General features: G+C 38.0%; 9 protein-coding genes across 23 annotated transcripts; 2 read left to right on the top strand and 7 right to left on the bottom strand.

The window, feature by feature from the left end:
- Window positions 1-1,618: 1,618 nt before the first annotated feature.
- Window positions 1,619-49,699, bottom strand: LOC124145216 (death-associated inhibitor of apoptosis 1-like). Of its 3 annotated transcripts, XM_048384026.1 has the most exons (7): window positions 30,356-32,142; window positions 29,708-29,850; window positions 4,787-6,047; window positions 3,994-4,169; window positions 3,743-3,848; window positions 3,349-3,579; window positions 1,619-3,030 (listed from the first exon to the last, which is right to left on the bottom strand). In XM_048384026.1, exons 1-7 carry the CDS (start codon window positions 30,381-30,383, stop codon window positions 2,813-2,815), a joined length of 2,163 nt encoding a protein of 720 aa, XP_048239983.1. In that variant the 5' UTR covers window positions 30,384-32,142; the 3' UTR covers window positions 1,619-2,812. The 3 variants fall into 3 exon arrangements, with proteins under 3 accessions (XP_048239983.1, XP_048239984.1, XP_046370874.2); XM_048384027.1 differs by lacking the exons at window positions 29,708-29,850; window positions 30,356-32,142 and adding an exon at window positions 47,068-49,699; XM_046514918.2 differs by lacking the exons at window positions 29,708-29,850; window positions 30,356-32,142 and adding an exon at window positions 15,918-16,460.
- Window positions 16,589-24,402, top strand: LOC124145219. The gene is made up of 7 exons (XM_048384023.1): window positions 16,589-17,573; window positions 18,894-19,039; window positions 19,455-19,998; window positions 20,553-21,023; window positions 21,577-22,047; window positions 22,602-23,072; window positions 23,626-24,402. The coding sequence occupies exons 1-7, from the start codon at window positions 16,763-16,765 to the stop codon at window positions 23,853-23,855; spliced, it is 3,144 nt and encodes a 1,047-aa protein (XP_048239980.1). The 5' UTR covers window positions 16,589-16,762; the 3' UTR covers window positions 23,856-24,402.
- On the top strand, window positions 34,538-42,003 carry LOC124145226 (baculoviral IAP repeat-containing protein 7-B-like). 2 transcript variants are annotated; one of them, XM_048384034.1, is made up of 3 exons: window positions 34,538-34,700; window positions 35,640-36,435; window positions 36,963-42,003. In XM_048384034.1, the coding sequence occupies exon 3, from the start codon at window positions 40,214-40,216 to the stop codon at window positions 41,471-41,473; it is 1,260 nt and encodes a 419-aa protein (XP_048239991.1). In that variant the 5' UTR covers window positions 34,538-34,700; window positions 35,640-36,435; window positions 36,963-40,213; the 3' UTR covers window positions 41,474-42,003. The 2 variants fall into 2 exon arrangements, with proteins under 2 accessions (XP_048239991.1, XP_046370902.2); XM_046514946.2 differs by having other exon boundaries at window positions 34,614-34,700; window positions 36,963-38,873.
- A 128-nt stretch (window positions 49,700-49,827) lies between the features above and the next one.
- LOC124145218 (baculoviral IAP repeat-containing protein 3-like) lies at window positions 49,828-70,450 on the bottom strand. Of its 8 annotated transcripts, none has more exons than XM_048384030.1 (7): window positions 70,333-70,444; window positions 66,990-67,107; window positions 57,104-57,932; window positions 56,649-56,821; window positions 54,472-54,520; window positions 52,916-53,005; window positions 49,828-52,196 (listed from the first exon to the last, which is right to left on the bottom strand). In XM_048384030.1, exons 3-7 carry the CDS (start codon window positions 57,561-57,563, stop codon window positions 51,952-51,954), a joined length of 1,017 nt encoding a protein of 338 aa, XP_048239987.1. In that variant the 5' UTR covers window positions 57,564-57,932; window positions 66,990-67,107; window positions 70,333-70,444; the 3' UTR covers window positions 49,828-51,951. The 8 variants fall into 8 exon arrangements, with proteins under 8 accessions (XP_048239987.1, XP_048239988.1, XP_048239989.1 ...); XM_048384031.1 differs by lacking the exons at window positions 66,990-67,107; window positions 70,333-70,444 and adding exons at window positions 58,223-58,468; window positions 59,082-61,011; XM_048384032.1 differs by lacking the exons at window positions 66,990-67,107; window positions 70,333-70,444 and adding exons at window positions 58,366-58,468; window positions 59,082-61,011.
- Window positions 70,451-70,832: 382 nt separating this feature from the next.
- Window positions 70,833-101,799, bottom strand: LOC124145179. Its single transcript, XM_048384223.1, has 14 exons — window positions 101,710-101,799; window positions 88,671-90,264; window positions 88,374-88,561; window positions 87,787-87,847; window positions 87,437-87,532; window positions 86,709-87,215; window positions 85,756-85,934; window positions 83,339-83,411; window positions 77,890-79,425; window positions 77,361-77,548; window positions 76,797-76,857; window positions 75,725-75,820; window positions 75,012-75,638; window positions 70,833-74,578 (listed from the first exon to the last, which is right to left on the bottom strand). The coding sequence occupies exons 2-14, from the start codon at window positions 90,217-90,219 to the stop codon at window positions 74,337-74,339; spliced, it is 5,403 nt and encodes a 1,800-aa protein (XP_048240180.1). The 5' UTR covers window positions 90,220-90,264; window positions 101,710-101,799; the 3' UTR covers window positions 70,833-74,336.
- A 4,101-nt stretch (window positions 101,800-105,900) lies between these two features.
- On the bottom strand, window positions 105,901-116,581 carry LOC125373049 (baculoviral IAP repeat-containing protein 3-like). The gene is made up of 7 exons (XM_048383860.1): window positions 116,468-116,581; window positions 109,980-111,573; window positions 109,683-109,870; window positions 109,096-109,156; window positions 108,746-108,841; window positions 108,018-108,524; window positions 105,901-107,221 (listed from the first exon to the last, which is right to left on the bottom strand). Exons 2-7 carry the CDS (start codon window positions 111,526-111,528, stop codon window positions 106,968-106,970), a joined length of 2,655 nt encoding a protein of 884 aa, XP_048239817.1. The 5' UTR covers window positions 111,529-111,573; window positions 116,468-116,581; the 3' UTR covers window positions 105,901-106,967.
- Window positions 116,582-121,322: 4,741 nt separating this feature from the next.
- On the bottom strand, window positions 121,323-134,041 carry LOC124145222 (baculoviral IAP repeat-containing protein 2-like). Its single transcript, XM_048383865.1, has 7 exons — window positions 129,838-134,041; window positions 128,232-128,377; window positions 126,385-127,287; window positions 125,308-125,477; window positions 124,772-124,820; window positions 124,514-124,603; window positions 121,323-123,532 (listed from the first exon to the last, which is right to left on the bottom strand). Exons 3-7 carry the CDS (start codon window positions 127,157-127,159, stop codon window positions 123,297-123,299), a joined length of 1,320 nt encoding a protein of 439 aa, XP_048239822.1. The 5' UTR covers window positions 127,160-127,287; window positions 128,232-128,377; window positions 129,838-134,041; the 3' UTR covers window positions 121,323-123,296.
- Window positions 134,042-134,839: 798 nt separating this feature from the next.
- On the bottom strand, window positions 134,840-150,074 carry LOC124145220. 5 transcript variants are annotated; one of them, XM_046514931.2, is made up of 3 exons: window positions 149,691-150,074; window positions 138,544-139,895; window positions 134,840-136,271 (listed from the first exon to the last, which is right to left on the bottom strand). In XM_046514931.2, the coding sequence occupies exons 2-3, from the start codon at window positions 139,796-139,798 to the stop codon at window positions 135,877-135,879; spliced, it is 1,650 nt and encodes a 549-aa protein (XP_046370887.2). In that variant the 5' UTR covers window positions 139,799-139,895; window positions 149,691-150,074; the 3' UTR covers window positions 134,840-135,876. The 5 variants fall into 5 exon arrangements, with proteins under 5 accessions (XP_046370887.2, XP_046370888.2, XP_046370886.2 ...); XM_046514932.2 differs by lacking the exon at window positions 149,691-150,074 and adding an exon at window positions 146,251-146,308; XM_046514930.2 differs by lacking the exon at window positions 149,691-150,074 and adding an exon at window positions 146,155-146,300.
- A 1,540-nt stretch (window positions 150,075-151,614) lies between these two features.
- LOC125373050 lies at window positions 151,615-160,917 on the bottom strand. Its single transcript, XM_048383861.1, has 7 exons — window positions 160,768-160,917; window positions 155,306-156,830; window positions 155,038-155,222; window positions 154,654-154,714; window positions 154,333-154,428; window positions 153,621-154,115; window positions 151,615-153,224 (listed from the first exon to the last, which is right to left on the bottom strand). The coding sequence occupies exons 2-7, from the start codon at window positions 156,783-156,785 to the stop codon at window positions 152,983-152,985; spliced, it is 2,559 nt and encodes an 852-aa protein (XP_048239818.1). The 5' UTR covers window positions 156,786-156,830; window positions 160,768-160,917; the 3' UTR covers window positions 151,615-152,982.
- Window positions 160,918-224,921: the final 64,004 nt, after the last annotated feature.

Below are 224,921 nucleotides of genomic sequence, written 5' to 3'. Positions count from 1 at the left end.
GATTGTCGTATTCTATCCTGAGACTGTGGACAGTCAGTACGATTGCCGTATTCTACTATGAAGCTGTTGACAGTCAATGGGGATTGCCGTATTCTACCCGGAAGCTGTGGACAGTCAGTACGATTGTCGTATTCTACACTGAAGCTATAGACAGTCAGAACGATTGTCGTATTCTACACTGAAGCTATAGACAGCCAGTACGATTGCCGCATTCTACACTGAAGCTATGGACAGTCAATGGGTTTGCCGTATTCTACACTGACGCTGTGGACAGTCAATAGGATTACCGTATTCTACACTGAAGCTATGAACAGTCAGTACGATTGCCGTATGCTACATTGAGACAATGGGCAGTCAGTGGGATTGCCGTATTCTACACTGAAACTGTTGACAGTCATTAGGATTGTCGTATGCTGTACCGTGATCGGATGTTATGATCAGGTACGTCATAAACAATATTTCAGTATAGCCGACTTAGATATATATTGACAGTAACACAAAACCTTTGGGAAATGTCAGAACCGTGACATCCTTAAAAACTTAAAACAATTCATCCAATCTTTAACAGTGGAAAAGAAACGGCTGATGAGTGCATGTAACGACACCTGGCTGGTGAATATACATCCGTTTTGATGCACCTCGACTGAAGGATCTAGCTATTTTGAGGTGGGTCAGTTCAGTGTAAGATGATATGAGTAGATATGCAAATCCACTATTGTTACTCTAAATGGCATCGTGTCTAACGATGATGTTTGATGAAGCCTCCCTTCAGCTGCTTCCATTTTGATGTTGTATGTTCTCATCTGAGAAGCAGGATGTGCTTCATATGTCTTTCAATATGATATGCATCAACTAAACGGCACATCCTTCAAAAGAGACAACTTATTAATATATTAAAATACTAATAAGTTCTATTCTGTCAATGATCAATCTTAAAACACATACAGTCAAGTCTCGTTAATCCGACTCTCGTTAATCTGGAAATCGGCTTTATCCGACACCCATGAAGGGAACCGGTTTAATCAGTGCTATTTAGACCCGTTTATGCGATAGTCTCGCAATCCGGGTTCGACACTTTAATTTCGTTTATCCGACATACTCGTTAATCCGACATAATCATATGCAACCATCCAGGTCGGATTAACGGGACCTGACGGAACATTGCTGCCGCTTAGGGGAGTCTTGGGAGGAATAGGTGCCAGGTATCCCTCACCTATCGTAAGAGCCCACTAACGGAAAATGTATAATGGGGATGTGAGACTTGACTGATTGCATGTCTTCGAGCCCCGACTGATTGACTTGTCCAGACATGACTATTTACAAGTCATCATCATACAATGGAATATTGCTAACCGGTGTTATATATATCAACGCCAGAGAATAACCGGTCTCGATTATCCGACGACACAGATTCCACTGTGCTGAAGGCAAAAGGCAAAATTAACACACCCACACTCACTAACTTGATGTCAGAGACAACATCATGAACTACGACGAATTACAAATCACATACTTTACCAACAAGTGAGATTGATATAGGTTGTGTTGATACTTGCTTACACAATATATAGAGATACAAAAACATACAAATCACAAACTTTCAAAGTTCCGTTTAAGTTTTTATTAGTCCAATGTCTAATATGTCTAGTAATAGGATAATGCCAATATGAGTCAGTTAGGAACCGCCTGAACAAACCAGTAACTATTGAACAGTGCTGATCATAGTGCATCTTAGTATCTCAGCACACAGGTGAGGTGAGGTGAAATGGGGTATAACGTCGCGTCCAACATTACTGCACTTATAGCGATTTGCATAGTGTGTGTGTGTAGCTGTTTGTACTCGTCCGGACTGATGCCGATTTATAGCGCTAGCCCACTGAGATACCATGCCACAGTTTAACATGAAATCCCCACTCAGACACAGTATACTGACTCCAAGCCGACCAGTCCTTGTTTTAGCCTCTTAATGCCGAGCGCCAGGCAGGGTAACAACAAGTATCATCTTTTAACGTCTTTTGTTAAGACGCGGCCGGGGATCGAACCCCGAACCTTCCGCTCTCCGGGCGCTCTACCACTAGACCACGGAGGCGGTCATCAGCACACAGGGGCGATAAGGTAGCCTTATGTTTAAAGTGTTCGCTCGTCGTGCTGCAGGCCAGGGGTCGATTGCCCACATAATACAATATGTGAAGCCCATTTCTGGTCTCCCCGGTCGTGATGTTGCTGGAAATTGCTAAAAGAGGTGTGAAACCATACTCAGTTCCTCACTCGCAACACACAGCGGGAAATAGCTGAAGTAGTAAAGAAGATAAAATTGTCTTTTGTCCATAATTTAAATATTGTGCGTAAACATATTCATAACTGTCAAAAGACGTATCCACATTACCTTACAATTGGAGAAGCCCATTACCCTATTTCAAACCCACAGCAATCCGAAAACCAACTTACGGGTCTATGACAAAGAGGGGTTCATATTAAGCTTTGTTTGGGATACCTAAAACACAACATAACAGCGCCACTCGCTTTAACAAAGAACTTCATTGGTATAAACGGTTCTACCTGAGTGTACTCTGGGTATCACCAACATACTACATTATATACAGGGATATCCGAATGCTATGTTAACACACATCTGGTCCATCTTACAAAAGGACCACAAGATAATGAAAAATTAAAACCTAAACTAAGCTCTTTTTCATTCCATTTAGAGTAATCCAATAATTTATCAATTATCCAGTTAAAGATCAGTTGGAATATCTATCCTCCTGATAACTAAAGAACATCAATGTGCAGCCTTAAGACGGCAATATTATTATGCTAGTGATGCCATGTCCGACAAATGGACGCGAACAGATCCCCGAATGTGGATCCTGCAGACTGGGCAACGTTCTAGAGCTGGTGTACACACGGCACATGCCACCAGATGTCCACAGGGGAGGAAGACGATATTAGCAGGGTCCTCCAGACAGATCTTACACATGCTCGACTCTTTCAGTTGCTGTGTCTCCTCTTTGACTCTGGCTCGTTTCTCTAAAAATAACAATTGTTGTAAGATGAGTACGCGTATTTATAACCAGACAGCCCAAGGACATACAGGCACATTGTGTTACGTCTCAGCGTAGGCCTCTATTATAGCGTCCCTTCAATGCACTTTTGACAGCAATACCAGTATCAGTAATACTAACTAATGTCTTTCCCGTTTTGATTCACATGCAAATATAAATTATCATTTTATCATTAATTATACCACGAGTGCAAAGTATCAAATCAGGGGGTTTAGAACTCACGCAGTAATATATATTACATTGCATCGACCATACTTTGAAATTAAAAGAATTCTGTTATCACCTGCTACTCCAGTTTCGCCATAACACCTGATTCTATCAGTCTGTCTGTTCCAACTCGCAGAAGATTTTGATTCTTCTGAACTTGAGTTGGCAGTTCTTGATCCTCCAGAATTGGCTTCGGCATACCTTGTTCCTCTTGCACTGGCATCGGCGTCGACCGTGAGTCCTTCTGACTCACTTTGCTGCTTCAACAAAACCTCCAGCAGTGCGGCAAGATCAGGAAATCTGCCCCCTGAAACCATTACATTATGTGTTAGATTTGTACATATTAATCAGCTACAAATTGCAAGTGACGTGACACCCATAAAAGTGTGACACAAATGTATGACAACCAGCTTTCACCTTGTGTTGTTAGACACATATTTAGACAGTGGGTGACATAAAATGCATTCTACCTTCATGAGTAGCTTTGACCTGGTGAAATGCCCTGGTAACTGTGTCCTCGCTGTATCCCATGCCCAGTGCACGCTGACAGACATCCATTGAAATGATATCTGTTGTCTGGAATTAGGAACAGACCTGTACACTACAACGTTAGTATAACGTAAGCTCTGTGATGAATACTACCACTATTTATGAAATAATTACTGCTTACAAATTAGAACGTGATCATGACACTGAATGATAGATACATAAGGGATTTTACATTTGTCTTCTGTCCCAGTGATCCCAGAGTCTGGAGGACAAACTGTTCTCCCCTGAATGCTAGTATGTAAGCACAAGATGACCTCCAGCGCACGTGCTCCACCCAGGGGTCATCCCCCTCCTCCCAGGTCTTCAGACCAACACCGCAGACAAAACAGCGCACACAGTCAGAGTAACCTGCAAAATAGATGGTTTGCTTCAATATAAAGACAAAACTAAATCTATAATTACTGTTCAGTTGTATAGCAACTTCTCTGCCAAATTATCTCCCCATGGCTGAGTGTGAATGAGTGAGTTGGGTTTAACACCGCTTTTTACATTATTGCAGTTATATCACCACGTGTCAGCATAATGAGGGAGGAAAGTCCGAAGTGATGCAGGTCTCAGACGTTTACCACTTTGGTGAAACCCACGAGCAGGGGTATGGTGCTGACAAACCTAGAAACATAATCGGGTCGAACCGGGATTCGAACCCACAACCGTAGGTTTCTGCCGTACCCAAGGGACGCAACTCTGCACAGCGAATCGCGGCGCCTTAGACGACTGAGCAACCCATGCCCCCTCCTTATAGCATAACGTGAAGGAGTGAGTTTGTGGGGTTTTACGTGACATTTTGTTCTATACCAGTCATAATATGGCGGTGGAAAACCAGAACTTGGATTCATACATTACAGCCACGTTAGGAATCGATTACGTGAGAGCCATCGCTTTTACCATCAGTCTACCCCACTGTCGACCATGATGTGAACAGACACGCAAACAATCATTTGCAAACTACACACATGTATACATACCTGCGAAGAAGAAGCCTACTTGAACAAGCACTTCCGGTTTCTTGCAGTGATTGGACGGCCAGGTCTTGAAGGTGCTTAGTCGTTTTACCCTATCATCATAGTGGGGGTAGACAGCGGTGGCAAATGTAAGAGTTGAAGATGCAGGTCCTGCATTTCCTGAAGCTACTTCCACCTCTGTCAGCTGTGAAGGGGCACACTGTTCCGGACAAAAGATGTGTTGACTTGATGGAATTATATCTGCTTCCCTGGAACTGCAGTTTACTTGCTGGATGCCTGCAGCCCTGACCTGGTCGTAGACTCCATTCTCTTCTTGAGATGCATGTTCTGTTGACGAAGTACCTATGTTCTCTGTGTTCAGGTCTTGATGATTGTTCAAGGTCTGGTCCCCGCCAGGAGTTGCTGTGGCCACTGATGCGGATATCGATACCCTGTCTGAGCCAGCAGTAATAGATATGGGTACGCTTCTGCTGTCACTCCCATTGATGTGTCTACAGGCAGGGGAGATCCGTCTGTGTATGTGTCTCGGGTCGTCAGTTGCTAGCCAATGTTTATACCTCATATCGCAGCTAAAGCATCTTGCCTCATCACCTAACCCAGTAGCGAAGAACCCTGATGATGCAAGGCGGAGGCAGGAGACAGAAACGCTGATTCCTTGAAATGATTTCAGGCGCAAGGCTTCATATCTCATATCATCGTCTTGCAGAGCTTCCCCTCTAACAATGCCCTCAAAGTATGTTTGAAGTGATAAAAAAGGTGAAACAATAATGTTGTTCATAAAGTTGTTTCTTGAACTATGATCGGAAGAATTCTTTACTATTCCTTTCAAGATACGTTCAATTTCAGTGGACTCTGTTGGTTTTACTTCCTCTCTGTCCTGTGATAAGGATCTCATATATTTCACTAAAACATCATTGCCTCTATAAAGATATGCATTTTTTGTAATAGAAAAACTAGGCTTTGCGGTTGAATGTACAACTGTACTGCAAGTATTTTCAACGTGACATGCATCCAATTTATCCCCCTTTTTCTCCATACAGTGGACAAGATAAGATATGTCTATTTTTGCTGGTATGTTTGGGACAAAGCTACAGTTGTAAGAAATATCTTTCGCGTTATCCGTGTTGTACTTGTGTTTTAAGGATAAAGTTTCTTTCTTCAATTTCCGGGTCATTGCTCGACTGGGATACGCTCCAGATGGCACGAACGCTGGACAATGATCTCTTGGCGGAACAGAGAACACCATTCTTCCTTGTTTGTTGAGCTGAATACAAACGATTAAAGCATCTTTGCAGTTAGACAATTGAAGATTTTATCATATTTGGTCGTTAAGTCATAGAATAATAAAAACAAATATATAAAAAGGTTTTCAACGGCCTTTGATATTTAACTGGGTCCACCGTAGGTGTAATATCTTTTTTCATGTATATAACTTGCACTCGACGATAAGTCTGTGACATTACTAACTGGCACAGCAAAAAAAATGCAGTTTCCGGTATCCGGATACCTGCCGGATACCACCGGACACTTACCCAAAACGCGTCCGGGTATCCGGTGGCAGATACCTTGCCGGATACCAGATCCGTGGTATCCGGCATGGACACCTCACCTGAAAGTATGCCACCTGGAATCCGGGTATCCGGCACCGGATACCTCACCGGATACCTCCATCTGGGTGTCCAAGGATCCGCACCGGATACCAAGAATCCGGCACCGGATACCTCATTCTGAGTTTCCAAAAACATGTCACAATTTGGGGGTGCATTTTGTTCAATTAAGTGTGAAACACCTAAATATATATTGGAAACTAACCATGAAAATTGAACATTGCTGAAGGTATCCGGATGCAATTTTTCGAGATGTCTTATTTCTGGTAAATAATGTTAGCCTGGGCATATTAGATAGCTGTAGTAATATTCTGTGTCATTTTAGTTGTAAATATCCCCTTAAAGTTGAGATCTATGGGCATGTACTTTTGGAGAAGACAATTTTTTTCAATTTCATCTATAATTCTTTTTAGATGTTAAGCTGTTTCATGAACAAACATCAGTTCTAATACATGTATGATGATATCCTTAAATTTCATGTTCAGACTTCCAGATTATTCTGAGTGAAAGTATAAACTCATCGACTGTGTGCTCACTTGGGCCTTTGGTCCTAGTGAGATGATAATATGATTATTTGTAAAGGTACAAGTACTTGTTATGAGCATACCAGCTTCATTTAAGTTTGAAACACAATATGCCTCACTCTGAGGGTGACATGTACCAGATTTCATCACACTACAGAGAGCTGTTCCTCAGTTACTGTGAACATTTTTACTGAAAGACATTGAAAGCTAATTTGACCTTCAATATCAGTTGCGACTATTTCAAAAACAATTGTAAAGTGCTTCATTCAGTGTAATATTGACAAACATATGACAATGATATACAACTATGTGTATAAGAGTTATTTAGACTTCTGCGGGAAAAGGCACATTAGAGAACAAGAGTCATCAGAAAGATGACATATCCCCCCGGCAGCTGTCTGTAAAGTAACCACTAGTCCATTTCTGTATGTAATGAGTCAACAGTTGAATGTTCTTTAAGAAGCATACATTGTTTACCCACAAAAGATCCACCATGGTCGCATCCATATGAATGCCAAGTTTCGATCAAATACATTGAATGTTTTTCGAATTCTGCCCCAGAAATGAACCTCATCCCCAATTGAGTCTATGTCCAACTTGATTCCATTAAAAAAAAATAAAAAATAAAAATTAGAAAAATCCCAAAAATTTGAAAGGCACCACTTCAGTATGTGCATGATAGCTTTGCCAAGTTTCGATCAAATACACTGAATGGTTTTCGAATTCTGCCCCGGAAACGAACCCCATCCCCAATTGAGTCTATGTCCAACTTCATTCCATAAAAATTTTAAAAAATAAAAATTAGAAAAATCCCAAAATATCAAAAGGCACCACTTCAGTATGTGCCTGATAAGAGTTGCCAAGTTTCGATCAAATACACTGAATGGTTTTCGAATTCTGCCCCGGAAACGAACCCCATCCCCAATTGAGTCTATGTCCAACTTCATTCCATAAAAATTTAAAAAAATAAAAATTAGAAAAATCCCAAAATATCAAAAGGCACCACTTCAGTATGTGCCTGATAAGAGTTGCCAAGTTTCGATCAAATACACTGAATGGTTTGGGAATCCTGCCCCGGAAAAGGAAATGATTACGGACGGACAGACGGACAGACAGGCTGATCACTATATCCCCCGTATTATATGCCGGGGGATAAAAAGTAAGTGTATGACCTGTTGCCAACTTCTATCCCTGCCCTAAGGAAGAGTTTGGCCATTAACAATTTTTTTGTCTGGCTGTGACATTGACCTTTGACATAGCAGATCAATGTGTTATTCCAAAGATGTCCAAGCAATGCATGGTTTTATACGATAACTGTGGCTATCAAACTGAGGCAAAATATTGGAAAATCCCCATTTACACAGCTGGCTAAAGAAACAAACAACAAACAAATTATCAATTTCTTTTATTTATATGCATATATCACACATTGAACAGTGTTCATATAATGGTTCCTGATGCAGTATGCACTTTCCTCCTATTCTTCAATACTCATAACAGAGCGGGATAACTGTTCGCTTGAAAGCATCAGCAGACCATGCTCACCAGTTCAGAGTTACTTGCCCTCAAACATCCTTTTCCTTCTATATTGCCATGGAAAAACAGGAACCAGGATGAGGGGAGGCCAGATGGGCTCTATCCCTGTTGCATTGTGTTAGTAGAATTGTGAACATTCTATTTGGTGTTTGGGTCCACATTTATAGACAAGTAGTCGCAAACATCATTCCTTTCAAGTGATTACCACATGGCCAAAGACAATAATTTCTTCAACGTCCTTGAAGGATCCCACTCCGACTTGGCATTGGTTGGTCTTCTCACATTTGCCTGACCACCCTTTGTGAGTGTGTCCCAGTGTCAATTGGCATATAACTTCTCGGTAGGCTCCCATTGAAATAACAGGACTCTCCTCATCGCTGTCTGCCAATCACTTCGGATATCTGGAAGGGTCCTTCCAGACTGTCAACCTGTCATCCGGGTATCTCAAGCTGGACTTCAGTTTCTGCAAAATTATGTATAAAGATTGTAGCAAAAGAAAAGAATTGTTGCAACATGTACTTACAGATAAAAGGCAGCAAATTCACTTAATTTATCATCTTTGAGTTTTGTTATATACCAAACATTTGAGATATATATTGTTCCATGCTGATGAGTTGAAACAATCATTAACTGACATCTCTTAAAAATGTTCCTAGCAACCTATGCTTGCCATACAAGCCAAAGTAATAGATGAGGTAGCAAGTGGGCTCATTGAAAGCTCGTAATCGTACCCAAGAACATGGGATGTTGTCCATAACAGTCATCATCGGTGCGTCTGGATCGAGCTCATAACATTAATCTCTGGTTTGTCTAGTTGAGATTTGAGATTTGATTAATTTATAATCCTTGTCATTTAGCCGAACTATCGCTGGATGTGGTGTTAAATGAGTGAATTGGGTTTAACGCCTCTTTGAACAGTATTCCAGTTATATCACGGCATGTAAGCTTGATGTGGGAAGAAAGCCCGAAGTGATGCAGGTCTTACATGTTTACCACTTTGATGAAACCCACAAGCAAGTGTATGATGCTACCCTCGATTCAAACCCACAACCATCGGTTTCTGTCAAGCCCAAGAGATGCAACTATGCACAGCAAGTTGTAGTGCCTTTGATAATTAGGCCATCCATGCAAACAGGTGATAAAGAACAAGCAAACTGAAGAAATATTTGCAGAATAGCTACATGAACATGATGAACCAAACAGAATAATTTCAAATATTTACCACTCACTGCTACTCTTCTCTTGTTCCTCATTGCTTCCCTTTTTCCATTGATGCTGTGCAGATGACTGACTCATTCATTCATCCAGACATTCTGCAAACATAAGTAGCATTCACATTAGAGAAATGTCCAAACTGTACATGCTGTACATTGAATTCAATTGAAAAGGCCACAGTTGAGTTTCCAACTTAGAACTGTCCTTATTAAAATATTTCATCCCAAACATTCAGAGATAAAACATAACCCCATATTTAACAACTGTCAAACAATTATTTGACAACAAAGCCAGGGTCATTCAACATACACTTTACATAAGGAATCACTTGTTGCAAAAAAGATCCTCGCCAAGGTCAGAGTCATTCCATGAAATATTGAATGATTAAGTTATGAAGCTTATACAAAACAAGGACATAACAGTGTAATTATAACAATATCCTAAGCGTAAAAAAAATAAAGTCTTTGGTGGCCATTATTGTAAATTATAATCTGTATTAGCATCCCACGAAAGTTAAGAGTTAATAATCGTTCCTAGATCTTGGTACTTTTCTTCATTATCTATAAAAAAGCGGATCTAATTTGAATCATCTTGTTTTGACCACAAATCCATTACGCCTCTTATGCTACCAAAAAAAGTTGACCATAATACTAAAAAAAGGACCCTTGGCGTTTACGGTAAAGTATGTAGAGCAGGAAAATATCTACATCAATCCGTTCCATAAGATCTCTGCACAGAAATCATAAGGCCTCGAAGCCCTGCTACGTACCTGGCAATGCCAATCGCCTTTCCAAATACTGTTGACTTTCGCGTTGTGGATGGCTGAGAGGAACTTCGGCCGGCATTTCCGTGGTGGAGGTGAATGAGAACAATGTATCGATACACGAGGTAAGCTTATCGTAATCAAGAATCACAGTGTATATCGATACACGAGGTTTGTTTACATCCATGTTCTAAAATGGCGCCCTGGACCGTAGGGGAATATGGGTAAAATGGCTTGTTCCGGGTTAACACTAAGCTGGGCCCCGTCTCTAATATCACATTATTGTTTGGCGCAAGTTGACGACGCGCATAGGGAGCCGGGAACCAGGTTAACCCGACATAAGCTGGTTCCCGGCTCTCTATGCGCGTCGTCAACTTGCGCCAAGTTATATTAGAGACGAGGCCCAGCTTATACACTGAACACGATCGGTCATTTCGTCAAAACTGGCCAAATATTGAGATTGCAGCTGAGGTCATGCTGGCAGCTGAAGTGACACATTAAGGTAAGGAATATGTGAATATTACAATGATCACGTATTAAAGTAATTTACCACATGTAAGCCTGTCACATGTGACACATTAACTTTTATAGCCAACATGTAAGTAAATGTATAATTATATTTTTATATGACAAGTAGCCTGTCTATCATATGTTAGTATTTGCTTATGTATATAATGTAGAAATATGTTTACTTTAACTGGATAATTTGTTTGCTAATGTGACTCACTGTCTTATTTCATATACTCCCTGTACTCTGTGAGAATGATTAATAGCCTCAACATATTTTTCCAGATGTGAAGAATCAAGAACAGCTTTAATAACAGGGAAGTTTTGCATCAGAGATCATCGTGAAGTGGAAGAAAAGACATTTTAAGGGTATGAACATTTTCACTTGAACAAGTTGAACAATAACCATGATGACAACTTTATCATGGGGGAATTTTTGGTGGTGGGGTAGCCTAGCGGTTGAAGCGTTCACTCTTCGTGCTGAAGACCCAGGTTTGATTCCTGCCACATAGCTGCGATATTGCTGAGTGTGGCGTTAAACATCAAACAAAGCTAACAGCCGCATACTTACTCACGTGGGGATTCCAGGTTGAAGTTAGTCCCCATCAACATGATCAACCTATGCTAGTTGTGAGAGATAACTTAATGGATCGGGTGATCAGGCTCCCTGACTTGGTTGATCCATGTCATTGTATCCCAATTGTGTGGATCGATGCTCATGATGTCAATCACTGGATAGACTGGTCCAGACTTGATTATTTACAGACCGCCGTCATATAGCTGGAATATGGCTGAGTGCAGAGTTAAACAACAAACACCAACATGATTCTACAACCTGCTCTTGTGGATACCATTTTGAAGATCCTACACATAACTTCTTTTCGGGTCTTAACTATTGCAATATGTTCTACTACATGTGTTTTAAACATATATTTTTTTTATAGTGAACTGGATTTGCAAACAAGCCGATGGCTTATCTAAATGATGCTGAAATACAAAATAAGTATTAATAAAATACTAATTCTATACTATTGCAAACTATCAGTTGAGCAATAATGTAATCATCTGATTATAAGTAGATAATGAAGGAGAAGTCCATATTGATTAAATCTACCAGATTCTGAGATAAATGCACGTATTGATTGATTTATTTCAATGTTTTCCTGTACATAATTTTCAACAATTCCATATAAAGCTTTCTTATATCATATCCATGCTGTATAATAATACCTATTATTTCTAATAATAGCATAATTTGGACACACAAATAAGTAATGAATGGTATTTTTATAACAGGTCCCACACATGCGGGATAGGTCATTTGACATGAATCAGTTTTATGTGAATTTAAATCACTACAAGCTGATCTGAGTCATGAAAGGATATGCCTTCGATTCTGTGAAAATGGAAATGCTAAAACATCTCCCAATATTAACCATGCAATTACAGAATCTGTTCACTTGTTTTTGTATGTAAAATATTTTTGAACGATTACATCCATCTAATGATTGTTTGTATGTGTGATATGCCAGTAGAGGTATATGTGTACAAGCATGTGCATACACATAAAAAAAATTATGTTTGTTTGGCTAGGTACCAGTATATGAATAGGTTGTTTAGTGCGACTTGTATATTAGCATCATCATAGCTTCAACAGACAGTTTATGTATATCAAATGTTAAATGTCTTTGTAGGGAGAATTGCATATCAAAACTGTCATTATTTTATTACTTATGAGTAGAACTTTTTAAGTATCTGGCATGATACATTTCCTTGGTCCACAGACACATGTTACCAGTAAACTGACTTGATAAGTAACATAACAGTCAGTGTGGTTGGAAACTAATTAAGCCGTCACTACTCAATTAAGTAATTAACAGACAATTGCAAGTGATAATACCCACCTGACACTTATTGCCCTGTTAATCCCTAATCCACCATGAGTTGACATTGAGCTCATCTTGCTAATGAGCTGTTGTGAGCGTAACGAGATGATAAACATCAAAGGTGGGGCAGGCTTTGATCAAGTGTTCTGTAGAAGAGATTATGTCACTTGTTTAATGTTTATTTAGGATTAGCTACATCCCTTGATGCGACCAAGACCATACTTGAGGTTATCAGACAGTTTGTCTGGATACAGCCTGATGTCTCAACTGTACTTATTGGATTCTGCCTTGTAGCAAACTATGTGTGTGACAAGGACTTTGACCACTCTGTGCAGATGCATAACAATGCATAATGAACTTGGGGTATGATTCAATTATGTCACACAAGTCAAAGATAGGTTCCACTGTATTTAGAAACAGACGATAGATGCAATACTGTGTAACTTTATAACAATCAAATGATTTACAATTACCCTTGAAAAGTTCCAAAACCAAATAGAACTACTTAAATTATGATTACACTTGACCAATATATTTGGCAGTTTTTGCCGTTATTGTTAATCTGAATTAAAGATAGGATAAATGATAAAAATATGATAATGCATATCACACACAAGTGTGTATTATACGCAAATAAATAAGTCTTGTATACATTGATTAATTGGAAAGGGTCCTAATTGGGATTGTTCACTAGCCAATATATTAGCAAATATTCCCATGGGCGCTTATTAGAGCGAGGCGCTTATTACGTCAAATACTTTAGTTCTGTTTTTATGTATAAGAACCTATTTTATGCAATTTGCATTGCCTTGTTTACCTTTCCTTATGTTTTGATGTAATGCAAACATTTGAGAAAAATTCAGGTGAGCCTGCCTTATGGCACTACAGGAATTGTTTTCAGAAGATCAATTACAATTTTGTATTTTCTGTACAATTTACTGTTTGCTATGGCTTTTTTACATTGGTTAACATGGTTTGGTTAACAGTTGCTTGATAAATTGTCATTACCTTACTCATTGAGAAATCAAATTTTTACCCTTTGTCAATATATGTGTGTTTCTTATATTTTTAATAACAAGCTTTTAAAGATGTTATATATTGTTTCAGGCACCTGGATTTCACAATGACACCAGATCAGACAAGTCATACAAAGGACTCTCCGGATGATGAATAATCCTCCCCAGAACAACTAACAGGTTCACCTCAGAAAGTGATGATTCTGAATGAATAATGCCACATCAGTGTGATTCTGTAGGTTGTTTTATTACGACATTAATCAAGTCTAAAGGAATCAATACCACAGCAGTGAGACTGTTTATGTGGTGTACACTGACGCTGACTATACAAATCTGAATGACTTTTGTGGTTTACTGCACAAACATAATTGACTTTAGATATTCTTCTACCTTGAAATTCTTCTGAGATTTGACTAATTTGTTTATTTAGAAAATGGCATTGAAGCATCTGTTTCTGTTTTTGAATGTTCTTGCAAACACCTCTGGTTACTGAACCAATGAAATGTCATAAAATCAATAAATATGATTTTTTATCTTAACAATTTTTTTGTTTTGCTTCTTTAAAGAAATATGATATTGATCATTCATAACATAGGTGCTAACATATATCAAATATACTAATGCCCTGAATGTTTTCCTACAATTAATACAGTTCACTGAACGAAGTTTTTAGTTCCATGTCAGTAGAAAAGTTACATTGATATTTTTATGTACCAGTACTTTATTGGGTGTTTTCTGTGGATGCCATTAGTCTTATGCACCCATTTGGGTTAATGATATTCTGTTTCGAACTTCAATGAAACTCGTCTGTCAAGATGTAACAAGTATTGATACAGTTCCAAAATAAACTTTTAATCTCACCAGGAACAAAGGCCCAAGTGAGCACATAGCCAATGACTTTCATTTTTTTGTCAGAGTGAGTATGGTGTTATGCCACTTTATGAGCAAAATTCAAACAATATTATGATGGGTGACACCAAGCAATGTACCCATGTGGTGAATCGAATGCTTCAACCACTAGGCTAAAACAAACTGGGAATATGAAGATGATATGTAAGGATACCATCATACCAGGACTGAATGCTTTTCATTTAATACGCTGAACATCTAAATTGAAATATATATGAACTTGAAAAATGTTTTCACCAAAAGTACATGCCCATAGATCTCAACTTCAAGGGGATATTTACAACTAAAATAGCACAGAATATTACTACAGCTATCTGCTATGCCCAGGCTAACATTATTTACTAGGAGAAAGACATCTCGAAAAATTGCTTCCGGATACCTGCCGGATACCTGCCGGATACCTTCAGCAATGTTCAATTTTCATGGTTAGTTTCCAATATATTTTTAGGTGTTTCACACTTAATTGAACAAAATGCACCCCCCAAATTGTGACATGTTTTTGGAAACTCAGAATGAGGTATCCGGTGCCGGATCCCTGGACACCCAGATTGAGGTATCCGGTGAGGTATCCGGTGCCGGATACCCGGATTCCAGGTGATATACTTTCCGGTGAGGTGTCCATGCCGGATACCACAGATCTGGTATCCGGCAAGGTATCTGCCACCGGATACCCGGACGTGTTTTGGGTAAGTGTCCGGTGGTATCCGGCAGGTATCCGGATACCGGAAACTGCATTTTTTTTGCTGTGTGGTGTCGTCGTGCCGATGGCGTGGAACGTTGCTTATTTTTTCATTCGTTCTATTATTTACATGCCATCGTGACTGACCTTGAATAGTGCTGAATGGCCTGAAACGACAGTTATACATTCCTTCACTCACTCACTCACTCACTCACTCACTCACTCACTCACTCACTCACTCACTCACTCACTTCAAGCAACCTATCATACGTTTGCAGCACCCTTAACTCATCAGCTCTTCGAACTAGATATCATCAGCACGGATAGTTGACTTGTCTCTTTAATATACATGTATATCATTAGTTTACACCATGTCTAGAACTAGAATCGCGGCGCCTTAGACGACTGGGCCACCCGTGTCCCCGTATTATGGTTTAGAAATAACTTGATTAATAATGTTACTACAGGTTAATCGCTAGTTTGTGTACTCACGAAGTTCTCTACGCACCCTCCGCTGTACAAGTCCAGACTTTATGTTGCTATCAACAACGCTCAATTATTCAGGGAAATACCCAGCTATAAATATCACACAAAGACAGGTGGCACTTGAACTCATCGGCCAATCAGAAAGAGGAAATAAAATCAGGCGTTATCTAATCCAGTTGATTGGCTTGTCATCAATTGAAAGCCATTTCGAGGTAAGGATATGAGTTACATGTGCTGGAAAAATCTAGCGTTGTTGCCGTAATGTATTGGTGGAGATTTACTAAATTTGGTTGAGAGATGGTGTTTGTGAACACAGATCGATTTTCGTAATGTATCAATTGAACGCACATTTATTTTCATGTACTTTTACATAAGCTTCTACTGACGGTGGACAGGTAACAGTGTATTGTCCTGGTTGTCAGCGAGTGGAGGTCACACGCTTTCTATGTTGCACATTCTATTTATATGTCCACCGTGTCGTTCCTTCAATTGCTAATACATTGTGGCGTCCTGTTTGCCTTTTGTGCAGATGGGGCGGTCGGGTAGCCTAGTGGTTAAAGCGTTCGCTCGTCACGTCGAAGACCAGGGTTCGATTCCCGACATGGGTACAATGTGTGAAGCCCATTTCTGGTGTCCCCGCCGTGACATTGCTGGAATATTACTAAAGGCGGCGGTAAATCTCACTCACTCACTCACTCACTCACTATTGTGCAGATATGTGTGACTGTTTCAAGTACGTCTGTTTGATGTTCCGACACTCGGATATAGGCGAGCAGATAGAGTTGTCATCCTAGCTTAACTTGTATTTGTGGTGTTAGGTGAGATCGCCCGGCGTGTGTTGCTAAATTCATATGTTTGAATTTGCAGTGCAGGAGATACGAAGGAACATTACCATGTGTGTACATACATTCATGCTATATTTCTTATCCGTAAGAATGAAGAAACGTCAAATTGTAATAATGTTGGTGTACAATGACAAGCTTTACATCTACGTTGTGTCATATGATAACGATCCTTCGCATGAAAATAAAATCCCACCAAACTGTTTCGTGCCACAGCTGCATACCCATATTCGTGTATACCCATCCATATCCTTGAGAGGGAATTTTGAAGACCTCATGACTCGGAATGGAGTGCCCCTGGAGTATGTTATGGTCTATGAAGCCTTGCGACTGAAATCATTCTTTGGTGTGGACATAGCTGTATCCCGCATACAGCTTGCAAAGGCAGGGTTCTATGCGACAGGAAATGGTGACGAGACAAGGTGCTTCAGCTGCGGCGTGCGATACAGGAACTGGCAACATGGGGAAAGACCTGCCAGTGTGCCTCATAAACATAACTGTCGACATAACCATGATTTACATCGCGGAAATGTGTCTTTTACCGAAAACCCACTGTCTTCAAGTATTGACTGTGCATTGACACGACTATGGTACCCAACTTCGGATTTCGATGTTCATGATCCATCTCCCGAGACCCAGCGACTCTCCATAACTCATCCAAACCGTCGTCCTACATCTGCAATTTCTCCACACCCAACGACGGGTACTAATCACCAAGCGCCTTGTTACAGCTCTGAAACCAATAGACTTGCATCGTTCCGAGGGTGGCCGAGTGAAAGTTCTTTGCGGGAACTTTCTGCAGCTGGTTTCTACTATACAGGTAATTTTCAATTAGTGTATGTCTCAGATTGCTCAAAATGACAAACCATAGAAAAATAATTTGCAATGTGACATATTCAAAATGCATATTTCTATTGTAACAGGGGGATATATCGTGTATAACAATGTATCCGCAACAGTGGTCTAAATACAGCATAGTTTCAACATAATATTCAACATATTCTTATTTTTACTGCATGTCACCGTATTTCTGCACCTGAAGAGTAATTCATGGATGCCAGTTTGTCACAGTAATTATTCCAAAAGAATAGTGGCTAAATTCTGTTTCCGACTGATATCATTGTCTCTTTTGACAGTAACAAAGAGGTTGTTAAAGAATAACAATTTATCAAAAGTGGATATAACCATCAAAGTATGTGTGTATTTGTACTGAAATATACATTCAATGATGAACACGTTTACTTATGCCAGATCGTATCATTTTCTTTCATTGTTCCATGTTTAAACTGTTTGACTTTTTTTACATATATCTTTTAATATTTAGGGAATTTCTTCAACGTTGGGCCTCTTGTTATTAATTTATCATATATGGATACATCTCAAGCAAGCTGGTATTATATGGTTAAGTAGTGTATTGCTTGCGTTGTATCCAAATGCTATTAAGCATACAGTGATTCATGGGTTGTCAATGGCGTGGTTATTCAGAAACTTTCCCACACTACTTTTACTACATTTTGTGTTCCAAATATGTGCAATACATCATCTTGTTCCTCTGCACAGAATGTACAAAAATCATTATGAATTAACTGCATCTAAAGCAATTCATTTCTAATGTAAATTATGTCATGTATACTATTAATTGTTTGAATGTGTGACAAAAAGAACTGGATGGCTTTCACCCTCCTTACACCATGTTTCCTATTTGCATTTCTCTTATTGCTTCATGTTTAATCTAATCCATTTCAGTTTGATATTTTGACTGTTCTGCAAGTTTAACCCCGCTAATATTTTGGAATTCATTTCTAATACCATCTTCTAAATCTCTGATTTTATTATATAACGTTTTTATGTCGGATGAATTAGAGATTTGTTCACCTCTCATTTTCATTAGTAAATAAGCAGTCACAAATGTTAAGGTTAAAGGTAAGATAAGTTTTAGTCATTATAGTCAACGGAGGAAAAGATGATAGATTCCCTACTATTTCTCGGATGAATTGACAACCCTGCGAACTGACTTGCATTGTCACTCAAAAGCATGATGCTGTTTGGAATTAACCATCACAAGCTACCACAATGTAATTAATGATGCCGATGTATAATTGTGTTGAGTATCTTGGCACATTGTCATCCCTTCTTACAGGCAACTCGGATAATGTTCGGTGCTTCCGGTGTGGACTTGCGCTCACAGCAGGGGATGACGAAGACGACCCGTGGCGGGTTCATGCTCGTTTGAGACCAAACTGCCCTTTCCTGGCAACAAGATGTCCCACAGATACAACGCCACAGGTAATACCGAGATTCTAGTTCAGGAATTACTGACCAAAAAACCTCTTTTACCAAGGCTGGATATGTGGTAAAAATAGCAAATGTGTTTTTAAAAATATATATTACAAACATCTAACAAATTATCTTTAGATTACTGAATCACGTTCCAACGGGATGCAACCTCAAAGAGCAGCTACGAAACGCGAAAATATATCCCTTGATATGACAGAGTGTTCAGCGCGTGTAAGTACCTCGGGATGAGAAGCGAGCATGGCCAGATTGTTTGGAGGTGACCACAATGAACCTTTTTGTAAGCACGTTTCCACTTAGGATTGAAAGAAGAATGAGAATTACATATTGTGAGATATGATAAGGAAAGAAATATACAATTTATATAAAATTTACAATTTTACAAACACCTTAAATTCATCTTAAGGTTGCAGAATCACGCTCCCATGAGATGCAACCTCAGAAAACAGATCCGAAACATAAAGAAGAAACCAAAGATTTGACAGAGTCGAATCTGTTGAAGGCCACAAAAGAAAACACAGAACAGCTGAGAGAGTCAAGTACATGTAAGGTCTGTCTGGAGAACCCTGCCAACATCGTCTTCCTTCCCTGTGGGCATCTGGTAGCCTGTGGCGTGTGCTCACCAGCTCTAGAACGTTGCCCAGTCTGCAGGAAACACATCCGGGGAACTGTCCGTGTCCATCTGGCACATATGGCGTCCCGAGAAGCAACAACGCAAAACACATCACATAATGTTGTAACTAGCTCACAGACAGCAGAGAGGGCGAATATGGGTTACAATAATCATCAGTCTGAACAAATATCAGGAAACATTTCTCCGAAGCAATCGACTTTGTCAGACAGTGAAAGAGGGAATAATGGAATCAATAACTCGAATGCTGCTGTCAATGCTTCCCTAAGTTTGCCAGTTACCAGTCAAAGTCGAAAAGCAGAGAGGAATCAAAAACATGGTAAACATATTGATTATCACGTATATTGTACAGAGCATCCCAGGGATTCTGGTGCAGAATATGATTCGTTATTTGGATAATGTATAACAAAACGCAAAAAAAGGTGAACTACCAAGAAAATCATCATTAAAGTGCTGACATTTTGATGAAATTGGATTTCGTTGCTCTACATCCCTAATTTGCTAGAGATCAATTGTTAATGTTGGGCTACAGGCATTTCTATCTGAACTTACGTCCAAGAGGTTCTTCCAAAGGTAGCCCGAATAGGCAAAAAGCTTTATTGCAACATTGATGAAACTTCTACATGTATATACATATCGATTGCTATGTACACCACTACAAAAACAATAAATTTGTTTAAATAGTACATGGAGTAACAAAGGTCAATTCATCAAAATGTCTGTATCTCTTTTAAAAGTCTATCCAGAACGACAAACAGTTTGTATTGTATGTTATTAATGTTTTATTTACTAAGAACAAGTTCACTTACTGGTCACGCTAAAGGTGGACTATGAACCTATATGATTCCTCATTTATGTTTTGGTCTGTGACAGATAAAACCAAGGACCAGTTAATGGCTACAAAAGAAGAGACACGGCAGCTGAGAGAGTCAAGTACATGTAAGGTCTGTCTGGAGAACCCTGCCAACATCGTCTTCCTTCCCTGTGGGCATCTGGTAGCCTGTGGCGTGTGCTCACCAGCTCTAGAACGTTGCCCAGTCTGCAGGAAACACATCCGGGGAACTGTCCGTGTCCATCTGGCACATATGGCGTCCCGAGAAGCAACAACGCAAAACACATCACATAATGTTGTAACTAGCTCACAGACAGCAGAGAGGGCGAATATGGGTTACAATAATCATCAGTCTGAACAAATATCAGGAAACATTTCTCCGAAGCAATCGACTTTGTCAGACAGTGAAAGAGGGAATAATGGAATCAATAACTCGAATGCTGCTGTCAATGCTTCCCTAAGTTTGCCAGTTACCAGTCAAAGTCGAAAAGCAGAGAGGAATCAAAAACATGGTAAACATATTGATTATCACGTATATTGTACAGAGCATCCCAGGGATTCTGGTGCAGAATATGATTCGTTATTTGGATAATGTATAACAAAACGCAAAAAAGGTGAACTACCAAGAAAATCATCATTAAAGTGCTGACATTTTGATGAAATTGGATTTCGTTGCTCTACATCCCTAATTTGCTAGAGATCAATTGTTAATGTTGGGCTACAGGCATTTCTATCTGAACTTACGTCCAAGAGGTTCTTCCAAAGGTAGCCCGAATAGGCAAAAAGCTTTATTGCAACATTGATGACATTTCTACATGTATATACATATCGATTGCTATGTACACCACTACAAAAACAATAAATATGTTTAAAAAGTACATGAAGTAACAAAGGTCAATTCATCAAAATGTCTGTATCTCTTTTAAAAGTCTATCCAGAACGACAAACAGTTTGTATTGTATGTTATTAATGTTTTATTTACTAAGAACAAGTTCACTTACTGGTCACGCTAAAGGTGGACTATGAACCTATATGATTCCTCATTTATGTTTTGGTCTGTGACAGATAAAACCAAGGACCAGTTAATGGCTACAAAAGAAGAGACACGGCAGCTGAGAGAGTCAAGTACATGTAAGGTCTGTCTGGAGAACCCTGCCAACATCGTCTTCCTTCCCTGTGGGCATCTGGTAGCCTGTGGCGTGTGCTCACCAGCTCTAGAACGTTGCCCAGTCTGCAGGAAACACATCCGGGGAACTGTCCGTGTCCATCTGGCACATATGGCGTCCCGAGAAGCAACAACGCAAAACACATCACATAATGTTGTAACTAGCTCACAGACAGCAGAGAGGGCGAATATGGGTTACAATAATCATCAGTCTGAACAAATATCAGGAAACATTTCTCCGAAGCAATCGACTTTGTCAGACAGTGAAAGAGGGAATAATGGAATCAATAACTCGAATGCTGCTGTCAATGCTTCCCTAAGTTTGCCAGTTACCAGTCAAAGTCGAAAAGCAGAGAGGAATCAAAAACATGGTAAACATATTGATTATCACGTATATTGTACAGAGCATCCCAGGGATTCTGGTGCAGAATATGATTCGTTATTTGGATAATGTATAACAAAACGCAAAAAAAGGTGAACTACCAAGAAAATCATCATTAAAGTGCTGACATTTTGATGAAATTGGATTTCGTTGCTCTACATCCCTAATTTGCTAGAGATCAATTGTTAATGTTGGGCTACAGGCATTTCTATCTGAACTTACGTCCAAGAGGTTCTTCCAAAGGTAGCCCGAATAGGCAAAAAGCTTTATTGCAACATTGATGAAACTTCTACATGTATATACATATCGATTGCTATGTACACCACTACAAAAACAATAAATTTGTTTAAATAGTACATGGAGTAACAAAGGTCAATTCATCAAAATGTCTCTATCTCTTTTAAAAGTCTATCCAGAACGACAAACAGTTTGTATTGTATGTTATTAATGTTTTATTTACTAAGAACAAGTTCACTAACTGGTCACGCTAAAGGTGGACTATGAACCTATATGATTCCTCATTTATGTTTTGGTCTGTGACAGATAAAACCAAGGACCAGTTAATGGCTACAAAAGAAGAGACACGGCAGCTGAGAGAGTCAAGTACATGTAAGGTCTGTCTGGAGAACCCTGCCAACATCGTCTTCCTTCCCTGTGGGCATCTGGTAGCCTGTGGCGTGTGCTCACCAGCTCTAGAACGTTGCCCAGTCTGCAGGAAACACATCCGGGGAACTGTCCGTGTCCATCTGGCACATATGGCGTCCCGAGAAGCAACAACGCAAAACACATCACATAATGTTGTAACTAGCTCACAGACAGCAGAGAGGGCGAATATGGGTTACAATAATCATCAGTCTGAACAAATATCAGGAAACATTTCTCCGAAGCAATCGACTTTGTCAGACAGTGAAAGAGGGAATAATGGAATCAATAACTCGAATGCTGCTGTCAATGCTTCCCTAAGTTTGCCAGTTACCAGTCAAAGTCGAAAAGCAGAGAGGAATCAAAAACATGGTAAACATATTGATTATCACGTATATTGTACAGAGCATCCCAGGGATTCTGGTGCAGAATATGATTCGTTATTTGGATAATGTATAACAAAACGCAAAAAAGGTGAACTACCAAGAAAATCATCATTAAAGTGCTGACATTTTGATGAAATTGGATTTCGTTGCTCTATATCCCTAATTTGCTAGAGATCAATTGTTAATGTTGGGCTACAGGCATTTCTATCTGAACTTACGTCCAAGAGGTTCTTCCAAAGGTAGCCCGAATAGGCAAAAAGCTTTATTGCAACATTGATGACATTTCTACATGTATATACATATCGATTGCTATGTACACCACTACAAAAACAATAAATATGTTTAAAAAGTACATGAAGTAACAAAGGTCAATTCATCAAAATGTCTCTATCTCTTTTAAAAGTCTATCCAGAACGACAAACAGTTTGTATTGTATGTTATTAATGTTTTATTTACTAAGAACAAGTTCACTAACTGGTCACGCTAAAGGTGGACTATGAACCTATATGATTCCTCATTTATGTTTTGGTCTGTGACAGATAAAACCAAGGACCAGTTAATGGCTACAAAAGAAGAGACACGGCAGCTGAGAGAGTCAAGTACATGTAAGGTCTGTCTAGAGAACCCTGCCAACATCATCTTCCTCCCTTGTGGGCATCTGGTGGCCTGTGGCGTGTGCTCACCAGCTCTAGAACGTTGCCCAGTCTGCAGGACACACATTAGGGGATCTGTTCGCGTCCATTTGTCGGACATGGCATCACTAGCATAATAATATGTGGCGTGTGCTCACCAGCTCTAGAACGTTGCCCAGTCTGCAGGGGGCACATCCGGGGAATTATTCGCGTCCGGTGAACTTTTAATTCGTATATTACATAACATTCCAGTCTCATGGCTGCACGTTGGTACCAGGACATATAGATATTTCTATTCATTACACATGTCTTTCAGAAGCAAAAGCAAAACTACAAAGGTTTAACTGGAATCATTTGAACATATTTTTTTTGAGTAAAAACGAACGCTACAACTAAGATTTTTCGTTTTATTATCTTATTATCTGTTTGTAAAATGAACACCAAATATACATTGCTTTGAAATTAACATACTGTTTGGATATCCTTGTATGTAATGCAATGCGTTGGTGATATCAAGGGTGCAGTTGTGACCAATGCAGTTTATTGCTAAGTGCGTGATGCTGTTATCTTTTGGAATGAATGAATGAGTTTAGTTTAACGCCGCTTTTAACAATATTCCAGTTATATCGCGGCGTGTCAGCTTAATGTGGGAGGAAAGCCCGAAGTGATACAGGTCTTAGACGTTTACCACTTCGGTGAAACCCACGAGCACGGGTATGGTGCTGACAAACCTAGAAACATAATCGGGGCGAACCGGGATTCGAACCCACAATCATAGGTTTTTGGCGTGCCCAAGGGACGCAACTCTGCACAGCGAATCGCGGCGCCTTAGACGACTGGGCCACCCGTGCCCCCATTATCTTTTGGAAATGTCATGAAAACACAATGTCAGTTTTTCATTACGCATCTTTCTTAAACCAACTAAAAACACGGAATTACGGATTGAACACTTTGTAAGTGTTAACGGTGTATGTTCGGCGACGGTGAATAGATAATCCGTAATATTCATAAAAATCTCCTTATCGCCACACTGAAGTCTCTGTAGTGATTTAAGGCATGACTTATTTACCTCCCGACTGAATGACTGAGTACAAAGATTAAAGGCAACAATTTTCAATATTTGTTGTCATTATAATTGTCATATAATTCTATCTTGTGAATATTTAAGGTGTAAATATTTGTGTACAAATTAACAAGTTGAATAGTGATGACATGCTGTCTCAGTGTCCTGGCGCAGAAATAGATTCTACTGATTTCACTAACAGAAATACACGAAAACAATACTATCAGTTTCATAGCATTAACAAGATCACACATGTGCACCTACTAGTAACCTTGATGTGACCCAGTCGTCTCTTCGTTTCTTTTAACAAAAAACCTATCGTCTTAGCGCTAAGATCACTTTGTGGAACAGGACCATGAGCTATAATTCTCCATATACTGGTGCTATTATATAGCTTTGACTAACATATGACTGTCTCTGAACTTTAGGATGCTTATGTATTGTTATTCAAGTACAGTTCTCCTTGTTTTTGTCTAGATATACTCTGAATCAACTAATAATAAAATGATATGTTATTGTTACATTGTGTTTGTCTGTTTGTTGTTTTACGGGATCGAATAGTCAGACTCGCTGACTTGGTTGATACACGCCATCGTGTCCCAATTGCGTAGATTGATGCTCATGATGTCAATCACTGGATTTTCTGGTCCAGACCCGATTATTTACCGACCGCCGTCATATAGCTGCAATATTGCTTCGTGAAGCGTAAAAAAAGAGGCACGACAGAAGACAAGAGAACACTCATTGCGTTTTATTTGCATGAATCTACATAATACGTGTGCAAGAGTACCGTGAACCTCAAATGGCAATCACTGACGAATAGGCTGTCAACTTCAAGTGTCGTTACCGAACAGATAGCACACAGCTCCTTAAACTTGTATCCTCACTCAACGTTGAATGGGATATATTGAGATTGAGATGAATCAATTACTTACTTTTGAGTAAACAAAACATACGTCCTCACCAGTATGGTTAAGTGGTGCTTAAACCTGTTTCTGTTGCCACCCTAATTAATTTCCTCATTCCCATATCCCATATCCCATGTGCTGAGGAGGCACGCGTTTGCATTGTTATATTAGGGCTATAATTTCATGTCTCATCGAAGTACTTATAGTTAGAGGGATTTAAAATTTCGTGTCACCCTGATTTTAGAGGGACTTGATTTCGAAAGATACACATATTTTCTGACACGAATTTCGTAAATTCAGCCCAAGAATGCAGTCATTGACATTCACATTTGATAATCAAATACAACGAAATTATCTGTATACATCTATATTTTAAAGACAACATGAAGTTAATGCAACAGTTTCAACACATAAACATGTGTAACCTTTGCCATTCCATATGTCATCAACAATTATGTCTACAGTACATAAACAATGATGCCTACATTACATCAACACTGCTGCAGAGCGTAAATCTTACACTCGTACTTTGTATGGCTTCTTTGAAAGTTGAAATATATACAACCAACTAAAAATAAGGGAACTGATGAAAAGATAGTGAAGGTGTGATGACGAAAAATGTCTGTAAAATTTATGTTGGTGGTGCAGATCAGTATTTGAGGTGTCCACCACGTTGGGCGATACATGCACGACACCTTGATGACAAACTGTTGATTAATTTGCATATGGTTGCCCTTGGTAAATTGCCCGCCCCAAGTCGGGCCACGTGGGCGGATGCTGGGTCTCTGGCGTACAATCTCCGACGAGGACATCCCACAGCTGCTTTATTGGGGACATGTCAGGGGACTTAGCGGGTCAGTCCAATGGCTGAATGCCATGTATACCTACAGGATACCTTGTGTGTATCTGACATATCTACGGAACACATTGTATGTACCTGGCTTCTCAACAGACCATAATGTCTATACTTGCCATCGCAAAAGAGCATACTGTTTAAACCTGGCATCTCACAAGAACACACTGCCTGTATGCGACATATTAACAGAGCATACTGCCAGTATCCGACATATCAACAGATCATACTGTTTGTATTTGACAAATCAATAGGGCATACTGTCAGCATATGGTATATCAAACTGTTTCTATCTTGCATATCAACAGAGCACACTGTTTCTATCTTGCATATCAGCAGAGCATACTGTTTGTATCTTACTTATCAACAAAGTACACTGTTTCTATCTAGCATATCAACAGAGCATACTGTCTGTATATGGCACATCAACATAGCACACTGTCTGTATCTGATCTATTAACAGAGCACACAGTCTGTGTCTGACCTATCAACAGAGCACACGGTCTTTATCTGACCTATCAACAGAGCACACTGTCTGTATCTGACTTATGAACAGATCACATGGTCTCTATCTGACATATCAACACATTACACTGTCTCTATCTTGCATATCAACAGAGCAAACAGTCTGTATCTGACTTATGAACAGATCACATGGTCTCTATCTGACATATCAACACATTACACTGTCTCTATCTTGCATATCAACAGAGCAACTAGTCTGTATCTGACTTATGAACAGTGCAGAGGGTCCATATCTGATATGTCAACAGAGCACACTGTATGTGTCTGACTTATCAACAGGGGATACTGTCTGTAACTGACATATCAACAGAGTATACTGTCTCTATCTGGCATATCAGCAGAGCATAAGGCCTGTATTTGACATATCAACAGAGTACACTGTCTCTATCTGGCATATCAACAGAGCACACTGTCTATCTGGCATTTCAATAGAGTATACTGTCTCTATTTGGCATTTCAACAGAGCATATGGCCTGTATCTGACATATCAACAAAGTACACTGTTTCTATCTGACCTATCAACAGAGAGTACTGTCTGTATCTGGCATGTCAACAGAGCACACTGTCTATCTGACATATCAACAGAGCACACGGTCTCTATCTGGCATATCAACAGAGCATAAGGCCTGCATCTGACATATCAACAGAGTACACTGTCTCTATCTGACATATCAACAGAGTACACTGTCTGTATCTGGCATATCAACAGAGCACACGGTCTGTGTCTGACATATCAACAGAGTACACTGTCTGTGTCTGGCATATCAACAGAGCACACGGTCTGTGTCTGACATATCAACAGAGCATAAGGCCTGCATCTGACATATCAACAGAGCAGACTGTCTCTATCTGACATATCAACAGAGTACACTGTCTCTATCTGTCACATCAACAGAGTACACTGTCTCTATCTGGCATATCAACAGAGTACACTGTCTGCATCTGACATATCAACAGAGTACACTGTCTGCATCTGACATATCAACAGAGTACACTGTCTGTATCTGGCATATCAACAGAGCACACGGTCTGTGTCTGACATATCAACAGAGCATAAGGCCTGCATCTGACATATCAACAGAGTACACGGTCTCTATCTGGCATATCAGCAGAGCATAAGGCCTGCATCTGACATATCAACAGAGTACACTGTCTCTATCTGACATATCAACAGAGTACACTGTCTGTATCTGGCATATCAACAGAGCACACGGTCTGTGTCTGACGTATCAACAGAGCATAAGGCCTGCATCTGACATATCAACAGAGCAGACTGTCTGTATCTGACATATCAACAGAGTATACTGTCTCTATCTGGCATATCAGCAGAGCATAAGGCCTGTATCTGACATATCAACAGAGTACACTGTCTCTATCTGGCATATCAACAGAGCAAACAGTCTGTATCTGACTTATGAACAGATCACACTGTCTCTATCTTGTCTATCAACAGAGCATAAGGCATGAATCTGAATTATCAACAGAGTACATTGTCTCTATCTGGCCTATCAACAGAGTACACTGCCTATCTGGCATTCCAATAAAGCATACTGTTTGTATCTGACTTATCAACAAAGTACACTGTCTCTATCTGGCATATCAACAGTGCACACTGTTTGTATCTGACATATCAACAGAGTACATTGTCTCTGTCTTGCATATCAACAGAGTAAACAGTCTGTATATTAGGAGGCAACTTAGCCATTGAACAAATTGTTGTATTTTAGATTGAAATAATAAGATTACGTTCTATCTACGAAACGTAAAAGATGCTGAACTAGGAATGTAGTTGGAGGGACTGACGAAGCTTGGTTAGCAGGCACTTTCAGAACTGTGGCGTTTACGCAAGGATGTCACTTCCTGAAACATAGACATGGTGCTTTACCTGCACTGTGCACAATCTAAAGTATTTTAAATGCCGAATAAAAATATGTTGTATTCTTTACAACTAAAATTACTTCTTACGTCTCTGAAATGAGTGGTGCTCATACAACGGAATCATAACAAAATCCACGCGCATCTTCAAGTGAATAGTGTCTAGATGAAATCTGACAATAGTCAACTGGAAAACGAAAAGACGTGAGTTATATCTCGTCAGAGAAACATTCATCTTCCTACAGTTAAGTTTTCAAGCACCACTGCTCATATCTTGCTTTATTGACTCAATTGACAGAAGACACAATTCTAACAAATCCTTTCGTGGCGGTTGACTTTATCTAAATGAGGCTACTCATCAGTCACAGCAAAGGCCAATATCGATCATGCTGCTACAGACTACATGTATAATATGTGTTGTTATTCTGAGTATGATACTTTTATTTTGTTCAGTAGTATTTTTTTTATAATATTTTCTCACGTTTGTACAGCTGTATTCCAATTCTAATAGTTTTTGTACTTAAACCTCGGTTATAAAAATTTTTATTCTTTCAGTTTATCTTTTGTGTTTCATGCCAGAGAGATCGATGTTATGGAAGGCCTATCAATCACGATTTGCAAAAGGTACTTCCGATACTCTATCGCCTTAGATTGATAAATGTAAATATATTGTCGACAACCGAATTTCACAAGTATTATTGATATGGGGTACTAGTTATTGCAGGATAATTAAAGGAGCAACAAGATAAAAGATCAGGGACTAACCCCGGCTTTGCCCAAGCTGCAACCTCTCGCCAGGAAAGGGCACTTGGAGTTTAGTTCAGCGTGCCTCTTCCAGGGACAGTCACCCACAACCCAGGAATGCAGAATGTTACCACAGTGGGCGCATAGTAGTGTGTTCCCCAGGCCTGCACAGACAATATAATAAACATTAATCCATTTCATGACAGGAGTGGCATATCAACTTTCATATTTGAACATTTCTACATTAATCGAGCATGTTCTTTCTACGAAGATTTCCAACAGCATCCTACGACTCTTGCCCAAAAGTGGTTTTATCGAGGTTACAATAGTCAAGGCCTGATATTAGTAAAGCTTTCAAAGTGTTGTATGGTATTCATGTTGAGATTGAACATTTCTAAATTTAATGCATTAGTGACAAAGATATTGTCCGATACAATTCCAAATTTTGACTTGTGTAATTGTTTCTTGTGTTTTTTAGGTTGGGCACTTGCCTTGCCTTTGCACGTGTTTGTGACGGGTGCCACCGGTGGAGCAGGAAACGTTCACCTTTTCATCATTATTTGACAGTGAGTTATAACCACATGATGATAGTGTGGTCTGAAACGGGCATCAGAATAGTACATTGCTTAAGCAGGGTTTTCTCACGATAATGAAAAGGGTTTTGTTTACCTGAGTAAAAGAATCCGGCCTTTGCCATGTCCTTTACCTGGGTCTACGAGACCCCTTGGAGCAGTGTGGTTGCTATATCCTTCAGGGTCTTCAGGCGTTGTTCGAAATTCCACATCCTTACAGGGTAACTGATGCGTTTATATGCAATGTGACTAACCTGTCCCCTACAGATAATAAATCAATTTCTAAATATTCATTCGCGAATAGTTGGCGTTATGTCTATATAAATACACACGCCACTGACACATCACTGCTAAATATATCTACCAATCACTGGTAGGTAATAATACATAGCGCGGGTGTGTCCGCCAACGTCTCTGTAAATATTACAGGGTCGTCAAACCAGCTTTCAATTTACAGCTAGTTTAGCTTCCCGATTGCTCGCCTGTGTTAACCGTCCTCGCCGAGATACGTCGATACAATAACTGTGCTGTCATTAGAAATAGCAAGGTGATAGAGCCGTTTACAATCCTGCTTGCAAATAGCTATCAAACGATAATGGGCCTTACACCTCAAGGCGCATAAGTCGTATAATGTATTTTATTTAAACACTTACTTGGAAAAATACTTCTTATTACCAAAGGTCGCAGATCTCCAATACAGTGAGTGAGGGAGACTTTCACGTGACAAACTTACGCTTTAACCCCAGCTACCACACTGACCCAAGTTACCTTGTATTTTTAAATAATAAAATATCGTCACTCGAGATGGAAACTATCAAGAGAAAGAAATAAAACATTTTAAATACGGACCACCAACAAGCTATAGATAGCCACTGAAGGCAAAATACATTCAGTTAAATTAACTGTTATAGTCCCTTGGGTTATCGACGTATATATTTTGTTTAACTTGTAATGTAAAGATTCGAGTCGTCTTGCAATATGCCTCTGTTTATCGAAAATTACTTCTCCATGTGAGCATTTTTAAATCAGTTGAATGAAGTCAACAATTTATTTGGTCGTTTTGCACTTCAACTCCAAGTTACCCGGGTATTTTCACAGGGTCCAACACACTTAACCTAATATTTCTGTTGTTAGGAAAGTAAACTTGTGCCCTATATATACATAGCACACGTATACAACAACGAGTTCTCATATAAACAATAACAGGCGAGACGTCCGTGACATACTGTAAACAAATATGACAGTGATCCGATTTCGGTTAGTGCAGAACGAAATCTACTATTATTTACATTGAAGTACAATCTAGTAGAAATGGTATTCCTCTCTCTCAGATATGATTCATTTTGTTACAGATTTTTAGATATGATTTAGTTTCAAAATCACAATAAGCCTATCTATTAATATAGCAAATTACTGGAGCATAATATTGCAAATTACTCTAGCAGTAATAAATCTTTAGGCATAGAAATATATTCTTTGTCAATGGTTTTCGTTCCACAAAATCTTTCAATTTGATTCATATAAGGTCCCTATTAAATCATTCATAGACTATTACATCATTTCTATGAAGAGACAGGACCCATGCAGTAATGAATTACCTGATCCTATTATGGTGAAATGGAATCATCCCTTCAAGGCTAGAAAGAAGAGGAAAATTTCGTGAGAAGGAAGTGAATTACTGAAATATTTTGACAGATTGAAATAAAAAAAATTAGTTGATATCAGAAAATTATTGGTTTAGAATTGTTTGCAACATAAGTTATTCACTGGTAGAATCTAGTGGAAGGTTCCTGATAAACATTTTAGTGAAACAATATAACTGTTAAAAACGATTATGATTGTCGAGGCATTTTAATTAATTTACTGGAAATAACATCAAGTTTTTTATGAGCTCAGAGTAACATGGTCAAGTAATGATATAAATATAATCTGATCAAGTTAATAATAATTATTCCAACCAGTTATTTCACTGATGCCGTATAAAAGTAAGATTAATATGATTTAATTGCGCTAACAAACACTAAATGTTTGATGGCACAACATCCACCTGGTATAAAACTTAACTTGTTGGCTCTTTCTATAGGAAAGAATATAATTTAAAAAAAGATAGATTTGAAAGTGATTACCAGTATCATAACGCATGATACTTATTTCAAGATACACAGAATTTGTAAAAACTAAGACACTATCTCTTTGTCGCACCCTGATCAGGATTTAACCAGAGTGCCTGATCAATTCTGATACAGAATACATTATATAATTCTTAATACATTTCATATATAACTGTGAATTTTGAAATGTATGTAACCCAAAATGTAATTCTTTACCTTGATCTGGGGAGATTGTCAATATTTGATAATTGAGCAAGAGCTGCATGTAGTGTTTATTAAGGATGTTGGTTATTTACATATTGTTCACGTTTTGGTTGGGATTGTGTTGAGAATGAGCTTTATATTTACTTCACAGTGATTTTGCTGGCTTCAGGACATTTTCACGTGTTTTCTAGAACAACTTTAGGACATTATTGATGACAGTCAATCAGTAAACTAGAAAAAGAACTGGTCTGAATCCCCGTTTGTGTGTATTTTTATTATTTAAGGAAACGCCATGTTCACTCCAGGTGTCCAGTTACCTGATATTTGCAATTAAATGTATGTTGTTTCATGCATAAGTAATACTTGTCACTTAACATGTGATTTGTAAAATGAAACATATATTGTTTAGTGTTATGTCCTATAGGCATGAGGTTTCTGGAACAATAAAAGAATTATTTCTTCTTACGTACAGTCATGATGTCATTTTGTTGATTAAAGCTTTGAACTTATGACATATTTAATTCTTTGGATGGCACTTAGAAGTGATACACATAAGGAAGAGAATTTAAGGATGGTGGTGTTCCTCATAATGAAGAAGTTGACATCCATATATTCTCTTCCTATGAGATATTTGTTGTACTTCATTTACATGTTTAGTTGTTAACAGTTATAATTCTTCATGACAAGTCTTTTGAATAAAAGATCATATATGAATTTTAATTTGTGTTTTATATTTTATCAATGCAATTTATTTGATGGGAAGTGAGTGAGTGAGTGAGCGTGTCAAGATTTAACGTCACATCGGCAGTATTTCAGCCATACCGTGACGAAATTGATGGGAAGTACTGCAGACCCTGTCATCAGATACTTTTACCATCGTAGGTTTCCTTTTTCTGGAACATAGATCCGATTGATTTGCCATAACTATGGCAGTTACAGGTGCTCATTTTATCTTGGATCCTGTCAATGTTTTCAACTGTTCTCACATCCAAGTACATAAATACTGGTAATTTATTAAGTCCAATATTCTGGAAGTGTAACCAGGGATTTTTATCTAAATTTAGAATTCCAAACTAAGTGCCCTTGACAAACAGATTAGGGAAAAAAACTAATACCATTTCCTTACATTCTGCATTATTTTAGGATGGCATAGATATGTAAAAACTTTTGAAGAGGGACAGTTTACTGACATCTGCTACAGATTTGGGGATGAATAGCAGCCTCTGAGCAGGCCTAGATTTATCCCTTGTGATATGCCCAACCCCATGTTCCAGATGCCCAAATATAATATATGTTATGATTCATTTATTATATAATAAAGACTAATGCAGCAGTGGGGGGAAATAATGTACTGCTTTGATTTTATCAATTCTTCTTTTATGTTGATTCATTAAAAAGACCAACTAACTCTATGCCTTTCAGGTTATATTGGTTTTACTTAGAGCAGACAAAAAATCCACATGATTTGTAACTTGTTCTTGTGTTTACGGTTTCCAGTACTTTCCATATACTTGTACTTAAATTACGATGGAAAGTAAAAAAACAAAATTTAGTTACCCCGCCCTTGGATGAATAATGTATTGACATGCTGTAAATTGACAACATTATATGCTCTGCCTGACATGAGTGCTTCGAAGTAATGCACGCTTCTAACTTTCAGCCATGGTGACTTCCTCATTAACCGATACACCATTACATCGGACATATGACTCATTCTCTGTTCCCATATGCAATTTGACAACTAAAATAGAACCCAAAACAGATCATATATAACTCTCTTTAGATATTTTTGACACACGACTGGTAACAAAGCATTCTAAGCCAAATTCAACGAGGACGGCAGCTTGTGGGCGGGGCTTATCGGTCGGGACTGGATCGGTGTATTGTGCAGAGCTGGTCACTGCAGTTGATAACCACAACAAGTGAACAAATATCAATTGATCTTTAAAATCCCCAGCCAAGGGTTTTCCCCTTCTTAATATAGACACTATCGGAAAACCCCTAGAAACACGTACAGGTACGCATGCGCATGCGCGACACGACACGACAGGGAGTACTTGTTGCACGACTGCGTCATTCTGGAGCTGACTTTGGAAGGAAAGGTTTCTCCATATGCCGGCTGGTCAGGTATGCCATTATGTATGGGTGCGCTGGATTGAACTGCATCTAAACAGACATTTATAGTACTTCAGTAAATACTTTTTTCTGGCGATCCGTTTACTGTTCATCTGAAACAGGATATAAACGCCCCGATTAAAGATTTTGAGTTCGATTTTGTAGGGAATAGTTCCTCCGTTTTGTCACACAAATATTCGTAAACATTTGTTGACTCATATATCAACACAGACGCCGAGGGAAGCTTGACTATTATATAGGGCTTCGCGACTGTGGATTGTTTACTGTTGTCTGTCCCTTTTTCGAACTTAGAAGATGAAACGAACCGTTTAAGATGTTTTGTGTTGCATTGTTGCTAAAACGTAACTGGGCCGTTTTGCTTGTACACTGGATGAAGGTTTTTGTTCTTTTAACTCTGACGACCTAAGATTTATTTTTGAGATTAATGATAGCTTTATTTACCATCTTCAGATAACATTACTGATAAAATCAATACTTTGCTACATTTACACATTCCCATTAGTATGTGTTTGATTTAACGAAAATACAATGACATAGTTTGGGCCCCGTTAATCTGAAACCCGCCATCCGGACAATTACTCCTGGAAATATAATATATGAACAAAAAGGTATTACTCCGAACGCATGCGTCGTTTATCAGGATCATTTCAAAGGGGAAAGTTACCGGATTAACAGGGTTTAACAATATATTACTCTCGGTAGGTAATAAATATTGAAACAGTTGTGGGAGAACTAATTTGTCCGCCATCCCACGAGAAAATGTTTTCTCCCTACACATGCCTATATCTTATGTGACGGTTTAGTTATTCTCAAGGGTAGTAAATTCTGGTGTTGACAATCTATATTTACAACATGACCATGAAGCTAAATTAAATTGTCGGCATTTACCTTCAAAAATTCTTGCTAAAAGAGTTAATTTTACTCTTGCAGGAACCCACGATGAGGAACATAATGTATAAATGGATATTGAATATTTATATCCGATACATAATAGCGCCAATAAGAAAATATTTCTTCAAGTTGAAATATGGAAATATTATCGTAAAGAAAGTCAGTGGTGGACGCTTGACTGACACTATTTTATATATCATGGCATTAAATGATCCGTCATGGTATTGTAATAAATCGCATAAAAATATGGCGCCGTCGAATTGGTACTATACACCAATGCTAAACGCGTTTCCCTATATCTGGGTATACCCATCAATATCCCTTAAAGGGAATTTCGAGGAACTAATGGCTAGACGTGGAGTACCTCTGGAGGAAATCATGGTCTATGAAGCGCTGAGATTGAAATCTTTCCATGCCGTAGACACAGCAAATGTATCCCCCATACAGCTGGCGGCTGCAGGGTTCTATGCTACAGATGGTGGTAGAGAGGTCAGATGCTTCAGCTGCGGCATTAGGCACGGGATGCACGCCACTCAACGTCATAAAACTGGGTGTCGACACAGGAATGGTTTACCTTGTGGAAATGTTACTTTTCGTGAGAGCCCTTTGCCTTCGGAGTGGAGTATTATAAGTATCCGTTCTAGATACCCACCTATAACTACAGATATCGATCTTCATTCTCCCGTGAGTCAGCCACGACTTTCTGATCCCGGTCCAACGGCCTATACTAACCATAGAGTAACTGATCACACTACGGAACCTGATAGACTGGCTTCGTTTGAACTGGCTTCGACGGAGAGACGTCAGGCTCCGCAACAGACCCCGAAAGCAGAAGGTACATATGTACATAATGATTACCTTGCTGTTATGCATCTCTGAATAAAACTGTAATTCTGTAATTCAACTCTTAAAGCCAACAAGTTACTTCATGATATGTACTTGGATATAAGTAATATATATATATATGCGAATTATCGATGGCGACATTGTCTGTGTGAGGGGCACAAACAGGAGAGTCGATTGTAACACGTGTATGATGTATGTATCCTTAAGCATTGGCGGTTGCATGCATAGAAAGGCTAATAATCATGCGTGCATCTATCCTGATGCAGGCTCCTCCGTCTGTGAGCTAATCTGGCTCGTACTCATCTTGCAACATTTGTTGTTTTCAGAAACGAGTCAGAGTCAACGAGAACATAGGCTTTTCGAATGTTTATGTATTAAACATATTTTATTGTCCAAAAAGACAAGTGCACCACTTATTACCGCCTTCGCACTTAATGTTTCTGTTTCTGGTAAATACCAAATTCATCTGATGAGACATGGCCTAACAGTGAGGTGATATATGCGTTCTTTTTGCAGAAAGCACTGTGGAAGAGATACAGCAGCTGAATGAGTCGGACTTGTGTAAGAAATGTCTGGAGGACCCCGCCAACATCGTCTTCCTACCCTGTGGACATCTGGTGGCCTGTTCCATGTGCGCCCCAGCTCTAGAACATTGCCCAGTCTGTAGGACACACGTCCGGGGAACAGTCCGGAGAAAATGATGTAATTTAGAATTTAAATTATATATATATACATATATATATATATTGTGAATAACTAATAGCTTTCTATAAGCAACTAATTTTACGTTTCTCAAATTTACAAATTCATGAGTACGTTCTCGATTACGTGAGAGGTATTTTTATATGTAAACCTCATGATAATATATGTGCTGATGAAACCATCTTGGTTTTTGATAAGAAACATATATGCTAAATAGAAAATTATCACATTATGGATAATCTAATACTAAAAATTTAGATCAGTTTAGATTATTACTATAGTTAATATGTCATGCCATTTCGTATTACTATAGTTATTAATATATCATGGCAGGACACAGTAACTATAGTAATATGAAATAATCTGGTGTTTTTAACCTGTTTTTGAGGAGCATATGTGATACATACATAGAAAAATGTATGTTCCCGATAAGGATATTTGATATTTTAAATACCCGGCTAAAACTCCCATTGAAAATAAGTTCATCATTGGTAATGACTTTATTCGTAATGAATTTGTTTATTATGGTTTTGTGCCTCAAATACCACATGCCCTTAAACATCAACTGTGCATGTAAGATTACCACTGACTGCAACTTGGGTTTCACTCTCGTTTGCACTGGAGATGTTTAAGTCGACATCACACTAGATGCATTGATTTCCTTGTTTGTTTCGAAACTTTCGCATTTAATATAACAAGGAGGTTATATGTAGGCATGATAATGAATGAAACCTTTTCACTCTGCACAGATTAGGGTTAGAATTAAAAAGATTCGTAAGAGGCGACTGACGAGATCGTGTGGTCAGCCTCGGTGACTTGATTGATGCATGTATCATAGGCAGTTTGGCAGGGTATATAGGTTTTAACAGGGAGTCTATATGTTTTAACAAGGAGTGTATATACGTTTTATATATTCCCTTAATTAAGTAAGTTGATTATATCTATTTAAATAAACAGAGTGCTGCCAATACAAATTATAACAGCAGCTGGGGTATCATTACCATGGCCAGCAGCACAGAGTCATGTGCGTGTCAGCGGGTTGTAGTTAATGCCAGAGAATGGCCGGTTGGCCACTGAAGCTTAACTTTGTGGATGAGGTGCGGGATACTGCAGGCTGACCATGTATGTAACGTAACACGATACATTGCAGTCTGAAAGTGAGGGTTAAAGATAGTACGCTTTCTGTTAGTCGGGACTTGACCCTTGGACAGCGGCTAGGCAGGTTGGCTCTCTGACGCCTCTGATATGCTGCCTGGCCATGTCTGTCCCATTACCACAATCGTGATTATGCACATGCCGTAACTGTTATATCACAAATAAAGTGTTGTGGGCCCAATGATGGACTCCTGTGTTTGAAGGACAGATATCCCAAACCTAACAGCCCGGGATACATGGTGGAATCCAAGATCTCGGAACCTCTCTGCAACAACGTTCGTAAGCGAAATCTCCCCACAAGTCCGGTGATATCCATCCATCCTGGGTCCACATCACAACTCACGTCAAAACAGCAACTATCATCGTGAATTCGGAGAACAGTTGACCACACTGCCTTTCAACTGTGCCACGGAATCCACAATTGGGACGCTTTGCAGCTTTGTGAAAAGGTTTCCGTCACATCTTACAATAGTGACGTCTTTTTACGGCAAGTGGGAACAACAGCAAGAATTCTGTGAGTTCCTCACCATCCACGACTGCAAGCAACGAATGCACGTACAACGGCCCCTATACGTGAATCCTTTCGGAAACAAATAAAAACCAAGGACTCCATCAAGGCAAAGAATTTCAACTAACTCTGTTTCACCTTGTGTCAGTGACTTTGTGATTTTTCAGTGACTATAGTGATTGTTCTGTAATTTTTAGTTAATCTTTCCACTGGGTAAGTGTTTATACAATTTGGTCATTCTTGTTAAGTCTTTAAAGTTACGATGCCTCTGTTTTCATTCAAAACTACATGCTCTGATGATGAAACGCCTTCCAGTAAGCCGAGTTTTCTTTCGAGGATCCGCCGTAAACCTAAACAGGCAGATGCTAAGACAACCCCTCTTCGTTCCCTTTCTCCATCTTCTACTCATCAGCCAGCCACTTCTAAACCCCCTGATCCCCATTGCCGAATTATTAACCCCCATTCTGAGGGCCGTTGTTGTTCTCTCCCTCCGTGCCCCTCTCCACTCGCTGACCACCGCACTGTCCAGCCCCCATCTCGCGTCAGCTTCACGACCCTCCCCATGCCTTTGTTTGACGGACATGATGCCTTTGTTTGACGGACATGATCCCCGCTCTGCACCTTCATGCCTAGGTAGATTTCAGAAATTTACCTCAATTCAAAATTACACCAGTGAAGAAATTATTAACGTTTTCCCCCTATAGTTATCCAAAACTGCTTTAATTTGGTATGAAGGACTTCCATGTAAAGACAACATGACATGGCCTGAACTCAAACAATCATTTTTAAAATGGTATGGTCCAACGTCTACCTAGGATATATTGGTGGAGCTTCGATCCTCGGTACCTCAAACCCAATGCAACAAGATAAAGAAGTTTGTCAACACAAAGTGAATCGTTATTTCGTCTTGGGTCCACAACAATCACGACAACAACCAACAACCAGCATTCTGGTTCGTCTATCCTCAAGCTATTCTGTGCTCATCATTATTGTCATCATTGTTCTTACTCGGAGATATTGTTACCATCCTAAAAGGCCAACCCCTTAAGCCGTCCCGGGGACCAGCAACTTTTCCAGGATACAACAGAAAAAGAACCCAGGATTCCTTGTTTCGTCACACCCCTCCCTCAACCATCAAGAGGTGATTTCGAAGACTGACATTTTCATCGACGACCACTGTGTTAACAACATCAAGTTCCACTTAACCAAGACATTTGTTTCATTCCGGTAATTCCTGTGTGTTTGTGCCAGCCACTATCTCAAAAGAAACAGTCCTCAAAGGCATTGTGATTTGCAGTGAATATTTGTTGTAATTAATGTGCTACAGCCCTTCATATTTGTGACATTCGTAGGAACAGTTTTGGTAAGCATTATTTCATATATTGTATTACAATCAACAAGAATGACTTTTTACGCTCTGAAACCCCTCAATGCCCATGAACGTCTTCCCCTATCCTCCCCCGAAGTCTTGAGTCCTCCCATAGTATACCAGTCCTTACAGTCTAGAAATGGTTCAACCCAACAAGAAACTATTTTCACTCCCCGATGGGAAACCTTGTATGCAACCGGGTCACCACGACCTCGTTCACCACAGCCTCAACACCCCCAGGACCCCCAACAAACTCCCCTATCTTACTTGCCTCCTCCATCACAGTGTACCTCCCTCTCCTCACCACCCCCCTCCCAATCTGAAATACCTCAAACATGTCAGCTGACCAATCGCCCGAGACCCCACGCTGATAATCCTTCGTCCACTGATGATCGCACCTCTTTATTAAGACTCATTAACTGCTCCCGCCTCCCGCTCTCAATGTATGATGGCAAGGATTCCATTGCTGCTGTTTCATGGCTGAAACGCTTTGAAAACTTTGCTTCAGTACAAAAGTATTCTGAAGAAGACCAAACAAAAATATTCCCCCTTTATTTAACTGATCTCGCAGCTGAATGGTACGATGGTATCAACAATATTTCACTTATGTCTTGGTCTGAGTTGAGACAAGCCTTTTTACGGAGATATGCACCTTCCGCAGTAGGTCTTGTAACTCGACAAAATGATTTATTGGACAGAAAACAGAGGGAAGGTGAACCTTTCCGATCTTTCCTCCAGTCCATAAGACATGAGGCAGAGCTTCTACAAAGAAATGAAGACATGTACATCAAAGATCTTATTCTCCGTAATGCTCTTCCCAATATCCGCATGTTCATCCTGACACGCCCCCTCACCTCCTTAAAACAGGTCACAGATAGTGCGGAGATAGCCGAGGCCATGTCAGGGTGGACTGACTCCAGATCTGATGAAACCATGACCGCTATAAATGAACTCACAGTTAAAGTCAATACTCTCAACACCCATCATGTCAATGCAATAGGATCAGATACTGGGCCAAAGAAAGAGCATTCATGTCAGTCAGGATCTATTCCATCACCATATCCCCAAGCACAACATGTGAACCACGGGTCTCAGTCCCCAACTCATCAACCCTGGTCATCACAATACCGACCTTGCATGTATAATCAAGGACCCCATCTGTGCCCTTTAACGACTCCATGGGATTCCAATGTGAAGATAACGCTCGTTCTCTTGACCAGTTCATGTGGTATCATCAAAACCTCTTGCTACGATGTCTTAGTATTGCTCATATTTTCACCACCCTCATTTTGACCATGTACCCTTTTGTAAACCTGGTGCTAACGAAACTCAACCCATACCTATCAACAGTCTATTAACGCTCATAGGATTTAATGTTCTTCTATTAAAGTGTACCCTTGGTGCGAGTGTGTGACAATGATGTCTATTTGTTGAAGTTAATTACATCATTAAATAGTAACTGCTCTTACCCATTATAGGCCCTTTGCTAGCGGGGGTTGGAAATGAGTAGTTACGATTATCTGTCCCTATGTGATTCTTAATACATCATTGAAAATGAATGCATATATATTCCCTTTGTGAGCTGTTGTCTATTTATGAAAAATGTCAATCCTGTTTGAAGTATAAATGTGTGTTGAAAGTAGGTTTAGAATAGGCTTGTCTTATGTACTGTAAAGTGGAGAGAGAGAGAGAGAGATTGAAAGAGTAAGATAGCTGCTGATAGGATAAATGAACAAAGAGATGACAGAATACAAAAGAAAAACTGACATGTATGGTAGATAGGGTGGGTCCGAGAGAGAGAGAGAGAGAGAGAGAGAGAGAGAGAGAGAGGGAGGGGGGTGTAGTGTGGGTGCGAGAGAGAGAGAGAGGGAGGGAGAGAGAGAGAGAGAGGGAGGGAGAGAGAGAAAGGAAAGGAGAGAGAGAGAAACAGTGAGAGGGTATAGCGTGGGTGCGAAACAGAGACAGAGAGAGGTGAAGTGTAGGCGCGAGGGAAGAACAGATGTAGAATTGGGTGAATGAAGTGTTTGTCCACATGGGAATTATGAACTGACAAGAAAAATAGAATGAAAGAAAGTGAGTGAAGCAGAGCATAAGTGAAAGCGTTATTTGTGAGGAGTGGAAATAACGAGAAGATGGAATAAGAACAAGACAGAACAACCGCTGTTATATGTATCAATCTCCTTGTTCATTTTTTTTTTCATTGTACATATTCATGTATTGGTATATTTGTAACGTGTAACTTCCTTGTCTGTATGGATAGCAATGCATCGATGTAACCACTGTATTCATTGTACGTATGTAGTCATATTGTCGTTACTGGAAATATTTCTGTGTGAAATTGTATCCAGTTCGACAGCAGTGTTTGTAGATAAAAAAAATAATCGTGGTCCACACACAAAATGCTGTACATTACATCAAATTCTCAGTTTAAATTTTGTCCAGTTAAAAAAAGAAAGAAAATTGCTTTATGTACTTTTTGCTTGTTTATACATTTCATATTGTTTTAAATATGTGGTTAAATTGATTGATTGTCCACCGTACCTCATTCCCAATTCCTTATAAGGACGTGGGACACGTCCTTCTTTACAGAAATGGCATATATCATAGGCAGTTTGGCAGGGTATATAGGTTTTAACAGGGAGTCTATATGTTTTAACAAGGGGTGTATATACGTTTTATATATTCCCTTAATTAAGTAAGTTGATTATATCTATTTAAATAAACAGAGTGCTGCCAATACAAATTATAACAGCAGCTGGGGTATCATTACCATGGCCAGCAGCACAGAGTCATGTGCGGGTCAGCGGGTTGTAGTTAATGCCAGAGAATGGCCGGTTGGCCACTGAAGCTTAACTTTGTGGATGAGGTGCGGGATACTGCAGGCTGACCATGTATGTAACGTAACACGATACATTGCAGTCTGACAGTGAGGGTTAAAGATAGTACGCTTTCTGTTAGTCGGGACTTGACCCTCGGACAGCGGCTAGGCAGGTTGGCCCTCTTACGCCTCAGACATCCTGCTTGGCCATACTACTATGTAGTTATATAGACATATTAAGATCACGAATAAACGTTGTGGACCCACAGACGGACTTGTGTGTTGTCATAAGAGAAATATCCGGTAGAGCACCAACGTCTACCTAGGATACATGTTATCGTATCCCAATTGCGTTGAACGATACTAATGATGTCTATCATTGGATTTTATGTTCAAGACTCGATAATTTACAGACTGATGGAACACTGCTGAGTGCGGCGTTAAACAACAAACAAACAAAACGTACAAAACAAATACTTTGCACAGAATAATTGAATTTCTTCATTCTAATAGGTCGCGGGGTAGACGCCGAATACCCGCGTTCGATTTCTTAAACTGGTACAATGTGTAAGGCTCATTTCTGGTGTCGCCCGTGATATTGTCCGAATATAGCTAAAAGAGGCGTAAAACCATACTCACTCACTCATGCCAGTGAACATGTCCATTAAATAAAAATATGTATAATTAAAAGTAAAGATTTAGTTTTATTGACACTTAAACCGAGACTAGGGATAAAGATGCCTGTCAGCTCTCAATGATCCCCACATACATGCTTGTTTCGTGCACATGCATAATCTACTGTTTAAGGAAGTGTAATACAACTATTGTTTTCACATGTTGTAACAAACCTAGGTCACATGCCACACTCACCAGATTCGTAAGCTCACTCAAAAACGCATACATTTTCGATATGAAATCATAAAGCAATTGAACTGAACTTTGCATGACATCAACAACGGGATCCCGATTTGGCAACTATAGCAATCATATTGAAAATGAAATTTACTAAATTTTCCCATTTTCTTAGTGTATGGTATGCAGAATAACATAGGATAGATATGGGAATATTGATTTTTTGCATTGCTGTGGTCTATGTTAATGAAATCTGTTTTTTTTGTTAATCTGTTTATTTTGTTTTTGTTTATTCTTCTTTGTCCATGTATTAAAATCGTCAATAAATATAGAATACAGAAAACATTCCAGAAACATCAAGGGAGGCTAAAGCTCTATTTGCATTGTTCCCTGTGACTGTCGAATCCTTTTTATCGCATCGAGAACATGGGGCTGCCAGTAAACCAAGGCGCCTCGTTACTTAACCTCGAGTTGTCACTTTTCGAATCCTTGATTCAACCCAAATTGGAAGCTTGGTCTGTCGACACCAAAGCTCGGTTCTTGAATTTCCAACCTGTCCAATGTTTTACACTCCTCCCGAATTCTGGTGATCATACAACGCCGGGATATAATAAATACTGTTAAAAGGCGTTAAACTTATTTATCAACCGTTTTTCACCCACAATTGAAATCAGTTACTCCCATCTCTTTAAAGCCCAAATAGGACAAGAGTGTACTCGTCGCCGATTTCCTTTTACTGAATTTAATCTCATATGTGCGCAAGGCTTAACTGGTTGTGGGTTCGAAACCGGGCCATATTCGCCCTGATTTTGATTTTGGTTTGTCAGTATCAAACGCGTACTGGTTTCACCAATATGGCAAACATCAACGACCCCCATAAAACTGAAACGCCGCGGTGTTACTGAAAAATAACCCATTTTAAAAGCATTGCTAGAAATTGTCTTGATTATTAGAGCGCTTCCCGCCCTTGCCCCCAACTTCAATTTTTCGTCTCAATTGTATATAAACTATTTTTTTGTTATTAATTTTATAACAATAACATGTAGATTACTGAGTGTGCATAAAATAACTTCACGTCTTCACGTGAATGGTAACGTTTAAGAACTTAATTTAATTTGCACCCTTGACTTCTTTTTTGGAACTTGCTCAGTGACCTGCGTTATTATCCGAACTGCATTAGAGACATAAAAGTAAATGACACGTGGGAATCTTATGGTGTGTATGCAGTCGTTCTTCTTTTCTTACCTTTCCTCCAATATAGTTTATTCTTGATTTTGCAGAATAGTAATAGTTACATTTGAATAAAAATCATTACATTGTATTATCACATGCACAATATGAAAACTTTCAAGAAAAAATAATTGTACTTGATGTTGTACAGAAATTTATTATGTTACAGGATGTATTTCTCAGTTGATGTGATTACACTACTAGATTTGTTCGAATGATCATACTTGACAATTGTCATATTTGACAATTACCATATATAATTAGAGTTAGAACATCATTGTGACTCCAAGTGTCTTCGTTTAAAATATGTAACTTATCCTAGTTGTTTCGTTAGTCTACTTGGTGATCTTGGCCCTGATAACAAGTGTTTTGGAATAGCCATGAAATAAACGTGCTGTAGTTTCCTTTCCTCTTTTGACAGAACGTGCATAAATCTCTACACGAGTGTTACATATTGAATAGAATACAGTTATACAACATTTTGCATCGCAAAGTTAATTTTACTGAAATATTTCCAGTGACTTATCGGGTATTTAAAATTAAGTATTTAATATGATTATGGAAATGGTTTTGTCCCTTTTTGTAAATAACTCTGCGTCTAACTGCAATCACTTGATTTAATCATTATCGAAAACACATCCGACTTATTATTTATATTAAAGGAAATAATGGCACGTCCAACTTTGTTTTCAATTAAATTACACTATGTTGCAATGATGTTTTATTTACCTGTTTGCTTTCATATTCAAGAATAATAGTTTATCATAATTCTTCTAAACGGCAATTTGCCAGTTGAATTTTCATCACAGTGTGAATAGTGAGTAGTTTTTGCACCATTTTTTATAATTTTGCAATGTTGGTTATGACAATAAATTTATCATTCACAACACGTTTACCATTTATGTGTTTTTGAAGGGTAATTAGGTTTGTTGTGAGGAATTTTTGTAATTTTGTACTCTAGAAGAATGTGAAGCGTGAAATTCGCTGCACATAAAAACGGTTGTAGAACTTATATTATTACACGACATTGATTTGCTGGCTGTTCTGCAAAGAGAGATTACATGTTATTTTCACTCCGGTTCATCGTCAATACTCCACGACATTGCACATGCTACATGTATGTGCCTACATCACCCGTGAATACATTTTGACCAAGCGATGTTATTTTCAAAAACATATTTTATTGACAGAAATTATCAATGGGGTTGGGCGAAAGTTATCGTCTCTCGACTACGTTGATTTCCACAAAAAACATCACATTGCAAAGTAACAAGGAGATATGTATTTACACGAAAAACATAAACATTTATGAAACATATGTTTGGAAGAAGAACATAAAGATACATAAATGCATATATGAACATAAAAATGTATATGATGTTATATACATAATAAAGAGTTACCCAAATCAACTAGTCGACAATATATATTTTAATCAACACATGGTCTGGATCCAGCGAGAGTCATCATTTCACGTACAACATTTGCCATAGACCTACCGCAGTCTGTTTTGCACATTAATAATAATAATAATAATAATAATAATAATAATAATAATAATTAAAATAATAATAATAATATAGTTTATTAATATGTCATGTGTACATAATACACCTGGTCATTACTGGCCTAAAAGACACCTTAAATTATACAATCAATAAAATACATAAATAAAACATTATAACTAATAATATCTTCATATAATTACAGCACCCCCCCCCCCCCCCCCCCCCCCCTACCCCCCATCGCTCCACTCCACAGAGACACGGACATATACTCTCACGCAAGTTCAACCAAGTCACCAGTTCACACACCTTAGCACCCCCCCTTCCCCCACATACGTGTCACACATTGCGGTGCAGGGCCTGTTCGAATTCCTTGAGTCATACTCGGCTTCATTTCATTGGCTGCTAACCAGACAAAGGTCGTTACGCCACAACACGCAATACGTACAAACCCCTGAATTATTGACGACGACCCTGCCTACCTTGGAGGAAGAATCCACTGAGCCGTATCGATCCCCGTGTGCAACGCGGCTGCGGTATCCTTCCTGGTCTCCGGGTATGTTTCGTTACGCCACATCCGGGTGTGACACATTGGTATGTTCTCGGAATTCGTCTCTAGACAAACCACTTTCAAGAGTTTGTAATGATAGCATCTGGCAATCTCTTAGAAACGACATTGAGGAAGGTCAACATGTTATGTTCAAGGGCACACTGTTGATATGTTAAAATGTAAACATATTCTGTATATTAGTCAGAAACACCCAATGGAAAACACTGTACGATGACTACATTTCATGACTACGGGATTTATCCTCTTAGGCGAGCACAGCTGAAATGTGTCGCAAACAGATAACGCAGTTCGGGGTAAGAGATCCACGTCAGTCGACATCGTGAGTTGGCGTCAGGTATAGATTTCACATACAAGTCAATGTCCACACACTAACCAATCAACGGTGGGATATGAATCGTGTGATGGGCGTGTATGTGAACTGTGAACTTTCAGCGTACCTTTTAACTGGCTAAATCGGATAAAGTGTTTGCCACACGTTGTCCTCAACAAGTACAGGTCGATCACTGTGGCATTATAAATAGAACGCCCTCGCTTTAAATTAGGTTTTCCAACAGCTATTGGTCGATCAAAACTTGTCTATAATTCATTTGGCCGACCATACTTAACACTAACAAGTAGGTCCAACACCACATGCACCCATTCAAAGGTCGTAGATCCCATTATTGTCCCATATATGGTATTATGCCTCTGTGTACAACCTTAAATCCAGCCTATCGTTAGTGTGGGCCGAAACGTATGTAAATCATTGAAAAATCCACTCCTGTCGCTCGAAAATGCCGACATTGAACGGTTCTGATCATGAAGGAGATCCTGTCCCTTAACAACTTTGATTTAATGTACCTCTTCTTGTTGTTATGTTTTGTGTTATCAAAAGTAAATTAATACCTTCTCAAAATATACAGTAACTAACGTTAACAAACTGTGAGTACCAATAAAAGCAATAATTTAAAATTCCTAATGTATACTATTTGTCACTCAGGTAAACACATACAAGACGGCAGCAAACCAGAGCTTTTAAAAGTTCAACTATATTAAGCTCTGCGCGAACCAGGTCTCACTTCTAATAAACACAAATACGCCCACACATTTAATACGTAATGAAAATAATATGATATAAAGCTTACATTACAACTACTTGGAAAATCGTCAACACAAAGCAGAATGCTAGTGGTATGTAGTATCACTAAAAAAGTTGAAAAACATGAGTGTAATAAGTTTGCGATATTTGAAAGATTTAAAACGCTGATTTGTCATCTGAAGCATTATGAAGAGTGTTTAAAATCAAACATGACGTCATTCATGTTCGGGACGTCACACATCGATGATACATCAGAATGACATCCCATAGATTCTTCATAAGGTTGACATGGCATACATTTCTAATCAAATTTAATTTATTTCTTGTATTAACTTAAAATTCAACTATAGGATGTAAAACACTTTACCCCATAAACCCAAACAGGTACCTATCTGGGCACATCTTCCCAGAGCTACCGCTCCAGGCCCAGATGTATTAATACGTATGAAGGATTTTAGAACGTGTATAGTTATATCCGTGTTGTTATACTTTCCTATGCGTATTATCCAGCATCAATAATTTCTTAAAACTCTCTTTAAAGTAAACACAATAAACATTTTGCCGAAATGCTTGTCTTTACATCGAGAGCGATGTCCATAACAGATGCATTTTCACAAAATGTCGTTACGTCATTCGTACTTTCGTTTTCCTTCTCCCAGGTCAGATTTTTCTTTCAGTGTTTCCATAGTGATTAACAAGTCACAGTGACCTGGTTGGCGGACTGCTTTGTCATATTTGAGTGAGTTGAACAATGTTAGATATCATGTCACGGTGACTTGCTGGTATCACTGGTTGACTAGTCGCATAGCAGGAGTGCCTCTGTGTCGTCTCGGGCAACAACTTTTTATGCAAATTGTGTGAGTGGTGGGTGCTACAAGTAGGGCAGGGCATGCCTACTGTTTTGTCACAACACCTGGTGTCATCACCGATTTTCAGGAATTCATTCATATAATTTTCACCGCTATTTTGCCTTTTACGCCTAATCGAATCTGTCTTAAATGATAAATAAACATTGGACTTTCTAGAGTAACCTGTAAGTGGTCATCAAAGAACACTGACCGAAATCGTTTTACGTTTTTATTCATCGTTGTGTACCCCGCCCATCCCATGCTACTGTCGACCCAACTAATGTGAAATGTCACTTTTTGCCACCAAACACCACATCGCACATTCAGCCACTAGATGCCGGGATCATAAAGAATTTCAAGCTTTATTATAAGAAACAGCAAATGAAATTAAACCTCGACAATGTTGATGCTGAAGAACCACAAGCCCTAGACGTCAAGCGAGCAGGGGACTTTGAGAATTAATGTGCCTATAAAATGTGAGAAACAGAAAAGACCGACAGACTATTTTAAGTAGATGAAGCAAGTTGTTAAGACAGTAGCACTTGCATTTACACGAGGAAACGTGTGTCGTTGATGTGATAAATTCAGTGAGTAATGTCTCTATTGTTATGTATAAATAGGAAAATTATTATTATTTTTGCAATGTCATTAATTATAAATTAAGGAATGAATGAATAAACAACATAACAATATAAATATTTCGTTTTTAATGATTTTATTACAAGGTACACACGGTTATAATCTATCGTGAAGACGTCCGATTTCCGATCACAAATCACTTAATTTCGTTAATCCGACATACTCGTTAATCCGACACAATCATGTGCAACTAACGATGTCGGATTAACGAGACTTGACTGTATATGTATGGCCATTATACTACTAAAAGGGGGTAATGCCGAAATCACGAATTGGTCAATTCCGATATGGATAATACAAGGCGTTTACAACAAAATATTGCCCAGTTTGTCAGCACGGGCTTATTTCAATAAAATAACACTATAATACACTATATACACTAACTGCATGTGATATATAGTGGCCTATATCAAACTTCAATTATAAACAACAACTACTTGTACATTTGTGTACTGATACACAATGAAAACGTATTATCAAAGTTAACTCGAAGGACAATAATACAATATTTGCTGGCATGACAAAGAATGATGACTATGACAAAATGACATTGTTGTGTATGATTATCGCATGTCTAAATACACTCAACTCAATTTGATTTTTGTGACCATTTTGTCAAACATTACCAAATATCGATTATACATTTTCAAAGTGTTTCTATACATAAAAAAGGAATTAGGCACTTGGACAAAGAAAAACAGATCATGTTACAAGTAGTTTTGGGATTATGATAACATTACAACAACCACAAACGCACGGCTGATATACGTTAATTAACATATAACTTCCTGAATGAGAGACGGTTAGCTTAGGCTATCTAATAGTGTGTGTGTTTTATCGCTTCTATATTCCTATCCCTCTACTCGCTGTTTCATTTCTCATCCCTCTAATGTTATCATGCTGCTAATATTAGACATCATCGCAAGACAATAACCAGTCTCGATTATCCGACGAAACAAGTTCCACTAGGAGTAAAAGTCATAATAGCGGTGACAATTACATGAATGGATCACTGAAAGCTGTTCGCTGCCCAACCTGTGGAGTAACACCAGTTATGATTTGCTGACAGAACTGCTTTCGAACATATCGATCGTCGATCGTCGTGTGTGTGTGTGTGTGTGTGTGTGTGTGTGTGTGTGTGGTACACTGTCAAAATATAAAGCAAGTGAAATTATTACATTGCCTGTCGTTACCATATCTACGGCCTGAATTTTTTATATCTGCAGCCTGCTCTTTTCCATAATTTACAGGAACATTATGATCAGATACGTTTATTAATTAAAAAAATGACATTGACATTTGAAGTGTTTCGACTTTGACGTGACCCCCAATTCGTAGACATCCATTTGAAATTAACTCTACGTTATGACCGGTATCTTATCTGAGATACGCAATCATCCTTGGTCAGAGGCAAACAAAACATACGAGCGTTGATTATCAGTAACGGAAGAATTGCGTAACGGTGACATATTTTGCAGTGGATATTACAAGATGTCATAAAAGTATATTAACAATATGAGCAATAATTGTTTCGCTGTGACGAGGCAGTAAATAAGCAGGGGGTCTATGAACTTGGGAAATGGATAAACAAGAAGTACGTGCAGTGATCAAATTCTGCAGAAAGAGGGCTGAACACCGAAAGACATCCATGAAGATATATGTAAAATACTAGAAAAGGACAGGAAACACCGGTGTGGTGACATATGTTCCTGTGCGTGTCATAAATCAGGTAAAGTTATCCAACATTAGTCGCTGAGTGTAGTTTGTTGGGTGACCGTGATCGGCAACTTGACTGTTAACAATCCAGTTCCTCCCAGGCAGCCTGTGCTGCTTGCTCCACAGTAAGCTGAGAACGAATATCAAATTCTGCAGAAAGAGGGCTGAACACCGAAAGACATCCATGAAGATATGAGTAAAATACTAGAAAAGGACAGGAAACACCGGTGTGGTGACATTGGTCCTGTGCGTGTCATAAATCAGGTAAAGTTATCCAACATTAGTCGCTGAGTGTAGTTTGTTGGGTGACCGTGATCGGCAACTTGACTGTTAACAATCCAGTTCCTCCAAGGCAGCCTGAGCGGTTTGCTCCACAGTAAGCTGAGAACGAATATCGGGTGCACATTGATCCATTGACCGGGTTAATAATGGTGTCAGCGCTTTGAGCTTTTTCTACCTGAGGCTCAAAAGTTATCAATCACTGTTCGTATCATAATTCATGTTTTAAACGGTTTTAAGGGCATATATAGTGTTGAACTCTCGAGCCACATGCTGTGAGGGGACACGCTCTTATGTTGCGGGCACACGGGTCGCATGATACGGCGTGACAACAGGGAAGAAAGATGGTACTGACAGTTTCATTGGAGCAAACTTGACATAATCCTTTGTCTGCGAAAAATGAAGCTGGGCCTCTCTCTTCCAACAGAGCAGGAAGTAGAAGCAGAGGAGACATCGTGCACGGGCCTCTTCCACAGTATCCTGTCAAATATCAGTGATCTACATGATGACATTGTGTGGATATTTACCAGTTTAAAAACATCGCGCTGCTAAAGGCCTTTCTCTTGGTGAAAATTTACATATTTGGTGTGAGTGAGTGAGTTGGATTTAATGCCGCCTTTAACATTATTCCAGTTATATCACGGCGTGTCAACTTAATGTGGGGGGAAAGCCCGAAGTGATGCAGGTCTCAGACGTTTACCACTTCGGTGAAACCCACGAGCACGGGTATGGTGCTGACAGACCTAGAAAGATAATCGGGGCGAACCGGGATTCGCACCCACAATCATAGGTTTCTGGCGTGCCCAAGGGACGCATCTCTGCACAGCGAATCGCGGCGCCTTAGACGACTGGGCCACCCGTGCCCCCTACATATTTGGAAGTATTGGGTGCGTTAGTGACATGGGCTTCACACCGCTTTGAACAGTATTTCATTTATATCACGGCAGGTAAACTGAATGTGGTAAGGAAGTGATGCGGGTCTCAAACGTTTACCACATTTGTGAAACCTGCATATACCGATACAGGATGCTGAGAAATGAGTCGAATCTTGGATTCAAACCAATCATAAGGTTTTGGCACGCTTAAGGGACCCAGCTCTGCACAACTAATTATGTGACTTTCGTGCACCTCTTGGCAGTCGTGATTTAGAAGAAGTTATTTTCATGAAAAGATTGATAGACTTTATATGATCACATTACCTCCTTGTTCAAGAACGTTTAAAGCCGCGCTTGATATTTCTTGTTGACTAAAGCCCATTTCAAGACATCTGTAGAACACATCGAGAAGCTCTGAAGAATATAAAAACGAGTAGTCATCAGCTACTTGAGTCTGTTGTCACCTTTCGAAAACACCTTGACGTCAAAGTTTTTCTTTACTTGCATATTAACGATATGGCACACACTGTTCTTTTTACATAACTAAACACTGATAACAACTTTGAGATATATGTGGTCTTCCAACCAAATAGCAGGTAAAAGCTTCATAACCCTTTCCACAGCCACAAGCCATCTCTGCTAAATAGTATATTGTACGATTCCAGCTGTATCATGAGTGATGATAACAAGGATTCGCGAATGGTTGATCGTATTCTGCCCCACCGGTGACACGCGCAACCGGCACATGCAAAAGTAAATCAATTATTCAATTAAAAAAAGGGAATTGCATCGGATATCATTTTTGGCACTTATGAGAAACTTTAGAAATGTCCGTCTCATGTCTACCATAAATTGTTTTGAAAGCTTTACTGGTGGAAGAGCATGAATGAGTCGTTTGGCGCTCTTCGTAGAAAGAGCATGTTCGATTGTACCTAAAAAAACTGACATGTAGATATATATAGGCTGGAGCTGCTGGAATATTGCTCGACATGAAGGGAAAAGACAATTGGAAAGTTGAATTCATCCCTCTTCACACAATCTTTTGGAGAGTGTTTTGACACTCTTAATTTGTTTGCATAGATCTAAGTATGATACAGATCTCCTGGTATCTTTTATTTTTAGTTCAGGTGAGTAAATCCGTTGAAAGGAATGGGCTATTTGATGGTTATTGAACGATATCAGATCATCAATATACCTAAAGCTCAACTTAAATTTCTTGACCAAATTACCTTGTATTGACTTTGCCAGTCCGAGCAGAAATTCCGATTCATATGCATAACCAGACTGATCAGCAAGACGAGCAGAACAGATCATGCCAATGGGGATGCCAACCTCTTGCCCAATGTCTTACCCAAATATTTTACATAGATGTTATCAATAAGGAAGTCCAGAATTTCACATACTGATTCTCAGCAAACTTCAGTTGGCATTTGCTTTCATTTTTTTTACAAATTGCCCTGCATCATTGATGATAGATATATGACTGTGATGTGGATCAAAGAATGAAGAATTTTGTGTACAAGTGGCAAAGCGGTGTACAAAGTTGAAAATCAAATGTTCTAACAGAATATAACGGCTTGTCAAGATAGTTCTGTTCCCCTTAAGTTGTTACTTGTGAGCTTTAGGGTAAAAACAAAATCCACTCCTCGAACCCTCTCTCATTTTGAACAGCTGTCATAATAGGACTCCAAAACAAGCATACATTTGTAAACCAGACATGCCAGGTAGCATGAGAATTAGTAAATGTTATGTTCCTGCATCGGTATTAATAACACAAGACATCGTGTCATTTTGTTTCTAACCAGAAATGCTGGACTGAATAGACAGTTGTTAATCATTAAAAGTTAAATGTATTCCAAAAGATTGCAAGCAATACTCACCAACGCCCCGTCTGTCTGTGAGAATACCATTTTGACGCTCATGGATTGTCTGTGAGAATGTAAAGAAGTGTTCTTATCAATGCATTATTGTTATGCTACATTGTCGTCGCGTTTCAAACAATCCTGTAAGTATTGTATTGTATATAATACACATGTTTCTGGCAACGTTGTTAAACGTCAGTCAACTTTGGCCATGAAATCATGAAACTTTCTATTACGCCCCACGCTCCATTTAGAAATTGTCACATTCTGGAAGTGTGGTCTTCCCAAAACTACTTTACATAAGATCCGGGGTAGAATAGGTCTTCAGCAACCCATGCTTGTCGTAAAAGGCGACTATGCTTGTCGTAAGAGGCGACTAATAAACGGGATCGGGTGGTCAGGATCGCTGACTTGGTTGATGCATGTCATCGGATCCCAATTGCGTGGATCGACTCTCATGATGTCAATCAATGGATTGTCTTGATTACAGACAGCCGTAATTCAACTGGAATATTGCTGAGTGCGGCGTTAAACAACAAACAAACAAACATTTCCTGGATATAGGCCTCACTCAGATCCTCCCCTGTTTCGTGAACACCTGGTGTTATTTTTGATGATATATGATGTTCCATAAGTCATATACCCCTGATGCATTTCATGTGAAATCGTTCAATCTCATTAAAATCAGATCTTAGTTCTCGCTATCGCTAAACAAAGATCTGAGGACATCCCATTAAGGGTCACGTCAGAACGACCTTTCATCCGACCAATCAGAGCGTCGCTTACCAAATCATGAAAGTGACAGTCGGAATGTGTTTTCTAATCATGCAGCCACGAAATATTTAACACGGGGTATTCCGAACGACAGTTACGGGTTTAACGACTGAATCCTTACAATGTAGATAAAATATGTTTCGAAGCGTAGCCGCCAGTTTGAAACTAGTGGCGTAAAGCTCGAGAAAGCTGCCTTCTGATTGGCTAATGTCGATTTCTTGTCAGTCATTTCATTGGTCAGTCAAAATTTGCGAAAGGTCGTTCTGACGTGACCCGTAATGGGATTTATCATATAATGGGTAGGTTTCTCGGCAGGATAAAGCCAACGGATAAAAACGATATCCGTTGGGGTCATATGCGGATAGAGATGCAAATTTCAAAGGTCAAGTAGGGACTACTTTCAGTGTTTATAAACAACATGGCGTCGCCCTCGTCATTCGGCGATCGAGTCAGAATTAACCATCAGGAATCTGGATAAACTACAGGGATAATTGCTATCATTATCAAAAGAACAGACTAATATACTGAAAATCAGTGTCTAACTGTGACGTAGCTAAGGCATTTTATAATTTTTGGCAACTTTGGAGATATAAATTTCGAAACAATTTTGCGAGGGCACGAGGCCTAGCCAAACGGGATCAGTAGCCATATCTGTGCTTGTAGACCTCTGCGGCTTGAAAACTTCTCCACAAATTAAAAAAGTTGGATTTGGTCGAAATATGTTTGAATTGTTACCTTGTTTCGTTTTGTCGCTGTGTGCACATCTGATTACACTTCTTAACGTTATGACAGGACAGACCGACTGTCAACAACGTCTGACCGTGGCCGTGACGTCTCACAGACTAGGGTTAGAGTAGCTTCCCTTTGACAAAGGGCAGTTACGCTAGCGGACAGACCGATGGATGGCCGCGAAAGGCAATTGAAAACAATTGTTGTTTTGCGTATATGTTGCTTCGCCACTGTATAAGAAACAGATTTCAGTTGGAACTATTATACTGGCTACTGTCAATGTCCGACTGACACATCACTTAAACTGTGACGTCATAAATATTAATGCGCGCAATCCAGGAAAACTCGCAATGTTTCGGTAATGTTTGTGAGAGAGGGAAAGCGATTTTGAAGCACAGAATTAAAGACTGACATTATATGATAAAGAGGTTCTCACGCTTGTGTGTTTGGGGATGGTAAATATCCTGTATTAGGAATAAACACTATGTATTTAGCTCGCCAAGGCTCGCTAAATACAATGTTTATTCCTAATGCAGGATATTTACCATCCCCAAACACACTCGCGTGATAACCTCTATGTCCTCAGATCTTTGTAGAGCGGTACCGAGAACTAAGATCTGATTTTAATGAGATTGGAAATCGTTAAGCGTAGAGGTTTTCTACGGCATCGAACTTTCCATGCAATGACTTACCTGAGAGGCGATTGTCGCAGTGATGTGTATGTAGTATCGTTGTCGTCGTCTCACAGATGTTACAAATTCACACCTTGGGCTCCATTGGACGTGTTCTTCCCAAGGGTTTTCCCCTGGCTCCCAGTCACTCAAGATAACCCCACATGCAAAACACCGGACTCTGTCAGATGTTCCTGAAAACAATACTATGGGTGAGAAACTTGACTCTAATAATACACATATACTCTTACTTCCGAATGCTTAATTCATGGACACTCCATTATACATAAAGGTAAACCAACAATACTTCTCCTTTTACAGACAAACGAAGATGTGTATACTGTTACTGTATAAAATACATTAAACCTCAAACAACAATGCTTGTGCCTTCTGGTATAATAATTCCTATAACCAGAGAATTTGAAGACACATTTGCATGTATAAATGGATTTCAAATTGTATATGTCATAATTTACCTAAACAATAGCATCCTGCATTGGCTAGTTCTTCAAGCAAAGGGTTTTGAATGTCATGATGACAGTTTAAGTGTTGATATGTTTGCAGCCTTTCCCTCGAATTGTGGTAACGATGGACATTTGTGTTAGTATGCTGACTCTCTGCAATGTTTTCCTGGCAAGATACAGATTGTGGTGGCGGATGAATATCATGGTCATGCGGAAAGGCAATCTGACTTTGAGACTGTATGTCAGATTCCGTCGGCAAAGCGTTTTCTTCAAAACGTATATTCCGAGCATTATGTCTGGAACAATCCTCGGCGTGGAAATCAGCAGGCTTGTCCCCTCTTCTCCAGTTCCTGTGCCTGATTCCGCAGCTAAAGCATCTTGTCTCGTCGTCATCTTTTGTAGCTAAGACAAGGGCTGATACTGCAACACTGACGCCATTAAAGGATTGTACACGCATTGACTCAAACCTCATGAATTCTTGGAGAGGTATGCCATTTCTCCGCACTAATGCACAGAAGTCTCCACGCAGAGGAATTGATGGAAATTAAGTCAGACGGGTGAAGGGAAACTCACAGTGCCAGAAGTTATCCTTCACAGATGGAATCGGGTGATTTTTGCTTCCTTTTAAATTACCAGCACCAATAGGAACACTGCTCCTGTAGACATGCGTCTGTCAATCTCCATCACTAGTATCATACCACACCATTTCCTACATTTGTGAAACTGCTTCATCTTCTCCATTTTTGAATGTTTGGACTGTTCCTGTATATGTCCTCTCTCTACTGTCTTTCGTCAGCATAGACAAGAACTGATTGCCTTGCGATTATGGATGAATCTCGATCTAGATATAAAAATATGTACGATGGGTCAAAAGACATGTATTCAATTATAAAATGTTGAATAACATGATAAATGATGCAATATGCCAACGGTTTCCATTTCGTATTGTTAAGTTATCATGGATCGAAATAGTGAAAGGAATTTAATCTTCTAATGATAATAACCACATTTGTATATCCATATCTGTAAACTGCAAAAAATTAAACCTGAAATTGCATAACCAATTACATTTAGGAATACACGCATGACGTTAAATTATTTAGTAGCTACAAATTAAAATCGTTACTGTACCTCCAATCTTAATGTTTTGCTGTACAATTTTGGAATATTCTTTCACCCGTCGATTCACCACAGAAAAAGAGCCAGTAAACAGAAACATTGGCAATCACTTGCCCAAAACGCAGTAAGCCATCATGCGAGTCGTTAACCCGCACCTGCAACGCTATCAGAGGGGTGTCCCCACACCCGCCAGGGTCGATACCCAGTAGACAGAGACCCCATGACAACCCATCCACGTCAACACCAGTAGTAGCCTATCTATGAAAGGCAGCAAGCAAATATGAGGCACATATAGAGGCGAGCAAATCTTACACAGACTTTATTCACAACGTTGAAAATGGGTATGAGGAACTATGCTTGCCTGCTTGTATATCCAGTATTAAGAATGCTGATAAGATACACGTATTTGAATGCTATTTAATTCTACCATGACATTGATGACTGCTTGATTCTGATTGGTTAAAAAGAGGTTTCCTTTTTGCTGATCGATTTGAACTGTAAAACGTATGTATATTTCCTCTAATACACGCTGGGTGTCTAATACCAGCCATTTCTCTAATACATTCCGAGTCAAGGGCTCTCGCGAAATTGAAAGACGGCACAGCGTTAATTAGAGGAAATACGGTAATTTGATATCGTATGTTTTGGGCGTTCTAGGCCGCAACCCTGACTGGTTCGATGATGACATTAAAAGATTTAACAAAGGCATATCTTTTGCATACAAATGAAATGTTTATGAAACTGTGAGGAAAATGTTCTATGGTGACCATGGCCAGAATCAGAACAATTTAAGCTATTTCCTCATTGAAACGATCGAAGTGAAAGTATTGTTTGAAAAAACTTTATTCATGACAAAATGTTGTTTACAAACCTTTTTGTGATCCATTTTTGTGAAAGTCCAATCGAAAAGCCATGAAAACAATGTCCCGACATCATTGAAGTCAAACTTGATGAAATTCATTTCAGAACACGCACACATTAAGAAAATCATACACGACCCACTATTTCTGGGCCACGAATGTCTCATTCCATTCACACTCTGACTTGGAATCAATGAAGATACTGAGATCTACCGCGTGTCAAAATGTGCGGCTCGTCTGCAGGCTAAAAGGCGGCTGTTGAGTCATACTCAGTTCCATCGGTAATCATATTGTACCAGCGTGCTCGATCATTCCCAGTAAATCTACAGGTTAAGGTTAAACCACATCATAGATCGGTGTTGACATCTTCCTTCATTTGACTACCAGCGGAGAATGTAAACACCAGATTGTCGGCCAATGACAAGGCTGCGAGGTGTGAGTAACCGTGATTTAGATCACGTTCTGCCACATCCAAGTTTGGGTTTGAGAGGCATTATATTGATGTTATCATTGTTTACTGGGGGTAATTGCTAACTAACTAATAACACTTACACATGTTAAACATGTATAACAGACTGTTAATTCAAAAAGTATGTTGTAGAAATATATTCGTTTAGCATTTTTAAACCTTTTTCTACAACCTGTCACCCCCACAAAAGAAATGATGGCATGTTCGATTTCCAAGAAATCCCCTCGCTCGCAAAATGCCAAGCAATCAGCCCAAACAGTGTACAACAAGTTGGTAGAAATTTAAACATCTGTCTTTGGACTTAGTTTGGATGGTTACTTGTCATCTTCTATTGAAAAACTGTTTGATGAACACTTATTTTGAACTACTCACGACTATGGTGTTATTAATCTTGAACTTTAGTAATAATTGTTACATAAATAACAACCTGTGACCACTTTCGGAATGTTCTAAGATTGCGGATCGTTGTACCCTGAGTTGTTACATTTTGCATGGAGATAAACCTACTGTGTTTTGAAATTTGATGTAGTCCCACTGTAATTTGGAAAACCGAAATTAAAATACAGAGGTATCTACTCTACAGTGGGACTACATCACATTTCAAAACACAGAAGGTTTATCTCCTGAATAGACAGTGTTCTAAAAATAGTTCCAAGTCATATAGTGTCATATCGACAACTAGATTTGTGGACCACATCTCGATCAGACTGGTTTTCCCTACACACAACTAAAAACAAAACTGTTTTTTTCACAATGATATGTTCAAAACAACTTGTACAACCTGTTGGCAGGTCGTTATGCTCCAGCAAACATAAGATTAAGCCGACATCAATGCCGTGCAGGCTGACAATACAAGCATATGGAAATGTGACGTTTCAATAAAAGGAACATTCAGCTGCAAGGTTAACACATGTTTTTTATCTCCTGAGAAAGAGGGGCAATCGAGTAGCCTGCATGTAGTGGTTAAAAGCGTTCGCTCGTCACGCTGAATTCTCGCATGGTGTTCTCTGTAAACGTTTGCGAAGGGTCTAAATCTCCTGTCGTGTTGCGCTTACTATGATATATTGTTCATGTAAATTCTAAATGCGATTTAGTATGTGAATTGCCCTTTGTTCTAAGCATTGTTGTTCCATGACGAAACTTATAAACAAATTGTGTCAACATGATTCTCTAAAATGACATTAATTTCACTGAACAAGGAGTTCCCAAAATGGTGACACATTGTTTACGGTAGATGGCAAATTACCGATGGAATTATGCCTAAATATACGTAACTGAATACGGTACAGTAGTATCTAATTAAGACTAGTGGAAGTACAAAAGTACCAAACTACAATGTGAATAGGATGGATATCCCATGGAAATATGCAAACTGCAATCTAATACACACACACATACTTAGCCACATGACCCGTGAAGATCCAGGGTAGAAAAGGTCTTCAGCAACCCATGCCTGCCGTAAAAGGCGACTATGCTTGTATTACGAGACGGGATCGGGTGGTCAGGCTCGCTGACTAGGTTGATGCATGACATCGTATCCCAATTGCGTGGATCGATGCTCATGATGTCAATCACTGGATTGCCTGGTCCAGACTCGATTATTTACAAAGCTGGAATATAGCGGCGTTCAACAACAAACAAACAAACTTAGCCACATATGTTAACAGGTAGGATATACTGTGAACATAAGCTTCATCCAAACATTTGTAATTAGACAAAATGACCAATCAAATAAATATGCAGGGGTGTACCATTCACAGTATCATCTTTTTACCCTGCAGTTATATTACAATGTCGACTGCCTCATTGGTCTAGTGGTAGAGCGTCCACCCGGAGAGCGGAAGGTCCGGGGTTTGATTCCCGGCCGCGTCATACCAAAAGACGTTAAAAGATGGTACTTGTTGTTACCCTGTCTGGCGCTCGGCATTAAGGGGCTAACACAAGGACTGGTCGGCTCGGAGTCAGTATACTGTGTCTGAGTGGGGTATTCATTGTTAAACTGCGGCATGGTATCTCAGTGAGCTAGCACTATAAATCGGCATCAGTCCGGACTACTACAAGCAGCCAGACAAACACACACACGTGCATGCATATCGCTATATAAGTGCAATAATCTTGGACGCGACGTTAAACCCCATTTCACCTCACCTATTACAAATGTCAACATTATAATTAGCGTACGAGCGAGCAGTTGAAACGATGTCTAAATGTCTGATGACAGACGATCACATCATATGATTTTAGGATTTACACATTCTCAGTGTTATGTTTTACCAGACGTTCCAACTTTCTAAAGGTATTTTACTCTCGTATTATCAGTTACGGACGCCATATATAACTACTATTAACATCAACTGTATTAGAATAATGTGAGGTAAGGAACAGACGACAAATAACCTTTCGTTGTTGACATAACGATGATATTTTTTCTCACTGACGTACGTCGTATGAGAGGTCGAATACATTAAGTAAGAACGAAAATCTACTAAACAACGTAGAATATTCAAAGCACGCGTTGAGAACCTACAAATACATCGCATAATGTCACATTATAGTCGTTTTTTTCCTTTTCCTGACATACAGTAACACACGTATCTGACAAGAGATAGTCACAATTCCCTTGTCCTCTCATTTATCTAAGCAACCAGAAGTTGGAATATCTAGGGATCGTTTCCTGGGTTCTAATCCTAGAGTGAGTGAGTGAGTTGGGTTTAACGCCGCTTTTAACATTATTCCAGTTATATCACGGCGTGTCAGCTTAATGTGGGAGGAAAGCCCGAAGTGATGCAGGTCTCAGACGTTTACCACTTCGGTGAAACCCACGAGCACGGGTATGGTGCTGACAAACCTAGAAACATAATTGGAGCAAACCGGGATTCGAACCCACAATCATAGGTTTCTGGCGTGCCCAAGGGACGCAACTCTGCACAGCGAATCGCGGCGCCTTAGACGACTGGGCCACCCGTGCCCCCCTCTAATTCTAGATTTCCAGTCGAGTCGTTTTACAAGTAGTCGGCTCCCTTGCTAATGTACACAGACGTACTATTGATATGCTGTCGACAAATACATAATAGATTTGAAGCCGATCTCATTTTGCTTGGTGTTATCAAGGTGTTCGCCACGCGTTTTCAGAATGACGTCTGTTTAAAAGTCTTCTAATTGTGTAAGTGATCACTTTTGTCAAATCATTTCCGCGTGTAAGTTAACATTAAGAATCATGCCAGTGTTTAATACATATCACTCACGCTTACAGAGTAGTAGCGTGTGAAGGTATGCGGCATACTCTATTCAGATTGGCTGTCGTTGGTGACGCAAACAGGCAGTAAACGTTCTGCCATGCTCGGCGTGTATGGCTGTTGCTAATCGTTATATCTGTTGGCTAACCGGCAAACAGGGGTGAAGATGTCCAAATCATCGCAAGACAATAACCAGTCTCGATTATCCGACGAAACAAGTTCCATTGGGAGTAAAAGTCATAATAGCGGTGACAATTACATGAATGGATCACTGAAAGCTGTTCGCTGCCCAACCTGTGGAGTAACACCAGTTATGATTTGCTGACAGAACTGCTTTCGAACATATCGATCGTCGTGTGTGTGTGTGTGTGTGTGTGTGTGTGTGTGTTTGTGTGTATGTGTGTACATGTACAAGTCCGGAATTATGCCATTGTTATAGTGATAGCCCAATGGATAACCCAATGAGACACATACCAGTACATATATGTTAAATACGTTCTTTGGTATGACCCCGTCAGGGGATCGAACCATCGACCCTGCGCTCTCCGGGTAAATGCTCTATCCACTGACTCACAAAGAAAACATACGCTTTATTGGATGACCGAGACATATAATGGTTCGAAGGGTATTGTTCTCCAATAACTATGACATTGTCGAATACAAATGTTGATAATAAATCGTACTTTATTGAAAACTATTAGGTCTTAACACAAGTAATGTGATCATGACGATATCACATATTGATCAGCAAGGTTACTTTCACATTGAAAACAGGAAAAAGGACTGTAAGGGTTTTATCAATTTATTCAAAACAATTATTTGAAAAGTTATTCTATTATAATGCATATGTGTCACATACTAGATACCAGTTACTGTTTGCCTACATCAATAGATTTCACTAAGCCAAGAAGTAGTTTTGAAATAGTGTTAGAAATTGGAGCTACTAGTCGTGAGTGTAATCTGCTATATCTTTTTAGTTATCATTTCTAATGATGAGACCTATACTGACAGAGTTATATTATAAAGTGAGTGTCCACAGAGAGAACAAAGTCTTCAACACACAGCTTCCTCGAGATGACAATTTCTGTACAAACAGAACCAACTTCTCTAATCCTTGTCCACATGTAAGGTGAACATAAACAACTCATGTAATTTGTGTCTGCAGAGAGAACAAAGTAGGAAATGTGTTTAACACGCATATTCCTCAAGATAACAATTTCTATGCAATTGCCACATCCTCAAGATGAAACAACTCCTGTAATTTGTGTTCGAAGAGAGCACAAAGTTGGAGTAGTTGTTTACACACATAGTCCTCAAGATGACAATTTCCATGTAAAAGCCACATCCTCAAGACGAACAGAAACAACTCCTGTAATTTGTGTTCGAAGAGAGCACAAAGTTGGAGTAGTTGTTTACACACATAGTCCTCAAGATGACAATTTCCATGTAAAAGCCACATCCTCAAGACGAACAGAAACAACTCCTGTAATTTGTGTTCGAAGAGAGCACAAAGTTGGACTAGTTGTTTACACACATAGTCCTCAAGATGACAATTTCCATGTAAAAGCCACATCCTCAAGACGAACAGAAACAACTCCTGTAATTTGTGTTCGCAGAGAGCACAAAGTTGGAGTAGTTGTTTACACACATAGTCCCCAAATTGATAATTTCCATGTAAAAGCCACATCCTCAAGATCAACAAAAACAACTTCTGGAATCCTTGTCCACATACGGAAAGTTCATTGATCGATTTGCACACATTGTATTCCTCTAGATCTGGGCAACCACTTGATTGATGGTTGACAGGATTCTGTGGAGACTCCATATGTTGACATATGTCTCCCACACCCACGTCAGTTGAGGCTTCCAGTTTTTCTCTGCTTTGCTTTTGCTCTGTAATGGTTTACAAAATATAGGCATGACAGTCCAGCGTTAAATGTTTATTCTGAGTGAGTGTGAGTGAGTTGGGTTTAACATCGCTTTTAACAATATTCCAGTTATATCGCGGCGTGTCAGCTGTATGTGGGAGTGATGCTCGTCTCAGACTTTTACCACTTCGGTGAAACCCACGAGCACGGATATGGTGCTGACAAACCTAGAAACATAATCGGGGCGGACCGGGATTCGAACCCACAATCATAGGTTTCAGGTGTGGCCAAGGGACGCAACTCTGCACAGCGAATCGCGGCGCCTTAGACGACAGGTCCACCCGTGCCCCCTGTTTACTCTGAGAGAAGCACATGTATACATCTGTGAGTGTACTGCAATGCCCACTGCTATTTTTATGGGCCATTATAAAACAATGGCGCTTAATAATATATTAATAAGAGAGAAATAAGATTATTTATTGAATGAACATAAGATATTAAGGTGTATTGATAAAAGTGAGGGGTAATTCAAATCTTTAGCATAACTACTTACGGAACTCATCTTGTTCACTTAATTCTGGCATGTCAAACTTTTCCATTTGTTTGAACTTTTGTAGATTAAAATTCATTTTTTGCTTCATCTGTCTTGTCTTTTTCTGTTGACTGTTCAGAATTAACAGACTATTATATGAGGTAAATAATAATGATTTAATAAAATCGTCCTTGTTGTAGTGGTCTTCTGCTTCTCCCGGTGAAGTACTTTTAAGTGGAAGTGTTATCATATCTGGAAAGTAATTTAAACAGTTACTCGAGAGAAAAAAATGTTTTATAGCCTGTGTTATAAGCTGAGATATTGCGCAAACGAGTAGGTTTGTGAGGAAGCAATTATTGACTCTTTGACGATTTTTCTTACGCGGTCATATCAGAATAGGGAAACAACACAAACATATATGCAAACTTCTTGTTGTCGAAGAGTTAGGAAATTTCGATTTATTTAGCTCACAGATTAACCATGATCCTTTTTCTTATACATGAGAAATATTTCATAATCCACATTCATTGTGAGGGTTTGTATAGTTTTCTTTTTCAATGAGATATTTCCATATCACTTACCAAAATGTGCTTCCGGTTTTCCTTTTGAAAATAACATTTGTTGACTTGCTGCTGAGGAATCCAGCGCCCTTTGAACATCTTCAGTATCACTTGCTACTAAGTCTTGACAAACCTCATTTCCAACAACTTCTAAGGTATGGCCAGCCTCTCTGATTGACACGTCATCTTCTGTGTATTCTTCTGTCATGTTGGTGTTCTGAATTGAGACATTTCTTTCATCAGTGGCTGTTGCATGCGTGCATGTCGGAGAAATTCGGATATGAACTATAAAGGGGTTATCCGTGCGTCTCCAGTGTCTGTGTGTTACTCTGCAGCTGAAACACCTTGTCTCATCACCATCTCCTGTAGCATAAAACCCTGATGCAGCCAGTTGCAGTTGAGAAGTCTCAATATGTATGCCCTGGAATGATATCAGTCTCAACACTTCATACACCATCTGATCCTCAACATTGTGATTCCTGGTTATAACTTCCCGGAATCTATTAATATTGTTGAAGAGCGGGTATAAAACTTGTTGTTGATTTGCGACTCTAAATCTTCCCAAATCAAAACATTTCAAAACATCCAGACCTGGCTTTTCACTTTCTAAGGGCTTCCGTTCAGTTGTATCTGCTTCAGGGTCATGGAGAGCGCTGAGGTTTTCCATCATCGTGGTCAGCACTTGTGGCGTCAAACTATGTGACAGCTCGCCAAAAGGTACATCCGATTGTTGTGTTTTCGCCCCCTCCGGCAAACTGACATTTTCTTCATTCTGTTTGTGTGTCGCATCAAAAACTCTGTCATGCAATAATGTCTGAATTTCGCCAACAAAATAATTACTCAATGAGAATTTACGTCCTTGTTTGTCAGTACTGATACAGACATGTTCAGCCTGTTGGCTGTAAGTTGATGACTCTGTCACATATAAATTCATTCGAAATTTTAAAATATTATTTTTCCTTATCCCTTTCCACATTTTACATTCGTGTAAATAGTTTTGTAAAGAGAGTTGAGAAAGTAGAACTTCCGTTTCTTCTTTCAATTCTTCTGTTTCATTGTCATCTTTGCATTCATCCTCTTTGCCATCTTCATGTTTTCCTTCAGATTCTGATATAGCTTCCGATATTTCTTCAAGCAACAGCGCTAGCGTTTGCACAAATATACTCCAATCCTCAAAGAACTCTTCAGTAATAACAATTTTATTAAAAAGTTTCTTGTGCATATTTGTCTTTTTTCCGCCACGAATTGACTTACCTCTGAAACCACCAAATCGGAATATGGATGTAATTCCGTTTGTTATTGTGCTATCTGCATATGGTGTATCGTTCTCTTCAGTATCAAAGTCTGTGACTCCAGGCGGCATTGTATTGACCTGGAAAGGAAAATATATGTTACATCAGAAGACTATAGCACCGATAACTATAAATATTTCAACAGAACCTGTGATTAGAATAACTCTCCATCAAACGTTAAGGACATATCAGATATAAATATGATATTTTGTGAAACAGACAGTATTATTGACACCGCCGAATATCCAGGAACATACTTTTTTAACAGATATTCAGATTTTTCTCTCAAATATTATTTGAATACATGCCGCAACTAGAAAAAAGCAAAAAGGTTTCAATATGACTTTTCAATGAATTCATGGTCTACAGAAATTGTGTTGGGTAGATGCGTCTGTTCAGAGTGTGCGAGTGAGTGAGTTGGGTTTAACGTCGCTTTTAACAGTATAACAGTTATATCACGGCGTGTCAGCTTAATGTGGGAGGAAAGCCCGAAGTGATGCAGGTCACAGACGTTTACCACTTCGGTGAAACCCACGAGCACGGGTATGGTGCTGACAAACCTAGAAACATAATCGGGTCGAAGCGGGATTCGAACCCACAATCATAGGTTTCTGGCGTGCCCTTGTGACGCTATTCTACGCCAGAAACCAATGAAAATCAAAATATATTTAGTATGTTCATATGTACAAATATATACGCATATGTAATGATGTTAAACAACTATTATTTGTTTCAAAGTCTACGATGGGTGTGTTGATATTGATACCCATAAATTCTCATGTAGAATAAGTTCATATAGTAACTGAAGTTTACATGTATTACGCCAACTCTGAACAGCGATGTCTAATGCTGTAAAAGACAACCTTTGCTGTATTTCCTTCAACAAGAATGGCGGACACTTCCGTGCAACGAACTGATATGTAATGACATGGAAAGTAACTTTCCACGGTGTGTGCGTACATACAGAGATGGTAATGATATGGATGTGTTTTACTACGTGAAACTCACCTGTTTCAATGACTGTAATTCCACCTGGTGTGGCAACAAATATAACGAGAAGAGAAGATACGTCCGTTTTTCAAAACGACATTCGTAATCTTGGCGCTTATCCTGGGAAATCCCCTAGCCGTTAATAGAAGAAAATGGAAATCCCCCAACTATTAATAGAACAGTGCGGATCAATGCACTCAAGTTATTTCGGCTGAAACCACGTGGGCCGCAGCAGGCGTGGATCCGTGCTCGGATGTTTTGTAATGGTAGCACTCCTCTTCATTTACATGGCGCTTCATCAATGAATCTTCGTCTTCCGACAATAAAATATGTTTTAAACAACGGGATTTATATTTGCCTTTAATAACGCCTTCATTTGTATGTATTGTTTAAGTGAGTGAGTTGGTTTTAAGCTGCTTTTAGCAATCACCATTAATGTGCATTTAAGTATCAAAATTTTGACTCAAAGGTATCACGATATATCGATAACCAATGAAACTAGTTATTTTGTATGTGTTTCGATAGAATTTGCCCAAATGTAGACCTGCAATTAATCAATTTATTGTTAAATATGAACTGATATGATATTAAGTATTAAGTGTTTAACACTGAATTTTCTGTCTTCTCATTGTCCATCTTAATGATGGTAAATCTGCTGAGTGTAAACGTATGTGCGTCAGGGGTTATTATGTTAGTATTTGACATTCATAAATTTGTATCGTATTGCGACACCTTGGACAAGTATAACTTTCAAATGGATAATGGAATTCGCCACCGTGTGACCATGGGGTACTCGCTTTACCTTACCGGGTCTGCTCAACAGCTGGCTATCAACATCAAATAGCTTAATGCCAGTAAATCAATACAATCATTGGTACTGTCTTTACCCAAAAGTTACACATAACACTGAACCAGGTATTTTTTTATTAATTTAACAAAAATAAAAATATGTTCCATATAATGTACCCTCAGAATGTTTCGGTCATATTCTTATAGACAGACAGTCATTTCATTCGGTAATGTTGGGCCACCAGGGGGCTCTGGTGACGGGATTTCTTATCTAAAAGTGTTAACTATACTTCAGTGAGTTAGTGTGCAAAGTTATATGCATATAAGTCCTAGCACACTGTTTTAGAGATAAACGATTCAAAAGTGTAAACACACATTTAGGAAACTTGGCGGCCATCTTGAAATTGGCGGCCATCTTGAATTTTTGCAGATTTGTCAATGATCGAAAACGTTCAGGAGTTGTGAATATCTTTTTAGAAGCATAACATGGATATTTCGCAAGACAACACATACTTTTTTTCATCAAAACATTGACCCTCATCTGACATATGCAAGATATATTGATAATTGGTGGCCATATTGGATTATGCAAATTAGACATATTTCCCAAACTGGAATTGCTTGGGACCTTTAGTATGTTGTTTTCGGGACCTTGTAGAAATGCATTATGGTAAAATAAATTCTGTTGCAATTTGTTCCAAGTTTAGAGAGAAAATGGCCTAGATTGCCTGGACCTTTGAGGCCAACTGTACAGTTGACGTTTCAGTTTCATTTGTTAGCCACGTGATATACATGATATACAATATCTATCTGACAGAGAATGTATGTTTCTATGCAAATCCTATTGTTTCATAGGCATTACTTCGAAGTTGACGGATGACAAGGTAGACAAAATTTTATGGATAACAACTTCGGTATAGATCCTAATGTCTTGCTTGACAATGGTGAAAGGATCTATACCGAAACGTCGCTTTTTACAGTATTAAAGAAGTTGTTATCAATAAAATTGTGTCTACCTTGTCTATGCTTATACTTTTCTCGAAGATGTTCATACTTATCACATACCAATGAAACATGAATTTCATCCTCAATCTCTCCTCACTGGCAGGTTTTGCAGATACCCATTTCAGCTTCCCTTTTACATTGAAATTGTGTAATGACACAAGAGTTGCCGTGCAATCCAAGTCAATCGGTCAGTCATGATAATCAGTTGGTTGGTTGGTTTGGTTAACGCCGCACTCAGCAATATTCCAGCTATATGACGGAGGACCATCAAGTGATTGACATCATGAGCATCGATCCACACAATTGGGCTCGATGACATGCTCCAACCAAGGGCGTTGAACATTCGAATTAGGTACATGACAAATTACTTAGCTCAGCGGTGCAACGTGTGTACGTATCTGCAGTAACATGAATAGCGTGAGTGACAAGCAGTAGTGAATATTGAGATATATATAGATCCAACACACTTTGTGTCAATCTTCACTCGATAATACTTTACACTTTCCTGATGTGAATCTTACCTGAATACGAATAACTCAAATACATGCCGTTTTACACATAAATAACACACCCACAATGCCGCGGACTCTCGACCAGAACATTGCACACGAGCCCATTTTGTCGGACATAGGAGAGTAGTGACGAATGACTGTGTAGAAAAGGATCAGCCAATCGACGCGAGATAGACAAGTGTGGGTGAGTGAGTGAGTGAGTGAGGGCGGGCGGGCGGGCTGGCGCTCGCTCGCTCGCTAGCTTTTGTTCAACTGTGAGTCATGCCACGACCAACGTGTTAAATGTCTTAGAACTGCATAACAAATTAAGCTGGAATACTGTTAAAGCGGCGTTAAACCCATCACACCCATTCAGAGCGGAACCGCCAAGAAACATAATCAGGGCGAACCGAGACTAGAACCCACGATCGTAGGTCACTGGTACGCCCATTTGATGCGTTTACGTATCGGGTTACCCAAAATCGCACAGAATTAAATTGTGAAATCAGTAAATGACCACACAAAATCAATGAATATTCATAAAATTATATTTAATCACACATTATTAAGTTTACAAATACAATGGTTCAAGTAGGTGGCAGCAGGAATAAGTTACAAGCTCTGGATTTAACGTTAGTGCTCGTTCGAATGTTCAGAATATTGTCACTGTTGATTCGTCATGAAAGTCTCCGTGCTTTGAATCCAAAACAATGTTGGCAGCTGGCCGGAATTTGATGTTTACAATCAGGTATCGAAACCGAAATTTGAAAGTGGATTAGAAACAAACGAGGCCCAAAGGCCTTGAATCGTCTTCTTGTAGCTGAGATATCGGTACATCCAGCCTCTTAGAAATGCCCCATCCTGAAACGTCTCTGACGATTAAGCCTGCCATGCGCATGTACACAACCGAAGCGGATAACTCTAAAACCCTTCTGGAAAGCTGAACTCGATGTGTCGACTGACTTTGTTATTAGTATTATCTTTTGCTGCTACTACAAACAAATTTACACTGAAACTACTTACACATGACAATACAACCCAAGTCATCCTGAATACACAATGTCATTTAATACACAATAGAAAGTGGTCAACGGTAACAAATGTTATATTTGGGATAACACTTTCCTAGTAAAGTACAGGTTCTCGTACTTTTGTGGGTTGAGTCCCGTCCGGGATTCGAACCCACACTACCAAAATCATCCTGCTGTGCATCACCAGAATCTGCACCGAAACGTCGCCGCTATTGTAATAAAGAAAACAATTTGTCTTTGTTCATCACGCATCTAAAGGGCACTGAAAGAAGCGTCTGAATACTATGTATTACATTGTATTGCCACAATGTTGATAACGCTGGAGCAGTAAAAATATATCAAACAAGTACGTTTAAATATATGTACACAAGGTAGACAAGATGACATACACGTTATACATATTAACACAACGCATGTACGTATCTGCAGTAACATGAATAGCGTGAGTGACAAGTAGTAGTGAATATTGAGATATATATAGATCTAACACACTGTGTGTCAATCATCACTCGATAATACTTTACACTTTCCTGATGTGTTTATTCGATTGAAACTGTTGATAACGATGGAGCAATTAAAATATATCAAACAAGTACGTTTAAATATATGTACACAAGGTAGACAAGATAACATACACCTTTTACATGTTAACACAACTTGTAATATGTGCCTACATACAGACAGACAGACAGACAGTTTATTCAGTAACAAAGGCATCAAGGCCCATAGTAAAATGCAGATTGGATATTAACATTTGTCATGTGATGTACATGATTAGATTTTAAATCAAGTTACACATTCTTCTTTATAAAGAAATGTTTTAAGAATACAGAAACACCATGGATCATATCAGGATTTTCAGACTTTAGCAGATTTATCATTAACTGACGGTCTTTCAAAATACCTTGCAAAATGGGCAGAAATTTGTACATTAAATGGTAATACGTTTCACATGTAAATAAGACATGGTATTCATCCTCTACTTCTCCGGATGAACAGTTCACAATATCACCGTGTTTGGACCTGCGACATATATTTACATTAAAATTGTGCAATGAAATTTTAAGTTTACAATTAGCTCTGATTAAATTTTTATCATTTAAACAAGTTGAATATCTTTCAGTTTGTAACAATGATTATACTTTGCTGTAATTGCTAATTAAGATAAAGTGTTTCAGAAATACTGTGCCTACATACACGTAGAGTAAACTACTAGTAAACTCAAAGGGACAAAAAATTATAGTTCGTTATAACCGTAATTCGTTATAAGCATATATACAGCATATATACCGCAAATGGCAGGGACCTAAAAACCAGTTCCTTATATCCGCCAGTTCGTTATGACCGTAGTGTTTATACTCATGATACTGCAAAACAAAAGGTAATCATAATCCGAAGCAGCCGAAAGTCCAGCTGTAGATATTCTATATATACTATATCGTTCACAAAACAAAGAATGTCATATTGCCAAATTGAGGATAGACAAACAACACAATAACATTCAAACATTTAGTTTAGAAATGTGGCAGGGAGGCAGGTAGCTAGGTGCTGTAACTGCTCTGAAATACACCATATTTATAGTCCAGTCCTTTTAACTTCTAAAACCGGAACTTAGGCACTGTATCAGGAAAGTTGAGTAATCTCTGAAAAAACTCACTCACTCGCCCACTCATACCAATATTAAAATGAAAGCTATACACTGTATTGTATTGGTTATTTTCTTCAAACGAGCTGATATTAAGTTATTAGATACAGTATTAAATAGATGCGACATACTTTAAGGAGTATATTAACGTTGCCGATGTCAAAATGTCTGCACACTCGAATAAAATGTTCCTGATGGTGAGTGTTGTAATGTATGCACTGCATTGGGGAAGGTCCTGTCCTTTAATAAAAAACTAAGGGCGGTCGGGTAGCCAAGTGGTTAAAGCGTTCGCTCGTCACGCCGAAGACCCGGGTTCGATTCCCGACATGGGTACATTGTGTGAAGCCCTTTTCTGGTGACCCCCGCCGTGATTTTGCTGGAATATTGCTAAAAGCGGCGTAAAACCATACTCACTCACTCACTTATATAAACTAATGTATTTTGTGGCGGTACCCAATAGCACTACTCCGTCACATCCCTCTATACCAATCGATAGTTGTCTGGCATGAAGGATTCAAAACGCGTTTATTCCCTCTATGTTGTAAGTGATTACATGTTTTAGACAGGTATACAGTACATTAAAATTGCCTTTACTCGTACATTCACATTTCAAGCAAAATATGGATAATCGGTTCTACGATATATATGCCTGTAAGCAGAAAAAAGTGATACCACAGAATAGTCTTTGTTCTGCAATAAAAATATAACTTCTACCAATTAGATAAAAGTGACAAACCAATTTTCATAATCCTAAAGACAAATGCAACATAACTATTTACATAATAATACAAAATCTCAGCAATAATGAGAATTACAATTAATTGTCATGTATTAACTAATGATAGTCCATTTTTATGTCAAGCATATACTCTTTGATCTGATTTAGGTGATCGAAGCAGTCCCAAATGATTTAGAAATCAGTCAAGAAGTCAACATATGTAATCCAATAAGCTACCTAAGTTAGTGTGGGAGCTGGCTTAAAATTTTGGGTTAGAGTACTAGTACATATCCAGCAAACCTATGCTTGACACACAAGGTAACCAAATATCGGGCAGTCGGGTTGCCAAGCTTGATTGATCTGGTTTCTCTGCTCGAAACACGATTACTTACAGGCCGCCGTCATATAACTGGAATATTGCAGTGCAGTCTATGACAAAATACAAACTTTGATAATTATTTTAAATATATCATGACGTGTCAGCGTAAGGAGCAGCTGGAACCCACGAATTGGGGGGATGAATCCCATATATACCAAAGTTTAATGCTACAAAGTCACAAAGTCTAATGATCTGTCAAGCATGATTAAAATATTTTGCGTTTTGGTACATTTCACCTTCAGAGACTATAGACGTTATTTATTAGTAGTTAATATGTTTCTCTCGAGTCATCTCTGCCAGATGGACACGGACAGTTCCCCGGATGTGCTTCCTGCAGACTGGGCAACGTTCAAGAGCAGGTGTGCACACGGCACAGGCCACGAGATGTCCACAGGGGAGGAAGACGATGTTGGAAGGGTCCTCCAGACATATCTTACATGTACTTGACTCTCTCAGCTGCCGTGTCTCTTCCTCTGTAGCCTTTAACTCTTCCTTGCTCTTGCCTGTTCAAACATATATAAATATATTATATCAAACTCAACAGATGACATATTAAAACACCTTATGACTTATTCTCGCATTATTACGGGCGTTACTTGAATACTTGCAACTGATCGTGTGGTGGAAGGCAAGTGATGGTGAGCCCATGACCCCTTTTCCCGGGTGCAAATGTATGTACCAAAATATACATTTTGGGTAAAAAGGAGAACTTTTTAGAGAACATTTTACCTTTAAAACTTTTGTGTTCCCTTACTTTGGCGATGTCTTTTCATGTCACGATTTTATTTTGTATCAACCTTGTACCATGTATCGATTCTACATCTGCATTAACACGTACATATCTAATTACTGCATTATTACATTATTCATTCAATTTAAAGTTGAATGCATGGAACAAATGTTTGCACGGAATGTTTTATTATACCATATTATTACCTTTATGATGAAATTTGTTCTTTATCTTATCAATATTCTCGGGTCGTTGCCTTTCAGTAGGCATACTTAAAAAGCTATTCACAGTGGCACTGCCTCCACCATTTCTCCCACCTTCGCTGCCAGCTAATGAGGACATTGTATCAACAGAAGAGGCAGCTCCTGGTAGTGGTGTTGGAGAGTCATTGTCAGTGTTATAAAAAATATTTGTCCTGTCGCTTGTCCTTTGTCCGGTAAGAATATATTGTCTTGGTCGGTTTAATGTTCGTGAGTCTTCACCCTCCTCCGCCTTGTGAGTCGCCAGTGAGGAAGTTGTTAAGCCTGCTGTTTCTATACTTGTATGATCTGACGAACTGTCTTTGTCCTCTGTAGCCCTGTGCAATATCTGTCTTGTTTCAGCTTGGGGATCCGATGACCTTCGTTTGCCCACTGCACTGTTCAACGTAAGTGGTGTGTCTGTGCCTCTTGGTGCCCCTTGGATTATGTCATCTGATCTACTGCCAATGTTTGCCTCAGCTCCTGTTGGCGCTTCACTCGCCATGGGTTGAGCAGCTTCTGTTTGTTCTGATTCTTCTCCATCTGTCACAAGGATCGTCTCAAGCAGCACTTCTAGTGTCAGTGATGACTTCCCTGAAAAACATTTCATTTCGTGTGAACACTAGAACACCATTTCAACTTTAAACTTACATTTGTATTCAAAATAAAGGGGCACTCACCTGCAGCGTAAACGGTTTCCTCAGCAGCAGCTTTAACCTTCTCCCTTTTGAAACCCATCTCCAGAGCCTGTTTACACGCAACATCCGTCAAGATTTCTGTTCAGAAAAGACATCGGTTGTAGAAGAATAATGAGACTAATAATCATTATTCATATATAATTATTAGTTGCCGTATCTCCAACAACGGCCATGAATAAGTGGTGAACAGACAACTGTCTTAACTCAATCTGCTTATCATAGTCGAGACTAAAGTCTTTCAGTGACGGAAAAGTGGATAATATTCATTCTGGGCATATCAAGTCCTTTACCATTCATTCAAGTATTGAGAATTGTTTGGGATAATGCCACACCTGTCAGATCCTTTCCCTTTGACATATGGCATTTTACAAGCTATTCGTAAGAGTCGACTTACGAGCTATTCATATATATCAAATACATTTTAATTTTAACTCTCAGGATTCTTTGGGCATATCGAATTTCATGTCATGGGATGAGGTCATTCTTGTGGCTATACACTTAAGAACAGTTCATTAGTTTAGGCCACTGCAACCATAAAATGGTAGATTGAAGTAGAAGCTCTTGGGAAACCATCATATCAAGGTCACTTGGGAGATAATCAAAAAAGAACATGAGCCACTTGTAACCACTGTACATTTTAATGCACATGAGTTAAGGTTGCAGTTGTATGTTTTCAGTGAACTTCATTAAATGCCAAGGTAATTAAGGTAATCTCTTGTCGCAGATGTTGCAGTAAAACAAAAGTCATCATACACTTGTATATGATTAAATCAGGTCCCGTGAAGATTCCGGGGTAGAATAGGTCTTCAGCAACTCACGCTTCCCTTAAAAGATGACTATGCTTGTCGTAAAAGGCGACTATAGGGATCGGATTGTCAGGCTGGCTGACTTGGTTGATACATGTCATCGATCCCAATTGCGTGGATCGATGCTCATGATATCAATCACTGGATTGTCTGGTCCAGACTCAATTATTTACAGACCACCGTCATATAGCTGGAATATTGCTGAGTGCGGCATTAAACAACAAACCAACCAACCAACGAAATCATACCTTCTCCAACCTTGCCCGGGTTTATTTTGTTATTTGATGATGTCTGTTGATTAGGGTCAGTCTGAAAATTGAAATGAAATTAATGCAACAAGCATGAAATACTCATATCCCCGCGCCAATATGACATGTCCTTGTGTGCAAGGCAAGAAATACTATACGGTTTTCAAGATATGCACCGGTAACGAGCACTACCGCCAAAGACGTTGCTATTGAAACTAAAAAAAAAGTCTTTTTCTTAAATCCCATACTATCACAAGGCACTAGTTTACCACTGGACCTATCTATGTTCCAAGTTTGGTTAAGATATCTCTCATGCTTTTTACTTCTGCCCAAGAGACGAAACGTGACAAACGTAACGGACGGACGGACGGTACGATGGACGGACAGCAAGTATTTCTACTTCGTGGCGGGAGATAATTACATTTTTAACCAAGAAATAGTGAAGTTAATCAAATGTGGCACAGTGAAAATTCAGGATGAATATTATCATTTTATGCAAAACCAAATCAAATAAAAATCTATGAATGGAAGGTTGGCGTCAAGTTAAAAATAAATATCATTTACTTGTGGTGTCACCTGCATGGAACGTCCAATGGCTGCTAATGTCTGTATAATGAAGAGTTTTCCCCTTACTGCTTCTACATAGGCACAAGACGGTCTCCGGCGGACATGCTCGGTCCAGGGGTCATCTCCATCCTCCCATGTCCTCAGACCAACACCGCACACAAAACACCTCACACAGTCGGCGTAACCTACAGTACAGAACATCTTATTTTCAATAAATTACATATTATAATCGCTCGACCAAATACAAATTGCCATGTACAATGTTACATGGCAATGTACTTTTCAACTGCATAAATTCCACGTTAACACCACTTAGTTTCTTGTCTAAGAATCGATTGTTTACAGACCGCTGTATTATAACTGGAATATTGCACAGTGGCATAAAATAAATATGAATTATATCTGCTTAAGAAGGTGTCTATGTTTGGAGAACATAATTAAAAAAGGCAACAACTTTGTGCTGTTAATTTCAGTGCCATTGTGAAATCAAAATGATATGACATCGACTTAAATTAAGTAAGATTACCGGCATAAAAAAATCCTGCTCTGACAAGTTCTTCAGGTAGTTGACTGTGCCCTTCAGGCCACACGTTGAAGGAGGCGAGACGGGTCTCAGAAGAGCTGTAGTGAGGGTGAACTGACCCATCAAAGCTCAACACTGGTGCTATTTCATTAGCTTCTCTAGTGGGAGTTGCAGATTGTTGAGTAGGAAGAGAATGCCGTGCCTCCAATTCAGAGGAGGTTGGGCTGTTTCTAGAGGAGCCAGTTGCACCTAGAACTTCAGTGGGGTTTCTATCCTGACTCACGTTCTCAGACAGATTTGTTTGTTGGGTGCTGTCGTGCCTTCTGTCTTCTGGATGTCGATTAACTGCTGCAAACCCCGTAGACGGTTGAATAGGGACATTCTTGTCATCTGTGCCAGTTACATGTTTACAGGTTGGTGAACGTTGGCTGTGAACTACAAAAGGGTTATCCCTTGGTCCCCAGTGTCTATGTGTTATACCACAGCTAAAACATCTTGTTTCATCCCCATTTTTCGTGGCATAAAAGCCTGATGCTGCCAGGCGTAGGTATGAAACATTCATGTTTACTTCGTGAAATGACCTCAATCGTAACCCCTCATACCTCATCTCTTCCTTTTCTGGCAATTTCTCTTGGGTGTAGTCGGGTGGAGTGAAGGGGAAAATTGCATCAAGGTACATCCAAAGTCCATTCATTTTACTCTCAAAAGACTCATCCATTTCAAATGGAAGAGGGTGAGTAGACAAGGAATCAAATACATCAAAGTCTAAACACTTTTGCAAAATATGGCGAAGTTCATGTATCCGAATAGCACGGTTCCCGCAGACATGTAGGAGGTATTCTTTCACACTATGTTTACCAGGTAGTTCAAAATCACTTTTGTTCTTCTTAAAATGTACTAAATTTGTTTCAGTGAAAAGCTGACACATGTGATATGTATGCGACTGTATTTCATTTGCCAACATACATCTTATAATTAGTTTGTAATGCAGCAGGTATTTCGATTCAAGAGCTCTTCGGCAATCCTCTTCAAAAACCCTACACTTCATATCGAGAAGCTCCGTTAATAATGGTTCTTGACTCTTGAACCCACCCTCCAAGGCGTTATTCTTCGGACTGTAATTCCCACTGTTCTCTTGATCCCCGCTTGGTGATGTTGCAGTATGTTCACTGTCTTCGGTCGTTCCCTCCACAGTGTGGGGCATCTCTTTGTTTATCCTTTCTATCTCGCTGATACAAATTATGAAATTGTCTATGTTTATGTAAAAGCAAACATAAATACTGGAGACATCAATATGTTGCAGATTCTTTTGTTTGATAAAACCAGCATCATGTTCTTTTCTATTTTCAGTTTGACCAAATGGATAGTCATCATTTGATTTTGTAACATGGGTTGTTTCCCTATTGTTGGCAAATGCATGCAATTTGGTCAGTGCTGGGGATACCATTTTGCCCCTAACGCCAGGCTTTGTTGTCCTGTCTTCTGAATAGGCAGAATGTATAGTTGTGACGTGTTCACGTGTTATATGTTCACCAGTTGCTGAAAAAAGAACGTACACGTTATGTTATATCATCAAACAACACACACATCTCAAATTCCTTCAGCTCATGCGACCCGTGAAGATCCGGGATAGAATAGGTCTTAAGCAACCCATGCTTGCCGTAAAAGGCGACTGTGCTTGTCGTAAGAGTCGACTAACGGGATCGGGTGGTCAGACTCGCTGACTTGGTTGAAGCATGTCATCGATCCCAATTGCGTGGATCGATGTATACATAATATAAATCACTGGATTGTCTGGTCCAGACTTGATTATTTACAGATCGCCGTCATATAGCTGTAATATTGCTGAGTGCGGCGTTAAACAACAAACCAACCAATCAACCAACCAAATCATACCTTTTCCAACCTTGCCCTGGTTTATTTTGTTATTTGATGATGTCTGCTGATTAAGGTCAGTCTGGAAAAATATCAGTTATCTCACATATGAAATTAATGCAACAAGCATGAAATACTCATATCCCCGCGCCAACATGACATGTCCGGTTGTGTGCAAGGCAAGAAATACTGTACGGTTTTCAAGATCGCCGTCATATAGCTTGAATATTGCTGGAGTGCGGCGTAAAAGAACAAACAAACCAAGCTCATGCTGTATGAAATTAAAGGGCAACTTTGCAGATTTTAATACTTTAGGGAATACTTAATCGCCAAAATTAAATTTGAAAATCGTAATTAGCTTTAAAAAAACAATAAAGAACGACACGCGAAATTGTCCCCAAAACGATGAATATCCTCCAGTCAAGAGATTCCCCATCCTGGAGGTTAAATGAGTTTCCGTTGCTTAACACGCTGCGCAATTTTAACGAACGGATCGGCGCCCGGTCTGCCTGGTGGTTTATTAGAGATCTTCCTACCTGTCCAGCACCTTCTGTTAGGTTGATATGCATTTTATTTCCAAATCTAAGTGCGATCATAGGCTTGGTTTTCGCCGGATGCAGCGAATAGGTGGCATGGTTTACACCGCTTTTAGTAATATTCCAGCAATGTCACGGCGAAGGGACACCAGAAACGGGCTTCACACAGTGTACCCATATGGGGAATCGAACCCAGGTCTTCGGCGTGACGATCGAACGCTTAAACCACTAGGCTACCCCACCGCCTCTTGCCGGATACAAGTTCACGATTAAGAGAAAACTTCAAACTTTCATTCACTGGAAATATTCTCTAAGAGGATGCCCAGTCATCAATCACTAATACCAAAGATGACTTTGTCTCTGAGCAGTGGGACGACGCCACAATTCATCTCGAGGGATGGCATCCAAATATGTACAAATTCACTGAGCTACTGCAGGTAGAGTAGGATAATACTGGGATCACATCCAGTTAGGTTGATGTCAGCTAAGAAGAAGTGTCGATACCTAGACTAAGCCTTTGAGACAACTTCTTGCCAATCTGAAAACAGTGTACGATTATCACAATGCTGTTTCACATCTGGACTGTGGAATATGTAAATGATAATGTTTAATGTAAAATTCGACAAATGATTTGGTTTTTTTGTTTGTTGTTTAACGCCACATTCAGCAATATTCAAGCTATATGGCGGCGGTCTGTAAAATAATCGAGTCTGGACCAGACAACCCAGTGATTGACATCATGAGCATCGATCAACGCAATCGGGATCGATGACATGTATCAACCAAGTCAGCGAGCATGACCACACGATCCCGTTAGTTGCCTTTTACGACAAGCATAGTCACCTTTTACGGCAAGCATGGGTTGCTGGAGACCTATTCTATCCCGGAATTAAGACAATATTTAATACAGTGCTCATTCTCATTATTAATTGATACTTACATATTTTTTTAAGTGAATAAATGCTGGATGTATGAATATATATTGCTTAAACATACACGATGGAGATTATCCCTTGGCCATCTGCTGGACAAGTAGGAAGTCATCCTTTACGGTACCCAAACAAGATGTTTGTCATACAAATAATAGCATTTTTTGCTATTGCGCACATCACATGCTGACTGCGCATCAAATGTCATACCAAGTATGACATGCAAGTATTACAGAAATGGAAGAGAATAAAAAATTTAGTATAGCTAAATAGTATAGCTACATATGTGTCAAATAAAAAGACCGAACAGACTTGTGGATTTAGCATATGAAGATCAAGTTTAGAATTCGGTTGTCTTCATGGACCTTTACTTGTCGCAAGAGGCGACTAACGGGATCGGGTGTCAGACTCGCTGACTTTGTTGATGCAGGTCATCTTATCCCAATTACGCGCAGATTGATGTTTATCATGCCAATCACTGGATTGTCTGGTCCAGACTCGATTATATACAGACCACCTTCATACAACTGGAATACTTCCCGGTGCGACGTTAAATAACAAAGAAACAAACTTATGGATTTCAAAATATCTATTCATATCGGTACAGGTGCTAGAACATTGCACCTTTATCAAGTAAGAGTACCAGCATTTGTACCGAAACGTGGCACTGCAAGAACATAGAAGTTAGAATCCATATGTCTACCCTGTCTTCGCGGATACTACAACTTCTAAACGCCACTTAATGAAATGTATAATCAGGTCAAATACAAATTCGTTGAGTAAGTTTTAGAGGCCCTAATGTTAACATTGTGTACACTAAGCCGCCTTAACACTTGTGGTTTCGGAGCAGATATTGCCATTGTTAAGACGGACGGATAACGCGAAATGACATAAGCAGCCATTAGATCAGATAAAGTGGTCCAAAATGACCGTTTCAAATAGGCTAGCTGAGGTGAGGTGAAATGGGGTTTAACGTCGCGTCCAAGATCATTGCACTTACATAGCGACGTGCGACCAAAGTCTTTTGGTATGATGTGGCCGGGGATCGAACCCCGGACCTTCCGCTCTCCGGAACCTTCCGCTCTCCGGTCGGACGCTCTACCACTAGACCACGGAGGCTGTCGAGGCTAGCTGAGTGTGTAATGTTCCTAGTAATAATGTAGACAATGATTAGAGGCACCAACGCTGGAATTATCGATAAAAAGGTTTCACAAACATCTACTGGGTCTTCCCGTTAAAAGCGAGATGATAAAAAAGTGATGCCTACAGAGGACGGGCGATAGCCATAATGCATGGTGCTAACTCACATAAGATTTCATAATATAGCCTTTAGTTGTCATACAATCCATCATACATTAATGTTCTTTTGTACATGCTCCCATTTCGCTTCAGCACTGGCCTTTTTCAAACAACCTCAAAGTGCCAATTGAAATTGGACAATCAGGACACTTTTATGCACCATGTTATCTGACCTTTTTAAGCACACCGCCATATTTCGTTCAACTGCATTCTACAGAACCACGCTCAAAAATGCAAAACATAATGCAATTAGCAAATGTAATGATACAACAGGCGAGCAGCTAGAGTTCCTGTCGAATCTCCCACAAATGGATATAACATTGCATAATTAATAATTCAGTATGAATTCAAACCATTTTCCTGGATGGGTGTGCAAAGAGCGGGGATTGAGGCGGGAGCTACAAACAACGATAACCTCAAGCGAAATAGATGGCAACTATGCATGTAGTATTATAGCATGTATGTACACAAAGTAAGAGCACAGCTAAAGGGAGGTAACCAACATCAATATGTAAATAAATGGAATCGTTATCGGACAAATAGGGATACCAAGACTGTAATAACGACAATAGCGTTTGAATGATTTAAGGTGTTATGGAGGTCGTAGAGAACAAACATGAACGTCTAATGTATCAAATCACTGGCCTGTAAATATATGATATTTTCGAGGTACAGTATTGCGAATTAACTAACGCCACGCTACCGGGCCAGTTTCACAGTGTGTATCGTGCCACGACTACCTGAGTATAGGGGGTACGATATTCTTAGCGTTAATGTCTCTTTCAAACAACATCTAACAAGTCTTAATCTTACCACAAATGGTAGGCCTCATCCAAATACAACAAAATGTCGTCGCCTCACTCGAGAGCGAAACTAGAAATGACGTGTGTTTATTTTAACCTGTAGGGAATCACCAGGGTGAGAAACAAGTTCTAGGCGTACATGTACATAGGCAAGCGTTGGCTGTGTGCCATTGATTACATACACATGCTTCCACAAACGTTATTTTATACTGTATGACATCATGAATTTGATATGAAAATCTACATTTATCACCTCATATTATTTTCCTTTTAGGCTCCGTGTAAGAACTATCCTATTAAACTATCCTTTTCTGCAAACTACTAAACGTTATGTTGAAAGTGTGGATAGCATTATCGTAAAACACATTATCACAGATATTAAAATTACTTTCATAACATATTTGTAGCTTTAAAATGCACTCCGAGCTTGTTTGAAACCTAAGCAAGTTGTTCTACCAGGCGGTATCAAAATATGATTAGGATTATTCACATCTTTAAAAGCTACGAGACAAAACTTAAGATGAACAAACGATCTTCGGTGTTTTTATATGTATTTTGAACACACAGACCTGTATGGTCATATATATTTGCAAAGAAATAGACGCAGATGATGCTAATCCAGCATACAGCTATTATGACATATCAGTCTGGCAGGAAGTATGTTAGTTTGTTTGTTGTTTAACGCCGCTCTAAGCAATATACCAGCTATATGACGGCGGTCTGTAAATAATCGAGTCTGGTCCAGAGAACCCAGTGATTGATGTCATGAGCATCGATCCACGCAATTAGGGTACGATGACATGCAGCAACCATGCCAGCGAGCCTGACCACCCGATCTCGTAAGTCGCCTGTTACGACAAGCATAGTCGCCAGTTACGGCAAGCATGGGTTGCTGAAGATCTATTCTACCCCGGATCTTCACGGGCCAGCAGGAAGTATGGAGTTAATGGTGTGTATGAACAATTGTTTTTATTGGACACTCGATTACTTAAAAGCACAATAAGTATATGTGCAGGAGGTGTCAGCACAAATTGTTTCAGTAACATGATTTGTGATATCGCAGGATAATGAATGATAAATTATTGTTAACAAGACATTCTATATTGCACACAGCTACATGTTCATAATAAGAGAGTATGTGTCTAAGTAGACCGGATCGGAGCTACCTAACATAAACATGATAGATACAATTAGATACACGTCATGGTTCATTCAATTCACGAAGTAAATACCTTTCGAACCTTTGAAATATTCATGTTTAGTTTCCTTATGCACATTAGTTCAGCTTACCACTAGTAGACGCTCATACATACCGTACATACCATCGATTTCCATCGACACCAGCTCTCCTAGCTGTTAGAATTAGCATCACGTGATCTCAACAAGCGGTTATGTACAGGAATACATTGTGAAATCGCTAAATAACCATACAAGATCAATAGACCATAAATGACACAGGTTAAGGATTACAATCATAAAGGCAATACAATGGGTGAAACATGTGACACAATGTGCATCAGCAATACCATTATATTTAAGGTCCAAATTCACTCACTCCAAATCCAGTATTTGTCTATTTTATTATCTTGAATGAGGCTCGAACTCCGATCTTGAATCTGGGAATCAGTGTTGGACACTGGCAGGCGAAGGTAATCCCGTCCACAGTGGGCAAGTAGATAAACCTAACTTAGGTTGTAGTATTCGGAATGCCTTCAGTCACCCTCGTCTCGCACTTTCGGTACAGGTAAAGGAATAGTCAGCCTTGAAGTTCTAGAAACAGTAACCATGGGAAGCGTCCAGATTGATAGCGTTTGTCAAAGTGTCAACAAAACCGATTAAGGGGGTCGCCCCAACTAACACTTCCGGTACAGGTAGGTGATGAGAGCCACGCTCAATTTACCATTTACTATCATCAGAAATAGAGTTGCAATGTGTGCTGCCACATAACAGTTAGGATGAATGGATTTTCAAAACTGAGGAGGCACGCAAATGGGTAGTAATATGTCACTGCGGTGGAAGGAGCGTTGTATCAATACAAATGAGCAAAAGATATGCAAACCTATCTTACAAACAATATCACACGTGGTTGTGGCACGCAGTTTTTTCTTGTTGTATGCAGGCATGTGATATGTCACAAAGGAATGTGCAAACATTGTTATTTCTTTGAAACACACAATGTGTATGGCAGCCAGAATAAAATTGAGGATATTTTTTTTTTCCAATTCTTAATACATTTCTGCCAAGAAGCCATGTATGCCAGATGGACACAGATAGTTCTCAAGACGTGTTCCCTGCAGACTGGTTTTTGGAGCTGGTGCACACACGGCACAGGCCGCCAGCTACCCACGGGGAATGAAGACGTCAATCAAGATCAGAAATCGTATGCTTTTCATTGTAATCAACCGTTAGATAACACAGAGGTTAATATTTAAATATTGCTGATATGTTTCTCTCCAGAGCCGGCGAGCACACGCCACAGGCCACCATATGCCCACATGGGAGGAAGACGATGTTGGCAGGGTCCTCCAGACAGATCTTACATGCACTTGACTCTCTCAGCTGCTGTGTCTCTTCTTTTGTAGCCTTTAACTGGTTCTTGGTTTTATCTGTCACAGACCAAAACATTATTGAGCAATCATGTAGGTTCATGGCCTCAATTAATTAAACCATTTAGCGAACTTGTTACAAGGAAAGAAAGCGATAATTAAATACAATACAATCTTCGATGTTGATAGACTTTTTAAAGAAATAGAGTAAGATAGATCAAATCATCAACTGACATATTTAAACACGTTTATTGTTGTTTAATTTGTGGAAATAACATTCGAGATGAATAAACATGTGAAAGCGTAATCAAGGTTGCAATAAAGAATGTAGCCTAACATTTAGAAGTGATCTCTAGCAAGGCGAACAAGGTATGTGGAGCAACGACATCAAGTTTCCTCAAAGTTTAGCATTTCACTAACGATTCTCTTGGTTTGTTTGTTACCCTATCTGGCGCTCGTCATAAAGTGGCTAAAACAAGGACTGGTCGGCTCGGAGTCAGTATACTGCGTCTGAGGGGGGTATTCATGTTAAACTGCGGCATGGTATCTCAGTGAGCTAGCACTATAAATCGGCATCAGTCCGGACTAGTACAAGCAGCCACACACACACACACACACACACACACACACACACACACACACACACGTGCATGCACGTCGTTATATAACTGCAATAATCTTGGACGCGACGATAAACCAAATTTCACCTCACCTCACCGTTTGGTTTGTTATCTATATTGCATAATGTATTACATAATCAAAATAACCAATCCTATTCTACAAAAGAAGCCCTAAGGTGCCCTCTACAATATACAGCATCTGCAATACGTTTACCGTGTCTTTTCCTCTCTGCCTTTATTCTTTGACTGGGGACTGGCAAACTTAGGAAACCATTCACAGAAAAATTTGAGTCATGATCCCTTCCATTCTTTCTTCTTTCATTGTCTAACAATGTCGACTCCTTGGCAGCAATGTTTCCTGATAGTACTTCACATTGATGATTATTGTCACCCATATTCACCCTGTCTGCTGTCTCTGAGATAGTTACAATACTATGTGGTGCCACGGCATCTGGGTTCACTTCAGATGACATATATCCACTGTCTTGATTTCCATCAGCATGTCTTGTCCCCAATGGTAGAGGTGGTATTCTTGATATGTCTTTAAGCGGTACTTGACAATGCATGTTGCCCTCTGCACCCTCCACTCTTTCATTCCGTGTCTGCACCTGAGGGATGGTCACCTCCCCTTTCCCTTGAGCAGATGGTGTCAGTTCTGAACCGTCTCCATCAATTACTAGAATATTGTCCAGAAGAACATCTAATTCCAAAGCCAATGTTCCTGTAAAGGCAAGGAAAATGTAATTATTCCATACCATCGCATAACGTTTGATGCGCTAGAGATAGAAAATTGCAGCCCTCTGTTCTATTTGGGTTTGATTATTCAAACAACCAATTAAAACTTTAGTGATTACTGGTTATATCACATGTCACAAATTACACTGACTTGATTGAATATAGGTACAAGACCTGATCCCTCCATAAGTAGAATAACAAACTCACCTCTACTTCTCATAGTTGTTTGAGCTACAGATCTAATCTGTTCTGGGCTGAAACCCATCTCTAAAGCTCGTTGGCATGGGTCGGTCCTCATAATATCTGTAACAAAATAATGGTTTTGCCAAATGACGACAGGGGTTATTTTGCCCTATATTATATTAATAATTCTTATCAAAAGCTGACTCCTTATAATAATTGAAAATTACTGTCAATGTTTGTTGGTGTGTGTATCGAGGGAATGAACACATACTTGTTGCAAACCAGTGGACATTCGCCATCAAATCAGATGTACTCAACTACACTGAACATCAGGTATGATAGATGTGGTACGAATTTGGGGCTTTAGAACCTACCATCTTCAGAACTGTTCTGTGCTTTCAAGTCATTCAAAGACTGTTGTTGATGTTGACGAGACTATAATAAAATGTATATTGAAATTATGTGTAATCACACAACACCCCCACATCTACAAGACATCAGAAAGTTTATCAGAGTTTAGAGGAAAACCAATCACGATAAAAACACTAACATGTGACTTCTTTGAGAGGCATTTAGAAGTTGGAGTAGTAAGTAAGGATAAGATACTCACATGCTAACTTAAAACTCCTTCAACATGCTTAATTCATTTAATTCACATATACGAATACCTTGAGAGACAGAAGACAGCAACGTTTTTTCAAAAATGCTAAGTTATTCTTGCTAATGTGGCAGCAACATTACACATAACACCTGTTATAATATAAGATAGATAATTTATAATTTATAATAGATAGATTTTAAGTCAGCAATATTCCAGCTATATTCTGTAATTAATCGAATCTGGACCAGACAATCCGACGATTGACATCATGCGCAGCGATCTACACAATTGGGATACGATGACATGCATCAACCAAGTCGGGGAAACTGGTATGGATGCCATACCAGGATAGCTGTTTACCTGTGGGTCGGCCTGCATGGACCTTCCAATTGCTGCCAGTGTCTTAATGATGAAAGTCATCCCTCTTGCTGCTTCAACATAGGCACAAGATGATCTCCAGCGTACGTGCTCCACCCAGGGGTCATCCCCCTCCTCCCAGGTCCTCAGACCAACACCGCAGACAAAACAGCGCACACAGTCAGAGTAGCCTGTTCAGAAGTATCATACATTATTATGGTCATTACAAAAATCAGACAAATCATTTATAATATTTGAATCTGTATATCTGAACTATAAGTTTTGTTAAATAACACTTACCAGCATAGAAAAACCCTGCGTCTACGAGGTCTTCGGGTCGTTGACTGTGCCCATCAGGCCACTGTTGGAAGGATTTGCGACGGACAGTTTTGTTGCTATAGTGAGGATGAACAGCACTGTCAAACCTTGATGTAAGTATTGCTGTTGGTACATTGACATTGCAAGTGCTTGTCGTTTGTTGAGTTGTGTAAGATTGTGGACTAGAACTATTAGTAGTCGTTACTGGTGTATGGTTCCTTGATGTTCCTACTGCTCCTAATAGTTCCGAAGGGACACTTCCATTAGAGGCACTCTCTGACTCTCTTGTCTCGGGATTGCTCCCGTTTCTGAATTGTGGTTCATGACCTGTATCACTTACTGCTGGCACCTGAATAGGCACATTCCTTTCATCAGTGCCAGTTACATGGATGCAGTTTGGAGAAATCATTGCATGCAGGATGTGCGGGTTGTCCTTTGTTTGCCAATTCCTGTTGGTTACACCACAACTGAAACATCGAGTCTCATCGCCATTACCTGTAGCATAGAACCCTGCTGCTGCCAGTCGAAGACATGAGACACTCATGACCACTTGGGCAAAAGACTTCAAACGCAAACCTTCATACCTCATTTGCTCCTCATTTGTTAATGCTTCATTTTTAGCTTTTTTAGCGAAATAATCATGAAGAGAAACAAAAGGGGACGTAACATGGGATCTTTCTAACATACCATGAAATACTGCATACTTCAAATCATCAATAATTTCTTTATATTTTTTATCAGCCGAGGATCTGTCCACCTCATCAGTATCATAAGGAACATCATGCACAGCGCTGTGAACTGCATCAAAGAGTTTTTTCTTTTTCTCTTTAGTACGCTGAGGTTGTTCTACCTGTTCCTCTTCATCACCTCTGTGTTTGTCTGAGTCTATATTAAATGTCTCTTTCGAGTATGTTATGTCGGTAGTTTCGAGAATTTTGTTTTGTTTGGTTGCATGAACAGATGGTTTCATGCTTGATTTCAGATCACGATTATGAGCAATACAATAGTTACTGGAAACTTTAGACTGTTTTCCCATCGAAATATTACTTAAATCATGTTGATCTTTTCTTTCACATGATCGTAATTTACGCAATGTTTGCGAACTTACAGCAGGAGAAAAAGTATTTTTAAACTTCTGTTCTCCTTTCCTTTGCTTGTGAACCTTTTCTTTAAGAGTTTCAAGATAAGGTTGTGCCTCGCCATGTGATCTTTGTTCAACTGTTGTACTTGTTAAATCCTGTTCCAAACTACTCAAAGCAGAACCATGGTGTGACAAAGTATTCACGAAACTAACGACAAATCTCTTTCCACATTCTATGGTGGTCATGTGATCAATATCAGAATACTGTTCCATGCTTTGAAGAGGTGTTTCATAGCTGTGTACATTGTGATCAGTTGTGGTCAATGATTGCCGTATTACACCTGGATTTTCTGTTACTCTGTCTACACTTCCTACACAGATGTTTCCAGAGTCAGCAGTATGTGCCTTTCTGGATAGTTGGGGTGCACCGACCTCATTTTTTGGTGCCATGATGTCTCTTTCAGATATCCAGGATGCAGGCAGCTCCTGTATTTACTGCAAAAGATATAATATTATATATAGGTAATTGCAGCCACATACGTGTTTTTGGGAGTGCAGTAATCTTGGGGGTGCCCGAGAAGTGGAAGAGGAGTGAGAGTCTGAATAGTGGTTAAAGCTATTTCACTAACCAAGATCCGGTATTCTCTCATTTCTGGTGATCCCCCCACAAGAAAAAATACCCATATATACAAAATATACAATTTTGTATATTTGATATTTCCAAAATATACAATTTTGTATAGTTGGTATTTCCAAAATATACAATTTTGTATATATGGTTAGATTTTACCACTGCTTCATTCAATTTCCTCACCTCTTATAGAATGTTTCACATAATATGTGGTTGCAAAGTTTACTAATGATACCGAACAGTATAATTATTGCATGTGACAATAATGCTTTAATACTATTTTCATTATGACAACTATATGATGTTATGAAATAATTTGTATTTCGTTATGTTTTACAGATCTTAACAACAGTTTGATCAATATAAAATGCGTACGCCAGCAACAAGTAGTTGAAAGTAGTTTTAAACATTGATGTTTATCGTTCCAAAGCTCTGTTCTCCAGCTCAGTTCATCTTTGTTTACGAGAACGTTTTTAATATGGGCAATATACTTCTTTCGGGACATTGGAGCAGTCATAATATTCATAACATCATAAATATTAAGATTACAGGCAATTTTAACAACTTTAGTACTCCATGAACTTTTACATAGTAACCATTTTCTTCATCAAAGCGTTACAAGTACTGTTATTAAATCTTGGGGTAGTCTAAAAACATTAGCATGTAATGTAACAAACGGGGAGGAGAGACCCATGTCTCCATTAGTGGCTATACATGGAGGTACCGTTACTAACACCAAGAAATAATTTACCGGCTCTATTTTGGATTAGATTAACGTTTTATCCTCATATACCAGAGCCATAGAACATTACCGGCTCAACAAGACTTTCATACAGTTTCATAAAAAACATCATAAGACATACACCCAACAGAATAAGACAAAGCATGGCTGGCAGAATTGTACAACTCTTTCACAGTTTCACATATCTAGATGCTCGTCAACCCATAGTCCCAGATAACGATATGATTCTACATAGACCAGTGTTTGCCCAGCGTAGAGGAATCTGGTTAATCTGTATCACTTAACGAGTGGTGAATAGCTTACTCTGCCCACAGTCGAGAGCAGCACAGTAATTAGTAGTTTAGACCAGGCGAATACACTGGTCACACTTGACTGGTCTGTCTGATGATTCGGTCACCTGCCAAATGGGATGTCTGACAATTGGGTGTGAACCTTACAGAGGAAGTTATTTTATGAATGCGTCACGTGTTTCAAAAGAGATGACCATTATCTAAGTAAAATACTTCTAAGATCATAAAGGACATAACATTTAATAAAGTGAAATTCATTTTCGACAAACTTTTATGAACAATTTTAAAACAGTGCGGGCAGATTCTATTTTCTAAAAGGTTTGGGGGTTGTAAATCGTCCTGTTTCGATCCAGATCTAAAACTAGCTAAAATGCGACGGTGGTCCCTGTATTTAAAACATAAGGAGCAACAACGTTACGATCATGAAAGTTCTTAATGTATTGCCCTTAACGTTATGTTTATCGTTCCAAAACTCTGTTCTCCAGCCCAGTTCATCTATGTTTACGAGAACGTTTTTAATATGGGCAATTTTCTTCTTTCGGGACATTGGAGCAGTCATAATATTCATAACATCATAAATATTAAGATAACAGGCAATTTTAACAACTTTAGTACTCCATGAACTTTTACATAGTAACCATTTTCTTCATCAAAGCGTTACAAGATGTTATTAAATCTTGGGGTAGTCTAAAAACATTAGCATGTAATGTAACAAACGGGGAGGAGAGACCAATGTCTCCATTAGTGGCTATACATGGAGGTACTGTTACTAACACCAAGAAATAATTTACCGGCTCTATTGTGGATTAGATTAACGTTTTATCCTCATATACCAGAGCCATAGATCATTACCGGCTCAACAAGACTTTCAAACAGTTTCATAAAAAACATCATAAGACATACACCCAACAGAATAAGACAAAGCATGGCTGGCAGAATTGTACAACTCTTTCACAGTTTCACATATCTAGATGCTCGTCAACCCGTAGTCCCAGATAACGATATGATTCTACATAGACCAGTGTTTGCCCAGCGAAGAGGAATCTGGTTAATCTGTATCACTTAACGAGTGGTGAATAGCTTACTCTGCCCACAGTCGAGAGCAGCACAGTAATTAGTAGTTTAGACCAGGCGAATACACTGGTCACACTTGACTGGTCTGTCTGATGATTCGGTCACCTGCCAAATGGGATGTCTGACAATTGGGTGTGAACCTTACAGAGGAAGTTATTTTATGAATGCGTCACGTGTTTCAAAAGAGATGACCATTATCTAAGTAAAATACTTCTAAGATCATAAAGGACATAACATTTAATAAAGTGAAATTCATTTTCGACAAACTTTAATGAACAATTTTAAAACAGTGCGGGCAAATTCTATTTTCTAAAAGGTTTGGGGGGTTGTAAATCGTCCTGTTTCGATCCAGATCTAAAACTAGCTAAAATGCGACGGTGGTCCCTGTATTTAAAACATAAGGAGCAACAACGTTACGATCATGAAAGTTCTTAATGTATTGCCCTTAACGTTATGTTTATCGTTCCAAAGCTCTGTTCTCCAGCTCAGTTCATCTTTGTTTACGAGAACGTTTTTAATATGGGCAATTTTCTTCTTTCGGGACATTGGAGCAGTCATAATATTCATAACATCATAAATATTAAGATTACAGGCAATTTTAACAACTCCATGAACTTTTACATAGTAACCATTTTCTTCATCAAAGCGTTACAAGTACTCTTAAATCTTGGTGTAGTCTAAAAACATTAGCATGTAATGTAACAAACGGGGAGGAGAGACCCATGTCTCCATTAGTGGCCATACTGGAGGTACCGTTACTAACACCAAGAAATAATTACGGGCTCTATTGTGGATTAGATTAATGTTTTATCCTCATATACCAGAGCCATAGATCATTACCGGCTCAACAAGACTTTCATACAGTTTCATAAAAAACATCATAAGACATACACCCAACAGAATAAGACAAAGCATGGCTGGCAGAGTTGTACAACTCTTTCACAGTTTCACATATCTAGATGCTCGTCAACCCGTAGTCCCAGATAACGATATGATCCTACATAGACCAGTGTTTGCCCAGCGTAGAGGAATCTGTTTAATCTGGTTAATCTGACTGTTGGAATATTATCTATGCATTATCCTGTCTAAAAATCTAGATATATTTACAATATCATGTATGCATTTTTGAATCATTGTATTCCGGTGTGGTCTTCATATAAACTTCTTGACCAATCCGCTTCATGTACATTTTCAGAAAAACATAACATAACATGGGAATACCGTTCGAATTGAGCCTCGCTCAATTTCCCTGTGCGCTGTGATTTTTTATTTATTTTTTTTAAATGAACATTTTACAGGGACTAGCTGTGCTACCACACATGTTAAACCATTTTTACAGTTTTGTCTAATTTTAGCGATAATGAAAACTGAGTAGAGATAAGATATATTGATGAACAACGTCTTTATTACAGTTGGGAGCGACGCTTAGGTGCATGTTGTAACACCATTATCAAGCAAGTGATGTTGTTCATCCACAGATCTTATCCTCTCTCAATACTCCAACTTCTAAATTCCTCGCAAAGAAGATAATGATACTTGTTTTGAATCTTGCCATCGTACAAAATATTCTTCGCACAGTATTCAAGAAACAATGTAATATTAATATCATACTACGCCATCAATATATGTTGTGCAATATTTGAGAGGTTGGCGCCTGTCGGGACGGTGTGAGATGCTAAAACTGTTCTTGTATAGTCTAGTATCCTTTGGCTAGTGACAGCTACCACTGTTTATTCCCATTCAAGTTGCTAACGGTGTTTCATCTAAACAGTATTATGGGAACGGAAATTAAGACATTACTTCATTCGTTATGCTACCATTTTTGGATATATGTCCATGAGATTAATCTGTTAATTTTTCCGTATTTTTATTACGGAACTTATAGCTTTGTGTGGCACAAACGATCAAATAGTAAGATGACTACAATTAAAGGGCATTAATAACGAGAGGCTGTTCACATATATGTACATCATATATGTATCACGCGAATCATTTCTGATTTTACTCGACGTAAGAGCTAGAAACGTTACCTTCTTCCGGCGCAGCGGTTCTAGATGTTGGCGCTATCTAGATTGGGTCCCTGACACATGCAGCTCTATTTGATGGGTGTATTGTACTTAATAAGCTGAACTTTTATAAATCTATTTTTTGCAAATATATACTGGTCACTCCAACTAATCATTGTTACTAAAATATATAGGATTGTTGTCTATAACGTGTCCATTCGTATGTCTGTTTTACGTCTGTTCTACTAATTATTGACACTAAGAAACTTGTACAATTTTTTAAATCATTACTAAACGTGTTGTACTTGTCTACATCTGAATTGAAAAGTAGGAGAAAAGTTGCTTACTGTATTTTGCCGCCTTTGATGGTTCTGATGATCAAGATGACAACGTCAAAATCTAAGTGTTCAGGAGTCGATGAGGATTCAGGAGTTTTTAAATTGATGCAGAATCAAGGTTGGGGGTTATTATAGGCCTAATAGTGCACCACGTGATTTATGTCCAGGCCCCCGTGACATGCAGTTGTCATGTGACATGTAATTAACTAATTGAATTGCAAAAACAATTCCGACAGCAAATAACCGCATCCACAACAACAATGCGTGGATGCAAAGAAAGAAACCATTTTAAACCCCTTTCTGTATATTTGTATTTGTATTCCTTTCTGAAACTATCATTCTACAAACAGTTGTGTTCACCGCCCATTGTGATACTTCTACTTAAGAAAATAAAAAAGGATGTTTATTTAGTCATTTGACATGCGTTCATTGTAAACAAGGATTAGTGTGAAAGGATTACTAAGTTTGTCATCCAGTATAATGCACTTCCTCGATTAGCATAATTAGAACAGAGTTTGTAATTAGTTATATCCTGACTCCAGTTAACCAAGGCAGTTGTGATTTATGAATTTGTGGAATCTTAATGAAAATAACGACCGCCTGTCACAAAAATGCAAACGAACATTGAACACGCACAGTTGCAGATTTTCCTTTCGTACATTTGAGGGTGAACGTGAACGAAGCCGTGCAAGATGCTTTACAGCGATTTGTCTTCAGAACACATATTGAGCTCAGGTAAGTTTATTAATGATGATATTTTCATCCATTCATAGATATGGCGATCATGAGCGCTGACACTATATGTATTCGCAATAGAACATTTGGAAGACTAGACACAAATTGAGTCACAATATGACAACATCAAATCAAAGAATTTGTTTAATGCAACAGATTTAAGGCATTGAAATTGTACATTATTATAAAATACATGAGTGTCGCTACGTCTCATGTCAAATACATCAATGAATTCTTTATAAAAAAAATTAATTTAATATTACTATGAATTTATAGCTAAAATTATGGAGTCTTGCATGTCGAGCCAACAAACTATAGTACATATTATTCACCTTGGAATTTCTGTTTACTGTGCTTGCGGTGGGGTCAACCCTATTCCCAAAATGGACAGTTCCAAATACTACTGCATATAATATTAATGCCAATTTGGAGAAAATTACCAAATGAATGAATGCAAGTAAAACTTAATCCAGGGAAAAAGAAAACTGTTCAATATCACGTCAAAGTGTGCCCAAGTGCAAAACCTAATCTTAAAATGAAAGGACTTTGGTATTAATATTTCAGTCAGATTATGATATTGGCGAGTTAACGAGGTAATCCCTATGATTAATTGTCTTAAATACCTTTCTGGTGTCCACCGCCGTGAACCATACTCAATCACTCAGATAAATAACCCCTTTTACATAAGTCATGAACAAGCATATATATATTGCCAATATTTTGCTCCCATGTTTTGGATAATTGTACCAAAGAAAAAGAATTAATCCTAGAATGTCTACACATTAATTCATTACGGACGCTGAAATAATGCCGATGAGACGTTAATTTTTACCTCGCCCACTCACTGATTACGGACTATTTGTGGGCCAATAAGAGGTACAAGCCACGTGAAAATGTAGAGTGAGACCAACGTAGCCATTACACCTTTTTACAAGATGGAAAACATCTTTGCTGTTAGTGATTACATATAAAGAAATCTAACCAATTCACAGGCTATACGTTGTAGAACTGAATGCAAGTCATTCCTACCTGATACCATTAATAATTGGAATAGTCACCGGAAAAAGAGGATTATTAAACTTAGACAATGTTATATTCAGTTAAGCCATGATACCAGATTTTGTCACTTTAAACTTCCATCGGCTTAAAAAACACATCTCAGATAACACATCATGCATGCTCTTGTGGCTGTCACAATGGTACACTGCATTAATTTTTACACATGCCCCAACTACAATATATTTAGAAACGATTCTATTCTAAAGGTTAAGTGAGTTTCTAATCAGTGGTTTATTGGAAACAATTTGAACAGTGCCTAATTTAGCTATTTTGAAATCGGCCATGTACATCCGACGTTCGGGTGGATTTGCACATATATAATAACTAGTAGTAAGACTTAATACATACTTTGAGACACGTATTAAGTATTAAAGAGTTAAATAACTTTTCTTAGGAAACCCCTTTCCATCAACCGCACTGTTGACCTATCTTTTTTGTTCTGTTTTGATGTATTGATGTATTATTTAATACAATATGTATATCTCCCCTCATCCCAATGTTAATAAAAGGAAGCTTGGTGGGGACTTTTGGGATATAAGAAATGAATACAGACTGCCATATTGTCTGAATGTCTTAACAATCACCGGGTGTGACCACGTAGACAGGATATCATTCGGGTTTCTCATAATTACTCCATGAGCATGCATGGTATTGTAGCTTGGGGATATTAAATGTAAGTTTGTTATCAGAGGAGATTGATAGTGAACTTTTAGTACCAGTTAGATATGATATCTATATGACTTCTTTCTGTTTGACAAAGGATTAAGGGTATATGTGTGGGTAATCCTTCCACGCTGATGAAAGAAAGTCACTCTACTAGTTCATGTAATCTACGTCAAATAAGATCAGAACACATGCATTATTACAACATACTCAGGATACCAATAACAACGAAATGTACAAATTAACAAACATGATCAATATTATTATTACATGTTAATGCCATGTATGTAAATATAGCTATAGAAACATATGTTTAATTTTTCAGCTTGTGTGAAGTCGTCCATAAATACAAGAAAACGTATATTTTCCCAAAATTATATTACCCTCAAAAGGGCAATTATATTCATGTTACATTTTTTCAGTCTCTTTTTTAATTCCAATTACGTAACATTTATGTTACTTTGATTTTATTAGACCCATGTTGTTGTTACAGACCCAGGGATTGACTAGGTTCATTACATGTCATAAAAGTGCCGGGACATAATATGGTGGCAATACATTCTCTAATTAACACCTGTCACAAAGGGACGGGCAATTTGGGTTTGTCCTCAGGGAATGTGTTATGCAATTCGTGTATTCACGAAATAACATTCAACAAATTATGTACATGGTCCTGTGATGTAGGATTGATGCATTCGTACTTTTTATAAATAAATGAATTGCATTTTTTTTCTTAACCGTGTGCGAAATACGCATAATGTCGGAAAGCGCAAGTTAAATACTGACTTCATCCCAAAATAAATCACAAACCCTCTCTTATAATTTGTATATTATTCTATATTTTAATTATGTAAATCACGTTCCTGTCACTTTTAAAGTAGAATACGTTAGTCACTCAACCAATTCCATTATTATTTTCCCAAAGATCAAAGATTAAAGCAGTTATCAAGATTTATTTTCCATATCTTTAAAAATACTTAATCTTTACATTGAAACTGCCATCATGATGTATTATTATTATTATTTTTACTATTATTATTGATGTACATATGGTTTGCACCCAACCATGCGCGTGACAAATTATACATCGTCAAGCTTTTAGAGCGCCAACTAAGTTTTCCAAAGTAGAAATTAAGCCAAATGAATATATATCAAGTTTCCTTTTGCTAGAACATATGCATGCTGTTGTGTTTTTTCAAGGTAATATTCGTTCTCGCATTGATAACAATATTTAAAGAACAAGTATTATAAAATATAATACGGGAATATATTACACACGTTATTTACGCATCCGGTTGCTCATAATACAATTTTCCCCAAGGACTACCGTTTTACAAAACGCGATTTTCCGGGTTTCCGCCGAGATTTCACATTATAACAATGTATATCTACAATGAAACCGACAGCTCAGAACAAACCAAATTCAACACTTTTAAGTAGTGATAAAATAGTTTTCATCCTCTGTGCAATCCACTCTGTTGGCATATGTGCACGAGAGCATGTTACAAAACACATCGCGGCCTCCCCGTAAAACAAATCCAAGCTCAAACACTTTCAATACAGAAGTTACCGCCAAAGCAATCGCCCCCGACAGCTAATCCCCTCTGTGCATTTGACCATTGTCTACTCACATACCAAGCACCGCGCCAGGAAAAGTACCAGACGCCTCAACCGCCCACCCGTCAATATCATTGCAAGGACAGTATGTACTCCCGCTAACAGTGTGGAGTACTAATTAAACCTTCCAGTAATGTTACCCGCCACTAAATCAGTTTTTTGTAACTTGCTGATACTATTTTGCACATACAAAACATTTATAGAGCAATACATAGCAATTATCCTCCTTTACCAACATATACAAAGAAACACAGTGCTCAACTTAAAACACTTCAATTTGCACATATATCATATATCATAATTATACACAAATACATAATAATTATCTCCCTTTACCAATATATACAAACAAAACAAATTTGGATGCACCATAAATACAAATTTGTATATTTTGTATATGTCATATATACAAACTTGTATATTTTGTATATATCATCTTTCCAATCTTGTATATCCTTTGGAAATATCATCTTTCCAAAGGATATACAAGCTTGTATATATGGATTTTTTTTGCAACCCACAATCATAGGTTTCTGGCGTGACCAAGAGACGCAACTCTGCACAACGAATCGCGGCGCCTTAGACGACTGGGTTACCCGTGCCCCCTGAAATGTTTAATGTGAAATTGGACAAATAAGACAATATTTAATACAGTGCTCATTCTCATTATTAATTGATAATTACATATTTGTTTAAGTGAACGAATGCTGGATGTACGGATATATATTCAACATACACGCTTAAACATACACGATGGAGATTAACCCTTGGCCATCTGCTTGACAAGTAGGAAGTCATCCTGTACGGTACCCAAACAAGATGTTTGTCATACAAATGATATTCCACAAACCACATGCTCACCGCGCATCAATGTCATACCAAGTATGACATGCAAGTATTACAGAAATGGAAGAGAATAAACAATTTAGTACAGCTACCATTACCTACACATATGTGTCAAATAAAAAGACCGAACTGACTTGTGGGTTTAGCCAATGAAGATCAAGTTTAGAATTCGGTTGTCTTCATGGACCTTTCCTTGTCGCAAGAGGCGACTAACGGGATCGGGTGTCAGACTCGCTGACTTGGTTGATGCAGGTCATCTTATCCCAATTACGCGTAGATTGATGTTTATCATGCCAATCACTGGATTGTCTGGTCCAGACTCTATTATATACAGACCACCTTCATACAACTGGAATACTTCTCGGTGCGACGTTAAATAACAAAGAAACAAACTTATGGATTTCAAAATATCTATTCATATCGGTACAGGTGCTAGAACAATGCACCTTTATCAAGTAAGAGTACCAGCATTTGTACCGAAACGTGGCACTGCAAGAACATAGAAGTTAGAATCCATATGTCTACCCTGTCTTCGCGGATACTACAACTTCTAAACGCCACTTAATGAAATGTATAATCAGGTCAAATACAAATTCGTTGAGTAAGTTTTAGAGGCCCTAATGTTAACATTGTGTACACTAAGCCGCCTTAACACTTGTGGTTTCGGAGCAGATATTGTCATTGTTAAGACGGACGGATAACGCGAAATGACATAAGCAGCTATTAGATCAGATAAAGTGGTCCAAAATGACCGTTTCAAATAGGCTAGCTGAGGTGAGGTGAAATGGGGTTTAACGTCGCGTCCAAGATCATTGCACTTACATAGCGACGTGCGACCAAAGTCTTTTGGTATGACGTGGCCGGGGATCGAACCCCTGACCTTCCGCTCTCCGGAACCTTCCGCTCTCCGGTCGGACGCTCTACCACTAGACCACGGAGGCTGTCGAGGCTAGCTGAGTGTGTAATGTTCATAGTAATAATGTAGACAATGATAAGAGGCACCAACGCTGGAATTATCGATAAAAAGGTTTCACAAACATTTACTGGGTCTTCCCGTTAAAAGCGAGATGATAAAAAAGTGATGCCTACAGAGGACGGGCGATAGCCATAATGCATGGTGCTTACTCACATTAGATTTCATAATATAGCCTTTAGTTTAGTTGTCATATAATCCATCGTACATAAATGTTCTTTTGTACATGTTCCCATTTCGCTTCAGCACTGGCCTTTTTCAAACAACCTCAAAGTGCCAATTGAAATTGGACAATCAGGACACTTTTATGCACCATGTTATCTGACCTTTTTAAGCACACCGCCATATTTCGTTCAACTGCATTCTACAGAACCACGCTCAAAAATGCAAAACATAATGCAATTAGCAAATGTAATGATATAACAGGCGGGCAGCTAGAGTTCCTGTCGAATCTCCCACAAATGGATATAACATTGCATAATTAATAATTCAGTATGAATTCAAACCATTTTCCTGGATGGGTGTGCAAAGAGCGGGGATTGAGGCGGGAGCTACAAACAACGATAACCTCAAGCGAAATAGATGGCAACTATGCATGTAGTATTATAGCATGTATGTACTCGAAGTAAGAGCACAGCTAAAGGGAGGTAACCAACATCAATATGTAAATAAATGGAAACGTTATCGGACAAATAGGGATACCAAGACTGTAATAACGACAATAGCGTTTGAATGATTTAAGGTGTTATGGAGGTCGTAGAGAACAAACATGAACGTCTAATGTATCAAATCACTGGCCTGTAAATATATGATATTTTCGAGGTACAGTATTGCGAATTAACTAACGCCACGCTACCGGGCCAGTTTCACAGTGTGTATCGTGCCACGACTACCTGAGTATAGGGGGTACGAGATTCTTAGCGTTAATGTCTCTTTCAAACAACATCTAACAAGTCTTAATCTTACCACAAATGGTAGGCCTCATTCAAATAAAACAAAATGTCGTCGCCTCACTCGAGAGCGAAACTAGAAATGACGTGTGTTTATTTTAACCTGTAGGGAATCACCAGGGTGAGAGACGAGTTCTAGGCGTACAGGTACACAGGCAAGCGTTTGCTGTGTGCTATTGATTACATACACATGCTTCCACAAACGTTATTTTATATTGTATGACATCGTGAATTTGATATGAAAATCTACATTTATCACCTCATATTATTTTCCCTTTAGGCTCCGTGTAAGAACTATCCTATTGAACAATCCTTTTCTGCAAACTACTAAACGTTATGTTGAAAGTGTGGATAGCATTATCCTAAAACACATTATCACAGATATTCAAATAACTTTCATAACATATTTGCAGCTTTAAAATTGCAATGTTTGAAACCTTAGCAAGTTGTTCTTCCTGGTGGTATAAAAATATGATTAGGATTATTCACATCTTTAAAAGCTACTAGACAAAACTTAAGATGAACAAACGATCTTCGGTGGCTTTATATGTATTTTGAACACACAGACCTGTATGGTCATATATATTTGCAAAGAAATAGACGCAGATGATGCTAATACAGCATACAGCCATTATGACATATCAGTCTGGCAGAAAGTAGGTTGGTTGGTTTGATGTTAAACGCCGCACTCAGCAATATACCAGCTATATGACGGCGGTCTGTAAATAATCGAGTCTGGGCCAGACAACCCAGTGATTGATGTCATGAGCATCGGGTAGGATACGATGACATGCAGCAACCAAGTCAGCGAGCCTGACCACCCGATCCCGTTAGTCGCCTCTTACGACAAGCAGAGTCGCCTGTTACGGCAAGCGTGGGTTGCTGAAGATCTATTCTACCCCGGATCTTCACGGACCAGCAGGAAGTATGGAGGTAATGGTGTGTATGAACAATTGTTTTTATTGGACCCTCGATTACTTGAAAGCACAATAAGTATATGTGCAGGGGGTGTCAGCACAAATTGTTTCAGTAACATGATTTGTGATATCGCAGGATAATGAATGATAAATTATTGTTAACAAGACATTCTATATTGCTAACAGCTACATGTTCATAATAATAATAGAGTATGTGTCTAAGTAGACCGGATCGGAGGTACCAAACATAAACATGATACAATTAGATACACGTCATGGCTTGTTCACTTCGTGAATTGAAATTACTATTTATAAAACAGACGTGGCGGCCTGACGTATGCCATATCCCGAGACACCCATTTCAGACCGAGGCTGTGTATGATATGGGAAATCCATGAGGTCCTAATCTTTTTATTTTACTAACCTTTGAACCTTTGAAATATTCATGTTTAGTTTCCTTATGCACATAAGTTCAGCTTACCACTAGGAGACGCTCATACATACCGTACATACCATCGATTTCCATCTTCCATGCATCTATTAAGCACTCAATTACTCAGTTGCAATATACATACTAATCATCAAACTTTGAAAAAAAAGATCTACCCATATTTTTCTGCCCCTTATAACATGTGTCCCACCATTATATAAGTGCTCTGAGTCATCACAGGTGTTAATTCATTGATCCATCATTTCTTACAGAATTCTGATACTCATGCTCTTAAAATAGTAGTAAATTACAGAGATTTGTCCTAACAAACAACAAATCATACTTCCTGCCCCACAAAATGTGTATGATGCATAAATAGATGTAAATGATAGTTTTATCTTCTTGTTTTAGTAACATTATATTTATTTTAATGTTCACAAATTATTTCCTATACCTTCCAACACACTATCCTGATGCATCTAAGTATCCTGATTTTCATTCAACAATATTTTAAGACACCTGTAATATAAAGTATATTTTGTAGATATTATTATCATATAGCAAATATGAATCTAGAAAGTTTATCATCAAATCTTCTGATGGTTAAATAAATGCAAATTGAACCCAACAATCATTCCATGTAGATAAATATGGATTTATTTATGTCATTTGTTTTTGCATATAACAGATTATACTTACATATGTTACAGTCCGTGTCTATAAACAGGCCCAATATGTATATTGACTGAACATTTTAGTCAATGTGCATATTGACTGATTCACTCAGGCAAGGTATATGTTTTCTTAAATTTTCATTCGATTATTATTGCCTGAAAAATAGGACCTGATTTTAGACAGCCTGGCTGAAATGAACCAGACTGCATAATTTAATCTCCTCAATTTAATTTGGATCTATTTTGATCTTATCAAGATGAAAGTAACTTCTGCAAGAAATTAAAAATGTTTTCCCAATGAATTGAATGATTCTCCAAACGTGAAAGAATACCAGAGTCCTTTTTATGTTACTTATCTTTATTAGCATAATATTCATTTCAGAAACAGATGACTCCTGAAAAGTCATGCATGTGTAATCAAATACTAGTACACGTGCACCAGTAAGCTGAGATATTAAATAAAATTATAAGAGTCATTGTGCAATGCAGATATCTGTTGGTGTGAATAGACAAAAAATAACATTGATAATGTGTTTATGTTGGAATTTGAAACATCGGTTTATAACAAGGAAACATAAGAAGCAAGGCCCAATGAAGTTAAGAATCAGCTTTATCTGTGTTACAATCATATGATTATTGTCAATGCAAACTGGTTGTAGACACTGCAATGTTAATACAATCAACATTATAGAGATTGGCAATTAGTATGAATATATTGTTTTATTTTATAAAAATTGTATAACTAATATATAGGGTCCTCTGTGTCAGAAACTTGTTTTTTTCTACTTTGTAAAATTCAATTTTATACAACATGCGCCAATTAACCCTTATATCAAACAGAGTTCAGTGATTTCCATTACTTTTGTTTTGAACATTGTATCATGATATCTAGTTGATAACAGTGACTGTTACTCTTACAATTTCTTGAGAACAGTTCTCATTGCTCTCTGTTATATTTAATATCTGACAAATACTTACATGTGTTGATGTCAATATTCACAACATTGAGGCTAAGGGCAACTTTACGTTGCATAAGACCTTCACAATTCGCGTACCGCATCGCCTTATAAGGCTGTACATACTGAAATGTATGCATATGATGAAGCCTGCTCGGCGATACTACAACACAGATATAGGAACGTATACAAAATTTACTTTATTAGGGATCGCTAGGGCCTAACATGTTCCATATCCATGTCAGCAGATTCAGATAAAGCCATATGGTAACTGAAGACATAACTATCTGTTTCTCATCTGCTTTCAAGTAAGTTCAATTGATTTGGCGTCTCTCCTTCTCCTACTTCTTTATCGGCATAAGAACACCTCTCAAAAAGGTGTTAAACTCAACTTCCTCACTCGTTATTACACAACTCCACGTCTTTGTCTGCGTCCAAGAACAAGGACGTTTCCTTCATCAGGAATAGAAGATACACCCGAACCCATTGCAATTATTACATATTGTATTCTAAATCAATATTCATGTTATTAAAAGTTACAATCATTGATGACACAATACCATATATCTGACATGGGATATACAGTGGAACAAACATCAAAGTTCCTGACACAGACGTCCCAATAACAGTCCTCAGTTAGTGTAAATATTAATTCTAAAATGTAAACGTTATGGTTAACAAAGAAACCAGTATGTACAGGAATAGATTGTGAAATCGCTAAATAACCATACAAGATCAATGCACCATAAATTAATTTTATCATTTAACTTAAGCATTTATCCATGACATAAGCTTATGACATAAAAACATGTATGTCATACCCCAATGACATAAGTATGCAAATTAGATATGCAAATTAGATAACCGGAAGAGCGAGCGGTTTGATTTGAAACTATATATTATAAGTGAAGTTACACCAGAGATATAATCAGATTACACAGAATCGTTGTTGTTACCGTTATTAAAGTTTCAATTATTCTGCAAAAGTCTGTTCAAGTATTTTGTTTAAAATAATCCGAGGAACTTTTTTTCTCAGCGAATTGTTTTTTTTGGTTTACATGGCTATGGAAAACATGTATCACTACGCACGATCTATACGTAAGATTTCGACAAGTTGCTGATGTTAATGTTTAATGCAATTATTCCTTAATTTGGAAGCAAAAATGTGAAAATGATAAATAGAATTCATCACGAGTGTTTTTTAATATGGGAAATATCAACCTCGTCCCGTTAATCGGTATTTGCCTCGCCAAAGGCTCGGCAAATACCGATTAACTAAGACTCGGTTGATATTTCCCATATTAAAAAACACTCGTGATGAATCCTCTATATATCGCAATACACAGGTTAAGGTTTACAAACATAAAGGCAATACAATGAGTGAAACATGTGATACAATGTGCATCAGCAATACCATTATATCTAAGGTCCCAATTCACTCACTCCAAATCCAGTATTTGTCTATTTGAATATCTTGAATCTGGGAATCAGTGTTGGACACTGGCAGGCGAAGGTAATCCCGTCCACAGTGGGCATGTAGATAGACCTAACTCAGGTTGTAGTATTCGGAATGCCTTCAGTCACCCTCGTCTCGCACTTTCGGTACAGGTAAAGGAATAGTCAGCCTTGAAGTTATAGAAACAGTAACCATGGGAAGCGTCCAGATTGATAGCGTTTGTCAAAGTGTCAACAAAACCGATTAATGGGGTCGCCCCAACTAACACTTCCGGTACAGGTAGGTGATGAGAGCCACGCTCAATTTACCATTTACTATCATCAGAAATAGAGTTGCAATGTGTCCTGCCACATAACAGTTAGGATGAATGGATTTTCAAAACTAAGGAGGCACGCAAAGGGGGTAGTAATATGTCACTGTGGTGGAAGGAGCGTTGTATCAATACAAATGAGCAAAACATATGCAAACCTATCTTACAAACAATATGACATGGGTTGTAGCACGGGACACGCAGTTTTTTCTTGTTGTATGCAGGCATGTGATATGTCACAAAGGAATGTGCAAACATTGTTATTTCTTTGAAACTCACAATGTGTATGGCAGCCAGAATAAAATTGAGGATATTTTTTTCTCCAAATCTTAATACATTCCTGCCAAGAAGCCATGTATGCCAGATGGACACAGATAGTTCTCAAGACGTGTTCCCTGCAGACTGGTTTTGGAGCTAGTGCACACACGGCACAGGCCGCCAGCTACCCACGCGGAATGAAGACGTCAATCAAGATCAGAAATCGTTTGCTTTTCATTGTAATCCACCGTTAGATAACACAGAGGTTAATATTTAAATATTGCTGATATGTTTCTCTCGAGAAGCCATATCTGCCAGATGGACACGAACGGTTCCCCGAATGTGTTTTCTGCAGACTGGGCAACGTTCCAGAGCCGGCGAGCACACGCCACAGGCCACCATATGCCCACATGGGAGGAAGACGATGTTGGCAGGGTCCTCCAGACAGATCTTACATGTACATGCACTTGACTCTCTCAGCTGCTGTGTCTCTTCTTTTGTAGCCTTTAACTGGTTCTTGGTTTTATCTGTCACAGACCAAAACATTATTGAGCAATCATGTAGGTTCATGGCCTCAATTAATTAAACCATTTAGCGAACATGTTACAAGGAAAGAAAGCGATAATTAAATACAATACAATCTTCGATGTTGATAGACTTTTAAAAGAAATAGAGTAAGATAGATCAAATCATCAACTGACATATTTAAACACGTTTATTGTTGTTTAATTTGTGGAAATAACATTCGAGATGAATAAACATGTGAAAGCGTAATCAAGGTTGCAATAAAGAATGTAGCCTAACATTTAGAAGTGATCTCTAGCAAGGCGAACAAGGTATGTGGAGCAACGACATCAAGTTTCCTCAAAGTTTAGCATTTCACTAACGATTCTCTTGGTTTGTTTGTTACCCTATCTGGCGCTCGTCATAAAGTGGCTAAAACAAGGACTGGTCGGCTCGGAGTCAGTATACTGCGTCTGAGGGGGGTATTCATGTTAAACTGCGGCATGGTATCTCAGTGAGCTAGCACTATAAATCGGCATCAGTCCGGACTAGTACAAGCAGCCACACACACACACACACACACACACACACACACACACACACACACACACACACACACACACACACACACGTGCATGCACGTCGTTATATAACTGCAATAATCTTGGACGCGACGATAAACCAAATTTCACCTCACCTCACCGTTTGGTTTGTTATCTATATTGCATAATGTATTACATAATCAAAATAACCAATCCTATTCTACAAAAGAAGCCCTAAGGTGCCCTCTACAATATACAGTATCTGCAATACGTTTACCGTGTCTTTTCCTCTCTGCCTTTATTCTTTGACTGGGGACTGGCAAACTTAGGAAACCATTCACAGAAAAATTTGAGTCATGATCCCTTCCATTCTTTCTTCTTTCATTGTCTAACAATGTCGACTCCTTGGCAGCAATGTTTCCTGACAGTACTTCACATTGATGATTATTGTCACCCATATTCACCCTGTCTGCTGTCTCTGAGATAGTTACAATACTATGTGGTGCCACGGCATCTGGGTTCACTTCAGATGACATATATCCACTGTCTTGATTTCCATCAGCATGTCTTGTCCCCAATGGTAGAGGTGGTATGCTTGATATGTCTTTAAGCGGTACTTGACAATGCATGTTGCCCTCTGCACCCTCCACTCTTTCATTCCGTGTCTGCACCTGAGGGATGGTCACCTCCCCTTTCCCTTGAGCAGATGGTGTCAGTTCTGAACCGTCTCCATCAATTACTAGAATATTGTCCAGGAGAACATCTAATTCCAAAGCCAATGTTCCTGTAAAGGCAAGGATAATGTAATTATTCCATACCATCGCATAACGTTTGATGCGCTAGAGATAGAAAATTGCAGCCCTCTGTTCTATTTGGGTTAGATTATTCAAACAACCAATTAAAACTTTAGTGATTACTGGTTATATCACATGTCACAAATTACACTGACTTGATTGAATATAGGTACAAGACCTGATCCCTCCATAAGTAGAATAACAAACTCACCTCTACTTCTCATAGTTGTTTGAGCTACAGATCTAATCTGTTCTGGGCTGAAACCCATCTCTAAAGCTCGTTGGCATGGGTCGGTCCTCATAATATCTGTAACAAAATAATGGTTTTGCCAAATGACGACAGGGGTTATTTTGCCCTATATTATATTAATAATTCTTATCAAAAGCTGACTCCTTATAATAATTGAAAATTACTGTCAATGTTTGTTGGTGTGTGTATCGAGGGAATGAACACATGCTTGTTGCAAACCAGTGGACATTCGCCATCAAATCAGATGTACTCAACTACACTGAACATCAGGTATGATAGATGTGGTACGAATTTGGGGTTTTAGAACCTACCATCTTCAGAACTGTTCTGTGCTTTCAAGTCATTCAAAGACTGTTGTTGATGTTGACGAGACTATAATAAAATATATATTGAAATTATGTGTAATCACACAACACCCCCACATCTACAAGACATCAGAAAGTTTATCAGAGTTTAGAGGAAAACCAATCACGATAAAAACACTAACATGTGACTTCTTTGAGAGGCATTTAGAAGTTGGAGTAGTAAGTAAGGATAAGATACTCACATGCTAACTTAAAACTCCTTCAACATGCTTAATTCATTTAATTCACATGTACGAATACCTTGAGAGACAGAAGACAGCAACGTTTTTTCAAAAATGCTAAGTTATTCTTGCTAATGTGGCAGCAACATTACACATAACACCTGTTATAATATAAGATAGATAATTTATAATTTATAATAGATAGATTTTAAGTCAGCAATATTCCAGCTATATTCTGTAATTAATCGAATCTGGACCAGACAATCCGACGATTGACATCATGCGCAGCGATCTACACAATTGGGATACGATGACATGCATCAACCAAGTCGGGGAAACTGGTATGGATGCCATACCAGGAAAGCTGTTCACCTGTGGGTCGGCCTTCATGGACCTTCCAATTGCTGCCAGTGTCTTAATGATGAAAGTCATCCCTCTTGCGGCTTCTACATAGGCACAAGATGACCTCCAGCGCACGTGCTCCACCCAGGGGTCATCCCCCTCCTCCCAGGTCCTCAGACCAACACCGCAGACAAAACACCGCACACAGTCAGAGTAGCCTGTTCAGAAGTATCATACATTATTATGGTCATTACAAAAATGAGACATATCATTTATAATATTTGAATCTGTATATTTGACCTATACGTTTTGTTAAATAACACTTACCAGCATAGAAAAACCCTGCGTCTACAAGGTCTTCGGGTTGCTGACTGTGCCCATCAGGCCACTGTTGGAAGGATTTGAGACGGACAGTTTTGTTGCTATAGTGAGGATGAACAGCACTGTCAAACCTTGATGTAAGTATTGATGTTGGTACAATGACATTGCAAGTGCTTGTCGTTTGTTGAGTTGTATAAGATTGTGGACTGGAACTATTAGTAGTCGTTACTGGTGTATGGTTCCTTGATGTACCTACTGCTCCTAATAGTTCCGAAGGGACACTGCCATTAGAGACACTCTCTGACTCTCTTGTCTCGGGATTGCTCCCGTTTCTGAATTGTGGTTCATGACCTGTATCACTTACTGCTGGCACCTGAATAGGCACATTCCTTTCATCAGTGCCAGTTACATGGATGCAGTTTGGAGAAATCATTGCATGCAGGATGTGCGGGTTATCCTTTGTTTGCCAATTACTGTTGGTTACACCACAACTGAAACATCGAGTCTCATCACCATTACCTGTAGCATAGAACCCTGCTGCTGCCAGTCGAAGATATGAGACACTCATGTCCACTTGGTCAAAAGACTTCAAACGCAAACCTTCACACCTCATTTGCTCCTCATTTGTTAGTGCTTCATTTTTAGCTTTTTTAGCGAAATAATCATGAAGAGAAACAAAAGGGGACGTAACATGGGATCTTTCTAACATACCATGAAATACTGCATACTTCAAATCATCAATAATTTCTTTATATTTTTTATCAGCCGAGGATCTGTCCACCTCATCAGTATCATAAGGAACATCATGCACAGCCCTGTGAACTGCATCAAAGAGTTTTTTCTTTTTCTCTTTAGTACGCTGAGGTTGTTCTACCTGTTCCTCTTCATCACCTCTGTGTTTGTCTGAGTCTATATTAAATGTCTCTTTCGAGTATGTTATGTCGGTAGTTTCGAGAATTTTGTTTTGTTTGGTTGCATGAACAGATGGTTTCATGCTTGATTTCAGATCACGATTATGAGCAATACAATAGTTACTGGAAACTTTAGACTGTTTTCCCATCGAAATATTACTTAAATCATGTTGATCTTTTCTTTCACATGATCGTAATTTACGCAATGTTTGCGAACTTACAGCAAGAGAAAAAGAATTTTTAAACTTCTGTTCTCCTTTCCTTTGCTTGTGAACCTTTTCTTTAAGAGTTTCAAGATAAGGTTGTGCCTCGCCATGTGATCTTTGTTCAACTGTTGTACTTGTTAAATCCTGTTCCAAACTACTCAAAGCAGAACCATGGTGTGACAAAGTATTCACGAAACTAACGACAAATCTCTTTCCACATTCTTTGGTGGTCATGTGATCAATATCAGAATACTGTTCCATGCTTTGAAGAGGTGTTTCATAGCTGTGTACATTGTGATCAGTTGTGGTCAATGATTGCCGTATTACACCTGGATTTTCTGTTACTCTGTCTACACTTCCTACACAGATGTTTCCAGAGTCAGCAGTATGTGCCTTTCTGGATAGTTGGGGTGCACCGACCTCATTTTTTGGTGCCATGATGTCTCTTTCAGATATCCAGGATGCAGGCAGCTCCTGTATTTACTGCAAAAGATATAATATTATATATAGGTAATTGCAGCCACATACGTGTTTTTGGGAGTGCAGTAATCTTGGGGGTGCCCGAGAAGTGGAAGAGGAGTGAGAGTCTGAATAGTGGTTAAAGCTATTTCACTAACCAAGATCCGGTATTCTCTCATTTCTGGTGATCCCCCAGGCTTGAATATCTTAATATGCCAGATAAAAGTTATTAATGGCAATAAAGAATGAATATCCATTATGGTTGGTCCATAGCATAATTAAGATAAAGGAATGTGTGGGATTATTTTTCGATCAGAAATATATAGAACTATATCCATACAAGATAAATTTCTGTTCTTCTCCATATTGCCGCAGTTGTAATGGGATAATTGCAATAGTTTGGGAAAACAACACATGTTGACAAGAAAGGCTGGTCTTTGTCCATTTGCGTTATTAGAATATGTACTAACGTTTTTAATCTGGGACCACTGTACCATTGTATCAAGGGTTACAACTGTGAAACGTGAGTAATTCCAGTCATGCTCTCTGGTTACTCGAAATACGATTTAAAAGTCTCATGGACGTATACAACTTTGCAGAAATGGATAGATCGTAACATTATTGATGCAAATATCGGATTAAAAACATCTAAAGCCGCGCGTAAATAAGGTTTATAAGCACTTTAGCCCTGTCTATCTATTTCAAGGACTGAACGAAAATATAGCGGAGGCGCATATAGAGGTGCCAGAAATGTTCATGGTGGAGGTAATTTCCTCTAAAATTACACGTTTGATCGCACAACAAGCCTGCCCTTCTGTTCGTTTTCGAGCCCGCAAGTTATGTTCCGTTCACTGTCATGGTTGACTGCACACGTTCTCGTCAAAGCAACCCCATTCTTCACTCTTTTTAACTCTTAGACATTATCTTATCAACAAATAAACACTAACCATTTGTACACTGTATTTTCCTTCGAATGGGTGGGATTAAAGAATTAAAATATACGCAATTTTCTTTCAACAAGGGCCATGTGAAGCCTTTGAAAGGCATTTAGAAGTGATACACATAATTATAAGCATCAAAATACCAAAACGTAAATAATAAACGCAACTGAAGAAATAGCATGTTTGCACATCGATTTCTCACCGAATAGTGGCCTCAATTTGTTATATAAATGGCATTTGTCACATTTCAAAGCAGAGAATTTATAGTTGTCAACTATTTTTTTTATGAGGAGCACAACGTTTCAAAATACATGCTTACCTCTGTGGCGATCCGAAACGTTGTGTTCCTCATAATAAAAAAGCTGACATCCAAACATTGTCTTCCTTGTTTTTTGTTGTACGACTTTTCTTTGTTTTCGAGTTATCATGGAATGCGAATATTGGAAGATTAACTGGGGATTTCTGTTGGAGAAAATCAAGTGAACCCCAATGTACAAGCCCATTTCTGGTGTCCCCTTCATCATATTGATGGGATGTTGCTAAAACGGCATATACTAATAGATTCGACTTACCCTTTATCATAAATATAGAATATCGCTCTGCGACCACTTATTATCAATTACGCCATCAGTGTATAAACTGCATGCATGCATGTATATGAATACATGGGTATCTCTGCCTCCTTCTGTAAGCATAATTTTTACGGGAAATCTTTATCCTGGTGTATGTGTGTAAATATGTGTATGCGTATGTATATATATGTATGCATGCGTATACAAGGGTATATGTGTATGTATGCAGTGTGTGTATGTGTGCATATATGTACATGTATATAAGTGTATGTATGATTGTGTAATTACATATGTAGTCTTGCATGTATTTTGGATTAATGTGTATATACAAGTAAATTGTGTTTATATAGGCAATTCGTATGTATGTTATTCTTGCAAACATTTGTTTATGTTCTTGTGTAAAAATATTTCTCTTTGTTACTAAAAATGTAATATGAGCATATGTATATGAGTATGTGTATGTATGTATGAGTATTTTTTTGGTTTGGTTTGTTGTTTTACGCCGCACTCAGCAATATTACAGCTATGTGACGGCGGTCTGTAAATAATCGAGTCTGGACCAGACAATCCAGTGATTAATACCATGAGAATCGATCCACGCAATTGGGATCGATGACATGCATCAACCAAGTCAGCGAGCCTGACGACCCGATCCCGTTAGTCGCCTTTTACGACAAGCATAGTCGCCTTTTACAGCAGTATTTCTGAGTATGTATGAATATGTGTATATGTATGTATTTCTGTATACGTATGTTTATGTATGTGTGTATGAATATGTGTATATATATGTATAATCAATGTCTGTACATATAGAGTAGGGAAAGGGCCACCTAAGTTGGATAACTTTTGCCCAATCCCGTTGACCATATATGTCAATAAAATATGTTTAAAACAAAACGGCAAAACGGCATAACGCCATACTCACTCACTCACTCACTCACTCACTCCCCAACATGTTTGAACCTGTGATTGAAGTAACCAGGATGATCCCAATATTCAATCAATTAATCATTATATTTCTCAAAAAGAACCACCCACGGTAGTACAGGAGAAAAGTTTCTTTACATGATAATAATTTGTATTTAACAAGATGTCGGTTATACTGTACAAATATTTAACGATATTTAAACATTTTCTTTGAAAATTTGTATCAACATTTAAACAGAAACACAAAAATTAAGAAGCCAGTTTTCAGATTCAGCACCCACATATACAGTAACATTCAAAGGTACTTAACTATTATACATATGAAATTTGCAACGTTCTGGATTTCTGTCACATTTCTAGTACTCAACATGTGTTTTATGATATCAGGAAACTACGTATATCTATTTGAGATACATGTGGATCTGGAATCCTGGAGAGCTTCACATTTAAAACAGATAGATTCATTCAGATAGAAACAGATATATACATTACCAATGATAGATTCATCGGCTACAGCGGGCGACATACACGGTTTGCATGTCCTAAATTCTCTATCTACACCAACTTCGACAGGTTGCTTATGGTTACACGTTCTGATTATGGTTCTATCTCAGAATAGGATAACAAATGTGTTTAGATAGGAGGAAAGGTTTTCAAATGACGGGAGATCTTTTAAATATTTATAATAATAACATTTTGAACTTCTCTCGACGTCAGATTTCCAATGTTGATAGAACTCTCTCTTACCCGAGAATTTATTGCGCCGCTGGCTTGAAAAGCTTTGTGTGTCATAAAATAAATAAGACAGATCACAATAATTTAGCATTTGCCCCACATTTCTTATCCAGACATGTTGTTTATTATCAGAATGATATAGATTACCAATGAGCAAACTTATAGAAAAGTTGCGTTAACTTCGCTGCTGGTTCGGGTTTAAAACATTAATGCCAGAAACTACCCGTTTAGTTGCATAAATGGACGCACGGATCACAAGTTTTTGTAAAACTAAGATTGGTTAGTGTATTTTCTTCAAATTACAATATCCCGTTGTAGTCATGAAATAGTACTACAAAAAAAAGATGAATCAACATGTTCTAGTCTATGTGAGTTCGTGTCACTTGTTAACGTGATACACTACACTATACACATGGCTGAGTGAATTTGTTTGTTTGTTGTTTAACGCCTCACTCAGCAATATTCCAGCTATATGACGGCGGTCTGTAAATAATCGAGTCTGGACCAGACAATTCAGTGACTAATATCATGAGCATCAATCCACACAATTGGGATATACATCAATCGATGTTTATCTTAAAACGGCGCGCATTAGGCGCCGTGGTAATTAAGACGCGACTCCTCGTTAACGCTTTTAAGATTCGTTTGGATTTGCACCAATACAGACCTCAATTTTTTTAATTAAGCTCAAAACTAACTTTACATTTTCACACTGTTTTCTTGGCCAGCATCTGGCTACATAATGATGTGAAAAAAAGTCTATCACTATTTCTACTGATAAAAATGTCACACTTGCACAATGTCCGTTTAATGCATGTTTTGAGAGTATTCTTTCAGTGGACTATAACAAGCCTCTTGCCTCTTTCTTGCATGTATCACAAAAAAATCTTTAAAAGAGTGTAGTGAGAACTCGAACCCGTCTAACCCAGTTAACAACGTCTCCAAGAGATAAATGTCACTGCGACATATGACCCCGCTGAACGACATTTCCCGCTTGCCCTTTGAGTATGGCATACAACGTTTGAAAAATATAACACCCACTCACTGCGATATTGACTCATTTAATGTTGTTATATTCGATTCTTAGTGAAAACGAAGACATAAAAGCAAACTAGGGAAATTAATAAACTGTTCTGGCTTAGCCATTTCCCCTCTTTGTTCTATTGTTCTCAATGACTCAGTTTTGCCCAAAACAGGCGCCATGTTATGATGTATGGTTTGTGGCTGAGCTGAAATAAAAACATGACTTTGTATTTTCAGTAAGATTAACGAGTATAAGGGGTCTTGCTCGAGGATACGAAATACCAGGAATGTGTGTTGTCGGATGTGTCTTTACAATTGTAAACGATTTCCCGGTTTAAATAAACAGGATAAATGTTTACAAATAAGCATGTCACTGCTTATCCCTTGAAACAGGAAGACCATCTGCCCCACAGCGAATATGGACTGTCACACGACAGCCAGCCAGTTAAGGAAGTAACCAGAATAGAGCTTAAAGCTTATGTAACGGTAATAAAGTATCTTAACAAATCGTTATATACACCATAATATATGTGATATTTGAAATGAGGTTGTTTATGTGCATAAGATAGTGACGTATATGAGCTTGAATGCGATTTCAAAAGGATTTGGTGTCCGATATCCCGTCGTGTGTTTAAACAGACAAGCACTAGTGGATATTGAGATATATATAGAGAGAGATCCAACACACCGTGGGACCTCATTGTTCTTCAAGAATCTTACCTGAATACAATTAACACAAATACAAGGCGGCGGACTCTGACCCGGAACATGAATATTTTGCACACGAACCTATCTTGTCGATAGCTCACAGAAAGAGGTCAACAGTGACGTATAGCAACGGATAAAAGGATCGCAATCGACACGATTTAGACCCGAATGTAATCGAGGAAATGTGCTTACGTGGGTGGTTGAATTAGCTGGCCCGTGACCTGTATGTCCGCCACATCAGAGAACCAACTTGGCTAATTATGTGCACCCATGCTAAGAATGCTGATTTTAGCCCTTTTGTGAGCATTTGATCAGTGTTTAGGATACTCAAGTACGCCTTGCTTACCACAGTATCAGTACACGTATTATCAACAAGTCTACTGTGGATTATATTAAATCTGTTTAACTTGGGGCGATATTGCAGACATATATGACAATGAGCAGTTACGTGTTTCGTTATCATGACCTGTACAACTTTCTTCCACACATCGATAGATAGAAACCGTTCACTTTTAATTGGGGCCCATGTTCTCATTACAGATGATTCAGGAACATATAAAATATCACATGCTATACAGTTTTATACTCAGTAGTATTTGTCATGGGTACATTTCTTTCTAACTATTTAGACATATTTTAATATTAGATTCATCAGTGGTTGATATAATATTGATGCATTTATGAACGGATGGCATACATTTCCAGTACGACTGATTATCAAGAAGAAGAAGACGTTGACTCATGAACAAAGTCCTTATCTACCAGAATTACTTTACATACTTGATACATACATATGTGCATCCATATCTTGGTGGTGTAAAACTGTGTGCATCCATATCTTGGTGGTGTAAAACACATTGAATCCATGACGTGGTGATGTAAAACTGTGAGCATCCATATCTTGGTGGTGTAAAACAGATTGAATCAATGACATGGTGGTGTATAACTGTGTGCATCCATATCTTGGTGGTGTAAAACTGTGTGCATCCATGACATGGTGGTGTAAAACTGTGTGAAACCATGTAGTGCTGATGTAAACTGTTTGCAACCATGACTTGGTGGTTTTCAAAAATGAACGTTTTCTTGGCTTGGTGGTGTAAAACACTGCAACCATGACCCCTGGTTTAGCTGTGTAATTCTGTGTACATCACATGCCTAAAAGTAGGACGCTCTTTTTAACTGTACAGAACCATATATCACAATATTGTGTTTTATGATAAAAAAATTAAATACAACATTCATTTTATATTTAGTTGCCTGTGATCTTGTCATCCATATGATAGTTTATTTCAGAAACCAATAAACCATAGAAATCGAGTATTTTACTCAGTCAGAACTAGACAATACTAGTATTGAAATATGATCTTTTCATAACGTGTCTTGGGATATTTCAGTTGCATTTCATTCTTGAGAATCAGTTATGTATGCAAATAATTCTTTGCATTATTTGTCATTCATAAACTGACCCTTTGCATGTATCTACACTTTTTCAAATAATGCTTTCATTGTTCAGAATTCAGTCTCCACGTCAACGTTATAATTAGACTCGGTTTTCCCGACCTCCTTTCATACATGGCGACGCGCCAACTGCTGTCGACTGTTATCGACGCGGTACACGGGACCTATCATTTGTGTGAGTGCTGGTATCACTGCCGAGGCCGAGTCACGATGACCTGTTAGCTGTGCAGACCTTGTTTAGGACAGGTGGCTGTTGTCCCGCCACTACCAGGATTGCAGTCACTAAAACGTTTTGATGCCAGTATCTCACTTACAGATTATGTTCTACCTAAAAGAAAAAATATTTTTATTGTTTGGATTTTATGATTATTTCATGTTTACAAAAATCAAATTGTGTAAGTGCCACATTCATGTATATTGATTAAAGGGACCTTGCCAACGTTTGTAAACGGTGTGAAGCACGACTTGGTGATGTAAAGTGTGTGTATCTATGACTCGAATCCATGACTTGGTGATGTACAACTGTGTGCATCAAAGGCGTTGCGGTCTAAAACTGTGTGCATCCATGACTTGGTGGTCTAACACTGTATGCATCCATATCTTGGTGAACTAAAACTGTTTGCATCAATAACTTTGAGATGTGAAAATGTGTGCATCCATGACTTAGTAGTGTAAAACTGTGTCAAGTCTTCTTGTACTTGTCTAAAACTGTGTGCATCCATCGTTTGGTGATCTAAACCTGTATGCAACATGACTTGGTGGTCTGAAACTGTGTGCATCCATAACTTGGTGGTGTAAAACTGTGTACAGCCATCCATGTTGTTCTGGTGTAAATATGTGGTTATCGATGGCTTGGTGGTCTAAACCTGTGTACACCATGACTTGGTGATGTAAAAGTGTGTGCATCCATAATTTGGTAATGTAAAACTGCGTGCATCCATGTCGTGCTGATTTTGTGGTGAAAAGCTGTGTGTATATAGGACTTGGAGGTGTAAAATTGTAACCAAACATGTAGTGCTGATGAAATATGTGTGCCACCATGTAGTGCTGATGTAACTTCTGTGCAACCATGAAGTGCTAAGTGCATCCATGACTTGGTGGTGTAACAATGTGTGAATCCATGACTTGGTGGTGTAAGACTGTGTGACGCCATGACTTTGCGGTGTAAAACTGTGTGCATCGATGACTTTGCGGTGTAAAACTGTGTGAAACCATGTAGTGCTGATGTAAACTGTTTGCAACCATGACTTTGTGGTTTTCGAAAATGAACGTTTTCTTGGCTTGGTGGTGTAAAACACTGCAACCATGACTTGGTGGTGTACATCAATTGTGTACCCCTGGTTTAGCTGTGTACTACTGTGTACATCATATGCCTAAAAGTAGGACGCTCTTTTTAATTGTACAGAACCACATATCACAATATTGTGTTTTATGATCAGAAAACTAAATACAACATTCATTTTATATTTAGTTGCCTGTGATCTTGTCATCCATATGATAGTTTAGTTCAGAAACCCATAAACCATAGAAATTGAGTATTTCACTCAGTCAGAACTAGACAATACTAGTATTGAAATGTGATTATGATCTTTTCATAACGTGTTTTGGGACATTTCAGTTGCATTTCGTTCTTGAGAATCAGTTATGCATGCAGTTAATTCTTTGCACTATTTGTCATTCATAAACTGACCCTTTGCATGTATCTATACTTTTTCAAATAATGATTTCATTGTTCAGAATTCAGTCTCCACGTCAACGTTATATTTAGACTCGGTTTTCCCGACCTCCTCTCATACATGGCGACGCGCCAACTGCTGTCGACTGTTATCGACGCGGTACACGGGACCTATCATGCCTTTCTGTGAGTGCTGGTATCTTGAGGTGGGCTTCACTGCTAAGGCAGAGTCACGGTGACCTGTTAGCTCTGCAGATCTTGTTTAGGACAGGTGGCTGTTGTCCCGCCGCTACCAGGATTGCAGTCACTAAAACGTTTTGATGCCAGTATCTCACATACAGATTATTTTCTACCTAAAAGAAAAAATATTTTTATTGTTTGGATTTTATGATTATTTTATGTTTACAAAAATCAAATTGTGTAAGTGCCACATTCATGTGTATTGGTTAAAGGGACCTTGCCAACGTTTGTAAACAGTGTTAAGCAGGACTTGGTGATGTAAAGTGTGTGTATCTATGACTCGAATCCATGACTTGGTGATGTACAACTGTGTGCATCAAAGGCGTTGCGGTCTAAAACTGTGTAAGACTGTGAGCACAATGACTGTGTGGTTTAAAAATGTGTGTATCGATGACTTTGCGGTGTAAAACTGTGTGTATCCATGACTTGGTGGTGTAACAATGTGTGAATCCATGGAATACTGTTAAAAGCGGCGTTAAACCAAACTCACTCACTCACTGAATCCATGACTGTAAAACTGTGTGCATCCATGACTTGGGGGTGTAAAACTGTGTGTATCCATGACTTGGCAACGTATATCACAATATAGTATTTTATGTTCGGAAAACATAATACAACATTCGTTTTGTGTTCATTTGTCCATGCTGTTTTTATTCTTATGACAGTTTAGTTCAGAAACCCAGAAACCATCGAAATTTAGTATTATATTCAGTCATAACTAGACAATATCGAAATTGGATTATGATCTTATACATGCACTATGCTATCATGACGTTTTTGTGTTGTTAGGGGAAATATGTTTTATCCAGTGTACTTAATTAAAAAACCTCTGCTAAAAGCAGATATCATGAGCATGTGTTTATGAAACACTAACACATAGTGATGATACTAGGTATTCGCGAAAAGGTGAGCATATCCTGGCCCACATGCAAAGGCATGTCAATTGTTCACCTGTAAAAAACACGGGAACCTAAGGTACATGTCAAAAGAGGGAACTGCATCGGACATTCTTTTTGTCACTAATGCGTCAAATTTGAAAATGTCCTCCACATGTCTACCATAAAACTTTGTGAAAGCTTTAGTGAGCCATTGAATGCTGTAACCTTGATCAAAGAACTGTGAGCAAGAGTCGTTTGACGCTCTTTGAAGTCTTGTATCTCAAAAGTTGTGAAATGTAAACACCAAAGGCTGGAGCTGCTAGAATATTGCTCGACAATAAGGGAAAGTTGATTATTGGAAAGCTGAATTCATCCTTTGTGTCATACAGTATTGGTGAGAGTGTTTTGTCACTCTGAATCTTTATGCATACATCTAAAGCCAAAAATCAGATTTACACATTTTGGCCTTATCTGATCGAGCATGCTTTTAACATGCAAAACTGTACAATTTTAAATGATAAACTTCTTATAATATGTCCAATTTAAATAAACGCTGAAGTGCATGTGTTTAAAATGCCGTCTCCGAAGTACATAGTAATGACAACTAACACTGGAATTTAAAATATCATGTCTATATTTATTAGCTAAAAGATCTTTAGTAAATACTGAAGAAAAGAATAGAAAATAGAAACAAAATATGTACATTTCATAATCACGGAGACCATAACACCAGATTGAACATACAATGGAATCTGTTTCGACGGATGATCAAGACTGGTTATTTTCTTGCATTGACATTTTATATTTTCCTGAATCATCTGTAATGAGAACATGTGCCCCAATTAAAACTGAACGGTTTCTATCCATCGATGTGTGGAAGAAAGTTGTACAGGTCATGATAACGGAACATGTAACTGCCCATTGTCATATATGTCTGCAAGATCGCCCCAAGTTAAACAGATTTAATATAATCCACAGTAGACTTGAACCACATTGACTTGAAACATAATATGCCGACTAGACCTTGTGAAGCCATGAAAACTACCATAACACCCGAACAGTGCAAAATATGTGTTGACGAGTGCGAGGAGATAATAAACATAAAACGTCTCGATTATCCGCCGAAATAGATTCCATTGGGTGTTGATGTGAAAATTATATGAATGAATCACTGAAAATCATTGATGACACCAGCTATTAGCGATAAGGGCAAGCAGGACATACCGGTAGTACGATTTGCATAAAAACACCAGTTACTATGTTGTACAGCTGATAAGCCTAAAATAATTTTTCATTGAAGACTTCATAAGACGAAGTGAAGGTTGTGACATTTCTATTTTGAGGAGACATATCATAAGTATCAAGAGACATCATCTCCTGGGACCCAAGATCAATGATCTATAGTATCGTCGACTGACAGTAACATACTCATGCCAGGAACATGTTATGTAATTTTGTGGCATTGTGAAACTTTCGATTTCTCTGCATAATGATTTTATAAATATGTTGTTTTTATATGATTACAAATGTTTGTCACTCTTCGAAACTAATGGTAGACTTAACGAATATCAATTCATACATTATATACAAACTATACATATACCCTTATATGCTCAAAGAAGCGGTTTCATACATATTTTTAACAATGACATTACATGTACAGAGAGTGTATGGTTTTCAGTGATCGTGAATTGGTATACCTTCCAATAGTAACTACAAACAAATAATTGTAGGTACATTGAACTGAAGTGAGGAATATAGCAATTTGCCCGGAAGAACATGGTCCAAACGAGGCTACTAAACAGTTATATTCGGGAAATACACTGAACGAAAGAAATGAGGGAGTGTTAATAAAAGTATACAAGTTTGGGTATGAAATGTCATGTGTAGCCAAAAGAGGTTAGTTGCAGCGAACACACCAGATACAAACTGGAGGTATATGCGGAGACAGCAGTAAACATTATTCTCCAATGATATATATAATATGCTTCGTTCGCGGCATATTCCGATGTGCATTTGAACACAACACCTCCTTAGATTAATCTCATTTGAGGCATCGCGTGATTAAAGGGAATTTCAATGATTCTAGCACCCCTCCACCCCGGGAAGACGTTCCCATCTCCCACTTCAAGCCCTATCAGTCCCCACCCCAACCAAATCAATAGCATGTCGCGGTAAATATCTGAGGAAAACATATATTAAATATTCACCTGTACAGACTCCCACTCCCACTCGCCTTTTACGGCATTCATTTGTTGCTAAAGACCTATTCGAACCCGGATCTTCACGGGTAACCTTTTCTGTAACAACACTAGAAGATTCACGCAGAAATGAATTTACTGGAATGAAGAAAGCAGTGCTAAGACCATATTACACAGTAAATAACAATTCATACTTGGAGACCCCAGCCTTGAGCATTCTCGAGAAGCTTTGACTCGAAATCTTTGTATAATTTTGAAAGCATATTTCAAATATTCACCTGTACAGATTCCCACTCTCACATCAAAATTGAGTCTGCAGCACCTGTAGCTGTAATTGTTAACGACTTCTCAAAAACATACATTCTCGCTTGATAAAGATGAACATACATCTACACAAGTATACGTAAGTAGCCCCCAATCCTTGCTCCGCAGCTGATAAGGGGGCAATTATGCATTTCAGAGGCACATTTGTCGCAGGCTAGTTTGTGACCACAAGGCAGAAATACGGTATTGACGACGTCCTTCCGACACATTCGACACATTACCTTGCTTCGAATTTTTACACTCGAGCCCCTTCCCCTCCACAAGCCATCAATAAGATGAACTAAAGACGGTGACGATATTCCTGAAGTTAAACATTGAAATATGAGACATATTTGCGAACAAAATGTTAGTTGTTATGATTTACAATTTGAACATACTATGAAGCATTTTGAATGAATAAAGGCATGAATGGTTGTAAAGGTCAAAATGGCGGCCATTTTGAATTTCAAGATGGCCACTATAAATGTTCATAGAAAAACTTGAAACATCATTTTTCTTTATGAGTTCACTATTTTTGTGTTTTTAAGCATTGTTGCGATTATTCCACTCATCCACTACATCAACATTATCTGCCACCATATCTCAGTATTAAGCAATTTTCGTCAAAAGTGGATTTTGGGGGGTGGAGTAACATTGTATACGATATTTCAGGCCCTATGTGATACATTTTCATTTTGTTTTCTATATAGGATAGTACAATGGTTCAGGAAGCTTTTTATACCCAGCTGTAGTGGTTCTACTGTCACAATTTAATGTGCTATACTCACAAGATTTGAAAATGAAGTAAAAAACATGATTTTCATCAATGCTTTCACTGAGAATTAGAATAACAGTTAAATGAAACAAAATGCTTGCCAAACTCAGATAACCGAACATATTAAGCAAAGACATAATTCTGATAGTTTAATGACTTAATAACAATGTTACAGCCAGTTTTGTCAAATTATGCATTTTTCCTTCCATTTATGCAATTTTGACCCCCTGACAATTCACGCACACACTTGCAAGCTTACTACCAGTTGGAAATTGTGTACAGATACCTCCTTTACGCAATAGGAAAATGTGGGAACGAAAACCTTATTTTTCATCCCAGGCCAACTGATTTTTGGTTGGTTTATTGTTTAAGGCAGCACCCAGCAATATTCCAATACAAGCTATGACGTGTTATGGACGTGAAGTTCAATAAAGAAGTCGACTTCCATAACCTATGGTTCTTAATTATTTCACTTATAAAATGCTTAATTGTACAGCTGTGTAGCAATTTCACAGATGTAAAATTTACCTTGTATATCCAGAACTCGGCGTGCTGCACTTTTAACTTCTTGTTGATTGAAGCCAAGTTTTAGACATCTGCAGAATATCTTTACCAACTCTGAAGAAGAGAAAACCATTCGTTAGTTTAGAACAAAGTATTCTATGTGAGAGATTTTATCGAGAAGAGCGATTTAGACGGGATGGCAAATACGATATAACAATTACGAATTTTGATGAGAATGTGATCTCTCTGAATTAAAAAAAAAGACGTTTCTTGATTACTCACCATGCGTTTGACGGTTTGGGCTAAAGGTGTTTTGACCTTCGTCAATTTGCTAAGGAATGTAAAGAGCAGTTTTTACCACCCACGTGCATACATGTACATTTGGATATATCGAAGTTTAATATATACATCAACATGCACCATATTAGCTCATAACAAATGCGCCAAATAGCTTATATTGAAGAAAACTTCCACTACTCCTAGTCTACATTCTGAAAGTATATGCAGTTTGTTTGAATCGGGTGCTCTGAATCTCGAAGAGAAGGGTGATTAGTTTCAGCATTTTTTAGTTTTATCAGCTAGCCAGTGGTTTCAAGCATAAGCAACGATCCATGCTTTCGGCCTAGTGACAATGAATCCAGTGCCAAGTTACATCCACCCAACCTCAATAGAGTTGGATGTTCATTACATTGCGTAAAGACAAAATATTGGCACACATCATACATATGTGGGGAGGTAAGTAATACGTCAGTTAGAACCGCTACTGCAATTTTCCTTATATCCGTTTCTATGACTATATCGTTTACTTTTACACGCACCCTGCTAGCGATATTGATCATGATCTGTATGAAGTATGGCCGTCCTCTCACAAACTCTACGTGATTGCACCTGGGGCTGTGTCTCACGTGCTCTATCCACGGGTCATCTCCAGGCTGCCAGTCCCGCAAGATAATCCCACACACGAAACATTGGACACAGTCGAGGTTACCTTCGAAGTATACATCACAAACTTTAGTGCATGAGGGGGACAAGCCATGAAACCCTTTCTGCTTTTACACAACATATAATATAATGAATGTCACAGAGTTCATTTCAGTGAGAAAGAGACAAGCAGAAACTACCACTTAGGAACCCAAAATCCCAAGGAGTATATGGACATGTTCCATGTTTGGGTAATGCTCCAAGATCACATTATGAACTGATTACACTATTACTGAAAAAAACCCGAAAAATATCAAGCTCTCATGGCTCAAATTGTATTTGCATATTTTAGTTTGCATTTCAGTTGTGTTTCATGAATTAGATTGTATATCAATTTCACTCTAGCAGGTTGAAGGTTATCACAGGGACAACATGCAAATTGATTTACACATGTCCTTTATATCTTCTGGAAGTTGTCGCCACGTTTTGCTTTCGTTACGTACTACGACGTTTTCAGGGACAAGCCTTGTCACATGTGTTAAGTTCATGCTCGAGGTTATACCGTTTAAGATCCAACCTACTGTAGTTGAATGAAACTATACACTTACATTTCCTTTAAGGCTCTCCCTAGAGTGATAAGTATGTGTGCCTCTTTCAGCAGATATTTGATAGTGGTATAACAATTTGACATATTGGACGTTTCATGTGCATGACAAGAGATAACAAACGTACTATACCAGTAGTAGGTCACTTCGACCTACTTTTAACATCATATATCCTATATTTTACTTTGGTTAAAGGGTGAAAACGATCTATCGTCTGTAAATGAAATATGACAAAGATATATGTGTAAAGGGCTTCTTAAGCCTAAAGCCAGACTGTGTGATGGTGTCCAGCGGTCATGGGCCCATGGGAGATCTCACAGCAAACATACATCACTCGTGCATATGATATTCCATTAATTTGGAACTGACCTAAAAAGTAGAATCCGGCTTCGGCAAGGTCTCTAGGTGAAGCGATGTTGGTATCACGATCCCAGGATCGGTATGTTGAAAGGCGATCCGAGTACCGGTGTCTAGGCGTGAGATTGTTGACGCGCCTTGATGCAATGTTGTTCTGACAAACTGCACGGTTGGTATGTGAACGATCTGATGCGTCCGGTCTTCTGTTTGGGGAATGTACATCAAAATCAGTAGAGAAGTCAAGCTGGTTACGAGTCTGTATCTCAGAATCTGTTGGCAAAGGGTTTTCTTCAAAAAGAATATTTCTGTGATAGCCAGATCTACACCATCTCTTATGACACACCTGGGCAGGGCTGTCCCTTTGTCTCCAGTGCTTGTACCTGATGCCACAGGAGAAGCATCTGGTCTCGTCCCCATCACCTGTAGCATAGAACCCTTCTCTGGCTAACAGCAGGGATGACACTGCCACAGTCACTCCATTGAAGGACTTCAGACGCATTGCCTCAAATCGCATAATGTCCTGCAGAAGTGTACCATTTCTACGCACAAGGGCATCAAAGTCTCCTCTCAGGGAGATTGATGGAAAGACATATATGCTGATAAACGGAAACTCATATTTCCAGTATTTAAACACCTTCGCAGTTTCATTTTGGTCGTCTATTTTGAGGTTCCTAATGGCGAAAAGGAACACCACCCTCACAACCTTACGTCTGTCAACTTCAACCACCATAATCATACCACACCACAGTATGACCGTGTTCTTAGGGTAGTTCTTCTTCCTCTTCATAGTTCAAGGTCTTTATTATTCTGCACTCTCTGGAAATTGTATTATTAGTGTTTCTGTTCCTCAGACACAGTCCGTAATATTCCAGCAATATCACGTTGGTGATTATACAATGTAGATTGGAGGTGTGTCTAAAATTAAAATATTGCGCCATTCAATGTGAAAGAATTGTACATGATTTTGTCAACAATTCATAAAGAGGATATTTATATGATTATCATTTACAATCAAAACATATATTTTACATTATGACACGTGTCATTGACACTTTTCTTTTTGTTTCTCGTTTGAGATATGAAACTGTGAACATTTCATAATAATTCATTAGGGACCGACCATTTAATATTGTTTTCGGGTAGTGATTATTTTTTTCTTGGAGACGACTAGTGTTTCAGTCGGCGCAGATCTGCAACACATTATTTGGTAGAATACCCATCATGTCCCGTGTACGATGTAGAGGGGAATGTCCCAGTAACTCTCCATTCCTTTTATTTTGATTAAACCTCAATATTAAGTATCAAGTAATCCATAAAACGTCGAAACCTGGACGTCAACATCGAAAAACTACTAAAAAATAATGTCTAATAATAACTTTGAAATCGTTACTAAGGAAACTACTCCTCCATATCCCTTACCGTGGGCGGAAGTTGTCCGGTATATTGCATTCTTGTCACAGTTCAACCCTCATATGCAATCGACCATATGATCTAATGTCTCACATGTTAACATCCTGAAAATCATTGGAAATCCCTAGCCGTTTACAGCCGCCGTCCTTGAACATGAATAAATCTTTATCTGATTAACCGCCGCATGGTATCACAGTCAATTATTTTTTTCACCTAGTGTTATGATTACACACCTCATAGACATGTTTGTGTTTGTATAACCCTCTGCGGTATTTCATTTACAGGCTTTCGAGTAGGCGTCGAGTCGTTGCCTCAATCATCATCCACGCGGTATCGTTTATTTATAACGTATCCATGTGACGTTAAAGTGGGTTATTGCTGTAGCCACATTACTAGTAAGACGTGGAATAAATTAAGTTAACGTCAATAAAAATTGTATGCTCACTCACCTTGAAATGCTCTATTGAAGTGCCAAAGACTTCACTCCTAACTCGACGGTTAGAAATCGACACGCAGGATAAACACACGTGGAAACAAAGTGACAACGCCCACACAATGTAGTAGATGGCTTGTTGCCAGTGGTTACTTCATTGACCTGATTATGAAACAACATATGGACTTTGAACCACCGTCGGATTGATACGACGCAGATTATTGTCATTGTCGTTCAAATAATTACAATTTACGTAAAATCATAATCGGATGTTATTTTTATGCGCTGACTGTTGATGGGTTAGCATAGCCTATCAGCGATATCAGTACGGAAACTAATATAACGTCTAGTAAAGTTGTGAGTGCAAGTAAGCTTGGCAGTGTAAGGGACACTGTCCACATTTTGAAACCTTTCTTTTATTGTTTAAATATTGTTGTATAATTATCTTGAAGTATTACTGAAATACGATCAAATTGATTAGTACGGTCCCTGGCGTCTCAGTGAAAGTTATTCTTGTATGACAAGGCGTATACTGACAGTTAACAGCATGCTCATGTACCTGACCCTGACACTTACCAGACTCATTTGTTTTACATCTTCAACATAACGATTAACTTTCCATTTTTGTGCATTTATGGAAAAGTAACAGTCACAAAATTGATCTAAATCATGTGGTGAGTCGGTTGTTTATACACTGGTTATGAAGGGGGCATTACTCACAGTATTTCTGTTTCCATCCAAATACATGTTTTTTCATAGAGGCAATTAATTTTTGTTGCTTTTTCGCTAAAGAAAGGGCAAATTAGTTTAATCGAGAAAAAAGCTAATCAGCCATTTTGATGGTTTATTGATTATCATTAGGCAAAGCAACACCTACATCAGACACCTTTCTGCAAGTATACCTTCCTATTACTGAGGAATAAACTAGCTGTTCCACCTAATTTGAAACGGACAGGAAAACCTTTCTTACAGTAAGTATTGGACGACATCATTTAACATGAACATCAAGTCAGAAACGAATTACAGAACAGAGCAAACTTATAAAGGTAAGATATCATAACTTCACGAAAGAAAAAAAACAAGGTAAATCAGTCAATATTTTGAGTTGCCAACAACCTGAACGAGTACATAAATAAAACCACGTGGACACTGCACGCGGTGTGACATTGCATCACACGCTACACACCCTCTCCCGAAACGACCAACGGCAAACAACAACTATAATGACAATATCTAGTGCCTAGTGGACTCGCTAGCTTGTGCCCACAAACAACCCTCTTCCCAACTCAAGATACATCCATACGTTCTAGATCGGTATTATAGTGCTGCCCCGATATCTAAACCTATAATGGTACCAACAAATGGTGGCTAGTACCCACAAAGAACCGTCCTTCACCTTCACATGTATCCATCGATCATAGATCGACAGAATATTGCTGCCTAGAATCTAAACTAACAATTAGAAAATGAAATATGCTTTGCGATTGCAAAAATCCCAAACTTTAAGATGTCTTCATAACATTACTCAGAGATAATAGTTAACAAGTCATAAACTGGGAAGATATATCAGTAATAATATTAAAATAAAAGGAGTAAGTGTTAAGGAGTCATGACACACATACCTGACTAGTGATAGCCACAACTGCTTCCACCACACTGCCTGATCCCCTTGTTGCTTGGCATGTGTTTCACGCTGATCAACATACCACCCGTAACCTAGTATGCATGTGCTTCTAGGTCAGGGCATATCCTGGTGTGACTAAGCCTTACAATTGCGTTATCAGTTATCAGTTATACTGTATCCACGCCCGGAACAACACATTCACATGTTTATGCTCTAGTACGTGACAATACCGATATACGAGCACGCCACGTGCACCTTAAACGAGTCGACCTATATTAGTCAAGGTTCGTAACTCAGCATTACACAAGGTGACTGTGTACGCGAAACAGGCGGTGAGTAACAGCTTAACAACAGATGGCCCAAACTGCAATCAGCTGAATACTAGTAGTTGGAAACACCTTCAGTGATACTGTTGTGTGTGAGGCTGTTCCTGAATTATTGCCTTATCAATAGGCTTTAATTTAGAACATACAACAGTGTCAGGTAATACGAGGCAACAATTAATTTATTCTGTTGACAAGTCAAAGCGAGCTAAATTTAGACAGGGTTTTACCAGTGAAGCAGGAAACGACTCACTGTGTGTGAGCGAGTAGATGGCCTTTTGTTGGACGTCTTTGTGACTCAGCACAGTCGGCGTGCATGCGTGTCCTCAACCTGTCGCTATACTGAATATACTTTTTTTCAGAGGCAAACATATGTTATAAGTGCGTTCACATTTCAACTAGTGTATACGTATGATGACATTTTACACATGGGTCTTGTAAAAGATTTATCTCATTGTTTGTTTCATTTCATTGGTTTATTCACAGCAATAAGACCAGAGGCCCAGGTACATATAAATGGTAGATTTACATTGTGACAAGAGACAAATGTTACATAATATTATTGTTCAGAATTTAAACTTTTCTTGATAAATGTTACAAGCTACTTCAACCATATGATATGTCTTGTGTTCATCAAATTAATACAAATACGTTAATTTTCATATTCAGTTTGTAAAAACCACATAGATTACTTCGTAAATCATTAAATGCAGGGCAGCTAAACAGAAAATGTAGTTCATCATCTATTTCACCAGTATTACAATGTTTACAAATTCTCTAGGAAAAATCTGATCCATCTCGTCTTCCTGTATTACATCTTAATGGTAACTCACTTAATCGTAATAAGCATATATATCGTCATATTTCTCTACTCCTAAACGCAGTGATAAAATATTCAGTACAAAAAGTAGTTTAAAACATGGAATAACATCGCAGCTTCCCAGAATCAAACATAGAAGCGTGAAGTGTCTGCCAGTTACAATCTATTAATCGTTGCTTATAATTAAAGATTGAAACAAAATGTTTTACACCCGACACACACTGTGCTTTCCATACATCACCAAATCCTGCATATAGAAAAGATGTTTTACATGAGTAGCCCACGTTGTTCTACCACTTTCATCCAGTCTTTTCATTAGTTGGTTACATTGATAAGGATCTCTTTGGTTATCCATATGAACAATCTTACCCCAAAATTTAATACATTTTATATGATAATCAACAGACAAATTATTTTCCACACTCATGCAAAATTGCATTACTTGATGCATGTTTACCATCAAAAACTAGTACGAAATTATTCAATAGATTGATACAAATGGAAACCCAATATTTCCGCAAGTTATAATATTAAAGGTTTTATTTTAACATATCCTGTAGCACAGTGAAAAGTTTTCCATTGATACTCTTCTTTATAACAGAATACCATAATAATTATCCTACGCGAAAACACCCGTTTTGTATGTTGAATTCACTAGCCCCGTACCTGTGTTCAGCCGTATTCAGAATTCACACACCCCGTACCTGTGTTCAGCCGCATGTTGTGTTAACCCACACCGTACCTGTGTTCAGCATTATTCACTCACCCCGTACCTGTGTTCAAATGTATTCAGTATTCACTGCCACCGTACCTGTATTCAGCCCTATTCAGTATTCACATACATAATACCTGTGTTCGGACGTATTCAGTTTTCACACGCCCCATACTTGGTGTTCAGTCGTTTGTTGTGTTCACACACACCATACCTGTGTCCAGCTGTATTCAGTATTCACACACCCCGTACCTGTGTTCAGCCGTATTCAGTATCCACACATCCCGTACCTGTGTTCAGCCGCATGTTGTGTTAACCTACACCGTACCTGTGTTCTGCAGTGTTCAGTATTCACTCACCCTGTACCTTTGTTCAGCAGTATTCACTCACCCCGTACCTGTGTTCAAATGTATTCAGTATTCACTGCCACCGTACCTGTATTCAGCCCTATTCGGTATTCACATACATCATACCTGTGTTCGGACGTATTCAGTATTCACACGCCCCATACTTGGTGTTCAGTCGTATGTTGTGTTCACACAAACCATACCTGTGTCCAGCTGTATTCAGTATTCACACACCCGTACCTGTGTTCAGCCGTATTCAGTATCCACACATCCCGTACCTGTGTTCAGCCGCATGTTGTGTTCACCCACATCGTACCTGTGTCCAGCTGTATTCAGTATTCACTCACATCGTACCTGTGTCCAGCTGTATTCAGTATTCACTCACATCGTACCATTGTTTAGCTGTATTCAGCATTCACTCACACCGTACCTGTGTTCATCCGTATGTTGTATTCACATAGCCGTACATTGTTTAGCCGTATTTAGTATTCACTCACATCATACAACACTATAAAGGAGACATATGATGATATATATATATATATTATGTCATAGTCAGTTACACTGAAGAGCTGTCAGAGAGAGAGAGAGAGAGAGAGGGAGAGAGAGAGAGGGAGAGAGAGAGAGGGAGAGAGAGAGATACATTGTACAATGTACATTTCATGAGATAATGACATTTGAACATGTACAGTTTGAGTGATCTTTTATACCAAGTCTATATCAATCATAACTCAATTGAGTGCACATGTATCTCAGTTTTGTGTGTAAGATATTATATTTTCTTTTTCCATATGCGAAGTACGCAGGTGATGTGGGGTGGTGCTTTTGTAACAAATTTTTAAAACATTAATTCGTAGAATTTCGATCTGATAACGGAATATGGGTTATACTGGAAGCCAGTGGCAAATGGTCTTGTCATATAGATACCATTATCAAAACAACTTCCGAGATGATTTACTCAATGCGAAAACTCAAACATCTGCTTCACAGAAATACTATTTAAAATACATATACAATGTTCGTAAGACCACACTTTGAATACGCATGTGAGGTTTGGAAGGGTTGCACCGAAGACAAGTGAGAAATTAGAACAATTAGAATTAGAAGCTGCACGCATTGTAACTGGTCTACCTAAATATGCCCCCAGGCATTCATTATTTTACGAAACCGGTTGGGAACCCTTAATTGAGCGTAGAAAGAAACGTAAACTTTGTCTTTTCTTCAAAATTAATCATAACATGGCCCCTTCCTATCTAACAGATTTTCTGCCTAAACCGTTGCTGCAAAAATCTCATACAGTCTCAGAAACTCTGAAAACATCAGTGTTCCTCTCACAAGACTAAGACATTCGTGTGAATCCTTTTACCCATCGTCTATCCGTACCTGTGTTCAGTCATAAGTTGTATTCACTCACAACATCAAACGGGTTCGAATACATGCAAAATTGGTCAATCAAAGCAATTCTACAACATGTCTTTTCTATGTTAAGTTTATACATTCTATTCCAAATCTTCTAATACATGACACAATAAACAGAAAGACAAAGACGATATCATTTGTACCCTACTTTCTGACAGTTTGAATTCAAAAGACTGCAAATTGTTGCAGACAACTGTGTGAAAATACAGCAAATTCCCCAGATATCCTTCACAGGAAAAGGTAACACACAACGGCAACACACAAACATTTTCAGAAATGCTTCCAAATGAGTTAAAATGTTCTGTAAATAGTAAAATCAATATTTTTTTAGTATAAAAGTTTGCACCGCAACGTGACAACTGGGGGTATTTCATAATAATTGGAAAAAGTGAAAAGGATCTCTGTAGTTCATGCAATGATAAAATGTCATACATACTAGCACATAAATCATAAAAAAATAAAAAAATTATACTTTATGATGTAGACCACGAATTCTAGCCTCCAAGGAGAAATGGTCAAAACTTAGTTGACCTGATCAATATTATTATATCGATAAAACATATTTAGAAATAATGTATATATATATATATATATATATATATATATATATATATATATATATATATATCCATTTCATGTGGGTTTGTATTATAAAATCGCAGCATTTCTGTATGTAAAAGAAAAGAAGAAGAGTGAGTGAGTTAAAATTTAATACGTCGCATCGGCATTATTAAAATAAGAAGAATAGATTAGATGTACCTTTTTTAAATGTCATGAGTATTATGTATTCGTCATTCATGATAGACATTCAAGTATCACTGTTATTGTCAACTCATTTATACGGAAAATCTCCTCACATAGACATGTTGCCTGTGGGCATATCCATTTCCTTTTTGTGGAAATTCATAAAATTGTTTTGAACTATTTTTTAGGAACAGTATTCAGGAATATTCAGGAAAACTGTATAAGTCAGGAATATTACTGAAAGACATGCAGGAAATGTCCCCCATTACAAACTCACTGCACTTTATCAATTATTTAACGTTAACAGTTCATGGTCATTTGATGACATCCTTTCATACTGAAGAATACAGCAACATGTCGCTTTGAATGGCAAATATCGAACTGATTTTGTGATCATCAAATTAAATAGAATGTACTATCATTGTTAATCTGAATAAAGGTTTGACTTTTAGGGTGCTAAGTTTGTAACGAACCCTCGTGTATTTAATTGCGAAATTAAACGATCAACTTAGTAATGTTTGATGGAGATTCTATCTCGCCAAACATGATGGACTGCACGAGATTACCTATGGAAATCGGATCCGTCTTTAACTGTATATTTCACTGGAACGAATTTCAATACAAAACGGAAAAACTAAGACCGTATATTTTAATTCTGGAGGGTGGGTGAGGCATGTGATTTTATACCTTGGAAACTCTTTGTTAAATCTTACTTAATAGCAATAATTTATACATCATCAGGTTACATGAACACCAAAAGGATGGTGGGTAAAAGCTGTCGAGCAAAACATAATGATTGATATGGAGTAAATAGATACAAAGAACGGTAATCTGTATGAACAGGTAAAAAAACCACAGAGCCACTGACATGAACTTATGTTATGCACAATAACACATCTTTACAAAAGTAATATGATGCTACAATAAACTGTAAATAACACGTATCATGTCCAAATCACTATTTTTGCAAACATAGCTATCGATTCCAACCGGCATCTACAATTACAGCACCCTAGCCTTTACCAGAGATATTGGCTGTGAATGTATTTGAGTGTTTACCGGTAGAGATTGGAACACCATCATTATTTTGCCTACGAATTTTTCTACGAGCTGTAGAAGAAGATAAATAATGCAACAATTTCTAATAGCCTCTTTCGGGGCCACTGTTTTCTTTGTCTAGAAACAGTGTTCCAAAAGACATTTGAGATTTGTCTTGGAAATTACGCGAGATAGTCACAAGGGACCAGTGTCAATTCAAAGGTATCCATGTTGATTGCCTACATCTCTACAACTAAACCTCAAATACCCTTATTTCCTCGTGCAATTACAAAACACGCGCATTCTTTTAGTCAGTAAATTCCATAAAGCAGCTAGTTGGAACCAGACAATGTGCTGTCCAATGGTGTTCATCATGACATATTGCCATTCTAAGTCGTTTAGAAGTTTCAAATTAAGAATATCCCAAGTTTCTTTTGTTACTAAACACTGTCCTTAAATGTCCTGTTTATGAAACACATTTCGTGATAATTTTCATTGAATTTTGTTTCATGTGACTGATTTAAGGAAATAAATACATTCAGTTTTGTGGCCTCTCATTATCTGCAATATGTACTGTTCACTGATCAATTCGTCCGAGACATCATCGAGTCTTCCAGTTACTGGTGGGTTTGTGTTACTGACCGGTGTAGTTTGACACTGGTGTATTTCTTTGAATGTTGGGAGTTGGTGAGTGAGAATTGATAAGCCAATAAACATTGTCATCAACAGTAATGTTCAGTTTGATTTCATCTTTTCTTGCTTTACTCTTTGTTTTCTTCCTTGTTTGTCCATTTTTTAAGTCCTTTACCTTTTCTTGACTTTGAAATGCAAAGCTGTCGGAAGCACTGTTTGGGTAATATCCTGGGCCTGTTGTTTGAGTCCGGGGACCTTGTGAACATGTCCATTTATCTCGCGTCTGTTCACTTTCCTCTTCACCGTTATCCTTCTTCTCCAAGATGTATCTGGCATTACCGTCGAAATCTTTATGATGGGTCTTCTCAATCAGCGCTTCAAATCTTGAACGTAATGCTGGAACAATGAGGACACAGTAACCATCATGTACAATGTGATGTGACAGGCTTTCCTACTCTCTACTACATCCCCAACATTCTCATTAAACAAGAGCAAACGAAATCCTTTATCCAGTAAATAACTCCAATTCCTTGTATTCAATTCCGCCAATTTCTATGCACCATACAGTCCCATCACCTATACAAAGTCCCAATAATGTTATTGTCAGCAGTGGTGTAAAGAATAAGCGAGTGAAAGCATATGTGCTGTTGTTTAACGTGGTCACGGCAATATTCGACCTGTATCACGGTTGCCTGTAGGTGTACCAGGCAGACCATCGGCAACGACCAACGCCTGGTGACTAGAATCCAATTTTATTGTCGGTTGCAACAAGCCTGGGACAATGAGGACATATTCTGAATCTCCACTGGTTAACTCCAGAAGAAATGTTAAACACTGATGTTTAACGTAAGCAAATACGTTTATCTACAGATAGATTCACAAGAGGCAAACATGCCATTTCCACTGTTACTTGAAATAAAAAAAAGAAACCATATCAGTAAAATATACACAAAGAAAAAAGTTAAGCACACCCCTATTTCTGAACCATGACAAATGGCAAAAATCATGGCATTGGAGGACTGACCACAGGAGCTGGGCGATACCAATGTCGTCGGATAGAACAAACATTTGACAACAAATAAAGAAGATATCGGTGAGTTATGATTGAAATTTACTGACAAAAACATCATGGTAACACACTGTATTGTTTTTGACCTTAGAAAATACATAAAAAATATGGAACTGCAGGATCAAATAAACGAGTTACGTTTGATGTTTCATGTGAAAATGTTCCTTAAAGTCTCTTCTTGATATGACACGTGACACAGATCAGTAGCGGGATTAACCGCCACGTGCCCGGATGACGCATTCCACCCTACGTCTCATGCCTCAAGTCAGACGTTGGATCTGTTGATAGGTCAACAACAACCACGCCTGATGCAATGCTGCTTCCCATTGGCGTAAATCTTGTACGGCAGAATCTCGTGCCTGTATGCACCGCCCCAGAATATCCCAAACATCTTCAAGGGGGTCAAATCTGGGCTCATTGCTGGCCAGGGTAGAGTCGTTATTGCATTGGCCCTCGTGTAATCCACGACTGCATGCGAACGATGAGGCCGAGTTGCAAGAGGATGGTTGTCAAAATGAGGAACGACGACTGGCCTAAACACGTCCCAGATGTACTGAGCACCTGTTAAGTTGTCCCTGATGGTGACCAAATCCAACCTGCAATCATGAGAGATACACCCCCAAACCATTACCGAGCCCCCGCCGTATGCAACATTCGGTTTAATGTCCCTGGGGGTGTGGGCTGTGTCCCGGTGCCTCCAAACTCTCTTTTTTCCATCAGTGACGTGGAGCAGAAAGTGACTTTCGTCTGACCAATGGATCCGTCTCCAAGTTCTCAGATTCCAGTTCTGTGGCGCAATACACCATGCTAAACGAGCAGCTTTCAACAAGGGACGCTTTATGACTCGTTTAGCCCTCAGTCCTGCTGCTTTCAGCCGGTTCCTGTCGGTTCTGGTGCTGACACGACGATTGGGCAACCACAGCTGTTTCAGACGAGTACATGTTAAAAATGCGTTCTCGGCGTATGAGACGAAGAAGGTCCCTGTCTTCGCGATGTGTCGTCACAGGAGGTCTTCCGGATCAGGGATGGTCCTGCACATCACCGGTCTGAACATGTTTCTCGACTAAACGGCCTACGTCAGTGTGAGGATACCCCAAATTCCGACCAATGGCATTTCAAGACCTTCCTGCGTTATGCATGCCGATTATTTGACATCTTGTGGTGTTTGATAATCGCCTTCGTGCCATGGTCACACAATGTCATGGAATAACTGTTTCAAAACGAGCTTAAGAAAGCAATTTTAACGTTTGGATACACTGCTTTTAGAGATACTCGAGGGTAGCATGCTGAACGGGCATAACATGCATGACAAGTGAGCTTTCGTCACACATGACTGATCACATCATCTCGAGAAAACATAATTCTTCCCGTAATTATATCTTTCACGACTGTTACAAATATTGGGAACAAACAATAATGAAATATATTAGGTTGTGCTTAACTTTTTTTGTGTGTATAGCAAGGAGTACGCTTACAACGTGATTTAAAATGGTGAACATCTTAAATAATGTAGAATGTGCAGAAAAACAATTGGAAAAAGCAACAATATTTATAAAATAAATAACCTTTTGATAATTTATGATAATGTATCATTCTTACCGGCGATATCATCCAGTTGATTGCGATGACCATCATCTATGAATGTGATAATGTGGACATACGTGTTAATTGAGGAAAGTGTGTGTTCATATTTTGATGCAGATGTTTGATGAAATGGCGTAGTTGAATCCGCAGGCACAGCATTCAGTTCAATGTTATTTTGTGTATCACCTACGAGAGGGCACTCAGTTGCTAGGTGTTCTGGTGAATTCGTATCCTGGATTGAAACATTATTGTCGTCTGTGTCAAGTACATGGTTGCAGGAGGGAGAAACAGCAGCATGAATTTCAAACGGGTTGTCCCTGCCTGTCCAGTTCCTGTGTGTCACACCACAGCTGAAGCACCTGGTCTCATCTCCATCTCCTGTAGCGTAGAACCCTGCTGCTACAAGACGGAGGGGGGAAGCCTCAATACATACTCCATAGAAGGACCTCAGTCTCAAATTCTCATACCACATCTGCCCCTGCTCACTTCGTGTTCCTGTGTTCAGTATTTCCTGAAAGCTGTAACGATGAAGGAGAAGACGGGAAAGTTGTTGTTCATGTGCAACCCGGAATCTTCGTACATCAAAAGCTTCCAAGACCTTTGATCTATGTCCTTCATGAGTTTCACTGTCAGTGAAGAGAGCACTCAGGTATTTTTGTAATAGTTGAAAGTTAGGCTCTTCCTTACCACTGCTGGATATTTCAAGAGTTGGTATAACAACCAATGCTATCCTTACTTTCAAACTACGGATTCCTTCATGTTCATAAGATTTGATATAATATGGTATGCTAGTTTCACTGAATTGCTTTTGGATGCATTTTTCTAATCCAGATACCATTCCCACTTCCTCAGCAAGAAAGGTCGAACTGAGATATACCTCATAAGAAGAAGATAAGATCTTTTCCTCTAAATTGGAATCCTTATATTGCATCCAGAATCGGAACTCAAGTGTTTCTTCATTAAAAGGAATTTTTCTTTTGTTAGTGTCTTTCGTACTCAGATGATGCGTCTCTTTATCATGCTCTTTAGTCTTTGAATTGCTTTCTTTAGTCTTTGGTTGATCTTGGTCACACTGAGTGGTGCGTATATTATTCCCTCCACTGTCCACGTTTTCCATTACATTTTCCTTATTTTTTTCGATAAATTCCACATTCGGATGTTGCTTCTCATTTTCAATTTTCTCTCGTTTTGGGGAATCCTTGGCCTTGTCAGCAACCTGAATGTTATTTGCAGACTGTCCTGCAAAACCCTGATCTTCTAGAGTCTTCATACTTCAGATTGGTGTACCCATGTATCCTCCTGAGATGATTGGGGTTCCTCTGATAAGAAGTTAGGAAAGATATGCTGCTTCATACCTTAGCTTTCAACTGCAGAAAAAAGGAAAAATAGTAAAATAAATAACAGTCTACAATGAAAATACACCTTAGGGACGCTCACGGTGCCTAACCTACGATAACGCCATATACGCAAAAGTATGGCTTTAACCACAGAAAAGCCGACTTGAAACAGTCAATAAGGTATGAATAGCGAGAGCGAAGTAGAAAAAATATAAATAGACATACATGGGCTATTTCTCATTTGTCATGCTGATTGGTTCTGTTAAAATAGTTAAAAATCAAGCTGTAGCAGTTTATTGTAGAAAGCTTTACATCGGCTTTGCTATTTAGTTATGTACATGGTATAGTTATGTTGGTGTCACCTGTTTTCTCTCGAATATCTATGGGAGTATGTTGGTATTGCCTGTTTAAATCTATTTTATTTCGTTTCAAACTTTGATTTACATCCATCCGTATGCAATGCGTCTAGTTAATAAGTTGTTCCTTACTCAAAAATTTGTCTAACGCCTTTTTTATAACAAGCGACAAAACCCTTACCACAAATGCCATGTTAGACAAGTTGTCCGTTTATTTGAATAAAAAAAGAAATATGCTTTGTGTATCTTCTTTTTGTTGATTGTCAAAAAGAACACCTAAGTAGTGATGCTCAGCCCATGCAAGCATTACATCTTTCCAAAATTGATATTTGTCCTTGGAATTACTGTTTGTATTAGATGTCGCGTCACGATATGGCTGAAATACTGCCGATGTGACGTTAAATTTAAACTCACTCCATGAATTATATGTTTAGGTCCTATCTCACTCAAAAATGTTTATTGCTGTTGGTGAAATACTAATATTGAGAAGGTACCATATGCTGGCATTACCGCCTTTAATCAGTCTTTAACCATTGAACGTGTTTGTGTGATTGTCTTGTCTCTCATAATTCAGGCACTTTAATACATCCATCTATATATCTTCTCTCTGATGGATTGCTTTCTCTTAATGGATCTTCCAGACTAAATTCTTCAATCATTTACAGAACATATTTTCGTACTTTCGGGTAATTGATATGTTTGTCACCAGAAATTATGAAATGTTCATTTTTTAGTTTTATCATCAAGCCACAGATATGTCCATAAAGTCATTATTAGGTGCATATATACGAACCGGGGATAATTTAGTGTCTCTAAAGAGCATGTCTTGTCCTATAAGGTATCCTTTTTCTCTGTTCTTATAGTCTTTAGAAATTATGAAATAAACATTTTGTAAAAATTAAAATTGCTACCCCCTAGAATTGATTGTTTACATCATTTGTTCAATAGCCTTCGTGAAAAAAACATCTTGTAAACAAAATATTGAAACCCCTTTCCTTTTCAATGAATCACTAAAGCCTCTAGATACAATCTTTACTGTGTTACTCATTTCTGTTCTATGGATCTGTGAAAGATGTCCTGGGAGTTATTGTTAAAAAGGATAAATTTATGTATGAGTGCATTCTACCTTCCTGTTTGTATTAGGTATAGCTCAGTGAGGAATCTAAAAGGGCCCAAAACTCTATGTTAGAAAAAGCCCTAACAAATGTAAACACATGATGGTGATATTGAATAAGGAGGCGGGACGGCATATGGGATAGATTAAATATATAGTTTTGGGTTCTCCTCTGTATATATCAATAATAAACGTCATACAAAATCATAAGAGGTATCATATTATCATAAACAATTTGATCATAGAAAATTATCATATGTTACGATAAAACAATCTCTACAGTCGACCTGTCAGTCCGCCCCGCTTGCTAGTTTCGGTATCCATGTTTTCACATCAACTGACCATGTCTCTAAATATACACAAGAATTTAAACCTTACCATTATTAAGTATATTGTTGCTTTTACATTGTTGGGGTACAATGGGCGAATCCCCTTTCTGGTGTACCCCGCCGTGATATTCATGGAACATTGCTAAAAGCGGTATAAAATCTTTCCTACTCACTCACACATGTCACACGGAGATATAAGTTGTGCAAGAGTTAATTGTGTGAACATTTGGATACAGTTGTAATTACTGGATCATTTCACCATTTTCGTCTGCAATAGACTTGAAGAAGGACTGTTATCCATTGCATCGAGTCCTTGTTCAGTCAAGGTGTAGACATTGATATGCCTCGTTAAATTGGAGATAACCAACGTAGCGTTTGAAGTCGGAATCGTACGATGGACTACAATCGTGCAATGTTTTAGCAGATAATTCTTCTGATTATGGAAAGTCATTTGTAGCTTATATATTCATTGAATGAATCATGCCAGGACTGCCAGTTTGCCCGAGCTAGTTGCTCTTTAAGTCCTTGAAGTAATCAACACTGGTACAAACCACGTGTTATTACAGTCCAAAACATTCTTCTTTTTTAGCCTTCTGTTAAATTACTAATTATTGCTAGTAGCCTTGAAATGTTTAACAGGGAACTTGTCAATTAATATACACAATGACACGACTGCCTCCGTGGTCTAAAGGTAGAGCGTCCGCCCGGAGAGCGGAAGGTCCGGGGTTCGATCCCCAGCCGCGTCATACCAAAAGACGTTAAAAGATGGTACTTGTTGTTACCCTGTCTGGCGCTCGGCCTTAAGGGGCTAAAACAAGGACTGGTCGGCTCGGAGTCAGTATACTGTGTCTGAGTGGGGTATTCATGTTAAACTGCGGCGTGGTATCTCAGTGTGCTAGCACTATAAATCGGCATCAGCCGGACTAGTACAAGCAGCCACACAAACACACACATACACGTGCATGCACGCCGCTATATAAGTGCAATAATCTTGGATGCGACGTTAAACCCCATTTCACCTCACCTCACCTCACACAATGACACACAAACAAACAACTTAATTTGCTCAGTAGGCTTTGTCGTGCATTATAAAATCTACTGGCTACATGCCATAAATAAAACCGTTAAAAACATGTTGAAACTTGGATTGATCCAACCCGGAACCTGTTTAACCCCAGGCACTCCTCTCGCCACCATTCAGTGACTACTGAACAGATTGAGAACAACGCCGCACGCAACTAGCAAGAAAAATAATTTTCGAGCTGCAAAGGAAGTGCGGATTATATATCCCGAGTGAAATTCACATTACATTAAACGATGATACCACGAGGGACATATAATCCGTAATTCCGAACGGGCTATTTTATCATTACTCAACTATACTACATGTGTTCATCTATAACAAATCGTGTCGGATGCTGTAAACTACAAGTACATGACATCTTTATAAGAGATACGACGTTTTAACCATTACAAGTATCCATTCGCCTTTCATCACATGCACGCATCCGTTCTCACGTACATTTTTTGTGTGCCGCCAATGAGAAAAAAACAATTTTCCAAATAATGTGTTATCGCAAATAATAAAATACAGAACTGTGTATGATTATGTTTTGCCCTGTAGTAAAAAGTAAACAGACAATTGAGGATAATCTTACATATATATATTATACGACAAATATATCACCCTCACTGTTTATGTAACACTGACACGTTTCCAAAATGTAAGCCTTTCGACGTGGAGTCTTATTAAGATTGAAGAACCTCACGGATCAGTTTTCGTATTAACACTGTCACGACATGACCTACATCACGGCCGAGAACATTACCTCCTTTTCAGACTGTGGTGGTTGATTTCCCCTCGTATTCTCTTGATATTTAAAAAAAATATTTCCCGTAGGTTTGTGACTGAAAAGTTTATGTCGCTGTACTCCCGGATTACTTCCTTGTCTATACACATAATTTCATAATTCTATTACCACAACTTGAGGTTATACCATACCGGTAACCAGATCACTTCGTGTTTCGTCGGTGGCGAGTTGACTTGTTGACATGGTGTCTGCATGCCGTAGATTTCTATAGTCTGTTTCCGAATGAGTGTTCTACTGGATGTACATGTATGTTGTACCTCCGACATCGGGATTCGGTAGTCCAAAGAGAAAAAAACACATAGTTTCCGACGCTTGCACAGAGGATTCATCCAGCATAGGATATTTCTTAATTTCACTGACACAAGTCTTTAAGGCATTCAGGTCGTAATGTCTAATGGATTGGTATATGAAGCAGTATTAGAGGTACGGAACGTATAACGATATTCTTTGAATACAAATATGTGTCTGTACAATGTGTGCTTAATAACGTTTTCTGGAGAACGTAGATACGAATAACAGAGCCAGAGACCTTATACGGCATAATGTAGGGAGAGTATTAATGTTGTGAGCTTGATCTAATGCTGGGTTTCCAAGTAATACTAGGTTACCCAGTTCAAGCATACTCGTATCACCAATGCCTAAGTTGTTGTCAATCCCATCTGACATTTTGATAAGACAAAAAACAATGTGGTATATTTTTCCATCTGCCCGTTTGATAATGATCTCAACATCTAATTCTAAATAAAGTACGTCACTGACAGTATTCTTTAATAAAACGATCAGGTTCTAGAGGGGAATTACCTTTGATAAGTATATTTGTGGCCCCGTTGGATGATTCAGTTCCTTTTGATATTAAATGCATATTTCTTGGTTGATATCTGTCAGCACAGGCTTTACAAGTTCGATAGTTTTAGTCTCGAGCATAACAACGCCAAGATTTTCGAGACAGTGTGGACAAAGAGCATAGATTAACAAGAAGACAAAGTCATCGATAGCCCACGCCCTTTTAAATATGCGCATATAACAATTTAATTTTAAATGCTTTCTATACATGTATCTTCAAATGACGCGAATTAGTAAGCATGGTACTTTTCAATACAATATGTGAGTGAGTTGGGTTTAACTCCGCTTTTAACAGTATTCTAGTTATATCACGGCGTGTCAGCCTAATCTGGGAGGAAATCCCTTAGTGGTGCAGGTCTAAGACGTTTATCACTTCGGTGACACCCACGAGCACTGGTATGGTGCTGACAAACCTAGAAACATAACCGGGATTCGAACCCACAATCATAGGTTTCTGGCGTGCCGAAGGGACGCAACTATGCACAGCGAATAGCGGCGCCTTAGACGACTGGGCCACCAGTGCCCCCTTTCAATTGGCATGTGATAGCAGTGTTGGACAAATTATTTTTAAAACCCTAAATTATTATTCCATGACAAAATAGAAAAAAAAAAATTCCTGACCTAATGTAAGATGCTTTTTTTGCTTATCATGGCCGCATTATCCCCATTATGAGTAACACTATACACCAAGTCACCCAGCTTGACTACCAGATCGGTTTAGTCGACCCTCATCACAAGCATAGGTTGCAGGGGACAAATTTTAACCCTTAATCTTAAGGAGGGTTGCATGGCGTATGATATTTGATGTGGTCACAAATTTCCATCTTTGAATATTAAATCACAAGTACGACATGTTGCCTAGGAAACGCAAAATAATACACATTTAAAAAGTTCCTTACAAGCAAAAGGCACCAAAAACAGAGCATTCCTGATTCCAGACATGTTGAACGGTATCGGATTTATATTTCAGAAACAAAATGGGATAGACGAATCCCGTTTCTGAATCCCCTGATGAAAGGGAATCTGAGTACACAGTACGATTTTATTTGCGTCAAGCGTACCACACGGTATACCGAATACCCTCTAAATAGACCCCCGAATATCGCGTACCGCCTCAAACCTTCTTTTGGGCGGGAAATAATATTTTTGTTGCCTCCGAAGATAAATACATGGCTTAAGATACATTAATATTGCGACTTATTTAAAATAACAATGAAAACAAAGATAGCGTTGTTTGTGTTTTATATGCGTTTGTCGATAGAAGTACAGTATCATCGATATATACAAATAAAGTTGAAATGCATCCTCAGTGCAAGCGCGCGAAACAACGTGTTTTCCCCTTGCAGAGAGTACTACGTGGCTTGCAGAAACCCCATGCAGAAACAGACTATAGAATCCTCGCGCATGCGCACACCTCAAGTTGTGGCAATAAAACTATAACAAGTATGTAGATAGATAAGGAAATTATCTGGGAATACAGTGAAATCATCTGTTCAGTCACAAACCCAAGTGAAATTTAAAAAAATTAAAATCACAGAAAATACGAGGGTAATCGGCCACGTCAGTCTGAATTAAATTGGATTTATGAATGTGATGTTCTCGGGCGTGATGTAGGGTCATATTTTGACTGTAGGACCCCATCGCGGCTACCGGCTATAGGATAACCCACACTAAACATATTCATAGATATCGTTTGTTAACATGCTAAGTGATAGTGATACACTGTTAATACACTTGGATTAATGTCTATGTACTATGTGCTTCAATACTACTCACGATTGTGGCACACGGATGTAGTGAAGCCACTCTCGGCCGCCATTTTACAGGGAAATCCCCTTCCGTAAATAGACAAAAATGGAAAATCCCACCTACTGCAATCGATTTAGTATCTGGACAGACGAGTGACGTCCTCATATTATCCAGTGTACGTGTTCCGGTGACCGAGCGATGTGCAACTGTCGTTGGTATCGTTTCATCAGCAGTTTCATTCAGTTGCTCGGAGAACAACTTGATAGGGTCAGGAGCATTCCTTAAAATGTCACGTTTTAACTTGTCAGTACAGAGGTTTTAAAATAAAGACCAGTTAGCCTTATATAAATTCCACTGTGATCATGATGAGGGCGGAACGCCAGATGGATTACTTGTAGGGAAATGGTCGCTTCCACACACATTATAATGGACCGACCATGTAAATTCATTTAACAAGTAAGAATCTGATAGTGACAGATCTAAAGCAGAATGTGTCCCTGTAGCCGGATATAAATATGTATTTGAACCATCATTAAAAATACATAAGTTATTATCAGAGATAAATTTCGCAAAGAGCTTTCCTTTAGAATTAATATTGAAGCTTCCCCACAAGGGATTTTGACATTTAAATCACCCATAATGATAGAGGGCTCAGAAAGCTGATCATATAGAGATTGTATATCAGAACGCTGAGGAAAAGAGGAGAGAGGAATATATAGACAGCACAGAGTAAATGCAATGTGCAAAGTAAGTCGTACTGCTTTAGCTTGGAGATTGGTATCAAGGGACACAGGGCTGCCGATCACATCCTGTCTCACCACGATGGAGGATCCTCCAGTGGCTTTAGCACCCAGAGGAAAAATGATTATCTGAACTGTACTGACAGAAGTTGTTTGTTTGCTTGACATAGGTCTAATCAATACAAATTGCTGATGGCTTAAAATCCTGTACCGATAACTGAATTTCATTTAAATAAGTCCTTAGTCCTGTAAAACTCCACTCAGGGAGTTATTTTTATTCATGTTACAGGAGGCGGAAGTCCTGGGGGTCTACTTTTTTCCGGCACGGGGCTTCTATTGCGTGTACAGGGAAGTGGGGAGACATCCATGTATCCCAGTGTTTGAAACTTATTAAATAGTTTCACAGGGTCACCTTAACCCTTGAGTACTCGACCAGATTGTTTGGAGTAGGTTTTTTTTCTGACAAGCATTTTTCACAATAGGAGTTGGTGCCCTTAGTGGAACAGTCTGAGATCCTGATGAGGCAAGGTTCTCCTCAACAGTTGAAGATGGTGTAATGACTGTATGTTTCTGTTTTTGTCAAGGTGATATCAGTCTAAAATGCAACAGACTGAACAGATTAAGGAAGAAGGCGAGAAACCACTGTAATGTGATTCTTGCAAGACTGAGAACCATGGCCAAACTTGACATTTGTAATATCGAAGTATTTTTTTAATAATTTTATTTGTGTCAATTCAGTAGAAGAAACATAGATACATGAGGTATATTAGAGTAGCAATTCATAGGATCTTAAAACATGATCACGATATGGGTAATATACATACGTGTATTTTGGAGTGACTGATATTTTATGATAAGTGGACTGATAATTCCTTCCATTTTCTGTCACATTTATTAAAACCACTATTTTTCATTGCATATTTTTCGATTTTACATACATCTTTCAATATTTTTTAAAAAAGGGAAAGAATAATGGAGCTTTCATAATGCCTGACTGGTGAACGTATTTTAAGAAGAATTGTATGGTTGAAAAGAGAATTCTTTTTGTTGTAGCAAAGAAAATAATATAGATTGGTAATATGAATATCATATATAGTTTAGGTACACTTCAATTTCTAACCAAAGTTCCTCCACAAGAACACATTCTACATATACATGGTGTAAGTTTTCAGATTAAAAGATACAAAAAGAGCATACTTCATTTTCCATATTACTTTTTTGGTATATAGAGCTCTATTTATGAATCTGAACTGAAAATATATTCGTTTAACATCATTGGTTCACATGTTACAGTTAGTATAAATATTATTTCATAAAATACTCTGATTAAGTTCATTCCCATTTATCACACATCAGAGGAAAGTTAGTTGTAGTTATGAGTTCATCATAAAATATTCTGGAGCCGTTTGTTCTTATCAACAAGTCTCCCTAAATGTAATTTATGTATAAATTAGCTTTGATACCAAATCCCCCGTTTACTACTTGTTTCCATGATTTAGGGATATTAGCATTACTCTGTTGTAGTCCATCTTCCCGAGGCAAGAGAGTTAACTGACTTTAGAAGTCCATGCTTCAACCCTTGCCGAACTGAAATTCCTGGGATCGATCGTAGCGCCACCACTAGTTATTATCAGTTATGTCCCTTCTGAGCCTCTCCTATGGACCAATCCCATCCCATCACTTGCATTTATTTCAAACAAAATGGCGGCGCCAAGTCAAGACCATCTGATCGATAATCAAGATCTATATTGTGATAAAACGGGTCTAACATCGCGAAGTGCATTAAATCACGCGAGCACCTTGATTAGAAACATGAAAAGGTTTCAAACATATCTGTTGACAACGAGTTGGGGATGCACATGTTTTGCAAATCCTGCAATCGACCGAAATCTGTACGACAGTTTACGAACCGGATTTCGATTTCGGTGCGTGATTTTGATTGGACTAAGCATAGACTCATTAGTCCAGCCAAAATGTAACTCAATAATACCATCCTAGTTCGACAAGGACGAAACTTGACTTCATAGTCAGTTAACTCTCTTGCCTCGGGAAGATGGATGTACTCAAGTATATGTAAAAATCTTGTGTTGCTACATTAATCTTTTAAACTCCTAATAGCCTTACCAAATCAATGTTTTAAGATGAAATTGTATTTAAATTGGTGATTGAACCATATTGGCTCTGATAAAATCTCTCCAATACTTAACTTTATGTTTTCTGTAGTAATTACCCTAAATATTCATTCTACCATGACATTGATGAATGCTTGATTCTGATTGGTTAAAAAGTGGTTTCCTTTTTGCTACGGAAAGCCCTTTCAAATATATTAAGCCTTTTCACAAAAAAAAAAACGTGCGTATGAATACATAGAAAGCCTACATATTGATTCATAAAAACTGGCTGCTGATCGATCACCCCCCATAGGAACTGTAAAAAGTATCTATATTTCCTCTAATGCATGTTGAGTCTCTAATACCAGCCAGGTTTCTAATACACGCCGAGTCAAGGACTCTCGCGAAATTAATAGACGGCATAGCATCAAATAGAGGAAATACGGTAGTTTGATATCGGATGTTTTGAGCGTTGGCTGTGCCGCAAGCAGCCCTGACTGCTTCGATGATGTCATTTAAAGATTTAACGAAGGCATATCTTTTGCATAGAGATGGAATCTTTATGAAACTGTAAGGGAAATGTTCTATGGTGACCAGAATTGGAACAATTTAAGCTATTTCCTCATTGAAACAACCGACAACGAAAGTAAAATATAACATTATAAAAACTGTTTGAAAATACTTAATTCATGAAAACATGTTGTCAACAAACCTTTTTGTAATCGATATTCATCGCTATCTCCGTCAACCACCATGGTACGGATTTGGTAGAAGAGGATTTGAATGTTCATCACTCAGAAAAAACTTGTCCATTCGAAAATGTCCCGACATCATTGAAGTCAAACTTGATGAAATTCATTTCAGATCACGCACAATTAAGAAATTCATACTCGACCAACTTTGTCTGGGCCAAGAATGTCTCATTCCATTCACACTTTGGCTTGGAATCAATGAAATCTTGAAATTGACAGGTCACATCATGCAGATACTGAGATAGGCCCTACCTCGTGTAAAAATGTCAGGCTCGTCTAGCTGCAGGCTAAAACGCAGCTGTTGAGTCATACTCAGTTCCACTGGTAATCATATTGTACCAGCGGGCTCGATCATTCCCAGTTAATCTACAGGTTAATGTTGAACCACATCATAGATCGTGGTTGCCATATTGCTTCTTTAAACAATCAACGGAGAATGTAAACACAAGATCTTCAGCCATTGACAGCTGCGAGATGTTAGTAACTGTGATGTAGGTCAAGTTCTGCCACATCCAAGTTCGGGGTGGAGAGGCATTTTATTTTATGTTATTATTGTTAACTGGGGGTAATTGCTAAATAACTAATAACACTTACACATGTTAAATGTACAGTGGAACGTTAATTCAAAAAGTTTGTTGTAGAAATATATTCGTTTAGCATTTTAAAACCTTTTTTCTAGAACCTGTCACCCCTACAATAGCAATCATAGCATGTTCGATTTCCAAGAAATAACCTCTCTCGCAACTTCCAAGAATTGACAGCCAGTCCACAGTGTACAACAGTGTACAACAAGTTGGTAGAAATTAAAACATCTGTCTTTGGACTAAGTTTTGAGTATTTTCTGTCAACCTCTTTTGAAAAACTATGTGTTTTGAACACTTATTTTGAACTACTCACGACTATGGTGTTTTTAATCTTGAACTTTAGTAATAATTGTTACATATATATAACTACCTGTGACCTCTTTTCGGAATGTTCTAAGATTGCGGACATGTGTGCCTGTGTTGTTACGCGTTGCATTAGAGCGCCGTTTTCAAAGCGTTGTTGCCGTCATGGTAGAATAGAGATAAACCTACTGTGTTTTGAAATTTGATGTAGTCCCACTGTAGAATAGACATCTCTTTATTATAATTTTGAACCTTGCGCTAAAGCATGTGCATGCACGTCGCTATATAAGTGCAATAATCTTGGACGTGACGTTAAACCCCTTTCACCTCTGAAAAAAGTGTTTTGTGTCGGAATACATGTAATTATTCCTCTTTTCATAGTTAAGGTAATTTGATTATTTAGGAAAGTGTCATTTATTTACTTGAAAACCCATACACCGAAGTCAAGAATTAAACAAATGCAATTGGGAACCCATCCAGGCCAGCATCGATGTAGATTTTGAATATATTGTTCCACTTCGATGTTACAGCATCCTGCTTTGATACATTTAGGGTGTTTAGGCTATGAAAACAGAAGTAAGTGTATGTTTGTTCGTACAGTTTCTCCATTTTGCTTAGACATTCTTGGACATTCGTTACACTTCGTGAGTGAGTGAGTTAATATTTAACGTCACCTCGGCAATATTTCAGCCATATCGTGACGAGCATTACACTTCGACTTTCTAATTCTGCTTCAACTCAAACGGTCCCTGTCTCTAATGATCTCTTTGGTAAAAAGGGCACTATTGCCGGGTCCGGCGCCCTCAAGCACCAGACTCTATTTCTTCACCGACAATGGGGCGCAGCCCACAGCAAACAGGTTGCCCAATTCGGTCGCCTTTTACGTCCAGCAATGGGGTGCTGAGGATACATTCCTATCTACCCTGGGTCTCTATGGGGGGGGGGGGGGGGGAAGTTGAAAAGACCGTTTGCATCAAGACGCATTGACAATGATAAATGATAGTTAAATGATTTATTAACACCAGGAAATAACAATCAAGATACAACACTTATAACAAGGTAAATTAGCAATACTCAATTAGGACCACTCATATCACACAATGGATCAAAGTAGGAGGCTATTACTGAAAACAAAGAATTAAGGATTGATTTAAAGTAAGAAATTAGCAGCTAGACTTATACAGCGTAAGTAGGTCTAACAGATACCATTAAAGAAGCTTGAAGCAATAACAGCAACTTGAACCCTGTCCTGTATCCTTATTAACTGAAGTCACTGATCTGTAAATCTGTTGACATATATTGTATATTTGTATATAGTGAAGATATAACTGATGTATCAATGCTATATCAGTTCAGTAATTATTACACTGATGACAAGATCTAAATACACATACGCCACAGCAGCACACAAACAAAGTTTTCAAAATGCCAGTTTTGTGATTTTTTCTCTCGTTGACCTTTGACCGCTGCCTATGCTTTTACACATTTACATCACTGCAGCAACGACAAACTTTTCATTCACTTCATTAAAGTCGACAAAAATACTCTGGCGATTGTGCATCACTTTTGCAATTATAGACATATGTCTTGATATATTGCATCTGCAACTCCTACCAATGTTACTTATGCTTCTTTGAGTTTAGCAAATAATATAGATGTACATGTAAAAGGATAGGATATATATTCTGTATATATAGGAGGAAAGCCCGAAGTGATGCAGGTCTCAGACGTTTACCATTTTGGTGAAACTCACGAGCACGGATATGGTACTGACAAATCTAGAAACATAATCGGGGCGAACCGGAATTCGACCCAACAATCAAGGGACGCAACTCTGTACAGCGAATCACGCTGCCTTATACCCCCTTGTTGTTTGTATGATAAGCAAATCATATAATGTAAGTACATAGCAGAGATGACACTGTTCACAATCCTAGTTTGTTTCCAGCAATCAAAATATGAATATTAACACCATATCCTGGTGCCACATGTGTCAAATGACAACTACCAGGTATGCATATGCTAAAGGGGTTTTGTGGTATATGAGACAAAGTGTATTCTATTTTCTCTGCTCACTATTCATGCAAATCTATTGACATTTTTTCATTTCTGTCTGTATGGCTTCGTCAAAAAGAACAGAACTAAAATAGCTAGATCAAAGGTGGAATTGTCGTTATTTCATCATCAACCCGTAGACATGGTTGTGTCAGCTGCACTTAAGAAACACTCTCTGCCATATGATGTGGGTTCTGTAGATTGGACAACGTTCGATGGCAGGTGAGCAGTTGAGACATTCCGAAAGGTGATGGAGACGACGTAAATTAAGTGCAAAAATCCTTTGGTTTTGATTTCAGTTCACATTGAGTTATTCAATTTCTTTCTCTCGAGAAGCCATGTCTGCCAGATGGACACGGACAGTCCCCCGGATGTGTGTCCTGCAGACTGGGCAACGATCTAGAGCAGGTGTGCACTCGGCACAGGCCACCAGATGTCCACAGGGAAGGAAGACGATGTTGGCAGGGTCCTCCAGACAGACCTTACACACACTCGACTCTTTAAGCTGCTGGGTCTCCTTTTTCGTAGCCAGTAATTTATCCTTGTTTTTTTCTGTGAATATAATCGAGAAAGCAATTAAATAAATTCCTGGCCTAGATTTATCAGGACCAGTTAGCGAACCTACATGCAACACAAACTTTCTTAACAAACAGAGATGTATTTAAACACATATTTATGATACATATCTCACATCGCTGTACCAATAGTTGATCTTCACCTGTCCTACACTTGAGGGTGACAGTGTTGTAAACATCATTTTACTTATATTTACACTGCATAATTATGTAAGTATAATTCATGTTACATTAAAGTTATATGAATTATTTTTTTGACACGAAGATTCAGGGTACCTTTGTAAAATGCGCAGGCCATAGGTTTAGCTAGATAAAGAGTGGATATTGAGCAACGACATCCATTTAAAAAAGAAAAAATCATATGAATGTTTACCATGTTCATTTATCCTCTGTCCAATCTTTCTTTGTCTGGTAACTGGCAAATTCAAGAAACCATTCACTGCAGCCTTTGAGTCATTGTCCCTTCCATCTTGGTCGCTAGGAACTATGTTTCCGGATATCATTTCAGACGTATGATTATTGTAACCCATAGTCGCCCTTTCTGATGTCTGTGGGCTAGTTACGACACAATGTGGTGCATGTTGCGTTGGTGCCCGGGCGTCTTGTGGTTCTCCATCTGACATATATCCACTGTCTTGATTTGCATTTGCATGTCTTTTCTCCAGAGGTTGCTGTTGGATTCTTGATACTTCTTTATGCGTGCTAACTGATGGTTGACTGTGCATATTGCCCTCTGCACATTCCTTTCCTCCAATCTGTATCTGAACCTGAGGGATGCTCACCTCATCTCCCCCTTGAGCGGATGCAGTCTGTCCGGAAGCATCTCCATCAATGGCCAGAATATTCTCCAGAAGAACATCTAGTGTTCCTGTAAAGGCAAGGATAATTTTATGACTCCATATTCTAACATAACTTATCATGTGCTAGACGTGGACAAATTGCAGTCCTCATTTTCTTTGGGTCACAGCATTTAAACAACCCGTTACTACTCTGATAACTGGTTTTGTCACAGGTCACAAATTACACTGACTTGATTGGATATAGGTACAAGACCTGATCCTCCATAAGCAGTATTACAAACTCACCTCCATTTCTCATAGTTGCTTGAGCTACAGATCTAACCTCTTTAGGACTGAATCCCATCCTCAATGCTTCTTGACATGCATCAGTCCTTATAATATCTGGAACAAACAAGGTTTGTGCCATTTGATGACAGGGGTTATTGTGCCCTGTAATAGTTATAATTATCATGAAAGGCTGATTCTTGAATTGAAAATTAGAACAATAGAATTACTGTTAATTAGTATTTGTTAGTGTGTGTGTGTGTGTGTGTCAAGGGAAGGAACACACAATAACTGGACATCGGATATCATGAATAAGACACAAATCTGTGGCTTAGAACTTACCATCTTCAGAACTGTTCGGTGTTTTCACGTTATTTATTGACTGTTGTTGATGTTGATGAGACTATAATAAATAGACATTGAAAGTTTATGAAATCAAACAACAGATCCACATCTACAAGATTTCATAACGTGTATCAGTGCTATCTTTGAAAATAATAAAATTGTAATCCTTAAACACGCTCTACCATGTTCAATTCTCTATTTCACATAAGCATCTACCATGAGAGACAGAGGATTTAAAACAAACTGCTGTGGTTCTTGTCGCTTATTGTGCCATCAACACAAGACACACTAGCTGGTATGATCTGGGAGAGCTGTGGGCTGTCATATAGCTGGATTATTACTGAGTGCAGCGTTAAACAAACAAATAAGAAAGCTGCTTACAGGTTTAGCCCGCATGGGCCTTCCAATGGCAGCCAGTGTCTGAATAACGAAGGTCATCCCTCTTGCGGCTTCTACATAGGCACAAGATGACCTCCAGCGCACGTGCTCCACCCAGGGGTCATCCCCCTCCTCCCACGTCCTCAGACCAACACCGCAGACATAACAGCGCACACAGTCAGAGTAACCTGTACATAGGTATCATACATTATTATAGTACTTACAAACAATCAGACCAAACATGTCCTTCGTTTTGTCACTATACACTTACCTGCATAGAAAAAACCCGCGTTTACAAGGTCTTCAGGTTGTTGACTGTGCCCTTCCGGCCACAGCTGGAATGATTGAAGACGGAGAGCATTGTTGCTGTAATGAGGATGAACAGCACTGTCAAACCTTGTTGTTGGTATTGATGCTGGTATATAGTCATTGCAATTTATTCCTGATTGTTGAGTTGTATACGATGGTGGACTAAAACTGTCCCTTGATGTCCCCACTGCGCCTAGTAGTTCAGAAGGGACACTCCCGTTAGAGTCTCTCTCTGAAACTCTCGTCTCTGGAGTACTCCTGTTTCTGACTTGTGGCGCATGACTTCCATCGATTACTGCTGGCATTTGAATAGGCACATTTCTTGCATCAGTGCCAGTTACATGGATGCAGTTTGGAGACTTCCTGGAATGCAGGTTATGGGGGTTGTCCTTCGGAAGCCAATTCCTGTGCGTTACACCACAACTGAAACATCGAGTCTCATCGCCATTACCTGTAGCATAGAACCCTGCTGCTGCCAGTCGAAGATATGAGACGTTCATGTTCACTTGGTGAAAAGACCTCAAACGCAAACCTTCAAACCTCATTTCTTCATCAGGTGCTGTTGCTTCATTTGTTGCTCTTTCAGTGAAATAATCATGAAGAGAAATAAAAGGTGTCGTAACATATGATCTTTCTAACATACAATAAAATGACCCATATTTCAAATCTTTAATAAATTCTTTATATCTTTCATCCAGTGAGGGCTGGTCCATGTCAGAAGTGTCACCGGGAACACCACGCACAGCGTTGTGAACTGCATCCAACAGATATTTCTTTTTCTCTTCAGAATGCTGAAGTTTGTCTGCACGTTCCTCTTTAACACTGATTTGAGTGTCTAATGTATTCCTGCCACACAACGATAACGATGTTAATGCATTCATATCAGTCGTTTCAAGAATAGGAGCTTTGTAATGTTTGGTTGAATGAACAGATGGGTTCATAATTTCCTTTTGATCACGCAGCTCAGCAATAGGATTTGAAGAGAAAGAATTGCGAATAACTCGTTCGTTTGTGGTACCTTTATGACATTGATATTTATTTTCATATGACTTCTGTTCTCCTTTACTGCGTTCATGGGCCTTTTCTTTTGGGGTTTCAGGACAAGGTTGAGCCTCGCTAGCTGCTCTTTGTTTTAAATTAACTGACTCCCCCGTCGAATCTTGTTCCAAATAACTCCTAGCAGTACATGCGTCTGACAAAAAATATCTCACTCCACATTCTTTTGTTGGCATGTGATCTACATACGTATCTGAATACAGATCCTTGCTATGTCGATGTGTGTCAAATATGTGTTCATTGTAACCAGTTATGAGCAACAACTGCCTCCTTGTACCAGGTCTTTCCGTGAGTATGTCTTCAATTCTTTCATGGATGATTCCAGAGTCAGAAGTATCTGCTTTTCCGGACAGAGTGAGGTCTTCGGCATCGCTTCTTGGTGCCATGATGTCTGTTTCAGACAATCAGGGTTCAGGCAGCTCCAGTTTTCACTGTGGAAGATATAAATTTGTTGAAATGAATAATGTCAGCTACATTATATGTGTATGTTTAGGGTTGCAGTAATCTAGAGGGTGGACACGGAGTGGAGGACGAGTGAGGGTTATGATAGTGGTTGATGCGTCTTACTAAACAAGAGACCCGTAAAGATCCGGGGTAGAAAATGTCTTCAGCAACCCATGCTAGCCGTAAAAGGCGACTATGCTTGTCATAAGAGGGTGGTCAGGCTCGCTGACTTGGTTGATGCATGCCATCGATTCCAATTGCGTGGATCGATGCTCATGATATTAATCACTGGAATGTCTGGTCCAGACTGGATTATTTACAGACTGGCGTCATATAGCTCGAATAATGCTGATTGCGGCGTTAAACAACAAACAAACCAACTCAACAAGAACCAGGATTTATGGTTGCTCCATAGCATAATAAAGATAAAGGATTGTTATATCATTTTTCGGTCAGAAATAAATTGAATTCCGTTACATATTTTAGAAAAGGGCTTTTTGGTTTTTCGCTTTTTAAGTTTAATAATTGCAGTAGTTTGACCATACAACTAATGTCTACGGGATAGGTAGGATCGGAATCATTGTCGAATAATTAAAGTCGTCATACAATTATGATTGTTGACAGTGATATTGACTATGTATCAAACCCAATCATTAACCACAGTACGTAATGATGTACCTTTGAATCAAATCCTAATTGGATTATATTTTCAATACGGCTGTGACTGTTCGAAATATATAAGAAATAAACATGTTCCAAATAAATATACATTTAAAGGTTCGATCTAGATCTTAGTAAACAATGGTATTTTAAAGTCAGTGCGATGGAAACTGACAGTCTTAAAATTTAGAAAACAAATTATGCCTTTTTAGATGTACCTTTAGAGTTAATCTCCAAAGTAGATTACTTAATACAGTTGGCAATGTTGGTCTCCTAAATGCAGGCCAACATATTATATCCTGTGAAAGAGATAACAGACACATCGTTCCCGAGAAATACCGTGTTGAGTTGTGTGTATTTATAGCTTCAAGCAATGTGAATTATTTTGTAGTGGTAACGAACAAAAATAAGTGTTGATGTTGATATATTATGCGTGTCTGTTTTAATGCACCCGCAGCTTCAGCTTCGTTCACTGCATTCCCGTTGTGTTGGTAATTTTAAAGTGCAAGTCTTATCGGTGTATATAACTCCATATATGGTCATGTTGGGTGTATTGTATTGTATTGTATTGTATTGTATTGTATTGTATTGTATTGTTTGATTATGCCATTACCACAAAATAAACAATCTTAAAACATGAACTATCAGTATTGTCTTTCGTTTGTTTACATTCGCAGATCCAGGTCTCGGAGTTTCTCATCACCACCACCACAATTAAATAAGAAAAAAAGGTTTGTTTGTTTGTTAACGGCGGTCTGTAAATAGTCGAATCTGGGCCAGACAATCCAGTGATTGAGATCATGAGCATGGGAGCCTGACCACCCAAATCCCGTTAGTCGACCTAGTTTACCCTTTTCAACTCTTGAATATTCTCCTACCCACAATTTCATAATGAACATTTGTACACTGTAATTTCCTTCGTATGGGAGGGCTGAAAGGAGAAACATACATTTCCTTGTTTCTTTCAATAACGAAAGTGTGACAAAGGTCATTTATATAACAAATTTAGTTCACTATTCGGTGAGCAAAAGATATGCGAAACATGTTTATGGGTTCAATTGCGTTTATTGTTAGTGGTCCGGTACTTTCATTTATATTGTTTAAAATATTCGCAGATATGTGTGTTAAATGATGAAGCATCGATCGTATTTATTTCGTTCATGTTTGCGGTATCGTGAGCTCAAATCGATCATACTTGGCGATATGTTCAACTCTGACAGTAACAAAAGTAACAATAGTTTTCGAGTAACCATGGAATGTGAGTGTTTCTCAGAAGATGATCTGGTGATTTCTGAGGAAGAAGTACAAGTGAGCCCCTATATGTCTGACCCTGTGACCGACAATAGTGACGAAAATAACCAGGATGATCCCCAACATGGACGCAAAATTGTGATTGCAAAAGAGATTGGATCGTTTGTTTAATGTATTTTCTCCAAATCACAATATCCTGTTGCAGTCATGAAATAGTGAATTAGTACTACTATAAAGATGAAGAGACATGTCATAGACTCATGAGTTCGTGTTCGTGTTGGTTTTTTATAACTGGATACGGTAGCTGCAGTATACTGCCATGTACCCCGTTGATGGGTTTTGGCGACTAAAGAACTTGAACTTGGACTTCTAACGTGTTACACTACACTACAGACGTGGCTGAGTGTTTTATGATACCAGGACTGACTGCCGGCATACATTATGAATAATCTACTGCAGGTGCAAGCAGCTGTTGTGAGATGAGTTACTGAAGGTGACAAAAACAAAGTTCTGGTTAAATAACGCTAATTAGCTGCAAACATCAATCGATGTTTATATTTGTATCGGCATGTTGCCCGCGCCACTAAAATTGAAAAGGAAATATTTTACGAAGCTAAATTAAGGTTACTTGACACTAATCGCCTAGCGATACTTTTGAAATATATGGAATCCATACCGGTATTATATATACAAGACAGGTCTACCCAAAACTAATGAGACGATCGCGTTTATTCTGGACCCGGAAGGTAATAACCAATCGGCTTGCAGGACCAGCCGGCTGTGCTTATTAACCCATGTTTCTTCGTCAGGGCTTTCAAGGTTCGTTTGGGGTGTTACCTCAAAATATGTACTTTTGGTAGAGCGCAACAGCGCTAAGTTTACATTTCACACTGTTTTTCTCGGCCATCGTATTGTACATCATACTGGCTACAGAATGATGTAAACGTTTACTAATAAATACTTGCACATTGCCATTTTCCCTCTTTGTTCTACGCTCGCATTGCTCTCACTGACTAAGCTTTAACCATAAAAGACGCAATGTTAAGATGTACAGTTTGTGGCCTAGCTAAAATAAAGTGTTAACTTCGTATTTGTAGTAGTGAAAAAGTGTATGAGGTGTCATGGGGATACGAAAGACTAGAAATGTTTGTTGTCATATGTCCTTACTATTTCAAAAGGTCTCTAATTTCATGAGGATAAATGTTTACAAATAAACATGTCACTGCTTATCCCTTGAACCAGGAAGACCATCTACCCCATTGTGAGTATTGATTGTCAAACCGACAGCCGACCAGTGAAGAAAGTAACCATACCAGCGCTAAAAGCTTATACAACGGCAATAAAGTCAAAAATAAATGTATTTGTTTTATAATGATATAGACCGCCTCCGTGGTCTAGTGGTAGAGCGTCCGCCCGGAGAGCGGAAGGTCCGGGGTTCGATCCCCGGCCGCGTCATACCAAAAGACGTCAAAAGATAGTACTTGTTGTTACCCTGTCGGCATTAAGGGGCTAAAACAAGGACTTGTCGGCCCGGAGTCAGTATACTGTGCCTGAGTGGCGTATTCATGTTAAACTGCGGCATGGTATCTCCGGACTAGTACGAGCAGCAACACACACAGGTCCATGCACTTCGCTATAAAAGTGCAATTATCTTTCACGCGACGTTCAATCCCATTTCACCTCTCTTATAATTACATAAATCATTATACACACCACAGTTGGTAATATTTGAAATGGGGTAGAGTTAGAATTATTGACGTAGAATAGTAACGTATATGGCCTTAAATCACGTTTTCAACAGGAATGGGTATCAAATATTAAACCGTGAATTTAAACAAACAGGCAGTAGTGAAGATCGAGTTATATATAGCACCAGCACACTGTATCAAGCCTCACCCAATGACACTCTACACTCTCTTGGTGTGTTTGTTTGATTGAAACTCTCGTAAAATACAATACTTCGACATTACAAATGAATTCAAATTGAACCACATAGTTCTACAAGAATCTTACCTGGATACGAATAACTCAAATATAGGTTGTTGTACTCCACAATATCACACCCACAATGACGCGGACTCTCGAACCGGAGCATTGCACACGAACCCGTATTGTCGATAGCTTACGGAAAGAGCCGAGTAGTGACGAATGTCGGTGTATAAAAGGATCTGGCAATCGACACTAGACGTCTGTAGCGACCAGAACTGGGATACGACCAGAACTGGGATAAACAGTCCACAATTTCGCAAAACCCCATTTACTGCGGTAATGCTTTCGGTTAGCTCTAAAACACATGGCGATATATATGCGGAATATGATTTAGTTTATATTTTGGGTGGGACCGTACTGAATATGATCTTCTGTATATTTCCATGTCCCATTCCAAATAAATAACGCACATTACATTCTTCACTATAAATTGGAAACATCTTCAGGTATTATTATTATTTTGTTATTTTGTACTTGACAAATATTCACACGCCTTTCTGTGCGGCAATTCACATTTATGCACAAATGTCAGTGTCTGTGCGATATTTCTTTTAACAAATTATGTTATAATTAGATCAATAATTGAAATCAAGGTTGTGTTTCTACATCACATTGTGGTCACAATAGTATATAGAATGGAATGGAATCGTCCATATTAAAAAAGTAAAGGCGGTGCTTGAGGGGTTTCTGAAATATTTCGGATTGTGGCCGTTAAATAAAAGAGCCTCGACACATTATGCATTCCATTTAGATTTTGTTTTGTTTGTAACTGTAAACAATTTTCCGTAATTCTGTTGTTTGTGGCCCAAATTAACGTGCGTTCTCCTCCAATCCCACGATGTGAATAGAAATGCAAAACATGTATCCTCATTAATTTATTTAATGTAACTGTGCTGAAGGGAATCCTTGTAATTCACACATGAGTAGATGTGAGAAATCATATTTATATAATTTCAAAACAATTATTTCACTTGCCTCTGCATTTAGACAAGCTCTTTCCACTTCTTTTAATTAGTTCGATGGGTTAATTGTATATGGTTTGCCAGAAGATTGAGGCGAAAATTACACAAGATGAAAGTGTTTTATCATTCCTCTTTACAAAGTTACGGGAAAGTACACAGGTACATCGGACATAAAATATACATTACTCAGAATGAAACGCGGGGTGTCAGACATGTTATATACATCATTATAAATGAAAGACGCGGGGGAGTTTGTATATCGGATATAAACTATACATCACTCAGAACGATAGATAACGATAGAGGGTTTGTATCGGATGTATTATATTATACATACTTCAGAAAGCTGTAGATGCAGACCAATGTAAGCTTTGAAACATGCTAAGAAGTATGCAAGCTGGATATTGACGATTGTTTCAGAATGGCATTCTACCCACATATACAAGTTAGTGGTAACCTCAAATACCTCCTTAACTTAACCCTATCACATATACATGATGCAGGTAATGCGAGCTCAGAAGTTTGGTGTGCAAATTTATAATAAATGTATAAATATAAATGTATAACTAACAGATATAAGCGGTAAGACGGATATGACTCCTCATGCATGCATGCACCGGTAATCCAGACCTAACAGAAAGGAGTATATAGTTACTCCATAGTGTTTTAGGAACCAGGCAGCTTCGATTTGAAATAAAGGAAAGATATATTGAAGCAAGTCGAAATAATATATTTATATATCTAGCCTAAAATCACGATGATCCATGGACAGTGCATTGTGTATGTCTATGTTGGGCATTGCTTAAAATATACCCACCGCTTCGCTTGTCATGTTAGGCGACAATCGATGGTTGGTTGGTTGGTTGGTTGTTTAACGCCGCACTGAGCAATATTCCAGCTATATGACGGCGGTCTGTAAATAATCGAGTCTGGACCAGACAACACGGACAATCCAGTGACAGACATCATGAGCAACGATCCATGCATTTGGGATACGATGACATGCATCAACCAAGTCAGTGAGCCAGAACACCCGATCCCGTTAGTTGCCTTTTACGAGAAGCATAGTCGACTTTTAGGGCAAGCATGGATTGCTGAAAAGACCTATTCTACCCCGGGTCTTCACGGGCACCACAATCGATGGACCGGGTGGGCATGCTTGTATAGTGACTTCGTTAATTGTGTGTCATGTACCCCGATATAAATACATGTAAATAAACGATTGGTTTAAGTATGAACAACGTCCCACGCCGACATGTACGATGTCTCGCAATCAACCAAATAACGAACCTGACTACCCGAGGCTCGTTAGTCGCCTCTTATTATACGATTCTAAGCCGGACTCCCCATCCGATCATGGGAATATTACCTGCATGGTCAGCTTTGCTGTTACTGGTTCTTGCAGTAAAATGTTGGTCCACATGGGCAGAGAGCAAAATAGTGATTGATATTATAAGCAAACATCCAGCACGTCGGAGGACGTTGAACCTCCGATCCATGAAGTCACCTAGTAAGACAATTAAAATTAAGCATGTGTTGCTGGGGACCACTTCTACACGAAATCAACTGCCTGAGTGGTCTAGTGGATAGACGTCTGCATAAGGAGTGAGTAAGTGGGTGAATATGTATTTACACTGCTTTTAGCAGCATTCCTGGAGTATCATGGCACGGGACACCAGAAATAGGGTTTACTCATTGAACACATGATGGGAATCGAACCCGGGCCTTCGACGTGACGAGCGAACGCTTTCACCAATAGGCTAACCAATCGCACCCCTGACAGCGGAAGGTAAGGTAAAATACACGGAATAAGATAGTACCCGTGCTTGGCGATTGGCTTTACGTGGATAAACGTGGATAAACACAGTACATATTCTGTTTTACAAAACTCATGTAAGAATCCATGTATTACCTTCACCCTCACTCGGTAAATACAAGAATTTCTGAATTCTGACACTCCTTGTGTAACACACTTACTGGTATAATATTCCCTATAAAAGTACCACTCATGACCTCCCTCAATATTTGCTAAGTTTGTGGTCCTAATCACTTTCAAAAGCTAAAATTAATTATAAATATTCAACAGTTAATAAATTTTAAAGGTGTTATGCCGCTTCTGCATGGTTTGATTACAGTAATACAAGGGTAAATATCTAATCGATAATTAATAAAAATCAGCTACAAGTATTCCATTATTTGTACATGTGAAAGGGCTATCCCATTTCTGGTCAAAGGGACATGAGTGATTATATAGTAAAAGGTCTCTTTTAAATAGCAGTATTGACCCATTACATTAAGAGTCTGCTCATAAGTGCGAAATATTATTTACTATCATCAACCGACAAGAAATCTTAAAATTCCATTAAATGTAGATTTTAAAGGCATTATTCCACTTCTGGCCAAGCTGATATGAGTCATAAAATAGTAAAAAATCTCTTAAAATTAGTATTATTGACCCATTAAATTCAGACCTTTGTTCATAGGTTTGAAATGTTATTTACTATCATCAACCGACAAGAAATCTTAAGATTCCATTAATTGTAGATTTTGAAAGGCATTATTCCACTTTTGGTCAAGGTGATACGAGTCATAATATAGTCAAAAATCTCTTAAAATTAGAAATATTGACCCATTACATAAAGATTCTGCTCACAAGTGCGAAATATTATTTACTATCATCAAGCGACAAGAAATCTTAAAATTCCATTAAATGTAGATTTTAAAGGCATTATCCCACTTCTGGTCAAGCTGATATGAGTCATAATATAGTCAAAAATCTCTTAAAATTAGAACTATTGACCCATTACATTCAGATTCTGTCCACAAGTGCGAAATATTATTTACTATCATCAACCGACAAGAAATCTTAATATTCCATTAATTGTGGATTTTAAAGGCATTATCCCACTTCTGGTCAAGCTGATATGAGTCATAATATAGTCAAAAATCTCTTAAAATTAGAAATATTGACCCATTACATAAAGATTCTGTCCACAAGTGTGAATTATTATTTACTATCACCAACCGACAAGAAATCTTAAAATTCCATTAAATGTAGATTTTAAAGGCATTATCCCACTTCTGGTCAAGCTGATATGAGTCATAATATAGTCAAAAATATCTTAAAATTAGAAATATTGACCCATTACATAAAGATTCTGTCCACAAGTGTGAAATATTATTCACTATCACCAACTGACAAGAAATCTTAAGATTCCATTAATTGTAGATTTTAAAGTCATTATCCCACTTCTGGTCAAGCTGATATGAGTCATAATATAGTCAAAAATCTCTTAAAATTAGTATTATTGACCCATTACATTCAGATTCTGTCCACAAGTGCGAAATATTATTTACTATCATCAACCGAGAAGAAATCTTAAGATTCCATTAATTGTAGATTTTAAAGGCATTATCCCACTTCTGGTCAAGCTGATATGAGTCATAATATAGTCAAAAATCTCTTAAAATTAGAAATATTGACCCATTACATTCAGACCTTTGTTCATAGGTTTGAAATGTTATTTACTATCATCAACCGACAAGAAATCTTAAGATTCCATTAATTGTAGATTTTGAAAGGCATTATTCCACTTTTGGTCAAGTTGATACGAGTCATAATATAGTCAAAAATCTCTTAAAATTAGAAATATTGACCCATTACATAAAGATTCTGTCCACAAGTGTGAAATATTATTTACTATCATCAACCGACAAGAAATCTTAAGATTCCATTAATTGTGGATTTTAAAGGCATTATCCCACTTCTGGTCAAGCTGATATGAGTCATAATATAGTCAAAAATCTCTTAAAATTAGAAATATTGATCCATTAGATAAAGATTCTGTCCACAAGTGTGAAATATTATTTACTATCACCAACCGACAAGAAATCTTAAAATTCCATTAAATGTAGATTTTAAAGGCATTATCCCACTTCTGGTCAAGCTGATATGAGTCATAATATAGTCAAAAATATCTTAAAATTAGAAATATTGACCCATTACAGTCAGATTCTGTCCACAAGTGTGAAATATTATTCACTATCACCAACTGACAAGAAATCTTAAGATTCCATTAATTGTAGATTTTAAAGGCATTATCCCACTTCTGGTCAAGCTGATATGAGTCATAATATAGTCAAAAATCTCTTAAAATTAGTATTATTGACCCATTACATTCAGATTCTGTCCACAAGTGCGAAATATTATTTACTATCATCAACCGAGAAGAAATCTTAAGATTCCATTAATTGTAGATTTTAAAGGCATTATCCCACTTCTGGTCAAGCTGATATGAGTCATAATATAGTCAAAAATCTCTTAAAATTAGAAATATTGACCCATTACATTCAGACCTTTGTTCATAGGTTTGAAATGTTATTTACTATCATCAACCGACAAGAAATCTTAAGATTCCATTAATTGTAGATTTTGAAAGGCATTATTCCACTTTTGGTCAAGGTGATACGAGTCATAATATAGTCAAAAATCTCTTAAAATTAGAAATATTGACCCATTACATAAAGATTCTGTCCACAAGTGTGAAATATTATTTACTATCATCAAGCGACAAGAAATCTTAAGATTCCATTAATTGTGGATTTTAAAGGCATTATCCCACTTCTGGTCAAGCTGATATGAGTCATAATATAGTCAAAAATCTCTTAAAATTAGAAATATTGACCCATTACATAAAGATTCTGTCCACAAGTGTGAAATATTATTCACTATCACCAACTGACAAGAAATCTTAAAATTCCATTAAATGTAGATTTTAAAGGCATTATCCCACTTCTGGTCAAGCTGATATGAGTCATAATGTAGTCAAAAATCTCTTAAAATTAGAAATATTGATCCATTACAGTCAGATTCTGTCCACAAGTGTGAAATATTATTTACTATCATCAACCGACAAGAAATCTTAAGATTCCATTAATTGTAGATTTTAAAGGCATTATCCCACTTCTGGTCAAGCTGATATGGGTCATAATATGTCAAAAATCTCTTAAAATTAGTATTATTGACCCATTACATTCAGATTATGTCCACAAGTGCGAAATATTATTTACTATCATCAACCGAGAAGAAATCTTAAGATTCCATTAATTGTAGATTTTAAAGGCATTATCCCACTTCTGGTCAAGCTGATATGAGTCATAATATAGTCAAAAATCTCTTAAAATTAGAAATATTGACCCATTACATTCAGACCTTTGTTCATAGGTTTGAAATGTTATTTACTATCATCAACCGACAAGAAATCTTAAGATTCCATTAATTGTAGATTTTGAAAGGCATTATTCCACTTTTGGTCAAGGTGATACGAGTCATAATATAGTAAAAAATCTCTTAAAATTAGAAATATTGACCCATTACATAAAGATTCTGTCCACAAGTGCGAAATATTATTTACTATCACCAACCGACAAGAAATCTTAAAATTCCATTAAATGTAGATTTTAAAGGCATTATCCCACTTCTGGTCAAGCTGATATGAGTCATAATATAGTCAAAAATATCTTAAAATTAGAAATATTGACCCATTACATAAAGATTCTGTCCACAAGTGTGAAATATTATTCACTATCACCAACTGACAAGAAATCTTAAGATTCCATTAATTGTAGATTTTAAAGTCATTATCCCACTTCTGGTCAAGCTGATATGAGTCATAATATAGTCAAAAATCTCTTAAAATTAGTATTATTGACCCATTACATTCAGATTCTGTCCACAAGTGCGAAATATTATTTACTATCATCAACCGAGAAGAAATCTTAAGATTCCATTAATTGTAGATTTTAAAGGCATTATCCCACTTCTGGTCAAGCTGATATGAGTCATAATATAGTCAAAAATCTCTTAAAATTAGAAATATTGACCCATTACATTCAGACCTTGGTTCATAGGTTTGAAATGTTATTTACTATCATCAACCGACAAGAAATCTTAAGATTCCATTAATTGTAGATTTTGAAAGGCATTATTCCACTTTTGGTCAAGGTGATATGAGTCATAATATAGTCAAAAATCTCTTAAAATTAGAAATATTGACCCATTACATAAAGATTCTGTCCACAAGTGTGAAATATTATTTACTATCATCAACCGACAAGAAATCTTAAGATTCCATTAATTGTGGATTTTAAAGGCATTATCCCACTTCTGGTCAAGCTGATATGAGTCATAATATAGTCAAAAATCTCTTAAAATTAGAAATATTGATCCATTACATAAAGATTCTGTCCACAAGTGTGAAATATTATTTACTATCACCAACTGACAAGAAATCTTAAAATTCCATTAAATGTAGATTTTAAAGGCATTATCCCACTTCTGGTCAAGCTGATATGAGTCATAATATAGTCAAAAATATCTTAAAATTAGAAATATTGACCCATTACATAAAGATTCTGTCCACAAGTGTGAAATATTATTCACTATCACCAACTGACAAGAAATCTTAAAATTCCATTAAATGTAGATTTTAAAGGCATTATCCCACTTCTGGTCAAGCTGATATGAGTCATAATATAGTCAAAAATCTCTTAAAATTAGAAATATTGATCCATTACAGTCAGATTCTGTCCACAAGTGTGAAATATTATTTACTATCATCAACCGACAAGAAATCTTAAGATTCCATTAATTGTAGATTTTAAAGGCATTATCCCACTTCTGGTCAAGCTGATATGAGTCATAATATAGTCAAAAATCTCTTAAAATTAGAAATATTCACCCATTACATTCAGATTCTGTCCACAAGTGCGAAATATTATTTACTATCATCAACCGAGAAGAAATCTTAAGATTCCATTAATTGTAGATTTTAAAGGCATTATCCCACTTCTGGTCAAGCTGATATGAGTCATAATATAGTCAAAAATCTCTTAAAATTAGAAATATTGACCCATTACATTCAGACCTTTGTTCATAGGTTTGAAATGTTATTTACTATCATCAACCGACAAGAAATCTTAAGATTCCATTAATTGTAGATTTTGAAAGGCATTATTCCACTTTTGGTCAAGGTGATACGAGTCATAATATAGTCAAAAATCTCTTAAAATTAGAAATATTGACCCATTACATAAAGATTCTGTCCACAAGTGTGAATTATTATTTACTATCATCAACCGACAAGAAATCTTAAGATTCCATTAATTGTGGATTTTAAAGGCATTATCCCACTTCTGGTCAAGCTGATATGAGTCATAATATAGTCAAAAATCTCTTAAAATTAGAAATATTGACCCATTACATAAAGATTCTGTCCACAAGTGTGAATTATTATTTACTATCATCAACCGACAAGAAATCTTAAAATTCCATTAAATGTAGATTTTAAAGGCATTATCCCACTTCTGGTCAAGCTGATATGAGTCATAATATAGTCAAAAATATCTTAAAATTAGAAATATTGACCCATTACATAAAGATTCTGTCCACAAGTGTGAAATATTATTCACTATCACCAACTGACAAGAAATCTTAAGATTCCATTAATTGTAGATTTTAAAGTCATTATCCCACTTCTGGTCAAGCTGATATGAGTCATAATATAGTCAAAAATCTCTTAAAATTAGTATTATTGACCCATTACATTCAGATTCTGTCCACAAGTGCGAAATATTATTTACTATCATCAACCGAGAAGAAATCTTAAGATTCCATTAATTGTAGATTTTAAAGGCATTATCCCACTTCTGGTCAAGCTGATATGAGTCATAATATAGTCAAAAATCTCTTAAAATTAGAAATATTGACCCATTACATTCAGACCTTTGTTCATAGGTTTGAAATGTTATTTACTATCATCAACCGACAAGAAATCTTAAGATTCCATTAATTGTAGATTTTGAAAGGCATTATTCCACTTTTGGTCAAGGTGATACGAGTCATAATATAGTCAAAAATCTCTTAAAATTAGAAATATTGACCCATTACATAAAGATTCTGTCCACAAGTGCGAAATATTATTTACTATCACCAACCGACAAGAAATCTTAAGATTCCATTAATTGTAGATTTTAAAGGCATTATCCCACTTCTGGTCAAGCTGATATGGGTCATAATATAGTCAAAAATCTCTTAAAATTAGAAATATTCACCCATTACATTCAGATTCTGTCCACAAGTGCGAAATATTATTTACTATCATCAACCGAGAAGAAATCTTAAGATTCCATTAATTGTGGATTTTAAAGGCATTATCCCACTTCTGGTCAAGCTGATATGAGTCATAATATAGTCAAAAATCTCTTAAAATTAGAAATATTGACCCATTACATAAAGATTCTGTCCACAAGTGTGAAATATTATTCACTATCACCAACTGACAAGAAATCTTAAAATTCCATTAAATGTAGATTTTAAAGGCATTATCCCACTTCTGGTCAAGCTGATATGAGTCATAATATAGTCAAAAATCTCTTAAAATTAGAAATATTGATCCATTACAGTCAGATTCTGTCCACAAGTGTGAAATATTATTTACTATCATCAACCGACAAGAAATCTTAAGATTCCATTAATTGTAGATTTTAAAGGCATTATCCCACTTCTGGTCAAGCTGATATGGGTCATAATATAGTCAAAAATCTCTTAAAATTAGAAATATTCACCCATTACATTCAGATTCTGTCCACAAGTGCGAAATATTATTTACTATCATCAACCGAGAAGAAATCTTAAGATTCCATTAATTGTAGATTTTAAAGGCATTATCCCACTTCTGGTCAAGCTGATATGAGTCATAATATAGTCAAAAGTCTCTTAAAATTAGAAATATTGACCCATTACATTCAGACCTTTGTTCATAGGTTTGAAATGTTATTTACTATCATCAACCGACAAGAAATCTTAAGATTCCATTAATTGTAGATTTTGAAAGGCATTATTCCACTTTTGGTCAAGGTGATATGAGTCATAATATAGTCAAAAATCTCTTAAAATTAGAAATATTGACCCATTACATAAAGATTCTGCTCACAAGTGCGAAATATTATTTACTATCATCAACCGACAAGAAATCTTAAAATTCCATTAAATGTAGATTTTAAAGGCATTATCCCATTTCTGGTCAAGGTTATATGAATAATAATATAGTAAAAAAATCTCTTAAAATTAGAAATCTTGACTTAAAGTGTTCAGGCTTTGCTCACAGGTTTGAAATGTTATTTACTGTCATCAGCCTAGAAGAAATCTTAAGATTTCATTAATTGTAGATTTTAAAGGTGTTATCCCATTTCTGGTCAAGGGCAGATGAGTATTAATATAGTCAAAAATCTCTTAAAATTAGAAATATTGACCCATTACATAAAGATTCTGTCCACAAGTGTGAAATATTATTTACTATCATCAACCGACAAGAAATCTTAAGATTCCATTAATTGTGGATTTTAAAGGCATTATTCCTTTTATGGTCGAGGCAATATGAGTCTTAATATAGTCAAAAATCTTGTAAAATTAACAGTATTAACCCATTGCATTCACATTCTACTCACAAGTGCGAAATGTTATTTATTATCATCAGCCGAGAACAAATCTTAAGATTCCATTAACTGTAGATTTTAAAGGTGTTATCCCATTTATGGTTGAGCGAGTAAGTGACTATGGTTTTATGCTGCTTTTAGCAATATTCCAGCAATATCACTGGGGGACACCAGAAATGGGCTTCACTCATTGTACCCATATTGGGAATCAACCCAGGTCTTCGGCGTCACGAGTCAATGTTTTAACCACTAGGCTACCCGACCGCCCCCACTTATGGTTGAGGTGATATGAGTGATAAATAGAGGTTATCACGCGAGTGTGTTTTGGGATGGTAAATATCCTGTATTAGGAATAAACATTGTATTTAGTGAGCCTTGGCTTGTTAAATACATAGTAATTGATATTTCTCCAGATTCCCGATGGTTAATTCTGACTTGATCCCCGAATGACAAGGGCGATGCCATGTTTGTTTATAAACAGTGAAAGTAGTCCCAACTTGACCTTTGACAATTGCATCTCTATCCGCATATGACCCCAACGGATATCGTTTTTATCCATTGGCTTTATTCTGCTGAGAAACCTACCCATTATATGATAATACAGTATAAAATCTCATAAAATTAGAAATATTGACCCATTACATTCAGATTCTGTCCACAAGTTTGAAATGTTTTTTACTATCATCAGCTGAAAGAAAATCTTAAGATTCCATTAACTGTAGATTTTACAGGTGTTCTCCCTTTTTCTGGTCAAGGCCATATAAGTAATAATATATACTGAACAACAAAAGTTCCTGTGACATTAAATAAGATTTAATGCAAAGTTATGTTTTTTACCAAATCTGAAACAATTTCTGTTTGCAACAGAACAAAAGACTCCTGTAAATGTTCAAATGGTTTAATTTGTCATACTAAATGTTTCTGAATCAGCTCCAAGTCATATGGTCTATGGCGAATGTGGTAGATACCCGTTATATATTTGTTCATATTTACGTTTACTCAGATACTGGCTCAAAATAACAGAGATGTCGCTGGAACGAATCCCAAGAAAATGCTACGAAATGATTGTCTATCGTGAAAGTGTTGGTTACGTAACCTGGGCATCAAACATTAAGCATTTACTCTTCTCTCTCGGATTTGGATATGTTTGGCTAAATCAAAGCGTTGGAGACAAAATGTATTTTCTTAGCTCTTTTAAGCAGGTAGCAATTGATATGTTTACTCAAAACTGGAGGTCGTCACTAGATAACAGTACACGCTACGACGTCTATAAAACCTTTAAATATTGTCTAACACCAGAGGTTTACCTGCATACTATAACAGAGATAAAAATTAGAGACACATTTATTAAACTCAGGCTAGGGTTAAATGATTTGATGTGCAACAGGGGTCGCTTCTCCTCTATTCCTAAGGATATGCGTTTTTGTCCATTCTGCGAAAACCATATTGAAAACGAATTACACTTTTTGTTTATATGTCCAATTTACGACAACCTAAGATTGAAATATATGCCTGATATCACTAAGAACCACTATTCCATGAACAAAATATTATCTTTTAATGGTATCCCTAGTAAAAAATTAACTAAGATATTACAATACATCTATCAAAGTCTACGAGTGCGTAGTAAATTACTTAGTAAATCCGATATGTCCAGAAATAATTAGTTGTTTTGAAACTTTCGCATCTAGATCAGGAGTATCTACATTTCATTTTTGTCTGTTTGTTTCTACTAGAAATGCATATACATTTAAATTGTCAAATTGTCATGACATGATGAGTATATTACTGATAGATCCTTTTGTATTGAACGTCGTATGGCTGAAAGCCTTTGCGACGTAAAACTTCATATTTCCATTCCATTCCTTTTGTATTTTATACTACTACTGCTGCCACTGTGGTTATTACCACTGTTATTACAATACCTCTATTACATGTCAAGCATCATATTAGTTATCCAATAATTATATAATGCGCTGTACAGCTGTAAATGATATTGTTTATCTGTATGTGTATATGGGCCAATGGCCTTTCATACAATAAAGATTGATTGATTGACTTCAGAAAATGTGTGATTTCATAAAAAACATGAACATGCCAAAATGTCAATTTACAAATCAATAGGGTGTGTGTCCACCTCTGGCTGCAATGCAAGCAACATGTCTTTGTCTCATGGAATAGACCAGGCGTCTCACAAAGTCCTGTGGGATATCTGTCCATATCTGCTGGAGCATGTTTGAAGTTCCTGCTGTGTCTGTGGAACACGTGGTTGACGTCGAAGGCGCCGATCCATCTCATCCCATATGTGCTCGATTGGTGAGAGATCTGGGGAGTGAGCCGGCCAGGGGATGACAATTACGTTGGTTGGTTGAAGAGAATCCTGAACAAGTCGAACAATATGAGACCGAGCATTGTCATGTTGAAAGGTAATGCCTGGGCCATGATGACGACAAAACGGTAGAACAACAGGGCCAGTGATCTCGTCGCGGTAGCGCTGTCCATTGAGATTTCCCTCTACCACTATCAAACAGGTCCTCTGTCTTGCTGTAATCCCACCCCATACCATAATGCTGCCGCCCCCGAACCAATCTTCTTCCATAACACAACGATTGAAGTAACATTCACCTTGACGTAGGTACACACAAATCCGTCGATCGCTTTGGCTGAGGTGAAAACGAGACTCGTCAGTGAATAGAACTTGTCCCCACTGCATGGCCGTCCAGCGTAGACGCTGTCTACACCAGTGTAGACATGCTTGACGGTGGTTTCCTGTCAAAATGGGACGTCTGGCGGGTCTTCTGGCGACAATCCCTGCACATCTGAGTTGGTGAGGTACGGTTTGTGAAGATATTCATCAAAGGCCAGGGATGCTTCTTGCAGTCACTGTTGCTGGCTGGAATCGATTTCGTAGGTGTATTGTTCAAATCAAGTTGTCTTGTCGATTACTGGTTACGCATGGCCTGCCACTCTGAGGATTGTGTCTGACTGCATTCGTCTGTTGCCAATGTTGCCATAAACACCAAATTGCTCACAGGCACTCATTTTCGGACAAGCGTGGCATTTCGTAATGTGGAATAATTGCGTAATTTTGTTGTTTTTCTGAGTAGTTGTTGTCAGCATGATGCTAAACAATGCACATGGAATCCAGTTAACGCACATGTTTTTATACCCATTCTTGGGTAGTGAAATGCATGGGGCTTGCATAAAAGTCAACTTTTGCATCGAATGCATGCTTTTCTGTAGCAGTTGCGTTTTTGTGACTAGATTCCATACATGTACTACAATATTGAAAACCAAACTTTACTTGTTTGAAAAATACACTAAAATATTGGTGTCACAGGAACTTTTGTTGTTGAGTATAGTACCTGGCAAATGAAACGAGAACAAAGAAGTACTGCTTATTACCATAGTTAATGTAGAGATCTACTTGAATGTTGAGGTAAAATGTACATATTGATAATCTATGTCAGGCAGAATAGTTTCTTTTTGTCTTTGCTTCAGGAGTTCAGACATGGTGTACAAAGTATTAGTAAGAATTAGTCTTCAGGCTAATCATATGTCCTGTGATGAAAATATGAGGGCTATATTGAATTTTACTTATCGCGTACATGACGACACTTTCAAAGACATGTTAGGAGGGCTTACTTTGATCAGAAACATTATTCTTCAAGGTCAAATTGTTGGTTCTCAAACTTGCTCCAAGAGAGCATTGCTACCTTTTATTGGTGCATTCTCACGCAATTTATTTGGTGCCGCCCTGACAGCGACGTGAACATAATACGACAACATATCAATATCTTATCAAACAGAATGAGAGCTGAAGAAGCAGCTTTTAATGTGTCACAGGATTACATGGGTTCGTACATATCTAAGGCTAATGACAGAATGGATGGTTTGAAGCAAGGTATAATTCAAATAATTCCAGTAAAGTAAAATTATTTTTTTCTGCTACAACATTAACAATATGAGCTTATGACCTTGCTTAAATTTACACTGAAGTTCTCACACCCTTCATAGAGATAGTTCCTCCTTGGAATTCAAGTATCAACAATCTCCTGAGCAGTAAGAGATCTGAACAGACAACTACTCAGTAGTAATTAGGGAATCATCTTGTGACATGTTTATGGCTAGTGTGTCAGGTCAGTGCTAGCAGTAGCTTGCCTGTATTCAGTTGTTTGAGCCCTCAACAGACCAATGAACCCTTCAGTATAAACTATCAATTTCCACTTTCCCCAGTTTGGCTTTAGCAAGTCTAGAAATAGACAAATACACATATCCATGGAAGGTGGTAATACATCAATCTATACAGATGTTCACAGGTCATAATCAACCTATGACATTTTATACACAATATCATCATACAATCTACACTTAATGGAATGTTAAGATTTCTTCTTGGCTGATGATAGTAAATCACATTTCAAACTTGTGAGCAGAACCTGAGTGTTATGGGTCAATATTTCTAATTTTAAGAGATTTTTTGCTATTTTATTACTCATATCCCCTCGACCAGAAATGGGATAACACCTATAAAATCTACAGTTAACGGAATCTGAAGATTTTCTTTTGGCTGCGGATAGTAAATCACATTCTAGCTTGTGAGCAGATTCTGAATGCTATGGGTTAATATTTCTAAGTTTAAGAGATTTTTTACAATATCATTACTCATCTCCCCTCAGCCAGAAATGGGATAAAGTATATAAACTCGACAATTAATGGAATCTTAAGATTTCTTCTTGGCTGATGATAGTAAATAACATTTCTAGCCCGTGAGCAAAGCCTGAATACTTTGAGTCAAGATTTCTAATTTCTTGTCGGTTGATGATAGTAAATAACATTTCAAACCTATGAACAAAGGTCTAAATGTAATGGGTCAGTATTTCTAATTTTAAGAGATTTTTTTACTATATTACTATTCATATAACCTTGACCAGAAGTGGGATAATGCCTTTAAAATCTACAATTAATGGAATCTAAAGATTTCTTGTCGGTTGATGATAGTAAATAATATTTCACACTTGTGGACTGAATCTTAATGTAATAGGACAATATTTCTAATTTTAAGAGATTTTTGACTATATTAATACTCATATCACCTTGACCAGAAGTGGGATAACACCTTTAAAATCTACACTTAATGGAATCTTAAGATTTCTTCTTGGCTGATGATAGTAAATCACATTTCTAACTTGTGAGCAGAACCTGAATGCTATTGACCAATATTTTTAATTTTAACAGATTTTTTGCTATTTTATTACTCATATCCCCTAGACCAGAAATGAGATAACACCTATAAAATCTTCAGTTAACGGAATCTGAAGATTTCTTCATGACTACTGATAGTAAATAACATTTGAAACTTGTGAGCAGAATCTGAATGCAATGGGTCAATATTTCTAATTCTAAGAGATTTTCTACAATATCATTACTCATATAACCTTGACCAGAAATGGGATAACGCCTTTAAAATCTACAATTAATGGAATCTTAAGATTTTCTCTTGGCTGCTGATAGCAAAGCACATTTCTAGTTTGTGAGCAGAATCTGAATGCAATGTGTCAATATTTCTAATTTTTAAGTGAGTTGGGTTTAACACCACTTTTAACATTATTCCAGTTATATCACGGTGTGTCAGCTTAATGTGGGAGGAAAGCCCAAAGTGATGGTGCTGACAAACCTAGAAGCATTATTGGGGTGAACCGGGATTCGAACCAACCATCATGGTTGCTGGCGGATCCAAGGGACGCTACTCTGCACAGACACGGCCACCTGTGCCCCCTCTAATTTTAAGAGATTTTTAACTATATCATCCCTCATCTGCCCTTGACCAGAAATGGGATAACACCTTTAAAATCTACAATTAATGAAATCTTAAGATTTCTTCTAGGCTGATGACAGTAAATAACATTTCAAACCTGTGAGCAAAGCCTGAACACTTTAAGTCAAGATTTCTAATTTTAAGAGATTTTTTTACTATATTATTATTCATATAACCTTGACCAGAAATGGGATAACACCTTTAAAATCTACAATTAATGGAACATTAAGATTTCTTCTAGGCTGATGACAGTAAATAACATTTCAAACCTGTGAGCAAAGCCTGAACACTTTGAGTCAAGATTTCTAATTTTAAGAGATTTTTTTACTATATTATTATTCATATAACCTTGACCAGAAGTGGGATAATGCCTTTAAAATCTACAATTAATGGAATCTAAAGATTTCTTGTCGGTTGATGATAGTAAATAATATTTCACACTTGTGGACTGAATCTTAATGTAATAGGACAATATTTCTAATTTTAAGAGATTTTTGACTATATTAATACTCATATCACCTTGACCAGAAATGGGATAACACCTTTAAAATCTACAATTAATGAAATCTTAAGAATTTCTTCTTGGCTGATGATAGTAAATCACATTTCTAACTTGTGAGCAGAACCTGAATGCTATTGACCAATATTTTTAATTTTAACAGATGTTTTGCTATTTTATTACTCATATCCCCTAGACCAGAAATGAGATAACACCTTTAAAATCTACAATTAATGAAATCTTAAGAATTTCTTCTAGGCTGATGACAGTAAATAACATTTCAAACCTGTGAGCAAAGCCTCAACACTTTGAGTCAAGATTTCTAATTTTAAGAGATTTTTTTACTATATTATTATTCATATAACCTTGACCAGACATGGGATAACACCTTTAAAATCTACAATTAATGGAATATTAAGATTTCTTCTTGGCTGATGACAGTAAATAACATTTCAAACCTGTGAGCAAAGCCTGAACACTTTGAGTCAAGATTTCTAATTTTAAGAGATTTTTTTACTATATTATTATTCATATAACCTTGACCAGAAATGGGATAACACCTTTAAAATCTACAATTAATGGAATATTAAGATTTCTTCTTGGCTGATGACAGTAAATAACATTTCAAACCTGTGAGCAAAGCCTGAACACTTTGAGTCAAGATTTCTAATTTTAAGAGATTTTTTTACTATATTATTATTCATATAACCTTGACCAGAAATGGGATAACACCTTTAAAATCTACAGTTAACGGAATCTGAAGATTTCTTCATGACTACTGATAGTAAATAACATTTGAAACTTGTGAGCAGAATCTGAATGCAATGGGTCAATATTTCTAATTCTAAGAGGTTTTCTACCATATTATTATTCATATAACCTTGACCAGAAATGGGATAACGCCTTTAAAATCTACAATTTATGGAATCTTAAGATTTTCTCTTGGCTGCTGATAGCAAAGCACATTTCTAGTTTGTGAGCAGAATCTGAATGCAATGGGTCAATATTTCGAATGTTTAAGTGAGTTGGGTTTAACACCACTTTTAACATTATTCCAGTTATATCACGGTGTGTCAGCTTAATGTGGGAGGAAAGCCCAAAGTGATGGTGCTGACAAACCTAGAAGCATTATTGGGGTGAACCGGGATTCGAACCAACCATCATAGGTTGCTGGCGGATCCAAGGGACGCAACTCTGCACAGACATGGCCACCTGTGCCCCCTCTAATTTTAAGAGATTTTTAACTATATCATCACTCATCTGCCCTTGACCAGAAATGGGATAACACCTTTAAAATCTACAATTAATGAAATCTTAAGAATTTCTTCTAGGCTGATGACAGTAAATAACATTTCAAACCTGTGAGCAAAGCCTCAACACTTTGAGTCAAGATTTCTAATTTTAAGAGATTTTTTTACTATATTATTATTCATATAACCTTGACCAGAAATGGGATAACACCTTTAAAATCTACAATTAATGGAATATTAAGATTTCTTCTTGGCTGATGACAGTAAATAACATTTCAAACCTGTGAGCAAAGCCTGAACACTTTGAGTCAAGATTTCTAATTTTAAGAGATTTTTTTACTATATTATTATTCATATAACCTTGACCAGAAATGGGATAACACCTTTAAAATCTACAATTAATGGAATATTAAGATTTCTTCTTGGCTGATGACAGTAAATAACATTTGAAACCTGTGAGCAAAGCCTGAACACTTTGAGTCAAGATTTCTAATTTTAAGAGATTTTTTTACTATATTATTATTCATATAACCTTGACCAGAAATGGGATAACACCTTTAAAATCTACAATTAATGGAATATTAAGATTTCTTCTAGGCTGATGACAGTAAATAACATTTCAAACCTGTGAGCAAAGCCTGAACACTTTGAGTCAAGATTTCTAATTTTAAGAGATTTTTTTACTATATTATTATTCATATAACCTTGACCAGAAATGGGATAACACCTTTAAAATCTACAATTAATGGAATATTAAGATTTCTTCTTGGCTGATGACAGTAAATAACATTTCAAACCTGTGAGCAAAGCCTGAACACTTTGAGTCAAGATTTCTAATTTTAAGAGATTTTTTTACTATATTATTATTCATATAACCTTGACCAGAAATGGGATAACACCTTTAAAATCTACAATTAATGGAATATTAAGATTTCTTCTTGGCTGATGATAGTAAATAACATTTCAAACCTGTGAGGAGAATCTGAATGCTATGGGTCAATATTGCTAATGTTAAGAGATTGTTGACTATATTATTACTCACATCCCCTCAACCAGAAGTGGCATAAATGTTATGCTTTCAAGAATGAAAGGAATCTTGAGAGTTTTGTTTTCTGAACATTGTCAATCACATTTACAACCTTTGAGAAACATGTACTTTGACAATAAGCTTTGAATATGAAACTACATAGTTTTAAAAAAAGCTTCGTCCCCTTCACAGCTGTAATAGGCTAACTGATCATCATGGAGGGACTGACTGCACAATGTATGACATTGTGCTAGGTCTGTATCTGCCTTGATAGAAACCACAGAAAAAAGGTAAAAAGTAAAGGTATAATGACTTACCTACACATTCTCGTCTTTCAAAGAAATATTATCTTAGAAACTTCAGCCACTTGGCCTTCAACAGCAAGGACCAGACGACCATTTTGATCAAGTTGTAAAGGGAGGATAACTCTTACTGTTGCTTTGTCTTGCAAATTTTAATGTCAATGATGACAGAGCATGAGATAACAAGTTCAGTTCTCTATTAGTAATGGGTTTATTAAATATATGTTATCTGTCTTAAGTTGGTAATTTTGAAACCTTTCTAAATATTTCAATCATATTAAATAATATCATTTAGATTCCATATGGTCTCCCCAGAAATATGAGGGCATTTTGCTGGCAAAACGGTTTTGAAAGCTTCAACGTATATATGTCAATAAGCTACCAGGAATGGTTCAATGAGTTTCCCAGTTATTTTAATACTGACCAGGAAGGAGATTTTATCATACCGGTTATTACATATGTATTTTTTCCTTTAAAACAATGAGAAAAAGAATAGTGTTGTGGGTGAATCAAAGGAACATTAAAGAAATCTTTTTTTAACAAGAGAAATCTTTTTCAACAATTTCTACTCTAATATTTCTATATGTAATTAGTTTCTTTTATTTTTTAAGTTAGACTTCTAAGATGAAGCACAAACTTTCTCACATCCTGCATCTGCTATGCCTGGAAGCAGTTACATGTACCTCCACCATTAATATAAGAAAATAGTTGCTTTTATCATCATGTACACAATAATCAAATGGAGTGATTTTGAATAATTGTTACCACTAAAATCTAACATGATAATGATAGTAATATTTACAAAAAATGACTTTGGGACTTGAGAATACAAACAAAAATACACACATCAGTTGCCAGAGGGCTGTGAGGTGATGGGGCTTAGAAATCCCTTGAACAGTACAAATTTAACTGCACCCCTTTCAACTCTGACATGTTGAGTATTCATTGTTTGATGTTAAATGACACACTTAGTTATATTCAAAATAATTAATATTATTATATTGATGTACATACCCTCCCACATATATTTTGTGAACATCATGGCCTATTGTACAATGTCATGAGTATTTATTCCTAGACATTTACCTGCTGTTTTACTGTGTATGAGAAGAAATATGTCGAACTCTCATAACTCTTGCAAAATTGCATAACACAAACATCCTATATAGGAACTTGAATTATTACGCTTGTATCCCCACCAATGAGTGGCATAACAACTTTAAAATACATAAATTAGAGAATAATTTTATTTTCATTTGGCTTTTGCATTTTTGTAGGAAACACTGTGTTCAGAAGTGGCCAAGATAGCTATTTAACAGAAAATTTACTCTGTTATTAAACATGTCACCACCTCACAAAGGTTATGATATGATAGACAATTAAATAATACATTTGGGAGTGATATCATGGTTAGAAATTAAACATGGCAATGGGCAGTAATTACAGATAATAAGCAACACGACCATATTTACAGGAATTGCATTTTGTCATGAGCGATATTGTATTCCGCTTTAGTTCCGCATTACCACTTTTATACGCTGCTATATTTAGCTGCAAATGTCGGACATCGAGTCAGTAGCATTGCCATTGGCGCACTTTGCAGAACGGAGTAAAAATACAAAACACAAGAAGTACAGATGATTTTGCTCTTATTAAATGTTTGTCAATTAAACACATAGTTGCATGCCACAGATATAATTCTCTACGGTGTTTATCCCAGTTCTGGTCGTATCCCAGTTCTGGTCGCTACAGACGTCTGTAGCGACCAGAACTGGGATACGACCAGAACTGGGATAAACACCGTAGAGAATTATATCTGTGGCATGCAACTATGTGTTTAATTGACAAACATTTAATAAGAGCAAAATCATCTGTACTTCTTGTGTTTTGTATTTTTACTCCGTTTTGCAAAGTGCGCCAATGGCAATGCTACTGACTCGATGTCCGACATTTGCAGCTAAATATAGCAGCGTATAAAAGTGGTAATGCGGAACTAAAGCGGAATACAATATCGCTCATGACAAAATGCAATTCCTATAAATATGGTCGTGTTGCTTATTATCTGTAATTACTGCCCATTGCCATGTTTAATTTCTAACCATGATATCACTCCCAAATGTATTATTTAATTGTCTATCATATCATAACCTTTGTGAGGTGGTGACATGTTTAATAACAGAGTAAATTTTCTGTTAAATAGCTATCTTGGCCACTTCTGAACACAGTGTTTCCTACAAAAATGCAAAAGCCAAATGAAAATAAAATTATTCTCTAATTTATGTATTTTAAAGTTGTTATGCCACTCATTGGTGGGGATACAAGCATAATAATTCAAGTTCCTAGGATGTTTGTGTTATGCAATTTTGCAAGAGTTATGAGAGTTCGACATATTTCTTCTCATACACAGTAAAACAGCAGGTAAATGTCTAGGAATAAATACTCATGACATTGTACAATAGGCCATGATGTTCACAAAATATATGTGGGAGGGTATGTACATCAATATAATAATATTAATTATTTTGAATATAACTAAGTGTGTCATTTAACATCAAACAATGAATACTCAACATGTCAGAGTTGAAAGGGGTACAGTTAAATTTGTACTATTCAAGGGATTTCTAAGCCCAATCACCTCACAGCCCTCTGGCAACTGATGTGTGTATTTTTGTTTGTATTCTCAAGTCCCAAAGTCATTTTTTGTAAATATTACTATCATTATCATGTTAGATTTTAGTGGTAACAATTATTCAAAATCACTCCATTTGATTATTGTGTACATGATGATAAAAGCAACTATTTTCTTATATTAATGGTGGAGGTACATGTAACTGCTTCCAGGCATAGCAGATGCAGGATGTGAGAAAGTTTGTGCTTCATCTTAGAAGTCTAACTTAAAAAAATAAAAGAAACTAATTACATATAGAAATATTAGAGTAGAAATTGTTGAAAAAGATTTCTCTTGTTAAAAAAAGATTTCTTTAATGTTCCTTTGATTCACCCACCACCCTATTCTTTTTCTCATTGTTTTAAAGGAAAAAATACATATGTAATAACCGGTATGATAAAATCTCCTTCCTGGTCAGTATTAAAATAACTGGGAAACTCATTGAACCATTCCTGGTAGCTTATTGACATATATACGTTGAAGCTTTCAAAACCGTTTTGCCAGCAAAATGCCCTCATATTTCTGGGGAGACCATATGGAATCTAAATGATATTATTTAATATGATTGAAATATTTAGAAAGGTTTCAAAATTACCAACTTAAGACAGATAACATATATTTAATAAACCCATTACTAATAGAGAACTGAACTTGTTATCTCATGCTCTGTCATCATTGACATTAAAATTTGCAAGACAAAGCAACAGTAAGAGTTATCCTCCCTTTACAACTTGATCAAAATGGTCGTCTGGTCCTTGCTGTTGAAGGCCGAGTGGCTGAAGTTTCTAAGATAATATTTCTTTGAAAGACGAGAATGTGTAGGTAAGTCATTATACCTTTACTTTTTACCTTTTTTCTGTGGTTTCTATCAAGGCAGGTACAGACCTAGCACAATGTCATACATTGTGCAGTCAGTCCCTCCATGATGATCAGTTAGCCTATTACAGCTGTGAAGGGGACGAAGCTTTTTTTAAAACTATGTAGTTTCATATTCAAAGCTTATTGTCAAAGTACATGTTTCTCAAAGGTTGTAAATGTGAATGACAATGTTCAGAAAACAAAACTCTCAAGATTCCTTTCATTCTTGAAAGCATAACATTTATGCCACTTCTGGTTGAGGGGATGTGAGTAATAATATAGTCAACAATCTCTTAACATTAGCAATATTGACCCATAGCATTCAGATTCTCCTCACAGGTTTGAAATGTTATTTACTATCATCAGCCAAGAAGAAATCTTAATATTCCATTAATTGTAGATTTTAAAGGTGTTATCCCATTTCTGGTCAAGGTTATATGAATAATAATATAGTAAAAAAATCTCTTAAAATTAGAAATCTTGACTCAAAGTGTTGAGGCTTTGCTCACAGGTTTGAAATGTTATTTACTATCATCAGCCAAGAAGAAATCTTAATATTCCATTAATTGTAGATTTTAAAGGTGTTATCCCATTTCTGGTCAAGGTTATATGAATAATAATATAGTAAAAAAATCTCTTAAAATTAGAAATCTTGACTCAAAGTGTTGAGGCTTTGCTCACAGGTTTGAAATGTTATTTACTGTCATCAGCCAAGAAGAAATCTTAATATTCCATTAATTGTAGATTTTAAAGGTGTTATCCCATTTCTGGTCAAGGTTATATGAATATTAATATAGTAAAAAAATCTCTTAAAATTAGAAATCTTGACTCAAAGTGTTGAGGCTTTGCTCACAGGTTTGAAATGTTATTTACTGTCATCAGCCAAGAAGAAATCTTAATATTCCATTACTTGTAGATTTTAAAGGTGTTATCCCATTTCTGGTCAAGGTTATATGAATAATAATATAGTAAAAAAATCTCTTAAAATTAGAAATCTTGACTCAAAGTGTTCAGGCTTGGCTCACAGGTTTGAAATGTTATTTACTGTCATCAGCCTAGAAGAAATTCTTAAGATTTCATTAATTGTAGATTTTAAAGGTGTTATCCCATTTCTGGTCAAGGTTATATGAATAATAATATAGTAAAAAAATCTCTTAAAATTAGAAATCTTGACTCAAAGTGTTGAGGCTTTGCTCACAGGTTTGAAATGTTATTTACTGTCATCAGCCTAGAAGAAATCTTAAGATTTCATTAATTGTAGATTTTAAAGGTGTTATCCCATTTCTGGTCAAGGGCAGATGAGTGATGATATAGTTAAAAATCTCTTAAAATTAGAGGGGGCACAGGTGGCCGTGTCTGTGCAGAGTTGCGTCCCTTGGATCCGCCAGCAACCTATGATGGTTGGTTCGAATCCCGGTTCACCCCAATAATGCTTCTAGGTTTGTCAGCACCATCACTTCGGGCTTTCCTCCCACATTAAGCTGACACACCGTGATATAACTGGAATAATGTTAAAAGTGGTGTTAAACCCAACTCACTTAAACATTAGAAATATTGACCCATTGCATTCAGATTCTGCTCACAAACTAGAAATGTGCTTTGCTATCAGCAGCCAAGAGAAAATCTTAAGATTCCATAAATTGTAGATTTTAAAGGCGTTATCCCATTTCTGGTCAAGGTTATATGAATAATAATATGGTAGAAAATCTCTTAGAATTAGAAATATTGACCCATTGCATTCAGATTCTGCTCACAAGTTTCAAATGTTATTTACTATCAGTAGTCATGAAGAAATCTTCAGATTCCGTTAACTGTAGATTTTAAAGGTGTAATCCCATTTCTGGTCAAGGTTATATGAATAATAATATAGTAAAAAAATCTCTTAAAATTAGAAATCTTGACTCAAAGTGTTCAGGCTTGGCTCACAGGTTTGAAATGTTATTTACTGTCATCAGCCTAGAAGAAATTCTTAAGATTTCATTAATTGTAGATTTTAAAGGTGTTATCCCATTTCTGGTCAAGGTTATATGAATAATAATATAGTAAAAAAATCTCTTAAAATTAGAAATCTTGACTCAAAGTGTTCAGGCTTTGCTCACAGGTTTGAAATGTTATTTACTGTCATCAGCCTAGAAGAAATCTTAAGATTTCATTAATTGTAGATTTTAAAGGTGTTATCCCATTTCTGGTCAAGGGCAGATGAGTGATGATATAGTTAAAAATCTCTTAAAATTAGAGGGGGCACAGGTGGCCGTGTCTGTGCAGAGTTGCGTCCCTTGGATCCGCCAGCAACCTATGATGGTTGGTTCGAATCCCGGTTCACCCCAATAATGCTTCTAGGTTTGTCAGCACCATCACTTCGGGCTTTCCTCCCACATTAAGCTGACACACCGTGATATAACTGGAATAATGTTAAAAGTGGTGTTAAACCCAACTCACTTAAACATTAGAAATATTGACCCATTGCATTCAGATTCTGCTCACAAACTAGAAATGTGCTTTGCTATCAGCAGCCAAGAGAAAATCTTAAGATTCCATAAATTGTAGATTTTAAAGGCGTTATCCCATTTCTGGTCAAGGTTATATGAATAATAATATGGTAGAAAATCTCTTAGAATTAGAAATATTGACCCATTGCATTCAGATTCTGCTCACAAGTTTCAAATGTTATTTACTATCAGTAGTCATGAAGAAATCTTCAGATTCCGTTAACTGTAGATTTTAAAGGTGTAATCCCATTTCTGGTCAAGGTTATATGAATAATAATATAGTAAAAAAATCTCTTAAAATTAGAAATCTTGACTCAAAGTGTTCAGGCTTTGCTCACAGGTTTGAAATGTTATTTACTGTCATCAGCCTAGAAGAAATCTTAATGTTCCATTAATTGTAGATTTTAAAGGTGTTATCCCATTTCTGGTCAAGGTTATATGAATAATAATATAGTAAAAAAATCTCTTAAAATTAGAAATCTTGACTTAAAGTGTTCAGGCTTTGCTCACAGGTTTGAAATGTTATTTACTGTCATCAGCCTAGAAGAAATCTTAAGATTTCATTAATTGTAGATTTTAAAGGTGTTATCCCATTTCTGGTCAAGGGCAGATGAGTGATGATATAGTTAAAAATCTCTTAAAATTAGAGGGGGCACAGGTGGCCGTGTCTGTGCAGAGTTGCGTCCCTTGGATCCGCAAGCAACCTATGATGGTTGGTTCGAATCCCGGTTCACCCCAATAATGCTTCTAGGTTTGTCAGCACCATCACTTCGGGCTTTCCTCCCACATTAAAGCTGACACACCGTGATATAACTGGAATAATGTTAAAAGTGGTGTTAAACCCAACTCACTTAAAAATTAGAAATATTGACCCATTGCATTCAGATTCTGCTCACAAACTAGAAATGTGCTTTGCTATCAGCAGCCAAGAGAAAATCTTAAGATTCCATTAATTGTAGATTTTAAAGGCGTTATCCCATTTCTGGTCAAGGTTATATGAGTAATAATATGGTAGAAAATCTCTTAGAATTAGAAATATTGACCCATTGCATTCAGATTCTGCTCACAAGTTTCAAATGTTATTTACTATCAGTAGTCATGAAGAAATCTTCAGATTCCGTTAACTGAAGATTTTATAGGTGTTATCTCATTTCTGGTCTAGGGGATATGAGTAATAAAATAGCAAAAAATCTGTTAAAATTAAAAATATTGGTCAATAGCATTCAGATTCTGCTCACAAGTTAGAAATGTGATTTACTATCATCAGCCAAGAAGAAATCTTAAGATTTCATTAATTGTAGATTTTAAAGGTGTTATCCCATTTCTGGTCAAGGGCAGATGAGTGATGATATAGTTAAAAATCTCTTAAAATTAGAGGGGGCACAGGTGGCCGTGTCTGTGCAGAGTTGCGTCCCTTGGATCCGCCAGCAACCTATGATGGTTGGTTCGAATCCCGGTTCACCCCAATAATGCTTCTAGGTTTGTCAGCACCATCACTTCGGGCTTTCCTCCCACATTAAGCTGACACACCGTGATATAACTGGAATAATGTTAAAAGTGGTGTTAAACCCAACTCACTTAAACATTAGAAATATTGACCCATTGCATTCAGATTCTGCTCACAAACTAGAAATGTGCTTTGCTATCAGCAGCCAAGAGAAAATCTTAAGATTCCATAAATTGTAGATTTTAAAGGCGTTATCCCATTTCTGGTCAAGGTTATATGAATAATAATATGGTAGAAAATCTCTTAGAATTAGAAATATTGACCCATTGCATTCAGATTCTGCTCACAAGTTTCAAATGTTATTTACTATCAGTAGTCATGAAGAAATCTTCAGATTCCGTTAACTGTAGATTTTAAAGGTGTAATCCCATTTCTGGTCAAGGTTATATGAATAATAATATAGTAAAAAAATCTCTTAAAATTAGAAATCTTGACTCAAAGTGTTCAGGCTTGGCTCACAGGTTTGAAATGTTATTTACTGTCATCAGCCTAGAAGAAATTCTTAAGATTTCATTAATTGTAGATTTTAAAGGTGTTATCCCATTTCTGGTCAAGGTTATATGAATAATAATATAGTAAAAAAATCTCTTAAAATTAGAAATCTTGACTCAAAGTGTTCAGGCTTTGCTCACAGGTTTGAAATGTTATTTACTGTCATCAGCCTAGAAGAAATCTTAAGATTTCATTAATTGTAGATTTTAAAGGTGTTATCCCATTTCTGGTCAAGGGCAGATGAGTGATGATATAGTTAAAAATCTCTTAAAATTAGAGGGGGCACAGGTGGCCGTGTCTGTGCAGAGTTGCGTCCCTTGGATCCGCCAGCAACCTATGATGGTTGGTTCGAATCCCGGTTCACCCCAATAATGCTTCTAGGTTTGTCAGCACCATCACTTCGGGCTTTCCTCCCACATTAAGCTGACACACCGTGATATAACTGGAATAATGTTAAAAGTGGTGTTAAACCCAACTCACTTAAACATTAGAAATATTGACCCATTGCATTCAGATTCTGCTCACAAACTAGAAATGTGCTTTGCTATCAGCAGCCAAGAGAAAATCTTAAGATTCCATAAATTGTAGATTTTAAAGGCGTTATCCCATTTCTGGTCAAGGTTATATGAATAATAATATGGTAGAAAATCTCTTAGAATTAGAAATATTGACCCATTGCATTCAGATTCTGCTCACAAGTTTCAAATGTTATTTACTATCAGTAGTCATGAAGAAATCTTCAGATTCCGTTAACTGTAGATTTTAAAGGTGTAATCCCATTTCTGGTCAAGGTTATATGAATAATAATATAGTAAAAAAATCTCTTAAAATTAGAAATCTTGACTCAAAGTGTTCAGGCTTTGCTCACAGGTTTGAAATGTTATTTACTGTCATCAGCCTAGAAGAAATCTTAATGTTCCATTAATTGTAGATTTTAAAGGTGTTATCCCATTTCTGGTCAAGGTTATATGAATAATAATATAGTAAAAAAATCTCTTAAAATTAGAAATCTTGACTTAAAGTGTTCAGGCTTTGCTCACAGGTTTGAAATGTTATTTACTGTCATCAGCCTAGAAGAAATCTTAAGATTTCATTAATTGTAGATTTTAAAGGTGTTATCCCATTTCTGGTCAAGGGCAGATGAGTGATGATATAGTTAAAAATCTCTTAAAATTAGAGGGGGCACAGGTGGCCGTGTCTGTGCAGAGTTGCGTCCCTTGGATCCGCAAGCAACCTATGATGGTTGGTTCGAATCCCGGTTCACCCCAATAATGCTTCTAGGTTTGTCAGCACCATCACTTCGGGCTTTCCTCCCACATTAAAGCTGACACACCGTGATATAACTGGAATAATGTTAAAAGTGGTGTTAAACCCAACTCACTTAAAAATTAGAAATATTGACCCATTGCATTCAGATTCTGCTCACAAACTAGAAATGTGCTTTGCTATCAGCAGCCAAGAGAAAATCTTAAGATTCCATTAATTGTAGATTTTAAAGGCGTTATCCCATTTCTGGTCAAGGTTATATGAGTAATAATATGGTAGAAAATCTCTTAGAATTAGAAATATTGACCCATTGCATTCAGATTCTGCTCACAAGTTTCAAATGTTATTTACTATCAGTAGTCATGAAGAAATCTTCAGATTCCGTTAACTGAAGATTTTATAGGTGTTATCTCATTTCTGGTCTAGGGGATATGAGTAATAAAATAGCAAAAAATCTGTTAAAATTAAAAATATTGGTCAATAGCATTCAGATTCTGCTCACAAGTTAGAAATGTGATTTACTATCATCAGCCAAGAAGAAATCTTAAGATTCCATTAAGTGTAGATTTTAAAGGTGTTATCCCATTTCTGGTCAAGGTGATATGAGTATTAATATAGTCAAAAATCTCTTAAAATTAGAAATATTGTCCTATTACATTAAGATTCAGTCCACAAGTGTGAAATATTATTTACTATCATCAACCGACAAGAAATCTTTAGATTCCATTAATTGTAGATTTTAAAGGCATTATCCCACTTCTGGTCAAGGTGATATGAGTCATAAAATAGCAAAAAATCTGTTAAAATTAAAAATATTGGTCAATAGCATTCAGATTCTGCTCACAAGTTAGAAATAAGATTTACCATCAGTAACCAAAAGAAAATCTTCAGATTACCTTAATTGTAGAGTTTAAAGGTGTTATCCCATTTCTGGTCAAGGCAAGATAAGTAAGGATATAGTCAAAAATCTCTTAAAATTAGAAATATTGACCCAAAGCACTCAAATTCTGCTCACAAGTTTGAAATATGATTTACTATCATCAGCCAAAAGAAAATCTTAAGATTCTATTATTTGTCGAGTTTGTAGGCTTTATCCCATTTCCGGTCAAGGTTATATGAATGATAATATAAATTTTAGTAAAAAAATCTCTTAAAATTAGAAATCTTGACTCATAGCCTTCAGGCTTTGCTCACAGGTTTGAAATGTGATTTACTATCATCAACCGCGAAGAAATCTTAAGATTCCATTAATTGTAGATTTTAAAGGCATTATCCCACTTCTGGTCAAGGTGATATGAGTCATAATATAGTCAAAAATCTCTTAAAATTAGTATTATTGACCCTTTACATTAAGATTCTGCTCACAAGTGTGAAATATTATTTACTATCATCAACCGAGAAGAAATCTTAAGATTCCATTAATTGTAGATTTTAAAGGCATTATCCCACTTCTGGTCAAGCTGATATGAGTCATAATATAGTCAAAAATCTCTTAAAATTAGAGGGGGCACAGGTGGCCGTGTCTGTGCAGAGTTGCGTCCCTTGGATCCGCAAGCAACCTATGATGGTTGGTTCGAATCCCGGTTCACCCCAATAATGCTTCTAGGTTTGTCAGCACCATCACTTCGGGCTTTCCTCCCACATTAAAGCTGACACACCGTGATATAACTGGAATAATGTTAAAAGTGGTGTTAAACCCAACTCACTTAAAAATTAGAAATATTGACCCATTGCATTCAGATTCTGCTCACAAACTAGAAATGTGCTTTGCTATCAGCAGCCAAGAGAAAATCTTAAGATTCCATTAATTGTAGATTTTAAAGGCGTTATCCCATTTCTGGTCAAGGTTATATGAGTAATAATATGGTAGAAAATCTCTTAGAATTAGAAATATTGACCCATTGCATTCAGATTCTGCTCACAAGTTTCAAATGTTATTTACTATCAGTAGTCATGAAGAAATCTTCAGATTCCGTTAACTGAAGATTTTATAGGTGTTATCTCATTTCTGGTCTAGGGGATATGAGTAATAAAATAGCAAAAAATCTGTTAAAATTAAAAATATTGGTCAATAGCATTCAGATTCTGCTCACAAGTTAGAAATGTGATTTACTATCATCAGCCAAGAAGAAATCTTAAGATTCCATTAAGTGTAGATTTTAAAGGTGTTATCCCATTTCTGGTCAAGGTGATATGAGTATTAATATAGTCAAAAATCTCTTAAAATTAGAAATATTGTCCTATTACATTAAGATTCAGTCCACAAGTGTGAAATATTATTTACTATCATCAACCGACAAGAAATCTTTAGATTCCATTAATTGTAGATTTTAAAGGCATTATCCCACTTCTGGTCAAGGTGATATGAGTCATAAAATAGCAAAAAATCTGTTAAAATTAAAAATATTGGTCAATAGCATTCAGATTCTGCTCACAAGTTAGAAATGTGATTTACCATCAGTAACCAAAAGAAAATCTTCAGATTACCTTAATTGTAGAGTTTAAAGGTGTTATCCCATTTCTGGTCAAGGCAAGATAAGTAAGGATATAGTCAAAAATCTCTTAAAATTAGAAATATTGACCCAAAGCACTCAAATTCTGCTCACAAGTTTGAAATATGATTTACTATCATCAGCCAAAAGAAAATCTTAAGATTCTATTATTTGTCGAGTTTGTAGGCTTTATCCCATTTCCGGTCAAGGTTATATGAATGATAATATAAATTTTAGTAAAAAAATCTCTTAAAATTAGAAATCTTGACTCATAGCCTTCAGGCTTTGCTCACAGGTTTGAAATGTGATTTACTATCATCAACCGCGAAGAAATCTTAAGATTCCATTAATTGTAGATTTTAAAGGCATTATCCCACTTCTGGTCAAGGTGATATGAGTCATAATATAGTCAAAAATCTCTTAAAATTAGTATTATTGACCCTTTACATTAAGATTCTGCTCACAAGTGTGAAATATTATTTACTATCATCAACCGAGAAGAAATCTTAAGATTCCATTAATTGTAGATTTTAAAGGCATTATCCCACTTCTGGTCAAGCTGATATGAGTCATAATATAGTCAAAAATCTCTTAAAATTAGAAATACTGACCCATTACATTCAGATTCTGTCCACAAGTGGAAAATATTATTTACTATCATCAACCGACAAGAAATCTTAAGATTCCATTAATTGTAGATTTTAAAGGCATTATCCCACTTCTGGTCAAGGTGATATGAGTCATTATATAGTCAAAAATCTCTTAAAATTAGAAATACTGACCCATTACATTTAGACCTTTGTTCATAGATTTGAAATGTTATTTACTATCATCAACCGAGAAGAAATCTTAAGATTCCATTAATTGTAGATTTTAAAGGCATTATCCCACTTCTGGTCAAGGTGATATGAGTCATAAAATAGTAAAAAATCTCTTAAAATTAGAAACACTGACCCATTACATAAAGATTCTGTCCACAAGTGCAAAATATTATTTACTTTCATCAACTGAGAAGAAATCTTAAGATTCCATTAATTGTAGATTTTAAAGGCATTATCCCACTTCTGGTCAAGCTGATATGAGTCATAATATAGTCAAAAATCTCTCAAAATTAGTATTATTGACCCTTTACATTAAGATTCTGCTCACAAGTGTGAAATATTATTTACTATCATCAACCGAGAAGAAATCTTAAGATTCCATTAATTGTAGATTTTAAAGGCATTATCCCACTTCTGGTCAAGGTGATATGAGTCATTATATAGTCAAAAATCTCTTAAAATTAGAAATACTGACCAATTACATTTAGACCTTTGTTCATAGATTTGAAATGTTATTTACTATCATCAACCGACAAGAAATCTTAAGATTCCATTAATTGTAGATTTTAAAGGCATTATCCCATTTCTGGTCAAGGTGATATGAGTATAATATAGTAGAAAATCTCTTAAAATTAGAAATATTGTCCTATTACATTAAGATTCAGTCCACAAGTGCGAAATATTATTTACTATCATCAACCGAGAAGAAGTCTTAAGATTCCATTAATTGTAGATTTTAAAGGCATTATCCCACTTCTGGTCAAGGTGATATGAGTCATAAAATAGTCAAAAATCTCTTAAAATTAGAAACACTGACCCATTACATTAAGATTCTGTCCACAAGTGCAAAATATTATTTACTTTCATCAACTGAGAAGAAATCTTAAGATTCCATTAATTGTAGATCATAAAGGCATTATCCCACTTCTGGTCAAGGTGATATGAGTCATTATATAGTCAAAAATCTCTTAAAATTAGAAATACTGACCAATTACATTCAGATTCTGTCCACAAGTGGAAAATATTATTTACTTTCATCAACCGAGAAGAAATCTTAAGATTCCATTAATTGTAGATTTTAAAGGCATTATCCCACTTCTGTCAAGGTGATATGAGTCATAATATAGTCAAAAATCTCTTAAAATTAGTATTATTGACCCATTACATTAAGATTCTGCTCACAAGTGTGAAATATTATTTACTATCATCAACCGAGAAGAAATCTTAAGATTCCATTAATTGTTGATTTTAAAGGCATAATCCCACTTCTGGTCAAGGTGATATGAGTCTTTATATAGTCAAAAATCTCTTAAAATTAGAAATACTGACCCATTACATTTAGACCTTTGTTCATAGATTTGAAATGTTTTTTACTATCATCAACCGACAAGAAATCTTAAGATTCCATTAATTGTAGATTTTAAAGGCATTATCCAATTTCTGGTTAAGGTGATATGAGTATAATCTAGTAGAAAATCTCTTAAAATTAGAAATATTGTCCTATTACATTAAGATTCAGTCCACAAGTGTGACATATTATTTACTATCATCAACCGACAAGAAATCTTTAGATTCCATTAATTGTAGATTTTAAAGGCATTATCCCACTTCTGGTCAAGCTGATATGAGTCATTATATAGTCAAAAATCTCTTAAAATTAGAAATACTGACCCATTACATTTAGACCTTTGTTCATAGGTTTGAAATGTTATTTACTATCATCAACCGACAAGAAATTAGAAATCTTGACTCAAAGTATTCAGGCTTTGCTCACGGGCTAGAAATGTTATTTACTATCATCAGCCAAGAAGAAATCTTAAGATTCCATTAATTGTCGAGTTTATATACTTTATCCCATTTCTGGCTGAGGGGAGATGAGTAATGATATTGTAAAAAATCTCTTAAACTTAGAAATATTAACCCATAGCATTCAGAATCTGCTCACAAGCTAGAAATGTGATTTACTATCCGCAGCCAAAAGAAAATCTTCAGATTCCGTTAACTGTAGATTTTATAGGTGTTATCCCATTTCTGGTCGAGGGGATATGAGTAATAAAATAGCAAAAAATCTGTTAAAATTAGAAATATTGACCCATAACGCTCAGGTTCTGCTCACAAGTTTGAAATGTGATTTACTATCATCAGCCAAGAAGAAATCTTAACATTCCATTAAGTGTAGATTGTATGATGATATTGTGTATAAAATGTCATAGGTTGATTATGACCTGTGAACATCTGTATAGATTGATGTATTACCACCTTCCATGGATATGTGTATTTGTCTATTTCTAGACTTGCTAAAGCCAAACTGGGGAAAGTGGAAATTGATAGTTTATACTGAAGGGTTCATTGGTCTGTTGAGGGCTCAAACAACTGAATACAGGCAAGCTACTGCTAGCACTGACCTGACACACTAGCCATAAACATGTCACAAGATGATTCCCTAATTACTACTGAGTAGTTGTCTGTTCAGATCTCTTACTGCTCAGGAGATTGTTGATACTTGAATTCCAAGGAGGAACTATCTCTATGAAGGGTGTGAGAACCTCAGTGTAAATTTAAGCAAGGTCATAAGCTCATATTGTTAATGTTGTAGCAGAAAAAAATAATTTTACTTTACTGGAATTATTTGAATTATACCTTGCTTCAAACCATCCATTCTGTCATTAGCCTTAGATATGTACGAACCCATGTAATCCTGTGACACATTAAAAGCTGCTTCTTCAGCTCTCATTCTGTTTGTTAAGATATTGATATGTTGTCGTATTATGTTCACGTCGCTGTCAGGGCGGCACCAAATAAATTGTGTGAGAATGCACCAATAAAAGGTAGCAATGCTCTCTTGGAGCGAGTTTGAGAACCAACAATTTGACCTTGAAGAATAATGTTTCTGATCAAAGTAAGCCCTCCTAACATGTCTTTGAAAGTGTCGTCATGTACGCAATAAGTAAAATTCAATATAGCCCTCATATTTTCATCACAGGACATATGATTAGCCTGAAGACTAATTCTTACTAATACTTTGTACACCATGTCTGAACTCCTGAAGCAAAGACAAAAAGAAACTATTCTGCCTGACATAGATTATCAATATGTACATTTTACCTCAACATTCAAGTAGATCTCTACATTAACTATGGTAATAAGCAGTACTTCTTTGTTCTCGTTTCATTTGCCAGGTACTATACTCAACAACAAAAGTTCCTGTGACACCAATATTTTAGTGTATTTTTCAAACAAGTAAAGTTTGGTTTTCAATATTGTAGTACATGTATGGAATCTAGTCACAAAAACGCAACTGCTACAGAAAAGCATGCATTCGATGCAAAAGTTGACTTTTATGCAAGCCCCATGCATTTCACTACCCAAGAATGGGTATAAAAACATGTGCGTTAACTGGATTCCATGTGCATTGTTAAGCATCATGCTGACAACAACTACTCAGAAAAACAACAAAATTACGCAATTATTCCACATTACGAAATGCCACGCTTGTCCGAAAATGAGTGCCTGTGAGCAATTTGGTGTTTATGGCAACATTGGCAACAGACGAATGCAGTCAGACACAATCCTCAGAGTGGCAGGCCATGCGTAACCATCAATCGACAAGACAACTTGATTTGAACAATACACCTACGAAATCGATTCCAGCCAGCAACAGTGACTGCAAGAAGCATCCCTGGCCTTTGATGAATATCTTCACAAACCGTACCTCACCACCTCAGATGTGCAGGGATTGTCGCCAGAAGACCCGCCAGACGTCCCATTTTGACATGAAACCACCGTCAAGCATGTCTACACTGGTGTAGACAGCGTCTACGCTGGACGGCCATGCAGTGGGGACAAGTTCTATTCACTGACGAGTCTCGTTTTCACCTCAGCCAAAGCGATGGACGGATTTGTGTGTACCTACGTCAAGGTGAATGTTACTTCAATCGTTGTGTTATGGAAGAAGATTGGTTCGGGGGCGGCAGCATTATGGTATGGGGTGGGATTACAGCAAGACAGAGGACCTGTTTGATAGTGGTAGAGGGAAATCTCAATGGACAGCGCTACCGCGACGAGATCACTGGCCCTGTTGTTCTACCGTTTTGTCGTCATCATGGCCCAGGCATTACCTTTCAACATGACAATGCTCGGTCTCATATTGTTCGACTTGTTCAGGATTCTCTTCAACCAACCAACGTAATTGTCATCCCCTGGCCGGCTCACTCCCCAGATCTCTCACCAATCGAGCACATATGGGATGAGATGGATCGGCGCCTTCGACGTCAACCACGTGTTCCACAGACACAGCAGGAACTTCAAACATGCTCCAGCAGATATGGACAGATATCCCACAGGACTTTGTGTGACGCCTGGTCTATTCCATGAGACAAAGACATGTTGCTTGCATTGCAGCCAGAGGTGGACACACACCCTATTGATTTGTAAATTGACATTTTGGCATGTTCATGTTTTTTATGAAATCACACATTTTCTGAAGTCAATCAATCAATCTTTATTGTATGAAAGGCCATTGGCCCATATACACATACAGATAAACAATATCATTTACAGCTGTACAGCGCATTATATAATTATTGGATAACTAATATGATGCTTGACATGTAATAGAGGTATTGTAATAACAGTGGTAATAACCACAGTGGCAGCAGTAGTAGTATAAAATACAAAAGGAATGGAATGGAAATATGAAGTTTTACGTCGCAAAGGCTTTCAGCCATAGCACGACGTTCAATACAAAAGGATCTATCAGTAATATACTCATCATGTCATGACAATTTGACAATTTAAATGTATATGCATTTCTAGTAGAAACAAACAGACAAAAATGAAATGTAGATACTCCTGATCTAGATGCGAAAGTTTCAAAACAACTAATTATTTCTGGACATATCGGATTTACTAAGTAATTTACTACGCACTCGTAGACTTTGATAGATGTATTGTAATATCTTAGTTAATTTTTTACTAGGGATACCATTAAAAGATAATATTTTGTTCATGGAATAGTGGTTCTTAGTGATATCAGGCATATATTTCAATCTTAGGTTGTCGTAAATGGGACATATAAACAAAAAGTGTAATTCGTTTTCAATATGGTTGTTGCAGAATGGACAAAAACGCATATCCTTAGGAATAGAGGAGAAGCGACCCCTGTTGCACATCAAATCATTTAACCCTAGCCTGAGTTTAATAAATGTGTCTCTAATTTTTATCTCTGTTATAGTATGCAGGTAAACCTCTGGTGTTAGACAATATTTAAAGGTTTTATAGACGTCGTAGCGTGTACTGTTATCTAGTGACGACCTCCAGTTTTGAGTAAACATATCAATTGCTACCTGCTTAAAAGAGCTAAGAAAATACATTTTGTCTCCAACGCTTTGATTTAGCCAAACATATCCAAATCCGAGAGAGAAGAGTAAATGCTTAATGTTTGATGCCCAGGTTACGTAACCAACACTTTCACGATAGACAATCATTTCGTAGCATTTTCTTGGGATTCGTTCCAGCGACATCTCTGTTATTTTGAGCCAGTATCTGAGTAAACGTAAATATGAACAAATATATAACGGGTATCTACCACATTCGCCATAGACCATATGACTTGGAGCTGATTCAGAAACATTTAGTATGACAAATTAAACCATTTGAACATTTACAGGAGTCTTTTGTTCTGTTGCAAACAGAAATTGTTTCAGATTTGGTAAAAAACATAACTTTGCATTAAATCTTATTTAATGTCACAGGAACTTTTGTTGTTCAGTATATATTATTACTTATATGGCCTTGACCAGAAAAAGGGAGAACACCTGTAAAATCTACAGTTAATGGAATCTTAAGATTTTCTTTCAGCTGATGATAGTAAAAAACATTTCAAACTTGTGGACAGAATCTGAATGTAATGGGTCAATATTTCTAATTTTATGAGATTTTATACTGTATTATCATATAATGGGTAGGTTTCTCAGCAGAATAAAGCCAATGGATAAAAACGATATCCGTTGGGGTCATATGCGGATAGAGATGCAATTGTCAAAGGTCAAGTTGGGACTACTTTCACTGTTTATAAACAAACATGGCATCGCCCTTGTCATTCGGGGATCAAGTCAGAATTAACCATCGGGAATCTGGAGAAATATCAATTACTATGTATTTAACAAGCCAAGGCTCACTAAATACAATGTTTATTCCTAATACAGGATATTTACCATCCCAAAACACACTCGCGTGATAACCTCTATTCATCACTCATATCACCTCAACCATAAGTGGGGGCGGTCGGGTAGCCTAGTGGTTAAAACATTGGCTCGTGACGCCGAAGACCTGGGTTGATTCCCAATATGGGTACAATGAGTGAAGCCCATTTCTGGTGTCCCCCAGTGATATTGCTGGAATATTGCTAAAAGCAGAATAAAACCATAGTCACTTACTCGCTCAACCATAAATGGAATAACACCTTTAAGATCTACAGTTAATGGAATCTTAAGATTTGTTCTCGGCTGATGATAATAAATAACATTTCGCACTTGTGAGTAGAATGTGAATGCAATGGGTTAATACTGTTAATTTTACAAGATTTTTGACTATATAAGACTCATATTGCCTCGACCATAAATGGAATAATGCCTTTAAAATCCACAATTAATGGAATCTTAAGATTTCTTGTCGGTTGATGATAGTAAATAACATTTCAAACCTATGAACAAAGGTCTGAATGTAATGGGTCAATATTTCTAATTTTAAGAGATTTTTGACTATATTATGACTCATATCAGCTTGACCAGAAGTGGGATAATGCCTTTAAAATCTACAATTAATGGAATCTTAAGATTTCTTCTCGGTTGATGATAGTAAATAATATTTCGCACTTGTGGACAGAATCTGAATGTAATGGGTCAATATTTCTAATTTTAAGAGATTTTTGACTATATTATGACTCATATCAGCTTGACCAGAAGTGGGATAATGACTTTAAAATCTACAATTAATGGAATCTTAAGATTTCTTGTCAGTTGGTGATAGTGAATAATATTTCGCACTTGTGGACAGAATCTAAATGTAATGGGTGAATATTTCTAATTTTACGAGATTTTTGACTATATTATGACCCATATCAGCTTGACCAGAAGTGGGATAATGCCTTTAAAATCTACAATTAATGGAATCTTAAGATTTCTTCTCGGTTGATGATAGTAAATAATATTTCACACTTGTGGACAGAATCTGAATGTAATGGATCAATATTTCTAATTTTAAGAGATTTTTGACTATATTATGACTCATATCAGCTTGACCAGAAGTGGGATAATGCCTTTAAAATCTACATTTAATGGAATTTTAAGATTTCTTGTCAGTTGGTGATGGTGAATAATATTTCACACTTGTGGACAGAATCTGAATGTAATGGATCAATATTTCTAATTTTAAGAGATTTTTGACTATATTATGACTCATATCAGCTTGACCAGAAGTGGGATAATGCCTTTAAAATCTACATTTAATGGAATTTTAAGATTTCTTGTCAGTTGGTGATAGTGAATAATATTTCACACTTGTGGACAGAATCTGAATGTAATGGATCAATATTTCTAATTTTAAGAGATTTTTGACTATATTATGACTCATATCAGCTTGACCAGAAGTGGGATAATGCCTTTAAAATCTACATTTAATGGAATTTTAAGATTTCTTGTCAGTTGGTGATAGTGAATAATATTTCACACTTGTGGACAGAATATTTATGTAATGGGTCAATATTTCTAATTTTAAGAGATTTTTGACTATATTATGACTCATATCAGCTTGACCAGAAGTGGGATAATGCCTTTCAAATCTACATTTAATGGAATCTTAAGATTTCTTGTCGGTTGATGATAGTAAATAACATTTCTAACTTGTGGACAGAATCTTTCTGTAATGGGTCAATATTTCTAATTTTAAGAGATTTTTGACTATATTATGACTCATATCAGCTTGACCAGAAGTGGGATAATGCCTTTAAAATCCACAATTAATGGAATCTTAAGATTTCTTGTCGGTTGATGATAGTAAATAATATTTCGCACTTGTGGACAGAATCTTTATGTAATGGGTCAATATTTCTAATTTTAAGAGATTTTTGACTATATTATGACTCATATCAGCTTGACCAGAAGAGGGATAATGCCTTTAAAATCTACATTTAATGGAATTTTAAGATTTCTTGTCGCTTGATGATAGTAAATAATATTTCGCACTTGTGAGCAGAATCTTTATGTAATGGGTCAATATTTCTAATTTTAAGAGATGTTTGACTATATTATGACTCGTATCACCTTGATCAAAAGTGGAATAATGCCTTTAAAAATCTACAATTAATGGAATCTTAAGATTTCTTGTCGGTTGATGATAGTAAATAACATTTCAAACCTATGAACAAAGGTCTGAATGTAATGGGTCAATATTTCTAATTTTAAGAGATTTTTGACTATATTATGACTCATATCAGCTTGACCAGAAGTGGGATAATGCCTTTAAAATCTACAATTAATGGAATCTTAAGATTTCTTCTCGGTTGATGATAGTAAATAATATTTCGCACTTGTGGACAGAATCTGAATGTAATGGGTCAATAATACTAATTTTAAGAGATTTTTGACTATATTATGACTCATATCAGCTTGACCAGAAGTGGGATAATGACTTTAAAATCTACAATTAATGGAATCTTAAGATTTCTTGTCAGTTGGTGATAGTAAATAATATTTCACACTTGTGGACAGAATCTTTATGTAATGGGTCAATATTTCTAATTTTAAGAGATTTTTGACTATATTATGACTCATATCAGCTTGACCAGAAGTGGGATAATGCCTTTAAAATCCACAATTAATGGAATCTTAAGATTTCTTCTCGGTTGATGATAGTAAATAATATTTCGCACTTGTGGACAGAATCTGAATGTAATGGGTCAATATTTCTAATTTTAAGAGATTTTTGACTATATTATGACTCATATCAGCTTGACCAGAAGAGGGATAATGCCTTTAAAATCTACATTTAATGGAATTTTAAAATTTCTTGTCGCTTGATGATAGTAAATAATATTTCGCACTTGTGAGCAGAATCTTTATGTAATGGGTCAATATTTCTAATTTTAAGAGATTTTTGACTATATTATGACTCGTATCACCTTGACCAAAAGTGGAATAATGCCTTTCAAAATCTACAATTAATGGAATCTTAAGATTTCTTGTCGGTTGATGATAGTAAATAACATTTCAAACCTATGAACAAAGGTCTGAATGTAATGGGTCAATAATACTAATTTTAAGAGATTTTTTACTATATTATGACTCATATCAGCTTGACCAGAAGTGGAATAATGCCTTTAAAATCTACATTTAATGGAATTTTAAGATTTCTTGTCGGTTGATGATAGTAAATAATATTTCGCACTTATGAGCAGAATATTAATGTAATGGGTCAATACTGCTATTTATAAGAGACCTTTTACTATATAATCACTCATGTCCCTTTGACCAGAAATGGGATAGCCCTTTCACATGTACAAATAATGGAATACTTGTAGCTGATTTTTATTAATTATCGATTAGATATTTACCCTTGTATTACTGTAATCAAACCGTGCAGAAGCGCCATAACACCTTTAAAATTTATTAACTGTTGAATATTTATAATTAATTTTAGCTTTTGAAAGTGATTAGGACCACAAACTTAGCAAATATTGAGGGATGTCATGAGTGGTACTTTTATAGGGAGTATTATACCAGTAAGTGTGTTACACAAGGAGTGTCAGAATTCAGAAATTCTTGTATTTACCCAGTGAGGGTGAAGGTAATACATGGATTCTTACATGAGTTTTGTAAAACAGAATATGTACTGTGTTTATCCACGTTTATCCACGTAAAGCCAATCGCCAAGCACGGGTACTATCTTATTCCGTGTATTTTACCTTACCTTCCGCTGTCAGGGGTGCGATTGGTTAGCCTATTGGTGAAAGCGTTCGCTCGTCACGTCGAAGGCCCGGGTTCGATTCCCATCATGTGTTCAATGAGTAAACCCTATTTCTGGTGTCCCGTGCCATGATACTCCAGGGATGCTGCTAAAAGCAGTGTAAATACATATTCACCCACTTACTCACTCCTTATGCAGACGTCTATCCACTAGACCACTCAGGCAGTTGATTTCGTGTAGAAGTGGTCCCCAGCAACACATGCTTAATTTTAATTGTCTTACTAGGTGACTTCATGGATCGGAGGTTCAACGTCCTCCGACGTGCTGGATGTTTGCTTATAATATCAATCACTATTTTGCTCTCTGCCCATGTGGACCAACATTTTACTGCAAGAACCAGGAACAGCAAAGCTGACCATGCAGGTAATATTCCCATGATAGGATGGGGAGTCCGGCTTAGAATCGTATAATAAGAGGCGACTAACGAGCCTCGGGTAGTCAGGTTCGTTATTTGGTTGATTGCGAGACATCGTACATGTCGGCGTGGGACGTTGTTCATACTTAAACCAATCGTTTATTTACATGTATTTATATCGGGGTACATGACACACAATTAACGAAGTCACTATACAAGCATGCCCACCCGGTCCATCGATTGTGGTGCCCGTGAAGACCCGGGGTAGAATAGGTCTTTTCAGCAATCCATGCTTGCCCTAAAAGGCGACTATGCTTCTCGTAAAAGGCAACTAACGGGATCGGGTGTTCTGGCTCACTGACTTGGTTGATGCATGTCATCGTATCCCAAATGCATGGATCGTTGCTCATGATGTCTATCACTGGATTGTCCGTGTTGTCTGGTCCAGACTCGATTATTTACAGACCGCCGTCATATAGCTGGAATATTGCTCAGTGCGGCGTTAAACAACCAACCAACCAACCATCGATTGTCGCCTAACATGACAAGCGAAGCGGTGGGTATATTTTAAGCAATGCCCAACATAGACATACACAATGCACTGTCCATGGATCATCGTGATTTTAGGCTAGATATATAAATATATTATTTCGACTTGCTTCAATATATCTTTCCTTTATTTCAAATTGAAGCTGCCTGGTTCCTAAAACACTATGGAGTAACTATATACTCCTTTCTGTTAGGTCTGGATTACCGGTGCATGCATGCATGAGGAGTCATATCCGTCTTACCGCTTATATCTGTTAGTTATACATTTATATTTATACATTTATTATAAATTTGCACACCAAACTTCTGAGCTTGCATTACCTGCATCATGTATATGTGATAGGGTTAAGTTAAGGAGGTATTTGAGGTTACCACTAACTTGTATATGTGGGTAGAATGCCATTCTGAAACAATCGTCAATATCCAGCTTGGATACTTCTTAGCATGTTTCAAAGCTTACATTGGTCTGCATCTACAGCATTCTGAAGTATGTATAATATAATACATCCGATACAAACCCTCTATCGTTATCTATCGTTCTGAGTGATATATAGTTTATATCCGATATACAAACTCCCCCGCGTCTTTCATTTATAATGATGTATATAACATGTCTGACACCCCGCGTTTCATTCTGAGTAATGTATATTTTATGTCCGATGTACCTGTGTACTTTCCCGTAACTTTGTAAAGAGGAATGATAAAACACTTTCATCTTGTGTAATTTTCGCCTCAATCTTCTGGCAAACCATATACAATTAACCCATCGAACTAATTAAAAGAAGTGGAAAGAGCTTGTCTAAATGCAGAGGCAAGTGAAATAATTGTTTTGAAATTATATAAATATGATTTCTCACATCTACTCATGTGTGAATTACAAGGATTCCCTTCAGCACAGTTACATTAAATAAATTAATGAGGATACATGTTTTGCATTTCTATTCACATCGTGGGATTGGAGGAGAACGCACGTTAATTTGGGCCACAAACAACAGAATTACGGAAAATTGTTTACAGTTACAAACAAAACAAAATCTAAATGGAATGCATAATGTGTCGAGGCTCTTTTATTTAACGGCCACAATCCGAAATATTTCAGAAACCCCTCAAGCACCGCCTTTACTTTTTTAATATGGACGATTCCATTCCATTCTATATACTATTGTGACCACAATGTGATGTAGAAACACATCCTTGATTTCAATTATTGATCTAATTATAACATAATTTGTTAAAAGAAATATCGCACAGACACTGACATTTGTGCATAAATGTGAATTGCCGCACAGAAAGGCGTGTGAATATTTGTCAAGTACAAAATAACAAAATAATAATAATACCTGAAGATGTTTCCAATTTATAGTGAAGAATTTAATGTGCGTTATTTATTTGGAATGGGACATGGAAATATACAGAAGATCATATTCAGTACGGTCCCACCCAAAATATAAACTAAATCATATTCCGCATATATATCGCCATGTGTTTTAGAGCTAACCGAAAGCATTACCGCAGTAAATGGGGTTTTGCGAAATTGTGGACTGTTTATCCCAGTTCTGGTCGTATCCCAGTTCTGGTCGCTACAGACGTCAACTTCCTTATTAACAGGGACAGAACGTTTCGGACTGTATGCTTAATTCTTAATCATTCACCTGATGAAGGAGTAAGCATATACTCCGAAACGTTGTGTTCCTCACAATAACGAACTAAATTCTCTTTCATAACTTGTCTCATTGTTATGTTAACGCGCTATCATGTTAAGCACGTTGATTTTAACTTTTTCTGTGAGCATTTGATCTATGTTAAGAAGAATGAAGTACGCCTTGCTTACATTTCCAGTTCGACATATAATCTAGGGAGGAATTGACTGACGAACAAAAGCCACATGTACCAGAGTTAGTTTACAAACTTGATGCAAATGTTATAGCTCAACACTGTGGGCCCGGATACCGGTTGAGTGTTTTGTGACGATGGCAATATAAATACATCTGATGGATAATTTTACCAAATATAAACCATGTGAGCATTTGATCTATGTTAAGAAGAATGAAGTACGCCTTGCTTACATTTCCAGTTCGACATATAATCTAGGGAGGAATTGACTCACGAACAAAAGCCACATGTAGCAGAGTTAGTTTACAAACTTGATGCAAATGTTATAGCTCAACACTGGGCCCGGATACCGGTTGAGTGTTTTGTGACGATGGCAATATAAATACATCTGATGGATAATTTTACCAAATATAAACCATGTGAGCATTTGATCTATGTTAAGAAGAATGAAGTACGCCTTGCTTACATTTCCAGTTCGACATATAATCTAGGGAGGAATTGACTCACGAACAAAAGCCACATGTACCAGAGTTAGTTTACAAACTTGATGCAAATGTTATAGCTCAACACTGTGGGCCCGGATACCGGTTGAGTGTTTTGTGACGATGGCAATATAAATACATCTGATGGATAATTTTACCAAATATAAACCATCTTATCAAATGCGCATCGTCTATTTCGTCACATATATATTTCAGAAACGAATATGAACATTATGTTTCACCGCCCCGTGATGAAAGTCTATGAATGGAGGATAATCTATGAGGTTAAAACGTCCGGGTTTGATTCGACTCGTTCTGGTTGACCTTTCGTGCCACGCCCCTCTGTGATAACGCTACACTTTTGACAGAGCTCCAAGATGACCTTTTGTGCAATTGAGTTTTTACTCTAGGGTTTCTATTTTAATTGGGCTATTACATTTTTCATTGGGTAACCAATATTTTTTCACTCATAGTTTCACCACTCTATTGATCCCCCACCCCCAAAAAATAAATAAAATAAATTAGTTAAGATTTTAAGATTTTAAAAAAGTGAAATAATGTTTTAGATGTATCTAACTGTTCTAAATATATAGGCTTGACTCGGAAAGTAAATTAGATCGTAATTGTGTTTCGGAAATGAGCTCCGTTGTATGTGAGCTGTTTTAATTTTTGAGTTTTTCATTTAATGCATGCGTTTCTGTACGCAAGTTAATCGAAAGTAATTTGGTTTTGATTTTTGATTTGGGGTGTCTTTTACTCTCATATATCTGAGGGACAGTTCTACCATATGTAATCCATCTTATCAAACGCGCATCATTTATCTCGTCTCAGATCACATAATTAAGGTTGTATTTGATAAAGGGAATTTGAATAATTTATTTTATCGCCTTTGATGCACGGATATGCTGAGGTTATAACGTCCTGGTTTGATTCACATCATTCTGGCTGTCCTTTCGTGGCACCCCCCTCTGTGATAACGTTTCAATATTGAGGGATGAGGCGTAAAACCCTATTTACTTTGCCTCGCATGAGGGAAGTCACACCGCTCACGGACGTGTCAATTTTCATGCTTACTTTATAAATATACTTCGTTCATGGAACGTCCTTAAACACGTGAGAACCTGTGTATTGATAATATCGTTGCGCCTAATGCATGTCATATTCAGGTTCGAAAGCGAACGCATACGAACAGATCTAGAGCTCCGTTTGATTGTTGGACTGTTGCGCTAGCGTTGGCTTGACACGCCGAAGGCCCGGCTTCGATACCCTATATGGGTACCATGCCGGAATCCAATATCTGGTGTCCCCTATCTTGTTGCTTGAATGTTGCTGAAAGCGGCGTAAAACCATACTCAGTGGACACTCAGTAGACATCAGAATGCTAAAGCATTTTGGAAATTGAGTTGACTTAAACAATATTCATATTACCTTCACGCGTTATCCTGTTATCTCAAAATACCAGTTCAACCGATATTCAAATACCTTCCCGTGTATGCAACGGTTAGTTTCCACAACAATATAATGAACAGACTTTGCACACTAAATGTGAAATCAGATATACTGTAAAATAGTGAGTGAGCGAGTATGGTTTTACGCCGCTTTTAGCAATATTCCAGCAATATCACGACGGGGGAAACCAGAAATTGGCTTCACATATAACTGTTAAAACAATATGTTTCAAGGTGAACCACCTTGTAATGGTTTGTTTTACCTTCACGTATATATCGTCGCAGCTTAAACATGATGTTTACGTGTCGATATAAACGCATGACAAACAACGTATGACATCAATGATCCTTTATCATGTACATAACCAGGTTATGAATAGACGTTGCGTCATAGAGCTGATGCTTACTGCAGCCGTCTTCATGTCTTTATCAATTCGTACGTGTGAAGGCCAACGGCTCAGGCTACATTAATGCTCCACAGCATTTAATACACATAATTAAAGGCGTAATACTAATACATTACAATATTTCTAATTGTAGTTTCATCTTAGTCATACATAAAAGTATTAAATTTATCTAGTGTATGGTGGACATAATACTTTTCCTGGATATATTGTTGCCTTAAATTTACCTGTCGTCCTGAGTGATATTTGAAATGTACATGTAAACACACCTGAAGTTCTACCATTGTCACACCTTAACGGAAATACTGATGAAAGCGATGTAAAACCGAACTCACCGACCTACTATGTGTAGAGTTTTACCGGACGAGGGCTGGTCAAAAGGTTCTAAGGCTTACAAACAAAACCACCAATTGTGAAAGTGTTCTAAATTTTATTTTTCAACATTATATCCCTGGTTTTTTAATACACTTTCATATCGATAGTGAAACTTTTCAATTCCAGTCAGGAAGAAGCCACCCTGAAAAACCGATTCACGGCAGCTTTCAAACTCCATCGTTGTCGTCTTGGCACTTTCCACGAAGGTGTTCTTTCAGCTTAGTAAACAGGCATGGAGGGTGAGGAAGCTCCTCGAGAGGTTATGAAGAGGCATTGTCATGAAGTTGTTGAACACCAGCAGTCAGTATTCCTCGCTGATTTTCTGTGATATAATCTCTCCGCAAATCAGCTTAGGCGGCACAAGTAATCGTCTTTTTAAGACGGCTTTCTAAGTAATCAACAAGGAACACACCATGCATCCCAGAATACAGTGGTTAAAACTTTCTCCCGAAGACTTGAATTCCATGGATTGACGCTTTGACTCGGGATCACAGTGGTTGACCCACAGGTTACTAATCTCTACTGAATTTGATGATATCCTCTACAATTAGCTTTAAATCTTATCCGACAATGTCAGTTCTTTTTTCCTTAAGATAAAAATGTAGAAACTTTGGCACCCAACAAGCAGATCTCAATGGATCCATGGCTTAGACCCGTGTATACCTAAAGTCAAGCAATGGTAATACGTCTATCTGGTGACTCAGCATAACCCCACTGCCAAAGGCTAATTTGCATATCATGTGACAGGACTTTTCTCTTGTTTGTAAACAAACGCGCTTTTCAGAAATCATCGACAAACAATATGAGGCAGTACATGCACGCGTTTCATCGACGTTCTCGGCGTATGTATATATATCCCTCATACCTTCATCGTATTTTGTTTGTGACTGTCTCTCATAGTTACGTATGGAGTACGGGAAAGGCGGTGACCTCAGTTACTGATGGTCATAAGTTAGTGAGTGAGTGAGTGAGTTGGATTTAACGCCGCTTTTAACAGTATCCCAGTTATATCGCGGCGTTACTAATGGTCATGAGTTAGAAAGTCAGATGTGGCCCGGACTATGATTCTAGCTTTGTCAGCACTAGACCTGTGCTTATGGTTTTCCCCAAAGTGGTACCGTCTGGGACCTGTCTCTGTTTAGGCTTCGTCCGAAATTACCCTAGCACGCATGCAATCCATGTAACTGAGATACTCTTAGCTGTGTATAAAGCACGCCTGAAATCCATGTGACCCAACATTCATTTCACGCGGAGTGACTGAAACATGGTTCACTGTCGATTGTTGTCATTATTATAGTATTACTTATATGTGCACACTGTAGAGAAGCAATAATCGATTTGTCTACCTATCACCAACACACAACTGTGTACGACCTTTCATTCCAGGGAAACTATTCATTGAGTGTTCTGACACCATTGCCCACAACAGTGCTAGTTATATATATCGCTTTGCTCACTGGTGTGGTTCTTTTCGAGTGCCTCTTTTCAACACTCAAGAATATGTCAACATGTACCCAACATGACATCATTACTAGGAATAGGAACACGCAGGATTGTTTCTGTCAAGTCAAGAAGTCAGAACGTTACCACAATCACCGGTAAACACGCTCAATCACGTATGGCTGCAATCAAAATGGCGTCGCACAATTTCGCAAATAGACAAGTGACGTATTTTGTGTTGTGTGGATTCGCATCCAATATACATTTTAATCGAGTGTTGAACACATCTTGGTCTTGAATTATGTTTAACTGATGCAGAAGCTGTGGGAGTGTGACATTAGCTTTATTTCAGCAATAATTATAGTTCTTTGTGATAATGAATGAGTAGTTTAGGTAAAGAGTTTCCTCGTTTCAATAGCTTGTAAAACAATAAAAATATGAATGTCATAGTGTATATATGCGCTTTGCAGCTGTCGCGTTGCATCTAGTCGGATGTTATGTGTTGGGCGGATACATCACCTGACTCTGAGTGCAAACTCCTCAGTATAATATGTCTATATGTATCGCAAGTGTATAGGTGCGCAGACATGTGCAGACTCACGTGATTAGGAATCAATTGAGAACACCACAACTTCCTTCCACTCAGTCTGTAGGATACCATATTACTCTCTGCTGTACATTTCTCTCTGCTGGAGGCAAAGTAGGACGTCCATCGACCGACTGAGATTGTCAGTGCTATCTAAAGTGCATGCGTGGCGATCAGAATAAATCGAAAATTCTAGAATGTTTTACTCCTTCCCCATAATCAACGTCAGATCATTTCTCTTTTCACTTTCTCAGAATAATCTCTACTTACGACATCGATGTAAATTTCATGAGAGATTGTTCAACTTAGCCAACAATTTGCCAACTTAGATAATTATATATAATGATGGTAACTCACGTGCAGATTACTCATGTCGTGAGTCTCTTTCCCTTCGTCCCTTACTTCAAGGAATATGTTGCAGCGCAAAGGAGACCAGGAACCAGTTACTTTGTACAGTACCAGTGTAGCCATGGCAACCAGAATGATTGTGTCTACACGTTACCTTGTTATCGAGCAAAGTTATTTTAAGCTCTGATGATTACAGTTTACTACGTTTATACCGAACGCGCTTAAAACGAACAGACGGATATGACGAACTGATTTATGTCCCGGTCATCTGCTGTGCATATGCTTATAACGAACTACTGTTATAACGAACTAAAATAAGTCTCCCCTTTCAGTTCGGTATAACCGTAGTTTTCTGTACTTCAAACGTTGGGGTGTCATGCCTATTGTTATGGGCCATATTCATATGTATATTCAACCGTATACGTAGTTTAACGGCAATCGCTTTATTCTAAGCAACAACCTACATTTACTCAAAAGAGTACTATAATTTACTTTACCCACCATCTCCCACCCCCACCAAAGAATCCCGTGGGGGTTCCGGGATAGATCTGGTCCCCAACCACCTGTGGTCAGCTTGGTTTTTGGCTGTCATCATACTCCGACAGCGTGGGGACATGACAGTGTCACTGGTTTGTCTGTTTCCAGAATCGATTATACAGCTGGTATATTGACGAAAACAACAAAGCTTACATACGACGTCATGACAAAGAGTGTTCAAATCTATTGCATGTGGAGATATGTCATCGAGCTACATTAGACATTTGAAACCTTACGTCAACCTTAATCATAATATTGGATCAAACCTTGACCAAGCAGACCAGTGGTTGATAGCATGAGCACGATTCACGCCATCAGAGCATGATGACACCAGGCCATATATTGTACCCACCACTCAAGTTCAACATGGGATGGCAAGCAGGGGTAAGTGGTACCCTACGCTGTCCCAGATCAAACCATAGCTTACTGCAACCTACGCTGTCCCATATCCAACAATCCTATACTGTCCCCGATCCAACCATTGGTTACTGGGATCCTATACTGTCCCAGATCAAACCATGGGTTACTGGGACTCTACGCTGTTCCAGATCCAACAATGTTTTACTGGAATCCTATACTGTCCCCGATCCAACCATTGGTTACTGGGATCCTATACTGTCCAAGATCAAACCATGGGTTACTGGGACTCTACGCTGTTCCAGATCCAACAATGTTTTACTGGAATCCTATACTGTCCCCGATCCAACCATTGGTTACTGGGATCCTATACTGTCCCAGATCAAACCATGGCTTACTGCAACCTACGCTGTCCCATATCCAACAATGTTTTACTGGAATCCTATACTGTCCCAGATCAAACCATGGGTTACTGGGACTCTACGCTGTTCCAGATCCAACAATGTTTTACTGGAATCCTATACTGTCCCAGATCCAACCATTGGTTACTGGGATCCTATACTGTCCCAGATCAAACCATGGGTGTCTGGGACTCTACGCTGTTCTAGATCCAACAATGTTTTACTGGGATCCTATACTGTCCCAGATCAAACCATGGGTTACTGGGACTCTACGCTGTTCCAGATCCAACAATGTTTTACTGGAATCCTATACTGTCCCCGATCCAACCATTGGTTACTGGGATCCTATACTGTCCCAGATCAAACCATGGCTTACTGCAACCTACGCTGTCCCATATCCAACAATGTTTTACTGGAATCCTATACTGTCCCAGATCAAACCATGGGTTACTGGGACTCTACGCTGTTCCAGATCCAACAATGTTTTACTGGAATCCTATACTGTCCCAGATCCAACCATTGGTTACTGGGATCCTATACTGTCCCAGATCAAACCATGGGTGTCTGGGACTCTACGCTGTTCTAGATCCAACAATGTTTTACTGGGATCCTATACTGTCCCAGATCAAACCATGGGTTACTGGGACTCTACGCTGTTCCAGATCCAACAATGTTTTACTGGAATCCTATACTGTCCCAGATCAAACCATGGGTTACTGGGACTCTACGCTGTTCCAGATCCAACAATGTTTTACTGGAATCCTATACTGTCCCAGATCCAACCATTGGTTACTGGGATCCTATACTGTCCCAGATCAAACCATGGGTGTCTGGGACTCTACGCTGTTCTAGATCCAACAATGTTTTACTGGGATCCTATACTGTCCCAGATCCAACCATTGGTTACTGGGCTCTGACTGTCCCAGATCGAACAATGGATTACTGGGACCCTGCGCTGTTCCAGATCCAACCATGGGTTACTGGGACCCAACGCTGTTCCAAATCAAACAATGGGATACTTGGACCCTACGCTGTCACAGATCAAACAATAGGTTACTGGGACCCTACGCTGTCCCAAATCAAACCATGGGTTATTGGGGCCCTGCGCTGTCCAAGATCCAACAATGTGTTACTGGGACCCTATGCTGTCCTAGATCAAACCATGTGGTACTGGGACCCGACGATTTCCCAGATCAAACCATGGGTTTCTGGGACCCTACGCTGTCCTAGATCAAACCATGGGTTTCTGGGACCCGACGCTTTCCCAGATCAAACCATGTGTTACTTGGACCCGACGCTGTCTCAGATCTAACCATGCCTTACTAGGACCCTATGCTGCCCCAGATTAAACCATGGATAACTAGGGCCCTACGCTCCCTTAGATCAAACCATGTAGGATTGTGGTATGGATAACGCATTGAATAAATAGCATGTGTCCTAGCAGATGACATTCATGAACGTATGTCAGGCGCCCCTTGAAAACACAAAAAGCACAGACATGTCTTTATTTGCGGGACAAAGGAGTAAAGCGTACATATTTCAGATGCAGATACAATGAGCGGAGAAGCTCTAATTCTAGTAAGATGAACAAAAAAGTGTATCGCCAGTTAGGTTAAGAGGAACTGTACACTTGTCACACATCGACAGGACACAGGTAAACACTTGATGACATTTATTGGCAACACTCGAAACGAACCGCGAAACCCAAGAGAGCCTCCCAACCCAGGCGAGCTACCAAGGGGAGCTAACTCCGCTTACATTAATACATGCCAAGCACACCTGCGTTGGCGTGACTGTGTTTTTTTCTTCATGATAAAAGTTATCTAAACAAACCATAATGAAGGAAATAGGCGTGAAAAACAACTTGGTCCCTTGGCATAAGTTCTCTTGACTCAAACAGTCAAGATGAGAGTAAACAATGGTTAACCATGAAATCAATTGGTAAGTAAACCATCATAGGGTAGAGTGCCCTCTGCTCGTTGGGGATTATTCTGCCCCTCACAAACATAATCATTTAATAAACAAACACAAAACTTCAGAAGTCCAAAACGTATTCATCAAATCGCTTTGGTCGTTGACGTTGACGCGATGGCTTTGAAGTTGAAGACGACTGTATACCTGGGTCAAATAGGGGGTCAGATTGATCCGACGTAGAACTGATGTCGGTTGGGTGATTGTCATCAAACACGGCATCCTTAAGCGGTGGCAGAGGAGGAGTAGATATTTCCAGAGGAATGTGTGGAGTCTCCGGTGTCTGGTGAAGTGTCTCAGGTGGGTCATCATCGATGTCAGATGTGTCCTCACTGTTCGCTTCATGCACACGTGTCTTGTTCCAAATGGGGACTTTAAAACATTCTGAGAGCTTAACTCTGTTTGAAGTGTTCCGCAGTTGGGTCCCAACGAACTTGCGGACATTGCACCAGAGGCCATCTTTGGCGACTACTAGGTAACGATTCCGTGCTCATGTTTTATTGCGATCGTTATGAAGGTACACCAGGTCGCCAATCTCAATTTGATCAATCAATGGGGTCGATGACTCCGAGGAGCCTTGGATTTTTCACTGTGACCGTGGTTTGTTTGGCAATTCACATGTTGCTCTGTGATCAACTGCTTGTCGGACAGAGGCATCTGACAGTTTGTGAATTGGTCTCTCTGGGTCCACATCTCTCGAGAAGACACGCCTCGTGAACGAATGCGTGTGTTTAGGCGGGCAACAGCAATGGCAAGAGCTGTTGGTGTAGTGGGGCCCCGTACAGGGTCTTGGCGCACAAGCTCGTCCTCTAATTCTTGTATGGCCATTTTAGCAACTGGGTTCTTGTTCACATTCTTCACTCTGCCTATTTCTAGGGTAATTCTATGTTGCTGGAGCTGGGTCAGTGCAGATAACAGCGTGAGGACCATCAAGTGGACGGAATTCAATGCAAAGACGATTCAATCCCTCACACAGGGTGGAGCCACGCTCATCGGTAATGATGCACGCCGCAGTGTAGGATGTGACACATTCACGTAGAACGAGGATGAGTTGTCGTTCCCTGCACATAACATCTGACGCAAATGCAAACCCAACAGTTTCAGGTGGATCACTGGTGCTTTGGTCATGAGGTGCTTTGAACATGAGGTGTCTTACGCAAGGAGGCCCACCTGTGACAAGATTTTGAGACACTGTTTATGGATCTGTCAAGGTCTAAAGCAAAGAAGTATCTATGGCATACTTGCTTGAGTTGGTGTGTATGTGTAGGGCAGTCAGGACTCCGTCTAATACTTGTCTTGGAACAACAATGCACTCTCTTGGTGAACCGAGTGGCTCAGATTTTCAGACAACAAGCAATCCATCCTTGGAGATGGTTGCTGCATTTAGGTATCGTTTGACATCCCTGATGTTTGGCACCTTCTTGGATGGTCTGGTACCTTGGAGAAGAGGAGCATGTGTTCGTTGAAGATCCTGGCACTCCTCTTGCAAGGAACGCCAAGCAGACCTGCTTGTGAAAGGAAGGCGGGTAGTTCCATTCATGATGTCCTCTATAGACAATTGTCGAACAACAGAGCTTTCTGTGCGCTCAATGAAGGAGCTGAAATGCTTGGTAGCTATAGCAATTGAAAGAGCTTCCACTTCACATGGTAACCATGTGACCTGTTGTCGTTGAAGCTTGGCACTGAAGAATCCTGCTAGTCGTGGCGAGTCACTACGTGTTACATAAAGTGTTGCTCCAATTCCCGGCTTCCTAACAGCACCATCAGTTACAATCCAGAGTTGGTCATCGGAGTGAGGCAGTACTATGGATTTGTTGTAAGCGAGACCAGTCTGTGCTGTTCTGAAGGCATCAAGCAAAGAGTCAGACCACAGAAGCATTTCACTGGACTGGCGATCGCCCACTTCAGCATCAAGTGGGGCAAGGAGTGTGGAACAACCAGGTATTACACGGGACAAGACCTTGTAAGCTCCTATAAATGACCGTAAGCCATTCACTGTTTCTGGAGGTGAACAAGAAGCCAGAGTTGATATGCAGTGTTGACTTGCTTGAATGCATCCTTGCTGCCATTGCCATCCTAGGATGGTTGTTGTCCTGGGAGCAATGACTGTCTTGTTAGGAGATAATCTGAGATTGTTGTGTTTGAGCGCTTCAAGTACTCGTCTCCAATGACGAAGTAACTCATCCGGGCTATCAGCACCACAATAAAGGTCGTCAGCAAGCTTAGCAATCACCCCTTCCTCTAGAAGATCCCCCAGTAAGCGGCACATGAGCTCCTCCAACGCAGCTTCAGAGACTGGCATCCCCATTGCAGAACTGGCATATACTCTCACACCACGGAACGGGGTCACCACACACCGCAGTATTTCATCGATTTCTTGGACAGAGGAATCTGATAAAAGGCATTGGTTAAATCTGTGGTTATAATGTACTTCCACTTGGCAATCTGTCTTAGAGTAGAATCGACATCAGGCATGAGGGAAGGTTGTGGCTTACTGTATCGTCCTACATCAGAGAAGGCGGTCACCAATCTGTAACCAGCACTGAACTTCTTGATTAGGAAAGAAGGGTTGAGGTATTCTACTTGGATACCTGCATCTTCAGGTCGTACAAATACACCCATCTGCTCAAGTTTATCGAACTTCTGTTGGAGCTCAGAAAGTGTATCTCGTGAGTATTGCGGGACACGACCCTTCCGTTGTGGAGGTTGTACAGGTCCCATGTTAACAAATGCTTGAAAGGGGCCTGAAGCAACGTTATAGCCATCGATATGTTGGTTAAACACATCGTCGAACTCCGTAAGTAGTAACTCAAACTGAGATTTGGTATCTTTGAAGATAATTGTTGAGTGTCGGACAGATTCGGGATCCTGATTTTGCCTGAGACGCTTGAGATCGATAATTCCTAATTCTGGCCAAGTGGATGACAAGGTAGAGCGTCCAGGTCTGGTATCTATGCGGGGTTCTATGGCAAATGTGAAATCCGCAGGAGCAAAGCTTTCAGGAACCAGCACCTCAATAAGGTCTCCAGGCCATATGGTAGTAGAAGTGTCTGGGGCTCTGAGTACACAAGCTCGTCTCACAGTATGTTTGTCACCAGTTGTTTCTGTGGAACCATATGTGTATGTGGTACCATCACCAAGTATGATCTGATGTTTTGCAGGGCGTACTGCCACATCGTTGGCCTCCATAAATGGTATGCCTGCAAGGACTTCTACATCCAGGTTTTCCACCACAAGACCATTAAAATCGAACTCCTTGTTGTCGCGTGTGAAAAGGATTCTTGTCTCTCCAACGACCTTCAGTGGGGAAGAGCCATCTGCCTGATGGGCTGACTGAGAGCTAGTCTTGATGTCAGCGCTGATGCCTGTTGCTGTTGAGAGGCGGATCATATTACCAGTAGCTTCACTATCTACAGTGACTCGTGACGTCTGGTGGCCACAGAAACAGTAAAATATGGCGACTGACGGACTTGCACACAAAGAGTGGAGACAGGTTCAGTAGATGGCACTGCACACACATTTTCAACTGTATCACTAGCATCGTCAGCAGGATCATCAAGTATACTGGCAATTTGTCTTGCTTTGACCATGTATCTCCGGTCATGATCTGGAAGGAACTTGCACTCGCTGAGATAATGAACATGATCGCTGCGTCCTGCAGCATTACACAGTGGACATGATTTTGGAAACTTTCTACCCGTTCGTTGTGCTTTAGCAAAACGTGAGAAAGACGAGCGCTGTTGTGAAGTGTTTGTCCTCATAACCTTAGCATCCTCTGCTGTGTGTGCGGATTTCATCTAAAAGTGAATCGAGAGCCGGTGAGATTTCAGGTTTCAAAGAGGAAATTTTTCGTGAGCGAAGATCTGTCCCATAACGTTGTTTGACGAGCTTTGGAAGTTCAACATGTATTAGCCTCAGCCATGTGAGCACAACAAAATTTTCTAACGATGGTGACAATTCCTCGTCCTCTTAAGGTGCATTGCCATGGTGGGTTATTCCCCCTTCACGGCGGAGTAAATTGTCCTCCACAAAAGCCATTAGTCTCTGATACAAATCTTCTGGTTTCTCATCATTTTCAAGTTTGATTTCGGCAAAGTCAATGAAATGAGCGCAAGTTGCTTGGAACTCGAAATGTAGGCGTATGGCATGCCATATGGCTCCTACAGACGTTGAGGATTTTATTATGGTGTTCCGTGAAATTATCGGACAATAATTGGCAATCTGGCCGAGCATGAGCTTCAAACTGCTAACCTTTTGTCTTGCACTTCTTCTAATAGCTTCACGGACGTCTTCCCCGTCGTCAGTCATGCCCCTGAGTGGCGTGGCCCTAGTTTTCTTACGCCAGACTGCCCCGTCGGCAAGAAATGGAGTAACATTTGTGTCCAAAGATCATGTATAAAGGAGATTTTGCCTCCAGTTCTCGAAAGAATTTACAGCCTCAATCTTACCGAGGCACCATTGCTTCAGGGCACGTTGAGCGTTGGCCATAATGACAGTCTTGTTTACTCTGTGTTATACAGGCACTCTACCGCCTGACCTGTTGATCACGTTTAGTGAAAGTATGCAAGTACTACAGTTCGTTGTGCCGCCTGCTTCGTTAGACGTGAGTTCAAACCCGCTGCCACCATGCCAGTTAGGTTAAGTGAGTAAGTGAGTGAGTTGGGTTTAACGCCGCTTTTAACAGTATTCCAGTTATATCGCGGCGTGTCAGCTTAGTGTGGGAGGAAAGCCCGAAGTGATGAGTAAGGTTAAGAGGAACTGTACACTTGTCACACATCGACAGGACACAGGTAAACACTTGATGACATTTATTGGCAACACTCAAAACGAACCGCGAAACCCAAGCGAGCCTCCCAACCCAGGCGAGCTACAAAGGGGAGCTAACTCTGCTTTCATTAATACATGCCAAGCAAACCTGCGTTGGCGTATGATAATTTTTTCACAAATATATAACGTCAACGTCTGAGAATAACGAGTCACGGTATGTCTTCTGAGGCCTCAACTAATCTTACTAAAATAGCAGGCCCTCAAACGGGGTACATTACTTTTATACTGGTGTTTGAATCCCAAGAGACCCTCGGGCAAATATCTACCCAATCTGTGGTTCACTCCCGAGACACATCTCACGTATTGGTGGCGAGGCAAGACAGGCATTGTGGCAATCATCTGCACGGGACGCGTCTACGACTAACAATTATAATTTTAACAGTCATCTCGCATCCGAGAAATATACTTTGCTGACTCCATCATCGATTTTCCGTGACCTATTCCTATCATTATTTTTACCACTACTTTTTCTTTTACACCCAATGGTCTTTTTCATTTTTTCGGCAGGTAACCGAGACTTCTCTGGCGTTGATTTATTTTTATTTATATAAGGCCGAATGACCACACAGGACAGCAGAACCCTGATACTTGTGTACATATTATGTAAGTCCATATGCATGTCGCAGGGATGTCTTTCAAGGCGATTGGACGTCAGCTGGGTTACCATTACTCAGTAATCAACCGACTAGTGCAAAAACACGCCCAAACCAATTCAGTGAAGGACCTGCCACGTACAGGACGCCCTCCTATGACGTCAGGACGTGAAAACAGGATATTACTGCGATTACTGCGAAGAAATCCATTTGCAACGAGCACCTACCTGAGGCGTAATTGGTTACCCCATAGACGTCTGTCTTGCCAAACATTGCGGAATCGTTTGAGAGCTGCTGGAATGAGGGTCCGAAGAGTCAAACGCCACCTACTGGTACAATGTCATCGGAGACTGCGATTACAATGGTGTTTGGCACCCAAAAGGGTGGAACTTCAGAACATGGAAACGTATCCATTGGTCAGACGAAAGCAGGCTTCAGCTGCATTTGAATGATGGCCGAACGAGAGTGTGGAGGCACCAAGGTACAGCATACACCCCCAGAGCATTACACCAACAGCATTAACCAACTGTTCCGTTTGGTGGTGGTCCCATGATGTAAAGGGGGGTGCATATCCCACGATTGCAAGCTAGACCTTGTGACTATAAGGGGCAATCTCAATGGTGAACGTTACATCCGGGGAGTTCTGGAACAAGTTGTTCCCAATTTTGACAACCACTCTCTTGCATCAAGACCCCTGTTCATGGACGATAACGCTAGACCCCACCGTTCAAGAGCTGTGACTGCATATTTGGCAAACAACGCCATTGCAACTCTACCTTGGCCTGCAATGAGTCCAGATCTTAACCCTATAGAGCACATTTGGGACATTCTTGGGCGTAGAATGCAGGCAATGGACCCTCCTCCACACAATCTGGATGAATTCACAGCAGCTTTGCATCATGAATGGGCGCTTTTTCCCCTTGAGATGATCCGACGTCTGACTGGAGGGATGACGAAAAGGGTCGAGGCTGTCATCCGGGCATGCGGTGGCCCCACCCGTTATCAAACGTTTTGACACGCGAATGTCATTAATGGACGTTATTGTACACATTTTTATTCAGTATGTGCAATAATTTATCGTCGTTCGAGATTAGCAGTTCTATACTTATAGAGGGTGTTATGTTGTGGTAAAAACTGTACCGGTGTTTGGGCAACCATATCTCAATTAAAATTTCATTCTGGCTCAAAATTGTTTTTGTCTTGCTTGTTCTCAGATGATTGCTCTTTACAAACGTAATGTTTTCTCCAACTTCACTCTGTCCATTTTATTATGTTTGTGATTCTTATTTACTATCCAAACAATTTCTGGGGGGTGCTTAACTTTTTTTTTATCTATATATATGGCACTGATTGTGTATCAATCTGTTCAAAAGTCACTGTGTCTTCTGTGGGCGAGCAGTGAAACACAGTGGATTGAGTTTGAGCAGAAAGATAGATAGATATAAGGGGGCCAACTCCTGTTGAGTTTGTGTCAATCCAGGTAACAAATGGCAAAGTTGGGTTGTGGAGGTAACAATAAAGGTTATTGGGGGGATCTTGGTTATGGTATTTGAGATTTTTGTAAAATATTGAAATGAAAAGAAAGAGGTATTAAATAACACGATGGCTAATGGCAAATTTAGTAAGACGAGTTCTATGGATGAACAACATCTTTATTACAATTAGTGCGACGTTTCGGTGTAGATCCTAACACCTTTATCAAGCAAGTGATTCACTTGTAACGTTGATAGCATCATTAATGAAAATGATAAACTTCACGAGGAAGCTAAAATATCTACTTAATGGAAAAACACTAATTCGAGTAGATAAAATGTTCATTTGACATCAATTGGTAAGAGCAAGCATGTTTTGTTTATTGTTTAACGCCGCCCTCAACAATATTCCACCTACATGACGGCGGTCTGTAAATAATCGAGTCTGGACCAGACAATCAAGTGATTGACATCATGAGCAACGATCCGAGCGAATGAGATCGATGGCATGCATCAAACTAAGTCAGCGAGCCTGACCATCCGATCTCGTTTGTCGCCTCTTTCGACAAGCATAGTCGCCTTTTAAGGCACGCATGTGTTGTTGAAGACCTATTCTAACCCGGACCTTCACGGGTCATGTAAAGTTTGGGGTGGATCTGTCATCGACAGAAAGGACAAACCAGAACAGCTACAACTAGAAGCCACCAGGATTATTGCCGGTTTACCTAAGTATGTTCTAGAAACATTTGTAGTTGGAAACTGGGTTAGAGCCACTAATTGATAAGAGAATGGAAGAAGTCCTGTTTGTATTCAATCTTCTCGAGCAGGTATCAGACATTCTACCTCCTACTGTTTAGGGCAGCATTACAAAATAATATAAACAATTCATAACATATTTCATAACCACCATTCTGTACTATACATTCACATTAGTCATCAGTGCCATTTTCAGTTAGGTTTTGTAATACTCCGGTAATCAAAACACGAACTCATGACAGGATCGTTAAGTTCATATCAAAGATACAAATATACATCCTACAGCACCAGAGCGCTTTTGAATGATAGTTGAGTGATAATTGAACATTTTTCATATCACGTACTGGTATGGTCAACTTAATTATGGTTTATTTAGGGTTGGGATGACAAAAACTCCGTCCTGCCAATGCGATTCAGTGTTTTCTATCCTTTGTTGGCTATGGTCACAACTTTCTCTAATAATGTCGATGACAAGTTTATGCAATATTCTGCACAGGTGGCATTAAAAGCGTCTTGCATGTCAGATATGTTTGTTTGAACTGACAATTCCTACTAAGATAAATAAAAGCGACAAAACCCTTTCTATATTAAATAAAGAATCTCCATGATTCTTTATCACTTACCCAAGTTGGTGCAATAAAATTATGACAAGTATGTAGATAGATAAGGAAATTATCTAAGAATACAGTGAAATCAACTGTTCAGTCACAAACCCACGTGATTTTTTTTTTAAATCACAGAAAAATACGAGGGTAATAGGCCACATCAGTCTGAATTGAATTGGATTTATGAATGTGGTGTTCTCGGCCGTGATGTAGGGTCATATTTTGACTTAAGGACCCCATCGCGGCTATCGGCTATAGGATAACCCACACTAAACATATTCATAGATACCGTTTGTTAACATGCTAAGTGATAGTGATACATTGTTAATACACTTGGATTAATGTCTATGTACTATGTGCTTCAATACTACTCACGATTGTGGCACACGAATGTAGTGAAGCCACTCTCGGCCGCCATTTTACAGGGAATTCCCCTTCCGTAAATAGACAAAAATGGAAAATTCAACCCACTGCAATCGATTTAGTATCTGGACAGACGAGTGACGTCCTCATATTATCCAGTGTACGTGTTCCGGTGACCAGACCGGTATCGTTAGTCTCCACATGCGTTCGGGATTATTCCACATCAACATGACGATATGTGTTACTCATTTTTAACTGAACCTTTAGTGTATGATATCGGGCTAGGTCCGCAAGCGTCGACATTTAACGGGGCGGTTTGGTACCCTTGTGATTTAAGCGTTCGCTCGTCACGCCGAAGATCCGGGTTCGATTCCCGACATGGGTACAATGTGTGAAGCCCATTTCCGGTGTCCCACGCCGTGATATTGCTGGAATATTGCTAAAAGAGGCTTTAAACCATACTCACTCACTCACTACATTTAACGCGATCACAGCTTTGTTTGTTGTTGAAGAGGACTGGTGAAATATCAATTTTAACGTGGTTTATCTGACCCGATAAAAATAATTCCGGCCCAAATCGAATTAATTCAGACAAAGTCGTATTACTTCCAACATAGTTGTAGTTGTATTAATGGTGATATAGTTTTAATCCCGACACGATAAAATATTTATTAAGACATGATTGCATGAGGTCTGACATGGTTGTACTTATTCCGACATGATTGTATGAATTGTGACATAGTAGAATTATATAAGACCGCGTGGATTTGGGAGGTATGTCATAGCAGGGCCTTACATCATAGAAGTTAATTGTTCTGATGAAATTCGAGTCCTTTCTGTGAATGGTTTAATTAACCCCAATTAGCACTTCTAGAAGATAATCGACACAAGTACGCAACTGAAAAGGTATTTTAGATAATGTAAAATGTACATTTGACCCTGGTTGATTAATATGGAAACGAATGCGAAGCAATTAAATGGCTTTATAAACAATCACACGCAGTGGTGATCAAATATAATTCCAACTTGCTGACCGAAGCCCAAGAAACTCTCAGGCGTAATTGAGGAATTCTGTCCCATTTCTCATGCGAAGCAGCAGTCAATCCATTGAGCGTATGGACAGGTGGGTCTCTTTGTCGAACACGACGGCCTAAAATGGGACAGAATTCCTCAGAATCAAATCCAGAGATTGATCCAAAGAATGAGGAGGCGACTTGAAGCAGTTGTTCGGGTTCAAGGAGGTTACGCAAGTTACTGATGGAAATTGGCTCAGTCTGAGAATATACGGGTGTTGCTTAACTAATTTCCATATGTAATATTATCGAGCCATGGTTTTCGAATGTGTGGGTTTGCAGAGGGCGTTGGTGTCGTTTCATCAGCAATTTCATTCAGTTGCTCGGAGAACAACTTGATAGGGTCAGGAGCATTCCTTAAAATGTCACGTTTTAACTTGTCAGTAAAGAGGTTTTAAAATAAAGACCAGTTAGCCTTATATAAATTCCACTGTGATCATGATGAGGGCGGAACGCCAGATGGATTAGTTGTAGGGAAATGGTCGCTTCCAAACAAATTATTATGGACCGACCATGTAAACTCATTTAACAAGTAAGAATCTGAGAGCGACAGATCTAAAGCAGAATGTGTCCCTGTAGCCGGATATACATATGTATTTGAACCATCATTAAAAATACATAAGTTATTATCAGAGATAAATTTCGCAAAGAGCTACCCTTTAGAATTAATATTGAAGCTTCCCCACAAGGGATTTTGACATTTAAATCACCCATAATGGTAGAGGGCTCAGAAAGCTGATCATATAGAGATTGTATATCAGAACGCTGAGGAACAGAGGAGTGGGAATATATAGACAGCACAGAGTAAATGAAATGTGCAAAGTAAGTCGTACTGCTTTAGCTTGGAGATTGGTATCAAGGGACACAGGGCTGTCGATCACATCCTGTCTCACCAAGATGGAGGATCCTCAAGTGGCTTAAGCACCCAGAGAAGAAAATGATTATCTGAACTGTACTGACAGAAGTTGTTTGTTTGCTTGACATATGTCTACTCAATACAAATTGTCGATGGCTGAAAAATCCTGTACCGATAAGTGAATTTCATTTTAAGAAGTCCTTAGTCCTGTGAAACTCCACTGAATGAGGGAGTTATTTTTATTCATGTTACAGGAGGCGGAAGTCCTGGGGGTCTATTTTTTTCCGGCACGGGGTTTCTATTGCGCGTACAGGGAAGTGGGAAGACATTCATGTATCCCAGTGTTTGAAACTTATTAAGTAGTTTAACAGGGTCACCTAAACCCTTGAGTACTCGACCAGATTGTTTCGAGTAGGTGTTTTTTTCTGACAAGCATTTTTCACAATAGGAGTTGGTGCCCTTAGTGGAACAGTCTGAGATCCTGATGAGGCAAGGTTCTCGTCAACCGTTGAAGATGGTGTAATGACTGTATGTTTCTGTTTTTGTCCAAGTGATATCAGTCTAAAATGCAACAGACT

This window comes from Haliotis rufescens, unplaced genomic scaffold (genome assembly GCF_023055435.1).
Source record: "Haliotis rufescens isolate VD_foot unplaced genomic scaffold, xgHalRufe1.0.p SCAF_5, whole genome shotgun sequence".
NCBI classification, from domain to species: Eukaryota; Metazoa; Mollusca; class Gastropoda; order Lepetellida; family Haliotidae; genus Haliotis; species Haliotis rufescens.
This window is presented reverse-complemented; position numbering and strand designations above follow the sequence as displayed.

What these genes read in the sequence shown, in the direction of transcription:
- LOC124145222 (XM_048383865.1), bottom strand. Translation starts at nt 127,159, where the DNA reads ATGAAGAGGAAGAAGAACTACCCTAAGAACACGGTCATACTGTGGTGT. An exon ending in AGCCGGATTCTACTTTTTAG is followed by an intron (nt 125,478 to 126,384) that starts GTCAGTTCCAAA and finishes TATACTTCGAAG; the next exon opens with GTAACCTCGACTGTGTCCAA. An exon ending in CCGAGTTCTGGATATACAAG is followed by an intron (nt 123,533 to 124,513) that starts GTAAATTTTACA and finishes GTTTAACTTCAG; the next exon opens with GAATATCGTCACCGTCTTTA.
- LOC125373049 (XM_048383860.1), bottom strand. Translation starts at nt 111,528, where the DNA reads ATGGCACCAAAAAATGAGGTCGGTGCACCCCAACTATCCAGAAAGGCA. An exon ending in CGCAGGGTTTTTCTATGCTG is followed by an intron (nt 109,871 to 109,979) that starts GTAAGTGTTATT and finishes ACTTCTGAACAG; the next exon opens with GCTACTCTGACTGTGTGCGG. An exon ending in AACAACTATGAGAAGTAGAG is followed by an intron (nt 108,525 to 108,745) that starts GTGAGTTTGTTA and finishes TTGCCTTTACAG; the next exon opens with GAACATTGGCTTTGGAATTA.
- LOC124145219 (XM_048384023.1), top strand. Translation starts at nt 16,763, where the DNA reads ATGTTTGAATTTGCAGTGCAGGAGATACGAAGGAACATTACCATGTGT. An exon ending in AGAGAGGAATCAAAAACATG is followed by an intron (nt 22,048 to 22,601) that starts GTAAACATATTG and finishes GGTCTGTGACAG; the next exon opens with ATAAAACCAAGGACCAGTTA. An exon ending in AGAGAGGAATCAAAAACATG is followed by an intron (nt 23,073 to 23,625) that starts GTAAACATATTG and finishes GGTCTGTGACAG; the next exon opens with ATAAAACCAAGGACCAGTTA.
- LOC125373050 (XM_048383861.1), bottom strand. Translation starts at nt 156,785, where the DNA reads ATGGCACCAAGAAGCGATGCCGAAGACCTCACTCTGTCCGGAAAAGCA. An exon ending in CGCGGGTTTTTTCTATGCAG is followed by an intron (nt 155,223 to 155,305) that starts GTAAGTGTATAG and finishes ACCTATGTACAG; the next exon opens with GTTACTCTGACTGTGTGCGC. An exon ending in ACCGAACAGTTCTGAAGATG is followed by an intron (nt 154,429 to 154,653) that starts GTAAGTTCTAAG and finishes TGTTTGTTCCAG; the next exon opens with ATATTATAAGGACTGATGCA.
- LOC124145218 (XM_048384029.1), bottom strand. Translation starts at nt 67,098, where the DNA reads ATGCCGCCTGGAGTCACAGACTTTGATACTGAAGAGAACGATACACCA. An exon ending in AAAACCGGAAGCACATTTTG is followed by an intron (nt 65,428 to 65,756) that starts GTAAGTGATATG and finishes ATTACTTTCCAG; the next exon opens with ATATGATAACACTTCCACTT. An exon ending in AAGTGAACAAGATGAGTTCC is followed by an intron (nt 64,669 to 65,196) that starts GTAAGTAGTTAT and finishes AAACCATTACAG; the next exon opens with AGCAAAAGCAAAGCAGAGAA.
- LOC124145220 (XM_046514931.2), bottom strand. Translation starts at nt 139,798, where the DNA reads ATGAAGACTCTAGAAGATCAGGGTTTTGCAGGACAGTCTGCAAATAAC. An exon ending in TCAACTGGATGATATCGCCG is followed by an intron (nt 136,272 to 138,543) that starts GTAAGAATGATA and finishes TCATTGTTCCAG; the next exon opens with CATTACGTTCAAGATTTGAA.
- LOC124145216 (XM_048384026.1), bottom strand. Translation starts at nt 30,383, where the DNA reads ATGGCAAAGGCCGGATTCTTTTACTCAG. An exon ending in GCAGCTTGGGCAAAGCCGGG is followed by an intron (nt 6,048 to 29,707) that starts GTTAGTCCCTGA and finishes GTTTGTATTCAG; the next exon opens with CTCAACAAACAAGGAAGAAT. An exon ending in GGTCAAAGCTACTCATGAAG is followed by an intron (nt 3,580 to 3,742) that starts GTAGAATGCATT and finishes TAATGGTTTCAG; the next exon opens with GGGGCAGATTTCCTGATCTT.
- LOC124145226 (XM_048384034.1), top strand. Translation starts at nt 40,214, where the DNA reads ATGACTTTTTACGCTCTGAAACCCCTCAATGCCCATGAACGTCTTCCC.
- LOC124145179 (XM_048384223.1), bottom strand. Translation starts at nt 90,219, where the DNA reads ATGGCACCAAAAAATGAGGTCGGTGCACCCCAACTATCCAGAAAGGCA. An exon ending in CCATGCAGGTGACACCACAA is followed by an intron (nt 76,858 to 77,360) that starts GTAAATGATATT and finishes TTCAATTTTCAG; the next exon opens with ACTGACCCTAATCAACAGAC. An exon ending in GGAAACCGTTTACGCTGCAG is followed by an intron (nt 75,639 to 75,724) that starts GTGAGTGCCCCT and finishes AATGTTTTTCAG; the next exon opens with GGAAGTCATCACTGACACTA.